At 42.7% G+C, this 288,358-nt stretch overlaps 4 protein-coding genes and 1 pseudogene across 11 annotated transcripts in view; 2 read left to right on the top strand and 3 right to left on the bottom strand.

The window, feature by feature from the left end:
- Positions 1–18,127: 18,127 nt before the first annotated feature.
- Positions 18,128–112,325, bottom strand: ZZEF1 (zinc finger ZZ-type and EF-hand domain containing 1). 2 transcript variants are annotated; one of them, XM_055403967.2, is made up of 55 exons: positions 111,835–112,325; positions 103,854–103,998; positions 100,328–100,522; positions 98,617–98,788; positions 96,998–97,197; positions 95,388–95,598; positions 93,362–93,478; positions 92,282–92,460; positions 89,227–89,325; positions 87,941–88,032; positions 87,417–87,565; positions 83,243–83,354; positions 81,540–81,755; positions 79,811–79,911; positions 79,087–79,256; positions 78,150–78,283; positions 74,433–74,500; positions 73,395–73,509; positions 69,462–69,621; positions 68,205–68,326; positions 67,977–68,099; positions 66,921–67,087; positions 66,757–66,838; positions 65,756–65,957; positions 63,938–64,086; positions 62,009–62,249; positions 59,052–59,131; positions 56,480–56,570; positions 55,081–55,549; positions 54,293–54,457; positions 53,726–53,845; positions 52,867–53,028; positions 50,906–51,035; positions 49,114–49,252; positions 47,080–47,245; positions 46,231–46,493; positions 44,949–45,118; positions 42,395–42,545; positions 40,837–40,976; positions 40,204–40,481; positions 39,225–39,399; positions 38,580–38,712; positions 36,331–36,530; positions 34,681–34,800; positions 32,855–33,046; positions 31,742–31,842; positions 30,332–30,467; positions 29,853–30,212; positions 28,817–28,960; positions 27,147–27,315; positions 26,886–26,984; positions 26,315–26,480; positions 23,022–23,175; positions 22,431–22,502; positions 18,128–20,675 (listed from the first exon to the last, which is right to left on the bottom strand). In XM_055403967.2, the coding sequence occupies exons 1-55, from the start codon at positions 112,186–112,188 to the stop codon at positions 20,595–20,597; spliced, it is 8,901 nt and encodes a 2,966-aa protein (XP_055259942.2). In that variant the 5' UTR covers positions 112,189–112,325; the 3' UTR covers positions 18,128–20,594. The 2 variants fall into 2 exon arrangements, with proteins under 2 accessions (XP_055259942.2, XP_055259935.2); XM_055403960.2 differs by having other exon boundaries at positions 74,433–74,503.
- Positions 112,326–112,467: 142 nt separating this feature from the next.
- CYB5D2 (cytochrome b5 domain containing 2) lies at positions 112,468–119,455 on the top strand. 4 transcript variants are annotated; one of them, XM_088828801.1, is made up of 4 exons: positions 112,468–112,751; positions 116,398–116,538; positions 117,813–117,999; positions 118,515–119,455. In XM_088828801.1, the coding sequence occupies exons 2-4, from the start codon at positions 116,484–116,486 to the stop codon at positions 118,726–118,728; spliced, it is 456 nt and encodes a 151-aa protein (XP_088684927.1). In that variant the 5' UTR covers positions 112,468–112,751; positions 116,398–116,483; the 3' UTR covers positions 118,729–119,455. The 4 variants fall into 4 exon arrangements, with proteins under 4 accessions (XP_088684927.1, XP_055259978.2, XP_088684928.1 ...); XM_055404003.2 differs by having other exon boundaries at positions 112,751–113,012; XM_088828802.1 differs by lacking the exon at positions 112,468–112,751 and adding an exon at positions 113,398–113,415.
- A 3,998-nt stretch (positions 119,456–123,453) lies between these two features.
- ANKFY1 (ankyrin repeat and FYVE domain containing 1) lies at positions 123,454–194,961 on the bottom strand. Of its 3 annotated transcripts, none has more exons than XM_055403979.2 (25): positions 194,907–194,961; positions 176,958–177,150; positions 172,970–173,088; positions 162,621–162,756; positions 158,007–158,130; positions 156,757–156,906; positions 155,092–155,257; positions 149,210–149,414; positions 147,451–147,519; positions 147,059–147,258; positions 144,772–144,869; positions 141,500–141,731; positions 140,202–140,300; positions 139,809–139,962; positions 138,744–138,912; positions 137,801–137,919; positions 136,985–137,141; positions 135,876–136,076; positions 133,788–133,964; positions 131,908–132,055; positions 131,353–131,443; positions 130,926–131,050; positions 129,143–129,289; positions 128,070–128,160; positions 123,454–127,541 (listed from the first exon to the last, which is right to left on the bottom strand). In XM_055403979.2, the coding sequence occupies exons 1-25, from the start codon at positions 194,914–194,916 to the stop codon at positions 127,409–127,411; spliced, it is 3,513 nt and encodes a 1,170-aa protein (XP_055259954.2). In that variant the 5' UTR covers positions 194,917–194,961; the 3' UTR covers positions 123,454–127,408. The 3 variants fall into 3 exon arrangements, with proteins under 3 accessions (XP_055259954.2, XP_088684924.1, XP_088684925.1); XM_088828798.1 differs by having other exon boundaries at positions 138,744–138,915; XM_088828799.1 differs by lacking the exons at positions 172,970–173,088; positions 176,958–177,150; positions 194,907–194,961 and having other exon boundaries at positions 138,744–138,915; positions 162,529–162,668.
- A 3,649-nt stretch (positions 194,962–198,610) lies between these two features.
- UBE2G1 (ubiquitin conjugating enzyme E2 G1) overlaps positions 198,611–288,358 on the bottom strand; it is a 90,012-nt gene continuing 264 nt past the window's right edge. Inside the window, exons 1-6 of one of the 2 annotated variants that reach the window (XM_088828804.1) lie at positions 288,218–288,358; positions 226,706–226,808; positions 217,944–218,041; positions 214,829–215,007; positions 211,972–212,094; positions 198,611–201,624 (exon numbers count right to left, since the gene is read on the bottom strand). The exon at positions 288,218–288,358 is cut by the window's right edge and continues 264 nt beyond it. In XM_088828804.1, coding sequence (XP_088684930.1) covers positions 212,008–212,094; positions 214,829–215,007; positions 217,944–218,041; positions 226,706–226,808; positions 288,218–288,263 — 513 coding nt within the window. In that variant the 5' untranslated portion in view covers positions 288,264–288,358 and the 3' untranslated portion in view covers positions 198,611–201,624; positions 211,972–212,007. Of the gene's footprint in view, positions 201,625–211,971; positions 212,095–214,828; positions 215,008–217,943; positions 218,042–226,705; positions 226,809–265,736; positions 266,404–288,217 lie in introns of those variants that run through there. The other variant, XM_088828803.1, reaches the window with a different exon arrangement.
- LOC148774685 (uncharacterized) lies at positions 287,218–288,030 on the top strand (annotated as a pseudogene).

Genomic DNA, 288,358 nt, shown 5'->3' on the forward strand with positions numbered 1-288,358 from the left:
TTCTGACCAGAGATCGAACCAGCACTGGAAGGTGGATTCTTAACCACTGGATCTCCAAGGAAGTCCCTCACCAGCCCTTGAATCTCACTCACTTCATGGCCTGGAGAAACCTCTCCAGATGCACTTTGGACTTACTCATGCCTTGGGACCAGGCACCTGCCCTGGCCTCCCAACACCTGCACCAACTATTGCCCAGCAGGGTCTCTCCTGGTTCGCCTCTTACTCCTCTGGCCCAGCCTTCTGGGTCGCCTCAGCCCTCTTAGTCTAAGTGAAGAGTGAGTGATGTAGGCCACCAGGAAGCCAGTCACATGCCTGGGATCATCCAGAGGAAAGGAAGGGGCATTGGGAAGCTCCCCACAAGTCCAGCAGTCTGGACTGGACATGGTGGACAAGTCCTGTCCCTTTCAATTTCATGGGACACCAGCCCGATTTAAATGGGCCGAAGCACAAATGGGAAATTTATTGGCTCGTTTCTCTGAAAAGTTTAGGGGATGAGATGGCTTCAAAAATGGCTGCATTGAGGGTTCTAAAATTATGAATCGGAGAATTTGTCTCTCTGCCTCTGGGTTGTTGTCTCTGTGGTGGCTCCATTTTCAAGGGGCTTCTGTCCTCTTGGTGGTAAAATGGCTGCCAGGAGCTCTATACAACATCTCACCTGTGTGGCCACCCCAGAGGAAGGAGATTCTCTCTGCCAACAGTTTCACCAAAAGCCCTGATTTGAGTCTCATATCCTGTGCTCCTCGGAGAAGGCAATGGCAAGCCACTCCAGTACTCTTGCCTAGAAAATCCCATGAACGGAGGAGCCTGGTAGGCTGCAGTCCATGGGGTCGCTACAAGTCAGACATGACTGAGCAACTTCACTTTCACTTTCACACATTGGAGAAGGAAATGGCAACCCACTCCAGTGTTCTTGCCTGGAGAACCCCAGGGACGGGGGAGCCTGGTGGGCTGCCGTCTATGGGGTTGCACAGAGTCAGACACGACTGAAGTGACTTAGCAGCAGCAGCAGCATCCTGTGCTCCCACGGGACATGGGTCCTGTGTCCATTCCTGAACCAATCCTTGTCATGCTCCAGTTGGCTCTATGGAGTCATATGCGCTGAATCAGCGAGATGGGGGGAGTGGGAAGGGTGACAAGGTCCACACAAGGGCTGAAGGGGGGTCCCCAAAGGACAGTCGAGATACTGAAGCTGGAGGAAGAGATGCTGAGCAGGCAGGAACGTGAAAGGCCACTGGAGCTGTGGGGCATGCCAGGCCAGGGCCCTCCTCCATGGACACTGGAGGGGCTGGCTCTGTGTGAGCCACTGTGATGGTCTCAGAGAACAGAGAAGGGGGCTCCTGGCCGGCCCCAGGCTCTGCAGAGCCTCAGCAGCTGCACCCTCCTTGGGGAGGAAGCATAAGGACACGGAGTGAGTGCTGAGCACAGAGCAGCCCAGAGGCGAAGCCTCACGGGTGGCAGAGAGCTGAGGAGGGCTGGGGGCCTCGGCAGACAAGTCTCTCTCCTGTGAGACTCTTGAGGGACATGCTCTTTGATCCTTATTTTTAGAAACAGGAAGTGATAGCTTCCTAGGCGCAAACCAACCTTACCCCGAGGTCCCAAGATGGCTCAGGGGTCCAGCCACGTCCAAAGGCATGTGGTACAAGTCACACGAGGAAGCCTAATTAATAGAGCCGCTTCTAGCCTCCAACTGATTCATCATCCACTTAAAGGGATCCCTGATCCCTGATCAGGCCCTTAGTCAGGCAGCACAGGTGCTGTGTCATGAGTTTAACCCATCCCGCTGAATCCTTCTAATACCGTCCGGGCGGGACTGTCTCCCAAGTGCTAATACCGCCATGTGCTAATACCACCATGTGCTAATACCTCCATGTGCTAATTATCTCTCACAGGCTCACACATTCTGTGTGCCAATGTCTTCCAGGTAGTAGCATCTTTCTGGGGAGTGCAAAGGGCTTTAATGAAAGTACACAAAGCAGTACTTGGAACTATACTCAGTGTCACCTGGGTATTGATGACTCCTTGCTCTGAGCAGCCGTCAAGGTCAGGGTCTGGAAGACAAAGGATGAGGGCTGTCCCCAAAGTGTCCTCAACATGATAGCTCAGAAAGAAATTCCTGCTGTCCCTCTGCCAGCCTTTCTGGCTAGGACAGCAGGGAGCAGAAGGGCTAGAGCCTAGGTGCTGCACTTGCCCTGGCTCACGGGTGACCTTGGGGAACTCCTTGAGTCAGACCCCTTGAGTCTGAGCCACGTTCAGGCCCTCTGGATCTGTGCTGGCAGATTCCTGGCTCCAAGGTGAGCCTGGGCCAAGCCACAGCCTCCCTCCTGTGGACTCCAGCTGCCACCTCCGCCCGGCGGTTCCCATGGTGGCGGCTCCGGCGCTATGTTTACTCTGCTCTGTGTGTGCGATTTTTCCACAACCGGCCATTGAGAACACAATGCCAGCTTCCCCTCAAGGAGGTGCTGAGAGCCCATGCCTGCAGTCAAACAGCGGATGTGAGTCCCCACTGGGGAGATGCTCTCAGACTCCCATGGCCCCCAGGCCTAGACCTCAGCTTTCTGAGAGGGGTGCAGAGAGCCCAGTTAGATTGGGGCTACATCCTCAGAAACCTGCATGACATCCATAGCAGGTGGCCCACTCTCTGAGATGACTCCCAAGCTGTAGTGTGAGTCACGTGCCAGCATGGTGGCCTCTGTGAGGCCCCATGAGCCCACCCCTCGCACCCCCACCATGGAGGGTCTGCCTCGGCTCCTCCCAGAGGGGCAGCCCATGCCGGGCATCCCCAGGCACGAAGGGTCGGGGATTCCTGGCAGCAAACGCTTCCTGCCACAGCTGGCTCCCAGACAAGTGCAGCCTGGCTGCGCTTGGGTCAAAGCAATAGGCTGACCCTCACCCTCCCATTCCCAACCGGGAGCAGCCGCAGGTTAAAATGCCAAGACACAGATCCTAAGTGTCACTGGGTTTGGTGCCCATAAGTGTATATACCATAATCGTAAAAAACCTAAAAATGGAAATAATCAGAAAACAAGTATCCTTAAACATCTTGGGTTCCTGGCATAAGACAGTAAGTGACACTTGGCAGGCAGCCTGTGCTGGTGTAATCTGAGCACTTTTTGCCTGCCTTGCCTCCCTATATCTCCACTGAGGTTTTCCTCCTTCGACTGTTTATCTGGGCTCACAGAGGCTAAGTGACTTGCCCAAGGGCACATACTTGTTTATGGTAGGCTCAGGAATTGAACCCTGATGATGGTCCAGGAGCCCAACCGGTGTGGTTGCCTGGAAAAGATGACATCTATTGTTTTGAAGTGTGGGGGTGGGACCAGTTATTTTTCCAGGAGCTGAGAACAGTCTGCCAGGCCCTCTTAGCCTAACATCTTCTAAGGGTCCTTACCCTCAGGGCCGGCCAGGCTGGGTGGGTGAGGGACCCTTGGCTCCAAGTCGTCTCCTGTCTTCTGACTCAATCTCACCCAATCCCAGACTCTTGGTTGGGCTCCGCATCCTTCCCAGCCAGCCTGCCTCTGGTCCCTGCGTTTCAATGCCCACCCACCTCCCCCAGCTCATTTCCTCGCCTGCTTTGTCTTCTTGTCCTGTCTTTACTCATCATGTTCCTTTCTCCTAGTCTGTCTGTCTTCATCTTCCCAGACTTGGACCATCTTGGCCTGAACAGAGTCTGGCATTTAGCAGACCAGTCCTTTCCGAAATGGTGTGACTGTGCCCTTTTTTCAAGGTTCTCAGGGGGCCTGGGAGACACCCAGCCCAGGGGTCTGTGTGGTTGGGACAATTGGATATTCACACGCAGTAGACTGAAATTGGACCCTTATGTCACACCATGTATTAAAGTTAACTCAAAATGAATCAAACAGCTAAAAGTATAAATTCCTAAAAGAAACTTTGTGTTTGTGCTCAGTCATGTCCGACTCTTTATGACTCCATGGACTGTAGCCCGCCAGGCTCCTCTGTCCATGGGATTTTCCAGGCAAGTATATTGGAGTGGGTTGCCATATCCTACTCCAGGATATCTTCCCAATGCCAGGATCAAATGCAAACATAGGAGTAAATCTTCATAACCTTGAAATTTATAATGATTTCTTAGATGTGACACTAAATACGCAAGCAACAAAAGGCAAATAGATAAATTTTATTTCATCAAAATTAAAAAGGTTTTACACAGGAGGCAAGAATATGTAATGGAGAAAAGACGGTGTCTTCAGCAAGTGGTGCTGGGAAAGCAGGACAGCTGCATGTGGAACAACGAAGCTAGAACACACCCTCACACCACACACAAAAGGAAACTCAAAATGGCTTAAAGGCTTTGAGACTTGACACCGTAGAACTCCTAGAAGAGAACATAGGCAAAATATCCTCTGACATAAATCATAGCAATGTTTTCTATGGTCAGGCTCCCGGGCAAAAAAAATAAAAGCACAAGTAAGCAAATGGGACCTAATCAAACCTATCATCTTTTGCACAGCAAATAAACCATAAACAAAACAAAAAGACAATCTATGGAATGGGAGAAAATATTTGCAAATAACGTGACCGACAAAGGCTTAATTTCCAAAATATTCAAAAGTTCATACAACTCAGTATGAAAAACAACAACAAAACAACCCAATCAAAAAAAAAAAGGGGGGGGGCAGAAGACCTAAACAGACATTTCTCCAAAGACATATAAATGACCAGCAGACACATGAAAAAATGCTCAACATCACTAATTATTAGAGAAATGAAAATCAAAATTAAAATGAGGTATTATCTCATACAAGTCAGTACGGACATCATCAAAAAGTCTTCAGATGGGAATTTCCTGGTCGTCCAGTGGTTAGGACTTGGTGCTTTCACTGCTGAGGGCCTGAGGTCAATCCCTGGTTGGGAAACTAAGATAACGCAAGCCATGCGATGAGGCCAAAAAAATATCTACAAATAACAAATGCTGGAGAGCATGTGGAGAGAGGGAACACTTACACACTGTTGGTGGGAATGCCAATTGGTGCAATCACTGTGGAAAATAGTATGGAGTGTCCTTAAAAGAACTAAAAATAGAGTTATCATACGATCCAGCAATCCCACTTCCAGAAAAGATGAAAACTCTAATTCAAAAAGATACATGTACCACAGTGTTCACAGAAGTGCTATTTTTAATAGCCAAGATATAGAAACAACCTAAGTGTCCATCAGCAGCTGAATGGATAAAGAAGATGTGGTATATATACAGTGGAATATTGCTCAACCATAAAAAGAAATAAAATAATGCCATTTGCTGCACCATGGACGGACCTAGAGATTATCATACTAAGTGAAGTAAGTCAGACCGAGAAATGATATCACTTATATGTGATATCACTTTTATCACATATAATCACTTATATGTGAAATTTTAAAAAATGATACAAATGAACTTATTTATAAAACCGAAACAGACTCACAGACAGAAAACAAACATATTAATAGTTACCAAAAAGGGAAAGGAGAGGTGATGGATAAATTAGGAGTTTGGGATTAACAGATACACACTACTATATATAAAACAGATAAATAACAAGGACCTACTATATAGCACAGAGAACTATATTCAATATCTTGTAATAACCTATAATGGAAAAGAATCTGAAAAAGAATATATATATATATATGAATCACTTTGCTATGCACCTGAAACTAACACATTGTAAATTAACTATACTTCAGCTTTAAAAAGTAAAAACTTTAATGCATCAAAGAAACTATTAGAGTAAAAGGACAACCCATTGAATGGGAGAAAATATTTACAAATCATATATCTGATAAGAGTCTAGTTTCCAAAAGACGTGGGAGAAGCAGGAAGTATCTTACTTTTATTCCGAGATTTTTTGGAGAACACATTCTTTAAACGTTAAGACATATTAGTAAAGAATGCAGAACTTACACAAGATTCTAGCTACTGGGGGAGATATTAAGAAATCTGGAATGTGATGTTAAGTGTGTAGGGGGAATGTGAGTTCAACTTATTGCTCTCCTGCCAACAAGGGACTCATGTAGGAGAGTTCACAAAATCTGTGGGGCTCTGTGGATGGAAGGATGCAGAGGACGGCCTTAGTGGGCAGACTGGAGGGGAATACCACAGATATGGTCAGCCACCAGGAGGAAGCCTGGACCTTACTGGACCTGTCACCACCATCACTGGGTCTGGCACAGAATCTGGCTCACTGGAATGATGTGGGTCACATACCCAGCCCTAGATGAATCATGGTAGCAGGGGACAGAAGGCTCTGATTGGCCAGGTCTGGGTCCAGGCCAGGAGCAGGCATCCTGCTGGCTGAGTCACAGGGAGAGAAAAATGTCTGTGAGGACTTCCCTGGTGGTTCAGAGGTAAAGAATCCACCTGCCAATGCAGGGGATACAGGTTCGATCCCTGGCCTGGAAAGATCCCACATGCCACAGGTCAACTAGGCCCATGTGCAACCACTTCTGAGCCTGCGCGCCTGGAGCCTGTGCTCCACAAGAGGAGCCACTGCGATGAGAAGCCTGCGCTCGGTAACTAGAGGGTAGCCCCCGGTCTCCACGGCTAGAGAAAGCCTGCGCACAGCAACAAAGATCCAGCACAGCCCTAAATAAATATTTTTTTTTTAAAAAAAGAATGCTTAAAAAAACTGCAAGAGGAGGAAAAATAGCAAGAACGGGTGTTTTACATAGTATTATATCGATACATGTATACTTACTGATGTGAAATATTCACAACGTATTACTCAATGAGAAAACAAATTAGAGTGTCAACAATGTTTTTGCCTATAGAGAAAATCTCACATTTGCAGTAAAAAACATTGGTCATCTTTGGTGGTGAGATTATGGGAAATTTTATCTTTTTGCTTATCTGTATTTTGAAAAAATTTTTTTACAATAAATGTGTAGCACTTATTAATAAGAAAGGAAAATAAAGTTTTTTTTTTTAAACAAACATAAAAAACCCTGTCTATTGTGAGAGCTTGCTTTTTCAAGTTTTGTTTTTAAATTTGTCACAGGGTTTGGCTTTCTGGGCTCCAAGCTGGAATATGCGGCGGGTTTCCTGCTTGGGGAATTGTGTTTTTCCAGGTTGCCTGAGAGGCACTGGGAGTTTGGAATAAACAGGAGTTGCCCGTTTCTCATGGAGTCCTGACCCTGGGCAGCGCCTACACCTGGGTCACCATGCCACACTGGATGCTGAATCCCAACCGCCAGGCCTCAAGGTTCTATATTTAATTTTACCCTTATCTGCATGAGCTGTGACTCACACAATGTTAATGTTGTGAGACTTTTCCTTAAGGGTAAAAAATATTTTTCTTATATAAATGGGATTGTTGATATTATTTATAACTCATTTTTTTTATTCAGTAATATGTCTGTCTTTATGCCAGTATCCCATTATCTTGAAATTCTGTTGCTTTGCAATAAATTTTGAAGTTGAGAGTGTGATTGATATATATATAATTGATTATATTCAATATATATAATTACATATTAAATATATGATTAATATAATTGATTATTTACATATAATCGATTATATATATATAAAATGAATTATATTACTACATACTTGTCCTGAAAGTGAAAATAAGAAACCAATAAAAAAAGTCCACAGAATCAAAAATAATATAATACTTAGTAAATTTAACAAAAGGAGTGCAAAGTTTATCATGTGAAAACAATGAAATGTTGAAAGAAATTAAAGATCTAAATAGACTTTAAAACATTGCATATTCATAGATCAGAAGACATTGCTATTAAGATGACAATAGTCCCCCAACTGATTCACTTTCATATAAGTATTATTTAATTTTATATCTATATTGATCTTATATTCTGAAAACTTCCTGAAGTCATTTGTTAGTGTTAGCAGTTTTTTAGTGAATTGTTTATGATTTTCCACATATAAGATCATGTCATCTGGATCTGGAAATATAGTTTTACTTCTTCCTTTTCAATCTGCAGTCCTTTTTTTTCTTGGCTTAATTGCCTTGTCTAGAACCTCCTGTCCAGTGTTGAGTAGAAGTGGTAAGAGTAGATATCCTTGTGTTCCTGGGACATCCTTGTGATACCGAGGAGAACCCATCCAATCTTCCACCAGTAAGTATGATGTTAGTGGATTTTTCATAGATGCCCCTAGAAGATTTCTTCTATTCCTAGTTTGTTGAGTGTTTTAATGAAAGAGTGTTCAGTTCAGTCGCTTAGTTGTTTCTGACTCTTTGCGACCCCACGGACTGCAGCATGCCAGGCTTCCCTGTCCATCACCAACTCCTGGAGTTTACGCAAACTCATGTCCATTGAGTCAGTGATACCATCCAACCATCTCATCCTCTGTCGTCCCCTTCTCCTCCTGCCTTCAATCTTTCCCAACATTAGGGTCTTTTCCAAGAAGTCTGTTTTTCACATTAGGTGGCCAAAGTATTGAACTTTCAGCTTTAGCATCAGTCCTTCCAATGAATATTCAGGACTGATTTCCTTTAGGATGGACTGGTTTGATCTCCTTGCAGTCCAATGGACTCTCAAGAGTTTTCTCCAACACCACAGTTCAAAAGAAAGAGTGCTGGATTTTGTCAAATACTTTTTCTGTGTTTTTTGATGATCCTGTGGTTTTAGTTTTTTATTCTATTGATATGTGCTGTGCTAAGTCCCTTAAGTTGTGTCCGACTCTCTGACCCCATGGACTGAAGCCCAGCAGACTCTTCTGTCCACGGGACTCTCCATGCAAGAACACTGGAGTGAATTGCCATGGCCTTCTCCAAGGGATCTTCCTGACCAAGGGATGAAATCCACATTTCTTATGTCTCCCGCCTTGGCAGGCAGGGTCTTTACCACTCGCGCCACCTGGGAAGCCCCATTCTATTTATACGATGTATAACATTAACTGATTTTCAGATGTTAAAACAATCTTGTGTTCCTGTGATGGATTCCACTTGCTCATAGCGTATAATTCTTTTATCTGATATGGATTTGTTCTGCTAGTATTTTGTTGAGGGTTTCTGAATCTATATTCATAAGCAATATTAGCCTATAGTTTTCTTTTTTTTTTTAGCCTAAAGTTTTCTTCTCTGGTGCTATCATCACAATTTTGGTGCCGGTGATACTGGCCTCATAGAATGAGTTGGGAAGTATTCCTTCCTCTTCCATTTTTGGAATAGTTTGTGAAGAATTCTTTGGTTTTAATTCTTCTTTAAATTTTGGTAGAATTCCGCAGTGAAGCCATCTGGCCCTGGGCTTTTCTTTGTAAGTAGTGTTTTGATTACTAATTCAATGTTTTGTTAAAGACTTTCTATTTCTGGAAATACCCTGGCGGGCCAGTGGTTAAGACTTGGCACTCTCATTGCCATGGGCCCAGGTTCAATCCTTGTTTGGGGAACTGAGATCCTGTAAGCCACAGCTGTACCAAAAAAAATTTTTTTTCTATTTCTTCCTAAAGGTAGTCTATATCTTTATAGGAATTTGTTTCTTCCAAGTTATCTAATTGATTGGCATACAATTATTCAGTCTTCCTTTATAATCCATTTTATTTCTGTAAAGTTGGTAATTTCTGGTGCCTCTGCCTTTTCTAAAACCTTCTTGAACATCTGGGAGTTCACGGTTTACATACTGCTGAAGCCTGGCTTGGAGAATTTTGAGCATGACTTTACTAGCGTGTGAGATGAGTGCAATTGTGCGGTAGTTTGAGCATTCTTTGGCATTCCCTTTCTTTGGGATTGGAATGAAGACTGACCTCTTCCAGTCCTGTGGCCACTGCTGAGTTTTCCAAATCTGCTGGCATATTGAGTGCAGCACTTTCACAGCATCATCTTTCAAGACTTGAAATAGCTCAACTGGAATTCCATCACCTCCACTAGCTTTGTTAGTAGTGATGCTCTCTAAGGCCCACTTGACCTCACATTCCAAGATGTCTGGCTCTAGGTCAGTGATCATGTTATCGTGACTATCTTGGTCGTGAAGATCTTTTTTGTACAGTTCTTCTGTGTATTCCTGCCACCTCTTCTTAATATCTTCTGCTTCTGTTAGGTCCATACCATTTCTGTCCTTTATCGAGCCCATCTTTGCATGAAATGTTCCCTTGGAATCTCTAATTTTCTTGAAGAGGTCTCTTGTTTTTCCTATTCTGTTGTTTTCCTCTATTTCTTTGCATTGATCACTGAGGAAGTCTTTCTTATCTCTCCTTGCTATTCTTTGGAACTCTGCATTCAGATGCTTATATCTTTCCTTTTCTCCTTTGCTTTTCGCTTCTCTTCTTTTCACAGCTATTTGTAAGGCCTCCTCAGACAGCCATTTCGCTCTTCTGCATTTCTTTTCCATGGGGATGGTCTTGGTCCCTGTCTCCTGTACAATGTCACGAACCTCCGTCCAGAGTTCATCAGGCACTCTATCAATCAGATCTAGTCCCTTAAATCTATTTCTCACTTCCACTGCATAATCATAAGGGATTTGATTGAGGTCATATCTGAATGGTCGAGTGGTTTTCCCTACTTTCTTCAATTTAAGTCTGAATTTGGCAATAAGGAGTTCATGATCTGAGCCACAGTCAGCTCCTGGTCTTGTTTTCGCTAACTTCTCCATCTTTGGTGGTAAAGAATATAATCAATCTGATTTTGGTGTTGACCATCTGGTGATGTCCATGTGTAGAGTCTTCTCTTGTGTTGTTGGAAGAGGGTGTTTGCTATGACCAGTGCATTCTCTTGACAAAACTCTATTAGCCTTTGCCCTGCTTCATTCCGTGCAGAGGCACCAGAGATCAAATTGCCAACATCCGCTGGATCATGGAGAAAGCAAGAGAGTTCCAGGAAAACATCTATTTCTGCTTCATTGACTATGCCAAAGCCTTTGACTGTGTCGATCACAATAAACTGTGGAACATTCTGAAAGAGATGGGAATCCCAGACCACTTGACCTGCCTCTTGAGAAACCTGTATGCAGGTCAGGAAGCAACAGTTAGAACTGGACATGGAACAACAGACTGGTTCCAAATAGGAAAAGGTGTACGTCAAGGTTGTATATTGTCACCTTGCTTATTTAACTTATATGCAGAGTACATCATGAGGAACGCTGGGCTGGAAGAAGCACAAGCTGGAATCAAGATTGCTGGGAGAAATATCAATAACCTCAGATATGCAGATGACACTACCCTTATGGCAGAAAGTGAAGAGGAACTCAAAAGCCTCTTGATGAAAGTGAAAGAGGAGACTGAAAAGGTTGGCTTGAAGCTCAACATACAGAAAACAAAGATCATGGCATCTGGTCCCATCACTTCATGGGAAATAGATGGAAAAACAGTGGAAACAGTGTCAGACTTTATTTTTTGGGGCTCCAAAATCACTGCAGATACTGATTGCAGCCATGAAATTAAAAGACGCTTGCTCCTTGGAAGGAAAGTTATGACCAACCTTGATAGTATATTAAAAAGCAGAGACATTACTTTGCCAACCAAAGCCGAAGAATCGATGCTTTTGAACTGTGGTGTTGGAGAAGACTCTTGAGAGTCCCTTATACTGCAAGGAGATCCAACCAGTCCATTCTAAAGGAGATCAATCCTGGATGTTCATTGGAAGGACTGATGCTAAAGCTGAAACTGCAATACTTTGGCCACCTCATGCGACGAGTTGACTCACTGGAAAAGACTCTGATGCTGGGAAAGGTTGGGGGCGGGAGGAGAAGGGAACGACCGAGAATGAGATGGCTGGATGGCATCACCGACTCTGTGGACATGAGTTTGAGTGAACTCCGGGAGTTGGTGATGGACAGGGAGGCCTGTCGTGCTGTGATTCATGGGGTCGCGGAGAGTCGGACACGACTGAGCGACTGAACTGAACTGAAAGTTGGTAATAATATTCCTTCTTTCATTTCTGATTCTTAGTAATTTGAGGGTTCTTTTTTATTTTCATGGTCAGTTCAGCTAAAGTTTGTCAATTTTGTTGATCTTTCAAAGCCAGGGACGGCGGAGCCTGGTCGGCTGCCGTCTATGAGGTCGCACAGAGTCGGACACGACTGAAGCGAGTTAGGAGCAGCAGCAGGGTTTGATTTCCTTGATTTTTTCCCCTCTCTGCTTTTCTATCTCTATTTCATTTATTTCCACTTCAGTCTTTATTCTGCTTTCTTTAGGCTTAGTTTGCTCTTATTTTACCATTGTTTTAAGGGAGAAGTTAGGTTATGGATTTGAAATCATTCTTTCAATATAGGCTCAAAATTTCTTGTAAGTATGCTCTTTGGTGTTTTATTACCTCCATTTTTATTCAATTCATTTTCTAATTTTCCTTTTGATTTCTTCTTTGACCCATTGATTATTTAGGAGTATTTTCATATATTTATGAGTTTCCCAAATTTCTTTCAACAGAATAACTAAGAGACACATTTGTGGGATTTCCTTGATGGTCCAGTGGTTAAGACTCGTGATTCTACTGCAAAGGGTGCAGGTTTGATCCTTGGTCTGGGAACTAAGATCCTGCATCCCACTTGGTGCAGTAAAAAAAAGAGAAATTTGTGTACATGTTCTAAGGATACATTCCTGGGTGTGAAAGTGCTGGGTTAAGGGTAAATGTATTCGGCATTTGCTTAGATCTTGCAGAAATGTTGCATCAGTTTGCACACCCACCAGCAATGTGTGAGAGATCAGTATAAGGTAGAATTTTCTAGTTTTCGTGAACCTCCTGGATAAAACAATTGTTTTGAATTACATTTTAATTATAAATGAGCCTGCACATTTTTTCAAGTATTTTTTGGCCAATTGTATTTCTTTCTCTGGAATTTATGTTGATGTGAAGTAGGAATCAAACTTTACTATGCAGGTGGCATGGGTTCAATCACTGGTTGGAGAACTGGGATCCCATAGGCCATGTGGTATGGCCAAAAAATTAAAAAACAAACAAACAAACAGGCTTTTCAGATCCGCCATCTGTGCTGGAACCACGGCCCAGAAGACTCAGCTCCATCCACCAGACACCAGTCCCTCCCACCAGGAAGCCTACACAGCCCCTGGATCAAATTAATCCACCAGGGGGCCAGACGCCAGAAGCAAGAGGAACTAGGACCCTGCAGCCTGCGAAAAGGAGACCGCTGACACAGAAAGATTCTAGGGGGAGAGAGGCAAAGTCCGGCCTATCTAACACAGCGGCCTGAGAGAGGACCCGTTTTTAGGAATCATCCATGAGCCCTGGAAGAGAAGGCCTCCTCTGTGGGCAAGATCTGCATATGAACACGGGAGCACACCGGCGCTTCCTGAAGAACAGGCCTGTGCTATTAACTGCTGTAAGACCCTCCTGAGCGGAGGGATGGTGGGTGACTGCGCTGTGGTCTGGCCAGCCTGTCAGTGCCACGTAGTGAGGTTGGCAGTGTCCCTGTAGGAACTGGACATCACCACTGCCTATCAGTGTGGGGAGAACTGGACCTGGGAGAGACAGTGAGGACTTGGAGCAGGGGCTGGTGCAAGGTGCTTTATTTAAAACTTACTGTATTGAAGTATAGTTGACTTAAAATACTGTGTTTATTTCTACTATATGGCCGATATGTATATAAATTACATATATATATATATTATAAGCCTATATATATGTGTATATATATATAGGCTTCCCAGGTAGCTCAGTGGTAAAGAATCCGCCTGCCAATATAGGAGACGCAGGAGACTTGGGTTCAATCCCTGGGTTGGGAAGATCCCCTTGAGGAGAAAAGGGCAACCCAGTCCAGTATTCTTGCCTGGAAAATCTTATGGACAGATTTTCCATAAGAAAATCTGGTGGTCTACCGTTCACGGGGTCACAAAGAGTCGGATGTGACTGAGCACACACACACATATACACACATATATACATTGTTTCATATTTTTCCATTATGGTTTATCGATGAACAGGATATTGAATACAGTTCCCCATGCTATGCAGCAGGACCTTGCTGCTGATCCATTCTATGTATAATAGTTTGCCTCTGCTAACTCCAAACCCCCATCCATCCTGGTGGAAGGTTTTTTAGATGGGAGAAAGGTAGTTCCTGTCCCTTCTGAATCCCAAAGGGCAGTTCCTCCCAGTGGGGAACCCCTCTGACTGGTGACCAGAGCTAATCAGTCACCTGTGGGAGACTTGGCTGTGCTCTGGCTTCTGCCTGTTCTGCCTTGTCCAGCTGACAAGCCTTGATGAGCTGGCCAGCCTGGCCCTGGCTGTCATGGGGAGGAAGGGGAAGGCCCAAGTCCATACCCAGCCTTTTGGGCAAAGGGAGCACAAGGCCCCCAGGCCAGCATGACAGGGTCCACCCGGAAGGGGACTCTCAGGGTCAGGAGGCAGGCTTGGGAAGGTCAACTGGCCACCCTCTCAGGAGGGTATCTCTCCATGGCCTGTCTCAGCGAGGGAGAATTTTGTCATGAAAGCTTCCTTACAACTCATTTTTTCAAATAACTTGCTGGTAAATTAGAAAGATGTCACCCACCTGCCATTACAACTGAGTTTGCTAGCTCTCCACACATTTCTATCCATGTTTGCCTTATGTAAGGGATTTGGTAGAAACCTGTTTTAATAGAAAATTACACTCTTTGTCCACAGGAAATATTGATCCATAAAGTGACATTTGGTCCGGTTTAATTTTTTTTTGTCTTGAGTTGCATTGCTTGATACTAAGTGACCCTGATTTGCTGTTTGCATCTGCTTGATATACTTGGCCTCATTCTTTTCCGTGCAACCTTTTTGTTTTCAGATCGGTTATTTGGGGATGTTTCTCCTCACTTCTGCATGGGAGCTGTCCACACTCACTAATCGATGAGGGGCACGCTGCCTGACCAGGTAGCTGAGCGGTCGAGCAGGTGTGCTGGTGCGACCCCCGGAGCACATCGGAGCACATGTGTTCTCCCGGCCCATCGCCTGCCCAGGTGTCATGGATGCTGTGCTGGGCCCATAGCCTGCGAATTCAGGGTCTCCCAGGTAGCTTTGTAAACATGAAGTTAGATCATGGCTGGAAAACATCAGTTAACAACACAGGGAAGAGTCTCATGAAGAGACAGTGACAGCTCTCAGCACTGGGCAGTCAGTGGCGGGCAGCGGTCAGGTTGGAAAGGAGAGGAGAATCATCACTTGGTTCTTCACCCTTGTGCAAGCCCAAGAGGGAAGCCGAACAGGGGAGCGAGAGGGAGGGGTAGGGAGAGACAGACAGACTGACCTGGAATCTAGCTTTGCCCAGAGCCAGGTGCAACTCTTGGACTTTTTCAGGTTTGTTAAGTCAATAAATTCTCTTTTTAAAATTAAGTTAGTTTGGAGTGGGTTTAACTTGCAACTGAAGAAATCCCAGTAAATCCAGGGCAGTGCCTCCAAACTGAGTTCGGAACCTCACTGAGCAGGAGCAAGGCTCCATTCAGTACCAAGAATCCCGAGAAAGGAGAAGAATAACTTGTCAATGTTTCCAGCTTAATGCCATCCGTGGCTTGACTGGACACTGTCAGGGGTCTCTCCGATTTTATGTCAGGAATTTTTACATATTTGCTTTTCCATATATCGTTCATATGGGATGTGATGAGACAGAACGACAACATTTTTTCCAACTATTGCAGCCAAACTGTTGCCTAAATTTGGGTCAGAATTTTTCAGCTCCAAAACAAACATTTTCTCTCTCATTCTCTCTCACATACACACACGTCTGGAGGCTGGTGACTCTAGGGCTCATGCCCAGTGTAACTCAGGGGTCAGGCTTTTCTTTCTGCCCCTTGTTTTTGCCCATGGCAGCAAGACAGCTGCCTGAGTGCCAAGCATGGTACTCTCTCCACAAAGGGAACAAGTAGGGGCCGGGGCAAAATCCCCTCCCCTCCCTGCAGGCTTCAGCTGAATTCAGCCTGACTGGGTCACACAGCCACCCTGGCTGCAGGAGGGGCTGGGAAAGTGAACATTCAGCAAATAGAAATGAGATTACCAAGGGGGACTCAAACCAATTGTGACTTTCCTTAGGAGCGAGTGGAAAGTCCTACCTTTCTTGAGATTAAAGCATCACCAGTCATCACCTGCAACAAAATTGGATTCTGTTAGCAGGGAAGGGAAGTGGGTGAGACAAGGTCATGAGTGACAGCAGGGCATCACCATAAGGGGTGCACAGGGCCATGTTTATGTATGGCCTCAATCTGGAGCCTGGGTTATTTATTTTTTTAATAGAAATTTACCATTTTAAATAAAACATAGTCTGGAGAATCTAGTATATGAAAACACTGGGGACTTAAAATCTTGAAAATAACAGAATTTGAAGCAGGAACTTGGGTTTTTAACCAGTGGTTTATTTAAAGCACCGATTCCTAGTATGCTTCTGACTGGTTGAGTGAACTTATTGAAAGAATGAGCGAGCTCCTGCCATGGTGACAGCTTGGGGGCTGAGCGTCAGGAGAACTAGGCTCTGCCACTACTTCCTGTGCAATTTCAAGATGACCTCTCACAGCTTCTTGTTCTTCTCAAATGAATAGGCTCGGCCGGTTGAAGTTTCTCTTCCGTTCTGAAAGGCTTGAGTTCAAATTGCTTTTGACCTCTGTGACCTTCTATTGTTTGTGCTTTGTCACTCAGCCATGTCCGACTCGTTACAACCCCATGGATTGTAGCCTTCCAGGCTCCTCTGTCCATGGGATTCTCCAAGCAAGAATGCTGGAGTGGGTTGCCATGCCTTCCTCCACGGGATCTTCCCAACCCAGGGATTGAACCCAGCCAGGTCTCCCTCATTGCAGGCGGATTCTTTACTACCTGAGCCACCAAGGAAGCCCCAAAATACTGGAGAGGGTAGCCTGTCCCTTCTCCAGGGGAACTTCCCAACCCATGAATTGAACCAGGGTCTCACGCATTGCAGGCAGAGTCTTTACCAGTTGAGCTCCCTGGGAAGCTCTGTTGTTTACTCATAAGTTAATCTCCTCTGCAGCCTTTCTAGCCTAGCTAAGGCTCAGACAGATAAGAGCACAACACAGGCTCTCTGGGCCAACTTTAAAGACTCAATGAATAAATGTTGCTCAGGCAACACTGCCCGAGTATCAGGCCTGAATATTCATTGGAAGGACTAATGCTGAAGCTGAAACTCCAGTTCTTTGGCCACCTGGTGCAAAGAACTGACTCCTTGGAAAAGACCCTGATGCTGGGAAGGACTGAAGGCAGGAGGAGAAGGGGATGACAGAGGATGAAATGGTTGGATGGCATCACCAGTTCAGTGGACAAGAGTTTGAGCAAGCTCCGGGAGTTGGTGATAGACAGGGAAGCCTGGTGTGCTGCAGTCCATGGGGTTGCAGAGTCGGACACGACTGACCAACTGAACTGAGGCAACACTGCAGGATGTTGAGAGGGCCAAGGTGTCACCAACAGGCCCTACAGGGGGTACTCAGAGGCTGCAAAGAGCTTGGGAGCACCAGTTCTGCTGAGCCTCACTCTGATCCAGTTCTCTCTGCCTCAGGGATGATGAGAGTTGAGGTTGGGTCTTGGGTCCTGTCCCTGGATTCCTCAGAAGGCAGGCTGGGCGCTTTCGGAGGACGTGTCAGGTGCTTTCAGATCAAAACAGATGGGCTTGGAAGGCTGGTTAAGTCCAGCCCCCACCAGTTTCTCTTCTCTAATTCATGAGACAGCCCTCAACACTAGGAAAGTGGCTGAGGAGGGGGCAGAGCGGTAAGCGGCAGATCAGTGACCTGAAGGAGGAAGAAGCTCGAGACCCCAGGACGGGCAGACATTGGCCTAGTGTTGAGTCAGAAGCAGGTCCAGAGGCAGGCAAGGAGGAAGCCAGGCCCTGGAAAGGTAGCAGCCCTGTGATCAGACCACCTCTGTCACCCTCCCCTCGGCGGCAGCACACAAGCCCTGTGAGCTGTTAAGAGGTGAAGGATGCCCAGGATGGGGTTGGGGTGTGTGTCTGGTGAGGAGGTGACTGGGGTGACAGTGTGTGTGTGTGTGTGCAAACCTGAGTGGCTGTGCATAGGAGGGACAGGCCCAGGGAGCAGGCTCTGAGGATAAGATCCCAGAGAACAGACCCAGGGGAGGGGCAGGGGGAGCTACTGGGAGGAGGGTGGGAGTTAAGAACCTTTCTGATTCCTTCCCACCCCAAGGCCTGGGATTCTAGAAATTCCATCAGTATGGACAGTAGAAACTCCAAGTATCATCTTCATAAACAAGGCAGAAGGAAACGAAGAAAGGGAAAATAAGAAAAGCCCACACATGTGTACCTTTTTATATAGAATTTGTACAATATATTTCTCTTCATTTGCATATTTTACCCACAACTTAACATCCTTTTTACAGGCTGAACTTACTCAGCTGATATAATCAAAATTCTTTCTTTCAACCAAATAAGAAAAATTCAAAATCGTAAACCCGTAAGAAAACAAATTAAAAACGATGATGAAAATAAGTCACTCCCCGTAAGGAACAGCATCTGTCTGTACAATATACATGGTTTGGAACAGATTTCTTTATAGATTAGGCACATGTTTCCACAACACCTTCATTCCTGCCAGTCCTACCTCACTCCAGGCGGTCCCACCTCCTAAGAAGGATCAGAGGGATGTCGGTCTGGATGGAAATCACTTTTGGATACTGCTGGCCCGGCTGGGGACTAGGGGAGTGGGCCTGGCTCCGCAGCGCCACCCAGTGGCTGGAAGCAGAGGCGATGGGAGGCAGGGCGCCGGGCCGAGCAGGGCACTGGCAGGAGAGCAACAGTTGTGGGTGAAGGGAAAACTGAGGCTTATTCTATGCAAACTGAATACAGAGAGACCAGAATAGCAGGGGTGGTGTAGACAGAGCAGCTCTGAGGAGTCCAGCGTTTTATTTACAGTTTTATCTCCCTGGTGGGAGGATGGGGGGCAAAGCCAGTGGCAGCTGCCATGAGGGGTATGACTCCTGCAGCTGCTGCCAGTCTTGGGGGTTAGGGGGTGCATGGTGAGGGTAAGTAGCAAGTAAACCATCTCTGCATCAGTGAGCCCGAGCCTGGGGCAGGGACCTCTCCTCCCAAGCACGGTGATCGCTGTGATTTCCCTCCTTACTGGGAGACAACCACCTGGGGCTGGGCGGTATGGAGCCTGGGGGGCCGCCTTTGGGGATGCCAGCAGAGCAAAAGGTGAGAAAGGGGTTTCTACCAAGCCAGCAGCGCTCGCCTACTCACACCCCAACACCATGGGAGACCGGGCCAGGCCCGGGCTGTGTGCACGTCAGGCTCTTGGGCTTTAGGTCACTAAGCCTAGGGTCCTGTCCTGTTTCTGTCTCTTGTGAATTCTCCCTTCCATAAGGGCTCCACATGCAGCTTGGGGCTGGGCTGAGAATCCAATCTAGGGCTGCAGAAGGTTGCAGCACCTCAGCTTCCTGACCCAGAAAGAGGAAGTGCTCCAGCAATAAGGGGATTCCAGGACCCGCAGCCTTGGATGCAGATCCGCTCAACCCCGCGAGGCTATGATGAGCCTTCCGTGGGTTTGGCCCTGTGTGGGGGGTGACATGCTTGGGCCCAGATCCCCGCCCTTAAGTGGCAGCTGGCTCTAAGGTTCTTCAAATGACAAGTCCCACTGAGGCTTTGTCCACAGCCCACTTGCCAACCCAGCCTCATACTCCAAAGCATGGCTTTGGAAAGAGGATAATCATCAGCAATTCAGGGCAAGACTGCCACCACAGAAGGGAAAGTGGAAAACAGCATTCATTAGAACTGATGTAGTTATTGCTAGAGACAGGTGACAGCCAGATAACCATGGAAAGTCCCAGAGGCGGACGTGATGGATTACCACGACCGTGGAGCAGAAATACAATCGTGTGGTTTTTTTGTTTGTTTGACTTCTAAAATAAGATCTCCTCTGATAACACTTTGAGTCTCTGGGTACAGACACTGAAGAGTATTCTTCAAGATCTGCTCCTTTCACACAAACCAGTGTGTCCCCCTGAATGACCAATCTGCTGGTCGTGGCCCCCGAGGCCCTCTGAAGGGAGTCAGTGTGGTTCTCTCTAAAAACATGAGGTGGAAACTGAAATATGTGTTAAAACAACAACTAAAACAACGCGGCTGAGCTGGGAGCCGTGCTCGGTGGACGTGTGTGGTGGCCTGCTGGCTGTTCCCAAGGGCACTTGTTCTCACCAAGGAGTTCTCTGGGACGGCCGAGGCTACGCAAAGGCCAACATGGCAGCAGGTCCTGTATTGAATGGTGGGGACCGGGTGGCGGCCGGGCTCTCACTGGTTTTGGTTTAGACGACCCGGTCTCAAGAAGCAAAAGCGAAAGAAGAGCTCCCAGGCCAGGCTGCTGATGAAGGTCCTGCTGAGAAACGTGGGTCCAGGCAGGCCCTGTTGTCCCCTGAAGGGCAAGTACAGGCAGTTCCAGCTCAATGGAGACAGAGCCCTTCCCGAGAGGCTGTGGCCGGGTCTTCAGGGGCTGCAGCCTCTGAACAACATTCCCAAAGGCCTGCAGCTGGCGCTTTCTGAATGATTTTGCATCGCTCTGCTATTTCTCACATGCTATGGGACGTGCGGGTGCCTTGCTGTGACACAGGACGTTCTCAGAGACGTGGCTGCTTGGCATTCTAGTCGGGGTGGAAGAGGGGAGCTCAAGGAGAGCCGGGCACCGATGCCACGGGAATCTTCCCGAATGAGTGCAGGCATCTGCTCTAAGATCCTCGTGGACAGATTAGCGAGTTCCATGCACGCCACACCAAGGGCTAACACTCAACGTTCCAGAGGCGGGTGGCCTTGTTCGGGTAGTTGATGGCCAGGCTGATAGCAGCAATGTTCTGCAGAGCCTGTGGAGGGAGAGAGTCATCACCATGGTCAAGAAACTAGTCACCTCCTGGGTCATTAACTGCTGACTGAACAAGACCGGCAGCTGAGCACTGGAGGGGTGTGGGGGAGAGGCAGATGCAGACCAGATGTGGTACCCCTCACCTGGGGGCCACAGTCTAGAGGGAAAGAAGCAGCGATCAAGACACATGGAAACTCCACAGGTAGGTGGAATCCTCACTACCCCGAGAGAGGAGCAGGGGCAATGCTGGGGGCTCAGAGGACACCTCGGGGGCGGGGGGGATCTGGGAAAGCTCTAGGGAGTGGGGGCAGCAGCACAAAAGTGTGGACAGGAAGAAACAGCCAGTGGTGGGGCCCCTAGAAGCAGTGCTGGGAGGGTAGCCACCCCGGAGCCAGGCCAAGGTTGGTCTCCAAGCCCAGGCAGCAAGAAGAGGAGGGTGCAGATGGGGAAGATGGGGCGGAGGCCGGGGGAAGACACAGAGCACTGGCCCAGCAGAGCGGACAGGCTGGAGGGAAGTTGGGAGAGAATGAGGGTTAGAGACTGAGCCCCGGGACAGGCAAGGGGGAGGAGCGCACGCGATGTTAAGCTTTTGGAGTCACGACCGTCAGATGTCAGGGCTGCACCGTGTGCTGTGACTCCACGGGTTGCACTGGCAGTGCCGGCAGGCAGCTGACAGAAGCTGGGGCGGGGAGAGTTTTCACTCGGCCTACAGGTCTCAAGACAGTTCACACAAACCCCTCTGTAGTGGACGGGGGTGCCCACTTCTAAGCCGCACCCTGACCCTTTCTTGTAGGAGGACGAACCTACGGTCTGGGAACACCTGCCAGGAAGAGTGCAGGGCTCTGGCCAGGAGTCGCATCCGGATGGAGGCCTCCTGAACTGAGACCCCACGCACACCTCTCCCTTCCTGGAGCCTCGGCGTCCCCATCTGTCCATGGTGGACTCTGAGCCTGAGGGTCTCAGCATGGAGTCTGGGGCCTGGGAGCTCCCGGGACCCTTCCAGAGGCTCTGCACTGTGAAAACCTTTCTCACAATAATACCACGACATCATTTTGCTTTTCTCACTTGCATACTCTCACGAGTATGTGGTGGCATGCTCCGCAGGCTACTGTGTGACAGCACAACAGCCGGAAGCAGATGTGGCTCTGTGAAGCTGGCTGTCTTCCATGAAGGCAGACAGTAAAGGGAGCTGCAAAAACAGAACCCAATGCTGCCCTTCTCAAAAACTGTTGTGTCTTGAAAAGTACAGTCAGTTTTCACAACTGTGATGCTAAATACAATGAGATGATTATTTTTAAAAATAAATCGACAAATAAGTGTTTAATATTTCAACTTCTAACTTAATGTCTAAATTTAAAATCTACTTTCTAACAGTATATATCAATCTCTATAATGCACATAAACACAAGCTTTTGGGGATCCTCAGTAATTCAAAAGTGGAAAGGCCCAACAGCTGTCAGAGGAGTTCTACTAGGGAAGAAAGTTATATCCAAAAATATCTGAAATCTAACTCTATGGAAACTTTAGGGATTAGCCAAACTATAAATTTAAGGCACTGGTTGTTTTGGTTTCAAAGACACAAATTCTTGCTGGTGTCTCCTGACCCTACGGTTTACTATGAACGACACTGATAAATGGGGCTCGGCTGCTGTCTGTGACACCAGCAGGAAGTGGCTGACTGGGAACGGAGCTCTGTGTAAACCCGGGGTGGAGCCTGCGCTGGGGCGCGGGGAGCAGGGCGGTGAGGAGGCGGTACCTGCGCAGCGCAGCGGAGAAGGTGGTCATCAGTGGTTAAGGCCAGCAGGTAGTCCTGCAGCAGGCCGAGCTCCTGCGGAGAGAGCAGGGCGCAGCGGTCAGAGGCCACCTCCTGGGGATGACGCCCACCCATGACCCAGGACCACAGGAGCCTTGGTGGGACATGGCTGCTCGCTCTGCCGGGCACCTCACCACCCACCTTCCTTGGGAGCCTCAGAAGGGGTGGGATGGGGGAGCCACGTGTCCGGACTCACCCGCAGCCTCCTCACTATAAACCCAGGGGATAGGCTAGAGGGCTCTGAAAGGCCCTTTCAGCTCTCCTGGTCAATGAGTCTATTGTGCTGAGGCAGGGAAGAAAGAAGGAAGAAAGAGCCCGTTGGGTTGTCTTCCCAAACTCATTGCTGTCAAGGGCTGTTTCCCTCTTTGGCGTCAGGACTGAGCAAATAGACAATCTCAGGGCGGACCCGGCTCCCTGGGGTGGGGGAGAGGGGAACCCCGGGCCCCAGGCCAGGCCCATCTCCCTGCGCAGTTCTGCTGGGACCCCAATGACACCCCAGAGCTCCCGGCAGGAAACGGAAGCACAGACTCTCACCTGAGCACGGTTCTCGGTGACAAAGAAGAGCTCGGTGAGCGCGCGATGCAGGGGCAGGAGGATGCCAGCCTGGGTCACATCCTCAAACAGGCTGTACTCCATCTGGGTGAAGAGCTGCCACAGGGGCTTCAACAGCGTGAGGTCACAGAGGTCGCTGTGGGAGGAGGGGGCAGTTTCCTGAGGTCGTGCCCACCAGACGTCAGACAGAACCGCAGCTCCAAGGCTCCTTGCCACCCTGACATCTAGTAAAGTCAGGCCAAGCCAGGCCCAATCGCCACCACCCCATCCCCTAAACAGCCCCAAATAGCCACCAATGGCAAATAGAAAAGGGGCAGAATCTCAACTTCAAACCAGAACTCCGGAGACAAGGAGACCCTCCAGCACATTCACACAAATCAACTTTATGGATCTTTAAATACGGTTGTTAAGAAGAACTTCCAATGACAGCAGGAAAAAAACCTCCAGATAAATGTTAAGTAGAAAAGACCAAGATATGCAACATAAAATTGCAAAAAAATTTTAAAATGCACATGTAGTACTGTGTGACCATATTAAAAAAATCATAAATAAACACACCAAAAATCTTATCAGTGGCTGTCCCTGTCAGTTTTCTAGATTTTCTATAGTGTTCACCGTTTTAAATAATCAGAAGAGAAAAAAAAATCTGATTTAAAAGATAATGGCAACCATTGTTATGATCTTAAGCTCATAAAACAAGAAATATGCTTATAAAGTTGCTCAGGACAGAAATCTTTCTATGTAAAGCAGAGTGCTCCTCACTAGACAGACACCTGTTGAGACTGCACTGATGTTTTTCACTCAGAGGGTGGTTGTACTTTAATTCCAGTTCAAAGTCCTTCAGAGGGGACACATTATGATTTCTTGGACTTACTACACGACTTTATACATTTATAATCTACAATGTTGCCTATTCTTTTTAATATATGATTTTTAAAAGACTCCTCATTATACATTTAAGTGTGATCCTGGAGTGAATCACTTTCTCCCAGAGGAATAAGACTTCATAAAGTAAACCAATGGGAAAACATGGTTTGATTTAAAGAGACGGCTTCACAGTTGAGTTTTTAGGACAGCACTGGAGTGGGAAGGAAAAGGCCCCTGCAAACTCATGCCTGTGGCCACCCATCCCTTGGAGGCTGCCTTTCCCCTCTGCCTGCTCCAGTCTCGGCCCCTGGGACCAAGGAGCTGAGGGAGTGTCCTTACAGGAAGGAGGGTTGGCGATGGCCAGCACACTGCAGAAATGTACCCACAATGCAGCCAGGAAGGGTGGCTGATGATAGGAGAGATGGGATACATGCTTCATACACATCACACCTTACTCAAAAATAGATTAAAGACTTGGAGGTAAGACCTGAAACTGTAAAACTCCTAGAAGAAGACATAGGCTATAATTATGCTCCTTGACATTAGTCTTGGCAATGATTTTTTTTTTTTTTTTTAGATTTGACATCAAAAGCAAAAATAAACAAGTGGGTCTACATCAAACTAAAAGGGCTTCTTCACAGCAAGGAAAACAATCAACAGAGTGAAAAGGCATCCTATGGGCCAGGAAAAGTATTTGCAAGTCATTTATCTGACAAGGAGTTAATATCCCAAATACGCACGGAACTCATACAACTGAATAGCGAAAAAGAAAAAAGAAAAAAAATAGGAAAAGGACCTAAAGAGATGTCTTTCCGAAGAAAGCACACAGATGGCCAGCAGGAACATGAAAAGGTGCGCGATATCACTAACCATCGGGGAAATGCAAATCAAAACCACAGTGCGGCATCACCTCACCTGTGTTAGGATGGCTTCCATCAAAAAGATAAGAGATAACAAAAGCCAGTGAGAATGCAGAGCAAAAGGAGAACCCCTGTACACTGGCAGTGGGATAGTAAACTGGTACAATTTGAAGAACAGTATGGAGGTCCCTCAAGAAACTCAAGGACTACCAGATGATCCAGCAATGCCACCTCTGAGTATATCCAAAATAAATGAAATCAGTCTCAGAGAGATTATCAGTATGCCAACATTCATTGCAGCATTATTCCTAATAGCCACATGTCTGGAAATAATGTCTCCTGACGGATAAAGAAAATACACGGTGTGTACATACACAATGAAATGTAATTGAGCTATGAGAAAGAAGGAAATCCTGTCATCTCCAACAACACAGATGAACCTGGAGGGCATTACGCCAAGTGAAGTAGGCTAGGTAAAGGAGGACCAATACCGCATGGTATCGCTTTTCTGTGGAATCCAAAAACAGTCAAACCTGCGGAAACAGACAGTTAGAATGGTGGCTGCCAGGGGCTGGGGAATGTGGGAAACGGGGAAAGGCTGGTGGAACGGTAGAAACTTTTAGCTGTAAGATGAATACAGTCTGAGGATCTGTTATACAACACGGTGCCTATAGTTGATAATGCACCGTAACCTAGGAGAGAAATTTGCTGAAAAGCACACTGCAGACGGAGGGTAAAAGTTAAGTGTTCCCACATGCCACAGAGAAGGTAAACGTATGAGGTGATGGATGTTAGTTACCTTGACTGTGGGAATCCTTTCACAATATATTGATATAAAGAACATCAAGTCATCATATTCTATACTTTTAATACACTACAATTTCATTTATCAATTACACTTCAGGAAAGCTGGGGGGGTGGGAGGAAAAACTAAACTAAGTCTAAAATTTACATGGACATGCAGGGTCAAGTAGCATCTTCAAGATAATCTTGAAGATGAAGAACCAGGTTGAAGGTTTTATACTGCCAGATATGTAAATTTGCTATAAAACTATAATACACAAGACAGTGTGGTACTGGCACAAAGGTAACCAAAAGACCACTGGAACCCAAGTAATCAGGGATGGATCCACGTGTACAAGGACACTCATCTGTGACCAAGATGGGGCTGGAGTGTGTGAGGGGAAAGACGGGCTTCCACGCGAGAAAAAAAAGAGGAAAAAAAAAATGTGTGTCTATAGAGAAGCTTAACTATATCCTTCAGATCATGCACTAAAATTCATTCCATGTGGATTGTTGATCTTGATATAGAAGAAAAAATCATTAAGCTTCACCTTCATGACCCCAAGATCAAGTGAGGCAAAAATTTCCTAAACAGGACAGTGAAAGCTCTGTCATAAAGGAAACAGGTGAACTGGAAGACACTAAAATCAGAAACTTCTTTTCATCAAAGATACCACTAACAGAGTGAATGGCAAGCCCTGAAGTGGGGGAGATATTTGCAATACAAATACCCAGCCAGGGAATCGAATCCAGAAGGCAGCTTACCTGTGGGTACAGCATCGCACGATCCTCAGGAGCAGGTGGATGGCTTTCAACCGTTGATGACCAGTCTGGCGACAGGCCACACCCACCAGCCATTCCCAAATTCTGGCCAACGGGAGGTGTGGCACAACTCTTTCTTCTGACAGCATCTGCTTCAAGATCTCGAATCCTGGCAACCCCCACAAAACAGATATTTAAAAAAAGACATAAACTACTCAAGTTTTAATAAATAGGATGAAACCACTATGATCATTTAAATTTTGCCTGAAATTATGCCTTATGGAAAAGCAACATGGGAACATTTTCAGTTCTTCCTTTTGTGCAAAATATCCTGGTGAATTCTAACAGAACCAGCATCTTTCCTTGGGCCTGACAGGTAGCTCCTCTTTCTGGCTGCAGAGAAGTTACAACCTTCCAACTCTTCACAAGTGACGCGTGTGGGGCTTGTGAGAAAAATTCTTTGAAGTCTCACAGAAAGGTACCCGCTTTGATTTCAGCGAAGACCAGTGACTTACCAGCACCGACACCCACTGAGTGCCCTGGGCAGGGGAGCACGCGGGGCCTGCACACACACCTGTCTGGAATCGCCCCAGGTGTCCGGCCGTCACAGCGAACCTGTAGCCCCACTCAGTGTTGCTCATGTCAGAGGTGAAGCGGTAATACAGAGTGTCTCCTGGGCACACAAGAAGCACAGACAGGTCAGGACACCGCAGATAGGGAAAGGCCCGTGAGGACTTCCCACTAAATAGATAAAGCCCAGTTCCAAATCCTTCAGCAATTTCCCTTCTCAGAACTTGGCATTAAGAGTCTGTATTATTTGGTATTTCTTTACTACCTGGAAGCTCAAAATCTTTCCACTTCTGTTGAGACCCACTGAAATTGTGTCGGTCCTGCTGGAAGTCACTGCTGCTGGACATGGCTAGCTCGTCACAGCCTTCCTCTGTGTTGCACTGAGGGTCGAATTTGACTGAGAGATAGATGGCACCAGGAATGTGAACTTTGTCCTAGGAGGGGAAACAAGGACACGCCGCCGTCATTGGACAATTCCTGAGGGCTTCCTCATGCTATGTCCTGCAGTCAGAACTGTGCCTGAAGAAGCAGTGAGTCAGGGCCTCTGCCTCCAGGAGCTCTCGGCCCGGCTGGGCGGGGAGGATGCACGCAGGCTGCCAACAGAGCAGGAAGGACACTGTGCAGTCTGGGGCACGGCTCGAAGGAGGGGAGGCAAGGGCAGAAAAAAGTCCCAGGAAGGGATGCTCCGGTTGCTCTGAAGACTGAGGAGGATGGGAGAGGACTGTCAGGGAGGAAGGAATGGAGAAAGAGGTGAGGCATGAGCACGAGGGGATGCGTTTCAGGCAAAGCAAACAGCACCGGAAAGCCTGACGTGTTCAGGGGAGAGCAGTGAGCTCGGGGTGTCTGAGCTAACGGGTGAGCTCCGCATGCACATGTGCTAAGGAGGTGGGATGGGGAGACGTGGCCCTGCAGAGGCCGGGAGGGACAGACGGAAAGGAAGGCCGTGTGCGTGAAAATGGAGCGCCGAGACCTGTCTGGACAGCAGGGGGCGCCCTGGGAAGGCAGTAAGCAAGAGAAAGCCTGAATTAGGTTTGTGCTATTCCAGGATCACTGCCAGCTAGGGTGCGGCAAGGCCAGGGCTGGGGCAGGCCAGCACTGGGGGAGGAGAGAGGAGCAGCCAGCGGGACCCAGAGAAGGGGAGGGCTCGGGGCGGCGGAGAAGGTAAGGCAATCCCGCTGAGGTAGAACACAGTGGCTCACTAGGTGTGTTTACTGGGTGGGGGGTGGGGGCTGGAAAGTGGAGACAGAGTCCAGGAACTGGGGGAGAAGAGGCTAAGAAGGTAGAGAGTGAGGAGGTTTACATTTTGTAAAACAAACTCTCAGCTGTTAACAAGCACATTCTAGATGAGTCTCTCTGTCACCCAACTACTCAGAATGACAGCGCCCGTATTTTGAAAGGAGCTGAAGAGACACAAGCAGCACCAAGCCTATGAGAACCACTAAGGCCACCCCTCTTCGGCCGCATCTGAAGCCCTACCTCTCTCTGTCCAGGTACAGAGTTAAGGATAAGAGAGACGAGGCCTTTCAGTTCTGGGTAACAAAACAAAAGGGAGGGAGGCCCCCAGGTGTGGCTGGGTCATCAGGAGAAGGACAGAGTGAGGACGGAATCCAGACCTACACTCAAAGTCTCTTCCAGAGACACAGAGGTCTCAGTCCAAGGAGCTCACTGCAGGACAAGTAATCTCTCCTCCAGGGTTGGGGGGCCCCCTGGTTTTCTATCACAAGGTCAGGAGAAGAGAGGACTTGTTTGTATAGAATCCTGGGACTGGCTTCAGGGAGGCAGAAAGCTGCTGAGACTAAGGGAGCACTTTCGAGGCCACGTCTGTCGGGTGGGGGGAAAGAACTGCAGTGGGAGGTGATGAGATTCGTGTCACTCGGCAACCCTTGTGGGTCCTGCCAGTCTCGTGCCCTGAGGCTGGCCGACCCTGGTTCATACCTCAAAGTTGGTGTTGTTGTTATATGGGTGTTTCGACTCCCGCACTTGCACCTCCATTCCTGGTTCCTCCATGAACTGGCAGGCAGCCAGCGCCATGGTTCCCAGCATGCTCTCCCGGCAGCCCTGGAGCACCTTCTGCAGGATCTGGTGGGACACAGGTAGAGAACATGGCAAGATGCTGAAGTTCAGCTGGAGACCGTGTCCAGGGCTCCCGAGTGCTGCCCTGTGGGTTCCCCGGTTCCAGAGAGTGGGGAGGGAGAAGACACGCTTCCAGCCCTGTGAAAGTCTGCTAAGCCAGCACCACTTTGAAAGGCTCAGATGAAGATCTGAGTTTACAAACAAAAGATGGTCACCACCTGAAAACCTGAAATATAAACTAGAGCCCTGGACTGAAGAGAATGCATAGACTCTGTAAGATCCCATGTCTGCCGCCCAGAAGCTGGAAGCCTGGGCAAGCCTCCTGGGTTTGATACCTTCACCAATAAAATTCTCCCTGGGTCATGATGTAACACAGGTGTAAGTGCTGGCAGAGTGTCTGACCTGGAGCAGATACACTAGAAATGATGGTTTAAAACAAGACATAAACTTTCCTGGAAGGTTTCCTGTATTATGGGAATAGGCTGTCACAGTCGTAACTAACCCTTTCCCCTGGACTTCATGCTGTGTGAGACCCCAGGGGACACATGAGAAGAGACAGGCCATCAAGGAGAGTTGGACTTCGAAGTCCGAAAACAAAATAGGAAGACTGCAAGGGTGGGATTTGTAGGATCGTTATTTCAAATACTCTCTGAGCATCCAGTCTGCCTGGGCCATGAGCTGGGCTCCAGGCCAAAAGACTCGGGAGACTTCAACTGTGGCCTGAGTCGGCTTTTGTTGGGTTCATACCTATCGGGGGGCTGAACAGCCACACAGATAACCTCACTCCAGGAAGGCACTCCCTAGAGGGAGCCTGTTCAAACCCCCCGCAGGGTGCGTGGGGTGGGGGGCAGAGAGGAGGAGCGAGCGGGGCGAGTGCCCAGCCCAGCCGCCTGGTTACCTTCTCCCACTGGTGCTTGTCCTCCAGCTGCATGAACATGTCCAGAATGTAGGTCATGTGGGCTGGGCCGCTCAGCTCCAGGATGTCCTCACTCACCGGCACGTGCCCAGGCCACTCGGCAAGCAAGGACGCCAGCACATGGCGGGCATACAGGACAGCCGTGGCCTCGTTCACGCGGAAGAGGTAGTCCCGGACCGCCCTCTTGCTCTTGCAGTTGAGCTCCTTGTGCAGCAGGGCAGCGCTCTTGCTGCGCCGCTGCTTGGCGTAGCTCTGCTGCAGCTCGCTTTCAGTGCTGGAGATCAGCTTCTGGGTCACAGGGTTCGACTCGACGGTGGCCTGCTCGCAGCGGACGGGCCTGGACTGCAAGCCCAGAGACCACCGTCACTGAGGCCTGGTCATCTCACCACTGGGGTGGGGGGAGGGGGTGGGTAGACACCCTCCTTCCCAGGGGTAAGGGTTGGTGGGGGGGGCCCACGTACCAGGCAGGGCAGGATGATCATGTCTGTATCCACGGCCTTGGCACTCTGCTCGTCCAGTCTCAGACTCCGGCTGGGCTGCCACCGCTGAGCCAGGGTCCGGATCCTTTCGTCTGTGGTGAGCTCGTCCCCGTCAAACCTGAAGAGAAGGAAGGAGCACAAAGCTGGGCGGCTGTGTTCCAGAGACGTGAGAGTTTAACCTGCAGTCAGACTTGCAGAAATGCTGATCAGAGTTATTTTCCTGTTACTAAGGAATTAGGTAGTACAGTCCACACTTCCCACACTAGACTCACAGTGCCAATCTACTCAAGCAGGCATGCCTGGACGCTTGCAGTGGAGATGGAAACCGTCCTTTAGGATCCATTCTCCCTCTCATTTAAAACAAAGTTCCCTGAAGTTTTAGCAGGATACACAATCACCTGGGTGGAGACATGGTTCCCAGTCCTCCCAGCAGCTGGATACAGCAATGCAACCGGGGTCATGCCAATGGGAGGCCAGGGAGGTGAGGCCTGCCCTGAAGCAGCTGGGTTAAGGAGGCTCTCAATTCCCCACCTTCCCCCTTTCCTCTGGGCTGGAACTAAGGGTGGTTGTGGGAGAGCCTGCCCTGACAACACAGAGGACAGCAGCCATGGGGACACAGGGTCACTTGGGAAGCAAACTGCCCACCCACCCTGGACTGCTGCCTATCTCTGGACTGTGGCGGGACAGGATAACAAATTTCTGTGCCCTCACTGATGCAATCCTGCTTCAAATCCCCACAAAGGATTTGAGGTTGTAGATAAGAAATACATATGGGAAAGTAGAAATATGAAATAACAAAAGAAAATTACATTGGAATTGGAACTACATTAGAATAAGAAGTTAAAATTGGGATGTGGGGAATGGAGGAGGAGATTAAATGCAGAAACATAAAATTTTCCATAAATTTAAGAGCTAGACTCAAGAACTAGCTCTGAACTTCCTGGCAAAGACGAAGAGTATATATTGTTATAAGATACCTTTCATTAATATACTCTTGAGGAAAAAACATGAAAATAATGTATACAAGTGAAAAAAAAAACACAAAGAATACTTTGACCAGAATGTACCAGAAGTTCCTGTTCTACACTGCTTGCTCCCTGGATTGATACAGGAGAGAAATCTTGGTGTCTATGTCAATCTCTGTATTCATAACTAGTTTACTCTAAGAAGCAGACTGCGAATACGAAGTTCTTCCTAAAGGAACACACAATACAACTCAAAGATGAGCCATGCCACTTGGCACTTTATGAAGCCAGCTTTCATGTCACTTTACGAAGACCTGAAAACCAGTTCTCCAGCTGCTCCTGGCCTCTCAGATCTTGTCAGCAGGAGGTAGGCAGAGTCCCACCCTCATTTGTTCCCTTGTTCCTTACACTTTGGCTGCATCCTTACCTCTTCTGAACCTCCAGGAAGAAAGAGTCGGTCCTCTTCATCTGCAGTTCGTATATGGCCCGGAGAATGTGCAGAGGGGCGTTGAGGGCATCATGAGCCATCTGGAGGCCACGAGGAAGAAACAGAAGAGAGAAAATTTGAAGTGTTTCAACACATTACTGATAACCTGAACTCAAAAGTGATAAACAATTATTTTCTACAGTTACTACAAGTTATAATCTAAGAACATCACATCACTTAAGAACATCACACTTTATGCATATAAGATTATAAGCTCCAAAATATGGATTGTAAAATCGGTATTACTATTATAAATTCAAAGGAAAATCTCCTAGTTCTTAAGTCCATGTTTTTGGTAGTACTTTTATTTGTGCCATAGTTATCTGTGATTGTGCATTTGTTAAAGATTATATAGATGAGGGGGTATAGCATGTTATTTTAAAAAAGGAAGAACAAAAAAGCAAAGATGATAATTAGAAAAAAAAATTGAACCAATGAAATGTAATGCTAGTAGTCAGTAATTACTCTCCAAATGGTATTTATTTACTGCTGGCTTTCCTGCAGTAGCTGCCGTGCCCTCAAGTATGACAACCGGCACGTAAGTCTAAGTACTGGACTTTCTTTTGATGTTTTTGAAAAGCTGTATTTGGTTTTCTTACATGCACCCCATAGTCTCTGTTTACTCTTCACATAGTTGGACCCTTTGAAGTCCAAGCCTCTGCCTATTTTCACATCATTTTGAGGAAGAGTGGATTATCCAGGGTAAGTAAGGATGTACTTGAGAAATTATGAGGACAGACTGTCACCAGGGGCTTATGGATGGGCCTGACATTACATGCCAAACTTTACATATAAGTATTTGCACACATAGTTTATGGGAGAAACGATCTAAAGTTTTTGTTTGCCTGACTCCCAAACATTAAAAACTACTGTGGAAACAGCTTTTCCCTCCTTCCAGGTCAGTTCTGTATAATATAGACCGAGTTTCCTGGAAGTCCATTCACAGGACATCAGCCTGAAGCATTTCCACGTGGAGGCTAAAACTCAGTCCAGGCCAAAGAGAATCTATTCCTGAGTCCTTTCTTCACGCCACACCATGACCTAGGAACATACCAAGAAACATATCCTGGTGGGCTCATCCAGGCTCTCGAGAGGGTCCAGCTTTTTCTGCTCTTGGTCACCAGGGCTGCTGACTGACCGTTCCACCTCCTCCTCCTGGTCCCCTCGCTCATCCAGCTCCAGCTCTCCATGCTCAGTCAAAGTGCTGATCTCCTTTTTTGAGGAGTACAGCATGATGGACAAAATCTAGATAGAACAAAAATCAGGCAGGGCAGGAACCTGAGTGTTTAGTGTGTGAGAAGACCTTTAACCCTCAAAGGGTAGAAAATATTTGACTTGAGTGTAAAATTAGGACTTCCTGGTGGTACAGTGGCTAGGAATCTGCCTGCCAATGCAGGGGACAAAGGTTTGACTCCTGGTCGGGGAAGACCCCACATGCTGCGGAGCAACTAAGCCCGTGCACCGCCACTACAGAGCCTGCGCTCTCGAGTCCGTGCTCCACAGAAGAGAAGCCAATGAAACGAGAAGCCTGCACACCCAACAGAGTAGCCCCCTCTCACCACAACTAGAGGAAGACCGAGCACGGCCACAAAGACCCAGAACATCCAAAAGAAGTAATTAAAAAAAAAAGCGCATTAATTAGTAGATATGGAGGCATGTTCAATCGTACTTCTAACCAAAGACATGCTAACTAAAACTGCAAGGGACCTTTGTATTGCAACTGACAGCGTAAGTTGGTATCACCCTTTTAGAATGCGTTCTGGTGAAACGTAAAGACCTATACAAATGTTCATAACCTTTGATTCAGAAACTCATTTTTTAGGAATAATGTAAAATGTGTAAAAAGTTATACTCATGATATAGTCAATAAAGCATTTATTAATGGTAAAAACTGAAGTCCAACTTTATGGATCATATGCAGCCGTTAAAAATGGTGTTATGAAAACTACCCAGCAACTTAGAAAAATGGCCATCGCAAGACTTCAATTTATTTCGGTAACATGCTCCACTACAGAGTCCAAATCTATGTATGCGATACAGACACAGAAGGAAAAAAATCAGAAAAGGGAAATGCATGAAACAGACGTGCCTGGGGTGGGGGGATTTGGAGTTTTTCTTCCTTTTCTACTTTTCAAATTTTCTGCACATTAAAAAAATGTAAATTTTTGAATGCAAAAAATTTTAATTACAAATTTTTTCTAATTTAGAATTTTTTGTATTTTTGCTCTATTTGCTAAACAGCAAGAGCGCAAATGCTCATCAGGTTATCCCTGGATATGTTTCAGTATATTTTCCTAAAACCTAATCAAATCCTCTTGTGACAACTGAGAGCTGTTTCCTGGACTTCAGGCCTCTGTGTGACTGAGAATGGTCAGCCGAGCACCTCCCATACAGCAGTAGCCTTCCCTGCCCTGAAGCTGGCACTTGGCATAGAAACACCCCAGGGAACCACAGTGATTCCACTAAGAAAAATCTAAGGCTTATGGGGAAAAGCAATAAAATGAATACTATCAACTGAAATCCTACATAAAATAAACATAAGTGGAGGACAAATTTAGAAACTGATTTTAGCTCAAAGGAACTTTAAGGGGAAATAATAATTCTAGGGCAGATTTATTACCATGATATAATGGTCAACCGTGTGTTTCCACAAATTCCTTCTCTTCCAATAATCTTTGGACAAACATCAAATTCATTCTCCCTGACAGGGGAGGACAGGTGTCATCCGAAGGGGAAGACAAATACAAGACACTGTTTTAACAAGTGCACCGGGTGAGAGTGCACAGGGCAGAACCAGCTATGGCTGACTGGTTGCTCTAACTCCCAGGCCTGTAAATCTGCAGCAGGAAGCGGGAGCAGGAGTCACCCTCGTCCCTTACTTCCAGGTCCCGGAGGAGCCACGTTTTACTGAAGCCAGTCCCTTTGCTGCACTTTTTCACCAGCAGCTTCAGCAAATCAGTCTGCAGGAAGGTAGCGTGCGTCTCTTCAAAACCATGAACCTGCCAAACAGAAACAGAGTGATCTGCCATTGCCTCAGAGTGAAGGAAGTCAAGGGTCGCTCAGGGAGAAGCAGGCCCCTATTGCAGCCCAGTCTCAGCTCTTGGCCTAAGCCCGCCTTCTGGTGAAGAGTCCAGAGTCAGCAGGAAAGATGAAGCCCTGAACCTGAGTCACAACCTAAGTCTGTCCATTCTCTAATTCATTCACTTGACAAGTATTTCTGAAGCCTCGTACATTGTACATGCCGAGTCCTATGCTAAGAACAGAGGTTTTATGTCCCTCTCCTGCTCTCTACCTCCCCAAAGTTTCCCACTGTCCTGCAGACTGAAGTCTGAGTCCCTATTCATGGCTGACAAGGCCCCTGCAGGCTCCCTGCCTGCCTCTGTGTCTCCTCTCCTCCTCAGCACTGTCCCGAAGCCCTGAGGTATTCCTTCTGCTCCCTGACAACCAGGCCTGCTCCTGCGCCTGGAGTTTGCTCTCTCCCAGCATACAACACTCTGCCCAGACTCCTTATCTACCACCTCAGATTTCACCTCTTCAGGAAGGCTCTTTCTGACGCCTGTGGTTTTCCTGGCAGGCTCCTTGGTGTCTCCCTCACAGTTAAGGCTGAAAGCTCCATGACAGCAGGGACCTTCTTTCTAGTTCAACACTACGTAATCAGTTCCATCTGGCACCTGGTGCTTAACAAATATTTACAGAATCAAGGATCCAAAGGCATAAATGGTCTCTGCTCTCAGGGAGTTTTATTTTCCCAAACCTACTATAATGCAAAACCACTAAAACAAAGAAGATTGTGATAAATGCCATGAAATGAACAAACAGCAGATGTGTGGTCTCAGGCCTAAAACTATAAATTCTCAGGGCTGGGCCAGAGCTGAGATGCCACCTAGACCAGTCTCCCTAAAGTGCTCAAGACCTTTCATGTCCTCCTTGCCAGTGCTGCCCAACCCAGGGAACTCATAAGCCTTCCAGAGGAAATCCTTCTTCTTTGGCTAGTTCTGTTGGGAAGGTCATCCTTAAAGTGATCCCTCCCTCCCTCCTGATGCCCCTCAAGCAGCAGAAGAATCATGTTCCCCACAAGTCAAGGCTTCCCATCTCCATGCCAGTTACTGCCCAGCTCTTCAACTTGTCTGCCTTCTCTCACCCCAAATGCCAAACCTCCTGCTTAAAGATCCCATAAGATGTTAGTCCCCTTTGTTCTCCCTATGATGAACCAGAAGGAGCTGTGGTTCAGAGGGAAGTGAGAAACTGTTGTCAATTTTTCTTCTCATCTTCCAAGGTTATGTGCCCATAAGGTAGTAGTACCTGGTTCCATGAGGTAGGATTGAAAAATTACAGAGAACCAACTACTGGGAAAATTTTGTTTCTTCCTTAATGATATCCTTGTGCAAGGCCCCAATCATATCTAAAAATAATCAAGATCCTATGATTAACTATTCATTGAAATTGGATGATACTTCCTTCTAGTTAATATCCTGCAGGTGTGAGATCACAGACAGATTGATTAGCAAATGGAAGAAACTCAAAATTACCTTTAGTGTTTTATATAATCCTTTGAGGGCCAGGGACAGGACCCAACTTGCTTCCACAGCCTCGGGACAATGGCTGTCCATGCTGGTTTGCAGAAGGTGACTGGCAATAAAGGCAAAGTGCTGAGAGTATTGGCTCAGCTGGGCCTGGGAGTCACTGCCTTCCTGTCCTCCTCCTTTCTGGACCAGTTGGTAGTCCTTCACTGAAGGAATAAGAGAAAAATCTTAAATGTAGCCAGAGAAAAGAGACACATTTTGTTTATTAATATTTTGGCTATACCGTTTACAGGATCCTAGTTCTCTGAACAGGGATTGAACCCAAGGCCACGGTAGGGAAAGCCCCAAGTCCCAACTGCTGGACCACCAGGGAATTCCCCAAGAGACACATTTTTGAAGAGTAACAGAGAATGATGGCTGACTTCACAGCGAAACTATGAAAGCCAGAAGAAAATGGATCAATATCTTTAAAAATATCCTGAGAAAAAACTCTCAGCCCACAATTTTTTACCCAGCAAAATTGTCTCTCAAAGATGAAGTCAAATCACTGATTTAGACTTCCACCTTAAAAAACCAGAAAAAGAAAGAAAGAGAAAATTAAACTCAAAGCAGAAAGAAATAAGTAAATTAATAATGAAAAGATAGAAATTAATGGAACAGCAATCAGAAATAACAGAGAAACATCAAAGAAACAAAAAGCCAGTCCTTGGAAAATATCAAATAAATTGATAAATCTCTGGCTAGGCAGTCTATGCAATGAAAAAGAAAAGACACAAATTACCAAAATCAGGAATGAGGGAAGGTAGCTGATACCCCATGCTGGGTTCAGAGAAACTAAAGATCTATATTTTATAAGACTTAAATTTGTTTCATAAGTGAATGGAGAGATATACCATGCTCCTGAATCAAAAGACTCAGTATTGTTAAGACATCACTTCTCCCCAAATGAATCTACAGATTCAATGTTATGTCAATCAAAACCCTAGCAGGTTCTTTAATAGAAACTGATTCCAAAATTTAATAGAAGCTGATTCCAAAATTTAAACAAAAAGACAAAGGAACTAGACTAGCCAAAACAATTCTGAAGAATAACAAAGCTGGAGGACCTGATTTCTCTCTCAACACTCAGAAGAAATCTATAACACTCAAGGGCTTTCTTTCCTGGTGGCTCAATGGTACAGAACCTGCCTGCCAATGCAAGAGACTCAGATTTGATCCCTGGGTCAGGAAGATCTCCTGGAGAAGGAAATGGCAACCTACTCCAGTATTCTTGCCTGGGAAATCCTGCAGACAGAAGGAGCCTGGTGGGCTACAGTCCACGGGGTCACAGAAGAGTCAGACGAAACAACAGTCAAGACAATGTGGCACTCAGGTAAGGACAAATACACAGTATGGAAATTAATGGAACACAATAAAGTCCATAAACAAACACCAAGATACAGGGGTCAATTAATTTTCACAAAGTTACCAAGACGATTCAATGAGGAAAGAATAGTCTGTTCAACAAATGGTCCTAGAACAGTGAGACTCACATGTAAAAAAATAAAATAAACCTGGACTTTTACATCAAACTGTATACAAAAATAGCACAGACGGTGCCTAATACTGAAGCTAAATGATAAAGCAGATTATTTCAAGAGCAGAAGTGGGCACATAATAATAAGACACTCCAGATCATTTGGGATTTGGCAAATTAAATCAAAAGGGCACTTTATGATATACCTTCACTGTCCTATTGATGAAACAAAATGGAAAGTGACATGTATGCCAATACAAATTACATGAAGTTACTTTACATTCCTGTGGCCACCATATGTTTAAATTACCCACTATAAAACAAATGATACTGGCAAATGGAAAGAGTAGATGTTTGGAACCTAAACATCTGGCCAATCTAGAAACAAAGAGTCATATATATAAAATAACAACATAGAAAGAGCCTTTAAAGTGATCCCAATTCAACCACATCATTTCATAGATGAGGAAAAAGAAGCTACATGTCACTTCAGTTGTGTCCAACTCTTTGCAACCCTACATGGACTGTGGCCCACCAGGCTCCTTTGTCCATGGGTTTCTCCAGGTAAGAATACTGGAGTGGGTTGTCATGCCCTCTTCCAGGAAAAAGAAATTCAGAGAGATATAATTTGTTTTTTAAAAAATTCATATGCAGGGGCAAGAACAAAGATATTTTAACTGATTTTAGCGTATACAGAAAATCTGCTCTGATTCTTAGATAAAATAATTATGCTTGGGACCTGTTTTCCTCTTCCGGGTTTTGACATCAACGATCACAGCCCTGTTCTTCTCAGTAAAGTGCTTCAAGATGATCACGTTATGTGGTTCATTGGCATTATCCATATACACACAGCGGGTCCCCACACAGAGGACCTAAACACGACAGAGAGAGAAAAGGAAACTCAGCAGCGCACAGAACAGTCTCTTTTGCTTGTGCCGCTGACTTCAACAGGCAGTCAGGGTCAGGATTCTTCCCATCTGTAAGTCCAGGGCTGGCACAGGCGTGGCACAGAACTGGTTTAAGTGCTTGCTAAATGAAGCCATGTTTTCACAGTCCTCATTGTTCCAACTAGTTGAAAATTAGAAATGAGATCAAGCTGAAGGCCGAAGTGAAGAACAATCATACTTTGAAGTTCTCTGTAACTTATTAATAGGGTATTAGTTACCTATTATTCAAAGCCAACTACCAGCTAATAAAATGAGTCAAATGGCTAAACTGTTAAAAATGTAAGTTGAACAAACCATCCCCAAATCTTGAGAATATACCAGTACTGTAAAAGCAAATTATGTAAGAAAAAAAAAAACTCCCAAGGATGTATGCTATAGGGACTTTGATATGCCTGATGAAGACAGGAAGAGGAGACCAGGCCTTCAGAGAGGTGTACCTGGGGGAAGCCGACCAGCACCAGCAGCGTGAAGATGTTGGTGTGCTTCAGCTGGAAAGGCAGCTGCTTGATGCAGTGGTCTGTGAAGGTGGCAACGACGTCCCGCCACAGAGGGGCGCTGTTGAGTGACCGCAGGATCTCCGCCATAGAACACGCCCAGTCCAGGCCCACGCGGCTGGAAGGCAAGAGCGCCATCAGGTGGTGGTGCACAGGCTCCAAATTCAACGCATCCGCTCACCACGCTCCAAGGCAGACCCATAAACATGTCAACGAGCCGTTCACTGATTAGCTTAAAAACTACTAGAATGATGCTTTTCAAAAATGATAGGTGGGGGGGGGGGGAATAATCAAGATTTGTTACTTATATACTCAGTCTACAGTTAAGGTTTTAAAAATCTCTATAAATGATCACACACACATGTGCACTTATGCACACGCATATTCATGCACAGAAAAGAAGCTTGGAAGGAAATATATTTTAAAAAGCACCAGGGAGTTCCCTGGTGGCCCAGTGGTTAGAATTCTGGGCTGTCACTACTGTGGCCTGGGTTCAACCCCGAGTCAGGGAACTGAGATCTGCAAGGAGTGGTGAGGGGCAGGGAAGGGTAGGGGGAATAAAATAGCACCAGACACATTGACAAGGTGCAAGGCATTGCTTTTATAATGAAAACAGATCTATTTTCTTCAACTTCAAAGCCTGTACCTATTACTCTCAGGAAAAAACAAACCAGAATATATATCACTAGAGAGCTGAATCAGCAGACAGAACCCAGGTGGCAACAGCTGTTCTAATGTGGGTTTTAAGTACAGCTTTAATATCCGCTGATAATGTTGCTAATAAAACAAATTCTATTCTCACAAAACATTGCTAGACAATACAGGGGCAAAAATAGCACAGAAACAAGCTGAAATTAATCAACAGCCAGATCAATGACCTAAAGAAATGAACACCAAGATGGGATACAGTAGGGGTGGCTACCTGTCCAGACACACAGCCCCCAGGCTAAAGAGCAGGTGGGTGGTCTTCCAGCCGTCTGGCACAACTGAACTGTCCCCAGCTGCAAACAAGTTGTGTTTGGCTGAGAGGACCTTGGTCACGGCAGCATCTACCTCCGCTGGTAAAAGGCGGATGATTAACTGGCCGAGAAGACCCAGGGTGAGGTGGTAGGTTTCGTTCAGGTGGCCTGCATTTGAGATGACAACCTGGAACATGAGCGGGAGCACGTGCTCCAGGTCTATTAGGGGGACTGTGGGATCCTGTTAAGAGAGGAGAAAAATCTATTCAATAAGACATCGAGGTAACCACACCAACTAAACACTCCATTGTCTCCATGTATTATTTATAACTGGCCTGGTGCGAGGGGAATTATGCAGTGTTTTTCACAAATGGCTTAGGTACAATTGACTGTAAAATAAACATTCTCAGACATCATCTTACAATCTTACTTCCAATTCATATTCTTACCCCAGGGATATACAGATGATCACAATTAACATTTCCAAATATGGCTTTCCAAAAATTTTTTCTATGCATAACACTACCCTCTCATGCACTCTTTCTCTTTTTATTTTTTCTTTCTCTTCTTTTAAAAATGCCATTTTTGTCTCTTACCGAGTTTAAGGGAGGTAACATGGCTGCTAGTAATCCCAAAATCCTCTTCTGGGAACACTCCGCAAACACCTGCTCAGGGCTTGGAATAACTGCCTTTTCCTCAATGGGCTTCTGAGAGGACACTTCTGAATTTTCAGCATCTGAGTTGTAAAATAGCAAGCTATCAGATTTTTCCAGGTTCCATGCATGTATGAAGAGGCAGGTAAATCACTGTACTGCCTTGTGGAACTATAGCATCAAGTCGAGACTTTGAAAACCTATTAATGAACACGTCTTACTCAAGGAAGCCTATCCCGATCACCCTGTTTTAATGTCGAACCTGCCCCCGCATGTCCCCGAACCCCTCTGCCCTCTCCATTCCCCTGCTCTTTTGTGCTCATGGCATCTGATTACCTTTTAACATACCATATCATTTTTTTACTGGTTGGTTACTGTTTGACTTCCCTTCTAGATCTTCTCCCCCGCAGTAATGTATCACAAACACTTAGAAATGTTTCCGGAGCACAGCAGCAACTCAATAAATCCCTGATGGCTAAAGCAACTGTACATGACCAGGATGCTGATCCTTAGATGGGATCAGACCAGAGTGGGTTTTGATGATCTGGACTGACATGGAGTGTCAGACCGCTTCCTGAACTTAGAATCATGATCTGCAGAGATGAGCATCAGCCCCTTCTGGGACAGGGCAGGACACTGGGTGTTCAGCCCTGCCTCTGTCACAGAACGGGCACCAGGGAAGGACCCTGCCTCCCCAAGCTGCCCTAAGGAGGAGGCTGACATTTGCTGCCAGTCTCCTCGGTCCATAGCACCTCCATCTCCTGGCTCTTCAATCGTCCTGCAATACAGCTCTGACCTCACCGCTGTCCCCAGCAGGCAGCCCAGGGCTTCCACTGCAGGGTGCATGCACCTCTCCACATGCCCATTTCAGGGCTCCACTCCCTCTTCTTCCTCCCTACACACCTGCCTCACAGACTTCTCCCTGGATTCCTTTGGAGGTTTCCTCTCTGGGGCTTTGCTCCTCTTGTCCTTTCTGCCCTGAGTGTCCCTCCCCCCAGCAGATTCCAGCACTTCTGAGGTGCTGCACTTCTGCAGGCCTTCTTTACAAGGGCCTTACATGGACACAACCTGTTCAAGCCAGATCCCCATCACTGCTACCACCCACTCAGGCCTCTCTTCTGGACAGAAGCACATCCCACCTCAAATTACAGTTACACGCACCCCTGTCTTAAACCGTCCTAAGCTGTAGGCCCCACGAGGGCAGGAGTTGTGTGTCCATTTGTCTGACCTGGTCCCTGCTTCATCCCCAAAGTCTAGCACAGTGCTTGGCACACAGAAGGCACTCAGTAAATCAGAGAATAAACGAGGTAGGAAATCAGATAAACAAGATGAAGGAAGGATGACTTTCAAAGTGGTATCAGTACTATCTGAGGCAGAACTGAGAAACCATGCACCCTTGGGTGCTAACCAGTTTTAAACTGTGTGCAAGAAATAACTCAGAGATGGGTATGTGTGCACTTTAAGATGAAAGAGATCAAGGTAATTGTCAAAGAGTCTTTACCTGGAAGTCCTGTAGGTGTGCAGGCATCTGCAGGTGAGTCTGAAATTTGAGTCGGGCAGGAAGGATCCTTCCTTAACGATACACCTTCATCTGCCTGCCTTCTCTGCTTGCAATCTAAAGGTCTGACTTCCTTAGGAGTATCTCTCTTCCCCTAAAAACAAATTGGTGAGTGAGTTTTAAGTGAAAGAAATCTTAATTTTTTTACATTCAGACAATTAAAAAAAATCACTAGCCAAGGACTTCCCTGGTAGTCCAATGGTTAAGAATCTGCCTTCTACGGGCTTCCCTGGCAGTGCAGAGGTTAAGACTCCACACTCCCACAATCCCAGGGCAGGAGGCGTGGGTTTGATCCTTGGTCAGAGAAGCAGGACTCCACATGCCATGCAGCACAGCCCTCCTCCCGCAAAAAAAAATGAATCTGCCTTCCAAGGCAGGAGATACAGAAACTGCAATTTGCCACACAGAAGACTAAGAGAGCCAGGGGCAGGGTACCCTGCGTGCACACAGCTACTGATGGTTGCTGCTGCTGCTGCTAAGTCACTTCAGTCGTGTCCGACTCTGTGCGACCCCACAGACGGCAGCCTACCAGGCTCCCCTGTCCCTGGGATTCTCTAGGCAATAACACTGGAGTGGGTTGCCATTTCCTTCTCCAATATGTGAAAGTGAAGTCGCTCAGTCGTGTCCGACTCATAGCGATCCCATGGACTGCAGCCTACCAGGCTCCTCCATCTATGGGATTTTCTAGGCAAGAGTACTGGAGTGGCTTGCCATTGCCTTCTCCGGCTACTGATGGTAAGAGGACCCAAAAGGTATGGATACCTCAGGAATAAAAAGAATGCCCTGGGGGTTCCTTAGAAAAGGCTGATTCCAGTCCCTAGGCAGGGAAAGCCTAAGATAAGCCTGAAACCTCTTTTTTGTATCAAAAATTAAAGAAGTGCTCAAAGAATAATCAAGACATAGCAAAGGACACAAAAGCCAGCTGGAAGGAGCTTCCACTGGCCAAACATGGGACAACTTGAGCATCAAAATCAATAATAAAAACTAAGATTTTAATTTTAAACTTAATTTTAAGATTTTTTTAAAATAAAAAAATTCAAGCCCATTTTGATAAAAATAAGTGAATAAGTAGATACATAAGGAGTGCCGTGCTGATTGGTGGCACATTATAAGATGCTGGGGGCTCACAAGAAGATATGATTATTCTCAGGCTCAAAGGTGAAGAGAAGACTGCTGATTTACCCTGACTCTGCACATAATGTTTTCCCTGTCCCACCACAATCTGTGGATGGGAACAATGCTGCCTGAAGAGGGGGTTTTGTGGTCAAAACAGGCTTGAAGGTTATTACGTCGCCTGTCCTTGTGCTGGCTTTCTGGCTGAACGAAGCTAATGGAATTTTCAAGCTTTTGCCATCTCTGCTTTTGTCCTCCTCTAAAAGACGACAGGATCCCAGGGAACAATAAGCACCAATAGGGATCCTTCACGACAGAGACAGGGGACAGAAACAGCAGCAGCTCCTGAGGCAAAGCCGGGGCGCTGACAGCACCAACTCAGGCTCTGAAGCATCAGGGAAGCTCTGTTCTTGCACAGAACGATCTTCAGTGTCACTGTCACAGGTTCCATCTGGATCCAGGAAGGCTTTTCTTCTACTTCAACAAGCACAGGGAAACTTTTATAAACTACCTATGTAAACTACTTGGTAAGTACTAAGCACTTAGTATCACTTATTTGTTGACTGAATATAAAAATAGTTTCACGTATATAGTGTTCACCATGGGCCAGGAAGGAACCAACCTCTTTAGGGGTGTAATCTTACTCAATCCTTATAAAAACCACAGGAGGCGGGGAACAGGAGTAGTTGACACCGATGGAACTTGCCATCAACACGGCTTTAAGCACTTTGTATTTATTTATTTTTGGCTGCGATGGGTCTTAGCTGCCTGCTCGGGGTTGTAGCGTGAGGGCTTCTCTCGAGTTGTGGCACCGGGGCTCCAGAGTGAGCGGATTCTATAGTTGTGGCGTGAGGGCTCCTCTCGAGTCATGGCACCAGGCTCCAGGGCGCACGGATTTTATAGTTGTGGCATGAGGGCTCCTCTCGAGTCGAGTCGTGGCGCCAGGGCTCTAGAGCGTGCAGATTCTATAGTCGTGGCATGAGGGCTTCTCTTGAGTCGTGGCGCACAGGCTCAGTTGTCCCATGGCACGTGGGATCCAAGGTCCCCAGCCAGGGATTGAATCTGTGTCCCCTGCATTGGCAGGTGGATTCTTAACCACTGGACTACCAGAAACTCCCTTGAGGACTTTAGACATTAATTCAGTGTGTGTGATACATGTAAATCCTCACAACAACCCTAAGGAATAGCTATTATTATTCTCCCTTCATTTTACTGATGAGAAAACTGAAGAGATGTGGTGATGTGCCCAAAGTCAGACAGAACAGGGACCCACACCCCGGCAAACTGGGTCACAAACCTGGACCCTTCACGTCGCTGCTCCGCTCCCTCACGTGGCAGCTCTGGGCTTACCTGTGACTGTGCATAGGGAAGGACTGCTACTTACACTGCGGGGCCCAGCAGGGCCTGCAGGGGCCGGCTCCGTGGCAGCCTGCACAGCTTTCTCCTCTGGCTGCTCCTCTGACGTCTGGGTGGGTACAGTGACTGGCAGGGCCTGCTTTTCTGGAGGAGAGCCGCCATCTGGCAATACACCAAGCAGAGCTAGAGCTTTAAGACCTAAACGTGGGAAGCAAAAAAGAGGATGGTTAAAAGTTTCATAAGAGGGTTATTCCCTGCAAATGCCATAAATCACTTTACTACCACATGGAAAGAGATGGCTGAGCTTCTCCACAAGCTGAACCAGAGTACTTAATCCAATCCCCCCACCCTCATCCCAAACATCTACTCAGCTCCTGACTTCTGACACTAGAAGTTTCGATAGTGGGGGACACCTGTGCTTTATTAACAACAGAGGACAAAAGATACAGGAGGACTGCCTGTTTAGAAAATCATAAACGTGAAAATTTTATAGAGCCCCACACGACTAGATATTTAAATTCTCCCTGGCAAACAGTTAACAAGACAGATCTGAAGCACTAGTGTCACCCACCGGCTACTTCATCCAAGTCTGCCTCCCTCATGTTTACCAGAATGAGGAGTTGGTCTGTTACTCTGAAAGGAATTTAACTGTCTCAGGAATTTAACATTCACATTATTTTTCTCCTTGGCACCCTTCAATAAAATCAAGTCATCTAGACATTTTATTAGTCAAACTAATTTCATTATAAATAGCTCTCATTTAGAACACAATTGTGTGGAAGTGGTTCTGCACTCCAGGTTTTTTTTTTTTTAAAAAAAGGCTGAATTCCTTCGGCAAAGTTAAATCTGGTGTATTCAAATAATTTATCCCCAGACATTAAGGGTTTTAATTATGTTTTTTTTTTCCACCTTCGCGAAATATTTTAGAGAAACTAAACGTCCCTTTAACGCCAATGTTTCTCTCAAATGCATATGGACATTTAAAATTAAGTTCCGGGGGGACCTCTTTGGTGGTCCAGTAGTTAAGACTCTGAGTTGCCAATGAAGGGGGTGCAGGCTCAATCCCTGGTCAGGGAACTAGATCCCACATGCTGTGGGCCATGACCAAAAGATTAAAAAAAAACAGTAACAATGAAACAATTTTTTTTTAATAAATAAATAAAGTTCAGTTCCACTCCATGGTGAGCATCTCTTGTGGAAAACTGGATTTTGACACCTCCACACTGAGCACTGTGTTTCACTTCTGCTGCGGCTGTTCCTTCATGAGCAGTTTAGGGCTGGTTTGGTTTCCGAGCCTAAGGAACACTTACCTTTTCCCTGGTGAGCCTTCATCAGACAGTCCCCGACGAGCTGCAGGCACCGGCTCCGCAGGGTGGCAGCGCTGCTGCGGACCTGTGGGTCCAGCTTTTCGCCGTCCACGTCCTTGGTGCTGGCCAGGTGGGCACTATAGAGAGCCAGGGCAGCAAAGAGCAGCCAGGAGTAGTTGTGGATGTAGGGCTGGATGAGCCTCTGCCGGTCACTGATCCGGATGGTCACCATTGGATGGGCAGTGATACTGTGGGTAGGCAAGTGGCTGCAAAGGCAAGATATTTTTAAGGCCTGAAGGCCCTTGTGAGTGTCCGATGGGACCTTGGGGGACCACATGCACGGTCACAGGTGGGCATCAGTTACCCCTAAGGCCGTTACTGAAAATTTAAAGATAGGTATTGGCCCTCTCTTCAGAAAAATGAACGAACACAAACACTGCAGAATCCTCTTCAGGATTTCACAACCCCTAGAAGACTGTCCATGGAAACCAAGTGAAGTAAGACTTCCTTCGTGAGAAGCTTCACAGCGTGTGCTTATAGCATTTTGGTAATGTGAGGAAATGCCCATAATTTTTTGAGATGGATATGAAGTATGCAGGAAGGAAATGACTGAAGGTCTGGAATTTGCTTTAAAATACTTAAACAAAGCAGAAGAAAAAAAAAGAATCGAAGCACACATAGCAAAATCTTTCTAATTGCTGAGTCTGGGTTAAGGGGACATGAAGATTCATTGTACTACTCTTTTTACTTGTGGGTATGTTTGAAATTTTTTATAATGTAATATTTTTTTTAAAAAAAAGCAAACGAGTACATGAAAAAAGTTTGCTGGGCTGGAGGTCATGTGAGACATACCCATAGGAATATTTCTTGGCCGCGTAGCATCCATAGCACAGGTCAAAGTCATCACATACATTGCAGTGCATCCTCCGGCCTATGATCAAACCCTGGCAGTGGTCACACGTGAACTCCATGTTGACCATTTCGTGGTCATCTCCATGGCCCTCAGGCTTCACCCCACCTGGGGGAAGAACAGCAGCGTGAGGTGGACTGGGCAAAGGGTTCTGAGAAGGGCTGGTTTCCAAACCCAAACCAAACCCAGAAGCAGAGTTGCTCCCAACAGATCACTCAGGATGTCAGGGACCACATGCATCTTTCAAAGACTGGTGCATTCTGCCCAGTGGTTCTCAACATACGAACGATACTCTTGGCACAGAAACTTCTTAGCAGTGGTACCATGGATTGACTTCCCTTTTTCAGTGCAATGCAGAGCCTGATCAAATAGATCACCAATTCCCATTATGACCTCCATTTGGCAGCACAAGTCCTCATGCCAATTTGTAAGCCGTCTTCCATGAACCCTCCCCAGGCATATCTAAGCATCTATTGGTGTATTCTTGTGAACAAGCACTGAGAAGTTACCAGGTACTTGCTCTTACTTTTTCATTCCCGAATCACAGATGAAAAGAGACTCCACTGAGTGAGAAAGAGTGTGAGTCACGAAGGCGCCTGAGAGCTCTAGTCTCCTCCTCACTCTGAGTCCAGTGGGTCTCCAAGCCCCACCACACCCTCTGCTGAATGTTCCTCACCTCTGACCCACTGCTGTTCCCACGGCCAGAAACCTAGTCCAGGCACGAATCCCCTTGTCACTACTGTGATTTCCTAAAGGAAGCTCTTATATGGACAGAACCAGCTTCCTCCAGCATAGCTCTGGTCATGTTAATACCCTGCTGGCAAAACTTAACCTTCTGTTTGTAGACTCATTCAGATTCCTGAGGCTGGCATCTCTGGATCCCATAACCTGGACCCAACCCGCCTCAGCCCATCACTCAGCTGTGGACACTGGTAAGTCCGTCGGAACACACTGCAGAAGCTCACTCCTCTGGCCCTGGACTCGCTCAGTCTTAGGATGACGCACTCTCCACTGTTAACTTTCTTTAAAGCCCAATTCACATCCCTCAGGGCTTCCCTCATAGCTCAGTTGGTAAAGAATTCGCCTGCAATACAGGAGACTCTGGTTCGATTCCTGGGTCAGAAAGATTCGCTGGAGAAGTGACAGGCTACCCACTCCAATATTCTTGGGCTTCCTTGTAGCTCAGCTGGTACAGAATCCGCCTGCAACGTTGGAGACCTGGGTTCGATCCCTGGGTTGGGAAGATCCCCTGGAGAAGGGAAAGGCTATACCCACTCCAGTATTCTGGCCTGGAGAATTCCATCAAATGTATAGTCCATGGGGTCGCAAAGAGTCGGACATGACTGAATGACTTTCACTTTCACATCCTACCTCCTCCACCAGCTTTCCTTCAACAGCAGCCTTCCCTCCTTCTGAACTCTCCCAGAATAATATGCACTGCTCATCTGTAACTCAGCAGAGACACTCTTATCCTGGAATACACCTTGTGTGAGCAGGTCCGGTCTCCTGCCACAGCTGTAAATGCTCTGGGAAGAGGCTGTATTTTATGTAGCCAGGTGATATCACATCAACAGCACTCAGCCGCTTACTACTGTCCACCTGCTTTGCCTCAGCACCTACGAATTGAGAGGATTCAAGAATTTCCGAAGTTTGCTTGTGTGTATTTGACTTCTTGTAAAAGCCTGATTCAGAGGGCAAAATCATTTCCTGAAAACTCAACTGGATGGACATTCACTGGTGCCAAGAGTTTACCAAGTGTCTACACCCAGTGAGGTGGAAGGTGGAAGCTTGTCAGGTAACAGAGCTCTGGAGTTTGTCACTCAGCTGGGGAAGTGAGGTCATATTTGCCAACAAGACAGAGAACATTGCTGGGTAGTGTTGTCACTGTACAGTGGAAGGTTGAAAAATGACAAGATCACAGAAGATAGAAATGCTTTTTCCTTGTGGGGATGGCACACTCAGGCCGTGAACTTTACCTAGGAAGCAAGTCTTGCAGAGATCCATGTCACTGCACTGCAGACAACGGTAGCGATGCCAGGGGGCGATCTCATCACACCCATCACAGGAGATGTCCACATTTAGCAGGTCACAATAGCGAGCAATAAACATGTGCATCTATAAGGTGAAATAAAACACAATCAACCAACAGACTTTAAATGTGGCCACTATTCATTCATCAATCCATCCTTCAACAGCTACTTAAAGCACTCCAGGCATTGTACTAGGTGCTAGGATTGGGAGACTAAGGAGCTCAGTGTCTAGCTGGGAATTCCCTCAAACAAACAGATGACAGTGTACAGTATGAGGTATGGACAGCCAAATTCAGGAGGCTTAGAGAGTACATGGAGATTTCTCAAAAAGAGTTAATTACTCAGGTGAGACCTGAGGGGCAAACAGGCATCAGCTGGGTGGAGATGAAGGTGATGAGCATGCGGGATAAAAGCAATAGCAAGTTCTATGGGAGACCACAAAAGGATCAAGCCAGGGGGCTCGTGCACTCAGAAATAATTCCGAATGCAGAGAACACTATGCAGCAGGGCTAAACAGATACAGTTAGAAAGGTTAAACTGCAAGAGGCTGGAATGGAAGAGTAGCACAATCATATCTGAGCATTCTGAAAGCTCCTTTGGTCACTGAGTAAGAATGGATCAGAGTAGGCAAGACTGGAGCCACGGAGACTGACCCTGACGCAGCTGTTGGAGCAACCCCCTGACTGCTGATAAGGGCTGGACTGGGAAGAAAGTGAGACAGTGAAAGGGGGGCAGATCTGAGCGGTACTAGGAGGCACAGGTGAGAAACCTTGGGGGCTGACTGGTTATGGGGGCCAGCAAAAGCGAAGGGTCAAGAACAACATCCAGATTTCTGGCTTGGGTACTAGGCTGGACAAGGGTCAGGTTCAGATACAGGAAACACTGCAAGAGAAGCATTGATTGTGGCACTTTAGGAGAAAAATTTTCTGGGGAAAGACAAGGGCCCCATGTCATGAGCAAACAGTTTTATTGCAAGGTCCCTACAGGACGGTTTATCTTTACGGCCTGGAAATAAAGGACATAAATCACTGAGTCAGCATACAGCAGCAGAACACAGCAAATATGCCATGCCACCTTAGGACTAGAGAATGGCTCCTAACAAGGTATTAACATACAAGAGAGGAAAATCACAAAGGCCACATTGGTATGCTCGATCCGAGCACCACAGAGAAGCTACCAGAGTGAGGCAACTGGCACACAGTAGGCACACAAGCTAAGGAAATGCATGCATCTGAGGCGCAATGTGGTAGTGACAGATAAACCCCGTGTGGAGACGGACGTGGCAGGCTGGCGGAGCCTGATGACACGGGGAACTTGGGTACTGACTCTGCACACACATGGCGGCCCCCACACTCGCCAGGTGCCCTTCTGGCCGAAACGCGCCTTCCCGTGTTGCCTGCCTACAGGAAGAGCATGTGCCAGGGACACCAGAGTCCAGGGTCTTCACTGTTTCTCACTGTAAATTACTAGAGTGGCACCTAATTATTCTACTTCAGCCTCATGAGCCAATTTCCTCTGAATCTATTTCTAGGGGAGGGAGCCACTACCCAAGTATGGTCAAGCCAGGATTTAGGACCTTCAGGTTAAAAGACCAGGCTCAGTGACAGCCATTCACGAGGGTACTGACTGCCCCCCTGGAGCCCTCTCAGGAGAGAGCCTGCTGGCACGCCCCGATGCAGACTTTCATCTCCAAACTCCTAGCAAATCACTTCAGATTACCCTCGCTGAGAGGTCTTACTTTCCTCTGCTTCTCTGGATCTTCCTGGGCTATTTTTTCATACCAGGCCTCAAACATGCCATCCTGACACTCATCCATCCATTCTGAATTCTGTTTGGCATCAGCAAGCTCATCTTCTTCACTCCATTGGCTGAAAAAAGGACATAAACAGAGAAAAGCATGCCTCTGCCAATAATCAAGGCAAGTGCAGGTTAGCAGACTCTGTCCTACTGGTCTAGTACCCAAGGCGCTTAGAGACTTCTGAGGGCAAGAGGGCAATCTGGTTTTCAAAGCCCCAGGGTTTGCCAAATGTTTGATAGATACATACCGATAAAAAGTGGGGGAGGCCCTTCCAGAGCCTACTACAATGGGTGAGGAATTGGAGCTTGAAAGATTGCACCTACATGGCAAAAACCCACTCAATAACCATTTGTGGTGAACCTACGATGTACCAGGCACCAAAAAGCTGGTCTGAACTGGACATGCTCAGGACACCCGAGTGGCAGCAGCATGAGAAGGGAGTCGGGAGACCCCAGGGTCTCGGCTCTCTCGCAGGCTGCTATAAGACCTGGACATGGCACTTGGCCCTGGTCCTCAGTTTCCTTATGCTTAACAAATAATCTCAAGGATTCCTCTTAGATGCAAAAGTATAGATTTCCATAATTTCAGTCAATAGCTTGTTTCAGCAACTGAAATTTTAAATACAAAAGTATTTGCTCGACAGCAAATGCAAAGCATCTACCAACCGACATAGACACATCCGTTCGTTGACAAATTCCAACTAATAGATTTCAGGGCTACTCACTCTGAGCTTTGGGCCAGGGGCTGTGGGAACTGGTGGGGAAGGTGCAGTCCTTGCTCTCAAGGACTGGCTCACGTAGCGGCAGGTGAAGCTTGAAACAAGGAGCAGACTGATAGCTTAAAGCTGACCACCCACCCCTTCCTCCCACTGCGGGTCCCCTCCCTCTGCCAAGGGTGCCCTCTGACAGCAGGGCAATGCCTGAGGCTTGGTAAATGAGGAGATCACTTATATTCTATCTCCTTTTTCCTACTTCTGAGAGAGGGAATTTATCTCTTCTGAGAGGGAAAATAGGTGTTGACTCAGATCGTTCATTTCCTCCTAATTCTCTCCTCTTGCTCTTCTTTCCCCTTTCTCCTCTTTCTACAAACATGTGTTATTAATGTGTAAATGGACTTGAGTAAGGTGGAAAGACGTTCATTAGATGTGGAAAGGAGGAATTTCCCTGGTGGTCCAGTGGTTAAGAATTCACCTTCCAATGCAGGGGATGTAGGTTCGATCCCTGGTTGCAAAACTAAGATCCCACAACCCACAGGGCAACTAAGCCCACCAGCAGAAACCAGAGAAGCCTGTGCGCCACAACGACAGATCCTGCCTGTTTCAAAGGAGATCCCGTGTGCTGCAACTAAGACCCGATATAGTCAAATAAATATTTTTAAAAATAATAATAATATAAAAGAATAAGTGGAAAGGAAAAAAAAACAAAACCTTTGTTACTACTTTTCCCCCTTATACCTTAAGTTCTGACAATGCACAAGACGTTCTAGTGGCTGGAAATCACACACACAGAACAAAAACTACAGAAAAGGATTCCTCAATTCAACAAGCTCTATGAGCATCTCCACAAACAAGGAGGATCCTCACGCTGAGTTCACAGCACCACTGCTACCAACTTATTTACACCACCATGCCCCAGACACCATGCTGAACACTGAGAAGAACGCACTCCTTCTTCACAGCAGTCCTATAAGGTAGATACTGTTATTACCTCCAGTTCTAAAGACGAGGAAACTGAGGCACAAAGGAGTTTAAAAAGTTATCCGAGGTCATCCAGTGAGGACGTGGCAATGCCAGGATACCCCTCAGAGAGCCTAGCTCCAGGCCTGAGCTCTAAACCCCAAAGGTATCGCTACAATCCCTGAACTTCACGAGCTCCTGAAGAAACTGCAGATTGTATCCTTACCTGATCACACTGTCATGGGCACTTATGTTTTCCTGTGACATTTTCATGAGGAGATCTGGTAACTGAACGTCAACAAAGAAGGTGAGATCACTGGGTTCCCAGCCCATGTCCAAAAGGTGCAGCAGGGCCGTCTGGATGCAGGACAGGGCAGACAGCAAAGACCTGAAGAGGCCGTGAAGGTTCAAGTTACCAAAGCTGCCCATCACCCACGGGGATGACAGAAACTGGGAGTCAGAGACCTGGTATGTCTGTCAGTGGAAAGCGGAAGGGAACTCCAGACTGCTGATTTGGGTTCCTTATCATATCTTTTCAAATTTCTCAGACTCCATACAAACCCTCTTCAAAGAACATCTTAAGCAAAAGAGTTCTGAAAGCACAAAGTAGCAAGGTTTCCACCCTGCCAGGACTACCACAGGAGACATTTTACGGGAAAGGACTGAGTAACACAACTCAGCTCTGATCAACAGCAAGATCAGGGCCAGCCACAGCGAGCCCGGGTCATGCCGCTCAGATGTAGAGAAGAACCATTTGATTTAAGGTTTATGTCTACACCACTTACTATGGAGGAGGCCGAGGAATGGCTTTCAAGTTTTCAAACTGAGATAACGGGTTACAGATTCTTAGACGAACCAAGACCTATCTGCTTTAAAAAACTGTATATACCACAGAGACAAAAGACTAGGAGAAAATATACTGATAAGTTAACATTAGCAACTAGCTCTAGATGGCAAGATTAGGGGTTATTTTTATATTACTCTTTGTGCTTTTCTGTACTTTTAACATTAGACGTGCATTTCTTTAAAAGTCAGAAAAAACGGAAATGATTTTTTTCTAGAAATCATATTAAACTCTCTCATACCTGTCATTTTTGCTATTGAATCCTTTGACTGCTTTGACCAAAAACAGAACAAACTGGTAGTAAGTGTCTCGAATTTCTTTGTGTAGATCTGCACCACAGCCTTCCAGGTGTCCAAAATAGCTAGAAACAGAAGACATGACCCGTCACTTAATGGCCAAAACATTTACTTGATAATTACTATTCCTCACACGAAAAGAGCGAAGAAGCAGCAAGCTAATGAAGTGGTGGAGAAACTTAAGTAAATATAACAACTGCAGAAAGTAAGCAGACAAAACAGCAATGACTCATCTGCTTGTGTCAAGAAGGCCACCCACCAGGAGTATGGAGATGACTATTATTAATCTTTCCTTATTAATAGAAAAACCACCCTTCCCACCACTACCAGAGTGCCTGGTACTATGTGAAGTATTCTTTACAAATTTAATCCTCTCCTCTTATCTCCATTTTCTTGACATATTTACTTGGGTGTGAAAGAAGCAGTTCAGGGCTTTCCAGGCGACTCAGTGGTAAAGAACCTGCCTGCCAAAGCAGGAGACATGGGTTCGATCCCTCCTACTTTGGACTTACTTGGTAAATTCCTTCTGGCAGGTGAGGAGTTCCAACAGGAAAAGGATGTAAGGCGGGTGGAAGCAGTGAGGCTGCCCAAGGGACTCGGTACAACACTGGATGATCCTCAGTACCTCGAGGATGCTCCAGGCTTGGGCCTTCCTCAAGGAGAGAACCTTTACAACACTGGAGACAGAACTCAAGTCAGGAACACCCAGAAAACTTGCAAGCTGGGGCAGAAAGAAAACACCCCAGCCCAGAGTTCTGAGGCCATATTAGTAAAAAGAAAATACTATTGTGAGGTATCATATTTGCTACTTTTAGTCATTACTCACCAATATTACAAATCACCTCACTGTTTGGAAGCCCAATGATTCACATTAAATAATTAATTAATTAAAGGAACTTTGCCTCTGTGGTAAACAGGACTAACTTCAGACAAGAAATTAAAACATGCAACACTTCCAGAGGTGTAGGCTCACTGACAAGTAATGTTGTCAAAAAACATCAAATCCAAAATTTCTCCCAGGGTTAAAATAAGACAGATTTATTTTGGCAGCTACCAAATGTTTCTTTTTTTTCAATCCAAATAGTACCTTACTGAGATATAATTTACATATAGTATAATGTAAAAATCTCAAGTGAAAAAATACCTCTTTTTTTTTTTTTAAAAAAAAAGCTTTTTTCTTGAAGATTCTAAGACAAATCGATCTGTCCTTCAAGTACTATTTGCTCATTTTTATGAATAACATGAACTTCAAGTCTTTGATGAGACTGGGTACCTGCAGGTGAAAAGAGAAGGTGCTCACCTCTCGTGGGAGAGTGACTGATCTTTAATGAAGTCCATGAGGTCCTTCAGCACTGGGTACTTCTCTTTCACCGTGGGCGCCGGTCTGGCCTCCTCCATAGAGCGGAAGGAGAGCAGCCGGAGTCGCCCCCGGGTGAAGGGAGGCCGCCGGGTGGGAGTGGAAGGTGACGAGGGTTCCTCTGCTGGGACAGAGGACACTTCCAAGGCAGGAGGGCCACTGCTGGGGGGCAGCGTGGGCTGCACGACCGGGCCGGGGCTCCGGTCTCCCGCAGTAGGGGGCGCTGCTTCAGTGGGCGACGCCGAGGCTTGGAAATGCTCTTCCACCACAGAGCTTGTCCTCTGGCGCTTGTCCAGTGGCTGCAGGTGATCTGTGTCATCCATGGCCATCGACCTGTCACAGCTTTCTTTTGAACCTCCACCCGTGGGCAAAAATTTCAATAGTAGAAGACTCTTCTGATAACACTCTTTAGCTGAAGGAGAATGAAAAAAAAAGTCCAAATGAAACTTGTTGCCTACTTTGGAATTGAAAATAATCTACTTAAAGTCACAGGGATGTACACGTCTACCGAGAGAAGAGAATCATATTTTCTCTCATTATACACATCAAAATCTAACACTATCAGCACACTTAAAGTTTTATTGTGCATATTTTCACACATATTAATATAATATAGAAAGAATAGTATAAGGAGTCCTCCATGTACCCCTCACCCAGATTTAACAGCTATCAATCCAAGGACAGTCTTTCCCAATACCACTCCCGCCCCCCAACCCGCCACAACCCCCTGGATTATTTCCACACAGACCCCAGGCATCACATTATTTCCTCTGCAAAATCTTCAGTGTATTTTTCACTAAAAAGAGTTTTAAGTAATAACATTACCAAGAAACGCACACTTTTTGAAAAACATAATGAGCTGTAGCTCAAAAAGCACTTGGTGCCTTCTAAGAGAGGTATTTTTAAAAAAGGCTCCATGTGGATCATGTTAATGAACAACTGGGCTTCCCTGGTGGCTCAGATGGTAAGGAATCGGCTTGCAATGAAGGAGCCCCCCGGTTCAATCCCTGGGTTGGGAAGACCCCCTGGAGAAGAGAATGGCGACCCACTCCAGTATTCTCACCTGGAGAATTCCATGGACAGAGGAGTCTGGTGGGCTACAGTCCACGGGGTCTCAGAGAGTCGGACACGACTGAGTGACTAACGCACACACACAATGAATGATTAACGACTGGCATTTCCCTATTTGTGGCATGTTCTTGGAAAAGACCTTAAGTGCCTGTGTTCCCTTCTCGAGGTAAACACAGCGTCACCTAAACTAGCCCAGAAGATGGGTTGCTGGTTTTCTACGAAATGGGAATGGAAGGCCCAGAGATAGATGACAGCTAGAGCCGGCACTCACCCAGGCTCTCGGGGTTCACCTCAGCAGCTTCTGGCCCGTGCGGTTCTTCTGCCTCGCTCAGGTTCATCAGGGACTTCTGCTTCATCTCTAACTGGGGGAGGGTTTGAGCCACACTGTTACGTTGTCCAGACAGGGCAGGAAGAGCAGCCACAGCAAACTATTAACACTTCAAAAGCACACAGTGTTGAGATCCCAGAGAACTTTATAGCCCTATGGTGAGGACACAGGACCGAACTGTTTTCATTTGTCCTAGAAATAATCCAGAATTTGAAGCTACTTAAAGGTCTATCTGCAAAAACTACCTCCTTTTCAACTATGTGTTATATGGGAGGGATTTGTAACCATGATCCTATTCTTTAAAAAAATTCTAGAATGCTGGAGATGGAGTGGCCCTTACCTAAAGCTGACCTACTAATAAAGAAGTGAGGTCTTGGTTAGGACTAGCCTTTAGGACACTGTGTTTCCACTGTAAGTGGCATGGGTTGGACCCCTGATTGGGGAACTAAGATCCCATAAGCTGTGTGGTGTGGCCAAAAATCACACATCCAGTTTGCAGCAGAGGTTGAACTAAAACTTGATCTGTATCCTGCTCTGAGGATGCGGCTGCCTCCAAGTGATGCTAAGACTGCCAGGCAGAGAATGGTGCTTCTAGTACCAGCACAGGCAATGGTCACAGTGTGGGCCATGGTGCTGACAGCCCAGGCAGAAGACCAATGATGTATGGAGACCAGGGTCTTAAGAGAGAAGGCTGGAATCTTGTCCAGTCTTTGGCAGTCTGTCCTATGCTGAACCAGGAGCATAGTCTACAATACGCTTTGTCCCAACTGCCAAACCCTTCTCACTTCAGCTGTCTATGGGAGTTGACTTTATCAGACACACTTTCTTTAACTTCAGGAGGAGAAGGGGGCAACAGAGAATGAGATGGTTGGATGACATCACTGACTCAATGGACATGAGTTTGAGCAAAATCCGTGAGAGAGTTAAGGACAGGGAAGCCTAGCGGGCTGCAGTCCACGGGATCGCAAAGAGCTGGACATGACTGAACGACTGAACAACAACTGCCTTGGTTTCTCTGTCAATACACTGTCAGTACACTGATTCTCTTCTCACCATTCTGATGATGGTATCTTTAAGTTTCTTTTGAGAGATCCTGTTTATCCGGGTCTCCACCTATCTATCTAGTCTACACTGAGCACCAACTATGTTATCATCGGGGACTTTGTCCAAGGCTGCCTGTTCCTAGAAAAATGCAAATATTTTTTTTAAAAACTATTACCAATGATTTGAAGTCATTCTTACCTCTGCCATGAGATGTATATTCTTTCATATTTGTTAAAATTCTCCAGCTAGATACCTTAGATAACCTAGGTGTCCTCATACTTAACATGTCCCAAACTAAACTTAGCTCCCCACTCCCAGATCCAAGACCATTCTTCCTACTCTGGTTAATACTTTTCCCACTCACCAAGTCACCCCCACCAGGAACATGGGAACAGTCTTAAATTCTATCTGCTTTTTCACCATACCTGTCAATCACACAGTCTAATTATCTTACCTCCCAAGTAGCAGAAGCCATCCTCATTTAATTATCACAACTAGTCTCCTGCATTCAAGCTTTTTCTTTTCTTTTTTTATTTCTCGGCCTCAAAGCATGTGGGACCTTAGTCCCCCAACCAGGGACTGAACCCATGCCCCTTGCAATGGAAGCACAGAGTCTAACTCGCTGGACCACCAGGGAAGTCCCCTCTTGCTCTCAATCTTATTAACCATCCTCTTCTCATTTTAAGATTGCTTTCTCAATTTCTATACAATATTTAAGACGGCTGTAAATATATATATAAATAATACTAATATATATGTACTCATCTCCACACCTAAGAAATAAAAAGAATTCTCCTTGTTGTTTATCATTTCCATGCATTTGTGTAATTTTACTGTGTATTTATGTACATGACAGAGAGATCTGGTTTATGTTTAAGTTTTATTTGAGGAATACCATACCTACGCCTTCTACAACTTGCTATGTTTTGCTCATCATCACACTTGTGAGCACCATCCATGCTAATAAAGGCAGCTCTACTTCATTTACTTTCACTGTAATATAGTACAATATGGTAATATAGTATCTCCTAGGAATGAACGTCTTGCTCTCCCAAGTTTATTGCTGTCACAAAGAATGCTGCATAATCACTTTTCCAAAATGCAGAAGGCCCTCTCCTTTGAGAAAGGCCTCCTCTCTGCCTAAAACCATCATTGGTTGCCCAGAATCTAACACAATGCTTTTTTTCCTAGTCTACCAGGTTAGGTTCCACCAAGCAGCCTTTGGCTTACAAAGGAAGGCAAGTAAGTGGGGCTCAACTGACTCCTTTGTACTCTGACAATCTAACATTCACCAAATTATGATTTCAAGGGTCCTAAATTAGTTTTTTATCCTTTGTCCATTTGCATCACTGAACTTTAGTTCTGAAAAACATTCCTAAAGTTATATTCTTGAGAAGAGAGCTGCTTACCTTAATTCAAAGATATGATAGAAAAACTCAAAATATATAAAAATCACAAAAGAACATCTTACCATCCATATTCGAATCCCATCAGCCAAGGAATACACCTGTGCAAACTCCTCACTCAAGGCTGTCTTGCCCCCGCTGTTTACTGGGGAAAGGAGAGGTTACATTCAGTTAACACAATTCCCTACTGCAACATTAAGCCCAAAGTCACTTCCCAATCTCCGCACAGGAAACCTCTTCCCCTGACACTTGCACATGGTGTGTGGTAAGAGAGGACTGGGGGGGAAAACCATCAGTAAACTACAAACACCTGTAATGGGTTCTCTGTGTTACTTCAAACTAACTTTTTTCCAAATGAACAGCATCTGAAGTGGATATACTATTAAGGTAAAATATAAAAAATAGTAAAAGCAAAATAAAAATTATTAAAAGTGATTAAGAAATGATTATTAACATGAAAAAAATGCATGGTATATATTAAGTGAAAACGGTCAGTTATGAAACAGTATATACAAAATTATATTATTTAAAAAGAGTATGCAGGACTTCCCTGGTGGTGCAGTGGGTAAGAATCTGTCTGCCAACTCAGGGGACATGGGTTTGATCCCTGGTGTGGGAAGATTCCACACGGTGTGGAGCAACTAAGCCTGAGCCCATGCTCCAGAGCCTGTAAGCCACAACTACTGAGCCCATGTGCTGCAACTAGTGAAGACCGTGAGCCCTAGAACCTGTGGCTCCACGAAAAGAAAAGCCACTGCAATGAGAAACCCTCGCGCCACAACTGAGTAGTCCCTGACTGCCACAACTAGAGAAAGTGTGCATGAAGCAATGAAGATCCAGCGCAGACAAACAGAATAAAATAATTTCAAAAAGAAAATAAAATATACAGAGCATGTCTAGTAAAAACATGGTATATACACATACGTATATATACATGTAACTAAATAAAAAGCCAGGTAGATACATGGAAAAATGACCATAGAGTAACGTTACTGAAGTGAAATTACAGTCAATGATTACTTTAAGCTTTTCTGTACTTTGTAAGTTTCCACATGAATAGGTATTATTTTTATAATTAGAAAAAAATTTAAGTTTTTTTTTTCTAATAAATCCTATGAAGCCTGTCCTTTCTTTCCATCTTAAAAGCAAAGGATGGACTTCCCTGGTGGTCCAGTGGCTAAGACTCCATGCTCCCAATGCAGGGAGCCCAGGTTCAATCCCTGGTTGGGGAACTAGATTCCACATGCCACAACTAAGAGTTCGCACGCTGCAACTGAAGATCCTGCATGCTGCAACTAAGACCTGGCGCAGCCAAAGAAATAAATATTAAAACAAATAAATAGCAAAGGATACCATATGAGAACAGGGTGACACTCTCTGTTGATCCAATGTTGATGCAATGAATTTTCTGAATACCTAGAATGTGCCAGGCTCTACACCAGGTACTGGGAATGCGATGCTGAGAAAAACAAACATGGTCCCTGCCCTCAAACAGCTTACTGTCTAGTTGAAAAATTCCCATACATTTCTAACCCAAAAGGGTGACAAATTTTAAGACAAAGATAAGCAAGTTAGCGAGACAAGGACCACTCTCAAAGTAGATCAGTCTTGAAGAATCCACAAATAGTCCCTTAGAGGCAGGGACAGAAAGGACTGGGACCAACTGTGCCTCCTTCAAGGCAACAGTGGTGGGTATTCTAGAAACAACTTGTACACAGTGAAACAGTTCTTGTTCCACACTTGACTGTGTGTATCTCAACAGCAGATAGGCATGAACATGATTGGAAAGAGCTGGGGGACCTCTTCCCCAGCTGGAAACCTGTATCTCAGCTTTTTACTCACAAGGCTTTCATCCTTCCACTGACAGCTTGCACAGGTAACAAAGACTGTCAAGTTCTCTTACTACAATTTGACTATGAAAACATATACTGAATTTTTTTTTTCCCCCCAAAACCATGATGTCAGTTCACTCCCATCCCATAGCGGAGATAACACTCTTCCATGTGACAGCTGTTCCCTTAAGTCACTCATGCTTCAGTGTAATTTTATTTATTTGAGCAGCTTCTTAAAGGAAATTTTAAGGTTTGAGCCAGTAATTGAGATGTTTTAGACCTTAAGAAATAAACTCTGCAACGTGAGACACAAAGAACTAAGCAATAAAGGTAGCAGTGCTAATACCCTTAGTAGTAATAATAATAATTAGAACAATAATCAATTAACTACTCTAAGGAAGGAAGCATTTTTTTCTGCTAATTTCATTGGCACCATGGAAAGAGCAGACATCCTGCCAAAGTGCTTGGGACAGTCATACCCTGTCTTTACACTGGGTTTGAAATGTTTTTCCCCTGAAAGACCATGAGTAGGGAGGGGCCCTCCCTCTTTATGGTTCCTGTTAAGGCTCTAGTCTACATTTACTGTAAATACACAGAGATGGCATCCCTAGGGGACGTGAGGGAAAGAAATAGCAAGGAGCATGCTACTGACAAAGGAAGCTGAGCAGGGAATACGCTACCAAGAAGCTGCAAGTCTAAAGATAAGAGTTAATACCTGCATTTTCCTCCTTGGTTAGTACACATTCAATTATCAAAACATCTTTGGTTTAGACTGGAATTTCTTAACATGTTAGAACTTATTGACTCTAAACTTTACAGGTAAGGATACTCCGGTGCAGAAAGGTTATCTGATTAATCTGAAGTTGCACAGCTTCTAGTCTGTGAGCTGGAATTACAACCCAAGTTTTCTTTCCATTAAACTTCTCAGCAGTCTTCCATGAGAATTTCGGATAAAGACAAATTACCTGTTGATGAGGAAACCCAAGGCTACTTGCTATATATTGCAATCTGCTGACTATAAACTGGTCACGAATCTCTTGATTGGCACAGTAGGAGTGACAAGATGAAGTCTATAGTTGTAGAAGGATGTTTATGTTCCAAAGTATTTTAAAACTTTCACTTAAGAAAAGCTTTCTTAAAACTTAGCAATTGGCCTTCAGATCAAAAATATTCCCTGTAGTATAAGTTACCATATTTTTGCAGCTTCTCATATAAGTCTGGAGTGCGATACACCAGAGCAGCAAAGGTGGCGTTCACAGCTTGATCAATAGTGGAACCAGCAACTATATCTGTCTTTGGGGCCTGTTTTCTACATGCCTGTATGAATCCTTTGAAAAGTTCTGAATATGGCCCACAGAAGTTCTGGGCAGGATCTGACTGTGCAAAGTCAAGAAGAAATTGATGGCAGGGATCATCAGGGATGTTCTTAACCTGAGAACAACAAAAACAAGAAAAACCATCCTGTTTAACATAGTCGTTACAAAAATTAAGCTTACTGAACAACTACTAGGCCAAAGCAGAAGTATGAAATACAGTGCATACTCTCAGGAAGTTTCAGTCTATTTGGGGGAGATCAGACAGACACACAGGTTATTTAAAAAAAAGAAAGGTAAACATAAATAAAACGTTAAAAGCATTTCAACTACCACTACCATAAAGCATAAAGATTATCGAGTGCCAAATGCCTAGAAGGGACACCAATGCTGAGAATTCACAGGAGCGAGCTCCTGGCAGGTTAAAGTAATTAAGAAAAGCCTTCTGGAGGGGATGGGCTTTGGTCTGGACCCTGAAGACTGGGCAGGTTTGGCCCTGAGGAACACAACCGTTAGCAGAAGTTAAGAGCCAGTGGGGAGACTGACCTGGCCTGAAGTCTCAGCTGGGGAGTGGTGGGAACTAGAGTCAGATAGGTAAGGTGAAAGGAGACTGTAGAGAGCCTTGACTGTCACACTGAGGAGTTTAGACTTCACCCTGTGGGCAACGGGGAGCCATTAATGGTGCTTGGCAGTGGAATGACAAGATAACGCAGTGATTAAAAAAAGAACAAACAAACTTGGTAGGTACCAATGTAACAATGCAAGTGTGAGATGAGGGCCTGGATAAAGATGGAGACAGAGGAAACGGAAAGAAATCTCAAGGAAGAATCCACAGGGCTTGCAGCTGACTGGAAGGAAAGGGGAGAACAAGGTGGGGATGAAGGCAATGCTAGGTCGCAGTGGCTTATGCCTGGGAGAACAATAATGACAGCAACAGGAGCAAACAGTCTGGGGAGACATCCTGGTTTTACATGTGAGTTAAAGGGAGTCAGAACACTGAAATGGAAATATCTAACAGGAAGTTAGGCATTTGTGACTGGAGCCTGGGAGAAGAACCAGGGCTGGAAACTGATTATTTAGGTCTTTTCCACACAGATGTGACGACAGAAGAGAGGAGACAGGATAACGTCTTGGTGGGTTGCAGGAAAGCAGAGAAAGATTGAATGAAGCCCACTTTTTATAGAAGAAGGAAGAACAGAGGTCAATAAAGGAGGCAGGGGGAGTGGAGACATGTAAGAGAAGACAGTGGACTGCCATGGAATACAAGAAGAAAGGGTCTGAAGGAGCAGAGAAGTTTAGAAAGAGTCGCTGGATCCAGCCACTAATTACTGAAGAATTGGGATGGGGGAAAGTGGGAAGAAGGGAGAAAAGTAGTAGAACTGAGAGAGGGGGACAGAGAGATGAAAAAGACATAGTGGGCAAATGTGTTTAGTTTATAATATTATAAGCCTAAATAATGTGCTACTGTCCAGTGGAGAACAAATAAGCATAGCATACACCATCTGTTCTTAAGTGAGACTCAGCAGGCACAGGAAATAAACTCAACTCATTTAAACAAGGCCATCAAGAGGGATTTACTGAACACCTACTGTATTACCATTGCAGTCTGTCAGTTGATACTTTTGAACACCCGTTACACTGGCCCCTGTGAGGACCCCAAGCAAACAAGGGATGGTTTCTGCCCTGGAGGAGCTAATAGCTTCGTGGGGGGTGATAAGATACATACACAAATGTTTATAATTTAAAGTAATAAACATTAGTAAACATTTCTCATTCCAAATACAAAGAGGAGCGAAAAGTAAATACCTCCTTATTGTCCTGGGGTGGGTGAGTGGGCCAGCTTGCTTCTGATCCCAACTCTGGATGTATTTGGTGCCTGAAGACAGTTTTCCACAAGGGGGAGTTTAGGACTAACGCCATTTTCGCCTGAGGCACTGCCATGTTACTGCCTAACTCTGCAAAGAGAAGAAGGCTTATAAGAGTCCTATTTTTCCCTTAATATACTGAGAATCTTTGACCTGATGAAGGAAAGGCTTAAAAAGAAAAAAAAAAAACCTGGCCATTAAGGCTTGCAGGGAATTACCCACATTTAGCAGAACCTAACTGTGATCCTTCATAAACACATACCCTGGTGAACCGAAACCATCAGAAGGTAGTCCCAAAATGCTGCCATTCTATATGACAGGTTCAGCTACAGGTCCCTCTGAAATAACTAAGCCATGAAGCAAACTGAAAACAGAATGTGAACCATCTCTTGGGTATAACAGGAGACCACTTAGAAATGCCATGTTCATAATTTGTAAACTTAAACTTGTAAAAGGGCTTCCCTGATAGCTCAGTTGGTAAAGAATCCGCCTGCAATGCAGGAGATCCCAGTTTGATTCCTGGGTTGGAAGATCCACTGGAGAAGGGATAGGCTACCCATGCCACTATTCTTGGGTTTCCCCTGTGGCTCAGCTGGTAAAGATTCCGTCTGCAATGCAGGAGACCTGGGTTCAGAAGATCCCTGAGAGAAAGTAAAGGCTCCCCACTCTAGTATTCTGGCCTGGAGAATTCCATGGACTGCATAGTCCAAGGGGTCGCAAAGAGTCGGACATGACTGAGCAACTTCACTTTCACTTTCAAGCTTATAAAAAGAATAATAGTAATAGAAAAATACCCAACATATATGTGTTTATGAATAAACAAAGAAAAAAGACTAGGTAGAAATAGATTAAAATGTTAATAATAGCTATGTCTGGGCATTAGGATTAAAAATGGCTTTTCCCCTTAGCTTTTATCCATTATACATTTTTTTCCACAATATTTTACTTTAAAAAGGAGAAAAACTCAAGAAATGATACAGGAAAAAGATTACACTAGAAAGCTTCATTCTATTTGTTTCATTCATTCTTGGCTGGATTTAACACATAAGTTGAAGAAATCACTTTAAGGTAAAATCCATGTTCACATATTTACACATATTCACATAAATAGTCATATAATCAGAGAATATACAATTAACTCATTCTGAATTTCTGCCTTCTTGTTGGAGAGTATCAAAACTTAACAAAAAAAATGAGGACAGTGCTGCCAAAACCAGCCCCCTCCCTGACTTATCCTCCATAGACAGGGAAACCACTGTGGCCCTGGTGAGGTGCCCCAGTGTCTGAGTCAAGCAACTTGATGAAAATGGTATCAAGGAGACATTTTACTTTGGCTGGCTTTCAAGGAAACTGATGGAGAAGGCAATGGCACCCCACTCCAGTACTCTTGCCTGAAAAATCCCATGGATGGAGGAGCCTGGTAGGCTGCAGTCCATGGGGTCGCGAAGAATCCCACACGACTGAGCGACTTCACTTTCACTTTTCACTTTCATGCATTGGAGAAGGAAATGGCAACCCACTCCAGTGTTCTTGCCTGGAGAATCCCAGGGATGGGGGAGCCTGGTGGGCTGCCATCTATGGGGTTGCACAGAGTCGGTCACGACTGAAGTGACTTAGCAGCAGCAGCAAGGAAACAGAAAGGGAATTTTATCAGTCCCTTTGCTCTGCCATCATGTGGAGACAACTTACAGGACGGGGGTACCACTGTGCTCCTCAGTGTGGCTGTAGCAAGGAGGGAAGGGACAGCTCGAGGACTTACGATGCACAGACTTGAGCGCCATGCACTGGGAAGCGAGGCGTCCCATCAGCCGGGACACCAGGAGCTGTAAATCCAGCCCCCAAGACACAGCGACATCAGGCAAGCCGTAGGCGGTGACAGTGAATTTGTAGCCCCACTCGTTGTTGCTGCTGTCAGAGTGGAAGAGAAACTGCAGCCGGGGACCAGCCTTAAAGGTCACTTTCTAGAGACAAACAAAGAAGTCATGTGGTCAAACCAATTAGAGAAGGCAGCATTTCCTAAGAAGCATGTTCTTCTTGACTCAAAAAAGTCTAAACTTAAAACTGGCCTATATTCTCACCATTATGTCTTATCACCCTCTCTGAAAGTACTACAGGAGAAATGAACAATGGAGTGAAGAAACAGAAAATTCACCACTGCACCTTATGAAGAAGCAAAGTTGAAAACTGGTCTGTTTCCTAAATCTCAGATGCCCAGCTGCCCACCACCTACTCAGCCAGAGACCATCCTGCCTGCTCCTCTGCTCCCAACCAAGACCACTGACAGTGAAGCAACACTTATCTTCCCAGCCCCAGAGACCACGTGGCCCTAACTATGAGGGAATCCTGGCTTTCACCACCTTGGCTGGGGCCTTCCTGAACCGATTGGCCCTTCTTACTAAGGATAACAATTTGCCATATCCTCTGGACAATGTGATATAGACCAGGGGCAGCAAATTGTTCCTATGAAGAACCAGAGTTCTTAAAGTCTCTGGGTCATAAAGTCTCTGTTGTGGTGACTCAACCACTCCACTGCCATGACAACGCAGCTGGACAAAACATAAACAAATTGCCATGGTTGTACCCCCCAAAAACATTAATTACAAAACAGGTGCTGAACTCTGATATAAACACTTCCTTTTACAAAAGTGTAACATAAGTACTTCCCTCCAAAGACCATTATCTCTATTATCCCCTGAGGCTGATAAAAGGAGAACCGTTGCAGAAACAGGCCTCATATGATTCTCTGGAAACACCACTCACCTTGGGCCACTTGTCAGTGCCAACTTTTGTGTCATAGCGTGTTTTCCCACCTCTGGCGTCAGTAAATTCCAGATAATCATACCTGTGAAAGCACAACCTCTATCATTTTCCTTCTCTTTTTTGATCCATTATTGCTTGGGAAAAAAAGAACAGATGAGCTATACCTTTTTTCAGTTTCACATCTCTCATCAAATTCCACCTCAAAATAGGTTGCCCCTGGGCTGACAAAGACAGACACTTCATGGCAGTTATTTTCATAGTTGTGGGCAGACTCCTTGGTCCACGTATGTAACACCACAGGGCGTTCCTGCTGCCAAGTCTCGACATCCAGCTAAGCAGACAAATGAGTCGGGAGAGGAGGGTTTTTGTCACTCTACATCCATCTACACACAGGAAGCTGCGTCCTGCATCAGTGCTCCCGACGGCAGCCTTTGACACCCCCACACAAATCACCAAATGGGCTAAAACTACACCTGACATTCTCATCTATACATGTCGACCAAGATACATTATACGTTTATTCATCAGAGTAGACACGGGGTTTCTATTGCACTACAGTAACTCTGATTAGCTTTTCTTTTTTTAATTATGACTATCTGTGAGAACTATTTCTTACAAACCAGTACTAATGTGAATTTCCAGTGGTTTAAAGACTTGACATCCCTATTTGGGATGTTGGCAAACCTGAGCCTATCCTGTCTTCTCCCTCCTTTTTTCGGTCTTTGTTTTCTTTAAAATGGGCTTTTAAATACATGCCCTTTGATTTCCCCAGAGTTGTGAGATCCAAATAAGACACTGAAAAGAACTGTGAGTCCTGTCAGGTTGAGTAAGGGAGAAAATGCTTTTAAATAACAAACCCTCTAATTTGCCTTTCAATAACAGATTTTCCCTTCTGGATTTCAATCTGGTTAATCATTTATATGGTTTTTATATGACATCATGTGCTACACAATGATGAAAGTAATCTATGCACAGCTTCCTCGGTGTCTCCTGTCTAATGCTGACCATGCCAAATCAACCCAGACTGGCATTTATCCTTGTTGGCAAAACCAACACTGATAAAGTTGATAAACACTGAAAAAATACTGGTAAGACAGAGGGAGCTCTTCTAGAGGCAACTTATTTGTGTAGACCTGTACTGAGTGGTATGTCTCATGACACATGGGCACGGTGCTCCTGAGAGGGGCTACAAGGCATGTTCAAACGCCAGCTCGAGGTACCTTGTTCACTCCTCCATCGGGGTCACAGCAGAGCTCCTTCAGCAGCTCTGTCAGGGCACTGAACTCTCTCAAGAGTGTGCAGTGTGAAATGTCCAGTGTGTAAAAGTCCAGCAGAAAGATCACCTGAAGGAAGATGAACGAAGCACTCAGCGTCCGCCTCAGAGTCAGCCGGGGATGCAGATGACCAACCCCTCTCCCGCCTCTTACAAATGGCTGCCAGTATCTTACCAGCTGGCGAGCTGCCATCGAAAAAACAGAGTTACATAATTTTTCTACTATGGTTTTCCCGCTATATTGTGACAAAAGGGATTCCAAAATCACTCTCATGCGTGCCAGAAACTGTCCCACATCTGCCAAAACATAAGGAGAAGAGTTAATAGTTTCTATGGTAGAAACATCACTTGCTTGGTCACCATCAAGGACAAAGCTGGAGAAGATCACAGGAGCTGTGGAGGGACTTCATCAAAAAGACCATGAGATCATCACTGAAAGTCACTCAGTTGTGTCTGACTCTTTGCAACCCCATGGACTATATAGTCCACGGAATTCTCTAAGCCAGAATACTGGAGTGGGTGGCCTTTTCCTTCTCCAGGGGAGCTTCACAACACAGGGACTGAACCCAAGTCTCCCGCATTGCAAGCAGATTCTTTACCAGCTGAGCCACAAGGGAAGTCCATGAGACCATTAAGTGTCCTACAAGTGTTTTCCTCTGGGAGGGAAAACCACTGCAAACCTCAGTAGAAGTTTACTCTTAAAAGTGAGGGATTTTTTTTTTCTTTGCTACTTTTCAATAGGGTGGAGGTATGATTTTTATAAATGAAAGTACATGGCTAACCAAGCCAGTTGTTGGTCTGCCTTTCCCTTTGTTTACAAAGGGCCCAACTCCAGGTACACAATTCAACAGGCCAAACTTGAAGAGTCAGAACTCAATATTGTAAGCATTTTTGACACAGCTCTGATATCAGGTTTGATGGAACTGATTTTTCCACATACAAATTCTCAGAACTTGTTGGCTTTCCTATGATTTTCTGGGGATTTATGGGACATGAATCTGAATATTTTTAGTATCAGCAAGGATCACAGAAGTGCTCACATATACCTTAGATTTTGAAAGTTCGAGACTTCCTTTTTTGGATAACTTGATTAAAAGAGTGAAGACAGACTGTACTGAAGAGGACAGTATCATTTGAGTGCTGTGTGACTGCAGAGGCAATGTTTGGGCTGTGAAATGACTCAGCCCTTCAATAAACACACTTGGGCACACTACCACATTCAGAAAGGAAACTCAGAACAAAAAGACATGCTACAGAATTCTGTTTTAAGGGAAAAAAAACCAACAACAACCTGAAGACAGATCTGATTTGTAATAATGAAATGAAAACCACATAAACTCTACAATATGCATGAAGTACTAAGATAAGAGCACACACACAGAACCAAACCCAAACACCTATCTGTTTTCATGGATTCTGTACTGACACTTACATCTGTCAATGAGGTTGGCGGCAAGATCCTTGGCTCCACAGTCCGTGCTCTTCAGCTGCAGGTAGCACCAGGAGAGCAGGCTGCCTTGGACAGACCAGAACAGGGAGGAGAGCACAGAGCCCACCTCCCTTTGAGCTCCATCAACCATCAACAGCTCACACTGCACAAGAGGAGACAAATGGAGAGTGTTTACAAGGCCACTTGCAGAACACAGCAGGGGCGTTCTCTAAGACAGCGGCTGTCAGAAGTGAAGAGATTTAGGCAAGTGGGGAATAGTTATGAGAGAGCTTTCAACCCCAAAGTGTCGAGAAAGACGCTAGTATGAAAACTTCTCTCTTGCCGTCCAGCTTTTCAGAGCCTTTACAGATGGCTTCGACTCTGGGCCAGCCCTCCTGCCCTTAGGAGCCCTACCTGGTTATCTCACCTCTCTCTCTCTGTTTCTCTGTCTCTCCTTCTCTCTCATCTTCAAAATTCCTTTTTTCTCTGGCTCCTTCCTCTGAGCCTTCAATCAAACCTCTCGCATTTTAGATGGTCATGGACACATGGCTATACTTAACCAACAAGGACCTACTATATAGCATATGGAACTTTGCTCATTGTTATGTGGCAGCCTGGATGAGAGGGGAGTTTAGGGGAGAATGGCTGCATGCATATGTACGGCTGAGTCCTTTTGCTGTTCATGTGAAACTATTCCCAGGTGGTGCTAGTGGTAAAGAACCCGCCTGCCAATGCAGGACACATACGAGACATGGGTTCGATCTCTGGGTCAGGAAGATCCCCTGGAGGAGAAAATGGCAACCCACTCCAGTATTCTTGCCTGGAGAATCCCATGGACAGAGGAGCCTGGTGGGCTCCGGTCCACATGGTCACAAAGAGTCAGACACGACTAAAGTGGCTTAGCACACATGAAACTATTACAATACTGTCAATCAGCTATACACTAATCCAAACTAAAAAATTAAAAAACAACACCCATTTTACAAAACAATTCTTTATCACTCTATGGCTCTCTAACCATCATCTTTTTTCTCCAATTTCTCTGGAGAATCACCTAACCTCTAGAGATAAATTCTTATATCTACAAAGCACAAAATATGTTCAGTTCAGTCGCTCAGTCATGTCCGACTCTTTGCGACCCCACGAATCACAGCACACCAGGCCTCCCTGTCCATCACCAACACCCGGAGTTCACTCAAACTCATGTCCATCAAGTCGGTGATGACATCCAGCCATCTCATTCTCTGTCGTCCCCTTCTCCTCGTGCCCCCAGTCCTTCCCAGCATCAGACTCTTTTCCAGTGAGTCAACTCTTCGCATGAGGTAGCCAAAGTACTGGAGTTTCAGCTTTAGCATCAGTCCTTCCAATGAACACCCAGGATCGATCTCCTTTAGAATGGACTGGTTGGATCTCCTTTCAGTCCAAGGGACTCTCTAGAGTCTTCTCCAGCACCACAGTTCAAAAGCATCAATTCTTCGGCGATCAGCTTTCTTCACAGTCCAACTCTCACATCCACACATGACCACTGGAAAAACCATAGCCTTGACTAGATGGACCTTTGTTGGCAAAGTAATGTCTCTGCTTTTTAATATGCTGTCTAGGTTGGTCATCACTTTCCTTCCAAGGAGTAAGCGTCTTTTAATCTCATGGCTGCAGTCAGCATCCACAGTGATTTTGGAGCCCCAAAAAATAAAAGGCTGACACTGTTTCCACTGTTTCCCCATCTTTCCCATGAAGTGATGGGACCAGATGCTATGATCTTTGTTTTCTGAATGTTGAGCTTCAAGCCAACTTTTTCACTCTCCTCTTTCATTTTCTTTTTAGTTCCTCTTCACGAAAAGTATCAAAAGGCAAAATGATAGGATACTGCATGAGGAATTCCCCAGGTCGGTAGGTGCCCAGTATGCTACTGGAGATCAGTGGATAAATAACTCCAGAAAGAATGAAAGGATGGAGCCAAAGCAAAACCAATATCCAGTTGTGGATGTGACTGCTGATAGAAGCAAGGTCCGATGCTGTAAAGAGCAATTTTGCATAGGGACCTGGAATGTTAGGTCCATGAATCAAGGCAAATTGGAAGTGGTCAAACAGGAGATGGCAAGAGTGAACATAGACATTCTAGGAATCAGTGAACTAAAATGGACTGGAATGGGTGAATTTAATTCAGATGACCATTATGTCTACTACTGTGGGCAGGAATCCCTTAGAAGAAATGGAGTAGCCATCATGGTCAACAAAAGAGTCTGAAATGCAGTACTTGGATGCAATCTCAAAAACGACAGAATGATCTCTGTTCATTTCCAAGGCAAACCATTCAATATTACAGTAATCCAAGCCTATGCCCCAACCAGTAACACTGAAGAAGCTGAAGTTGAATGGTTCTATGAATACCTACAAGACCTTTTAGAACTAACAAAATACATTATTTCCATGTAAATGCCCCAATCTGGAAACAACCCAACTATCCCTCCAAAATAAAGTGGATAAATAAATTATAGCAGATGTGCAAGGGGAATATTGTGAACCAGTGAAGGGCGGGGGAGGAGGGCAAACTGTGGCACATATATCAACCTGGATGAACCTCACAAATGTTGAGTGAAAAAAACTCGTCCCAGAAGACTGTGCACCATGATTCCATTAAAGCCCAAACCAGGCAGAACGAGCCTGCTATGTAGGGATAACTGGAAACGAAAACAAGGGTATGATGAATATAAACTTCAAAATGGTGGTTCCCTCTGGTGAGGAAGAAGGAAGGTGAGCCATGGAAGTGCACAGAGGGTGAGAACGGACTTCAAAAACACTGGGAACATTCTAGTTCTTAAAATAGCCGTTTCTTTAAATTGTCCATCAACATACATTTTTTTGGTACATGTATTCCATTTCAAAGAGTTGCTCACGCCTGCTGTCCTTGCCCTTCCCCTCCCTGTCATTCCACCCTTTTGGGTCCCACCACTCGCTGATACCGTTCCTCAAAGGCATCGGTCACTGCCTAGAGAAAGCCTCCCCATTTGACCTAAGTCCTGAGGGCTCTGCTGAATACTGTCCTTCTTAAACTCTGTTTCTGTCTCTCCTGAATTTCTTCCTGCCAGGCCTTCTTATCTCCCAGCCGCTCTATCTACGTAGATGCCTACAGGTGATGAGAGGACACCGACATTCATGGCTTCAACTAGCACTAGTTGGTTAATGGCAAATCTCCATTCCCAGCACTGACTCAGCTTGAGTGTTCAACCAGATGCTGTCATGTGAAGTCCTGCCAGACCAGAAACCCAACATGCTCAAAGTCTAGCCGTTATCACTCTCCTCTTCAAAGACCAGTTCCTCCCCATCTTGTCACTGGTTACACATGCTGTTCTAGCAGGAACACCCCTCCCTCTCTGCCTGGTCAGTTGCTACTGGTGGGCTCATGAGGAGCTCCAGTACCACCTCCTCCAAAAAGCCTTTCTCAAGCTTTTCCCCTTCATGTTAAAAAAAAAAAAAAAGGAAAAAAAGTATGTTAAAAATCATTAGCACAGAAAAGAGATCATCCTTTCAGATTGATCAGCCTGCAGATTTGCAAAGTAATCATAAATTTTTTAAAAAGTTATAAGTGATTTCCCACGCAATTCACACCACAAATACATGACTCTGTGCTGGATTCACTGACTGACACCACAAGGGCACTCGGTAAATACCCATTCCTCTTCTTCAAAGGGAGTCTTCATGGGCACGTTTGGGTATTTATTCCTGGCCGACTACCAAGAGGCAGGGAAGCGTCCTCACACTTGTTTGGGGCAAAATGTCCCCTTACTTGACTTGGAGTAAAAGCAGGCAGGGAACCTCTGTGCTCATAGGCATGGAGTTACAGTCACGCCAAAAATGAGGGCTAAAGGGGAAGGAGCCATGACTGCTCCTCCCTGTCTCCTAAAGAAGCCCAGGAGATGGAGCGGCATTGGTTACCTCTCGAGCAGCAACAGACAGCAGGGTGTTCATGACCACTAGCACTTCGCTGATGTCCATGTCAGCCAGGTCGCCTTTCTCAGGTAACAGCAGAAGGCCGCCCGGATCCTTATCACTGGAAGGACATAAAGTAGTCATGACACCTTGTGTCAGGAAGGGGACTGTCATGCTTTCTATCTCAAAAGAGAACCCAGCAAGTTTTCAACGTCAGTTCTATGGCATGTGAGGAGTTTGAGTCAGAAAAGGATCAGGGTCCCAGTGGGGTCTGTGCCACTGTCCATCCACAAGTCCTTATGTAAGCACAGGCCCATAAATCTTCGAGTCCTTAGAAAAAATGCCAGGGAATAAATATGATGAATAAATCACCTTGGCCACCAACAGGAAATACACCTAATTTCATGACTGCTAATTTGACAATCCAGGCTAAATATTCCCTGCATCTTCAAAGGCTCTTCACATGAGCCCCAGGTCCCTTTATCATTTCTGATATTTGATTCTGAAGACATCTTATAGAGTTCTCTAAGCCTGGTGTCCATACAAGGCACAGCCTACCTGAAGACAGCTCAGGCTTTAATCCCCTCCCTCATTCAAGACTTTATACCTCAAATAATACAACCTACAGTCCCATAAGCTTCTCTGGTAGTCAAAGCAGGTAGCAGTCTCCACGTCACCGCTCCCAGCACACTTGCTGCTGAACTACCACTCTGTGCCTCTGCAGTTGGGCTTTCACGTATTTGGGTTTTTAGCCCAAACTCCTGCGGTTTCTATTTTTGTCTTCAAAAATTATGTAGAAACTGAAGTGTTCAAGGAGACTCCCAATGAGCTCCATTCTAAATCGTCTTACAGTGACTGGGACTCGGAGCAAGCTCTTGACAAGACTATCGTTCTACCACTATTTCAGTCATGTCAAAGGCCAGGGATACCTCGCTCTAGAAACCTGGTTGAGTGAGGGAAGTACATGAAAGGAAGGGAGAGCTCAGGAAAACAACATTGTGAAGATCTGCAGTATCGGACAATTGAGAAGAATTATAAACTTACCTAAAATACGTGCAGAGTGAGCGGAAAGTGAGCTGCATGGACTGCTTGTGTTCCTGCTCGGTGACATTCTTCTAGAAAACAAGAAACTGCACATTCAGGAAATCTACTCCATGGATGTTCCAGAGCACTTGAGCAGAACAAAATACCATGGCCCACTGTTCCTAAACATGATGAACGCGGGGGTCGGCAGACCACCTCATGGGCCGGACTGAGACCTGGCCTAGCGCTAAGAGGGAGCAGAACTCCCTGCCTAAATAAAAAAGGGCAGGCAGGTTTACTTCTGTCCACTGCTGAAGCTGACATGCTGAAGCTTCCCTGCAGGAAAGCCTGATGCAAATGTTTAGGAAGGTGACTTCCAAAAGATGTATACTTTCATCACTGGGCATGCCATCCTGAGAAGAGGGGGCAGAGATGGAGAGCATTCTTTATGAGCTTCCTATTTTTTTAAAAAACAGGATCTAAGCTTTCTCTGTATAAATCCAAAGAGCCAATGGTGACAGTTACAGAAATCACACCCCTGATGAGGTTATGGGTTACTCTGCAGGGTTTTTTTTCTCTTCTTAATCCAATAAATGTATTGAACATCTACTGCTAGCAAGGTATGGGGGGCGATTTCCAGAGAATAAGACCCAAGGCCCTGCCTGGCGTTAGAGGGTGAGAGAGAGAAGATATGGTCACAAAGGATAGCAGTTTAATTCATCTGCATGAGAAGAGGGAAAAAATACAGCCCTTAAGATAGATGGACAAAGGAAAAGTTAATGAGCTGCTCTACTAACAGACAACAATGTCATTCAAAAGGTCGCATGTCCTCTTTCTATTTTTCTGTGTGGGACACAGGCTAGCAAAAAAAAAAAAAAAAAAAATTTGCTCAGCTGCCTGGTAAATGCTTCCAGCAAACAAGTAGGACAGAGACTCTCCCACAGTCCAATGGGTCATGTCGGCTGATGCTGTCAGAGGTTATACTCAAAGTGAAAACGGATTCAAAGGGAACCCTCATGCATTATTGGTAGGAATATAATTGGTGCAGTCATTATGGAAAACAATAACAGCTTTTTAAAGTTCTCAAAAAATTAAAAACAGAACTACCACGTGATCCAGTAATTCCACTCCTGGGTATTTATCCAGAGAAAACAAAAACACTAATGAGAAAAGATATATGCCCCCAATATTCATTGCAGCGTGATTCACAAAAGCTGAGATATATAAGCAACCTAAGTGTCCATCAGTGATCAGATAAAGAAGATATGAAATATACATACATATACATACATACATACAACATACATATATGTCTGTATGAATATTAACCGTAAAATCTTGCACTTGTGACAACATGGCTGGACCTAGAGGGTATTATGCTGAGTGAAATGAGTCACACAGAGAAAGACAAATACTGTACGGTTCACTTATATGTGGAATCTAACAAAAAACAAACGTATGAAAAAAACCAAATCTAATGAACAAACGTAATGAAACAAAGTTATAGATACAAAAAACAAACCAGTGGTTCCCAGAGCTGAGAGGGGTGGAAGGAGGAAAGAAATAGATAATAGAGATTACGTCTACAGACTTCCAACTGCAAATTAGTCACAGGTATGAAAAGCAGTGTGGGGAATACAGTCAATAACCAAATAATATTCTCATGTGGTGACAAGTCATAGACAGCGTGGTGATCATTTTGAAATGTATAGAGATACTGAGTCACTATGTTGTATAACAGGAAATAGTGCAGTGTTGTAAGTTGATTCGGAGAAGGCAATGGCACCCTACTCTAGTACTCTTGCCTGGAAACTCCAATGGACGGAGGAGCCTGGTGGGCTGCAGTCCATGGGGTCACTGAGGGTCGGACACGACTGAGCAACTTCACTTTCACTTTTCACTTTCACACATTGGAGAAGGGAATGGCAACCCACTCCAGTGTTCTTGCCTGGAGAATCCCAGGGACAGGGGAGCCTGGTGGGCTGCCGTCTATGGGGTCGCACAGAGTCGGACACGACTGAAGTGACTTAGCAGGAGTAGCAGTAGGTTGATTATACTTCAAAAACAGAGACTCATAGAAAAAGAGATCGGAGGCAGGGATGGGGAGAACTGGATGAAAGTAGTCAAATGGTATGAACTTTCAGTTATAACATAGATAAGCACTGGGGTGTAGAGTACAATATGACAAATATGATCAACACTATTGTCTGTTACATATGAAAGTGGGCAAAAGAGTAAATCCGAGGAGTTCTCAGCACAAGGAGAAAAAATTTTTTCTATTTCCTTGATCTTACCTCTATATGAGATGATAGATGTTGATTCAACTTGAGATAATTATTTCATCTCATATGTCAGTCAAATCTTTATGCTATATATCTTAAACTTATACAATGCTGTATGTCAATTATATCTCAGTAAAACTGGAATAAAAAATAAAAAACTGATCCCTCAAGCTGATATGCACATTTTATAGACAGCTGAAAACAACCAAAGATCCTCTCTCCTCTCTGAAACCTTCCTCAACCACTTAACAGAATTCTCTAAAATGCCTATTGCAACTTGGGGTCAGTTCTTCCTTGCAGCAGTGACCCCAACTGTACTGCAGTCATTTGGCAACAGGGACCACATTTTACTTCTTTTACTCCATTTTTTGTTTCTATAGGGCTTTATGCATCTGACAGAGCACTTCTATTGCATGTGCTAAGTAGCTGTTACATATAGAAATGCCTTTTTAAAATGCTGCATCTCGTTTTCTTCATCAACTCTTCTCAGTAATTCTATTTAGTTGCTTGTCTAAACAGACTAATAATGATTGTATGTTTTATTCTTTCTGTTATTTTTAAAATTTCTTTTCCTTGATCTACAGCAGTGGCTAGGCCTTCTAACACTATATCAAGAGAAGCAGTGACAGTAAGCACCCTTGGCTTATACCTCATTTTGAAAGGGATGAGTCAGTGATCCAAAGACCAGGACATTGTAGGTTTTAGATACATGCCCTCCACCAGATTAGGGGAGTCTGTACAGATTTTGTTGTTTTAGTAATCATCAGAATTAAACCTTATTAAAGTATCTTCTATAGTTGTCAATATGATTTTTTTTCTGATTTCACTGACTGATTTTCTAATGTTAAACTATTCTTTCATTCCTAGGATAACTCCAACTAAATCACGATTTTGGGTGAGAGGATGCAGCTGAGGAGTAAAACTTAGTTGTATTTTCTTTATAGATATAAACTGAAATATTAACAAATAAGTCAGGGATTTACTTTGATATAATAATGGTGTGGAGGGAGGAGTATGTGAGGTATATAATGGGTGAAACAAGTTTAGCTTGAGTTTGTAATTACTGAATCTAGGTGATGAGTACATTTGAGGGGTTGGAGGGACTGATATGTATTATTTAGTCTAGTTCTATATTTAGATTTTCCCATAATAAAAAGTTAAAATGTTAAAAAGAACATTTGGTTGTAGGCATGTCTTAAAGATGAAGGAGACTAAACCCTTCCCTTGTGATCCAACAGGTTCTGAAATGGAGGTTGGGATTATCTGTCATTCCCGTCTTGACTATAGTGCTATGTCCTTAGACACCTGTGTCCCACACAAAACTCTGCATACAGCAGGTATTAAATACACCTTTGGGAAACTGAAACTGAGAGGACATAAGAGAAAACAAAAACTACTCAGTTTCATGCCAAGAGAGGTCAAGAGTGGAATCTGCACTTTTAACATAAATAATTACCATCATGGTGAAGAGATGATTCCGCCGGGTCAGTCGATCAGGAAAGAAGATGGCAGCCCCATTGAGAAGGGTATTCCTGACTTCTTGTTTTAGTATTTCCATGGGCACAGAGTCTCCATCCAACCTATCCACCACTGATAAAAACAAACAGTCAGCTTTAATATAGCCCATCTATTCACTTACAATATATATATTTGCTTTAGCCCATAAACTCACTACCAGAACAAAGAAATACCTCTGCACAAACTAGGCAGTGTAAAGAAATGTTTTTTTGTTTACACTTAACAAAAATAAAGACTCTACGTTCCAATTTTTCTTTCATTATTTCTCTGTTCTTTTGAGACACAACTTGCAAACCCTTAAAAATAACTTCAGATGATCACGTCTTATTCTCAATCAATATTACCATTTTCCCCCTTCAATCTATCAGCCTTATCCCTGTATCTTAGCTGAAGTAAAGACTGAATGTTGTTGTTATTCAGACACTAAGTCATGTCTGAGTCTTTGCGACCCCATGGACTGTAGCATGCCAGACTCCTCTGTCCTCCACTACCTCTTGGAGTTTGCTCAAATTCATGCCCATTGAGTCCGTGACACTAACGATCTCATTCTCCACTGGAGAAGGAAATGGCAACAACTCCAGTGTTCTTGCCTGGAGAACCCCATGAACAGTATGAAAAGGCAAAAAGACTGGAGAGTTTGATAATAATTACTCTCAGTATAACACAACTATATGTCAGAAACCAGGGGGAAGGCATTGAGGAGGACTAAATCCTGAACTCCAAATAATGATTCAAAGAAGATCGAGGAAACTCATTTTCCAAAGACATAAACCTTTTACTGGGTTTGCATGGTCAAAGAATCCCCATTTCTCTACAGTGAGAGGCCCTGCAGGCCACCAGAGCAGGATCACAGTGAAGAAGAACCCCTATCCTACCATTGCACAGGTGCGCATAGAGCTCCTTGGCAGCCTCCACTGGCCTAGGGCGCGGGCTTGGAGCCTTGGCATCCTCAGCGGCGGCGGGAGCATCTCCTTGCAGCACAGAGAAGCAGCTCTGGAGGAGCTGCAGAAGCAGAGTCTGGGCACAGACACACTCTTCCGTGGGGCTACAGAGAGACAGAGACCATCAGAAAGCAAAAGGGCCAGCTGCTTTTCCCTCGCAGTCCCACAGCTATCTACGAAGGACTCTCCCCACTAGGCATCAGGCTCAGTAAAAATGCTAACTCAGAGGCAGAAAGGTGGAAAGGAAAGAACAGTGTACGAGGTACAGAGTCTGAAGACACAGGCCTTGTCTGTCTATTCTGTGGCAAAGAAATGCATTTCTGACTCTGCTTCATCAGCAGTAAACATGAAGACACTATAATACTTGACCTGGCTCTCATTACAAGGTAATATAAAGGGCAAAATGCTTGCAAAAACACTGCCCAAATAAAGTATGTTACAGAAATGTAAGATATTATTTTCAACAATAACCAAATTTTTCAAATCAGAACAAGATAAACTAGTAGGAAGTAAAAAACCCTGAGGGGGAAAAAACCAACTGTTCACTTAGAATAGCAAAACTCAGAGCTTTCAGTTGTGCTTATATGACTATCATCTATCATCTGAGCCACCAGGGAAGCCCCACATGACTATCATCTTGTAATAGATTCTGACTTACTTTTGCTTTAATTTACTGTAAAAATTCCAGAAGATCTGCAAGTCAAGACCCGCGAAGTCCAGAAAAGATTTGTATTTTAAGCCACTTTCCTTCTGTTGTACCTAAAAAATAATAAAGACCAGGAAAAATAAAACTGAAGAATGCATTTGGAGAAATATTGTAACGGCTCATTTACTTCTCATTATTAAGGGGTAAGGTAGCTCCTTGTGTGTAAAATCCAAACATAACTGATGTGACCCCTAAGTGACAATCTGTTGACAACTATTTTTGGGTGTGAAACTTTATAAAATATGTGCTGTGTGTGCATACACATGCATGTGAGTGCATATATACATGTAACATACACACACACATCCCTGTGAAAGCTCCCTGACTTCACAGATATGACACCTGGGACATGAGGGAACCTTTACTTGGTGATGACTACTGTCCAGGATCGTATTGCAGCTTGTTTTGATCCTTCCCTGAACACAGGCTGAAAGATCAATCCTGCTGTAAACACTCTTGCTACATCTAAGCATCTCTCTCTCATCTGCTGTTTTCTGCTGTGATAGGAGAGCTCCAAAGACCAAACAATGCACATACAAACTGAGTCATCAGTCTCTGAATGTGCCATGAAGCAGAACGAAGGTGAAGAGTAGACACTGCTGCATCCCACACACGAGGGGCCTCGATCAGATTCCTGAGACATAAGCCACATTCTCTATGGTGACGACTGCAAAAATCTCTGAGTGGGTTGTCACTGTGCTTTTATTAGTGACCGGAAAAGTTGGTATCGAAAACACAATGTTCACAGCAGCATTACTGACAATAGCCAAGATGTAGAATCAACCTAACTGTCCATCAACAGATGAACAGATCAAGAAGATATGGCATATATAAACACATACACATACAATGGAATACTAATCGGCCATAAATAGAATGAAATTTTGCCACTTGTAACAACATGGATGGACCTGGAGTGTATTACTCTAGTGAAGTGAGTCAGACAAAGACAAATACTGTAAGCTTTCACTTATATGTGGAATCTAAAAATGAAACAAATAAATATAATAAAACAGAAACAGATTCACAGATACATAGAACAAAACTAGATACTGGTAAGGAGTGAGAGGAAGGGCAAAATAGGTGAAAGGGATTAAGAGGTTCAAACTATCAGGTATAACATCAATTTTAAATTATAAGAATATAATGTATATCAGGGAATATAGCCAATGTTTTACAATAACTTTGCATGGAGTGTAGTCTAGAAACATATTAAATTATTATGTGGTACACCTAAAGTTAATATTATAAGTCAACTATATTTCAACTTTTTAAAAATCCTGTTATTATTTTGGGAGTTCAAATAAAGAGACAGAACTCACCTACACTTCAGGAGTACTTCTAGGACTTATAGAAGACATAAATCCCAAAATGTGCTTTGGCTCCCCAGTGACCCCTGGCAACCACAGCTGGGCATCTTTAAGATCTCTGTGCAGGTCTATTCCAGGAAACCTCAAGATGGTGATCACAGGCCACTTCGTCTTCCACTTACTGATGCCATCAATGCCCCATGCAGCACTCCCCTTGAATTCCCAACATCATCACAGCAGTGACGCCTGCCATCCTCATTCAAACTGCATGGCCTCAGCAGGGCCAGGTTTCATGGGATGGTGTTCCTTCCCCCAAACACATCATTTACTTTTCCCAAAGGAACGAAGTTTAACAACTGAGGAAACGCTACCAGATCGTGGGCGAGCTGCTGGATGAACTGAAGGGTCTTGAGGAGCAGTGTGGCCCCGCAGACACTCTCCTCCGTGCCCTTTCTGCAGTGAGCACAGATGATGCTCTGTTCGGCTTCTGCTCTTGCAGGCCGGAGGTACCCACTGATGCTCAAGCCTTGTACTCCCAAGCGCTCTGCCGACTCCTGGCGGGTGCAGAGGAACTTCACCATCAAATACTGGAAAGAACGAGAGAGACGTGATGAGAAGGACTCAGAAGCTCCAGGTACTGATGAAAGGGAGGTGAAGGTCATTCTGGGCAGGTCTCCCTGTGACTTTCACGATTAATGAGGTCCCATGACACCTAGCACTGGGGACACAAAGTATAAGTCTAGAATCTACAGCAAACAGGAAAGAAACAATACAAATGCTGCAGTCAGGTTCTGTGAAAGACCACAATAAGAGAAATGGCATTACTCCCTCTTTCAAGGCAAAAACGGGATAAGACAGGATAAATAAGGGAAAGATGTCTGCTCTGTGGCACAGTCATTTTGGTTTCTTGTGAAGTTTCCTCTTTTTTAAATGTGAGCCATTTTTAAAGTCTTTATTGAACTGTTATAATACTGTTTCTGTTTTTGTTTTTTTCTTAGCCAAGAGGCATGTGGCATCTTAGCTCCCCAACCAGGGATTGAACCCGCAAACCCTGCATTGGAAGGCAAAGTCTTAAGCACTGGACCGCCAGAGATGTCCCAGCACGGTCATTTTGAAACAGAAAACAGCTATATAGTGAAAACAGTCAATGACTGCCCTAATGGATCATCTCAAAACCCTCCAATTACATGTAACCTATGTGCTGGGAGCCTAGGACACAGCCTTGTCTTCTCAAAGCTAAAGTCATTTTCAAAGCCCAACTTCTATGCACACTCTCTGCTTATTGTAGTGAAAGTTCCTTTGTTGAGGATCTTTCAGAATCCACTACTCAGCTGCATATTTACTGAGAAGCTACTATGTATAAATCCTAAAGATAGTTCTTATTTCTTTTATTTGAGCTTCTTACTAAGATTTACAATGGAAGTTACAAAAAATTAAGTAGTCAGATAATCAGTTTCTTTCACAGCTACAGGAAGGCATCTCTCTTGTACTTATGCCTGTGGACTTAACTGATCTCTCAGCCTGAGATGCCCTTCTCCACACCTCTCAGCCTGGCTAAAGAAGGCAGTTTAATCAACTTTCAACACTTGGCACCACACCAATTTCCTGGGAAGTCTTCCCTGGTGAATTCCAGACTGGGTAAATATTTTCCTCTGGGCTACAACACCCTGGATGTCTCTCTATCAGCCCAATCACAGTGTCTCATATGTCTGTGTCTCCCACTAGACTCTGAATCCCTTGAGGGTCACGATCATGTCTGATTCACCTCAAGGGTACCGGTGCTGGCATAAGTCTGGCACACAATGACCACTCAATAAACACTTATAAGACAAGAGGAGGGGATGGGACTTCCTGGTGGTCCAGTGACTAAGACTCTGTGCTCCCAATGCAGGGGACACAGATTCAATCCCTAGTCAGGGAACTAGATCCTACATGCCACAACTCAAAGATCCTGCATGCTGCAACTAAGACCTGGCCCAGCCAAATGAATAAATATCTAAAGAAAAAAAAAAACCAGACAAAAGGAGGGGAGGAGTAGGGAGGTACGTGAAGGCCACAATTCACTGATGCTTACTTTGGCAACTCTGCACTGCTGCAACTTGACATCTGCTTCATCCCACTCTTCTTCCAGCTCAAACCAGCCAATGGGATCATCTTCGCCAAGGATATCAGACGAGCAACCGATCCTGCAAGCACAAAGGTACTCACAAAACATTCTGCTATTTCTCAGCTTCTCAAGAGTCTAACGAATAAGGCACCACTTACATGGCATTTGGGCTTCCCTTATGGCTCAGCTGGTAAAGAATCTGCCTGCCGTGTGGGAGACCTGGGTTTGATCCCCGGATTGGGAAGATCCCCTGGAGAAGGGAAAGGCTACCCACTTCAGTATTCTGGCCTGGAGAATTCCAGGGACTATACAGTCCATGGGGGTCACAAAGAGTCAGACATGACTAAGCGACTTTCACTTCACTTTCACTTGACATGGCATTTATCTTGTTTAGATGGCCTGTCTGGTAACAACAGGCTGGGGTGCGCCACCTGGTGTCTGAGTATACAAGGGAGGTGGTGGTAACTTCCTCCCCACTGCTCAGCCTCCTCATCTGAACGATGGGAACTATTGTTAGCCCCAAATATGACCTGAGAATTCAGGAGAAAGTTTGCTTCTCTGGGTAACTTGATTATATGAAGAATGAGACCTGAAGTCAAGGTATCTAAGATGAGCTACTCAGGAATAAAGTCCAACGCAACAGCTGGTATGTGTTTCTGGAAAGAGTCAAAGGAGAGGCAGGTTCAGTTTTCTTTCCCCAGGACTGGCTAAAATATCCACGACTGGCCTGAGGTTCATACTTGCAACAGCTGAAGGGAAAAAGCTGGGGAGCTTTGGGATCCTGGAGCTCCAAAAAGGGAAAACTTCAGCCTTCACAGGCGTCAGGATTTTTTCTTATTCCTTAAGAAGTCCTTACAGGAAAGCATTTCAACCCAAAAGCTGAAGAAGCACAACTGTGCGCCATTTCTTTTTAAAAACTGGATATATGAATGGTACTTCCTTTTTAGGAATAAAATATCTGAGAAGGAGAAAATGGCAGTCTTTTCAAGTAACATTCCTAAAACTTTATTTAGTCTGTGCTACAGCTAACAGGCTAGCCAACACATGCATAATTCTGTATGGATTAAGATAAACAAACACAGGGATTTACAACAACAGGAAGGAAAAAAAACAAAGTACCCAGAATAAGTTCTATAACAGAGAGAGAAAAACGTTCTCTTCTGACCGTAAGTCATTCTAAGCATGAAACATTCATGGCATAGTTAAGCCTAAAACCAGTGGTATTCCATCAAAGCCCAAAATCGTGTCAATGACTCTTATCAGTATAGTGTTTGAGGACTTTTTAATTCACTCTGGGAGTCATCATGGAAATCTCTGAGATATAAAGAGCTGGCAGGGTGTCAGAGAGGGGAAGAAGCAACCTTGTTTACTATATCAATTCATAGGCAGGGTGGAAAAAACAGAGCTGAATTTGTATAGCCCTTACGTTATGCATAGCAACCCCAAAGCTGGTCCCAGAGCATACTAACTAACCAACGACTGATAAGAGGGTAGGCAAATAAAAAGGGCAAAAAGACAGATGTGTGTCTTGTTAACATTTTGATCTCTAAACTGGAGAGGGACCGATAATATGTAGGCCAAGTAAATGAGGATTTCAGAGTAGCTCAGGCTGGAACCAGGAGCTAAAATCAGCAAGGGACTAGTGAATAAACCTGTATTTAGGTTAAAAAAAAAAAAATCATCCTATATAAGATGTGGAAGATCTTGTTTAACAGCAGGTTTAGGGAAAAAGACCTATATTAGTATGTGCCAGGAGTGGGACACAACTACTTAACAACAGTGTAATCTCTGATCATTATTTTAAAAGAAAAGCATTTTTAAAAAAGCATGTATGCATGATGGGAGAGAGATGTTTCATTTAGAGGGCTGGAATTAGGACCACTGAGTTGAGATTACAGCTACAAGATTTCAATCGAACGAGTCCTCATCGCTGAGATGCAATTAGTGCTTCATCACTAAGGACATTCCAGGGAGGCTGAATAAGCATTTGTCAGAGATGCCACCACAGGAAGCCCAGAGTAGAGAGGAAGTTTGTCTAGAACCTTGCTATTTCATGTGTGATTCATGGACAGGGAGCACCAGAGTCGCCTGGGAGCTTGTTGGAAATGAAGGTCTCAGGCCCCACGCAGAACCACCGAATCAGAATCTACATTTGACACAATTCTCAGTGGTTCCTAAGTCCATAAAAGCCCAGGAGTAGAGTACTGTGTGTTAGTCACTCAGTCGTGTCTGATTCTTTACGACCCCATGGACTTTAGCCTACCAGGCTCCTCTGTCCATGGAATTCTCCAGGCCAGTACAGTACTGGGTGACAGGAAAATCTCCAGCACCCCATTACCTATAAAACACAGGAGCAAAAAGAGCAAATCTCAGGCTCAGCTCTGTGAGTTTGCTACTAGTGCTAAGGGAGGTAACACTGCCCAGGAGGTCACTGATGCCCTCTGCAGCTAAGTCCAACAGACTTAGCTTACTGCATCTAGACTTATCTTACTAATTCCTGGGCAACATCCGACAGGGCTGCCCACTCCCTGCCTCTCTAACCACGACTTTCCGTTGGCTTTTCTGCTGCTTCTCTGGCCACTTTTATCAGCCTCCCTTTCTCTGTTGCCCCTGAAATACTGGTGCCTCTCAGCATATTGACCTCTCTGTGCTCTTCCCAGCACACACACTCCTCCAGAATGATCTCTTCAAATTAATTTTAAACCATCGCTGAAATGTTTCTGCTCTCTGTGCCCTCAAGACAAAGCCTCTTCCAGGCTCCCCACCTGCTTATCCAACTAGCTATGGGACATCTCAGAGGTGTCCTACAGCCTCAAAACCAACAAGGCCAAAACTGAGCTCATCATCTTCCCACAAACCTGTACTCCCTGAAGTATGTTCTATCTCAGAAAAAGGGACTACCAATGTCCCCGCTACCAAGTCAAAACCCAGGACTCAGTGACGCCTACGTGTTCTCCCCTCTCCTGCTCCACATTTAGTCACTCATCAGGTCCTGCTGTTTCCCTGGTGGGCTACAGTCCATGGGGTCACAAAGAGTCGGACACAACCGAGAGACTAACATACACACAAAAGGTCCTGGTGGCTCTACCTTCCAGCATGTCTGCAGTCGGCCCACATCTCTCCACTGCTCTTGTCGCAGCTCTAGGTGATGTCACCCGTACTCTGGCCTCCAAGGTGGCAGCAACAGCTTCACCCAGTGCATCCTGCCTCCCTGCTCACTCTCCTCCAGCCCTGCCTCACACAGCAGGCTCCAGAGTAGCACTTCCAAACCACATGTGCGATCTCCTCGTTCTTCTTGAAGCTTCTGGATAGCACAATCCCCACTGACTCCCCTCCCCTGCCCCCACTGCTTTCAGGATACAGTCTCAACTCTGAAACAGAGACGAAAGGCCTTTACTGACCTGACCCTTTCCTCTCTCCAGCTTCCCCTCACCCCACCCTCTGCCTCACCGCGCACCTCAATAATGTGCGGCTCACCAGTCCCTTGAGCAGGCCAGACTCCACCTCTGAGTTCTCAACTCTATTCTGCTCTTTGCTCAGGACATTCTTCTTCCACTGCTACTCCTCCATATTCAACACTTCCTTCAGGAAGCCGTCCCTGATCAGGTCAGGTACTCTGCCCTGTGCTCCTAGAACATCTGATCCCTCCTACCTACCTTGCCTGGACAGCACAGTGACTCTGTAGGCTGCACCATCTGTCTTCTGAGCAGGCTCTGTAGAGCAGAGACTGTGCCAACTTGCTCATTAGGGTATCTTTGGTGCCTAGCAGCAGGCCGAGCACATCATAGATACTTAATAATTATTTTCAATAAAAGCACAAAAACAGGAGGAAGGAAGTTGGGGCTGGGGTACATTTCCCAGGGGCTAGATAAGACTAAAGACCTCAGGCTGCCCACAATTCACATGGATATCATTACCCTGCCATTTTGAAGATCTACACACCTGGTCACGAAAGGGACCAAGTAAAAGTCTATGAACAAATTAAAATACATGTCTTCATACATGCTGCCAGGAAGCAATGAATGTTCCTGGCTACTAAAGATGGGTTAGTAGCAACTTTTCTTCTATAGAGAAAACATATGTCACCAGTAAGAGAATGTATATTATCTTATTAACTAGAAAGACTTATTCTGTTCCTTACCTGCTTTTTACAAATTGCCTGAACTCCTGAAACTTCCATTTGTCATATTTTTCAAATCTTTTGAAGTGTTCTTCTGCGTGAAATTTATCAGAAGATGAATTGTAAGCAAACACCAAGCCACACTGGGCACCAATGCCACCACGTCGAACCTGGAAATAGATATCTAAATAAAGAACATTGAAGGGGCCAGAGTTTTGTGGCCATTCTGTTCCCAAATAATGTGGTCAAATTCAAAGAGCTTAAAGCAAAAATGAAACCAACAAAGAGAGATTTCAAATACATTAAATCCTGGAAAAGTAAGAAAGCTGCTTCCCAAGAAAGGAGTCTTCACCGTTTTTGATCCTTACACTCAGACCATTCACAGACTTAAAATCTATTTATCTTTGTGCTCCTGTGTCTGCTATAGGCCTGACACAGAAAAATCACTAAAATCAATGAAAAGCCAGAGACATGAGCTTCTGCAATGCAACCCTATTTTTAAAACGAGTAGTAACATTTCTGAAAGAAGGCAGCAGAAGAATTACCATAATTCTGATCTGAGTAACTTGGAAGGCAGATTCGGTTCCTGTAGAAAAAATGGTACTTGCTCTGGTTTTTCCAGTCTCTGTAAGAAAACCTACAGAAAAGAAAAATTAACATTAGGATGACTGATACATCTGTGATAACCCTAAGAACTAAGACCAACAAAACCAAAGAATATCCTTTGAGGCAGAGGCATCTAGCCCATCTGGTCCTCTCATAAAAATTAGAAAAAGAATTCCTCTCTGGGCAGATGCAACCACGCTGATCAACCACCAGGTAACAGATAATGGGCCAGGTATAACTTCATCAGAGAACAATCTTTTCAACTGTACAGACAACCCTGCTCTGAGGCAACAATAAAGAAATAAAAAGTTGATAAAGATTGTGACTTTAATTCAAAGAGACAAAAGACTAGACAGTTTATCATCTTTCTGAACCATTCCTAAAACCATGACTGATGTTTGGCTGGGCTATTAGAGGCAAGCAGACTTAAAGGCTGAGAGAGGAATTAGTTTCTCAAATACTGTCAGGAAAGAATGTGAGTCTTCAAAATGGGCAAGAAAAGAATGTGTGTGTTTGTGTGTGTCCTCAGTCATGTCTGACTCTTTACGATCCCATGGACGGTAGCCCACCAGGCTCCTCTGCGCATGGGATTCTCCCGGCAAGAATACTGGAATGGATTGCCATTTCCTCCTCCAGGGGATCTTCCTAACCCAGAGATTGAACCCATGTCTCCTGCATTGGCAGGTAGATCCTTTACCACTGAGCCACCTGGGAAGCCTCCCCAAAGTGTTTATTTAGCCCACTCTTTTGAGTTCTCTCCACCTTTCGTTGTCTCTGAGCTACTTGATAATTCTTATTGTACAATATGACAGTAATGCAAATGATTCTTGTCCACAGAAATAAAAATTGTGCCTATAGACACACAGCTGATTATTCCTTATGAAGACTGACCAATTTTGCAGCTATCTGTAGATTCATGTTAGCATTCTTATTGGTCTCCATGTATTAATGAGTTCTCCTTTGACCTGCCTGTATAACATCCTAGTGGTCCCCTCCCTAATGTATAATGTGAACATTCAAGAACTGTTAAGTTGTTACAGGTGATTGACACCTAGCAGATGGCTACACTGTAGTCAAGAAATCACACAAACGGTTCAGGAACCCAACTGAAGCACACTGGCACTGAAGACGGCATGTCCTGAAAGTTTCAAAGATCACAGTGTGGTTCCACAGGGCCTCTAGTGGCTGTTTCCACTCACTAAAACCCCGCAGGCCCACCACTCACCGTCCCTCGTCCACGGCTCAGCAAGCAGGTTTTCAGGTCCTGACTTCTCTTCTTTTCCCTTCACATCACAGGCCTGAAGAGTCAATTGGAGAGGTTTCCCTGATCAAAGAAAAGAGAGAAAGCAAGAGAGCCTGAAGCTAGCACTATGAAAAAATGAAAACCAGAATGCTCATCAGTGGAAACAGAGGGCCTGTGGCCACCCAGATTGCTAACTAAAAATTGACTCATTTAAAAGCTAACATAGGAAGTAATACCAGATAAAAAGTGATACCACCCATTTCTGCTCTCCTGAAAGAAACAAAGAATAAGTAATTCCAAAAGAATCACTCTAGAATAATGACCAGTCAGAAACAAAGCATATTGTAAGACATAGATTAATAACACAGACTTAATATAGTTGTGTGTTGAGCAGGAGGAGAAAGGAATTCCTAAGACACTGTTTGCTGCTGCTGCTGCTAAGTCGCTTCAGTCGTGTCCGACTCTGTGCAACCCCATAGATGGCAGCCCACCAGGCTCTGCCGTCCCTGGGATTCTCCAGGCAAAAACACTGGAGTGGGTTGCCATTTCCTTCTCCAATGTATGAAAGTGAAAAGTGAAAGTGAAGTCGCTCAGCGTGTCCGACTCTTCGCGACCCCATGGACTACAGCCTACCACGCTCCTCTGTCCATGGGATTTTCCAGGCAAGAGTACTGGAGTGGGTGGCCATTGTCTTCTCCTTTCAGTATATTAAAGGTGGATCTATATTTGGAGGCCTTTGGTTCATCTATGCAAGCCTTTTAACATGTTCCCATTAGTAAAAATGTGACTTCCCTCTGACTTGTTGTCTTAAAGGCCAACACCAGCCTAAAAACACTAGCCTCATCAGTACAGAAATATACACAACCATGGAAATTCCCTGGTAGTTCACTGGCTACAACTCTGCGCTTTCACTGCTGAGGGCAGCGGTTCAACCACTGGTCAGGGACCAAAGATCCCACAAGCCATGAGGAACGGCCAAAATAAGAGAAATGTACACACCCTGCTAAGTAAACACCAACAGGTAGGTTTATAAATTCTGTAGCTAATTTGAGTAAACTGAAATCTCAAGTAATCCTTTTTGATTGTCAACTGCCTAATACTCATGAAGAAAATAGACAAGAGTAAAAAACTTGAAATAAGAACATTTAATTAGCAATCTGGTACTAAATGAGTAAGATTTTTGAACTGTAAAGGAGACAATGCTACTGAGTATTACATATAGGTTATAAATCAGCTGTTGATACACCCGACATAAGAAATTTATGTGCAAATTAAAGGAAAACTGGTTTTGGAGTCAATAATTAAGTTTATTGTAACTGTGTTTAAATACATAAATAATGAAAAAACAAATATATATTAATGCATATTTATGGAATAGAGAAAAATAATACTGATGAACCTATCTGCAAGGCAGAAATAGAGACTCAGAGAACGGACTTGCGGACACAGTGGGGGAAGGAGAGGGTGGGACAAATTGGGAGAGTAGCACTGACATATATCCACTATCACGTGTGAAACATGCAGCTGGTGGGAAGCTGCTGTACAGCACAGGGGGCTCAGCCTGATGCTCTGTGACAACCTAGAGGGTGGGATGGTAGGGGTAACACGGCTGGTGGGAAGCTGCTGTACAGCACAGGGGGCTCAGCCTGGTGCTCTGTGACGACCTAGAGGGGTGGGATGGTAGGGGTGGCATGGGGTGGCGGAATGGGGAGGCTTAAGAGCGAGGGGATGTATGCTTACTTATGACTGATTCATGTTGTTGTATGGCAGAAAGCAACACAACAATGTAAAGCAATTATCCTCCAACTAAAAATAAATTTAAAATAAATAAAATAAAACATACATAAATAATGTCTTGGGGTTTGGGGTCTTGTTTCTTAAAATTATCTCCAGGCAAATTTTGGAAGTTTTCAAAATTATATAGATCAACTTTTACTATAATGATCTAAAAACATTTTCTTTTGTTTTAATAATATAATGAAAACTCTATAACCCTATTAACCTACAAACCAAACCAGAACTAGAACATTATCAATAATGAACAGTCCCCTTAGGCATTCCTCCCCTGTTTGGGCTCTCTGCACAAATGACAGCTACACTGAATCGAAAACTTTTCTGGAGAATATTTTCCAGATAGAGCCCTCCCATCCGGCCATGGGTCCCAACCTCTCCAAAAAAATGATCTTCCCAAAACTGGGGAGGGGGTAACTGGATTTACATGATATCTATTGCCTGACTTAAAAAATCAAAAGTAAACTATTAGGAAATATTAAGGCAAAGGCACAAATATCATCCTTGGAGAAGGAAATGGGAACCCACGCCAGTATTCTCGCCTGGGAAATCCCGCGGACAGAGGAGCCCGGCGGGCTACAGTGAGTGGGGTCACAGAGTCGGACACAACTGAGCGACTGAACAACAACAACAGATACCACAAAGAATGACCCCAGTGCTCTGACGGGATGGGGTTCAACGCTGTACTCTGTGCACAGAAGCTCCAGCCCCAGGGCCAGGGCAGCACGTGTCAAGTGCAGTCATCTGGGAGGAGCTGCACAGACTCCTGTGTTGAGAAGGATTAAGAAAGCAGCTCCAACCTGGATCAGTGGAAAAGTGCTAAGATGGATTGCCACTGGGCCCAGGAGGGAAAGTGGCAGCCGGCATGTATGTCTGCCCCTATATGTCATTCCAACCAGCTATTAGCTATCACGAGGATGCAGAGGGATGCATTCCAAGACAAGGGTGTTTGCACCAGGTCTGGCATTCAAATGGCCACCAAGCCTCAGTCATTAGGTCCATAAACCCTGGGCGTGCAGTGCAGTGGACACTCAAGTTTCTTTACTGCTAATGCATCCATAAATGAGCCAACATCTCCCTCCTTCCTATCAACCCTAGTCAAAGGAGACATGTTCCTCCAGAAACCACGGTATAAGTACAATGACCCAGCCCACAAACTACTATCCAACAAGATAAGAAGATGCCAGAAGGTCCCCTATTGGAGATGATTTTATGCATCTTTGTGCACCTTGCCAAGGTCACTTACCGTATTTAAGGAGCAGGTTCTGCCTGACCGATGCCATGGATGAGATGAGGGATGAGGCATCATAGTGTGTGTCCAGGTGATCAGTGACAGTACACAGAGAGCTCAGCACTTTGGCAACACTTCCTCTTGCTAGTGCAAAGGCCAGAAGAGTCAGCTCCACCTCTGGAGTAGAACGGCAGCTACAAACAAAGAGCAGAAAGCATTTTACTTATTAAAACATGAGAAAATCCAGGTAGTTCAAATTTGTGTAACTGATCACCAAAAGCAAAATCAACCTGCCATACACTTCATCCATCTACCAGAAACACTTTTTCAAAATCCTTAAGATATCCTAAAGAAAAACTAAATCGGTCTGGAGGAATAGAAAATAAAACCCTCACCTCTGTAACCTTAATCTGTAAGTATAAAATAATGCTATCAATTTCAAGAAGTCCAACTTTATAAACCAAAACTAAAATAGCTGTTGCAATAAGTGCCTGCTATCGAGAAGCCTTGAGTAATGACCTGGCTTGCTCAGACAGCCAAGGGCTTTTTCCTTCAAGCACCAGTAATGTATTTTAGATCCACTCCATGTCACACTTATCTAGTTTCTTAAACACATTACCCTGAAACTTTCAAAACTGTCTGATGTCTCAGGATCTGGTTTGTCCTCTAATACAGTAACGTCCTCAGGGCTCACTGTGACAGAGATGAGTGTCCCCACACTAACTGACTCCTCTATGAGCTATCCTTTCCCAGGTCTACGGACAACCAGGCTTGTTAGGCCTGCCCATGAAGGCAAGCAGGTGCTGGGTTGGGGATGTGAAGGAACGGAGAAGCTTTGAGTTCTGGACTGTGACACCTCTGCCCTGGCTGAATCTGAGGACTACTCCGCCCCCACCCCCAATTCCTGAGGTCAGGGGACAGTGCTAGTTAATGGAGGGCACCTTTATTTCACTTTCTCTTCAGTCACTAAAAAATGAAACACTGAAAAAATTAAAAAAGAATAAAAGAGACCTGACAAGCACATATGCCCTCTATCTGCCACCAACACCGCCCCTCCATCTCCCCCTACCCCACTTATTGACCTTGAGTTCTTACCTAGTAATCCTTATGAGGAAGCTGTCCACTTCTTCCAGAACGTTAGGAGACAGGAAAGTGGAGAAATCTGTAGATCCTGGTGAGAGGGACAGTGGAGGCATGTGCTGCAGTGCCTTCCTAGGAGTGTAAGGTGCACAATCAGAACAAACCCAGGCCAACAATAAATTTGTTAATATAATTTTAGACCAAATAAAAATACATTGTTGGAAGCTAGTCTGGATTAAACCCTTACTAAGAAACAGTGCTCCTACAGAGAACCTGGTACGTAATATAAATCAGCCTTTTTCCTACAGGGGTCCCAGTGCTAAACTGTTTAATGGGATTTCTTTTTTTTTTTAAGAATTCCTTTAAGATTTCTTGAAGAGTTAAAGAGTTTAAGAATCTCTTAAAGAGTTTCTTTAAGAGTTTTCTTTAAGAATACACATGACTCTGGTATTCAGTTGGTCACTTCAGTTGAAATTTTGGAAGTCGAGTTGTTTAACTCAGAAATACATGTTTTTTAAATTTTAGACTTGAGAACGGCAGTCTAAATACTGTTTGTAGGTAAAGAAGGCATCCAGCGAGAATCCACCTAACCTGTTGGGAAGACAATATCAGGCATATAAACTTTAAATACATCTGATCTTCGACAACTTGGCATAACTCCACAAAAACAAGGTAGGAAACTCATCCTCTTCTCCTCCCTGAAAAGTCAGCCCATAGAGTAGGGCTGTGCAAGGCAGGCACTCATGTGTGCCTGGGTGGGGCGCATGGTGGCCCAGTGAGGTACTGGAGCAGGGTACTGAGCAAAGAGACAGCCTGACATGGAATGCCAGCCCTGAGAAGGTGAGGAGGGTGTTCAGGTAAGGGTCGGGGAGCTGGGAGGCTAGTTATATGGAGTGGGACTCTTTAAATAAGTAAACATATTAGGGTTGATGGGAGCCAAGTTTCTCACAGTCATAGCAGGGAGCCATAAACATAGAAAGAGAGAAAATCAGAATGAACACGGTAGTACTGGATTAGAAGTATCAGTGTAAATGCAAGAGTTTTCAGTGTTACAGACAGAGAAATACAAGGGGCAACATGTCTATGTATACACATGTGTCTATTACTCATGCACAGACATATATTTCCCAGCTGTGTCCACTGAGGGAAGCAACACTCCGACAGCAATGGGTTTAGTTTGTTCAGTTCCTAGATACAACTCTCCACTAAAAGTGACGACGACTCTTGAGAAAAAAGGCTAATTCTAGGACTATGGCAGGACATTCAAGGTAAGCCCGGAATATTTTGTTGTAAGGAAGAGTTCCAAGGTGAGGATATGTCAAAAGGACACATGAACAGACTGTCCAAGTTCCTATCAGCCAAATCTGGGCCAATCTGAGAAGCAATGCTATGATGGATAACAACTCCAGGAGTAAAACAGAAATCATGAGTCACGTCAAGCAAGGTCTAATGAGGAATGCGATATTTACAGCGTCTCCAAGTACCTCCTCACAAAATATGAACCTGCCCCATCTGAAGTGCAAGCACCGAGTCTTAACCACTGGACAGCCAGGCAAGTCCACCCTGTTTTTTAAAAGAAAATTTCCAAAGGTGGTTCACATTTAAAAATAGACTAGTTTTGTGTCCTTGCAAAGATGTGACTCTTGTGAAAAGGGCCTTCAACCTAGGGCCGAGGTCTGAAGACCTCCAGCTGATCCATCACTGCTTGGTTGTATATCCCAGGAAAGGTCACTGTACACTTGACTGTAAAACAGGGATAATTTTTATACTACGTATTACAATGTAAGTAGGTAAAAAATATATAGCTAAATTACTATGTAAATGCAAGCAACTGTTCCCCACTGGATAAGGAATAGGAATGGCATAAGTTCCCCAGCCCCACCCTCCCCCAAGACCGAAGCTGAAGGCATAAGCAGGAAACAACAGGGCACCTGAGGACTGGCTGCTGACTGAGTCCCCAAGGTTGGAGGGTGCTCAGTGACTTGTGCTCTGGGGTTGGAGAGTGAGCACACCGTGACAGGCCTGGAAGGCAGCGACTTACTGAGTGTTGCGCAGCACTGTCTGGACAAAGGCAGGATTTGTCTCCATGGAAGCCGTCACCAGAGATGTCAGTAGTGACCAATACCATATTGCAGAAGCATCTGAGACTGAGACCCCAGACTTCTTGACTCTCTGAAAGCCCACGGCCCTCAGACCGTGAATTCTAGTGTCACATCCATCACTAAGACAACGCTTTATGTTAATCTGGACATCTGTCAAGCACAAACAACAAATTCAGTACTGGATTAACTTCTTTAGTTCAGCAAATGCTAGGCTTCCAACTAAAAGCAAAATAGTAATTCACATTTCAAAAAGAAAATGCTAAAGATATATTCTGATGCCAGAAATAAATGGTGTGTGCAGTGGAGCCAAGTATATAATCAATTTGTCAAAAGAGCAGTGACCAATCTAAGGAGTCAAAAGTATCACGTGCAAAATTAAGGGTGGCTTAAATTTTAACATCACACTGCTTCATAGGAATTTATGACTCTTGAAAATCAACACAAACTGTATTTTTAAAATCATGACTAAACACATGATAAGAAAACGTCTAGAATCTTTCCTAGAGTTCCAAAATTTAGATTTAGTTATAAAACAGCAGCTGGCTCATAGCCGTTGTGAGCATTTCTTTTTAATAATCAAGTCCAAATAGATGACATAGGCGTGACTCACTTTTAAGAGCTGTCAGAATTTCTTATTTGGGTTGGAGAGGAGGAGGTGAGACTTTTAAAAAGGACACAACTTAGAGAAAAGACCACCACAGTGGAAGACAGGAAGCTGCTACTCCATAAGCTTAACTACTTCTTTGCCGAGGGGTGAGACACAAAGACTCTACCTCCCTAGGCCTCAGTTCCTCTGAGCAAAGTAAGAATACTTCTTTTGGCCCAGGAAAGCATTAGGAGAAATGAGACAAAACATGAAGCATTCCGGCTCCCTGAATGAAATAAGCCTGGAAAGAAATCACAGAATTGTGATTATTTCCAAAATGCTATGTGTGAAGCAAGGTTATAATAGTATAAAAATGGAAACAACTGGAATGTAAGAAGAAAAAGCTTCTTAAAATTAAGGCACAATCTTAACAACACTAAATAAAGGTGTGCATGAATGTATGGTAAAACAACACGTTAAAAAGTTACAAAAGAGCATGAATGAAATATCACCACTTTTGTAAAAAGATACGTAAAGATATACATATATATATGCAAACCTATTTTTAAGTTTTCTTAAAAAAATATATATATATGTCTGTGTGCGTGTATTTATATACATACACAAATATAAGAAAAGGTCTGGATCCATACCAATGAATTCAGTTACAATCCCTCAGTAGTGGGATTTTGAATAATTTTTTGTTTGTGTCAATATTTCTAATTTTCTAATAAAACATTTTTTTAATTTAAAGAGATTTTACTGCTTTTCTATAACTTTTCAAAACACTGAATAGGTGAAATAATGACCACTTTGATGTACATGATGAGAAGAAAATCAGATCTCCAAAGAAAAACAAATAGCCTTTCTACTTCAGAGGTCTTCCTGCCAAAAAACAGGACCTTCCTTCCTCCCCTCCAGTCCTCTTAGTTAGAAGGGCAAGATGCCTTTTGGTTGACTCACAGAGCTGACTGATGTTGGCATTTTCCAGCAGTGTCACATAGCCAGTGACATTGCTGGGAATGTGCACGTCGCGGACTTCCTGAAGATCGCTGGCCGTCCTCCCCACAGCTACGGTCACCTGCTGCGGCATGTAGCTCTGGTCAGTGGCTGCCACGGCAATGGACAGGTGCCTGAGTACGACGTCTGGCTTCATTTTTAAACTGGAAAACACGAAGAGGGAGCAGAAACGACAAATGTTTATACAGGCTGAGAACTGGCAGGGCCCACAAGTGCCACCTCCAAGATCTTGTGGGTGATATATACCCAAAGACTGACTACCCTGAAAGCAACTAACTTGAAAAGCTGGCTACTAGTTTCAAAGTTCTTATGACCTTCCCAAGTTTCTAAAATTCCTTTCAGTTCAAGATCAGTCTTCTAGTTCTTTTTTTTAATGTTTATACTTTATTTAAGTATGTATTTATTTCTGGCTGTGCTGGGTTTTTGATGCTGCTCGGGCTTTTCTCTAGTCGTGGCAAGTGGGGACTACTCTCTAGTTGTGGTGTGCGTGGATTTCTCATGCAGTGGCTTCTCTTGCTGTGGAGCTCAGGCTTTAGGGGTGCAGGTTTCAGGAGTTGTGTCATGTGGGCTCAGGAGTCTTGGCTCCCAGATTCTAGCGCACAGGCTCAGTTACTCTGAGACATGTGGGATCTTCCCGGATCAGGTTGTCAAACCCATGTCTCCTGCATTGGCAGGCAGATTCCTTACCATTAAGCCACCAGGGATAACCTCTATTTCCTTTTAAGATACCAGTACAGGCAGGAAAGTATAATATGAACATTCTAATAAAATTCCTTTACCCAGTATGAAGCAAGTTCTAACTGTATCCAAAGAACTGAGTAGATTTGCTCATGTATAGATGGCTAAAGAGCTTCTTTATCCTTTATGAGAAAACAGTAATTATTTCTATTTCCACCAACTGAAATCAGCCCATTTTCTGACGGGACAGGTGACATTTTAGACAGCAGCTTCAGAACATATAGAAACATCATGGTTGACTGTCATCAGTTTCACTTCAGGATTCTTGACCACCCATCTCCTCTTTCTCTACCAAACCGGCCAACTTAGTTGCATACACTAAATGTGCAGAAATGATCTTAAAATCACATCAGATATAAGAAAAGTATCCCCTGTTCCTTGTGACACTAACCTTCCTGAAAAACTAGTGAAAAAGATCTGAAGTCAATATCATAAATACTAGTCAAATGTTAATTTTCTCCCTCAAAATACCAGTAAAGAAATTATCCGTATGTGAATTCCGGGAGTTGGTGATGGACAGGGAGGCCTGGCGTGCTGTGATTCATGGGATCGCGGAGAGTCAGACACGACTGAGCGACTGAACTGAACTGAACTGAACTGAATGAATATACAAACATGGTTATATAATTTCACATGATTCTTTTAACTTGATTCTTACAGCATCTTCACAGATAATCACAAGAAGAAAAAAACTAGGCAGTTAAGTTAAGAAATAGTCTAAAATTTTTAAAAATGATTTTTTTTAACACATTGACAGGGTAAGAGAAAGAAAGCAGGTAATTTCCTTGGACCTTCACTCAAGAATCTGGTATTATGGCACCCACCGAATCCAGTGTGAGCGGGCACTGCCATCTGACTGCCAGTAGGATGAGGTTTCTCCATTTGTCATCTTGTCAATGTCTGCTGGGTTGGAGGATGTTTCTATATAAGCATAGCACTTTGCAACAGACTTGAGTTTGTCCATCTCTGGGCTTCTAGTTAGATCTCCAGGGCTCTCTGTGAGAAAAACCAGATTTTATCATGACATCTTTTTCACAAAGCATTTTTTAAAAAGGTCATTTAAAATATCTAACAGAAATATTCCTGGCACTTTGGCCCTAGAAAAATAAATGCTCTGTAAAATCTCCTTCTAAATTGGACAACATGTATAAAGAAGAAATTGGCCAAGGACTGTTCCATGGGTTGGTGGTAGTACAGCATAAATCACTGATATATTTGCAAAACTAACCAAGAGATGAAAATGTGTCTAATAGTTTTAACTGACATTTCTTTAATTATGAGTGAGACTTTTTAAGCCACTTGTTTGTAAGCCGCTTGTGTTTCTGAGTATGGCTTTGTCCTATCCTCATCTATTTGTTACTGGGTCACAAGTCTTACCAATTTATACATTTTGTTACATATTATGTAATGTATCTATACACACACATAATAAGTAATATTTACTGACTGTTTACTGTGAACCAGGCATTTTTCTACACATTTTCTATGTATTAATTCATTTTATAGATGAGGAAACTAAGGCAATTAAGTAACTGCCCAAGGTCAGAGTTATTAAAAAAAAAAAAGTACTGTCACAATGTTACAAAATATACCTTTGTTCCGTAAAATGTTATTTGTCTTTTGACTCTGCTTATGATATGTTTTTGCTGTACAGAACTTTAAATTTACATACAGTCTAACTTACTAATCTTTTCTTTTGTAGTTTCATGTCCTACTTAGAGATGTTTTCCCATGTCAGGGCTTTTATAAAGTGGAACTCCTTCCTTCTAGCACTCTTTCCTACAGCTTTCTTTTTGGATGAACTTTTTAATCCATCTGAAATTTATTTGATTAAGTGGGTTAAGAATCTAGTTTTATTTTTTTCTCCAAATGTCTAACCAGTTCCCTAACCCAATTTGTAGGCTAATTCACTTCCTGCCCTGACTTGTAATGCTAACTAACTACATCTGGTACCATGTTCCCACATGCAACTGAGTCTATTTCTGGACTGTGAGGCTCCACGGACCTACCAATTCACACTATCAACTTTTGCTGTGGTCACCAGTGAGTCTGTAGTGGCTTCCCTCATTTACTCAACAACTATCCACTGAGTACCTACTGTGTGGCATAGTTCTGGGTCCCAAGGATAATGAAGCAAATAAGACAGACAAAAATGCAAGTAAATAATAATGCTACAACTTCAGGTAATAAGTGCCACTTAGACTTTTAAACCTGCAAAGGGGATTGTGACCAAAGGCGGGAAGTGGTAGCAGTGGGAGCATCGGTCAAGAGTAATCAGAGAGGCCTGCCACATCTGAGCGGAGACTTGGGTGATGAGAAAGCAGTTGGGTTAAGAATAAGGCGAGGTGGGAGGGGAGGGGAAGGAAAGGGAAAGGGGAAAGGGAGAACAGTTCACATTCTTTTGCTACAAACCAGTCACTATATTTTCAGAAATAAAAGCAGGGAGCAGTGCTGGCTCATCCTGTCAATAAACACTCACTTGGAAGAAATGATCACCAGGCATCCTCAAGAACAGCTCCACCCCCACGCACATACCCTTTTCTTTTTGTACCAGCTGATCCAGAGACTCCTTCAGAACAGAGGCCCTCATGGTGCTCATGTTATTGCAGTGGTCCAACATGGGGTAGGGGATGACAGTGCTGGAGAGCCGGTTGCGATGCAGGAAGCGCAGGATCATCGCCGCGTGGACATCCAGGCCCTCCTTGGACTCTGAAAATATGTCTATGAAACCTAAGCAGAAAAAGTCCATTTTTGATGTTTTTGGGAACCTACCACAATAGGATCCACATCCCCTGCCTGGTGGCCTAGTGGAATTATCTGAATCAAAAGCAGCCATTAAGAACCCTCTCTGGTAGTTTCAGCTTTAATCATTTAAAAATCTAAAGACATTTTTAAGAAATGAACCAGTGGTGATCTCAATTTCAAAATTAATTTCACTGTGGTTTCAGAGAAATTTTAGAAGACTTAGAATAATTTCTTTCAATCCAAGCTTCCAATTTTTGTAAGGTTAATTTATAAATTTAAATACTAACTAGAAATTTTTGAAGATTTTGCATATTGAATATAGGCTAGGAATAATGTTTATCACCTTAGAGTATAATGGCGTTTTTATACTAAGCTACAGAAAATAACGATAATGAAAATACAACCATTAACCTGACCACAGTTCTTGACTGCATTTTATGGCTTTCAAGGTCCTTCCACAGACACCATTTCAGTCAGTCCCCATAATAAGTGGTGGGGGTGGGGGGTGGAGAGGAGAAGGCAGCAAAGGGTCTGGCATCCTCCCCTTACAACTGAGGAAACGAGGCTCAGGTGACACACCAAGACGACAACAAGGGGACAGGCCTGGAAACAGTCCCGGCACTGCTTTCAAGTGCTTCCTCCACCGTTCCAGTCTTTTCTCTCCGGGTGGCTCCTCTGAAGTCTCCTCCATCTGTCCCTCCCTCTGGTTACTGTCCAGACTCTGGCCTCAACACCTCCATTCACACACCCACCCAGATATCCTAAGTGGCTCCCCTGGCTGCATTTTGTCTGATGCTAACCTCAGTAACCTTTCAAAAACAGAAAACAGGCCATGTCTGAAGTGAAGTGAAAGTCGCTCAGTTGCGTCCAGCTCTTTGCGACCCCATAGACTATACAGTCCATGGAATTCTCCAGGCCAGAATACTGGAGTGGGTAGCCTTTCCCTTCTCCAAGGGATCTTCTCAACCCAGGGATCGAACCGAGGTCTCCCACATTGCAGGCAGATTCTTTACCAACTGAGCTATCAGGGAAGAGGCAGAATCAGATGAGCCAGTTCCAGGGCACAATTTCTCCTCACTCTCATGTTTAGCTTCAAAAATTAAAGTAGTTTCCTCCTGCTCTAATAAAATCTTTTTGTTTCACACTTAAAAGCAGTTTCTCCTGCGGACTTCTGGAATCTTGCTCTTGTTATTGTAGGTTCAGCTACAATACATGCTTTCAACTGAGGTGCACGTGACCCAGACAGTTAAGTGAAGAGAGAATAAACACGGCAGCTTTTCCTGGGGCTCAGACATGCTTATAGATCTGGGGAAGCTTTTCTCTGTTTGTTTGCTTCTCTTTTACTTTCTAATTAAAACCAAAGTACAGATACTATCATTGTCTTGCTGGATGAACCGTCACAAGCTGAGCACACCCAGCGAGCAGCACCCAGAGCAGGATTCCAGCAGCCTGCAGGAGAAACTGCTTTTAACTGTGAAACAAAAAGATTATATTAGAGCAGAAGGAAACTGCTTTAATTTTTGAAGATAACATGAGACTGAGGAGAAACTGTGCCCTAGAAGTGGCCCATCTGATTCTGCCTCTACACAAAAGTAGGAGCCCCTGGTTTGATTTCCCAAGCCCCAGAAGCTTATGCCATCCCTCACATCTCCTCTTACAGTTCTTCTTAACGGACACTCAGGGTGATACCCAGACTTCATATGAGGACGCTGCTGGTACTGCACTGATCTGCTCCGAACAGACTGATGCTTGTAATGGGAAAACTTCTATCACATGGTGAAATAAGCAATGAATGTGGTAAATAGGCTGTTTCTTTTTTAACCGTTCAGCACTCATATAAAGAGATACCAAAGGAGTAAGTGTCAGTCTAGGTTAGACAGAGGGACCAGGAAAGTGGGACCAGAGAGGTGAGCTCAGCTCACCAAGTTTCAGCCTAGGATTATGATTTAAAAAAAGAAAAACTCTTTTAAGTTAAAATAAAGGATAAAATATTTCGGTAGAAAGTCCTAAGTCACAACCCTGCTACAGAAGGTCTGGACCCCCGATTAGGGATCTGAACCCCAAGTTTTTCTAGCCTAATCCCCACCGCTCCCCAGGATCACTCAGAGCAACAATGCACTAACTGTTGGTGGGTCCCCTGGTCCCCACTCCTTTCCTCTTCTCCGAAAACATCTCTTTAAGGTGTTCAAATAAAGCCCCTGATGCTACCCATATGCTGGTAATACAGAGGTGGGGGTAATACAAAATGCTAAAGGTTAGCTATGCATAATTCAAAGTGTAATTTTTACTGCCATGAGAACAGTAGAAAAATTAACATGTACAGGCTATCTATAATGCTCTATAAAAATTACATAGTTCAAGACAATCTGAAAAAGAGCAGAAGTAGGCATTCTTCATTAATATACAGAAACCCTCCTTCCCTAGCTCAATACATCCTCAGTAGGAAGCCAGAGAGGTCAATCAGAGTTACATTTATGGATCCAATGAGTCTATTTGCCTCCCTGCTGCCCGAGATCCTCTGTGCTAAATATTATGATTCCAAGCGCACAAAGCAGAAAAGCTCCTGGATAAGATGAACTGAACCAAAAGGATGATATGCCAAGTTTAATTTTTTCCTTTCAAACTCAATTGCTTTCTCACTAGAAAAAAACAAGTAAAGGTAACTTTATTTTGATTCTGTTTCTGAGCTCCCTAAATAAAACCATCAAAACTACAAAGTTTTTTCATAGAGACAATGTAGAGGTACTGTTTCATTTTAAGCTATTTTTATTCTCACAAATTTCAGAGCAAGGCTTTCTAAAAATAAAAAAACTGGGTGCCTACCAAGTGCCAAACTACTAAATGTAAGGACTCAGCAGAAGTAAAAGAGAAGGTTCCCTGCCCTCATGGAGCTCACAGGATAAAAGTGAAGACAGATGTTTACAAACAAGTAAGTAATAATTAATTAACTAGAACAGTGATATGTTGGGAAAAAAACAAAACAAAAAAACCAAATACACAATGCTAAGAAAGCCTACAACTGGGGCCAGGGAAGGCTTCTTCAGAGAGTGAAACACAGAGATGCAGTAAGGAAGGTGGCCTCATGACAAAGGTTCATAAAGACGGGAGAACTGCTCAGCCACTGCTGCGTGGGGAACACAAGAAATGATTACACTCAACACACATTCAGACCACAAGCTTAATGAAGGCTATCAGAAAATCATGACTATTTCATGGTGCCCACAAGCTTGTCTAATTACAACCTATATTACAGTAAAGCTCATTTGGACTCTAAGAGAGCATTCTTCAGCATTCAGCCCTCAGATGAGGGCCTCACCTGGAACAAGAGAGCAGGCTTGCAGCTGTCTGATGATGTGGCTCAGCTCTCCCTGAAGGTTAGCTCCACTGGAATTCTTGAGGGCCTCCAACATGTTCTCAGCATCAACCGTACCATCACCCTCAGCATCAAACTGGGCAAAGGCCTGTAAGACAAGAGACGCAAGAAAATCAGGTATGGGTTCCAGATTTTGAATAACTGACATTTCTTAAGACCAGTGATTTTTGTTGTTGTTGTGGGAAGAGTTCATATATATCATTCAAAGAACAACTAAGTTCAGGATAGAAATTCACGATGTTCTGCAGAACATGTGTGGACAAGTATTGCTCCCTGTAGGCACAACATCCAACATCATCATCTCGTCTCCTTACAGAGTAAGCCCCCTGTCCCCAAATAATTTCAGAAGAAAGCAATCATTGCAAAAATGTTCAACTGGTTACAAAGTGCCAAACACAACGCATTGGCTTAGGGTAGCATCTCAGGTTTAGTAGGGCTTTTTATTTTAAACTCTCTTCGGACCTGAGAGCTAATTTGCTTTATCTACTTTACAGCCCTGTTTACACTAACATTTAACTATAATCTAATTTCACCCTGTTCATGTTGGGGAACCGGGTACAGCATGGGATTTGGCTTGAATCCTGCTCGGTCACTAACTGGCCATGTGACTTCACACAACACACTCCCTTGCCTCCATAAGCCTCAGCTTCTTCTTTTTTTGGCTGTGCTGTGCAGCATGCGGGATCTTGGTTCTCAGGTCAGGGATTGAACCTGTGCCCGCTGCACTGAGAGTCTTAACCACTAGACTGCCAGGGAAGTTCTTCATCCTGTTCTTTTCTGATTAGACCCAATCAGGAAAGCTGAGTTTACTGTGGAAGTCACACACCTAAAGTAAATAATATAGATGAGATCAAAAGAAACAGATTGTGATGAAGACGAGACCAGAAATTGCCCTGTGAGAAAAGCTTTAACTCTCCAGTGAGGAGAAATGACGACCGGGAGTAACAGACTCCATTTCAAACATCTGATGGGCTATTACAGGAAGGAGTAGTTATAATTAAGGTCATCAGATGGAAGCTAGAGGGAAAAGCTCATCATAAAGATGGATGCATCTCTTGTTGGTGGGGTGTAAAGATGGATTAAGAGGCTCCAGAAGGAATGCCCAATTCATCCCTCAAAGCTTCAGTTAGCAAAAGCTGGACAAGGAGCCATCAACAGTGTTCAAAGACGTCACACTAAACAAATGCATTTACCTCTGCTCCCTCCTGAAATTCCACTAAAACAATACTATAAAGGGAATTTTTTTTTTTTTTAAGTATAAGGACAAAGCAAACAGGAGATATTGCAACAGCAACAAAATTTTGGAAGCTGGGAGGCAGATGGATTTCTGGGACAACTGGATAAATTGGAATATGGACTGGGTGTTAATGAAACAGATATTAACAGGACAGTGAAGACCACTAACTGAAAAAACTAAGTTACAGAAGAGTATTAGATAGAAAATGATCTCATGTTAGTTTAAACAAAAAGCAACTATGCACTTTCCACACTGGTACCAAACATACATAGATTTATCAGCAGAGAGTCCCCTGGACTGCAAGGAGATCAATCCAGCCAATCCTAAAGGAAATCAACTCTGAATATTCATTGGAAGGACTGATGCCGAAGCTGCAGCTCCAATATTTTGGCCACCTGATGCAAAGAGCCGATTTATTGGAAAAGGTTCTGATGCTGGGATAGACTGAAGGCAAAAGGAGAAGGTGACGACAGAGGATGAGATAGTCAGACAGCATCACTGATTCAACGGACATGAATTTGAGCAAACTATGGCAGATGGTGAAGGACAGGGGAGCCTGGCGTGCTACAGTCCATGGAGTTGCAAAGAATCGGATACAACTGAGCAACTGAACAACAACGATAATCTGAAAGATTACATATCAAGATATTAATAATGGTAATATGACAATCTACATATGTTGCTTTTATACTAATAAAGAGGAAATTATAAACATTAAAACATTTGAAGCACACCCTAATATGAAGAGTAGAGCCAATGGGTGTGGAGGAAGGTAGAGCTGAAGCACAGCCTCTGTCTGCCCTGAGGCCCCAGAACTTGAATGCACAACACCAATAACAGCTACGTCCCAGCTCCTTCACGCTGTAGCACAGTGAGGAAACAGTAATACTGTATGCTTTAAGTCTGCGGGGATTAGCACAGCGGTAACCCACTCAATGCGGAATGACAAATGGTTTGGGAAGCTCTGAATTAATATTTGAGCACTCACTAAATTTTAAGCAGTGCACAAACCATTTATTCCAAGGAACAGCAAGATTACTATTAACTTCCTCATTTTAAAGTTGTACATTTTACAGAGAGGTCAGAAAACTTGCCCAAAGTCACACAGCTAGGATTTGATTCCATGGCTCCAGAGCTCGTGTTCTTCACCACAACTCCATTTTCCTGCCTTTGACCAGATACCCCTGGGGTTCCTTGCTGTCCGAGACCAAGTGCTCAAAACGTCTCTCTTATCCATCCCTTTCCTCCATCTTCTAACCCTTGCACTCAGGCTTGCTCAACATCAGCCTTAAAGCTGAGACTCACTCTCTCTAAATCGCAAGCAGCACTCCAGCGCTACTCCCACCAGAACTTCTGCACTTCAAGTGCCACCTGCATCTCAAGTGCTGTCTGTTCCCAACTTCCCACACAACTCTTGCCATTTAGGCCTGGTAAAAATTCTATATGAGCAAGGCTATATGAATAAGTGACATTTTTCTATTTTTAACAGACTCTGTTGATCCATCAATAGTTAATGAATATGATCAAAAGAATTTTCAAATAAACGAAAAATAAAGACAGTTTGGGTGAGAAAAAAAAAATCAGAACAGTGCTGCTAACAGCTTCACCAAACAAATATGTAATTTCCTAACACTCAGGAAACTGTCCTTAAAAAAATGAAGAGGTTTTGAAATCTACCACTAAGCATCTAGTTTGTCTCACAGGAGCCAATTTACTTAGCACCTATTTAACACCAGCTGACAGGGAGCCACTTATGCCTGACCTGGGCTTGGTTCTGTGCATACTGGGATGTCAGCGTGGAATCCTGGCTCTCCAAAATTCCCACAGCCTAGGAGAAGACAGATCCACAAACCAGCAGTAGCAATGTGATGGGTGCGATCGTTACAATAATAGAAGTAATAGCATAACAAGTACAAGAGCTAATACTAAATTCCACAATCCTAAGGCTGGAACCATCACTTTAACTAGACAGGGAAAGAGAGGTAAGGGATTTTGTTCAAAGTCACATGGTTAGGACTGGTAAATGATGGAGCTTGGATGGGAATTCCAGTATGATTTAGGACCCCACACTACCAACCACTGTGACCTGAGCTAACAGACACTCTGGAGGCCAAAAACCCAGGAGTGATAGAGGCATTTGGGGGAAGTGGCCCTCAGAAAAACGGGGAGCCACTCAAGTTCCTGCAGCAAGACAGTACACAATGAAGTGGTACTCTGGAAATCAGGGAAAGGCAAAACAGAGAGGTGACCTTTCTTCTATAGTTCTCGGGGATCATGAAGCTCTCCAAAAGAAGCCAATACCATTGTGTCCCCCACAGCAAAGCACACAGAGCCAGAACAACCTCCAGTTCACCCAGGATCGTCCTCTCTGCACTGCCTCATCACTATCAGTGGCCAGCGCTCACTGAAGACTTCCTGTGTGCTGGAGGAGTGCAGGCAGGTGGCGGGGGCCTCAGAGCCTCATGCAGAGCAAGATCACAGAGTGTGCTCTAAGTGTCAAAAGACCTGTCCAGAACAGCAAATAAGAGCCTCAAGGGAAGGAGTGAAAATACGATGATACAGAAGCCATCTGAATCACACCACAGGACAGGCTTGGTCCCGGCTGTCCTGACCAGGTGATGGGGCCAAGGAGGGGAATCTTGGAGAACACACAGAAGAAAGGTCCACACACTGGACAAGGCAAGCGTCCCACAGGGGACAGAAGCAGGTGAGGTCAGACAGGGAGACAGGCCAGCCTGCAGCCTCCACCTCCTTCTAAGGAATATGTACCTGATCCCTTTGGCAGTGAGGAACCCTTACAGGCTCTCAGCTGAGGGTAAGCCCGCTTCCTCTTCATGATACATACATGTGGCTCTCATACTGTCTTGAAAGAGCACAGAATTACGTCTGCATGACTCTGTTTGCATAGTTCTTGGCTCAGAGCCATTCTAAATTAATCAATACTATGACATGATAATGCCAAGATGGTGTTTTTCTCCAAATTTCCTCTAAACTCCAGCAGTGACTAAGAATCTTTTTAAGTTTTCACTAAAGCTATATTTAACTGCTTCCTCAATGTCAATAAATATCTTCTTGGGAATTCTCTGGCAGTCCAGTGAGAATCTGAGCTTTCACTGCCAAGGACCCAGGTTCGATCCCTGGTTGGGGAACTAAAATCTCACAAGCCATATGGTGCAGCCGGAAAAAAAAGAAAGAAAAGGATTATCTTCCTATTAAAAGGTAACGAAATGAATATAAAATATGAAGCTGGAGAATGAAGACTGTCAAATTCAACACTGGCTCTGAGCAGGGACTGTGCTAAGACAAGAAATAAAAGAAGAAAAATAGTCCTTTTACAACCCTACAAACTTCACAAAGTAGGCACCAAAGCTAATATGGCAAATTAATCAAATAGGACCTGTTCATCCTAAATCCCCAACTTCAAGCCATCTGCTATCATCCTGTGCTCAGCACCTTTTTCCTGCTCTAGAGCATATACATGAAAGCTACTGGAAGCATATCATAGTAAGAGCACAATATCTAATCTCTGAGTCAAATAAGAATTTAATTTTAACTCCAATTCCTTTTCTGCATAGGAGTCAACTGAATACTACTCCTTGTGAGCAAATCAAAGACTGTCTTTCCATGGACTACACCCATCAAGAGAAGAGGTGTGTTGTAACTATAAAATGATAACATTTCAGACTTTGGTCCCTGATATAACTTCAAGAATTTCTTTAGGACAACACCTCAAGCAAGCAAGGTCACAGGAATGTGAAGGCAAGACAGCTGGACAGACATGGATAGCAGCAGGAGCCGACAGAACCAACACATACAACATGGAAATTCTCATCATTACACTAGTAAACACTATACCCCGAAGAGAACCTGCTCTAAAATTTGGTCACTGCCTGCTTCCTAGCCTTGTTCTCCTTCTGCTGTGTTCTATGATCTAGCCATGTGAGTCAAAGATGGCGAAACTGTAACCCAATATCTGTTCTCCTCATCCTCAGTAATTTAACTACTGGTTTTTAGCTGAATATATGGCCATGGAATAAGGGATCTTTCCCCACCTCCCTTGCAGTTAAGTGTGGCCATGTGACTGGGTTTGGTCAAAGGGGTTTGTGGCCCTCTCCTTCCCTTTCCGGCTGATTGTGGAAAGCAGCAGCAAAGGAGCCATGTGGGTCACTAACTGGAAAGTGACTGTGGAAGATGACAGCACAAGGTGGACAGAACCAGTCCCTGGCAACTGTGAAACCTACACATATCAATCTTGGGCCGCCTACCTGGACTTTTACATTAAAAGCTCCTTTATTGTTTAAAGCACTGATGCACTGGATTTTCTGTCCCTTGAAGCAGTCTGTAGCCCAAAGACATCACACCAGTCTTCCTGATTCTCTATTCTGTGGACACAGGGCTTGTGCATGTGACACCCTCTTTCTGAAACAGGGCTCACACCTTCTGCTCCTTGTCTGCTTTCAGTCTTCAAATCTGAGCTGGAAAGTTACTTTCTCAGGTATGTCTTCTTTGACACCCTGCTGCTGCTGCTGCTAAGTCACTTCAGTCGTGTCCGACTCTGTGTGACCCCATAGACGGAAGCCCTGGATGAGGTCAAATACTCCTGCTATTTTTTCATTATGTTTTCCCTTGAATAACTCACCACACCTATAAATTGCTGGGTTAATGTGCATCTCTTTCAGTACTACTCTTTTTTTTTAATGTGGACCATTTTTTAAAGTCTTCATTGAATTTGTTAGATTACTTCTATCTTGCATGCCTGCTCAATTACTAAGTCCAGTCTGACTCTTTGCAACCCCAAGCAAGAATACTGGAGCGGGTGCCCATTCCCTTCTCCAGGGGATATTCCCAACCCAAGGATCCAACCAGAATGTCCTGCATTGGCAGGCAGATTCTCTACCACTGAGCCAGCTCCTGTCTTATGTTTTGGCCTTTTGGCCCCAGGTCACGTGGGATCTGAGTTCCCTGATCAGGGATTGAACCATACTCTCCTGCACTGGAAGGTGAAGTCTTAGCCACTGGACCACCAGCGAAGTCCTAAGCAGTACATACTCTTATTTAAGAGTAAGTATCTTGCTTTGTTCACTGTCATTCAAGTCCTTGGCACTCAGTATATGCCCAACAAGCATTTGCTCAGTTAAAGAATAGATAAAGTCATAGCCTCTGCGTGGATTCTGGACCACATCTCGAGGACTTCTTGGCCTTACATTACAGGACTCTTGAAGCTCTATTCCTGTCAGACACTCTCACAATTGTAAACACTTTCCCTTCATTGTCTTTGGATCCTTCAAGATATCTGCATAGCTCTTTCTGACTGCTTCACTTTCTCATTATACGTCTAGGACTAGAGTGGAAAGTACTGGGAATTCCCTGGTGGTCCAGTGGTTAGGACTCTGCACTTTCATTGGGAATGACCCAGGGTTTGATCCCTGGTCAGGGAACTAAGATCCCACAAACAATGCAGCCAAAAAAAAAAAAAAAGCAAATTCCTGGAGGTTAAAAAAAAAAGGAGACCTTTTACTAAGTAACAGGACTGACATTTTCAAAAGTCAGATGCCTTACAGGTATTCTTAAAAGGAAAATATAAGACAAACACAAACTACATTGTCTGAACTCTGGACATTGAAAAACCTCTGGTTTTAAAGTGTAAACCAGTCTCTGATGGCATTAAAATACCTCATCTGTTTGTTTATGTACTCATCCTTCATTGACACTGAATATACTACATCGTTTATCCATTTTCACAAATTAAGTACCGTTTTGTTATAACATTATGGACTTAATGAAAGAGGGCCTTAAGAAGCTCGTAGTGTGACATAAGACAAACAAAAACCAAGAAATCTGAGTGACAGTCTCAGTTTCATCAATGACTCACAGGGTGATGCTGGATCAATTTGCTTCTTAACTCTAAAATGAAGTGTCTGGTACAGATAATTCCTAAGATCCCTTCCAAGGAAAATATTTTGCTGCCATATCAATTTTCTGTCAATCACTTAACAAAGATGATATTAGTGATTATGCCCCAAAATGTATAATCACAAGCAGTCACAGGAAACCTGGTATTTGCCCATTAGTTGTAAACCTCTAGGGAGATTTAAATGAAACTAAAATATGATCCTTCAAAGATCTAAAAACCAATGTGGGTTTTGGAAACGCTAGTTTCTGCGAGATGAGAATGGCTTTCAGAATGTGAATTTTTCCAATATATGTTATTCTCCTCCCACATTCGTTAGGACCCCACACTGGACTCAGAAGGTAACTCTGCAAAAAACCCACTGGCCAGTAAAACCGAATGGTTTTTTCATGGCCACTCCCTTGCTCCCTGTACTACAATCCCCTTAGGCCATCCTGGAGGGCAGCTGATGCAGCGTCAGGCAACAGCACAAAGGTCTGTGCTACAGCAACATGCAAAGACATCTTATCCAGTACTTCTGAGCCAGAACGGCCCAGCCGAGGCTTTCCACAGAGGCCTTCCACAGCTCTAGTAAAGGTTAGAGGATTAACAGTCGACTCCCGGAGTGAACAGGCTGGAAGCTCCCACTGTGGGTCCCGGCATACTCAAGCTCCTATTCTCAGAAGCTGCCAACCCTACGGGTTCCTGCCCAGCCTCTCCAAAGCCACTGTCTACCTCTTCATGCCTTTAGGGCCGACCACCCTGCTCCCGCCCCACAATCGCTAGTCAGTCCTGACCTCCTCGAAACGCTCGCCCGAGAAGCCGGCACCACGAGCCTCCAGCAGCTCCCCGAACTGCTCCAGGGTGACGGACTCTTCGCCGCGGCCCAGGCGCTCTTCCAGCCAGCGCAAGAGCGCGCCGTGGTGCCTGGACACCAGAGACTCGCAGGGCGGCGTGGGCCGCAGAGCAGCCGCCGCCTCTCGCAGCCGGGCCGGCTCCAGCAGCGCCGCGGCGGGCGGCAGCGCCGGGGCCGCGGGGCCCTGGCCGGGGGTCGTGCCCGAGTCCGCGGCCCAGTCCTGGTGCGGGCCCCAGCCCTCGCCCCCGGCGGCCGCCGCCTCGTCTTCACTGCTGTGACTCGGAGCGTTCCCCATGAGGTCTCCGTCTTGGGCGCCCGGCTCTGCTACCGCCGCCGCCGCCGCCGCCTCCCCGCCACGACCTGTCAACCTCCGACGGCACCCGGCGGGCGGGGACCGGGAAGGGACGACGGCGGCGGCTGCGGCTTCCGGTTTCCTCGCCGACAAGCGAGGACTTCTGTCGCAAAGGCGCCGTTAAGCGGACACCACCAGCTGTCGTGAGACAGCAAGCCGGGGACATCCTGATTGCCAAGAGGGCGCTGCTGTCATTACGTCTACGTACCCCGCAGCCTCCTTTACTGCCATCTTTGTTGGGGGCGGACAACCTGCAGGCCAGAATATCCTCTCGCTAGTCACTTCCTTAGTATCTCTCAACAGTCGCTACCTATGCTAGAAAAGTACGAGGAAGGTTGGAGCCAAGGAGTGAGCTTTTCACCAAAGACTTTCCCTTCCTTGCCGCACTGTCCCCTTAGTGACATGCGGACCCGGGAAAGCGCGCGTCGCGCCGGTGACGTCGCGGCCGGTTCTCCGCCATCTTAGCTGTGGACCGAGAGGTGGCCACTTCGGAGGAGCCGAGAGGGGTACGGCTGCGTAAATGCCGGGGTTCGGCGGGCGTGGGCTCTGGCTGGGCCTGGCCGTGGCGGCGGCGGCGATGACCGCACGGCTGATGGGCTGGTGGAGTCCCCGCGCCGACTTTCGCCTTTTCCTACCCGAGGAGCTGGCCCGCTATCGCGGCCGCCCAGGGGACCCGGGCCTCTATTTAGCCTTGCTCGGCCGCGTCTACGATGTGTCCTCTGGCCGGAGGCACTACGAGCCCGGGGCCCACTATAGCGGCTTCGCAGGTATTAGCAGGGCGGTTCACGCCTGTTCCTGCTACAACGCGGGCGGATAGCCGCCTGCACTTCATTCATGCACGTATTCATTTGTTCGTGTGTTCATTTCCTTTTTTTCCTCCCCACATTTCGTCAAACCAGCGTGGGGGCCGGGCCCAGCTGCATCATCCATCTGGTGTGTTTTGACTGTGGGCAACTGTCACCAGCCTCTATTCTCCCTGGCTTTCCCCACCGCTCCTCCTGACTAGGTTGGAGAAGCACATCACTTGCCTCTTGTCAGTTACTCTTTACCGGCCTGCAGAAGCTCCCAAGACCTGCTTTGTGCCACACTGCGTGGCTCTCAGGGCACAGAGATGAGTCGATGCCCTCAGGGTTCCCCAGCTGATTGCAATCATTTCTTCAGTGTGTCCCGGTGAGAAGTGACTTCCTTTCCCCATCCCAGGTTTCCCTAAAAATAGTACGTTTGGTTTGCTCCCAATATAAATGCTTTCATCTGTCTTCCTTAAAGAAGTTTATAGGGGGAATTTCGTGGGACCCAGGTTGGATCCCTGGTCAGGAAACTAAAAGTTTGAATGCTACCTGCAGGGAAGGTTGACGATCCCACCTGCTGGAAGTAAGGTGCAGCCAGATAAATATAAAGTTCATCAGGTTAGAGCACAGGGAAGGAGTCTGGCCAGCTTTATAGTCCTTCAGTACTTAGAACAAAGTTGGGCATATATTAAGCCACAAAGAACATTTGTCAAATGAGTCTTATTCTAACCCTATTTTACAGCCAGGGAGGATTGGAGGATGTAATTTGCCTAAAGCCCTCACAACTAAGTCCTGACTAGGACCACCCGTTTTAGAGATGTTGCTTTACCAGCCCAGAGGAATGACCACCTCCCAGATTAAAAGAGAAAAAGCAAATGAGCAAGCCTAAGGCCAGTGACTGAGCTGATATTAAATAAGCATTGTCCATTTTTCATTATCTCTGGGGAGTTGGGAAGTTGCCTCTGGCACTATTTAAATACAAGGCACGTCCCTGTCTCTAGGGAGAACTTGAAAAGTAGAAGCACTGACGGAGAAGGGATTATGTGCAGTTGATGATGCTGACAGGTCTTCAAACAGTCCGAGAGAGGGAAAGGACTTACCCAGGGCTGCCCAGTGAGTGAGAAGCAGAGATGCAACTGAAATCAAGTGTTTTATTCACCTGCCAGGTGAGGACACTTGGATGCACTCTCCTGTCACACCCTGATGCAGCTGCCATGGCTGTATGCACGTGTGAGCAAAAACCTCCCTTTCTGGGGTGACTTTTGCAATATGCTCTCCTGTAGAGTGAGTTCCTTTGTGTCCCATGTTATTCACCATCCATTTATTCACCACCACCTTGTAGCTCGCCTTGTCCCCAACCCCCTACACGCTCAGTAGGGAAGCAGATACATTCCCTTATTCATTTGCTCAGTCAGTATTTTTATTAAGATATTCAGACAGTATAAAATCCACTCTTTTAGACCATAGAATTTAGTGGTTTTTAATATGGGAAGTTGGGCTTTCCTGGTAGCTGAGCTGGTAAAGAATTGGCCTGCAATGCAGGAGACCCCAGTGCGAGTCCTGGGTCAACAAGATCCCTGGAGAAGGGACAGGCTACCAACTCCAGTATTCTTGGGCTTCCCTGGTGGTTCAGACGGCAAAGAATCCATCTGCAATGTGGGAGACCTGGGTTCGATCCCTGGGCTGGGAAGATTCCCTGGAGGAGGGCGTGGCAACCCACTCCAGTATTCTTGCCTGGAGAATCCCACGGACAGCCCGTGGAGTCACAAAGAGTCGGACAGCACTGAGCAACTAAGCAGACACAACACGGGGAGCTGTGTAACTATCACCACTGCCTTATTCCAGGGCATTTTATCACCTCTCCAAAGAAACCCCATTTTTGTTAGGAGTCATTCTCCATCCCCTCTACTTGACCCCTGGCAATCAGTATCTACTTGCTGTCTCAAAAGATTTGCCCCTTCTGGCATTTCATGTTCATGAGTCATACTTGTGACCTTTTGTGTGCGACTTCATTCACTTGGCATAATCTTTTCAAGGTTCATTCATGATGTGTTGGCGTGTATCAGTACTCTATCCCTTTTTATGGCCAAATAGTATTCTGTTGTGAAGATTTTGTTGATCTGTTCATTATTTCTTGGATATTTAGGTTCCTTTCACCTTTTCCTTATTATGAATAATGCTGTTATGAATGTTATATACAAGTTTGTTGTGGACGTGTGTTTTCAGTTCTCTTGTGTATATACCTAGGAGGGGAATTGCTGAGTCATATGGTAACTCATGTTTAACTTAATTTGTATTTTTTGCTTGTGCTGGGTCTTCATTGCCGCATGCGGGCTTTCTCTAGTTGTGGCAAGCAGGAACAGCTCTTCATTGTGGTGCACGGGCTTCTCATTGAGGAGGCCTGTCTTGTTGCAGGCCACAGGCTCTAGGGCACACGGGCTTCAGGAGTTGTAGCTCTTGGGCTCTAGAGCACAGGCTCAGTAGTTGTGGTGCATGGGCTTAGTTGCTCTGTGGCATGTGGCATCTTTCCAGACCAGGGATCAGAGAATGATGATCAATTTGTTTAAAATATCAGTCTAAGTGTTACACATAAAATAGATTAGTGGAGGACAGAAATAAACACAGGGAGACCTTCTGGGGTTTATCCTAATAGCTTAGATGAGAGATGCCAGCAGCCTGGGCTTGCCTAGTGGTAGATGGAGCCAGGTAGTCTGATACAAGAACTATTTAGGAAGAAATTACAGGACTTGGGAACTAACTGAATGTGAGGGATGAAGGAGGTGTCAAGGACTGCACTTCTGGATTGAGCAACTAGTTATTAACTGAGATAGGGAGTCTTAGACTGGAGGCAGGTTTCCAGGGACTGCGGACGCTGTGTGGACATTTTGAACTTGTGATGTCTGAAAGCCCTCTAAGGAATGTTGAGCAGACAACTGGATATACAGGTCTGGAGCTCAAGATACAAATTTGGCACCTTTGGTATCGAGGTGTTACTTGAAACCACAAGAGTGGATGAGATCATCAAGAGGAGGGTGTGGATGGAGCAGAAGAGGTGAACAAGAATCGATCCCCGAGACTGGTAGAAAACGAGCTAGAGGGGTAGGAGGAAAACCAGGAGGATAGTATTACAGAAGCCAAGGGACTCCGCCGCGTGAAATGTGGCTGAAAGTCAATGAAAGAATGGGGTACGTGCCAGAATGTGTGTCCAGGATCCAGGAGCATCTGTCACCGAGGAGGAGGGATTAGTTTTGCTTGGGGCTGGGGAGTGAGGTTTTTTGGGAGATATTTCTCAGAAAATAGATTCTTGGGTTGGTATAGTGTTGGTGATTTACAAGTTAATCTACTGGAAACATCTCTCCTGCAGGCCGAGATGCATCCAGAGCGTTTGTGACTGGGGACTACTCTGAAGCAGGCCTTGTTGATGATGTATCCAACCTGTCATTTTCTGAGATGCTGACACTCCAAAACTGGCTTTCATTCTATGAGAAGAATTACAAATTTGTTGGTAGGTATTCCGCAGGTCATTTCCATAGATTTCATTTAGTTGTCTTGAATTTGTCGCACTGCACCGCATGTGAGATCTTAGTTCCCTGACCAGGGATCGTACCCATGTCCCCCTGCATGGGGCGCTCAGAGTCTTAGCCACCAGACCACCAGGGAAGTCTCCAGGTAAACCTTCTAGAAGTGCTTTCTGCTGCTCTTGCCAAATGACAGGGGCTGCTAGTGAAGACCGCTTGTACTTTAGGACTTGGAGATAAAAGTCCCTGTGTCTAAGAACTGATACCTTCTTGGCTCTGGTCTCCTGAAGCTGCTCTTGCTGCCATTGCTTAGACCTTACAAATTCTGACAGGATTTTAAACTAAAACCAGTCCATGCAATGTGGGTAAACCTTCTAGAAGTGCTTTCTGCTGCTTCTCTTGCCAAATGACAGGGGCTGCTAGTGAAGGCCGCTTGTACTTTAGGACTTGGAGATAAAAGTCCCTGCATCTAAGAACTGATACCTTCTTGGCTCTGGTCTCCTGAAGCTGCTCTTGCTGCCATTGCTTAGACCTTACAAATTCTGACAGGATTTTAAACTAAAACCAGTCCATGCAATGTGTCCACTGAAGGACTGAGCCAGAAAAGAATGATGGACGGGGGAGAGCATGAGCTTAGGGTCAGACCTACTTACTAGCGTCAGAGACTCCCCAGCTACTTCATCTCCCGGTCTGTCTCCCAGGACCATGGGGAACTGATTTCTCTCTCATAGGGGTGTATGAGGATTACAGAACATTGGTAAAGTGCCAGCAAAGCTCCTGATACTGAGTGAACTTTCAATGGATGACTTATTCATGTTACATAAGACAAAATAATTCAATGTGGGGAAGAACTTAGCCACAAAAATGTTATGCAATAAGCAATTCATTCGTCAAGTGTTTATTGAACACCTGCTCACCTCAAGCGCCGCGAAACACTGAAAAACGAGTGACAGGTGGTTCCACTCTTAGGGAACTGATGTTTGGAAGAGGGGAAGATTTTATGTTTTCCCTCCTGGAGGCCTCTGCACCCAGAACAGGGAGGCTTCTATCTGGAATGGTGTAAGACGTTGAGAGACGTCAGGGCAGAAGGTGCCATGAGTCCTTCCAACCAGCTCCTGATAAACCAGCAGCCAGTGGCCATCATAGAGCCCCAGGGCAGAGCTCTCCTGGGGACTCAAGCTCTCCTGGGGCTTCTGCAGGAGCGACCTCTGTCCCGCCCCCTTCCACCGCCGCACTGACATCAGCTTTCCTGTCGCCACAGGAAGGGTGATAGGGAGGTTCTACGGAGAGGATGGGCTCCCCACCCCAGAACTGACCCAGGCAGAAGCCATGATGACCAAAGGCTTGGAAGCAAACAAACAGGAGCTGATAGAGAAGCAGAGGTTCCCACCGTGCAACGCTGAGTGGAGCTTCATCAGGGGTAGCCGGTTCTGGTGTTCCCAACAGAGGTAAATGGGCTTCCCATCTGTTCCTCCCACCTCTCTCCCAGATCCAGCTTCTAGGTCATCTGGTCTGAGTTGTTCCCTGAGGCCATAAGTTGAAAGTTAACCCAGGAGAACTTTGTCAAGACCCATGTGCCCTGGGATAGTGATTCTTAAGCCAGACAGGGCTTCTGAGACACTCCCAGGGCAGTGAGGGAGGGGGAGCCTTTCACTGGGGTTGTCAACCAAGCAGGGAAGTGGGGCTGCCTCCTGGGAAGGCAGACGGCTGGGGCCAGGGGGAGCACAGAGAAAGGAGGACTCTGCCCTCAGGAGGGGAAGCTGGAGGAAGCCAGGGTGGGGGGGTCGGGAGAGCATGAAAGTCCAGGTGAACACTGCAGACCATCACCTTGGGAAAACACCAAGATGGGAAGTGGAATGGCTCCCACTTTTCACAAGGCCTGGCTCACTGCCTCCTCCCTCCCCTCTCCAGAGACACTCAGCAGTTAGTGCTTATAAGAAGCCCTCTTTCCTTCTTTCCTTAGTGGAGGTGTGAGCAGAGACTGGATCGGCGTTCCCAGGAAGCTGTTTAAGCCAGGTGTCAAGCCCTACTGCGTGTGTGTGAGAACAACTGGCCCCCCAAGTGACCAGTTGCCGGAAAACCCTACGCACAGAAATCGTGGGGACCTGGACCACCCCAACTTGGGGGAGTACCCAGGCTGCCCACCCCTCGCCATCACATGCTCCGTCCCCCTCTAAGCTGTACCCTGTGTGTCCGTAACCCCCAGGGAACCCTGCCTAGAGCCCTAACAAGCTGGAGGATGGCTCCTACGTGAACAAGAGGGCCTGGAAGGACTGGGCTACACTCTGAAGATGGGACTTATGCGCGTCCCCGTGGGCTCACTGGTGACTTAGGCCAGCGTGTGGCAACCTGCCTGGTACTGGTCAGTCTGTTGTTGGCACTGTTCCTCGGGTCTTCTCCTCTGGAGTTGGTAGACATTAATGGGCACAAATATGACCAACTAGAAACTCACTGGACCAACACTCAAAAGGACTCTGCGCTCCAACAGCTGCTTTCCCAGGGACTCCCAGGCTGCCGGATCAGCCGCTGGCCTGGCCCTGCTTGTACCACCCACCCCGGTCAGGGGTCAGGGGCTCTGGCACTCCTTCACCATCCAGAAACAAGCAGACACATCTAGAAAGGCCAGATGAAGGAACAGTGCTAACACAGCCCTCTTCCCGTTCCCCATGTGCTATTGTGAGCCCTTTTACAACCATTCTTATATGTAAGACCTGTGCCCGAAGGCAAACTTGAATTGACAACCAAAAGCCACACTGAGTTAATCTGAGCTGGACCCATACAGAGGTGAAACAAGACAGGCTGATTCTGGAAATGGAAAAGCTTTTGCTTGTGTAGATGCAGCAAATCAAGATATGAACAATTTATGTAGTCCTTTGTGTTTTTAATAAAAAAAAAAAAATTGGCTGCGCTGGGTCTTCGTTGCAGCGTGTGGGCACTCTAGTTTTGGCGCACGGGCTCAGTTCTCCGTGGCATGTGGGCTCTCAGTTCTCTGTCCAGGGATCAAATTCGTGTTCCCTGCATTGAAAGGTGTATTCTTAACTGCTGGACCACCAGGGAAGCCACAAAGCACCTATCTAAAGCAAGGATATAATTTCTTCCTTGAACACTTCAAATTAGGGATGTGCATCTATACGTACACACGTGCGCAGTCCTGACTGACTCTTCGTGCCTCATCGCTGTAGCCCATCAAACTCCCTTGTCCATGGAATTTTCCAGGCAAGAATACTGAAGTGGGTTGCCATTTGGGATGGTGTGCTCTCAAAGGGAAAAGTCTGCATTTTGAGCCAATGGCGGTTTCACAGCCCTAACGCAGACGCTGGGCAGCACAATATCTAAGCCTGAGCAAGGCTGCAAAAGCCAGTACCAACAGCCCGGACCGTGGGTGGTATGTCCAGGGTCATCTGTAATCTCCCACACTGGGCCAAGTTCATGTATTACCTTCAGGATTCAAATTAAGCAGTTGGGGGCAAGGAGTGTTCCCACATTACAGATAAGGAAATCAGCCTAGCATGAATCCAGGTTTACAGTCTCCCCGTCTGCACCTTCACCTCATCACCTCCCAATCCCCTCGGCTGTTGACCTAAACATTCTCTATCCTTCTTCCTTTCTCTGTCTCCTCTCCTTTATCATTCATCTCCCTTAATAGCTTTCCAGGTCCCCTGATTAGAAAACAGAGGCCACCTCCCCTTAATCAGAGTGGCTTGTGCCCTATGGCTGCAGCTGCTCTTGACCCCTGGACCCTGCCCTGAGCTCCCTTTGCCACCCAGGATCTTCCTCACCTGCCCTTTGGGACCTCTCACCTCTTCCTGCCTCCCTCCCTTAAGTCTGCTTTCAACAGCGCACTTCCCTCCCCTCATGCCAGATTCCTCTCAAATACCGTATCTACCTACCTCCTGTCCCAGCAAAGATTTTGTATTAATTTTAGGAGTAAAATTGCTTTATGATGTTAGTTTCTGCTGACGACAAAGTGAATCAGCCATATGCATACATATATCCCCTTCCTCTCGAGGGCCACCCTTCCCACCGCCCGTCCCAACGAAGCTTTTGAAAACGCTGCACATGCTCACTGTCTCTGCTGCTCAGCCCCCATTTGCTGTGTAACACAGTCGCCCGGCTTCTGCCCTCTGCTCAGCAGCTGGCTCAATTCTCTGCTGGCGAAGCCATTCCACATTCAATGGTTACCTACCTGGACCTGTCACATTTGAGGGCCTTAATGCAAGCGCCCCTTGGCTTTTTCCTCATTTCCTTTATCTCCCTCCAGTGTTCCTTCTCAGCCTCCTGTCCTCCACACACCCTTCCCCCCAGCTTCTCTCCTTCAGCTCTCATCTAGTTCGGGCAGCCTTCCTGATCATTTCGGCAGGCACTGCAGACTCCACAGTCCTGGCAGCCAATCTTCATCTTCTTCCTTGAGATTCTTCTGGTTCCCCTGGCTGGTCCCACCATCGCCATCTTAAAGCAGCCCCGTCACACCAAGGACTCCTCCGAATCAGCCTCCAGGTCCTGGCAATCCCACCCCCTTACCTGTTCCCAGTACTCCTCTGGCTGAGGCCTTCCTTTTTCACCCGCCCTAACTGGACTCCCTCCAGCTGCAACCCCACAGCCCCCTACTGCCAAGTCCTCTCCTGCTGATCAGGGCATTATTCTCCAGCTAAACCTCTTCCATGGCTCCCACATCTGTAGAGATGAGTTGCTAACTCTTCAGCAGCACAGGAGGCCCTCCTGCAGTCCGTCTCCTTAGCCTCCACTCTCCCAGTGCTCTGAGCCCTCCAGTCTTCACCTTGCTGCTTTATGTGAGCAGCACCTTCACCCAGGCCGTCCCTTCTGCCCAGAATGACACCCCCTGTGCTCAGTTTGTCTAGCTCTTGTTTCGTGGTAACTCAGTCAGCTGGGAGGCCTCGCTAACTGTCAACCCACCAGTGGATTTAGATGTGCTTTTCTCTAGGAAAATAATTCTGTGTTCACTTCTAAAGTAACAACCATCACAGTGCCCTGTAATGACGAACTTCCTGCCAACCTCTCGCGCTGGCCTGCAGACTGTCTTTTGAGATGGGGACTGAACATTCCTTGGCTGTGTAGCCCCACAGCTACTGTTCCAGCATGTGGGAAATGTGCTATTCGCCCTGTTTGGCTGATGAGGCAAGCACGGCCTGAAGAGCTTAATAAAGGCGCAAAGCAATGAAGCTGAGCCTAGAACTTAAGGTTCTTGTCCTGATGCAGTGCCATGGTCCTGTGTCCACACTTTGGTGTGTGTCTGCCCTCCTGGAACAGGACAAATAGGCGAACTTGAGTGAGGACCTTGTTTCAAGTTCCACACACCCCTTGAGCACAGTGCCTGAGGCATCCTGGTGACTCAGCCCCAGGTTAACGGAGGACTAGTGTCATTGCCTGCAGAAGGCAATGGCACCCCACTCCAGTACTCTTGCCTGGAAAATCCCATGGGCGGAGGAGCCTGGTAGGCTGCAGTCCATGGGGTCGTGAAGAGTCAGACACGAATGAGCGACTTCACTTTCACGCATAAATGGCAACCCACTCCAGTGTTCTTGCCTGGAGAATCCCAGGGACGGCAGAGCCTGGTGGACTGCCGTCTATGGGATCGCACAGAGTCGGACATGACTGAAGCGACTTAGCAGCAGCAGCAGCAGTGTCATTGACACTGCTCTCCTGAGTTCTTCAGTGTTTACCGAGCGCCTGTGTCCACTGGGGTTGGGGCTGGGAGGAGAGTGAGGCTCCTGCCCTCGGGCAGCTCACAGTGTGGTGGAGTGAAACCCTGACTAGAGCAGCCAGAGGCCACTCCTGGGGGAGGAATGTGGGGACAGCCTGGGGACTAGGTCCAGCGATGTTTAGATCTTTCCAAAGACAAACTGAGAAAGAAAAGGAACAAAACGAGGCATACGAGAGGCATCCCAGCCATGTATGGACTAATCTGATTTCCACCCTTGAAACACTTCTACCACCCGGGCCCCCAGACTCCTTCAAACGGGCAACAGACATGACTCCCCGGCCTGCACCGGGGAGGACTCACTGTGCACACCACGATTCGTGTACTTGCCCATCACTTATCACGGATCACCTTCCGCAGGGCAACCCTATGAGCCAGGGAAAACCACGGTCACAGATGTGAAAACAGGCACAGAAATCATGCAACTTGCCTGCTTTTTACTCACTTAGTATTTACTGACATAATATGACCAATGTTCTCCTCAAATTACTTGGGATTGTTTCACGAAAGCCCCTAACAGTGCCTATTAATTATGAGAAAAGCCACCAGAAAAGGAGATTTATCAATCACTACATCTGGCCTGAACAAGGGGTGAGCAAAATGGAGAACAGTTAAAGGGAAGGAAAACACTAGCTCAAGAAAGCGTGAGGGCCAGGTGAGCTACTGGATTTGTGTGACTGTATTGGGGGTGGGGGTGGGGAATGGATCACTAGACTTTAACCTGCAAACCCCTATTCTCGCCTTAAGTTTTCTCTGAAACCCACAGTAACGGTCCTCCCTTCAGACCACAGCCAGCAGAAACCTCACCATGTATCTTCTCGAGTCGCTCCTAAATAATGGAGTCAGGGAATTTCCAGGGTCTGCAAGAGAGCTGCAGTGGGGTCAGGGGGCTGAGTCAGAGCAGCTGTGGTCACGGGTGTCACCGTGAGCTGAAGTCTGGGCCAAGAGCACAGTACATCCAGGCAGCTGGTGGTTATGCCCACAACAGCTATTTTTCACTGCTGTCAACAATATGTTTCTGAAAAAAGTGTTGGCAATTCAAACTTTCCTGGAGGGTAGTTGTTAAAGAAATGTATTCACATGTCAGGAGTTTTAAAAAAATTTTGTGTGTTTGTTTTTAATTCTTATTGGTACTTTTTGCATTAAAAGGAACTACAAATGTTATTAAGGTTTCCACTTTAAATGCACAATTTTACCTCATTTTATTTATAAGGACTTGTTACAGAAAATGCAAATATCAATATTTGAAAAATACATTCCATTACACGAACTCCAAAGAAACAATGCTGATAAGCGCCATGGTCCTACTGATGCCCTTGCCCCACTGACCACCGCCTGGAATGGCTTGGAAGCCAAAGTGATCAACCTAAACATGTGCCTGAGGTTTCCGCTCAGGCCTCCCCCTTGGTAGAGCACACAGGGATGTATGTCAGCCAACTCCACACATCTGCCCAAAAAATGATGTTCAGTCATTAAGTTGAGCAGGCTGCTGACTCCCTAGCTACAGAACACCAACATCGTCTAACAGGTTAGTATTTTGTTTATGCCACACAAAAAAGTAACTGTATAGGGAATGATCTTTCAAAGAAAGTCTTTAAGGCATCTATGACAACTTCTGGAAATGTAATAAGTGGTCAAGTAAGTCAGCTCTTCACTGAATTACTTCCACAAAATGAGAATGTGGCCTCCAAACCCCTTTAGGAAATTGTTTGCCCTCGGCTTCCTCCTCTCCCTGGCTGGGGGTGGGGAGCTTTGGTGCCTCAGATTAGAAGGGGCTGGGCTTGCCAGTTCTGTGCCCACTTCTCCTGGGGCTGGTCCTGAGGGGAGCAAGCCCAGGTCCCAGAAGCAAGCTTGTCTCACGAGCTCTCACAGTCTCAACCTGCGAGCTCCAGGCGAGGCTGTCATGGAAGCATCCCACTGACCTGCTCATGCTGCTGTCACCTGGAGAGTGAGTCTGCCTTTCAGATCGAATCATTACATAGCTCAGTAGGGTTTTCTCCTCCAGATTAAAAACAAAACAAAACCGAGATGGAGATCAAGGCTCTCCCCTGTCCCAAGGCTTTTCATCCACTTCCTGCTTATGGATGAGATGAGCATAATACCATGTAATATGACAGGTGGGAGACATGAACCAGGAGTGTCAGTGAACCCACAAGCACGCTGAGCTCCATGCAAGGAGCCCATTCGGGGGGAGGAGTGAGGATGCGAGAAGGGTGGTCACAAACAACTCAGGGCTCTGAGGTAGAGGACTAGCGGTCATGTGGACCCCCACTCCCGGAGAGAAAGAGGCAGGTGAACTGGGCAATCTAATCCGGTCTCAACTGAATCGGTAACTGGGGTTGACAACGCACTGGCAACAAACTCCAGACAGAACACACGTTCTAACATGTCATTCAGTGAGACACCACTAAGAAGAGAACTGGAGATCAGGAAGTCCTAAACGCAGGCACTTAAGTCTGTGGGAAGTTTCCTGTATTCGAGGGTAAGAGCAAGTTAGTTTTAGCCACTCTGTTTACACACAGCACACAGTTTGTACCTTCATCTTTAAAGAAAAGAAAATGACTTAAGAATACACTGTCTCACAGATGTGATGAGCAAGCCGCAGTTAAAAAGCTCACAGCGTTAAAAATGTTGACTGATGCAGCAAATTATATTAAAATCAAGTCTAGTCTTCCTGCTCTACTCACCCACAATTGGCAACTTTCTGAATGAATAAAACTGAGTTTTAAGCTATGGATTAAATTGTGACAAGAACAGCCAGGCAGTTCTGGGGTCGAGTTCGATGGCTTGGAGAGCATAAGAGGACCAAGAGCATGTCAAGTCCCCGCAGAGCAGCCACCACGCAAGGAACTGAGAGTGTGGCCCTCCCACCCATTGGCATGTGGCAGGGAGAGCCTAAGACTGCGGAAAGGCGCTGCTTCTAGATCTGCAAGAATGTGCTCTGAAGACACTGCAGAGCTCACAAAATGTTCCCCCCAACTCGTGGAGGCTAAGTACCATCACTATCCCTGGACTCCGTGAAGGTAGATAAACTTGACAATTTCAAACATGATTTTAAGATTTTTTCAGAGTGCAATTAGAGGCAAGATTGTTACTGAGATTGGTATATTATGACAGGAGCAGGACAACCAGCCTCATCCCTCACTGAATTCCCATCCTCCTCTCTCCACCACGGACAGTGAAAGAACAGGTATAAAAGTACCGACTACCTCAATTCATACCTGAAGCATAATTACCTTACTTTCCCATGACAGAATCAAACCACCTGACTAAGGCCTACTTACTCGGAGCCCTGTTCAAGCAACAGAAAGTGGAAACTGAACACATGCTCCACATAGTCAGGTGTTTGCCAAGACCAATTGTTTTTCTAGAAAAATTCGATAGGAAATAGGTCACAGACTTTGGGGGATAGGGAACTCTTGTAATTAATTTTTTTCTTTGAAACACTGTGCACAAGCTCATATTAACATAGAAAGCATATATATCTTATAAATCACAGAAATATTAAAAAAAAGTAGCACTCTGGTTTATCAGCTCATTTTACACACATATTTAGGCAACAGGATGTATAAATTCTACAGTGACATGGAGGACATACCCACTATCCAAACAGAAAAAACAGACTGCTGCAAAAAAATATTTAGTCCCTTTTACACATATGCACACTTCATTAATGCAAAAAAAAAAATGTAGTGGTTACTGAATGTCTGAAGAAAACAGTATGTATGAGTGAGATTGTTAATCTCTGAGTATAGCTGTACAACATACATTGTTCATCTCAGAGTGTTGTGTTTTTTTTTTTAAAAGCAGTGGTATAAGTTTCTCTCTAAATGTGCATTTTTTAAAAACTGGCCAAACCTTGAAAAGAAAAAAAAGTTTAACACCTCAGGGTTAATATATATGTACTAGCAGCGACTCTAAGGCCTGACAGGTTCCGGGGGCTTCATTCAGCACACGAGCCTTCTAAAACGGGGTCACACATGCTTGGCCAGGGCCTTTGGCTGGTGGCTCTCACAGGGCAGATTAAGAGCCTACGCAGAGCTGTGACCCAGGCATGAGGGTGCTCACAGAGTAACTGGGAAGGTTTGAGCAAGAAACACTCATGTCAAGGAGATGGGACCTGCTCGTCTGAGGCTGCAGATTCCCTCTCTCCTCACTTGGCCCCGTGTGACTCTCTTGCTCCAAAGGACACTCAGAGGGAGTTTTCAGTTTAAGACTTAGTGTGAGCTGAGGTCCAGTCAAAGCTGACTGGTAGAATCACTGATGCACAGATATGTGAGGGTATTTTTGAATATGGATTTTTAAATTGGAATCACCAGTAATGCAGCTATATAAAAAGTGCAGCACAATAAAAGTGCATTTTCTCTACCACTGCCTAGCGTCAGGTAACTGAGGATTCCACAGACAGGACACGGCAAGATGAGAGAACAAGACGGCTGCTAGGAGGTGTCAAGCTGCCAGAGTGCAGCTGGACACCCCAGTAGCATGAATACTGGTAAAGCTTTCAGTTGTTAAGGCCACAATTTTTCAGCTCTCATCTTTGAACCCTGTTTAGAAAGATTTCACCTTTTTTAAAGGGGTAGTTCACTAAAAATACAGCTTAGCTTTTCCAAAAAACAAAAAAGAGTGAGAGACTTTAGCCCAAGAGGATCCTATTTACCTTTATGAAAACACTGTGCAGAGAAGTCCACAGCCACTCACCCTAGAGGAAAGCCAGCTCTTGTTGTGCAGCCAGACACCAGCTTCCTATGGTCAGGCTCGGCCTGGGAAGCCCGCCCAGGCAGGAGACGTCATGAATGCTCTGAGATGGACACTAAGCTACTGGAAGAGAAAATAGGTTTCAAGTGTCCTTGTACATTGCTAGCAGAATGGGGTCTAATTCCTATCATATTTACCACTTAGGCTAAAAGGCCTGGTCCGACTAGTGAGACATCTAGCGACCTCGATCATGGTCTGACACACTGACAATCATACAGCATCATCTGAAATGGGATCAATCACCCTGGTCCATAACTGTTCCAGTCTCTTGCCGCGGAAAGACGACTGCCAGCTCCTGCTCTGGGTGGGGTCAGGCTGGTGAGCAGAGCAGCTGCTGGGGAGGCGACTGAGGATGTGGTCTGGACCTTCCTGGGGGCTCACTAAGAGACACCCCCCAAAGTCAGGACATCAAAGCAAATGTTGCAAACTCGCACAGGCTTGTTCAGATCAAACTTTATAATAGGAATCTCCTTGGTCGAGCATTTATGGCAAAGAAGACGTCCGCAGTGACGACTGTGGAGGCAAAGAAAAGAGGTGTGAGAGGGGTTCTTGAGAGTAGACTGCAGCTGGGCACGTGAGCACTGTCACAGCAGCCCTTGCAGTGGACACGTGAGCCCGTGCCTGGTACTCTGCAGTCAGCTCTGCCCCTTGCCGGCTCTCTTACACCGAGGTCTGTATAACTGACAGTCCATGATAACAAAATTCTAGCCAGTAATTAAGTTAAACTGATCCGGAAAAAGCCTCTTGCTGTAAGGCTCAAGAAAGGCTCAGCACGAGCCAGGAACTCTCACACTTGGGGAAGATGACGCAAGGCCGGACAGGCTGCCAAGGACGATGGACCCCAGCATTCCATAGGAAAGCCACCCACCTGAGTGTCTGCTGGCCTCCCTACGTCTCTAGACGTGGGCAGGGTCCCATGGTCAGGTTTTTCCCAGGAGAGAACCAGGCCCCGGCAGGTTCATGGTTTATCATGGGGAAAGGCAGAAGCAATCCGCAGAAACCTCCTTATTCCTCTGGTGGGTGACTGGGGGTGGGTCTTACCAGTGATGCTTGCGCGTTGTGACTCCGAACTTGGCAGTGCACTCATAGCAGTTGGAGCCATCGCACCAGGGAGGCTCCTTGGACAGCATATCTGTAACACAGTACAAGACCAGTTCCTGTCAGATACTGACTGTGTCCAGCCAGACCGGGGAGCAGGGGGAGAAGGGAACTGGACCAGGAAACAAAGGAACACATTGCAGAGGGACATGAGGGACAAGAGGGCAACAGAGCATGCCTCCTTTCACCGTGCGTTGCAGATACCGTAATTTTTTTTACAAGTCGAATATCTGCAGTGACCCTGCATGGAGCACATCTACTGGTGCCATTTTCCCAACAGCATTTTCTTACTTCATGGGTCTGTGTTACACTCTGGTAATTTTCACAATATTTCAAATTTTTTCATTATTATTATATTTGTTATGATAATCTGTGATCAGTGATCTCTGATGTTACTATTTTAATTGTTTTGACATTTTTTAGCAACAAAGTATATATAAATACATTGTTTTTTAGACAATGCCGCTGCTTACGCAACAGACTACAGTATTATGTAAATATAACTTTTATATGCACTGGGAAACCACAAAGATTTGTGTTGACTTACTTCATTGCAATATTCACTTTACTGTGGTGGTTGGAAACTGACTGAGGTCTGCCTATTCTAACCGGATCACACAGGGGAGGAAAAGTCAGTGGGGCTGAACCAAAGGCCATTCTGAAGGACAGAAAGATTCGGCATCAGCTGAAAGATGAAGGGTGTGCAGACACGTAGCCAGGAGCATTGGGAGGGAGACCTGCCTGGAGCCAATGGATTTCCCGTAGGAGCTGGGGAAGCAGGAATCTGATGGGGCCCCAAAGCAGGACACGCTGTAAAAAGACTGCTAACAAGGACACTCCCCACCCCTGCTCAAAGGTACTTTGCGGCATTCACAGACAAAAACATGTGGTGCCTCGAAAACTACCATCTCAGATTGTGTGGCAAGTCATCCTGAGATTTCAAGACCACCAGTACATCTGGGTAACAGACACTGCCAGGGTACCTGCACTGATGCAGCTGAATGCAAGCCACTCACCTAAGAGTCTAAACAGCAGCTGCTTGGTAGCAACCTGGTAGTTGAAGATGTTGACCCCTTGGTTGTTGTTCACCCCCAGGCGGGCCCCTGAGCGGACGATGGCACGGCACAGGTTGGCGTTCCCTTTCATGTATGCCAAGAGCAGCACTGGAAAACAAAACCACACGCAGGGCTACTGCCCACCCGGGCCCAGCCTGGCCCTGCCAAAGGGCCAGCAGAGGATGGCCAAGGGCCCTGACAGGACACTCGTTAGCAAAGTCTCCGTGACACACAGAGGGCCCTGCGGCTGTGGTGAGAGCTCCAAGAGGATCTGCAACATCTTGCGGCCAAGGAAAAGCCATGAGCCAGGGCCTCCAAAGCAACTCTCCGGCTCCAGAGACATACTCTTGCCCATTCAGAGCTTTGGCCACAAGAGAACTGAGGAGGGAGCAGATGCTGCGGGAAATATGCACCACTGTCTCAGCTGCCTTCCTCCTGCATTCTCCACACAATGCAACAAATTCTAAAGACTGGTGAGGTGTGCACACACAGAGAAAACCATAAACCAGTGTGGTAAGCCTACTCCAGAAAGTTCCCTGACCCCATGAAGCCTCTCACCTGTGCTGGCAGTGGACACCCAGGCTCTGGCCAGTCCACCCTCCTGGTCCTCCCTACGACTACAGCTACCAGCAGCTCCTTTTTGCTTACATTTCACAGATATTTTATTTAAATTCTTTAATTCTGCAAATGATTCACAAAAATTAGGTTTTTATTTCAAAGGAGGAAGCAGGCATAGAGAGGTTACAAAATATACCTGGTCACCTTGCTGGAATATGACGGAGCTGGGTATCTGAAACCAGGTCTGTGTAATTTAGAAGCCTGGGCATGAAGCACCTGCCTGCTTGCCGGCTCCTGGACCACGCTGCTCGCTGGAGCAGGTGCCGGGCCAGCAGCTCACTCCCAGGGCTGACCCCCCTGAAGCTTAGGCTTGCCACTGCTGGCTTAAAAACATGTCCATGAATCAAGGCCAAGAATTCTTCCCAAGGTCAAGAAGCAATAACCAAAAATTTGGTCCCATGCTGAGGTTTGGGTGACCTCTTGGTGACAGCATTGCTGTCAAAGGCCACAGAGGCTCTGTCTGGCATGAACAGGGATACAGCAGCAGTGAACAGTTCAGACAGCCCTGGGCTGGGAAGAGAGAGACTTGGGTTTCATCTTTGTTTCCTTACTTGAAAAGTGGGAACACACTACATGTACTGCTTGCCTTATATGGTTATTGTGAGTATTCAGGAAGAAAATGAATGCAAAAGTACTTCAAAAGCACTATGAAAGCTACACAAGTTAACACAGTGATTATGGGCGGTGAGAGTACTACCATGAGAGAGGCCTCTTTATTAACCCCCTAATCAAACATCAGCCCTAATCTGTAGAGAACACGTCTTCTCTGTGAATATGTACTATGGCCCACTTCCTCCTTCTGAAGCACCTGTGAGGCAACTGTATTTCCTCTCTCTCGGGATCTGAAAGCTTGGGAAGGGACCTAGTTGACTAGATACAAGGTAGATAAGGCCAACAGAAACGGGTGGGCAGGCCTGTATGGACATGGGTATGGCTCTGGAGCACTAGATACGCTTCAGATGTACTTGTACCTAAAGTCAGACACTGCCAACTTCTGCCTCAGAGATCTGTGATGATACTCACAAAGCCCAGCCGAAATGCATGGGGCTGAGTGTCCTGGGCTCCTGATTTTCTAGGAAGCAAGGAACACCGGTGAGACAGGACTGACAAGAGCCTCACTACGTACCTGTGTTTCCTTCTGCATCTGGTTTATCCAGAGGATACTCGGGCATGCACTCTAAGAAGAGATCAAAGATGGCTGCAGCATTCTCCTTGCCATACTGTCCCAAAATGTGCAGTGGCGACTGGCCTCTGAGAAGATAAACTGGAAAAATTAGGTGTGTATCTGCCATAGCCATCATGCATAAAAGAAATGGGACTGTCTGAACTCTGAGATGCTGGATAAATCTAAAGGACAAACAGTCATAAAAGTTTTCCAAAAACGTATTTTCAGAAAGAAAAGTTCCAGGGCACCAAAGGCTGGTCAAGTGCCCTAGTGAGCAGTTCGGCACTGTGCACCTCGGGCTCATATAAGATGCCCATGACCACCAGCTCGGAGGAGTGCACCAGGGGATGTGGAGTCCTGGCCTCTGCTCTGAACCACACATACTCACCGCAGATTAAAGGCTTCAGCATCCACTGTGCACTCTGTCAGGAGGACCCGGATGTTGTTGAGTCGGCCATGCATGACAGCAAGATGAAGTGCTGGGGAGGAAATCCTCTTACAGTGCAAGCCCAGACGCATACACAGAGCATCTCCACTCTTCTCGGCCTCACAAACCTCCCACTGAATGGGACCCAGTGAGAGCAGCCACCATCCACTCACAGAGCCCTCCTTTCCAGTCTTCACTGCCCCCAAGAATAAATCTAAATGCAACCTCCTAAGGTTTGCTTTGTGCCTCTGCAGTTATCCAAAGGTGAGATTTAATGGTTTCACTAGAAGCCATTTGGATTTCTAGGGTCACCATTCACATCAGGAGGCTGCCCAGGTCCCCGTCAGGAGCAGGCTGCATGCCCAGCTCAGGGCATTTCCTGTCACAGCCTGGCCCCTATAAGAGCCAATCTCCGGGACAGGGAAAGACCCAACGGTGCGTGCTGCCCTGCCACCCCAGAAGGAAGGGATTGCTTGAGGCCCTTGGCACCATACAGAGGGAACGCCTTGGAATTACCGTTATTTCCATTCTCATCCACAGCAGCAAAGTCCACTCCATTCTCCAAGAGGACTGAGCAGATGGTGGGAAGGTCCTGCTGGGCAGCGAGGTGGAGGGCAGTCTGGCGGTGCTTGGTTAATTCATTCACTTTGGCACCTGCAAGAAGCTGTTGAAGTTCATTACATGAGCAGCCGCTCTACCACCACCAAGTAAGGTCTGGTGTAAGGGGGCAAGCCTGCCAATCTCCTGGCCTCCAGGGTTTGCCCTCCTGGCTAAGCTGGGAGCCAACTCCTGGGGAGGCTCAGTCCCACAAAATCTGTCCCAAGGGGAAAGTAGCAGTTACCAAAATGTCCAAAAAGCCACTCCTTAGGACCCAGATATTCTAAGACTACAGGATATAGTAAAACTACACAGGACTGCAGTGATCTGCACCATCCTCACACACAGTGGACACAAGGATGTCCAAGGAGAGATAGAGAAATGTGTACGGACATACACACACACACGCACACATGCTGAAGGTGTTTAAAAGCACATATACCAAACTCAAGGCAGGGCTGGGAGTGAAAGGGAGATACTAACTGCCTTATGTCCTTATGTGTTTTAAGTTTCTCCGCAATAAAAATATACTATTTTTGTATTATCTTTTTTTAAAGAAAGAAAGCAACACAGAGAAGTGCAGAATCAAAGCAAGAAGGCCCTTTAAATAATATATATTCATTTATCATCCACTTTCTAACAAAGTTTCAAAGACAGCTGCTAACAGAAAAGACTACATAGTGAATAAATACTGTAGCATATATTTGAAAGTTGCTAACAGAGTAGATTTAAAAGTTCTCGGGCTTCCCAGGTGGTCCAGTAGTTAAGAATCTGCCTTTCAACGCAGGGGCCACTGGTTTGATCCCTGGTCTGGAAAAATCCCATGTGCCACGAAGCAACTAAGTCCAAGAGCCACAACTACTAAAGCCTGTGTGCCTAGAGCCTGTGCTCTGCCACAAGAGAAGCCTCTGCTTACGAGAAGTCCGCTCACCACAACGAAGAGTAGCCCCCGATCAACCACTACTAGAGAAAAGCCCACATGCAGCAATGAAGACCCAGCACAGCCAAACAATAAAACATGTAAATAAATCCTTAAAAAAAAAAACCCAATCCTCATCACAAGAAAAACATTTTTGTAACTATGAATGGTGAAAGATGTTAAGTAGATTCGTGGTGATTATTTTGCAAAATATACAACTATCAAATCAATATGTTGCACAAAATGTACAACGAAACACAGTATGTTGTGTTTAGTCGCTCAGTCATGTCCAACCCCTTGCAACCCCATGGAGTGCAGCCCACCAGGCTCCTCTGTCCATTGGATTTTCCAGGGAAGAATACTGGAGTCGGTTGCCATTTCCTCCTCCAGCGGATCTTCCCGACCCAGGGACTGAACCCGGGTCTCCTACATTTGCAGGCAGGTTCTTTACCATCTGAGTCACCAGGAGAGTCCAATATGTCGTATACCTGACGCTAATGTTGTTTGTCAATTCTGCCTCAAAACATTAAGTAATAAAGACTGATGACAAAAAGAAAGAGAGCACTCCCTGGAAAGTGCCAGCTGAGGGCCTGGCACGGAGCAGGTGAACAGAGACATGATCTCGTCTCCTGATGCCCCCGCCTGCCTCTGCCACACACAACCTGCCTTCCCTCATGGCCGCACCTCAGCATCTGCCCACTGGGCACACAGGACATGCTGCCCACAGACACACTTGCTCTCCCAAGTGTCCTGGCTGCTCCCTAAATTCCCACTGGCCTTTCCCAATTCCTGGCAAAACACCTGTGACAAGACAGTCTCCACACACCCTACAACATGCTTTGTCCACAGCTTACAGCAGATATGTTTCAGGGACACTCACCAAGTTGCGGACAATAATCTCCGAGCCTGCCTGGACAGCAAGGTGCAAAGGAGTCAACTTGGAAGCATCCTGGACTCTGGAATTGACGTTCGCCTGGACGCTGATCAGAAACAGGACGCTTTCAATATCAGAGTTCTGAACTGCCACGTGCAGAAAATTCCGGCCCTTGTTATCCACCTAAGGCAACAAGTGGAAACCAAAATGTTAGTGGGTGCCCCCTCCAAGAATGCCTCCTGAGCACCTGTTACGCTGACCACCGGAGAGGCCGCACTGCAGTCCTCCCCACCCCAACCCCCAAATTACAGACCCGCTCTGCGTATTTGTCCAGAGGACCATGTGTGCATGGCCACATCGATGCGGTCAGAAAAAGGGAGCTAAGCCAGCTGCCCTGGCATCCTCCTGCAGCAGGAGTGGACCTGGAAGGCCAAGCAAGAGATAACCTGAAGGACAGGGAAAGGAGCCGGCAGAACACTGGGCTACACAGGGAAAGGCACAGGTGATGCTGGCCGTGGGTGTCGCCTGCTTTGGCTAAAACAAACACTCAGCACCCTAACACCACAGCTGCAATGCCAGTCTGACCCGTGAGCAGCCAAATGAGCCTTCAGAAATTTCCAGCAAAGTCTCCTCTTTCAGTGAGCTACAGGATAATAATTCATGTTGGGGAAGGCCACCAACAGTATGTCACAGACTTTGTTCCACTGATGTATAGCGAACAAGGGGTCATTCAAATCCAACCACTGAAGGTACGCCAAATACCAGGGCTGTCATGTCAGTGTGAGGGCTCAGGAAGAAGCAAGGGAGATACACATGCTACACACACAACACATTCCTTCACACCACACACACCATCCACCCCCCGACATACACACATACCCAGCATCCTTCACATCACACAGACATCATCCGCCCATCCACTCCCCGACACACACACACCCAGCATCCTTCACACCACACACACATCCACCCATCCACCCTCCAACACACACACACACCCAGCATCCTTCACACCACACACACATCATCCACCCATACACCCCCCGACACACACACACACACCCAGCATCCTTCATATCACACACACATCCACCCATCTACCCCCTGACACACACACACCCAGCATCCTTCACACCACACACACATCCACCCATCCACCCCCGACACACACACACCCAGCATCCTTCACACCACACACACATATCATCCACCCATCCACCCCCCTGACACACACACACACCCAGCATCCTTCACACAGACAAATCATCCACCCACCCACCCCCCAACACACACATACACCCAGCATCCTTCACATCACACAGATCCACCCATCCACCCCCCGACACACACACACACCCAGCAATGTATCTGCACTGGTTTCACACTACATGGGGAGGAAAAGGGGAAAGGACTGTCTCCATTCAAGAACATTTTACCATGTGAGCAAGAGTGAGGTTAACACCTACACAATCAGTCACACTGAGGCAAATGCTGAAGAAAAGGGATGCACGGAAGCCTAAAGTACAAAGCCAAAGTCTTCATCCATGTTAGGACTTTTGTTCAGGTCCCAAATTTCCATTTCACCTTCATAAACGGCTACTCAGAGATCTCAGCAGTATTCTAACAGCTGGATGGAGAGGCACATATCTGAGGACTGACCTGACAAACCCACGTCAGCTCCCACCTCAGACCAGTTGCCACAGTCTCCTGGCCCAGTCTGCTGTTGCAGGTCCACAGCTTATCATCTAGAATGAGGACAGCTGAAACTGCTAAGCTGAATGATGGCAGCTCCTCTAAAACCCAAAAGCTCCTCAAGGTCAGTTTAAGCCCTTCTGAGACATTCCTTACTGGGGCAAGTAAAACACCAAGAAAAAGCAAAGGGTGCCCTCAGTTCTGCAAGATGAGAATTCCTGTCGCCGGGACCCCTTCCTTGTACACGTGGCACCACTGGGTAGCTGACGTGCAGGGCAGAGCAGGCACATTCCATCCAGCAGTGACCGGGCACCTGAATGGCCAAAACTGAAGAAACACCTTTATACAGAAGAGACCTGTTTAGTTCGTGACTTGTGTTTAGCCTGGGTGTCGCTCGCTCACCTGCTCAGCAGCCCCGGACTCTCGTTTCAGGATGGCCTCGGCCGCCTTGTTATTCTTATAGGTCATGGCGCAGGCAAAGGGGGTCAGGCCCTGCCGGTCTCGCACGTTCAGGTGGATGTCGGGGTGAGAAATCAGCAGCTGAATGATGACACCATGTTGGTTGCTGATGGCCACGTGGACAGGCGTTCTTCCTTCTGCATCCTTTGGGGACCAGGCACGGATTTCAACATCCAGGTGAAGATAAAATCCAGGAGAAATATGACATGGAAAAAGTTTTAAATCAAATTCAGTTTTGAGAATCAACACTGCCACTCTGAATCTGAAATCATCTTTTCAAGAGGCCAAACACAGGATGACTGACAGCCACTCTACCTCCATGCTCCAGTCACCCAGGAACACAAACACATTTGGTTTAGAGAAGCTGCAGTCAACCTCACCTCTAAGTTAAACCACTACTCATCTGCCAGATGAGTAGAGCAGCACACACAGGCTAGGATGCTGAAAAGCATCAAGGAATATGACTCAGAGATGTCCCATTGGGCTATTGAATGTTTTCTTAAATACAGTACTCAGCTTGGGACTAGAACAAATTCTCAATGGCAATGTGTAACTAATGGGGACAGGATAAGTTGATTGAACAAATCTTCACTTTGTAGAAAGAACAAAGACACAGAGGAAAAAGGTTTTGACCCAGACTAATTACAATTATGAGACAGGCTGTGGGGGCTTCCTGGTGGCTCAGTGGTAGAGAATCTGCCTGTAGTGTAGGAGACGCAGATTCAATCCCTGGATTCCCTGGGTTGGGAAAATCCCCTGGAGAAGGAAATGGCCACCCACTCCAGCATTCTTGATTGGAAAATTCCATAGACAGAAGAGCCTAGTAGGCTACAGTCCATGGGGTTACAAAGAGTCAGACACCACTGAGAAACTAAACAACAACAAGACATCTGTATGACCCAGGAGACAGTCACTTCCTGTGTCTGTTCCTTTGGTCCATTCATGGTAAAGCACAGGCCCAGGACCGGAGACTGCAAGGTCCCCAGACATTAGAGATTTCCCTGATTCTGGGGTGACCATTCCTCTACCCGGAAAAGAGAGACCCTCCATACCTGTGCATTTACATTGGCACCAAACTCCAAAAGACACTGAATTGTCTCTTCCAGTCCCCAGGAGGCTGCCAAATGCAGAGGGGTCTGCCCATCTCTGGCCTCTTCCTCTCCTTCCCCATTAGCACCAGGCTGTCTGGGACTATTCACGTCGCAGCCACTGAAAGGAAGGGGAAGTGAGAGGAAGGCATGCTGACAGGTGTGGAGCAGCAGCCTCATCCAACCCTACAGAAAGCCTGCTGCCGCCAAGGACTATAGTCCTTGGTCTCAAATATTGCTGTGTCCTGCTCCCATAGATTCTTCAGCAACTGGTCCTGGAGGCAACTTGGGTATCAGAACTCTTAAAAGCTTCCCAGGGGATTCATGTGCATTTAAAGATTGAGAACCGTGGCTTGAACACTGTCCTGCACAACCTCACTCTGCACTCTCCCACACCTCCTATACTCTGAGGCCGTGGAGGCTGTCATGGCTCCGGCATCGGGGTGGAGTCCGGCAGAGGCCATTCGGTCTCCTCCACGCCAGCCTCTTGGTCTCACTGTGTGAACGGGTCTGGTCTGATGACAGGGACCAATATGGTTCCCAAAGCAGGAAACTGGCTTAGTTTTCAGACTCTCTGATCTCGGCACACGAGCCCCTCTCCTCACCAGAGAGTCAAGTCCCTGACTGCCCTGACCAGACAGAACAGTGACCCTCTCTAGCCTTCAATATGAAGGTCAAGCCAGCTACAGGCATGTCAAGACTATAGTTGGAATAAGAGAGAAGAGAGCCAGTCTGCCACAGTCCAAACAGGATCTGAAGGGATACCCAGGCCTCTCGGACCTGCGAATGAGAAAGCAGGCGATGGACTCGTTGTTCTCATCAATGGCTCTGTGCAGCAGCGTCTGGAGGCAGCCGCTCGGCCCTGGGCCCCAGCACGTGGCGTCACAACCGTGCCTGACCTGCAGGGAAGCACAGGTCACTCACAAACGCTGCCCGGCAAAGCTGAACATGCTTATTACCGTCTCTGAGCCCTAAGCTACCATTATGTACATTTTTCAGGTAAGATCCAGCTGATAGTTAACTGGCAATTATTTTAATCTGTACCATTCACTCGTTTTACAAACACTGATTAAAATCTGCTTTGGTGCAAGCTTGTGCACTCGGTTCTGTGGGAAGGATTTGAGAAATAAAAGATGTGTCTGATCAGCACCTTCTAAAGCTGTGTCCAAGAAGGGACAGAAAACACAGACAAGTGCCTGCACACACACACACACACTCTTACGTATATCCGCCAGTAACATACACTCTGCAAAGAACTGGTAATCTCAAGAACAACTGGCTAAAACCCTCAGGTGCAAAATGTCTTAAAAATCACATTTCAAGCCCTTCAGAAAACTGAATGAGCTTTGGGGTTATGTCCGCTTTTGGGCTCTGTCTTCTGAATGAGGGGGACACTCCTGAGGTTTGAGAACTTATCATTGTGGTGACAGTCAGGGCAGCCCATAGCCAGCTAAGCCACCTCAGGAGAAGACCCTGGAGGAGGGGCCTCAGCTCTCCTACTTTTTGGTAGTTTTCTTGATAAGGACAGCCTGCGAAAAGATGTAAGCCGTGACTATGTTGAACCCCAAATTTCCTGAACACGACTTTCATAAATGCTCATTCCTGACCCAATTTGCTACTTGGCAGATATCCTGCTCATTATGATCACAATGGAGGTGCCAAATCCATCTCTGACACAAATCACCCCCACATGTAAGTGGAGCGGAAGCTGAGCTTGTCTCACCAGAGTGGATGCGATGTCCTCCAGGTTATTTGCCAGTGCAAGCCACAGCGGGGGGTTCCCCTGCTCATCCGGCACAGACATGTCAGCTCCTCGGGTGCATATGGCATCCACAACGAGGGGAAGCTGATTCCTGATGGCCAGCTGAAGGGCCGTCTCCCCATCCTGAGTCCTGCTGGGACACAAACACCAACAAAAGTGTGGAGCTGGGATCAAATGATAGAGGGTGCTCTCCTATCCTGGAGGCCAGAGTCCACACTTCACTTGCTGCTGCTGCGACACTTCAGTCGTGTCCGACTCTGTGTGACCCCATAGACACTTCACTTACATCCACCAATATTCTTTCAGAGAAATTCAACCTGTCAATAGCATCTGTCCCTCCTGCCTTTTAAAAAAAGAGTATCGCCATGCTATCCTGTTGCACCCAACTGCTCAGCACACTGAACCCTTACAGCTGCTTCCACAGCCTCTGGATAAAATGCTCTCTTGACCACCCACTTAACAAAACACTTTCATCCACTCAGTCACTGTAGGTCAGCTGACACTGAAGATAAATTTGTTTAAAAACAAAAATAATAAAAAAATTTAACTGTGTATTTTTGCCCTGCAAGTCTTCCCTCCTGTATTTTTTGTTTGTTTGTTTTTTGCCACACTATGGATCTTAGTTCCCCGACCAGGGACTGAACCCAGGGCCCCTCAGTGGAAGTGCGGAGTCCTAACTATTGGACTTCTAGGAAATTCCTCCTCGAGCCTTTTGATAGCTCATTTGTTGGAATGTTCTTCATTATTAAGTGAAATCCCTACTTCAACGATTGATTTCTGGATTGTCCATTTTGGTAAGCTTTGTGCCATACTGTGCCCTGGTCTCAAAAGGTTCAAGTAAGACCAAAGTACACAATTCCCCCTTTGAGTTCCCCTTCTCAACACTGTACCTACACTTTTTGAGAATTACTGTTTCTCTTCCCTTTTTTAACAAGGAACAAAAATCTTCCCTACAAGTGAGGCCATGTGTTTGAACCCGTCAATTAAACATGACCTGGTGCAGTGGCGGACACTGCTCCAGCCCACCTGACGTTTATGTCCGCCTGGTGCTCCAGGAGGAAGAGGGCACTCTTGCTGTCCTGCCTCTGCATGGCCATGTGCAGCAAGGTCTGTCCATCTGACATGGTGTCGTTGATGCAAGCCCCGGAGCCCAGCAGCTGTGCTGCGATCGTGTGCATGCCTGCAAAAGAGACAAGCCCCAATGAATGCCCGCTCAGCTTCTCCCACTTCCTCAGCCTCTTACTGCAACAAACACGCCCTCTAGACTTCACCAGGCCAGCAGTTTTCCACATTACGATGGGCTTAACCTGAACAGAAAGGCTAGTCTACACAAACGGTTAGCTCCAAGCCTTCTGCCTCCCTCCCGTGCACACCCACTCTCTGGCATACGCCTGTCTGCAGCCGCGGATACCGCCTTACCAGTCCACAGTGCCAGGCCCAGCACAGTCTGGTCTCGAGAATCCTTGAGACTGAAGTCCGGAATGATTTGCAAGTTGTTGGTGGCATGAAGAGCATTAGCTACATTTTTTAAAAGGAAAAAAACACCTGATTTCACCATCCCGTGGATCACATTGAAAGTACTCAAGAGAATGCAAGCTCAGTTTCAAACTGACTGACTGATCACTTCTATACAAACTGATAGATCTTGTTGTGGGAAGTGGAAGCCAAGATGTTTGATAATCTGGAGCAAAGCTTATGAGGAAAATGAATGGTTGTAAAGGTTAAAACACTGGATGTTCACAAAAGGAAAACAGGTTCCACTATGGAAACACACATTAATTTCTTGATTACCAAAAAGGGATCAAACAATGAACTGGCAATATTTTTTTTTAACACATAAGCCCTACCATCTTATACCTCCTGTGTGGGCAAAGAAGACAAAGCCTACCTAACACCCACTCCCTTCCATAAGCACAGAGCTAAAGGATGCTGGCCTTAACAAGGAGGCTGCTGCTGTTGTTTAGTCGTTAAGCTGTGTCCGACTCTTTTGTGATTTGACGGACTGTAGCCCAGCGGGCTGCTCTGTCCATGGGATTTCTCAGGCAAGAATACTGGAATGGGCCGCCATTTCCTTCTCCAGGGGATATTTTCGACCCAGGGATTAAACCCTTATCTCCTGCACTGATAGCTGGTTTCTTTACCACTGAGTGACCAGGGAAGCTCCAACAAGGATGCAGGCAAGAATAAAACAAATTTCAGGGCAGGAAGGAGAAAAAATTGGAAAATGACATTCTGAGGGAAATCAGCCTCCCACATGGCAGGGGGTTCCTTGGCCCCGCCTTTCTGGCTCCTCTCTCATGGTTCACTTGCCAGGGAGGCTCAGAGGTGGACGATGGGGCTGACTGACTTGTAGAAGACTGGTGGTAGCAGAGTTCTCAGAGACAGTGTTCACGAGGCAAAGCCCTGCTCAACCTGCCCCTGAAGTATGTCCTGGGAAAACCCCACAAAATAAGTGAGGGGAAGTACAAGGTTTTAACACCTTAATCCCACAGGTGAAGTGGGCAGGCCCCATACTACAAATGTACACAGGAAAAAACTGTAGCCAGAACCAGACTATACACTTATCTGGTTGGACCTCAAAGGATTTTCTGGGTAAGAAAACTCACCAATAGGAGAAACATCAACTGTGTCATTAACTACTCTAAACCACAGTTCAGAGGTCACGGTGATGGGCAGTAACCTCCATCTTTTGGGGACTAGGATCCCCAAATTCCTACCTTTTTGCTCCAGGATGACAGATACCACATCTGGATGATTATAGGCGATTGCCATGTGCAGGGGCGTCTGCAGGTAGACGCTGCTGTCTGCTGAGCTGGACAGGGACACGGCCTCCTTTGGGGACAGCAGGGCCTCCTCTGTCTGCAGGTTTGGGTTGGCCCCCTGCTGCAGCAGCTCTGCAGTGAGGTTGGCCAGGCCATGCCGACAGGCTGTGTGCAGCGGGGTTTCTCCCTGAACGGAAACAAGTGGCCCTGGTCAGAGCACTTCAGGCTGGGAGCCCCTTCGCAAAGGGACGAAGACAGCCTATGTGCTGCGACACAGGTCCCTACGCCAGATGCAGCCCAGGGCTCATCCTGTCACCAGTTCCATGACCTCTGTCCCACGCGCTCCTCAGGTCTCCTTTCCCACCCCCACACTGTGCCATCGTCCCAGATTCCTCCAATGTCCTCCCAGCATCCTCCAAACGCCCTGGATCCTCCTCTTCTGCATTTCCACCCTTCACTTTGCTTTTATAATTATTTAGCTAATTATAAAAATAATACATGACTGTTATTAAAGAACTACCACAGATGACCTCCAAGCGTCAATAAAGTGGTGCTGTCTGTCGACCACCACACTAAGCCCTGCTTCTCTGACCAGTTTGTACCAACTTCATCTGGAACTCTGATGAAGAAAAGACCCCCTTCTCCCCCTTTTAAAAATTAAAAACATTGTAAATTGGCATTATAGGTACCTGATTCAATATTCAAAAGGTACAAGAGAATACAGTGAAAAGAAGCTTCCCCTCACGCCTAGCCCCTGTCACCCAGCTATCCTCCCCTGAAGGAAGCAGCATTGCCAGGTTCATGTTTCTATCAAGTGACAGAATAGCCACAGGGAGACATACACACATGTATATATGTGTGAATACACATACATGGACATATGGAGACACACGTTGGATTTTTACCCAGATAAATGGGAACAACACCGTGCCCTGCACCATCAACACCCTGCCCTGCACCATCAATACTCTGCTCTGCACCAGCTCCTATTGAAGCTACACACACTCATTGACCAAGTCGAGTCCAAGAACTTTACTTACAAGGTTTGCTGTGAAAAATAGCAAGAACTCACCTTCTTTTTCCTAAAAAAGAAAATTTTCTTTTTCCAAAGGGAACCACTTTGAACTCTCTGAGCTGGGTTTTATAATTTCCTCATTTTTACCTAATGACTTTTATTTCTGTCTCTTGATATTCTGGGTCCTGAATTTCCTGTAGGTCCTGCCACTGTGATCTCACTGGGTGACAAGAATTTGGCTCCTTCCCCCCCCACCAGCCCCAGGGGGCCATTGTCCCTTCTCCCCATAGAGCCTCCTCCCCAAGGCAGCCTTCTGATCCAGCCCTTCTCCCCCACACAGCCTCCCTGGGTTCGCTTAGCTACCCCCATGGCTTCTACCAGGATCTACAAGTAGGAGACTTTCAAACCCAGCTCCCCAGCCCTGTGTGTACACCCAATTTTCCCACTGCTTACAGAATACTCCCGCCTAAAATGTTTAAAAAGGAGTTCTACAATCACAAAATGGCTTTCGCCCTCCCCACAACAATTCCTCCCCTGGTCAGTTCCCTTCTTCTCTTCTTAGGTCCAACAACTCTCCAACCCTTGTCTCTAAGAGTCACAGAGGTCCCATGGACCATCATGCTGCAGGTCTCCCTGAAACCCATCCTGCTGGGTCCAAATCCAGTATGAGAGCTTGGGACAAGCCACTGCTTATCAAGATGATTCCCTCCTGGCTCCAGCCTGGACCTCCACTCTGCCAGCCAAAGGTGAGAAGGTACAGCTGGGAGATATTGTGGGCCTACGGGAGGATGTTTTTCAAGTTTGAGAAGCTATAGAGCATGTCTGTAGTTATTAGAAATGAACAGTGAGCAAAAGGGATGATACAGCAGAGAGAAAGACAGAGGCAGAGACACATGATGGCAGGAACAAAACCAAGAAACCAGTCACTGGTGCCTATAGGCCTTGCTATCATTCTAGCTGGAGAGCATGCCAGCCGTGGGTTTAGGAGCAGATAGATCAGTAGGCACTTAATGGTAAAAAAAAAAACGGCTCTGCCCTCTCCCCTGTGCTTCCATGACACATTGGATTGTCTTCTACACCAAGCTTACTATTTACTGCCCTGCCCAGCACTGTTGAGAGAAGTGCAAACGCATGTCCTAGGGCCTGCACCATGATACTGACTCTGCTACTGACAAAGTAGGTAACTTATGGTTAAGCCACTTAACCTCCCAGAGTCTCAAGGCTCTTGACTCTGAAATGAGGGATTTACAGTGGGTGTTAATGTCTCTTCAATACATACATACTGCTTCTAGATCCACTGTGAGAACTGAAAGGGATAATAACCTTAAGGCTCCTGGCACAAAGTAGTTATAAAATGAACATGATCGTAAAGATGAGCGCATCCTCTCTGTCTGAAAATTATAAAGTAAAAATAACTATCATGTAGTTTCTAAAGTCCCAGATGCTACACTAATAAACACTTAAATTTCTTTTTATCTTATATTAAAGAAATAAATTTATTTCTTTTTATCATATATTAAAGTATGATCTTTAATCATACTTTCTGAAATCAACACTAAACTCACTTTACAGATGAAAACTGAAGCTCAGAAAGGTTAAGCAATTTGCCTGAGACCACATACAGCAGAATGGGAAGCGGGAAATCTGGTAAAGCCAGAAACGTCCGAATCGATCCACTACCCTTTAACACTGCGACATCTGCCTTAGCGTGAGACGCAGACTAAATAAACACGCACACAGAAAAACCTTCAGTCCAGTCGCTCAGTTGTGTCCGACTCTTTGTGACCCAATGGACTGCAGCACGCCAGGTTTTCCTCTACATCACCAACTCGCACCCATCCATTTTGCATTTGCTAAGGAAAACCTGAAAACCTTAGCAAATGTAAAATGTTATAAAAAATTAAGATGCTAACATGATAGGTTTGTGTCTGTGTCTGCTAATCTATAGTAGCCGTGAAGTCCACAGTGTATTGTTTAGGACCTGACATCACAAATGCTTAAGAAGTGGTGGTGAATGAATCAACCAACCAATATCTGAGGATAAAAGCATCTGATACATGCTGGTTTTTTCAACAATGTCCACGTATTCTTTCTTTTTTTAACAAACATTGAAGAGATTCTAATCTGTTTTTTCCTACCCATCGGCCACTGCCATTTCTTCCAGAAGAGCAAAGAGCAAAGCTGCTTTGCCTGGCTGCCCTGTCACACTTACCCACTTGTTCCTGTGGTTGACGTGGGCAGCATTGGTTGCCAGGAAAAGAGCTGCTGCCTCATTTCCTGCTTCGGCTGCCCGCTGTAGTAAGCAATTTCCTAGGAGAAAATGGGTATATTCATTCTTCCATTTGCATAAAAATTAGGGCAAGTTCACATTGCAACACACCCTGCCTTCCCCACCACCTTTCACAGCTGACAAGCCCACACCGGAAGTGGGTACCACTTATGTCCACACAGGCCCTCTCTGTGTGTGGACACACAGACTAAGATGAGCCTGGGTGGGGAGCAAACAGTTCATCTGGAAGTCAGAAGACCGGCACTCCTTCCTGGATTTGCCACTAGCCACCACCCAGGACCAGGGGGAAGTCTCATCTCCTTACCGGGGTTGGAAAGAACATTTCTCAGCAGCAGAGCCACTGACTTCTTGGGCCAGCTAATTCTTTGCTGTGAGGAGCTGTCCTGTACACGGTGTGATGTTTACTGGTATCCCAGGCTTCTGCCCAAGAAATACCAGTAGCCCTCTCAACCTTACTGTAACAATCAAAACTGCCAACAGATGTTGCCAAATGTTGCTTGGGCAGTGAGGGCTGGGAAGTCATCTCTGAGAACCTCTGGGGTAGATAACCATTCTGAAGACACTGTGAGCTGAAGTTCTATCAGAAAATGCTCCTTAAACACTTGTTTTACTCCTATAGCCTTAAATATGTTTATTCTTGGCCTAGAAATGTTTTAGTTAGCACTGCTTTCTAAATAAAAATCTTAGGAAAAAAAATCAATTTTTTTTCTTCCTTTCCTTTCGAAGTGGTTTTAGTCCCAGAACGGTGCTGTCTATTAAAATTTATGCCCTTTTTGGATAAATACAAAGTCTCATGTTCTACAGCTATGTTATTTGAAAAGTCAAATTAAATTAAATACCAGTACTAAAAACAAGGTAAAGCAATGAGACAAAATACTGCCATGTTATTACATGTATGTGAAAATCGCAACAAGGAAAAAATAATATTCCTGAACTTCTATTAAACCAAAAGTATATAATGTCAAGTTGACAGAACCGGCAAGAAAAATTAACAATCTTGCCTGCAGCACAGTGCGGCCAAAATTAAATGAATTAAATAAAACTGTGTGACAAATAAGAAGTATGCATGAAGGATGTTACAACAGCTGTCACAAAGGAAAGCCGTTGTTTTGACTGCAAACTGAACTAACAGTTTTTTTCATGGAGCACCATTTTTACTTGTAAGAATGACAACTAATAAGCTATGGTTATTCATAAATGATATCTGGTAGACACTTTCTTAAAGTGAGCCTCTTTAAGAAAAATAATTGGCACTATCTCTACCAAATGATAAAATATGATCGCGCAAGTGAAAACTAAAACTTTGGAAAACGTGTCTGCAACTGTTAAGTTTAACAGCTCCTCAATATTGAAAGACTTTTCTAATGAGATTACTAGTGATATTAACAAATGTGACTCTAAATAAATGATCATTTTGAAGATCTGCATAACCCAGGAAAACAAGATTTTCCAAACCACTAAAGCACCATGTTACAAAATCATGTACGGAGAAAAGATCCATTCAAAGCACATACAGATCATGGATTTTAATATAACAGTACAAAAAGTTCATTGATATAGCTTCAGATTCCATACTGCAACTAACTTTAAAAAAAATTATCCTTTGATAAATTCTGCTATAGTATCAAACAAATACATCCACAATTATCTGAAAAGGCTCTTAAAATTTATGCCTCCGTTTTTCCACTACTAATTGCGTGAGGGCATTTTTTTAACCAAACAATGTATCTCAGAAGACTGAATATAGTTTCAGATATTAGAAACCAGGTCACTCTTCCAACTAAATTTTGTCTTGAAAGTTATTTTTCATAAAAAATGTTACAGGTTAACATAAAATGGTTTGTTATTATTATTAATTAATACCTCTTTAAAAATTTTCTCAGTTTAAATTTCTAATATGGTAAATATCAAAGATATCCACTTAAACAAAAGTCCTTTGGGATATAATTTTTAAGAGGGTAAAAAGAGTTCTGAGTCCAGAAAGACTGAATCTCACTGCATTAAACAAACAGAAGTGTTTTCAGGTTAACAGTCTGGCTAAATTTCTTGAAGCCCAAGATCAGACTTTTTACTACAGTTAAAATTAAATACAAAATAATTCTCATAACAGCATTCCTCTCAGTTTCCAGAGTTTTGGTAAAAGCACTGACTAGTATCTCCTGGAGTCTTAGACTTGAGCATCAGCTCTCAGGGGCCTGCTGTGCTTTACCTGTTACTGTGTCAGGTGCATTGGTGTTGCTGCCACGCTGAATGAGTCTGGCTGCAAAGCTGTTTTCGTCAAATGAAGTCCCGTTTACCACAGGGAGGTCCTCGAAGGGGTTTACGGACTGGTCGGAAGACACAGTGATGTACTGCACGGCAAGCCACAAAGCTGTGCTGCCCTCGTGGTCTTTCAGCTCTAAATCTAACCTGAAATAAGGAAGCAATGTGAACCAAGTACAATTGTCTTCAGACACTTTGTACTGTCAACAGTCTCATTCTGAAGGACATTTTTTACTTCTTAAAATTGATAATGCTAAAAGACATTTTAAGAGCATTATTTTTCACTCACAATCCCACCCTCCCAACAGCTCTTTCATTGCTCCAGGGATCCCTACGTACTGTTTACACTGCAGAAGCTGATTAAACACGTATTCATTCCTGGCCATGATGGATAAGTGTAAGGGAGTCCTGTGGTATGAAAAAGAAGAGGTGTCAATTCTGGACATGCCCAGTTCAGGACTACTCACAGCAGGTGGTGATTAGAATCCACAGGAAATTCCACATTTCTGCCACAGTCTTTTTCTACCCTGGTAAACAATTTTCCAAAGCCATGACCAAGAATCAAAGGATGAAAATGGATTTGATTATATGTTACAATTTATTCAGTAGCCAAAAATACAAGAATCAATGAAAGGAAAAGATATAAAAAAATACTGACTCAATGAATGTGTATATACTCATGTTTTTAAAACAGCAGTTTCTGCCATAGGTACACCTACTTCCCCCTACCTAACCTCCACAAAATTTTGAAATATTTTTCTTCCCATATTTCTCTGTTAGACTCAAACACATTCTGAATGGCAACAGGCAGGAACTGACTAAAATGGCATTTTATCACTTGTCACTGCTTTTATTTAGTTCTCATGTGCCCTGAGGAAGACGCCACCACAGAGCACAGGGACTCTCAGGCTGGCATATGTCTCAGAGCTACAGAACACCACAGTTTATTGCAGCTGGGAGGGAAAAAATTAAGGACAATCACCAGAAGGAGAAAAAAAAGGATGCAATTACCTTGAGAAATGAGATAATTATGATATTATATTGAGTCCATGGACAGTCACCTTATATAAGTACCTTGCTGCTACTGCTAAGTCACTTCAGTCGTGTCAGACTCTGTGCGACCCCACAGATGGCCTCCTACCAGGCTCCCCCATCCCTGGGATTCTCCAGGCAAGAACACTGGAGTGGGTTGCCATTTCCTTCTCCAATGCATGAAAGGGAAAAGTGAAAGTGAAGTCGCTCAGTGGTGTCCGACTCTTAGTGACCCCATGGACTGCAGCCTACCAGGCTCCGCCGTCCATGGGATTTTCCAAGCAAGAGTACTGGAGTGGGGTGCCACTGCCTTCTCCAATACAAGTACCTTAGCCATCACACAAATCTATTTTCCTATTCCAGTGACCTCACAGTTATTTTCTGAGAGGGTTTTCTGAATGTATACAATACTGAGCTGCTAGGGTAAAAATTGGGTCCTCTATTGTTGGTGATTCAGGTGGCTTAACTCCCCTTCAATGCCTCCCGCACTACTGTTCCAAAGACAAGCAACCCTTTCTCAGATTCTAAAGTATAAGGAATCCTCAATCGAATATTTCCGGGAAGGGACAAAAGGAACATGACACAACTGTCAGTGCAGAAAGGGACGTGCTGTGGAAGATAGCAACTTATGCATGTAGAGATGTCTAAAGTGGCAGTGTTTACAAGAAAGTGGAACTGGGATTAATACAATTAGACCCCACAGAAATAAAACAGACTGCTTTGCAACAGTGTATTCTTCCTCAAAGCATCCAATGAGCTCTAAAAAAGACGAGGGAATAAAGTTCCCTAGAGGAGATGGACTGGATGACCACTCTGGAGATGTCAGAAACTGCTTAAAAACCCAAGGACCGCAGTTACCCAAGAGGGAAATGGCTTCCCCATGGGTCTCCGGCCTTAGTTGTCTCTTATTTGCAAACAGATCAATGTTCGGGACTTCAACAGAATAACAGAATTCAGACTAACGCTGGACTAAAAACCACAAAGTCCCCATCTGCCAGTAATGTGCCACCAGAAAATAACACGCTGGGAACCGTGCTCAGGGCAGCCAACCTGCGCCCCGGCTTACCTGCCCTTGCTGTCCTGCATGTTGGGATTTGCGCCAGCCTGCAGGAGGGCCTCTGTGAGCTGTGCCATCTCGGACATCACAGCTGCTGAGTGTTTCTTTGAATTGTACGACGCGACGAGGTGCAATGGTGTCTCCTGGGCACCCAATGTGGCAGCATTGACCAAGGCCCCATTCTTAATGAGGAAAGTGGCAGCAAAGAGATCTCCTTGAAAGGGAACAAGAAAGGAAATGGTCAGATGACAACAGTCAGGGCGAGCTACTCCAACCAGTGCTTCCTCAAAGGTACTGGTCAGTAAGTGTAGACAGAAGACCTCATCATTGAGACCATGGCCTTAACATACTCGCTTCAGCCACCGACTGCCTGCTGCCATCTGTCCCAACCCCTCGCTGCAGTACATTACAATCTTGAGTATACCAGGCTTCTATCCTTCAAATTCTTCTGGTCATCACCTCTCATAAAGAGTTCCAAAGATTCCTCCCCAACACAATTTACCTCCCTCCCTCATTCCTGATCACAGCCTGTCCCTAAGCAGTACCTGCCTGCCTCTAACCTGCTATACTTGCAGTGGCTCTCACAAAGGCATTTATGGGAAGCTTTCTTTTATATCTTGCAATATCATTTCATCTGCTTCGACCACACTTCTGTGCTCTGAACACTGAGAAGGGGGTAAGGATTTCAGGAGCGGCCAAGCTTTCAAGTCTGTTATCTGGATTCCCATGCTCATTTGCGTCTAGTCTTCTTAAACATGGAATTTCAACATCATCTGGAATTTCTCACCCACTCTATTCCTTCTTCCAAGGAACTACCTTGCTGCTGGAGTGTGTAAGCTCTGGCAGTGAGGGGAGCTAGGCTACCACAGGCCCCACATATTCTGGTAGGACCAGGTCTGATTTCCTTTCTTTATAGCTTTTTTTTAAAATTTTTTGGCTGTGCTGGGTCTTCATTACTGTTGTGGGCTTTTCTCTAGTTGTGGTGAGCAATGCTTGGGTTTCTCATTGCAGTGGCTTCTCTTGTTGCGAAGCATGGGCCCTAGGGCATGCAGGCTTCAGCAGCTGCAGCACATGGGCTGAGCAGCTGCGGCTCCCAGGCTTCAGAGCTCAGGCTCAGTAGTTGTGATGTGTGGGTTTAGCTGCTCTGCAGCACACAGGATCTTTCCAGATGAGGGATCAAACTTGTGTCTCCTACACTGGCAGGTGGATTCTTTACCAGGGAGCCACCAGCGAAACCCTGATTTATTTTTGTATCCATCCACTGTCTTATACGTAACAGACATCAGGGAAATGTTTGGGAGGAAAATGGATTAACAGGTTGAGGCTATAAGGTTCCACTTTAACTGAATGGCTCCAATTCCAATCAGTTATGATCTTAGGCAACTGAAGAGTTCTCTAACCAGCCCATTCTGAAATATTTTCATTCTTCTGTCCCTGATTCTTTTCTTGGGGAGGGAAGGGGAAAACACAATTTTTACCAGAATTGTGTGCAAAGGACCAAAGCTTAGATTTCTTGACAAAAAGATGTCTGTGGAGCTCTGAAAACAACAGGTAACATGTATATCTGGGGACTAGGCTGGTCGCCCTTTGCTGTCCATATGCACATAGACATTTTGGGGTTCTCATTTGTAACATGGACAAATCCCACAGAGATTCAGTCTAGCAGAGAATATATAAAAACTATACATCAGCAGTAGAATAAAGTATCTTAGAGAGAGCCACCTACATTCTGGAAGTGGAAGAAAATTTAGAATTATGAGGACAGAGAGCCTTAAAATGACAAGCCTGATAAATAATGCACTGGAGGAGAGATAAAATATGGTTTCATTATCTTTAAGCTTGGCATATATTCCAAACTAAATAGTTAATAGACAGTAAAGCAAAAGTAAGATGTGTCAGTGAGACACTTATAATACACTATACACAAGAAGATAAACTGGGGCAAGACTGCACACAGAAACAAGGGTACAGCATCAATGATTGGATTCAGGAGGATGGCATAATAAATTTGTTTATATATCTTAAGCCCTTTTAAAAAGAATCATAGTTTTTAGATTAGATTTACTCCATTAATAAGAGTCAAAGTTTTTTTTTTTTTAAGTTTATATATATATATGAAAGTGAAGTCGCTCGGTCGTGTACGGCTCTTTGCAACCCCATGAACTATAGCCTATGAGGCTTCTCCATCCATGGGATTTTCCAAGCTAGAGTACTGCAGTGGGTTGCCATTTTCTGCTCCAGGGGATCTTCCTGACCCAGGGATTGAACCTGGGTCTCCAGCATTGCCAGCAGACGCTCTACCCTCTGAGCCACCAGGGAAGCCCTTATACATATATAAATACATACAATATATGCACCCCACACAAAGAATTATTTAGGAATTATTGGAAAGTGAAAATTGACACTGTTTTGCATTAACAGAAAGTAAGCCCATGGATATAAAACCTAGAGGAAATAGACAACTGACATCAAAAAAGCAGAACAAAGGGAGGGAACAGAAAATGCCCAAAGCACCATTTATAGTTTTTTGACAGTAAGAAGACTTCTAATATATTTTAGAACAGTTTCCTTCAGAAAATCGTTAAGAAAAAAACTGCTTGGTGCCTAACAGTTCTGGTTACTTCATCACTTCACTCCTCAACACCACCAAGGAAATGAGGCATTACTACAATGACTTATCCATATAAAAATATTCCTAACAATGCAGTTAATGGTTTTAAAAAAATCCACAGGGAATTTTTGTTTCAATGAAACTTCTCTAACTGAAGTTTCATTCAGGGACCGGGCAGTAACTTTCATTAAATTAAATAATTACATTTCATTAAATTAAATAAATCCAGTGGCTTAAAGCAATACAAATTTATTATCTTGCAGTTTTATAGGTTGAAAGTCTGGTATAGGCATTCCCCATCTAAAAGTTTTTCTGCTGTCAAAAACTTTAAAAATAGTGCTTTGGGCATTTTCTATTCCCTCCCTTTGTTCTGCTTTCTTGATGGCAGTTGTCTGTTTCCTTTGGGTTTTATATCCATGGGCTGACTTTCTGTTAGTGTAAAACACTGTCAATTTTCAGTTTCCAAAACTTCCTAAGTAACTTTTTGTGTGGGGTGCATGTATTGTATGTATGCTTGTATGTATAAGCTTTAAAAAAACAACAACAAACTTTGGCTCTCATAAAGTAAATCTAATCTAAAAACTATGATTCTTTTTAAAAGGGATTAAGATATAAAAAATTATTTATTATTCCACCCATCTGAATCCAACCAGTGATGCTGTACCCTTGCCTCTGTGTAATTAAAACTAAAAGCTGCATCTCAAGCTGCTCCAATTGGTGGGATCATCTACAAACCAATACAAGCACTTAGACAGGAGCACGCTGCTTAAGAGGCCCACTGATGGATGCCAATGATCAAGGAAAATAAGCACAAGAAGAATGTTATTAAAGAGCAAGGATGCGAGACTTTCCCGGCGATTCAGTGGTTAAGACTTGGGTTTTCACTGCTGTGGACCCGGATTTAAACCCTGATCTTGGAACTAAGATCCCACAAACCGTGTGGTATGGCTAAAAAAAGGAGAGAAAAGGGCAAGTATTCATCTTCTTGCCCAGATCCAGCTAATCAGAGGAGATAGCATCTCTCTGGTCACATGAACATCCCCTGCAGGCTCACTCACAGACTCAACTTTTTTTTTTTTAATAACAATCTCCCTCTTTTACAGACACATTCTTGAAATTGATCGGTACACTTGGTTATTAGGATGATCACTGACTCTTCTGGTGAGAGATTCTAATGTGTGCCCACAACCAGACCAAAATCTCATGTATTAAAGAGCTTCACTTATATGATAATGAACTTAAAGTAAGGTTAACAGTCAAATTTTAAGTATATTACTCAACTCAATCATGTGGGCAGGTCAACAGACTGACAGCTCAAGCTGAAGAAGGAAAAATGAAAAAAGATCCCTACAGAAAATGAAGTTGGTTATGGCATTTCACACAGGGCAAGGGCAGAGCCTACCACATGGCAGTCACTGGGTTGAGTGTGTTACTGTCTCACAGTCTCCCAACAACCAGTAAAGCACAATAATTCTCACTTTAGAGGTGAGGAAAAGGAGACTCAGGAATGGTTATGTGATTTGTCCAAGACCACAGAGTAAGTGGACAAGCCAGGATTCAAACTGTGGGACCTCAGGCTCCAACACCAGTGCTCTGTCCTCCACAGAATGCCACACTCTGCCAGCTGAGCAACAATCAAGCTTATTATGTCCACACTGCAACCGCCATGCTTGCAAGCAACTAATGAATTCAGAGAGCAAGACTGAATCATCTGAAAATCAGCATCAAAAATGCATCACCAATTCTTGGCAATTCTCGTAACCAAGCAGTCATCAAAATATTTAATAACTCATCAAAGATGTTTTTTCATCACACATAAGAATTTAAGTCCCTAAGAGGAAATTCTGATACATGATTCTGAGATTGTTTTTTTAGTAACAAGTGTATCTGTTTCCAAAATAAACATCTCAGACACTGAACAGTATGGGAAAGAACAGTTCCCGATGCAGTGGAAACTTTTCCCACTGAACACACACTCAGTGCTAAGCACCCAGTGGCTTTGCGCAGTGCAGAGGGATGCTTGGGGGAAAAGGCATCTACTCTTGACACTCACATACTCTAAGGATTTCCTTCTCAATGATGATGAACAAAATTTTCCTCTTCATCAGCCAGCACTCTTAACACTCTAACACATGACTTAGAGGGAGATTTATATTAAAACTTGCCCAAAAAGGGCAAAGCCACAGCTGCAACAGGACCATATTTGAAGTAACAACACCCCACCAGCTAGGAGCAACTTGTGAACAGCAAAAGCACAGCAGAGATTATAACAGAATAATAATGCACAACTGGAAGGTTAAATACACATAATTAAAATGTGGAGAAACCAGTGTGTCCTGTTTTTGATGTCTACATGTAAACAAAATGTGGCCATGGCCAAGTACTTCAATCAAGTCATCCATCCCTCTATAAAATGAAGGCTCTGAGTCATCTGAAAGCTTTCAGGCCACACTAGAACTCTACCCCTATAGGGCTTCTCACTCTGTCAAAAAAAAAGACTATTGCAGGGGCTTCCCTGGCAGTCCAGTGGTTAAGACTGAGCTGCCAATGCAAGGGGTGTGAGTCTGATCCCTGGTTGGGGAACTAAGATTCCACATGCTGTGTAGCAGGGCCAAAAAAAGAGACTACTGCCAAGTAGAGTCAGGCAGGATCCATTTGAGACTTAGAACTAAGGTCATGGGAAAAACCAAAGACTAGTACTTTTCCCCTTTTAATTCAGTAAGATGAAAATGCTTTGATTGTAATTCTGCCACTTACATAACTGCCCACTATTAATGACAATGTACTCAAATAGAGCTATAATTTCAATTAGAACAAAATGAAATGTTATCACTTTGCCATGCTAGATGAGAAATCCAGTTTGTAAAAGTGAAAATTCTGAATCCAAGAATAGGTTTTAATATTTGTGTTCCTGGAACTTTCCTTCTCTTGTATTAACTGATACGAGTAAAGTCTTCCTGGCACAATTTCTGAAGAAAGTAACATACTGGATGAGCAAGTAACACACTGACTGCTTACAAGTAAAAGGTGCTTTCTTTCTGTAAGTACCATCTCTCTGATCTTCTGGGACTCTGAAGAGCCTAACCAACAAGGCATGAGGCAACAGCTCTTCAGTCTCTCCTGTGACCCACTGATCACAAATTCTAAGTCTGCTGCCTGCCAAGTACAGACTCAAGAAGGCTTTGAGAGTCTATGGAACAGGGTCAGAGAGTCTTTGAAAGTTTCTTGGATAGAAGTAAAATTGCCCACGTAGAAAAATATAAAACACAGTTTTTCCTACCTCTTTGGATTCCTTTATGTAACAAGCTCCAGCCGTTCTTGTCCACCATGTCCACGTCAGCTTTGTGATTAACCAGCGTGGTGGCGATACTCTCCAGGCGTCGGGAAAGGGCTAGATCTAACGCAAGGTCTCCGTTATGATCCAGCTCATTCAGTTTCCCGGGGAGCTGCATAGAGAAATTCCTACATCAGCACACAGCCAGTAGAGAAGACAACTGACTCTCGGGCCTTGACTCTTCAATATCACCTCATACAATATCAGATTTTAGTCCTATAAATTACTATAGCTTACTCTCCAAATTCAACTGAATTCACAAACTTCTCTCGGGTCTCCTCAGGGCACACGCCTTTCTGGGAGCCCAGGACTAGCGGGGATCACAGAGCAGGTGCAAACACCATGGAAGATGACACAAGAGGGACACGCAGATGCTGCTGCAGGAATACAAGTACCAGGATGGAGGGTCAGACAGCCTGATGGGGCCCAGCTCACATCTTCATGAAAGACTGCTGCTTAGCTACCTAATTCCTCCCGGCAGTTTAAGGTCTCCCCCACTCTGGACACCCAGGATAAAACACATGACACAGCCACCTGTCTAGAGCAGCTCCATTTCCCCTAAGGCAGTGCAGTGAGCAGAAAACCATTCCCAAATATGTCCATGTCCTAATCCCTAGAATCCGTGACTATGTCACCTCACATAATGAAAGGCCCTCTGCAGATGTGATTAAGGTTAATGATTCTATAAGGGGGAAAGGACCCCAGACCTGCAAGGAGGGCCCGATTTATCTACTCACATGAGTCCCTAAAAGCGAAAGAGGGAAGCAGAAGAGTAGTTCAGACAGACGTGACATGAGAAAGACTGGATCCGACATGCTGGCTTTCAAGAGGGAGGAAAGGGCCCTGGGTGAAGGAGTGTGCTGGCCGCTGGAAGCTGAGAATGGCCCTGACTCAGCTCACAGCCAGGAGGAAAATGTGGACGCTGGTCCTATAGTCACCAGAATCTTCATTCTGCCAACAACCCAAGCAAGCAGGCTTCCCTAGAGCCACCAGAAAGGAACACAGCCTGCCAACAACTGGACTTCTAACCTGTAAAACCATAAGATAATAAATTTGCACTGCTCCAAGCCGCTGGGTTTGTGTTAAATTTCCCAAAAGCACTTATTTATTCACTTGGCTGCTCTGTGTCTTAGTTGTGGCACGCAGGATCTTCAGCTGTGGCGTGCAGACTCTTAGTTTAGCACGTGGGATCAATTCCCTGACCAGAGATCGAACCCAAGCCCCACTGGGAGCACAGAGTCTTAAGTCACTTGGCCAAAGGGGAAATTCCGGTTGGTGGTAATTTCATGTGTGTGTGTGTGTCTGTGTCTGTGTGTTTATTTATTTTTGTGGTAATTTCTAACAGTGGCAAAAGAAAAACTAAAACAGGTATTAGTACCTGAAAGTTAAATACTGCTGAAATGACTACCTAAAAGTGTGGAAGTGTCTTTGGAAGTGGGTGATGGGCAGAGGCTGGAAGAATGTTAAGAAGTATGAGAGGAAAAGCTCAGGTGGCTTCAAACAAACCACTAGTAGAAACATGTACATTAAAGACCAGGAATGGCTCAGAGGAAGTGAGAAGCATTACAGAGAAGAACAAGTGAAGTGCAGTTTGGGGAAAAGGCAGAGTACCTGTGAGTCCATTTCAATTAGATAAAGAAAGACCACATCTTCTCTCTCCACTTTGATAGCTTTATGTAATGGGTATTCGGTCTTAGACTTGATCATTTTGTATAACAACTGAGCACTCATGCTGCTGAAGTCCTCTTTCCGTAAGTCATCCTGCAGATTAAAAAGACAGTGAAAAGTGGAACAGATTCAACATATCAACAATAATGACAATGTACATTTCTCAGGAAGCACTTGGAAAGTGTCTGGCCCTACTATAACATTTCCCAACTCACTGAATTCTCACAAAAACCCCGAGGTAGGTACTCGTATTATCCCCATTCACAGATGATGAAAGTAAAGCAAAAAGAGGCTGATTAACTTGCCCAGGTTCACACAGAGAGTGAACAGCTGAGTGGGGGTCTGGAGCCAAGAGCCCACCCCATTCCCCGTCCCCCGCCCCCACTCCCGAGCGTGGATTCTTCACCACAGCACCGCCCGGCCTCCGGGTAAGATGGTAAAGCACGAGCAACACTGACACCCCACAGGACACAGCCACAAGGAGCCCTCTAGTGAGAGCAGACTCCTCCCCTTAGCCCCACAAAGACGCTAACAGAATTAATCAGAACTTCCACAATTATCGGTTTCTACTATTGCAGATTTCTAAATCCCTACCTATTTTAGCAGAAAGGTTCCTGTTTCAATTCTTCAAAATCCAGTTAAGACACTTTTTCTCATAGTGTCGTTGAATACCAAACAATTTGCAGAAACTAGGTTATAAAACAGCGCTAGCCATGATTTTCTTAAAAAATGCAAAACAGACAACCAAGAACTGCAAAACCTCTTCTTTATGATGAAAGCTACCTAAGGGAGCAGGTCTAATTTAACAATGCCCTCCAGACACTGAGAAGGCAGAGAAAGCCCGTAGCGGGCACCGCTGAGCACACAGGCCTGCTGGCCCCACAGCAGCACCTGCTTGTGAGGCTCAGCCACGGCTCCTGCAGATGGAGGACGAGGCAGGAGTGTGTCCCATCGTTCCAAGCCTGCTTCTTGGCCAGGCTATCTTCTGCCCTTCAACTCTGAAATCAGAACTAGGAGGCTTTTAGAGCCAAAAGCTCACAGATCATCTAATGCAACTACTTAGCCTTCAATTTTGTTATAAAAGGAAACAAGGGGCCAGAGGTAACTTTCTGTGGAACCAGGTCTCAAGCCCTGGTCTCCTGACTTCCAGCAAAGGTGCTTTTTTCCCCCCCACTCCTCAGCCTCACACTCACCCAGTGACTTGCAATAATTTCTGCACAGTAGTTCATCAATGTGCTGGCATTCAGCTCCTCCGCAGTCTGATAGAAGCGAATACAGTTCCTGACATTCACCAGAGACATCACACCCTTCTCACATCTACGAGAGAGTATCAGTGATCAACAGGATTGTTAGGATCAATATATTCATAAATGAACAAACCAAAGCAACAATCTGTATACTGGCTGGCTATGTCCAATAACACTAAAGTGTAAGGTTTAAGCAATGTAGCTATGAATAAACTGTAGCTGAGTTACTCTAAGTACCAGAATTTCATTATTGTATTGCTCATTCTGGTCAGAATCCAAATAATCTTTAAATAAACATGTTAAGCATAACACACCAAATGCCTTCAAAGTAACCACATGACACTCACTGATCATATACACAGGCGATTGTAATGTCAAACATGAAATGCATCAAATTCAGTCCTTCGATATTTAACTGTATGGGACATGCTTGCAATTCCCACTAGCACAACTCTATCACGCCACAAGTGTGGTTTAGAAATAGCTTCAAATATGAGGCTCCAAGCCTCAAAAGGAATACCTCCTTAAAAGTCTTCCCATGTGGTGATCTATGTGGTATGTGAATCGTAACTCAATAAAGCTGAGTTTAGAAAGCCCACTTTAAAAATCTATCATGTATAGAAACAACTGAGTTAAGAGACAAACTACAGAACACCAGGACAGAGAAGACCTGGCTACAACGGTGTCCCACAGAGCCTGGTAACCATAATAGTAACAACAAGATTCTGAGAATCATTAGTAAGAGAGCCCCAACTAGGTCAGGGAAGACAGGGTTGCACACAGGTCTCTGGGAGCACAAAGCAGGCACACATCCTAGACTACAAGAGGCAGAACAGGGAAGCCCCAAGTTTTCACTATACTGCTGCTGCTGCTGCTGCTAAGTCACTTCAGTTGTGTCCGACTCTGTGTGACCCCACAGACGGAAGCCCACCAGGCTCCCCCGACCCTAGGATTCCCAAAAACCTTGGTGAGCCTCCACAGCACCAGGCCTGGGAGGAAGGAGGCAGTGACACAGTCCTCCCACCTCTCTTGCCTGCCCCATCTCCCTACAAGTCAAGTTCACCTCCAAGGGCATCCAAGAGGCCTCATTTGGTCTCAACGAATACCCCAACACCCCCCTGCTGCTTCTGTCCCACAGTGCCCACAAAAACCAAGTTCTCATCATAAGGGAAGATAGTGATGGACACAAAGTGAATCATCAGGTAAGTAAGAAAGACCAAAGCTGAGGTCCACTGCATTTGAGGGGCCCAACTACACGGGCTCCCTTGTGCCCCCCTCTCCTCCTCTGTGAAATAAGGATAATGCTCTCTTTCAGAGGTCCAGAGGATCTGTGAGTGTTTTTCAAGATAAAGGAAAACCATGTACAATTTGCACAGTCTGAGGTACACAGTAGGTATGCTCGCTTCCTAGTTGAGGTCCTTCTCAAGGAAGACGCATAATTTAATAACTAATACAAAAGAGATTCAGTCCTACTATAAATAAGAATAATTGGCTAACAGATAACTCCTAACTTTAACAGGTGAGGTTTGAATACCAAGAGGACACGGGAAGACAGGGGAAGACGGGGGAAGAAAGGAGGAAAGTCACGGGGAAGAAAGGAGGAAAGTCACGAGAAAGACCTGAGAAGGAGGAGGAACAAATTTTCTAAACCTCACAAATGAGATTTCAGCCAGGAGCAAGAATAACCTTGCAGCCACTTCTCCACCTAGCAGTAAACGCACGCACCCATTTAATTCCAAGACCTGTGCTTATGTACTCTGTTTTTAAGCAACGTAGCTTGGTTAAGAAGCACCTCCCCCAGGGCACTTTTAAATCAAACTGGCACCATATCTAAGTAAGTCACTACAATAACGAGTAAGGATGCTCTACTTCTGAGCCTCTGCTGTCGGCACTCTAGTCTCCCCAAACTCTAGCATGCTGGCTGCAATGTCTGATGAAGTCATTCTGACCCCGGCTATGAAATCAGAGCATTCCAGGAGAAATGTCCTCTTTTCGGATACGTAAAACTTTTCCCACTTTTACACTGACAAATATCCTAACGTCTTAAAACATGGTGTGATCTCAGGGAGTACTGACTCATCTGCAGAGCATGTCACAAAGCATTTTTATAGACAAATGCTGAGTGTGAAAATGCTATTCTCTTCCTTACTACCATCAAGAGACACTGCACCAAGGCACTCAATGTTTCATGAGGACAGATGTTTTGTTACAACTGGCAGACACTTCATTTTCACTAAACTCTGGGATCCCCAGAGTGCCATTCACAATGTGGATAGCCTACAAATAGTCACTGGCATGACTTAAACAACTGAAGAACATGTAATCATATTTAAAAATTCAGATTCTCAGTTCACATCTTTTTGAAAAGCAGAAAGGCATACTAACTTTTCTCTAAAGGGATTTTTGTTGCTGTTAATACATGCTTTTCATTTTAGAGTATAAAAAAATACAGATGCACAAAACAGTACACCTAATTTTTAAAGACAAGCGTATGCTTAAGCGTCCTACAAACTCCTGTCCAGTTTTGTGTCATCTGTGCCTCTGAACATAAGGCATAAAAATTACCAAAAGGATAAACAATAAAAGGTTAACTGTGGTTAAATCACAGATAATTTACTTTTGTTATCTGTATAATTCTAAATTTCCTAAATACCACACACTGAACATGTAGCTAATAATCAGGAGAAAAAAAATTATTTAAACTGTCAGTTGTTAGCATACACTATTAATTATCTCTCATTTAAGAGTATTTTCCTGATAATGTTTACACCCAAAACTTCCTTTTCCCTTTTCATCAACCTGGTGACCGCATTCCCAAACCAAGATCCCTACATGATAAACATCAGCAACACCTGCTTCACATTTAACTGCACACACCCATGTGTCACAGCCCTTTCACTTCCTATTTCAAATGTGTAATTCCTTCTGCAAACAGCAGTGGGCACTCTGTGATTGTTCAAAATCCGACATTTGACTCCATGGCTGGGTCTCTTCCATCCCAGCCTTTAACAAAGCCTTGACAGATAAACTTAATACCCACATCCAATAACAAAACACTGAGCATCTGGTAATGTTGATAGTTATGAAGCCTAATCAGTTAATAAACAATAAACACTTTAATTAAAGAATCCATTACACAGATTACAGCTATCTAAACTACTCTGAACTGCAGGGCACTTTTATCAAAGTGATTCAATTTATAAGCAAGAAAATCAATCTGAGAAAGCTCAGGAAATCTTGGGGGGGGGTAGATATCAATCACATTCAATCTAATTAAAATCATGCTCTGATTTCACTCTGAGATGATTCAAAAACTCACCCAAAGAAAGACCTTTACATAAAGCTATCCTGGCTAACCTGATACTATATGTACCTACAAATTCTAGACCTGGTTTGGTTTTTAGGTTACTGGATTTAGGCATTAATATGGCCTCAAGCCCACATCAATCACAGATAATTAGGAGTAACCTGCGTACTGACTCATGTGGGGCACAGTGGGCCATCTCAGGGGACACAGCCAGCCTTAATGAAAACAGAACAAGCGGCTCTAGGTAGCCAGGTCTCTCTTGATTCTGCTGCTGTGGCTATTTAGTTGCTATGTCTTGTCTGACTCTTTGCGACCCCATGGACTGTAGCCCGCCAGGCTCATCTGTCCATGGGATTTCCCAGGCAAGAATACTGGAGTGGTTTGTCATTTCCTTCTCCAGGGGATCTTCTGGGCCCAAGGATCAAACCTGAGTCTCCTGCTTGGCAAGCGGATTCTCTACCACTGAACCACCTGGGAAGCCCCCTTGACACTGAGGGCAACACAACAGACGGAATGCTATCCCTCCACCCACCCAGAAGAAACACCATTCCTTCACATACACAGAACACAAAAGATCACTAAGTGATGGAAAAAGCACTCCTTCTAACAAGCTGACTTCCAAGGGCTAAGTCACCAACAAAAAAGAGTATTTCGTCTGCTATCACCTGGTGAACACTGTGTTCTCACTGTGTCTGTAGTTTATAAAGACCAAGCTGGGAGAGCAACAGAGAAGTGCAGTATAAAAAACATAGCAGGCTATCTCCTTGGAACCTAAAAAGCAGTAACAAATGAAGTGAGTGAGATCTCAGAAACACTATGAAATTTACTGAGACAGACTCTCATGTACTAATTTAGTCATTAATGTGTTTATAACAAGAGAATATGACCTTCTTCCAAGGTCAGAACTTCTTCCAAGCAGACAGAAAGTAGAAGTGAAAGGAAATGATATAGGAGGGAAAGTTGAGGGGTTGGACACTGGATTATTTCATATTCAGTTCATCAGTTCAACATCGATGTAATCGCAGGTAATAAATCAGTGAAAGAAGAGAGAAGACCCAAAAGCTTCAGCAAAATTTAGCTTACAAGACAACAAACAGCAAGGGAGACAAAATCCTCTCCCCACTATTGCCTTTAAAAGAACACCTTGCAAAAGTTATTTACATTAGCAGAAGCAGCTGTTTTCCCAGAGCTTGGCATAATTAAAGCTCAGCCACTACCATCTGAGGTGCTTGACTGTATCTGCTGTGACTTGCCTCTCCCTAAGGAGCTGTAGCTGAAACCGATTAGCTAGTTTCATCAGCTCAGTCAGGAATACATCGTCTTCTCTGAACTCCAACTCGTCCGTATAGATCCAGCGAAGCATTGTCATTGTCACCTCGGGGTTAGCATCTGGTTAAAGAAAGAAAGCATAAAAATTTTGAAGACAAAGCACAGATGACATAGTCAGGCCCTCCCAAGGACCCCTAAAAGCTAAGGCTACAAAGAAAATTGTGACCCAGCTCAAAGAAATATCACACAGCCATTAAAAAGGGTAATTAAGCATTCTGGGTACCATCTGACTCCAGAAAAGTGTTAAAAGTTTTGCAAGGGGCAGTACATGGGGGAAATGAACCTATTAAAGATGTCAAATAAGCTGAAGGAAAATATTTTAAATATATGACAGAGTTTACATTCTTTTTTCGGGCATCTGTACCACATCTGTACAGGCAAATCTTTCACTTCACTGCACTTTGCAGGTATTGTTTTTTCTCCACAAATTGAAGGGTTATGGCAACCGTGTGTTACAAAATGATGGTTAGAAATCTTTAGCCATTAAGTATTTTTAAATTAAGGTATGTACTATGTTTTTTCTAGACATAATGTTAATACACACTTAAGAGGCTACAATATAGTGTAAACGTAACATTCATATGTACTGAGAAAACAAAAAATTCACATGACACACTATTATGAGTTTTGCTCTTTACGGCCATGGACTGGAATTGAACCCAAAATCTCTCCGAGGTCTGTCCATATACCACAACTTGGTTCTTTCAGCCTTATGTGGGGAAGATAACTTATCCCTAACAATGAGGGCATCACAACACCACCACCGTCAAACATCTTCTCTGTGGTGGTTGCTTTATTTTAAAATTTCGCTTGATTTCCTTTAATAACCCTACCCAAACTGTCCAAACCAACAAACTGGTATGATGAATAAACCCAAATCTGAACAGTTTTTGAAAACAGTGTCTAAAAAAATGACATCAGCAGAGATGCCCTGTAACCCTCAAAATTTCATATAAATATCTGAATAAAAATCTTCAAATAAGATTCAAGCGATCACCAAACTTTCCCACTCCTGCCTTGATTCGTCCCTTAATCTCCAAACAATAAACTGAGAAGTGATCCACTCTGAGTCTCACACTAAGCAGTGGGCAAAGAACAATGAACCAGAAGGAGGTTAGGTGCTTCTGTGTCAGTCAGTTCATTCACTCAGTCGTGTCTGACGCTGTGACCCCATGGACTGCAGCACGCCAGGCCTCCCTGTCCATCACCAACTCCCAGAGCTTACTCAAATTCATGTCCATTGAGTCAGTGATGCCATCCAACCATCTCATCCTGTCATCCCCTTTTCCTCCCGCCTTCAATCCTTCCCGGCATCAGGGTCTTTTCCAGTGAGTCAGTTCTGCACATTAGGTGGCCAGAGTATTGGAGTTTCAGCTTCAGCATCAGTCCTTCCAATGAATATTCAGGACTGATTTCCTTTAGGACGGACTGGTTGGATCTCCTTGCAGTCCAAGGGACTCTCAAGAGTCTTCTCCAGCACCACAGTTCAAAAGCATCAATTCTTCGGCACTCACCTTTCTTCACAGGCCAACTCTCACATCCATACATGACCACGGGAAAAACCATAGCCTTGACTAGACGGACCTTGGTTGGCAAAGTAATGTCTCTGCTTTTTAATATGCTGTCTAGGCTGATCATAGCTTTCCTTCCAAGGAGCAAGCGTCTTTTAATTTCATGGCTGCAGTCACAATCTGCAGTGATTTTGGAACCCAAAAAATAAAGTCTGTCACTGTTTTCCTTGTTTCCCCATCTCTTTGCCATGAAATGATGGGTCCGGATGCCATGATCCTAGTTTTCTGAATGTTGAGTTTTAAGCCAACTTTTTCACTCTCCTCTTTCACTTTCATCAAGAGGCTCTTTAGTTCTTCTTCACTTTCTGCCATAAGGGTGGTGTCATCTGCATATCTGAGGTGATTGATATTCCTCCCAGCAATCTTGATTTCAGTTTGTGCTTCAACCAGTCCAGCATTTCGTATGATGTATTCTGCATGTAAGTTAAATAAGCATGGTGACAATATACAGCCTTGACGTACTCCTTTCCCGATTTGGAACCAGTCTGTTGTTCCATGTCCAGTTCTGACTGTTGCTTCCTGACCTGCATACATATATCTCAGGAGGCAGGTTAGGTGGTCTGGTACCTACCTCTTGAAGAATTTTCCACAGTTTGTTGTCATCCACACAGTCAAAGGCTTTGGCACAGTCAATAAAGCAGAAGTAAATGTTTTTCTGGAACTCTCTTGCTTTTTCCATGATCCAGTGGATGTTGGCAATTTGATCTCTGGTGCCTCTGCCTCTTCTAAACCCAGCTTGAACATCTGGAAGTCCACGGTTCACGTACTGTTGAAGCCTGGCTTGGAGAATTTTGAGCATGACTTTGCTAGAGTGTAAGATGAGTGCGATTGTGCGGTAGTTTGAACATTCTTTGCCATTGCCTTTCTTTGGGATTGGAATGAAAATTGACCTTTTTTCCAGTCTTGTGGCCACTGCTGAGTTTTCCAAATTTGCTGGCATATTGAGTGCAGCACTTTCACAGCATCATCTTTTAGGATTTGAAATAGCTCAACTGGAATTCCATCACCTCCACTAGCTTTGTTCGTACTGATGCTTCCTCAGGCCCACTTGACTTTGCATTCCAGGATGTCTGGCTCTAGGTGAGTGATCACAACATCGTGGTTATCGGGGTCATGAGGATATTTGTTGTACAGTTCTTCTGTGTATTCCTGTACCTCTTCTTATTATCTTCTGCTTCTGTTAGGTCTATACCATTCCTGTTCGTTATTGTGCCCATCTGTGCTTGTGTGTATCTTTTGGAAAATGACGGCAGTCTACCTGCCTCCCATCTATTAAGAAAGTGGCCACAAATGTCAGATGACCCAATAACCAGAAACTACTTTTAAAAAGAGTAGACTCTGAGAAGTGAAACCAGCTGGCGTTCATCCTGCCTGTTGTATCTGCTGCTAGAAGCCATCACCCCTTCACCAGGCCCAGCACACAAGCTGATAAAAATCCATGACTGTGAGGATGACTATGCGTTTGACCAACTTTAAATAAATGTTTTTGCAAAACATTTGGAAAGAATGGGAATAAATTCATCCTTTTGCAATTAACCAACCATTAAATGAAGCATACTGAGGAAATTAACTTTGTTACTTAAATCCCCAATCTGTGAAAACTGAGAAAGAGGACTTCTCTGGTGGCACACTGGACAAGAATCCACATGCCAAAGTAGGGGACACAGGTTCAATCCCTGGTTGGGGAACGAAGACCCCATAAGCCGAGGAGCAACTGAGCCCATTGCCACATTTTTCATCACACAACTAAGATTCAACATAGCAAATAAATATATTAAAACAAAACAAAACTGAGAAAGGTGTTTTGAATCTTCTACTATGACTCTGGTTTGTCCTCAAGTTTCCAACTATTTTTCATCTACCTTACATAAGTTTTTTAGTCGTAAAATTTCAAAATCATTATAGACTATACTTTTTGTTGTTGTTGTTCTGTGCCTCAGGACTTGTGGGGTCTTTGTTCTCCAACCAGGGCCCCAGCAGCGAAAGTGCCAAGGCCTAACCATTAGACCATCCCTACAGACTGCCTCTTTCATCAGTGAAAACATCCTCTTTGGTCAGTTTAAGGATGTACCCCTGAATATAACTTCTTAGAAACAAAAATAAACCCCATATCGTAGTTCTAAATAATCCCAGTATCAAAAAAGAACAGAGGGTCTAGTTCTGTTATGGGAGTGTGACAACCCATACTATTTTAACTGACTACAGCTAAAAACTGTCAGTTCAGTTCAGTTCAGTTCAGTCGCTCAGTCGTGTCCGACTCTCCGCGACCCCATGAATCACAGCACGCCAGGCCTCCCTGTCCATCACCAACTCCCGGAGTACACTCAAACTCATGTCCACAGAGTCGGTGATGCCATCCAGCCATCTCATTCTCCGTTGTCCCCTTCTCCTCCCGCCCCCAACAGAGGGCCAAAAACAACTAGAGGATTCCAAAAGTAAACAAAAGCACTTGAATTGCTCTAGGAGGCACCCCTTGAAGAAGCAATTGCACTGTATCAGTTTCTCGAGTATTTTTTTCCTCTTTATGGCTTTGCCCTGAGGGTAGATCTGTCCAGGAGGAACACTGCTGTCCTGACCATAAGGACGCCTAAAATTCCAATAAGAACACCATCTTTCTGGCCAGATGAACCAGAAGATGAAGCCTAAAGGGCACTGAAGGGTAAGGGGAGAATTCCAGAGAAAAGAGAATCGGAGAAGGACATTTTCTAATTCTGTGTAAGAAGGCACACAGGCCTCAGCCTTGCCTCTGAGCCATTCATGCATGGAACAGTCCTAGCCCAGCTTTAAAAACCGAAGTGAGGGGGCTTCCCTGGTGGCTCAGCGGTAAAGAATCTGCCTGCCAATGCAGGAGACACAGGTTTGATCCCTGATTCCCAGAAGGTCCCACATGCCAAGGAGCAACTAAGCCAGTGTGTCACAACTATTGAGCCTGTGCTCTAAAGCCTGAGAGTCACAAATACTGAGCCCACATGCTGAAACTACTGAAGCCCGTGTGCCCTAGAGCCTGAGCTCTGCAACGAGAGAAGCCACTGCAAAGGCTTCTAGAGACTAGAAGGCTAGACACTGGCCCCCTTTCACCACAACTAGAGAAAAGCCCACACAGCAACGGAGACCCAGGATGGCCAAAAATAAATAAAACTGCCTCAAAGGAAAAAAAAAAGAAAAACTGAAGTGATATTTGAACCACTATCCACAGAAGGTGAAACAGAACCTGAGATTTGCACCTAAAGAGATTCAGCATTTTCCAGAGGATGGCACACAGGACCAGAGTCGACTCCACATAATGGCAATGTCCAGGACACAGTCTAAAATCATTTGTTATGGAAAAAATCTGGAAAATATGACCATTTTTTCAAGGGAAAAGCCAACCAAAATATGCTAACTTCAAGATGACCCAGATATTGAACTTATCAAAGAATTGAAAACATTGAATATAACTATGCTCCAGAAGGTAAAGGAAAACACACCTAAAATTAAAAGATAAAAATGCTCAGCATATAAACTGTAAGAAAGAACAAACAGAAATTACAGAAATGAAAAATACAATATATGGAATAAAAACTTACTCAGTGGGCTCAAGAAGAGGCTCAAGTGCAAAAAGTCAGTAAACTTGAAGCTAGATCAATAGAATTTATCCTATCTGAAGAACAGACCAAAAAAAAAAAGGTCAGGAGGAAAAACAAACAAAAAAGCCTCAAACAGACCTACTGGATAGTAACAAAGGGTCCAGTGTACGTGTGACTGGAGTCCTGGAAGGACAGAAGAGACCAAGGAAGAAAAGTATTTAAGAAATGATGGTCAATAGCTTTCTGAATATGGTGACAGACCTAAATCTTTATAGATTCAAGATTAGAGCACCTCAAACCTCTAGCAAAACAAACCAAACCACAGTAAACAACCAGTATGAGTGAGTATGTGGTAAAACTGGAACCCTAGTGCACTGTTGGGGAACATGCAAAATGGTGCAGACCCTATGGAAAACAGCTTCTTAAAAATTTTTAAATAGAAATTCTCTGTGACCCAGCAATTCCACTTCTGGTATACTCAAAAGAACTGAAAACAGGATCTTGAAGAGAGATCTGTAAACCAGTATTCACTGCAAACTATTTACACTAGCCACTAGATAGAAGCATATATGGTTAACCAATAAGATGGGAATAAACAGTAGTTACCTCAAAGTGTTATCCTAAAGATAAAAGAGTTAATACCTGTAAATTACCACCACATGGTAACTGCTATAGAAAAAGTTGCTATGATTATTACCGAAACAGACTATTTTAAACTAACACACAAGACAAATTTAGCATAACCACAGATTAGAGGGAAAAACACAAAAGCCATGTTAGGATGGAGTAAGGGAACATGACCACAGATAAAAAGATCACTTGAAACTCTAAGATAATCTCGGGGGGAGGAGGGTGCGGATCTCAGCTGTTAACAGGAGGCCACAGGGCCATCTGAGTGTCCTCATGACATAGCAGCTAACCTCTCCCAAAGTGAGCAATCCACAGGGCAGAGCAAGGAAGGAGTCACAATGCCTTCTAAGATGTATCTCTGAAGTAACATGTTATTATCTACAAGCTCAGTCAGCATGTACCTAAGAGGAGGGGAATCAGGATCCACATGGGAAGGGAGGGATATCAGGTAATTTATGGACACATCTTAAACTACCATCTGTTCCGTTCCGTTCAGTCGCGTCCCACTCTTTGCGACCCCGTGGACTGTAGCCTACCAGGCTTCTCCGTCCATGGGATTCTCCAGCAAGAATACTGCAGTGGGTTACCATTTCCTTCTCCAGGGGATCTTCCCAACCCAGGGATCGAACCTGGGTCTCCCACATTGGAGGCAGACGCTTTAACCTCTGAGCCACCAGGGAAGCCCCTAAACTACCATAGGTATCAACAAAAAACTGAAACCAAACAACCTAGAACCAGTAGTTCTCACACTATCTAACAGATATTGCTGAATTTCTCCTGAAAACGTAAACTGCCACTGTCCTGTGAGTTTGCCTGAGCACCTTAGTGTACCTGAGCACAGAGACTGGGAACCTGTGGTCCCTTCACAACACAGCGCAGCCTCCCAGGTCGGTGTTTAGTGCAGGTTTCCTAACTGGACTGAAAGGAGGGAGGATGCTTTCTGGTTTGGGAATGGCTTGGCAGGACCCAGAACACATTCCAGAAAAGCTGAATGACTCACCATAAACGCTCATGCCAGGGAACCACAAGATCTTTGCTGGAGGAGGCATGCAAGAAACTCTAGCTTCACAACAGCTATTCTATGGCATTAGAACTGCTCAGTGTCAGCTGCTACTGCTGAAGTGACAGAGAGAGGCTATAAACAAACCACTGAGCCTGAAGCAGACTGCTTTACTTCCTAAATAAGTAAATATCGTGCATCAAGACTTGTACTGTGTCGCGTTAACAGTTATATCCTTTCTCTTCCCAGCTGATCAGTCAGTATTCTTCATAAATGTATCTTTATATATAAAATAATCAAGAAATACAAAGCAAATTCATACCTTTTAAATCTTTATATTTTGAAACAATGCCAGACTTACAGAACAGATGTAGAGTTCCCATATACCCTCCACTGATCCTCCCCTAACATCAGCATCTTGATAACCAGGGCACAATGATTACAACCAGGTGGTTAGGGCCGATACAATACTATTACCTAATTACAGATCTTTACAAACTTTGCCAGTTATCCCAATAATGTCCTTTTACGGTCCAGAATCCAATTGAGGGTTCCACCTTGAATTTTATTATCATATCTCCTAAATCTCCTCCAATCTGTAACAATTCCTAAGTCTTATCTTGTCTTTCATGACCTTGTCAGTAATTCTGTGGAATGTTCCTCAACTTGGGTTAATCTGATGCTTTCTCACAATTAGACTGAGGTCATGAATTTCTGGCAAGAATCTTACAGAAGTGACTGTGACTTTGTCACTGGGTCAGATCAAGCACACATTTTACTTTTTTGAACAAGGTATGATTTAAGAAAATTTTCATTATGTCCAAATACCTTTTAAAAACTTGGCATATAATGCCTATTGTATATTCTTCAACATGGGCTAAAATTCTTAAAACAATTAACAGAATTAAAGTTGTGCTGGGACTTCCTTGGTAGTCCAGTGGCTAATACTGTGCTCGCAATGCAAGGGGCATGGTTTGGCTCCCTGGTCAGGGAACCAGATCCCACATGCTACATACAACTACAGATCCTGTATGCCGCAACTAAGACCTGGTGCAACAAGGTAAACAGATTAATTAATTTAAAAAATTAACTTGTGCTTATTTTGAATTTTAATAAATATCAATTACAAAAGAATTTCAAACGACACTGTGGGGCTTAGGATGTCAATCTAAGAATGTAAGTATCATGAAAACAGGAATTTAATTTTATTCACTGCTGTGTCCCTAGTACCTTGCAAAGTGCCTGCCACTGAGCATTTGTGATATTAATGGAACAATTTTGAAGAAACAGAACACCAGTAGATCCATAAGATGATTTTACCAAACCCACGAGTGGGGAGAAGGTTCAACCATTTAAAACACAGCTTTTGCCCTATTTATACACTTGTTTACAAGAGCCTGTTTCCAACCTCCCTCAGCTGCAGGCAGCCACGTGCAGTAGTGCTTCCAGACGTCATGGAACACACAGGCTTTTCAGGTAGTTTCAGCTGCTGTGAGCCCACACCCATGCCCATCCAGGGAACTCAGCAGGACTCTGGGCACAACACACAAACCTGAACAGGTCCACAGATGCCACTAGCTCCTTGGAACCCTTCAAGTGAAGTGAAAGTCACTCAGCCATGTCCAACTCTTTGTGACCCCAGAGATTATATAGTCCATGGAATTCTCCAGGCCCGAGTACTGAGTGGGTAGCCTTTCCCTTCTCCAGGGGATCTTCCCAACTCAGGGATCGAACCCAGGTCTCCCGCATTGCAGGCGGATTCTTTACCAGCTGAGCCACAAGGGAAGCCCAAGAATACTGGGGTGGGTAGCCTATCACTTCTTCAGCAGATCTTCCTGACCCAGGAACGAACTGGGGTCTCCTGCACTGCAGGCGTATTCTTTACCAACTGAGCTATCAGGGAAGCCCTGGAACCCTTCAAAGATAAACTTTATAAAGGAAAGTAAATACGCCCTAAGTTCTACCACAGATATCTTAGTAGGTGTCTGATTTATCAAAGCCACAAAAAATTTTGGCTCTGCAGCTGCTCATTCCTCAAAGCAAACCTTACAGCAGGGATCAAACCACGGCAATGAATTTTTTGAACAAAGACATAATTCAGGAGACTTTTTACACAGCCAATCACTTCTGCAAGTAACTCATATCTTAATGCGTGAGTATACTCCTTACCATATGGTATCAGTTTTTTGATTCTTTTCTTTTAAATATGAAAGTATAACATATTTTGGAGAAGGCAATGGCAACCCACTCCAGTACTCTTGCTTGGAAAATCCCATGGACGGAGGAGCCTGGTAGGCTGCAATCCATGGGGTCGTGAAGAGTCAGACACAACTGAGTGACTTCACTTTTACTTTTCACTTTCATGCATTGGAGAAGGAAATGGCAACCCACTCCAGTGTTCTTGCCTGGAGAATCCCAGGGATGGCGGAGCCTGGTGGCTGCCGCCTACAGGGTCACATAGAGTTGGACATGACTGAAGAGACTTAGCAGTAGCAGCAGCAGAACACATTTACAGGAGACTTGTAATTCTTTTGATTAGTAACAGCAGAATTAAATTTAAAATTTGCTCTTTTGTAGCAGCAGTTAGGCAAATACTAAGTGAAAATGCAATTTTGAAATGAACTTTTGAAAATGATGTTTTTAAGTTTACTTAACCACCATATTTACCCAAATTCTACAAAATACATGTGCCACAAAAACAGTAACGTTAAACAGTTCAAGCACTTAAATTCTGAAGACAGCTGGTCATCCTTTGATTTTAAAAAAAGAATATTCTTATTTTTTTCAGTAACTGTTACTTCTGAATTCCGTTCTTAAAGACCAGGAAAAGTATTTTGGCAGCTAGGGTTAAATTTTAACCAGCTGAACAGCAGCAGGATTTTCTCTTAGTGGAAACAAATTTTTTCTCTACATATGCTCTCATATTTATAACATATTACTATATGAAAAGTTACATGTAGAGATATTCTTATTTTATAAATTATATGAATACTGTAGTTCCTCAAAGATTTATGATTTTTTAGCCAGATATTTGGAGAAGGCAATGGCAAGCCACTCCAGTACTCTTGCCTAGAAAATCCCATGGATGGAGGAGCCTGGTAGGCTGCAGTCCGTGCGGTAGCTAAGGGTCGGACACGACTGAGCGACTTCACTTTCACTTTTCACTTTCACACATTGGAGAAGGAAATGGCAACCCACTCCAGTGTTCTTGCCTGGAGAATCCCAGGGACAGGGGAGCCTGGTGGGCTTCCGTCTATGGGGTCACAGAGTCCGACACGACTGAAGTGACTTAGCAGCAGCAGCGGCAGCAGCCAGATATTAAACAGAAGTGTCCACAAAGTACTACCTAATGACTCACTATTTAACTAGTTTATGGTCACCACCAATTCATAAGAGAAGTATTCTACTTCCACTAAGCCACAAATATTTCAAAGTGACATACCATAACCTTCTGCCAAGTGTTCATATGCCGGGAGTTTTGAATCCCCAGCCGGTCAGAGGCTCACCTGACAGGTCCAGCTCCTTGGTGGAAGACAAACTGGCCAGACTCCAACTGTCACTGCGGGCCGCCAGGACAAACTTGTGGGCGTTGATGTGCCTGCTCCCAACCTTTATCTTCAAGTCACTGATGAAGAAAAATATCCACAGGTATAAAAAGAAAAAATGTTATTATAACTAGGTATAGCTGGAATTCACAGCTAATCAGTATGTGAGTACTAACTGACCAACATACCTCTGTGAAAGGGGAAAAAAAAAACACAGCAACAGTATCTCTCTATGCTAGCACTGACGGGCCATATTTATAAAGCATTGCTAGACACGTTTCCCAGAGAAGGCAATGGCAAGCCACTCCAGTACTCGTGCCTAGAAAACCCCATGGACAGAGGAGCCTGGTAGGCTGCAGTCCATGGGGTAGCTAAGGGTCGAACACGACTGAGCAACTTCACTTGCACTTTTCACTTTCACACATTGGAGAAGGAAATGGCAACCCACTCCAGTGTTCTTGCCTGGAGAATCCCAGGGACGGGGAAGCCTGGTGGGCTGCCGTCTATGGGGTCACAAAGAGTCAGACACGACTGAAGTGACTTAGCAGCAGCAGCAGCAGCAGCAGTAGTGTTTAGTTCACATGGGATGCTCTGCTTTCAAAGACATTCCCTAATGTCACCCCCATGATGGTGCAGCCTACAAGTTACAAAGGATGACTAATATTCATATAAAGAGTAAAGAGGTTTTACATAGAAAAAACTCAAGCTAAATCATCAGGGAGAAATAGACTGAAAGACTAAAGACTGTGATAAGAGCTCTCAGTCTACCGTGCTATGATGCTCCACACCGCACTAATGCTTAGGCAAGGTTAATCCAAAAACTATAAATAAATCAGCTTTGATAAAACAATCAAGAATATGAAATATGAAACCCAATATCTGGACTCCTGTTATCAGAAACACTCAGACCTAGCATTGGCTATTTTTTAACTCAACCATTTATAAAGAAAAGGGGTGAGGTATCTTTTCTTCAAACATGTTTCCATATATATGACATACCATTATATGAATAGAGCTTTCCAAATAGTTATTCATACTTAACTCTGAAATGTCAGATGCCAAGGTAGGAGAGCATCTGGGCAGTTAACAAACACCTAAGGATGACCCACTAGGCTGACAGAAGCACGTGCCATATGGCTAGTTGGCAGCAATCCACAGTCACCCATTGTCATTCCCTTGCTTGTTTTTGTGAGGCTTTTTACTTGCATATTTCCCTTGAAAATAACTTGTTAGGTCGGAAAGCCTTTAGAAACTAAATACATAAAAACTATAATGTATGAGAAAAGGAAGAAAAAAAATTTTACACAAATTAACTCATGCACTTAAAAGGAGACACAAACAAGAATATGGTTTCAATACGATGCCTGATGCAGACACATTTCGCCCCACGAAAGCAACCTCTAGAACATACATTATAATTATGTGAGCATATCAACAATTCCAGTTCCATTAAAGAACTAACCAAGCTGCAATGAATTATCTTAGATTAAAAGAATAGGGTATTTATTAATACTGTTAGCACAGAACACTATTCATAAAGAACAGAACTGACATTCTATTTAAAGTAGAACATAAAACTGTCTCATATCCTATCCTATGATAACATTAAAAAAGCATAATGAAAACAAAGCACAAATAACTTTTAAACTCTGAACGTATTTCCAAAGTATTACATTCTAAGAACATAAATGAACAGTTACTGCTTACTATTTCTACCACATATCTTAAGTTTAGCCACAAAATTATAAAAACTAATGTTTCTATAAAATTCCTACTATTATTCATGAATGTCAAGTCAAAGTTTTTTCTTTTATAGTCTAATATCCCAAAGAGATGGAGAAGGCAACCCACTCCAGTACTGCTGCCTGGGAAATCGCACAGTCAGAGAGGAGACTGGTGAGCTACAGTCCATGGGGGTTGTAAGAGTCAGACACTAAACAACAATCCCAAAGAGAAATAAATATAAGAATTTCACTAATAATCTCTAATAGTAATAATTTTTAAAAACATAATTCAAAAATGGAAACTTGGGACAGGTCAAGTCTTTGAAGACTCTATGCAGAAACAATTGGGAGGCTAGCAATTTTTAAAATTTTTTCATTCTAGTCATTTAAAGGTATTTCCTTTTAAAACATGGATACAAGGATGTTGTCACTGGAGAGGAAGCATAAAGAAAGAGCTCAATTTAAAAATTTACTAACTCTCCGATTACTCTGACTACTAAAATGCACATAAAAACACTATTTAAACTCTTCAACAAAACAAACGTTCATGGGACAAAAGGTTTTTTTATCCCTTATCTTGATAAAAAAGAATCTGCTTTAGAAATTTATATTCTACTTTCAGTTATTCCATTTCAAAAGCTCAGTCCTCTTCAAAGTCTCCATTCCCCATCTGATCACTGGTTGTAGATAACAAAGGTACTTCGCCTTCTTCTGATAAAAGGACAGGTTTTAGAACTGTAAGAGAGACCCACCAGAACCCTGGGACCATACCACAGCTGACCAGGTAAAAAGTTGCCAGAAGAGGAAACTGCCCAGTCTCATTCCCACTGTCTCCTAGAAGGACTACAGTGTAAGAAGGCAGTCAACTGTCACGTAATAGGGAAAGTAAATGATGGGAATTCTAACGGGAAAGAGCCCTGGACAGTGAGAGAGCTGTGTTGGCTTCCTGGAGGCAGTGAGAACAAAGTTTTCACTTATCCATGGTAAAAAGAGGAGAAGGAAAAAAAAGAGAGAGAGACAGTGACCTATGTTTTACAAGTAGCTGCATCCATTAGATTTAAAGAAAGGGCTGTCCTTTACTCAGAGTGTGTAATTCCCATTTTTCGGTATTCATTTTTTTTTCTTCTAGAAATGATTAAGATGGTAGATGGCAGTTCTGGATTTTGATCTATTTTAAATGTCTTAATTTATTTCCAAATTTTACTAAATCATCTAATCCAATCTTGCCTCCCTAGTAGGCAAATCCTTCTAGGCACATTCATGTCCACGTTTCTTTTCCACAACTGCAGCCATCATCCCAGTTCAGTCCTGCATCACTTCTGGCCTGATTCTGCTTTGTTCTGTTTATAATTTCGCCTACGTGATGTTACCAGGCTAATCTGCCTGAAACACCACTTTATGACCTTCCTGTAAACTTAAAAACCCCGTTTCACACTTCCTAAAGGATCAAGTCCAATTTCCTCACCTTAGCATCCCAATGCAACCCACCCTACGCTTCCCACCACTCCAGTGCTCCTCTGCATGGATATGTTCCCTAAAATGGCCCCCTCCTCTAAATCCTCCACACATTCCCATCTGTGAGTCTGTTCTCAGCCATTCCCTCTACTAGCGATATTACTGTCTTTATTAAATCCTACTCAGCCTTTAACATTTACCACAAAACTCACTTAATAACAGTAGCTTAAAAACTGAGCACTCACTATAGGCCAGACACTGTTTTTCTAAGTGCTCAAATGCTATTTATTAATTTAATCCACACAATAACTCTAGCTCAGTTCAGTCGCTCAGTGGTGTCCAACTCTGTGTGACCCCATGGACCGCAGCACACCAGGCCTCCCTGACCATCACCAACTCCTGGAGTTTACTCATGTTCTTTGAGTCAGTGATGCCATCCAATCATCTCCTCAATAACCCTGAGGTAAATAGTACTCTTATCCCCATTTTACAGATTAGGAGTCTGAAGCACATCATACAGTTCCAGGTCACATAGCCAGTAAGCGGCCAGCTGAACTGTGTGACGCCAAAAACCCTCAACCATCATGCTACACTAACCAGTAGCTCCAAGATGCCTTTGACCAGCCCAAGAGAAGCTGACTTCTCCCCTGAATTCCTATCTGTACCAGGGATGCAATCACCAGGACACCCATACTCTGTGCTGCAGATAAGCAGAAAACAAGAGAAAGCGAAAGGGCTTGCTTCCCCAAACTGGCCCCGTGCCAGCTCACCTATACTGCTCCTGCTCGTAGAGGTCGGCCACGATCGTCAGCAGGCGGCTGATGAAGGACTCATTGCTACTTTCTTTCTTTGCTTGTGCAGCTAAAAGAGTGCATCTCTTCTCTGTCTCTGCCAGTTTCCTCTGCAGCTTGACATACTCTTGTCGGAGAAGCATCAAGTGCTTCTCCAACTTGGCCACCTCCTCTGCAAGGGAGACAAAGGATCAAGTTTACCACAGTAGGTGTAAACAGACAGCACTCACTCATCCCTCATCCCACAGCTAGGATGGGACATCCAAAACGACCACAGCTGACGCTTGAACAACATGGGTTTGAACTGTGTGGGTTTACCTACACATGGATATTTTCCAGTAGTAAACACTATACAGCCCCAAGCAACTCCATCTGAGGTGGAGCTGATGTAATAATAGAAATAAAGTGCACAATAAATGTAATGCGCTTGAATCATCTGGAAACCCTCCTCCACCCCTCAGTCCATGAAGAAGCTGTTTTCCTTGAAACTGGTCCCTGGTGCCAAAAAGGTTGGGGACGGCTGTGACACCATCTGCAGTTGGTTGAATCCAAAGATCTGGAAGAATCAAGGTCACAGAGGGCTCTAAGTTACACGCGGATTTTTCACTTTGCCGGAAGGGAAGGCAGAGTTCCTAGCCACTGATATTGTTCAAGGGTTAACTGTAGTCACATGATGTTCCTACTATTTCTTACTGATTCTCCTATAAGACCAAGAATGGTGTTGTTCAGGGTGCCATCACAGTGCAGGGATTTCCTCTCAATTTCCCTGAAGATCAGTTTTCAAACCGCTAGTAGGAATAAGACACTTCTACATGTCACATGCTGTTTTATAAGTTTTCTGTGAATTCTCACAATGACTCCATGGGGCAGGTACTATTATGACTAGCCACTTTACAGAGGAGGGCACTGGGATAGAGAGGTTAACAGTTTGTCCAAGGTCACGAAGCTGGTGAGACGTGTGGGGCTGGGACAACAGCCCAGGTATTCAGTGGTCTATCAGCCACTATCCCACACTACCTGACACCTGCCCTCCCTTGGGAAGGCTCAGGGCAGTCAACAACCGTTCAGATGGAAGCAGGTCATATCCCACAGGTGTGCTGGGGCAGATTCTAAAGGTTGAAAACCACTGTTTTTGACTCATTCAACATTTACCGAGTATCTGTGAGGGGCCTGATAGCACAGTACTTAAGCAAAATCAGACATATCTTTCCTCAGAGCTTTTAGTTACTGGGGAAAGTAAACCTTTATAACAACTGCAACAGCTAAATGAAAAACTACACTTCAGATCAGTACGAGAAAGAACAGAGCTCTGAGAACCTGTAATAAAGAAATGCTTTTAAAAAAGAAATTTAACTTCGGACATTAGGGAAGGTCTCTCTGAGGAAGCAAAGTCCAGGAACTTCTCTCTCACCTGCAGTCTTGGTGGGGATTCAGGCAATCATTCATAAACTGTATCCGTGGAACCACAGTGCTGCTGTGGTCATCCTCTGGGCCACAGAACATTCACTACTCTACTCCCCACCACAGAAACTCCAAACCTGGACACAGCCCTCAGGGCCATCTCCTACCTTCTCGGACAATGTCTTGAGAAAATGAGCAACTGCCAACGATCCCCACTGTACCAAAAGCTACTCCCATCTACCCCCTGCCTTCTCAGAGACTGCAGCTCCCTCCTAGGCAACCTTAAGCACTCCACCTCTGCTCCAAACCCTTCACTCTCCCCAGGTCCTTCGCTTTATCATCAACCACCCCAGCTCCAGCAACTTCAGTCTCTTTCAGCTGGAACCCTCTCATCAGCACAAACACCGGCCTAGGTCTCTATCAACAGTAAAACAAAACTCTCCTTTCACACATCTGACCACCTCTGCCCTTCCATCTCTAGCTACCACACACATTTCCTCACGTACTATCACCCTGCCATTCCCTCCCTCTGTCCCCACTACCCGCTTGAAGCCCCTCTCACTGATGACCTTCTAATTGCCAAATCTAAGACACTTGCCAGTGGTTCTTCTGTCAGAACTCTACAAGACAGCACAGGACACTGCTGTCCATCCTGCTTTCTTCTTCTTTCAACAACCACTGTGCCTCCTTCTCTCCAGTTCTGGTGCTGTTACTTTCACACGCTTCTCTGCACATCCCTCCAAATCCTCCACCACTGATACTCCCCAGGAGGTCTACCCTTGGCCTTCTCAACTGTGCCATCTTCCAAGGCAGCTATATCAGATCCTTGGTCTGTGGTTAAAACCAAAATCTAGCGCCAGTGATCCATAGACCCTTCTCTCTATGCAGATCTCTCTTCTAAGCTTCAAGCAATTTGCTCCTCTTTGTATGGTCCCTGTACTAATAAATGACACACCATCTATCCCAGTTACCTGCAGAAGAAACGTGGGAGTCATCTTGGATGTCTCCCACTCACTCGTATGGCTCCAACCCTACGCCAGCTCAAAAAGAGATGTTTCCATTTAAAAAACAGGAATAAGTGGTACATGAGAGTGAAGTTATTATGCAACTATTAATGTTTTCAAAGAAATACGTAATACTAAATACACACATTCAAATTATAGGTAACAAAAAAAATGAGGCTGTGAAACTAAATATATTTTATAATTTCAATTTTATTATAAACATTCAAATATATGAGGAACAAAACGACAAATACCACAAAATATCAGATTTGTTTTCTTCTTTGCACTTTCTTGCACATTTCAGGTATTCTATAACAAATATTTTCTGCTTTCATAGTTATGAAAAAGTATTTAAAGAGAAACTTGTTTAAATACTTTCAAACATACAGGAGGGAACTTTTTTCCTCTTATGTAGAAGATACACATTAAATACTGCCTGGAGTCAAAAAATTAGATATTATCTCAGGTGTAAATCAGCATTCCTGGGCAAATAAAGTAGAAGGCACTTGCAAGATGAAAATTTGCTTACAGCTGCTGATCACTGTGCTCATGAGTTATGTATCAGATGAGAATTCCCATGACTAATTTTTTTTCAAAATACTGCAATTTATTAAGCCTACTAATATTTAAGCCAAATATTTCTTAAAAAAAAAACAACCCGCTGGCTGAAAGAAAACAGTACAATATTACAATGATCCTATTGTAATATTTTTCAAATCTTAGCATTTATAACCACAAAATTCCTTTGGCAGGACTCATATCTACACTTCTATTCTGGTGTGACAAGTTTACAGGTCACTGGTTTTGAAGAGTTCTTTATAGTTACTCAGACTAAAGAGCCAAGAAATTGCAATTATTTACCTGAAACGGAGATGCACAAAGCAGTACATTCATGTGATTTTACAAAATGTATATTTTTCCTACAGAGAAAGATATGAAGTTGATGGCCTCTTAAAGAAAAACTGGCACTGATTTTCTAGATGTGGTAACAGGAAATGTAAAAGGACATATGAATTTAGGAGTAACATCAAATTTTGTCCAAAAGTTGCGGTCACTGGGAGCAAAATGAATCTATGGAGTCATGATAACGCTTCTCTTGGGAGGAATGTCAGGAGAGTGGTAACTGGGAGGGCACAGGAGGGGTGCCCTCTGGGTGGTAAGATTATTTTTTGTTGTTAACTCAGTGGTGGTTAAATTCTAAATATGCACATTCAAATTATAAATAATTAATAGTTTTATTCTGGTAATTCATTGGGCTCATGCTTTGCCCTTCTTTGCATGTATCTTATGCATCAATTAAGTTTTAAAAAACTGATATATACACTTGTAGTAGCTTCTGGAGTTTCAAGTGATGGGAATATAAATCCGTTTAGTAACTAGCTATGGGGACCATGAGCAGTTCACCTCTCTGAGCTTCAGTTTCTTTATATGTAAAATAAGAGGTGGGATCTTCTACTCGGTGCTGCTGTGAAAATTAAATAAAATTACTATAACTGGCACATGCATGCAAAATTGTCAGCATTTCCTCTATACCACTTTTATGCTTTCCACAATTACATAATTATTGGTTAAATAATTTAAACTATTGTTAACTATTTACACAACATTTTTTTGAGTCATGAAAAACAGAATGAGTTTCAAATTTTTATTGACCAAGGAATTAAGACTGATCAATTAAAATCACAGCAAATCAAAAGGACATTATCAGAAAGATAAGGTGATGAACAAAAGGAAAAACAGAAATGGAAAAACAATGCTAAATAATGAACGAGCTATCAAGGCTTTAAGTACTTCATCACCTCATATAACAAGTCTGCACTGACAATCCCCAAACGAAAGAGTAGAGCCTAACATGCTTTTAAAAATCGCCATTAGGGAATTCCCTTGTGGTCCTGTGGTTAGGACTCGGTGCTTTCACTGCCATGGCCTGGGTTCAATCCCTGGTCAGGGAACCAAGATCCTGCAAGCCATACAACAAGGCCAAAAAAAAACTAAACCTTCATTATTATTAATTTGGAAGAAGCACAAGTTAGGCTGTATAATAAAAAAAAAAAGCTCTCCAAGAGGCAACTCCTAACCTACCACAGGAAAAAGTCAGCCAATGTCCATCATTGATCCATCTAGAAATGGCAGTATTATCACTTAGAGGTCAACAGAGAAGAGGGGAAAGTAGTCTGGGAAGTGGGTTCTGAGGGGTGGCAAAATTTTATTTTTTAAGTCTTGTAATATTATTTGAGTTTTAAATCGATGTGCACTTACAAAGCAAATATAATATTTTATACAAATTTTAAAGATTATGGAAAACAGTTACAAGTATGAGGGAAAGTAAATAATTTTCTAATACCCAAGTGCAAGGGTTTTTACACATCACAAAACTTTAGGAAAGGAAGGAACCTAAAGATCATTTCTTCTGGCTCAATTCCCAGACAATGAACTGAGGAGCACAAAGGGGACAGGCCCATGACCCCTACCCACTTCTTGTCTCAGACTGCTCTTGAGGACATTACTCCCAGACTGGCTGCGTGCAATCTGAACTAACGAGATAGCACCCAAATTCAGCAGATCTGGAGCGGGATCACAGGAAATGTACAGTGCTTTTCAGATGACCCCAGGTATGGGGATGACTGGCCTGGAGAAAAAGCTCAGTCCCCAAGTCACACACAGTTAGACTGATCTGGGAATACTACTGTTTATATAGAAGATCAACAGAACTGCAATTTTTTTGTTCATTCATCAGCTTATCCAGAGATTTGCAACTCTTAAGAAGGCAGCTATAAAACCTAGCAGTTCATTGAAAATTTATAAAGTGCCAGGGTGAAAGTAAAGAAAACCATCTTGGCACATGTTTTTCACAAGGTTGCTGGGTAATGGAGAAGACAGGCAATTAAGAAAAACAAGCTGAAAACCTGAAAGCACTCTGACAAGGGATACAAATACAGCACAGAGCAAGATCCCTTGGCCTTAAGGCAGTGCAAGGAAAGACATCTCAGACAAGCTGCATTTCACTCCAAAAAATTTGAATAAAGCCTGTAAGTGTTTGCAGCATATTAGGCCCAGAAAATATAAGGGAAAGACTTCAGTGATTTACCTTCTTGGTCAGATTTTCCTTTTAAATTAGTATCAGTCAACAGGTTTGTGGGCCAGGCACAACACTAGGCTCCAGGAGAAAAATAAATCATTAGAAAGCAAGACCTACCCTTGTCCTCCATAAAAACCACTGCAAGAAGGCCTGCAAGTCACCTGCCTCTGCCTAACTCAATTTAATGGATAACAAGAGGACACCTTATCTTGCTAGTTCAAACAGGTGGCTATAGTCACATCTTACTTGCCCAACAGACAGCTGCTAAGTTTTCACAGGGGTTGCCTGTGGCTATGGATTGCAGATTTTTCTTCCCTGAAGCAAACTGAACCCATTAACCGTGGTTTCAATTACACCTTATTCTAGCCAACCTTTTGCTCAAGAGTCCCAAAATCCACCAACACTATAGCACCCATAAATATTCTGCATTTCCATTTCACTTAAACTATCATTCTTATGGAAGATCAGCAGTTGCCCCTAAGAGTTTTTTAAAAAGGGCAGTTTAACTTGTACATTTTCCAAATAATATAGCACCAAAGTAGTGCCAAACATAAAATCTATATAAAATATAGAAGTAGTGTTTACTTTTGTAGGAACTCACAAACAGGAGGGACAAGAATGAAACTAACAGTCACAAAGAATCTGGATACTGATTCCACTATGAGGACGTTTGCCTCAGAAAGTTACGAACTCCTCCAACCCTTAAAGATCATAAAAGTTCTATTTCAAAAATGTTCTCAAGGAATCTTTGTAAATTTCTTTGGATACCAGTTATACACAGGTAAATCCAAAAATTACAGCAATAGCTCTACTAGCTCTCAGAATTACTGACACAAATTTCTACCTGCAGCCTCGATCCTGACACTTGTTTCGGTCAACAGTTCCCTAACAATATGAGACATAAACTACAAAGGTTATGATCAGAGAAGAGATGAGATAAAAGGAGGGTGTTAGGATATAGGCTCTCATTCATGAAATCACAGCTGCTCCCCATATTGCATCTTTTGTAAGAGAAAACCCTGATCACAAGTGCACCTACCAGTGGTACCGCAATTGCCACACCATTTCCTGATATAACAAAGAAAGCACCCATGGCTGAGATATCATTCTGTGGGCAATGTATCTGCTTGCAAATAGCAAGCAAATGTGTCCCTGAAGTACCAGCAAGCTATAAAGTTCTGACAGGAAGAAGTATACAATTATCATTCTGAGTAATAATGGAGAACCTACAGCTCAGGGCAAAGGCTAACAAAGTTCTGCCAAGAGAGCGCACTGGTCATAGCAAACACCCTCTTCCAACAACACAAGAGAAGACTACACATGGACATCACCAGATGGTCGACACTGAAATCAGGCTGATTATACTCCTTGCATCCAAAGATGGAGAAGCTGTATACAGTCAGCAAAACAAGACTGGGAGCTGACTGTGGCTCAGATCATGAACCCCTTATTGCCAAATTCAGACTGAAAGTGAAGAAAGTGGAGAAGACCACTAGACCATTCAGGTATGACCTAAATCAAATCCCTTATGACTATACAGTGGAAGTGAGAAATAGGTTTAAGGGACTAGATCTGATAGAGTGCCTGATGAACTACGGACAGAGGTTCGTGACACTGTACAGGAGACAGGGATCAAGACCATCCCCAAGAAAAAGAAATGGGAAAAGCAAAATGGCTTTTGCTTTTGTTTGAGAAGGCCTTACAAATAGCTGTGAAAAGAAGGGAAGTGAAAAGCAAAGGAGAAAAGGAAAGATATACCCATTTGAATGCAGACTTCCAAAGAATAGCAAGGAGAGACAAGAAAGCCTTCCTCAGCGATCAATGCAAAGAAACAGAGGAAAGCAATAGAATGGGAAAGACTAGAGATCTCTTCAAGAAAATTACAGATACCAAGGGAACATTTCATGCAAAGATGGGCTCAATAAAGGACAGAAGTGGTAGGGACCTAACAGAAGCAGAAGATAGTAAGAAAAGGTGGCAACAATACACAGAAGAACTATACAAAAAAGACCTTCACGACCCAGATAATCACAATGGTGTGATCACTTACCTAGAGCCAGACATCCTGGAATGTGAAGTCAACTGGGCCTTAGAAAGCATCACTACGAACAAAGCTAGTGGAGGTGATGGAATTCCAGTGGAGCTATTTCAAATCCTGAAAGATGATGCTGTGAAAGTGCTGCACTCAATATGCCAGCAGATTTGGAAACCTCAGCAGTGGCCACAGGACTGGAAAATGTCAGTTTTCATTCCAATCCCAAAGAAAGGAAATGCCAAAGAATGTTCAAACTACCGCACAACTGCACTCATCTCACACGCTAACAAAGTCATGCTCAAAATTCTCCAAGCCAGGCTTCAGCAATACGTGAACTGTGACTTCCAGATGTTCAAGCTGGGTTTAGAAGAGGCAGAGGAACCAGAGATCAAACTGCCAACATCCGCTGGCTCATGGAGAAAGCAAGAGAGTTCCAGAAAAACATCTATTTCTGCTTTATTGACTATGCCAAAGCCTTTGACTGTGTGGATCACAACAAACTGTGGAAAATTATGAAAGAGATGGGAATACCAGACCACATGACCTGCCTCTTGAGAAAGCTGTATGCAGGTCAGGAAGCAACAGTTAGAACTGGACATGGAACAGCAGACTGGTTCCAAATAGGAAAAGGAGTACGTCAAGGCTGTATATTGTCACCCTGCTTATTGAACTTATATGCAGAGTACATCATGAGAAACGCTGGGCTGGAAGAAGCACAAGCTGGAATCAAGATTGCCGGGAGAAATATCAATCACCTCAGATATGCAGATGACACCACCCTTATGGCAGAGAGTGAAGAAGAACTAAAGAGACTCTTGATGAAAGTGAAAGAGGCGAGTGAAAAAGTTGGCTTAAAGCGCAACATTCAGAAAACAAAGATCATGGCATCCGGTCCCATCGCTTCATGGCAAAGAGATGGGGAAACAGTGGCTGACTTTATTTTTCTGGGTTCCAAAATCACTGCAGACGGTGACTGCAGCCATGAAATTAAAAGACGTTTACTCCTTGGAAGGAAAGTTACGACCAACCTAGATAGCATATTAAAAAGCAGAGAGATTACTTTGTCAACAAAGGTCCATCTATTCAAAGCTATGGTTTTTGCAGTGATCATGTATGGATGTGAGAATTGGTCTGTGAAGAAAGCTGAGCACCAAAGAATTGATGCTTTTGAACTGTGGTGTTGGAGAAGACTCTTGAGAGTCCCTTGGACTGCAAGGAGATCCAACCAGTCCATCCTAAAGGAGATCAGTCCTGGGTGTTCATTGGAAGGACTGATGTTGTAGGTGAAACTCCAATACTCTGGCCACCTGATGCGAAGAGCTGACTCATTTGAAAAGATCCTGATGCTGGGAAAGATTGAGGGCAGGAGAAGGGGCCAACAGAGGATGAGATGGTTGAATGGCATCACTGACTCAATGGACATGGGTCTGGGTGGACTCCAGGAGTTAGTGATGGACAGGGAGGCCTTGCGTGCTGCGGTTCATGGGGTTGCAAAGAGTTGGACAAGACTGAGCGACTGAACTAAACAGCTCAGTGCAGTGGTGGGCGGCACAATCTCTGGAGTCAGATCCCAGCCCCAGCACTTTTTAGTTGTCATACCTCAGGCAAATGCCTCCTTCTCCACCTAGGTTAAGTATGTAAATATAAACAAGCTAATACCTGCAAGGACCTCAGAAGCATACCTTCCCTGCAGTAAGAGGTCAGTAATGTGAGCTATTGTTCTAAGTCTGAGAAAGGCAACATGATATTGCCATTAAGACCGTGTGCTCTGGAGCATCATTTGCCTGGACTGGAACCCAGGCCAGTGCATTTCCTAGCAGTGTGACCTTGGCAAGTCACTTCTTTCTGTGCTTCAGTTTTCACAGGTGTAAAGTAGGAAAAATAATAGTATCTCAGAGTGCTGCCGAGGAGTAATTAAAACACATTAAATTATTCAGAACAGTGTCTAGTTTAAAGGTTGACTACCACTTCTTTATCAAGTGACTAATTTCCAGCTGTGGTTTCTTTTTGCTCTTTCTCCCACTTTCCCTTTGAAAAATAAGCCTAGAAATGTAAATAATAGATAAACCTACAGTTTCACCAGAAGAGCTATACTAAGTATCAGTGAAGAATATCAGTAGTTGCATCACAATTTAATCTTATTTTTCCAAATAATACGCATTTACTCTTCACCAGTGCAGCTGGAGGTGAGACATTTTGATGCGCTCTCTGGTAATTCATCACTCCTCACCTAACCAAAGATGCCTGGGACAAAAAAAAATCTACATTCACTAGGAATACCCTAGAAAAAGAGACCAACATCAACTGCAATATATATAATTTAATCAGCAAGTAATGGGACAGAAAAGGAACCAACAAGGTTTCTTATAAGACTCTTCCTTCTGGGTCGGGAGTTGGCAAACTTTTTCAGTGAAGGGCCAGGTAGTAAATATTTCAGGCTTCACGGTTAAAGCACATCAGTGGTTGCCAGCGGTCAGGGGAATGGGACTGAATGAATGCAAGGGAGTTCGAGGAAATTATTTTAAGATTATAAAAATGTTCTACATCATGATTTAAGATCTTAAGCCAAAGCTCATGCTCATTCCACTGTACCATCCTATCTATTTTCAGTCTCAACGTCAGGACATCAAACAAAAAGTTATTAATTATTCACTGACTTAGGAATTAAATGTTCTTCCCATTCCCTACCTTAAATGTGATTTCTACTCCCTGCCTACTCCAATTCTAACCCACAGTGTATTCATTAAATCCTTTTAGATGAACAAAACCCTGATATTTCCTTTCTTTACATTTCTATGGTTCTTTCCAGCCCCCAATTTTCACACTGAATTAGTGTTCTTTGTATAATTCTGTAATTACTAAATGACTTTCTCCCTACTCTACTTTAACTGTGCCCATCAGATAAAAGAAAAATGAGTGTAAAACTGGTAACATCTCACTTTGGAACTACAAAAAATAATTTTGTTTCAGTCTTCTACATAACAATATTTCATTAAAGCACATATCATATTCCCAGAAAAATCTATCTTCCCTGCTGGCATCAGAAAACATAAGGTCCTCACAGGTAACGCATTACTACCACAACTACTTTCCTAAATGTGTCATATTACAGATGTAATTCTTCTTTCACTAGGATTACTAGCACTAACTATAGTGCCAATTCTAGGAAAATTGTTTAACAGAAAAGAAATAAGTGGATGTATTTACTGCTGAAATTCAAGTTCACAAAATACCCTAATAAAAAGAGGAAGGGAGGGAGTTCCCTAGTGGCCTAGTGGTTAGGACTCCAGCCTTTCACTACCGTACCGGGGTTCAGTCTCTGGTCAGGGAAGTGAGATCCCGTAAGCCACAAGGCACGTGCAAGAAAAAAGAAAAGAGGAAGGGTTAGACAGCAATAGCATCTGGAGGAGAGCACAAAGGAATAGCAAGATACCTCTGCCAGTCTGTACCCTCCCAGTTCACACACACATTCACAGACAAAAAGTTTGGACATAATAAAATCAGAGTGGTGCTAAGAGATAATTCGTATTTTGACTTTACACCCTTTAAAAAGTCTAGCAATCCTGTTACAACTCAAATGCTTTAACAAAGTCGAGAAGCCATTATTTAACAAAAGTAGCTTTAAAAAAATCCTTTTACTTCATTTACAAATAACACCTACTACTGAAGACTTCTTAGTTAGGAAAGATGACCTAATTTTATTTATGTATATAGGTACATACTATATACATGCACATAGCTATATTTGTTTTAAAAAATGATTTAGTAAAATCCTCTTCAACATTGACTCAGATTGAAAAAAAATTTTTTGTGGGATATACTGATTTTCACTGAAGCTGCTACTGCTGCTGCTGCGTCACTTCAGTCGTGTCCGACTCTGTGTGACCCCATAGACGGAAGCCCACCAGGCTCCCCCTTCCCTGGGATTCTCCAGGCAAGAACACTGGAGTGGGTTGCCATTTCCTTCTCCAATGTGTGAAAGTGAAAAGTGAAAGTGAAGTCGCTCAGTCGTGTCTGACCCTTAGCGACCCCATGGACTGCAGCCTACCAGGCTCCTCCATCCATGGGATTTTCCAGGCAAGAGTACTGGAGTGGCTTGCCATTGCCTTCTCCGTCACTGAAGCTGACTGATGCATAAATCTTGAGTTTTTAAAAGCTTCCCAGGTGATTCTAATAAGCAGGGTTCTCCAGGTTGAGAACCACTAGCCCAAACTACCTGGAGAAGGCAATGGCAAGCCACTCCAGTACTGTTGCCTAGAAAATCCCATGGATGGAGGAGCCTGGTAGGCTGCAGTCCGTGGGGTCGCTAAGGGTCGGACACGACTGAGCGAGTTCACTTTCACTTTTCACTTTCACACATTGGAGAAGGAAATGGCAACCCACTCCAGTGTTCTTGCCTGGAGAATCCCAGGGACGGGGGAGCCTGGTTGGCTGTCGTCTATGGGGTCACACAGAGTTGGACACGACTGAAGTGACTTAGCAGCAGCAGCCCAAACTACCAGAATGACAGCAGAAAGGAAAGAACATATGTGAGAGCTTTATAAGACCCACAGGATTTGGTGATGACTACAGAGTTAGAGGGACTTCCCAGGTGGTGTGACTGGTAAAGAACCTGCCTGTCAATGCAGGAGATGAAAAGAGACGTGGGTTGGATCCCTGGGTTGGGAAGATCCCCCAGAGGAGGGCATGGCAACCCACGCCAGTATTCTTGCCTGGAGAATCCCATGGACAGAGGAGCCTGGCAGGCTATGGTCCATACGGTCACAAAGAGTCAGATACAACTGAAGCGAGTTAGTACACACACACACATGCAGAGTTGGGGGAAGTCAAAAGTAGAGACATTACTTTCAAAGCAATGATTTTTCCAGTAGACATGTATGGATGTGAGAGCTGGACCATAAAGAAGGCTGAGCGCTGAATAATTGATGCTTTGGAACTGAGGTGTTGGAAAAGACTCGAGAGTCCCTTGGACTGCTAGATCAAACCAGTCAATCCTAAAGGAAATCAACAATGAATATTCACTGGAAGGACTTATGCTGAAGCTGAAGTTCCAATATTTTGGCCACCTGATGCAAAGAACTAACTCACTGGAAAAGACCCTGATGCTGGGAAAGACTGAGGGCAGGAGAAGGGGATGACAGAGAATGAGATGGTTGGATGGCATCACCAACTTGATGGACTTGAGTTTGAGCAAGCTCAGGGAGTTTGAGCAAGCTTGGAAAGTCTGGCATGCTGCGGTCCATGGAGTCGCAAAGCGTCGGACACAACTGAGCGAATGAACAGCAACAGGGATGACCACTAGGTTACTGACCTTCAGCATTCAGCTGGACAGTGGTACGACTCATCATCAACGCAAAGAAGAAAACTCAGTGAACTACATGTACAGTATGTATAAGCACAATATGAGAAACTTTGCCTTCCCGTCTTGGCTGCATTTCCACTAAGGCTGAGACTGTGTGATGCTCACTATGTCATCCCCAGCATAGTTGCCTGTGGGTGTGCTGTGTGTTTAGTTGTGTTTGATTCTTTGCAACTCCATGGACTGTAGACCACCATGCTCCTCTGTCCATAGAATTTTCCATAAAATACTTTTTTCCCGATTGTGATTCAACGGATAAGACTTGCTTCCAAGTCAGTGGTGTGACTTACACGTTTTTCAAAATCTCACTCTGTCGCACTGATCAGAGGTAGAGCTGGCTGCATAGGAAATACTCGACAAATAATAGCTCACTAGCTAATTTTCACACAAACACTAGTCTGACTGGAAATACTTCCAACTACTTGCTAACCCATAATCCTCTAAAGGTATACTGGGCATGGCGAAATCTGTCCACAACAGAGGTAAAGATATTAGTTCTCAAATCTGTTCCTTCTCTTCCTGTCAACAGCACAGCCATTATCTGAATCATCCAGACAAGAACCCTGGAGTCATCTTTGCTTTCACCCTCTTGTCAACATGCAAACAGGTTTCAACAGCCCCATGTTTTACGCCGTCTATAGTGAGTGTCTCTCATATCAGTCCTTACCAAGCCCAATGACCCTTACTGAAGGACTCGTCATCAATTACTACAGTCCCTCCGACACCCCTCCCCCCAAATCCATCCTCCACATTACAGCCTCTTACACTCGCCTCAGACAGTTCTAGTCATGTCACTACCTTGGCTGACACCTTTTAGTAGCCTTACCCCATGGACCACAGAGTGAAACAAAATCCAAATGCTTATTTAACCAATCCCTTCATAATCTGGCCTGTCACATACTTTTCCAACCTCAGATCCTGCTATTTCTTCCACTGAGAATTGTGACCTCTTCCCAACCCATGTCCAAAAGAGGCCTATTTTCCCAAGCCCAGCCCAGAGAAGCCCAGCTTACCTCCTGTAGTACAGGCGTCCCCTGACACCCCAAACACTCCCCCCACCACTTTTCTAAAGCATGTCTTCCTAACCTGAGTATTGTTAAGCATTTTTCACTTTCTGTCCTACAATGCAATTTCTAACACACATACTCTTCACCTCCTTTCCTGGACTGCTGCATTCCCTATGAAAAGGCTCTAGGTCTGGCTCTTCTTTTGTACCTCTCCCTCCACCCCTACTCCATGCTCGTCCCATCCTCCACCCTACAGTGTCTTACTTACTAGGTGGAGTTCAATAAATACCATAAGTCCCAGGCCTACTCAGGTTTAACAAGAGAGAGACTGTCAAAATGTCTGGCACTGTGATATAAAGGTGCTTGAGACACTATTTCTTTTGAGATAGAGATGATCCCCCTTTCAAAGCTGAGGAAACTGAGACTGAGAGCAATTCACTGGCTTGCCTGTGATCACAGCTTAGTAAAACTAGGATTCAAACCCATGTCCACCTGCAGAGACTGAGCTCTCAAACACTGCGCGACTGCTAAGACTAAACTGGGCTGGATGAAAAGTAGGTTAGCAGCTCCCAGCAGCCTGATATTATTCAGAGCACATTAATGCCTGGACCAGGCAGCTTACCGGACAAGAGACTAAGGATGTACCCAGACAACTTTTCATTTTTTAGATTTTATTTATTTATTCATTTTGGCCAAGGCACACAGCTTGTAGGATCTCAGTTCCTCAACGAGGCACTGAACCCTGACCCTCAGCAATGACAGTGAGCAGTCGTAACCACCAGACCGCCAGGGAATTCCCAGCAACTCTTCGTGATGTCTGTAAAAGACACTCAATAATTTATCCACTCCTTCAACCACAGGCATGATTCTAAGTTAGGAGATACAGCAATGAACAAAATAGAAAAAGTCTCTGCCCTTGTGGGGGTTCATATTCCAGCAAGGGAATTAAAAGACAGACAAAATCTAGGGACTATCTCTAAAGAGGTGAGAACTGAACAGACACCTGAGTGAATAAAAGTCGACTGGCTATGTGGAGAAACTGAGGAAGAGTGCTTGAGGCCAAGGGAACTGCAGGACAAAGACACTGCAGTAGAAGCGTCCTGGGAATGTACGAAGAATAGCAAGGACGTTAGTGTGGCAAAAGCTCCGTGAATAAATTAAGAAATAAGGTAACAGTGTTAACCAGCAGTCAGACTCTGTTGGGACCTGAAGGTCACTGGAAGGCTTTGGAATAAGATCGCTGAGAGCCACAGAAGTGGGGAGGGAGCATGTGGAACGTAGGTGTACTGCAAAGAATCAGAGAGACATGATCTGATTTATGTTTTAAAGGGAACCCTGGAAACAGTAAAAAAACAGGTTGTGGAGAAGCAAAATGAGGGAGAAAAAGTAAAAGCAGGAAGACCAAGTTGGAGGGACTTTTCCAAGTGATGAAGGACATTTCAATTAGCTGGATAGCTTCAGGGAAGTAAAGTGGAAACCGAAATTAATTTTAGGACTTTACTTAAATATATACAGTCAAAGCAATATCCACGGATGGATGGAAGGAAAGAAGCTTGGTTTCCACACGAGTCCCACTAAGAAGTTACTGTAGAAGTCAGTCTAGGCAGGTTGTGTTTACTATTTCTAAGTGCCATTTCCCCCAGGCTCACATACTTGCATCACCAAAGGAAAACCATTATCAGGGAGGCTCCCATAGAGTGTGCTTACAGAGCATCCAATTGTTACATGACATGGATTTTTTGCTATTTGCTTATATTTAAATGAGTATTTCTAACCAAGCATAGCCAGCTGGATAAATTCTGATTAAAGTACAAGCTGCTGCTGCTGCTGCTAAGTCACTTCAGTCGTGTCCGACTCTGTGTGACCCCGCAGACGGAAGCCCACCAGGCTCCCCCGTCCCTGGGATTCTCCAGGCAAGAACACTGGAGTGGGTTGCCATTTCCTTCTCCAACGTGTGAAAGTGGAAAATGAAAAGTGAAAGGGAAGTCTCTCAGTCGTGTCCGACCCTTAGCGACCCCACGGACTGCAGCCTACCAGGCTCCTCCATCCATGGGATTTTCTAGGCAATAGTACTGGAGTGGCTTGCCATTGCCTTCTCCGAAAGTTAGCAGCATTTAACAAGTTAACGCCTCTGCAAAACACTGTCCAGCTAATCTTTAATTACCTTAATTAATCTTTAGTTACCTCAGTTTAATGAGGTAACTGGATTAGAATGATCCACTCAAGAATCTTCCCAAAGTTTGCAACATTGTTGCCAAAAAGCTTAAATCAGAACATAGAGGAAGAAAACTGGAACACAGAAAAGACAATAAAAACTGTCAAGTCAGAACCTCCTGACTATGCCTACCTATCTGTACTCCTTTGCCAATTGAACCCTGAAAGGATGCTTTGTTTAAGGTGTGTTCTCCAGGAGCTGGATGTCTCTCAAGGTTACCCTAACACAAATCTCAAGGCACCTGCAGGGTTACTGATCAGCATATTCAGGTAGCAGGAGGTCCTCAAGCTGGAATCGGACTAGCAAACACAGCAGATGCTCAGGAAAACTGCTGAATGAAAAACCAGCTGCTCTCTACAACTTCAATCTCAGTAACGTACTCCCAAAACATTCAACTTCTCTAACTGGTGTAAAGGCGCTGGACAATGTCACCCCACTAAAGCCTTCCTGAACCTTTCCACTCCAACTCACTGCTCTGGGCAACAAGCTCCATTGCGCTGGCTGCCCGCTATGTTAAAATAATATTAAACAACACTCTGATTTATCCAAAAAACTAGCTTCAGGGGATGCCTTAGCTTTCTTTCTATTCCTCTTAATCCTCCTCTATTTTCATACAATATTTATCTGATGTTTCCCCCACAGCGGGTATAGCTTGGTAGAAAGATCAGATCAACAGTGGGTACTGGTCCTGAGTATCTCTAGAACTCTGGCCTCAATTCCTTTATCTATAAAGTGCAAATGACACCCATGTTAGGCCTCCTTCACAAGGCTGTTGCCAAGTCTAATCAAATGAGAAAAGCCTGCAAACTGTCAGGGGCTGCCCAAAGAGAAGATTCAAGTAAAGATGGGGTCAGACAAAGCTTAGCTCAAAATCAATAGGCGAGGAGGGAGCACCAGTCTATTGCATCCATACGCAATAATCATTTTGTCGAAGAAGCAGTGTTTTCCTCCAATTAACGGGATGAACATGAGAAGCACACTAGCCAGGTCCAACAGCATCACTTTAGGGTCCCTGGCAGGTAACTCCCATCTCTGGGTCTCCTTTCCCCCGACTTGTACAAGGTTTTGACAATGAAGGATTCTAATACTGCTACCTTAAGGGAGACAGAATGGGAGAGGCCCAACTGCCTTTACCTGCAGTGTCATAAAGAAAGCGCCAGAAAGCAGGTAAGGATAGGACTGAGAGGCAAAGGAGCCGAGGTCTGGTGTAGCACGTCTTTTAGGAGCAGTGTGACCTTGGCCAACTACTCTACCTAGCAAACCCCCTCCTCCTGTCCACATCTCTAAACCTAGGGAAAGAACCCCAGCCGACCCAATCTCCCGGGGCTACAGCGCACGCCCGTCTGGCGCGTCGGCCGGTGACAGCCCTGGCTCACCCCCACCCTCACCCCGGGAAGAGTCCCAGGCTCTTCTGCAGGCAAGGGATGTACCCCTTCCGGATGCGGGACCTGCCAGGACAGCAGTTTCGATTTCCTAAGGAGAAGTGTTACTTCCCCCGCCGTCCCAGCGCCGCTGGTAATCAAAGGAGCCTCCCCGGCGGCCCTCGGGATCCCAGCAGCTGCACTCAGTCCCGGCACGCGACCTAGTGACCGGCTCCGGACCCCGCAGCGGTCCCCTGGGGTCGGGGACGCCGGGAGGGGCGTTGCCATAGGAATAGCGCTCGGGACCCCCCGCCCGAGGCGCCCGGCAGAGGCTGGACAGGAAGGCTCGCGAGACCCGCTGTGCCCCATGCGACTATGCCCGGTCGTTCCCTCTCAGGGCTGCTTGGCCCAGCCAGCAGCGCCCCCACAGCTCCGCGCCTTCCCGCGCGGCTCCACAAAAACCTTACCTTCCGCCATGTCGGGCCCGGCCCTGCCTCAGCCTCGCGAGATGTGCACCGCTCAACTGGAGCGGCGCGTAAAGGAGGCCCTCAAGTCTCGCGAGAGTCATGGAAGCCAGCCAGAGGGAGGAGTCGAGACAGGCTAAGAGCAGTGAATGAAAGTAGCGGGGGTAGTTGGATACCCGAGAAACTGAAATTCTGGCTCTCTGCTCCTAGTGCTTTCGAGGCTCTGGACTTATCACATCCTGACTGGGCTCTATCATATTCCACGCCCTAGGGAGGGGACTGAAAAGGATGAGCGCAGCGAGCACTGACTACCCTTTGGGAAAATATGGCTGTGAGGGGGTCGAGAAAGGGCTTTTCTTTGGTTTTAGGTTTGTTTGTAAAAATGTGAAAGGCTGAGAGAAAAGAACCAAAGGAGACGGAAAGGCTAATGAAGTTCAAGGTCCTTGGGGAGGCAGGATGCCCTGCAGGAATTTAGGGGAAGTGATGAACTGTAGATTTCAGGCAAGTCACTGTTTTCTACCAAGACATTAGGATACAAGAATGTGCTTGCGGATACATCTTAAAGAGGTAAGAGATAAGAGGATTGCTTGATGACATCAATTTTACGGTTGAAGTTCTTAGGCAAGGGAACCAAAAAAGAGTGAAGAAAAAGAACCTGGTTTCAGGCCTTTCAGAACTCAAGACACCTGTCTGCAGAAGCAGAGAATAAGGGGGAGAGGGGGAGGATTTGAAGATAGATTTTAGGTGCTGCTTAGGTTAAGCATTACTGGGTGTGAGATGGAATGGAGAAGGAATTTGGAAACAATAGTCGTGGGGTTAAATTTTTGAGGAAGGAGGAGGAATTCTGGATGAGGGATACCAAGGCAATGAAAGGGGAGAGGGTATTGACATGTGTAAGAACAGTGGTGTGCTCAGGGAAATGGTGGTCCCTTTGTGACGAGACTGAGGATGTGGGAGGAGGAATGAACAGGGAGGTATGAGGAGCTGCACTGAGCAAGCAGCCCTTAGACTAAGGAGGGCAGGGGAACACTTGCCAGACCCAACAGAGGTGCCATAGCTCAGTGCTTCCATGTCAAGAATGGTGAGCCCTTGGGGCCATTAGGGTAGCCAGGCAGAGGCAGCCTCATCTGTTATCCTAAGAGTGCCCTGCAAATATATTCTAGGTCATAACATAAAAGTGGTCAGGAAGTAATGCCATAGCTGATGGCTGGGCTTGTATCATACGACTCATTTTTGCCCCTTCACCAGCACTAGCCTAGTGTCTGGCATACAGCAGATGCTCAAAATATTTGATGAGCTGTTGCTGTGAGCTATACCAGGAGTCTGGAGAACTGGGTTCAGACTTGGCTTTGCTGCTGATTTTAGTGTTGATCATGGGCAAATCTCTGCAAGGTCTAGGCTGTTTCATCAGATTCTCCATCGATTTCAAGAGGGAGTTTGACTAGGGGGGATTGTGACCTCCTTTTAGAATCTGATGAAAACCAGGGATCCTCTGCTTAGGAGTAAACAAATTTTGCTTGGACTAGGTGCCCACAGTCAAACAAGAACTCATCTTAAGGGATTTAATCAACTCAAGGGCTTTACTACCTTATCACAACCTAATTTCAAGAAACCCTCTAACAGAAGTGAAAGCACTCTTAGTGATGTCTGTAATACAGCCCCTGTCTCTGGGCCCTTGTCTTCTGAGTAGTCTTACTGGCATAAAAACTCTGGACTTAATACATCCTGTGAAACTAAACATCTGGAGTACTCAGTGAATTACACCCTACAGGCTTGGATGGAGCTACATTAGATGTGATCTAAAATATAGACATTTTGAGAATTCTGAGCACTGAAACATCATTTTAGACCTAATTCACATCTTGTTGTCTGATATAGAGGAATGTTGTGTGGAGTTGTCTCTGACAGGAAGTATGAAGTGCAGGAATAGTTAAATGCTGCCTGCCTTAAAAGCATAGGGGAACAGACTCTTTCTGGGGAGGCAGTGTCATTTCATGGTAGAATGGGAGAGAGGCAATCACTAGGCTGGTAGTCCCATGAATTGGGTTCAAGTACTAGCCTCAACACATTAACTGTCTATGTGAGCCTGGAAAAACTGTTCCTGAGCTAAGAGGTAAAGCACCCTGTAAGGGAGTTCGTGAAACTGAATCCCGGCCATAAAACTTAATCTGAACCTGTTTATGCCAGTGGATCCTTCTAAGGATTTGACTAGATCCTTTACAAAAAGAACATCTAGCACAAGCCTGCCACAAAGTGGAGGCTCAGTGAATAGGAACTTGACTTCTGGTGCTTGTTAGGAATAAGGGGAGGTCACCGTGCAACTACAGTTGCTTACACACAAAGTACTATTATAGTTGTTCCTAATGGAGACTGCTGGTAAGGGAAAACCAAGTACCTGGCTGTGACCTTCTGTGCAGCTCCTGTGTCCAAGATGTGTTTGGCTGCCTTTTGTGAAGGCCTTTCCCTTCACCTTCAGTTTATTTCACTTATGTGAATAGGATTCAAACTCCTTCTTAATCGTTTCAGTGCAGCCCAGTGGGGTGTGCAGACTCAATGGAACAAGAAGTGTTGTCCTACCTTGGCAGCCAGGTTACACCATCTGAAACTGAGCAACCAAAAATTCCTTATCCTGGAAATACTTAGCTGTGAGAACTGAATCCTGTTGAGGTTTGCAGTCCTCCAGAAAATTAAAATTTTTAATTTGGTGAAGTGTTACCAACTCTAGAGAGAGACGGAAAATCAACGGGTCCTTCCTCAAAGCCTAGGGCCTTGCACACAGTAGGCACAGTCAAGAACTGGTTTGTTTGCATTGGAAATGGCATCCAAATAAAACTTTTTTGCTATATACCTTAAATAGATCATTATGCTTAAAACTGACATTTAAAGTTTAGGAACATCATCTAGACCTTTCTGTAACAGTTTTATTTCAAATATATTTTTCAGAAAAATTAAAACTGAAAAATGAGCCACCATTTTCTCCAAACTGCCCTCAAGGAGGATTTTCTTCTTGTGATTAAGTGTTCTTTTCTGAAGAGGACTTAAAACCACTGGCAACTTCTATCAAGAGAGACAAACTTTCAACACCTCCAAACCCATACAAACTATATTTAAGGATGCAGGGTAAAAAGCTGAATATTCACATCCTGAATCCTGTTGGAGTTTGCAATCCTTCAGAAAAAAATTTTAATTTGGAAAAATTAAGGTGAAGAAAGTACGCAGGTCTTGCCTCATTTGCCACTAACTTACTGATCCTGGGCAGGTATCTGGGTCAAGTTTGCCCATCTGTTTTGAGAAGGGAAGGCAGTGACTGAGATGGTGCCTCTGGGTCTCTTCCAGTTCAGTCACATCTGAGTCTGGGTTCTTTACCTTTTAGCTTATCTTGATGGTAGAGCCAGTTTAGACTACAGACAAAATCCCCAATAATGTTCTTAACAGGTGCTTACTTTATTTTACATAAGGTTCTAAATCAGCATGCATGAAATTCTGATAAAGAATGGTGGCTGGCCCCATACTGGTAATTTTAAGACTATTATATGAGATTGGAAGTCAAGTGAACTTCCTACCCTCTGGTTCCTTCTTTAAATGAAGTTTTAAAATTATTTATCAAGATTCCCCAGTGGACCCTTTGGTATCATGTGCTGTTTATATAGAAAGAATACCATAACTTACTTTGGAGACCTGAATCCTAAAACCAAAACAGCTCATGATACAGCCTCTAAGTCATCATTTATTGATTCATAGAGCACCCATTACATGATCCAGGTGCTTTACAATACAGTAAACATCACAACAGAACTCTCATATAAATACAATCAACAAATTACAGGGGGAAAAAAAAACTGGAATGAAGCAACATTAGGTCAAATTTCAAAGATGCTGAGAAGTGGCAGTACACAAAAGGTAATTCCACCAGCTGGAGACCAGATGGGCAAAGATACACAGGCATGACAATCCCAAATGGGCAGATTTGTAGAGGGTGAATGAGCATATAAAATAAAACTTCACAACCAAGAATGAAGGCCATTAAAGATACTATGACACCCGAGTGATCACAGAACTAGTCCAAAAACCTCACAAAGATATTACCTTGTAATGAAAAGGAAACCAACCTTGTTTGGATTTTAAGCTCACCAAAAGAGGCCAGAAAGCCACGGAAATCATCCATCTCATTATGAGCCCAGGCTGAAATCAATAAGCCTTTACAAGAAATTGGAGTAAATTTAGGAAACAGCCAACAGTTCTACAATCCATAAGACTATACAGGTGTTGTTGATAGTTGGCACGTTGTCAGGGAGAAAAATCCTTTCCCTAAAGCAGAGGACTCACCTCACACAAATGATGAGGCATTGCTGGGACAAAAGCCACTGGAATTAGTGTCACCTGAGTGTGGTTTAATATCAAATGTAGAGCCATTTAGATTCACACTGCCAGATGAACACTGGGAAAGGCACAGATGACACCTCTGACAGAGGAAGCCGAAACATCTCTCGAGGTTTGTGTTTCCATATGTAGCATGGTCAGGGCACCAGGTGGTAACGGGCATCAAGAAGTTTGCTCATTTCTGGCTCTTCAACTCCCCAAGATCTAGCCCTAAAAAACACACGATTACACTGAAGAAATTGCATTAAAGTGGCACTTAAGAGTTCATAGTTGTCCCTGAGTTACTTGGTCCTTTGCTCCTCCCTGAAGAGTCAAATCCCAGGTTTTAACTCAAGAGATTGCTAGGAGAATTACAGCCACAGGAGAGCAAAATTCAGACTCCATCTTGCCATGAACCACCATCACACAGACAATTTAAGAATAAAAGGGATGGTATTCAAAGTCCCAGATATGCAGTACTGGTACTTTGGGGAAACAGTGCTGACAGAGTCTTTGAAAAAGTCAAGTCACAAAGCGAAGTTCTTGGAGAAAACTGGCTGCAGTGACTCAAAACAGTTTCACATTCAGCCATCACACATTTACAGGTTTTTTTTGTTTCTTTGTTTTTTAATGCTTCAGAGTGAAGAGGCTAAGATTTAGAAAAATCACTCTCTATTGACTACATCTTCAATTATTTCACTTTTAAAAAGACACACAAAATTTGTAAAGGACTGGCTACTTGCAGAAATCCTTTCATTCTGTCAAAACATTTCTCCAAACCCCACAAAGCAGAGATGAACCAGTTCTCACTAAACACCATGTCTCATCAGGTACTGTCTCAAGTTCTGCCCCTGCTATGCCAAACACCGTCCCAGTCCCAACTTCACACCAAACACAAAGAAACCTGGGCCCACCTTTAACACTGCACATGCTTATTTTACCACTTCCTGAAACTGTTTTAGAAAACTTATAGTATGAAATATATTTATGCTCAAACAGAAAAACCCAAGTGGACTATGTCAGTGACAATCTATATGTCAAATAGCAAAGCATTTATAGCCCTGTAATGCTTTGAGATTCATATAAGAATCCATAGAAAGCCCGATACATATACTGCCATGGCCGTGTGATTTTCAAGTATTAAGTTTGTTTGCATAAGGAATCAACCTGAGATTTTTCTAAACTGCACTTCTCTGACACTCATTATTATAACCTTCATTCAATACAATAAAAGCCAACAACTTGACAAATTATTGGAAAAAAATTATATTTTGGAAGAACTCACTACATAAGGTGACAGAATTCCAAAATCAAATTACATGAAAATATACATCGCAATTTCTTTGTACAATAGGTGAGAAAATTCTGCAGTATTAGAAGAATAGAGGCAAAGAAATATGAAGGGCTAAGGGGAAGGGTATGAGGGTAAACAGCATTTTTAATAGCAAACCCAGAAATTAAGTAGAAAGCCTGTAGCTGTGCATGCTTTATTCATCCAACCTTCACATTAGGTAACTGAGGGCAAAAATAAAACCAAATCAGAGTTTTGTGTTGTTGGGAGTAAATTTCAATCACTTTAAATCTGAATTGAATTCAGAACTAACTTTTTAGTTCCTAGGGATAATGACTGAATTCAAGAGCTCTCAACGACAAAAAAATGTTATTGCTGTATCCAATCTGAGAGATGGGTGCAGGTACGGTACAAAAGGGACAAAGCACCTAGTGATGACCACTCCTCTGGAGTCATCATTGAAAATCAAGTAGTTGCTTATTGAGTACTTCGATATCTGAACTAAATGATTTGAAAACTTCCTAGCAGACAGAAGAGATAAAAGTAAAGGGGAGTGTGTCAAAACAAAGAAGATACAAAAGTTTAGTAAGTGGAAAGAGTTTAATGAAGCCTCAATGGTTTAAAGGAAATTAAATGGAAAGTTTTAATCCTAATTGCTTTTTATCTGACATGCTTTAAGGAGTCTTTTAAAACTGATAAGAAACAATGAATAGGGAAAGAAAACCTGCTAAAATTTTTTAGAATTTACACGATTCTTATTCTACTACAAGAAAGCATTATTTGGTACAAGGTGTATTTGTGGATGTACATGAACAGTATATATATTATCCGGATCATGTTGTGCTATGTACAGGTCTTTACAATTCTTCCTGAAGGTTAAAACAGTTCATTAGAATTCAAAATGCGTAATCATCTGTAAGTTGGCACTTGTTAGGCTCTTGTCAGCATTGATACTGGCATGTTTTATTGCAGCCCAGTTCCAGCCAGTGTTTGCCAACTTGTTACAACAGAAGTCCAGCAATAGGTGGGTAGAGTGCAGGAAAAACAGTGCCATGTTTCTCAATTGGAGACCTACAAGAAAGCAAACAGCATTATATAATGAATTTAAAAATTACAAAAGGCTTAACTGATTAGCAATTTTTATTTGTATTCCACTTCTTGGGAAACAAATTCTTCATTTCACTTTAAACTCACTTTTGCCCATGTCCAATATGGTAGCCACATCCAACCATTTCATTTTAAATTCAAATAATAGTTCATAAAGTTTTAAATTTAGTTCCTCAGTCACACTACCCACGTATCAAGCGCTCAGTATGTCTAGTGACTACCATACTGGATACTGCAAATATAGATTATATCCACCAGTGAAGAAAGTTCTATCACACAGAATTAACTTAGAGACTTCTCTAAGTTCAGCCCAAACCTATTTTATCCATCCAGCCTCCAACAAATGATCTTCTCTCCCAATTAGAGTTTTCTATTGTTTTGTATCTGCTGATCTCATGTCTTCAATTAGACTAGAAGAACCACAGCTAAATAAAAACACCCGTCACCTTATGGAGTGCTTATTATGTGCCAAGCAGTATACAAAGTGCCTTAAAAACTCATCTCATGTAATTAATGCTCATAATCACCATATAAAGGGGTTTCCCCCATTTTACAGAGAAAAGAAAGACAAGGTCACAGAACTAATAAATGGCAGAATTTTCTGTTCAAAGGTTAACAAAACACTTGCTTCAGTTAAAAAAAAAAATCCAGTGAAACGATTAGACTTTTTAGAGCTTTTATTATATGAATGTGTCCTCTGAAATACGTAAGGGGTGCACAAGAAAGGGCAAGGGAGAAAAATTCCTATTACTGTTACATCAGATCAAGCGCTTCAGAAAATCGGGAGTCTGTATCACCTGCCAAGCCATTGTTGGTCACAAAGAAGACTCATACATAATGACTAGGGATTCAAAGGATATAATTTTCAACTCCTAACAAAGAAGCCAAATATACTTATTAGAGCCAGCATGGCAAATATTTAACTTATACCAGACATGTGAAAAGTTCCGTGTGTCTTCTAAATCCCCAAATGAAGTTACCAGTATTACAGTCACCCAAATTCAACCATACCAAAGCTCTGCAGTGGGCAGGAAGAAAGCTGTGGGCTTATCTACGGCCAAACATGTGCCTGTTTCTAGAATCTAGACTACCTCCTAAGACAGCTCCTGAGAAATAGAATGACTGCTAAATTTCTCCCCAAAGGACTTGTACCAACCAATGTAAATGATCCCCAGCAAAGCTCTGAATCCACCAAACCTTTCACCAACACCAGGTTCTACCCTTTGCTCACGGATAAACATATATGTACATATTTTATTAGAAAATCTAAAGGCACAGACTGACCATCAAGAAAAACTGTAATGAATAGGACTGTAATTTCCAGGTTATGTTACTTAAAATGTTTTTCCAAAGACTACATACCACACTCTAATTAATCCCTGACCAGTTAACTTCTCAGGGCTGAAAAAGAACTGGGTATAGAACTTAGGCATTCAGTAATCACTCTCTTATGATATGAACAGGAAATTTCAGGGCCACAAAACAATCATTTAAAAACTGTTTCCAGGTGAGGTTTTAAAGAAAAATACTCCAGAGAAGACTGACTACAGAAAGTCATTAATTACCTAATATCAGACATTTAAACCTTTTAATAGTGAGGAACCAGCTTTAAATAGCTTTAGCTTCTTCAGCAGGAAGAGAAAAGAAAATCTATTTCCCCTCCTTTGAATAAAATATATTCTAAACAGAAAAAAAGTCTTGGTACAGCAAAAGCAAGTTTGCTGTTCTTTTCTCTAGAAAGAAAAATTCTAGAAGCTGAATTTACCGAATACTCAAATAAATGGTGTTGATCTAAAATAATCATTTTACATTTATAAGCATATCCTATTTCTGGTTTAAATCTGTGTGGTATTGTTAACAATCACACTATTTTCATATCAACTTTATGTGTTTATGAAATAACTTAAGTATCTGTTTTTTGCCTTAAACCTAAGTCTTAACTATTCTTGATTCCTAACCTACAAATCCGGAGATGGTTTAGCTTCAAAGTGTCTTATTCCATTTATTTCTAAAACTAGAATCATATCATTAATTTTCCATGTGGCTACACATTTTAATATTTAAAAGGTCTAAAAAATAAAAAGCAGACAAGCATGCTTTAAAAAAAACAACACATAAAAACACTTTCTGATGTTAAAAGACAATGAAAGTAATTTCTCACTCAAGGGTAAGTGTCCCAATAATCTCAACTACTCTTAAGTGAAAACAGTCCATAAGTTAAATAGGTTTATATCAAGGCATTACCTTTCTTCCAAAAGTTCCAATTCATTCTACACTGCCATCAAGTGTGGTGGCACTAAACAACTCTCCCCTATCACTAATCCATCCTTCTCCCCCAAACTGAACTATTCTTATTCTTTTCCTTATGTCATCCACTTTGGACCATTCACACACATTTCCTTTCTGAAGTCTGTAATAGCTCACTCTCCTAGCTCTTCTCCTGGTGACAAACCAGCCCACATATTTCTGTCCCCAGTGTCTGAAGGATGCTGTCCTTGGCCCTAGTAAGTACTGTTCTCTATACCAAATGAACGGACATCTCTACTCTGGAGACTTCTAATCTCACTCACAGCCCTACATTTAACCTCTATTCTAACCATTTAGTATTAGGCATGGGCTGACTTTCCTAAAGCCATGCTCTGCTACTACTCCCACTAAAGCTCTCCATGTGGTTTAACATTTCTGTGCCTGGTCTAACTGGCCAGGTGAACAGTTCCTTATTGGCCTGCGTAATATCTATGGTACTCTAGAAAGCCCCTTCTTTCCCAGAGGAACAGTGCCTTTGGAAATATTCATTAACAAGAAATGAAATGAGCTCAGGGTGTGCTGTTCTTGGTGTTACCTCTCATTCCAAGATATAAATCTTAAACCTTAATAACATGCAACTGTTAAAAGGGAAGCAGATATATATATTACTGACATTTGATATTAATAAAATATCAAAAGACAACATTAAATGGAAAGCACAGAGTGGACACTATGTATACACTTATGTTATAGACAGACAAAATCACCATTGTATGTACATGGGTGTTTGGGGGGGAGGTTAAAGTTCTGAAAAATTAAACAATGGTTACTTCTGAGAACTGGTGGGCTGAGATGGGAAAGAGGTTTACTTTTCCTTACATATAAATGCAGCTCTAAAGGTAGCAGTCAGATTCAGAGGAAACGAAGAGAGACCCATGATATTTATGGGTAAGAGAAGATGTTTCTAGAAGGGAGATCAATAGTCAATTCAGTTCAAATGCTACAGAAATTAAAAACCAAAACTAAGGGACTTTCCTAGAGGTCCAAAGGTTAAGACTCCATGCTTCTACTGCAGGGGACACAGGCTCAATCCCTGGCTGGGAAACTAAACCCCTCATGCCACAGCCAAAAGACAAACCACAACAACAACGAAACCCTCATCAAAACTGAAATTCAGCCTTTGAATGTGGCAAACAGGCAGCCCCTGGTCTCCTTACTACTGTAGTATTCTACGGAGAAGGAAGGTGAGCCAAACATGCTGGAAGACTGACAGTTAAGAAAAAAACAAGGCAAAGTCCTTTTGTTTCCCAGGTCCCTCTCTTCCTCCCTAAAGTACTATTGCAAAATTTAAGAATTTTATGTATTTCTTCTAGTACTTTCTTTTTAAAAAACTGTCATTCTGCCAGATAGCTACAACAGAATGGTGGGTTTTACTTTATAACGTATATAAATGGTATAATTCTTTTCTCTTTTTATCATATTGCTTCTCCTATTCAAGACTCTGTTAATAAGTGATTACATATAACTAAGGCTACATTATGTATTTTCATTGATTAACAATATTGTAACTGATACTATTAATAACTGATTAATTCTGATGGGCCTTTTAAAAATTACACACAGTACTATAAGCAATATCCTTGTATCATTTCTCTCTGTATACATGTGCTAGAGTTTCTCTTAACTGATACACCTAAATTACAGGATATGTGTTTTCAAATTGACTAGATATTACCAAATCACTCTCCAGTGTTGACAGAACAACCTCACTTATGCCAAGAGTTCAAGCATATAACATTTCCTGAAGTCCTCACCAACACCTGGGTTTCTTGGACATTTTGATTTTGACAACCTGATGAATTTGATGTCATCCCCTGCAGCTTTGTATTTCTGCTTATAAATGCAGCTGAATTACTTGTGGCATGCATAACAACTATCAGCTTTCTTTTTGCTTCTATTATCTACTCATATCATTTTCCTTTGTGCTGATATTCTCATTGATTTTCAAAATTTTGTTGTAGACAGTACATAGAAATCCTAAATATTAGATTAGAGAAATCTTTTCCCAGTTTGCCACTTATTTTTATTTCGTCTTATCATAATATTTAAGTTTTGGGTTTTGATGTAGCCAAATTTATCATTTTTCCCTTTTATGGGTGTTATTTGTGTCTAATAAATCCTTCTCTACCTTGATATTCTCCAGTATTTTGTTTTAGTAGTTTTGTTTTTCATATCTGTCTTATGTTGTAAAACTTATTGGAGATAGCTTAGCCTCCTCCCTTTCTCAATCAGCAAAACCACTACGGATCACCTGTATCAGCGGCAGTGATATGGGTATGTCCTGAAGCCCACTGAGGAGAGTTTTCACTTTTCTTCATAATCTTATTGTAGCAAAGGCAATAAGAAAGGCTCAGCATTTCAGGAGCCTTAATTTTTAAGGAAATATGGGTGAGATGTGGAGGCCAATCCTTAAATGATCCGAATATGAAACCCATCAAGGGTGTGGTCCTACTGAGATAACCATATACTGTGAATGTGATCTCAAATAAGCAGGGGAGAAAAGACAGCTGCTTAGGATAAACAGAAGCCATATACAGATCCATATGTACTTCTACTTGTGAGCAATGACTCTAGATTCATATCTACACACATGCAACGAGGTAAGGCAGTGAGCCTTCTGTCCTACTGTCTTGGGTACAGTTCAGTTCAGCTCAGCTGCTCAGTTGTGTCTGACTACTTGCAACCCCATGGACTGCAGCACGCCTGTCCATCACCAACTCCTGGACTTGACTCAAACTCATGTCCACTAAGTCAGTGATGCCATGCAACTATCTCATCCTCTACCGCCCCCTTCTCCTCCCACCTTTAATCTTTCCCAGCATCAGGGTCTTTCCAATTAGGTAGTTCTTCACATCAAATGTCCAAAGTATTAGAGTTTCAGCTTCAGCATCAGTCCTTCCAATGAATATTCAGGACTGATTTCCTTTAGGATGGACTGGTGGATCTCCCTGCTGTCCAAGGGACTCTCAAGCGTCTTCTCCAGCACCACAGTTCAAAACCATCAATTCTTTGGCGCTCAGTTTTCTTTATAGTCCAACTCTCACATAGATTTGACTAGAGGGACCTTTGTTGGCAAAGTAATGTCTCTGCTTTTTAATATGATGTCTAGGTTGGTAATAACTTTTCTTCCAAGGAGCAAGCATCTTTTAATTTCATGGCTGCAGTCACCATCTGCAGTGATTTTGGAGCCCAAAAAAATAAAGTCTGTCACTGTTTCCATTGTTTCCCCATCTCTTTGCCATGAAGTGATGGGACTGGATGCCATGATCCTAGTTTTCTGAATGTTGAATTTTAAGCCAACTTTTTCACTCTCCTCTTTTACTTTCATCAAGAGGCTCTTTAGTTCTTCTTTGCTTTCTGCCATAAGTGTGGTGTCATCTGCATATCTGAGGTTATTGATATTCCTCCCAGCAATCGATTCCAGCTTGTGCTTCATCCAGTCCAGCGTTCCTCATGATGTACTCTGCATATAAGTTAAATAAGCAGGGTGACAATATACAGCCTTAACTCCTTTCCTGATTTGGAACCAGTCTGTTGTTCCATGTCCGGTTCTAACTGTTGCTTCCTGACCTGCATACAGGTTTCTCAAGAGGCAGGTCAGGTGGTCTGGTATTCCCATCTCTTTAAGAATTTTCTACAGTTTGTTGTGATCCAACAACAGAAATAGATGTTTTTCTGGAACTCTCTTGCTTTTTCGATGATCCGGTGGATGTTGGGAATTTGATCTCTGGTTCCTCTGCCTCTTCTAAATCCAGCTTGAACATCTGGAAATTTATGGTTCACATCCTGTTGAAGCCTGGCTTGGAGAATTTTGAGCATCATTTTGCTAGCGTGTAAATGAGTGCAATTGTGCAGTAGTTTGAACATTCTTTGGGACTGGAATGAAAACTGACCTCTTCCAGTCCTGTGGCCACTGCTGAGGTTTCCAAAGTTGCTGGCATATTGAGTGCAGCACTTTCACAGCATCATCTTTTAGGATTTGAAAGAGCTCAACTGGAATTCCATCACCTCCACTAGCTTTGTTCATAGTAATGCTTCCTCAGGCCCACTTGACTTTGTATTCCAGGATGTCTGGCTCTAGGTGAGTGATTACACCATTATGGTTATCTGGGTCATGAAGATCTTTTTTGTATAGTTCTTCTGTGTATTCTTGCCACCTCTTCTTAATATCTTCTGCTTCTGTTAGGTCCATACCATTTCTGTTCTTTATTGTATCCATCTTTGCATGAAATATTCCCTTGGTATCTCTAATTTTCTTGAAGAGATCTCTAGTCTTTCCCATTCTATTGTTTCCCTCTATTTCTTTGCACTGATCATGGAGGAAGGCTTTCTTGTCTCTCCTTGCTATTCTTTAGAACTCTCCATTCAAATGGGTATATCTTTCCTTTTCTCCTTTGCCTTTTGCTTCTCTTCTTTTCACTGCTATTTGTAAGGCCTCCTCAGACAACCATTTTGCCTTTTTGTATTTCTTCTTGGGGATGGTCTTGATCACTGCTTCCTGTACAATGTCACGAACCTCCATCCATAGTTCTTCAGGCACTCTATCAGATCTAATCCCTTGAATCTATTTGTCATTTCCACTGTGTAATGGTAAGGGATTTGATTTAGGTCATACCTGAATGGTCTAGTGGTTTCCCCTACCTTCTTCAATTTAAGTCTGAATTTGGCAATAAGGAGTTCATGATCTGAGCCACAGTCAACTCCTGGTCTTGTTTTTGCTGACTGTATAGAGTTCTCCATCTTTGGATGCAAAGAATACAATCAATATGATTTCGGTACTGACCATCTGTCTGGTGATGTCCACGTGTAGAGCCGTCTCTTGTGCTGTTGGAAGAGGGTGTTTGCCGTGACCAGTGTGTTCTCTTGGCAAAACTATCAGCCTTTGTCCTGCTTCATTCTGTACTCCAAGGTCAAATCTGCCTGTTACTCCAGGTATTTCTTGACTTCCTACTTTTGCATTCCAGTCCCCTATAACGAAAAGAACATCTTTTGGGGGTGTTAGTTCTAGAAGGTCTTATAGGTCTTCACAGAACCATTCAACCTCAGCTTCTTCAGCATTACTGTCTTGGGTTACACAATGCCTTGTGTCCTGATCAGGTTGCCTAGGAAATAGATTCTGAGACAGGTATTTATGTAAGGTTTACTGGGAAGTGCTTTGAAGAGCAACAGTGCGGGAAACAGATCTAAGCAGAAGATGGTGGGATTAACGCAGCTGAAATACAGACTTCAGTCAATCCCACCCTGGAATGGCCTTTCAGATAATTCCCAAATTGAGAAAAAAGCCCAAATCTTTGTACCAACCCACTCTTTCACCAAACCAAACAGTTCATGGATGCAAGTGGCTTCTCGGGAAAGGGACTAACTTGGGCAAATGATCTTTTAACTCCTAGAAAGCAACTCAGCTATGAGTTATCAGCAGGCAACATTCCCAACAGGCTGGAGTATGATTATTTCCCTCTGGACAGGAGGCAGTAACATCCACCACACCCAGAGCTAATCTTCTCTTACCATCTTATTTATTCCCTGTTGAAGCCAACGAATATGTTGTGAGCTGACCTATGAAGAGGCCCATGTGACCAAACTTAGGAAGAACCCAGTCAACAGCCTGTGAGGAACAGAAACCTGCCGACAACCACATGTCTGAACTTGGAAGCAGATCCACCCACAGCTGAACCCTGAGATAGATAGATGGCTGCAGTGCCAGCCAACACCTTGACTGCAGCATTATGATGAACCCAGAGCCAGAAAATTCAACATGGATCCCTGGCCTGTGGAAAGCATGAGATAACAGATGTTGTTTTAGATCACTGAACGTTAGGTAATTTGTAAAATAGCAAGGGAATTAATACAGTCCCTCTACCCTTGATACAGAACCAAAAGACAGAATCCTTTTGCCTGGTGGTACAGAATGTGGCCATGTAGCTGATCTATGGGAGAGGGAAGATTTTGTTTCTCCCTTTGCCCTCTTACTTCATCCTACAATAATAACTTTCTGGTGGCAGGGAAGAATCTAAGACACAAAAAGTAAAATCCATATAGGAAAAAATTAAAATTCCACTGCATTAAAATTAAGCACCTCTGTTCACCCAAAGATACTATAAAGAAAGTAAACTGACAAGGATAGAAATCAATAACCCAACTGAAAAATAGGAAAGACCAAAAAAAGCACTTCACAGAGGAAGTATCAATGGTCGAATACATTATAGTATGCAACTGCACTGGTAACTAGGGCACACACATCAAGTCTATAATGACATCTAATTTGACACTAGATCAAAAACTTTGGGAAGGACCTCCCTGGTGGTCCAGTGGTTAGGAATCTGCCTTCCAATTCAACGAATGCAGGTTTGATCCCTGGTTACAGGAAGATCCCACAGGCCGCAGGACAACTACGCCTGCACACTATAACTAGAGAAAGCCCATCCAGTGCCGTGAAGTTTTTTCAAAAGAAAAAACTTTGGGAAAACAAACAAGACTTTGCAGAAGTCTGATAATATCAAATGTTAAAGAGGATATGGAGCAAATAGAACCCTTGAAATAGATCCAGTATTTTTTTAAAACAATTTGGCATTATCTAGTCAAAGTGATGTGTATATACCTTTAACTTAATTCCACCCCTGGGTATACACCCAAGAGAAACTCTTTTAGTACATCTACAAGAAACAAGGATAGCTACATTCTCTGTAATAGCAAAAACAAAATAGGGAAATTCCCTGGTGGGTCCACTGGTTAAGACTCAGTGTTTCACTGCTCTAGGCCCAGGTTCAATCCCTAATTGGGGAACTAAGATCCTAGGGATCAGGCAGCAGAGCCAAAAACAAGAAACAGCCTCCCCCAAATAAAAACAAAACAAAAGCAAAACCAACAATAACAAAAAACAAACAAACAAAAACCCCACTCCAGGGAAATAATGAAATAAGAATCAAGAGTAAATTTATCTAATGAAATACTACATAATAGTGAACATGGAATATAACTGTATATAACAAAGGACAATTTCAACAATATAACGTTGAGCAACAAAGTCACAAAAGAATATGATCAAAAAAAGACATTATAATCCCATATATATTCAGCTCAAAAACATGCAATATGTTGTTTAGGAATACAAATTGATGAAATTGTGAAGAAAAGCAATAGTAAACACAGAATTGTGAATATGAAAAAAGTATTGGTAGAGGAGGGGAATGTAGGAGATATAACAGTTAATAATAAAGCTCTTTTTCTTAAAATAGGTGGCCAGTACAAAGATATAGCATGTACTCTGACTTTTTTAGATGTTACATTTCATAAGTAGGTTTTATCACCTCAATATTTAATTTAAAGAAAGAAAAACCAAAGAACTTAAATATCAAACACATTTGGTCAATTCATCTACACCGTGTCTTATTCTAAGCCAGATGGGTGCCTACTATCTTTGGCTCCTTGATAGACTTAAAGCAGACTTATGGACAGATGGTATACAAGAAAAGGAAAAATTTTCCTACTGGCTCTGTAAGTAATGAGCAAGGAGATAAAGACCAATTAAAACAAGAAAGGTAGATGTTTAATGGTCTTATCAATATATTACAAACTATGGTCTTTCTTTTTTTAAAAAACTAGGAAAAACTTAAGTCAATCTTTACCATATAAAGCACAGTATGAGAAAATATAAGAAATTTCAATGCCTAGTTTAGTCAAAGATGGCAGACCAAAAGGTAAAACAAAGAAAATGTAACAAAAACAAAACCTTTTATAATGAGAAATTTTACCAACAGTGAACTACCATGATAAATCAGTTTAACATGGAATATCTAGTTAAAAACAGCTGGATTTACTAAAGGAAAAAGCAAGTAGATGACACTAATCTGCTGAGAAACAGCAGATTACTGGATACTACCACTAAAAAATGAAGCCAACAAAAACAAGCAATTCAAATACCCCAAATCACACATTTTCTAAAAACACTTATGTCATGTATAAAAAAGGCAAAAGAGTAGGATGATTTTTTTTAAATGAACTTACCCTGAAATAAGTGAAGTTACAGCTGCTGAATAAATGTCACTCAAAAGCAGTCTCTTGGCTTTTTCTTACACAGCGGGCAACTTTCCTTTTGAATTCTCCATTTCTGTCTTCCCTCCATTCTTTCTGTAAGTACAGAAGTAATAGCAAGTGATTTTATGCAAACTCGTTTTACAATCTCAAATACCTACTTTAATTTTGAATGTACTGCTTTAGCAATGTGAATACGTTTAAAATGTTAAACAGTTGATAAGGTAGAAAATACTTTCTGCAAGGCACTCTGCCAGGATACATACAAATTACTTCCATAGGCAAAGTCTCTTTGAAAAAGGAAAGGGCCCTAAAAAGCTTTAGCAATTTTGTATTACACTGAAAAGAAAGCTACAACTTACAAATAAGATAGCCAGGCTATCGGAATGATCACCAACTCTCTCTACTGGAAGCAATCAGAAAATAAAGTAGACAGAACTGTGCCTCCTATATCAAGCAGATGGGTGTAATGCATCATATTGAGATGATACTGAGTAGTATTTCTAGTGGGGGAGGGGTCAGGACATGACAGTAACAGTAACACTATTACTGCCAGGCGCATGAAAACGGAACACAAAACAGCACCAGCATACTTTCACATGAGAATAGAGCTGATTTTTATTTAGCATGTAAATAGCAGGAAATTCTCACTAAAATGCCCGGCCTAGTTTTTTTTTCCCTGCATCATCCATGTAGGGACTAAGACTGTAGAAACCTTCAACACTTGTTCTTGCAGAAGAAGAGATCTGAACAACTTTTTCCCTCAAAACAAGGCACCCCAGTAAGCCAATCATTATAGTAAATTACGAGGTAAACTATAATGTGGAAATGCAGAGATCTGTAGATACTTGATGAAGTATTTGTGAATAAAATGTTATTGTCTGTAATTACCTCATTATCATTTCTAAGACATTTTAAGAAAGAAAGAGCAATTCCAGTAAAGAGGGGAGGTCAATACCAAGGAGAAAAATATCACCTAAAAAGCACACTTAGCAGAGAGAATTAAGACTGAGAGCAAGGGGGATCAGGTAGAAAGACATAAAAAAGATCATATTGAATTATTATTATTTGAGTGCACCATGCAGCATGTGGGATCCTAGTTCTAGAACCTAAGCTCCCTGCATTGGGAGCATGAAATCTTAACCACTGGGGCCATCAGGAAGTCCCCGGAATTACTTTTTTAAGATATAAATCCTCACTACCAAAGAAAATGGCAGTGAAGTCATCTAATAATTGGGAGAAATTTTTCCTGGAAGACCAAAAGTAGATGAAAGAACAGTGAAACATGCAGCAGAGCAGAGAAAGTAGTAGCCTAGGGAAGTCTCAGTGGGACCGCAGCAAAGAGGGAAAGGACCTACTGAAGAAAACCCCAAAGTTAAAGTTTGGAAATGGCAGCTTGAAGTCAGTAAAAAGTGGGGTTGAAAACTGAATGACAGAAAGTTTGGCCTTTCCTTCTACACACACCCCAAATTTTAATACCTTCCTAAAGTAATGATGATGATATATAGATTTTATAAAAATATCTGAAGACCACTAGAATTAGAGCTCCAGGTATGGGTATTTGGTATGGAAAGTAATTACTACTTCATTTTGGCGTTTGACACCTCTCTTCCTCCAACTCACTCTTACTTTTTTTTTTTTTCCACTCTTAGTTTAATATCTGGCTTATCACTCACTCCTGAGGAGAACCAATTCTGCACACATACACTCCTTATGTTGTTTGGACTGACACTTGACGAAGCATAAAGTTAGAATGATTTTCTGTCAGTGTTTACTTCAATTACTAAATTCAAAAATTCAAAGCCAGAGATTTGAAAGGTGGTTATATAGCTTCTTGGCCTTTTGGCTAAGATCAAATGAAAGGTGGTTATATATGTAGTGTTTTTCTATAAGTAAGATTTTACCCCCAAGTTTTTATGTAGATCTGAATTAACAAGGGAAAAAAAAAAAAAGGTGAATTTAACCTGCTGGCTTTCACATATCCTAACAAAGCTTCCAAGAATTAGAACAAAAGGATTTTTAAAGAGCGATAGATGACTGAGGAACTAGGACTATTCTAGATTTAAAAAGACTAATAAAACATGAATATAGGACTTTCCTAGTGGTTAAGACTCCATGCTTCCATGGCAGAGCCACAAGTCCAATCCCAAGATTCCATATGCCACATGGTGCAGGCAAAAAAAATCAGAAACAAAAAACAATTTTTTTAAAAGGAAAAGAAGGAAGATTGAAAAATAAAATAAAAACAGTAATGTAAAAATGAGAAACCTATAATAAAATGACAGGAAACACCATCCTTTAAAAAAATAAAAAACTAAGTAAAAATAAATAAATAAAACATGAATACAAAATAAGTTCCTAAATTCTGGATTCTCCCTCGCCCCCTCTCTTTGTTCTTAAGAGATACATGCTGAAGTATTTAAATATAAAGATCTGTAAAGCCTTCTCAGTTTAGCAAATAATAATAATGACAACAATGTTAATAACAACAACATGTTGCAAAATCTCCACAATTGTCAATCTATGTGTAGGGTATAGGGTAATTCAACGTTTTGTAGGTCTGAAAGTTTTAAAAACAAATGTTTGCAAATAATATGGACCTAATAGTGACTAGATATTAAGTATAATAATAGCTTTACAATTATGTAGGATAGCATCCTTACTCTTAAAAGGTACAACTATTTGGCGACAAAATAAGATTTATGAGAAAAATAAATGAAAATAAACAGATATATCAATACACATCCACAAACACATACATATAAAAGTATATAGTTTTAATCAAGCTTAATTAAAGGGGAGAGCTGATGTGTCCATGTGACCACCTTACCGCAGCATCAACATTAGCAGGTGAGTCTCCATTGGGATCTGCCAGCATAGAAATGACACTAATCATGATGGTTTCCACGGTGTGAATAGGCAGCCAGCGTTCCTCTGGCTTTTCATAACCATATTTATCTTCTCCAGGTTCGTGAAGAATAGAAATGCATACATCACCATTTTTATCAACTGCAAAATTAGAGAGTAAGATTCCACTTTTAAATACTTAAAAAATTGGTTATACATAAAATACATATTATTTGATATGATCCTGATTCCCATGGTATCTGTATAAGATTCAGTACCACTGTTCCACTGAATATATACAGAAGTTAATTTCCAAAATGGAACCTGTTAACCTTTTAGGAATACCAAGAGATTTTACCAAATAGGATCCACCTGACAAACCCAAAAGAAATGTAAGCTATCTTTTTCATTTCTTCAAAATTTCAAGTTAATTTGTAGATGGTACCTAGCATTTACATGTAACAAATATAATGAAATAAATGGTATCTATGGAATCTGTTCATTTATACAAAGTATATGGTCCAAATACCAGAACTGAGTTTCTGTATGATTTCCTGGTTTCCCTAGCAACTTACTGATTGAAATTGTTGATAGTCAAAGGTCTAAAACTTTCCTAAGAAAAAAATAAAATCATAAAATACTTTTTAAATCACATAAAAGGCAAAATTATATTTTCAAGGAAAAAACACACACAAATCCACAAAGTGAAGTGTCCAACTCTTTGCGACCCCATGGACTATAGCCGGCCAGGCTCCTATATCCATGGGATTTTCCAGGCAAGAGTACTGGAGTGGGTTGCCATTTCCATCTCCAAAAAGACCATGTTATATTGCCTGTGAAAACTCATCAGCATACATTCATTAGGTCTCTGATCTATAAACCTATTTTAAAATCCAAGCCATAAATTAATTGTTGATCAAAAGGGGGAATGGGGTCCTATTCCACTAACTTCTTTACATTACACAACCAAATCTGCAAATCCTATAAAAACCAATAACAATACTTATGTTCATTTCTGACTTCCTACCTAAAGTCCAACAAATTTATGATAGGTATAATGTTAAAGCGTATTTTTCATGTCTGGGGAACCAGCATCAAAGCTTGTATGCATTGTGGCTCTATGACTAATGCTTTCTGAATGCATGCTGTATGCCAGGCACCCACTTGACACAGGGAGTTTAGCAGTGAATGCAACATTTAAGACCCATGCCTTCAGTGTACTGTACATGAGCTATTATTCTACAAGTAACGCTCCTTATCCCAACTCACCTACATCTTCTAATATAATCTATTAACTAAAATGAAATAACTAGATCAAGAGGCAAGAATAACAACAGGAAAACTTACACAGCACTATGAAGCTGAACAGAAAATGATAATATAGTGTTAAGATATTTTCCTCACTTACCACATAATATAAATTTTTCCTTGAGAAAAGGAAGTTATATGTTTTTGAGAACATTTAATATCAAATGTTGGTACAAAATTCAATCAGAGAGAATCTATTTAAGATCTACTTTCCCTTTATAGAAATTGTTATAATTTATCATCTTTAAAATTTTAACCTCATGTCATTTCATTTTAAACATACAAAAAACATTTTAAACCTCTTAGAACAAGGCTTTTATGCTTAATACCTATTACCTATTAAAATTTTTTTTAATTTTTTTAAAAAGGCAAGATAACTGACTGAAATAAATGAGCTGATAATTGAGTGAAAAGGCTAGTGCTATCATTCCTCTTAATAATTAGAGTCCATGTATTGCTTTCATATATGCTCTAATGTAACTCACAGACAAAGAAACTAAGGCTCCAAGAGGCTTTACCAACAATAACACAGGCTTGTTCATGCAAGAGAGAGCATTCAGAAACTTTTTGTTACATTTTCCTTTCAAACAGGTGCAAAAAAATTGACTATTACACATTGAATAATTCAAGAGAAGGCAGGGAAACTGCCAAGAGCCTAGGAAGAAATGAACCATATGTCCAAGCAACAAGGGGCAGATGTGGTTAATTCATGCATCCATACATTGTGCAGGACCATCACTCAAGTGTTCTACCAGAAAGAAATTCTTTTTTTCCCTTCATACTAGTGCAAAAAACAACTTTGTCTTCTGTGATCACTGCCACCTAAGATGTGATGAAATATGGTGGACTCCTTGATTCCCAATAGTTTTCCATTCATCAGTTCTAGTCTCTTCTAAGACTCAACTGTTTTTCAGGTCACTGAGTTCTATTACATTTCCTTGTAACAAAGCCTTCGTTTATTCATGCATCTATTACTCTCAATGATTTTTGCTTAAACTAATATAGAAGGGTTTCCCTTCCTTGCAACACAATGTCTGGGTTATAAGAAGTAGAATGCAGACTGGTGTAACAGTCTAAAAAGACAACACTGATTACAAAATACTTATAGTCAAAATACTTAGGAAAGAAATTCTTGCAAGCTCAATCATACAGAACAAGGCTAAAAGTTCAGGGAGACTATGTATAAACATAGTTTACCTAGACTAACCTTTGGCTCACAAAGTGAATTTTAAATGGTTGTACAACTTCGGGTAAAAAAGTCAATGTCACCATTTTATGCACAGCACTGTTAGATACTTTCCAAAGATCTAAACACACAGAGTTCTACCTCATTTGACCCTATCAATCATCTTATGATGTAGGTAAGACATTCCTTTTTCTTATGAAGAGTATACATAAATAATTAAGAGTGTCCATAGTCTAGGAGTTAAGATGAGAAAATAAAAATTAAAAATCCAAGTTTAACTACTTCTGTGTTCTCTGTAATAGCCAATGAATCACATAATACCTTGGAAATAATCTCCTCAATTTTAAGAGCTCTGTTAATGTTGAGTATCACTCATGAATTCATGAACATCTCAGCTGTGAACATCATACCTGAGAACTAAGTAAATAAACAAACTTTTTCCATTTGATCTGCTACTCTTTTAGAAGGATTCTAATCCAAGACCATGTACATAACAAACACAATGAACCTAGTATAAAAATTCCAACACAATTTCACTGATACTTATTGACCTCGAAAACTTCAGTGACAGGCTGTCATACTTGCAAATGTAAAAGAAACTTACCATTTGGATGCCATATTTCTGTAATGAATTTCATTTTAGGAGGTCGAAGGGGATAATCTTTTGGGAAAGTGAGATGAGCTTTAAAAACACCACCTTCACTGGAAAAACAAAAACAAGTTCTTGCCTATAAGTTCCTGCTTATAAGTAAGATAATTATTAAAACAAACATAAAACAAGGATGTTAGTGCTAACATTATAAACAAAATAATCTGGATTTCAAGCAGTTTACTTACTCAAATACCAAGTTTAATAAACTGTCATACCTACCACCCTATTAAACTCTCAAAAAACAGTAAAATGAAAGAAACAGCTTTTAAAAAGGCATCCAGATCAGATCACACTGCTGTTGTGCTACACACACCTTTTAATTGCTTCCCGCTGCACTTAAAACTCAAATGTTGTTTAACATTGCCTATCAGGGTCAAGTTGTCAATTTCTCTATATTGATCTCAGCCTATCACTCTTCTCTCTCATTCCAGTCATTCTTCTTTCTGTTCTTTAAACACAACAAGCTTTTTCTCATCTGAGAGCTTATGCATTTTCTTATTGCCTCTCTGGGAACAGTTGTGCTGACCTCCAATCATCCATCCAACCATTTATTCATCTTATCATTTAACAAGTATTTATTCAGTCTGTATGTGCCAGACACTGGGAGTACAGCAGTGAACAAAGCAGTCTCTCAAGGAGTTTATATTCTGGTGTGTTTCAAAGCAGTGCTGAGCAACAGAACTTTCTGCACACTGGAGACGGTCTATAGTTACGTTCTCCAACATGGTAGCCACCAACCACTTGTAATATGGCTACTACTGGGTTGGCCAAAACGTTTGAGAACTTTTTGGCCAACCCAATACAACTGATTAACTGAATTTTTAATCTTGTTTAATTCTAATAGCCACAAGTGACTAGTGACTGCTGTGCTTAGGAACTGTTCCTAAACAACAGTCAAAACAACACAAGTCAATGTTGCAGAAAACCAATGAAAAAAGTCAGCCTTATGGGACAAAAATGAAAGTTCCTGACTAGTGACCATGGTACCGTTGTTTCCTCTGTTTCAAAGGCGCATCTCCCTTTGTTATATTCAGAACTCAGCCAAAATGTTACCTCTGAGAAAGATTTTATTTGGCTACCCAATCCTAACTAGCCCCTGTGTCCCTCTATCACGTGGACTTCTTTTCCATTTCTTTACTGCAAAAGGAATTCACACCTCTGATTCTTTTAATATAAGATATATACCCCATAGAGCAGGGTCAGATGCAGGGTCATCTGACCATGTTTGTTTCAGATCAGTAAATAATAGAATTCTCAGCTCATTAAATGGTTTTTATTCATTAAACAAACAGACATTGATTATCTACCTAGAGAAGGCACTGCTGTACATAAAAGGATATGACAGAGAACAAGACATTAGAGATCACTGATTTACAGCACTTACCATTCTAGGGTCAGAGGAAAATATCAAGAAAAGTATCAGTAATAAATACTGGAATGAAATGAGCAATCTATTGTTAAGTTTTTAAAAAGTATCTACAGAATGAGCCCATTTGTCTTTAAGAAGAAAAAGTGAGGGTATGTTTGTACAGCAATAGAAAAATGTCTGGAAGCATGACACCAATACACAAAAACGGTTAACTCTGAAGCATGGGATTATGAGATTTTTTATTTTCTGCTTTGTACATTTTGCTATCACTTGAAGTTTTAACCAAAGCAAGGATGTATTCTCATTGCTTTTTTCTGATCATAAAAGCAAGATGGCAGGACAGTGTTAAAGAAAGGTAGATCATTAACACCAAATACTTCTGAATACTTAGGAAAGGCCACTGGGCTCTGAGTAAGAAACATATTTCTCTTTATGCTTACATACATGCTTCTCTCTATGAAGTGTATTAAGTATAAAGAGGGTCATAATGTAAAATATTTCTGATTATGGGTTGTGGTTTTTAAAAAAACCACTTCGAAAGCCACAAATACAAAAACTAGGTAAGAATCTATGTAAAAGATCATCAGAACAGCTACCACAAAGCCCATGTACTTTAAACCACTGGTAAGGCTATTCCCTGATACTAAGTTAGCTTTCCTGGGTCCCTAAATTTTGACCGATATCAGATCCACTTAAAAGCTTTACAACAGCTGATTGAAATCCCTACCATGAAAGATTACCTTAGTCTATTAAAATTTTTGATCAAATTTAATTAATTGGATTATCCTTAAAAGTTTAAAGTACACAATTTTTTTTTTGGTCTGCAATGTCTTCATCCATTCTCAATCAATCATGCAATTCTTTAGTTTTTTTCCTACAAGTGGAATCCTTAACTTCTCTAACACCTTAAAAAGTGAAAATCCTACTTTTTTTTTAAGCCTAAAACTCAAAACACAGTGTACAAAACATGGTTAAATAAATATTAAAACGTCACATATTCACTATTTTTCACATACATAAAGATGCTACTATGATGAGCAAAATCAAAGTTTTATGAAAAGCATCAATGGTTTAAATGATGCTTTCCTACTTTCTCTTCACAGATACTAACAGTGTAAGAGTATAACTGCTATATATAATTACAGATATATTACATATATGAGTACTAGCATGATGTTCTAGGACAGTTCAAGTTTTTTCTATTAGACTTCTCTTACTGTCTTTGTATTAAATGTATAAAAATCTTACAAGGATAAGAGCCTATCATTCTACTTTGTCAGATCCTATCATTCAGCCATATTTCAGTTCAGTTCAGTCACTCAGTCATGTCTGACTCTTTGCAACCCCACGAATCACAGCACGCCAGACCTCCCTGTCCATCACCAACTCCCGGAGTTCACTCAAACTCATGTCCATCGAGTCGGTGATGCCATCCAGCCATCTCATTCTCTGTCGTCCCCTTCTCCTCCTGCCCCCAATCCCTCCCAGCATCAGAGTCTTTTCCAGTGAGTCAACTTGTCGCATGAGGTGGCCAAAGTATTGGAGTTTCAGCTTCAACATCAGTCCTTCCAATGAACACCCAGGATTGATCTCCTTTAGAATGGACTGGTTGGATCTCCTTGCAGTCCAAGGGACTCTCAAGAGTCTTCTCCAGCACCACAGTTCAAAAGCATCAATTCTTCGACGATCAGCCTTCTTCACAGTCCAACTCTCACATCCATACATGACCACAGGAAAAACCATAGCCTTGACTAGATGGACCTTGGTTGGCAAAGTAATGTCTCTGCTTTTTAATAAACTATCTAGGTTGGTCATAACTTTCCTTCCAAGGAGTAAGCGTCTTTTAATTTGATGTCTGCAATCAGCATCCACAGTGATTTTGGAGCCCAAAAAAATAAAGTCTGACACTGTTTCCACTGTTTTTCCATCTATTTCCCATGAAGCGATGGGACCAGATGCCATGATCTTTGTTTTCTGAATGTTTCAGTCATATTTACTTTCTTTAAATGATATACCATATGTTGCCATCAACATTGTTCTTTTATATATTCCTTTTCACATCTGTCTTCTGTTTATTTATTTTTACCTGTCACAATTTTTCTATTACCTTCATAAAATATTGGCTGGCTTCCAATGTTTTTGCTACTACAAACAATAAAACAATGAACATTCTGAACACTTTCTAGGCACAAGGTTTTACCCTAGAAATGAAACAAGATGAAGTTTAAATAACTGTTAAAAGTCACACAGATAATAACAGTAGTAGACTAAGGGAGGTAAACAAAGATATTCTCCAAAACTCACATTCTTAAGCACTAAATGATAAATGATACGGTACTACCATTGATCAATCAATTTCTAAGTCACATGGGCACCAGGTTCATTCCTTCCAAAAGTTCATTACAAAATATATAGCTTGTGCAGCTAAGTTTTAAACAGACTGTATAAGAATTTTGTTACTGTAAAAGAATATTAATCCAAGAATTTGGTTAGTCAACTCTTTGCTTTCTATATCCACTCAAGGTAAGGCAATAACAAGATACATATCTACCCAAGATTCTACAAATTTTTCACACCATTGCCAGAGGTAGGAAACAATAATATAAAAAACATACTTCTTGAGCACATCAGCCATGAGTGATGAAAAAGAGATACAGCAAAAGTTACATACTATTTACTAATACAAATTTATAAAATTTATAATTCACAGTGAAACCCATGTCTCCTAAAGTTTATTTCAAAACCTACTACTGCTCCTACCTGATATTATTCTTTCTGTGGATATGGGCAGCTAGTTACACTACTTGATAATCATTAGTCTGAAAATAGCAGGTAGTCACACTAGTTTCAGATTATTTTTCATAGACAGAAAGCCTCAAGAATCTATTTTTAATATCTCCAGAAACATTAATTAACGGCAAGTGTTAGTCACTCAGTTTGTGTCCGACCCTTTGTGACCCCATGGACTGTAGCCCACCAGGCTCCTCCATCCCTGGGATTTTTCAGACAAGAATACTGGAGTGGGTTGCCATTTCCTTTACCAGCAGATCTTCCGGACCCAGGGATCGAACCCAGGTCTCTCATATCATGGGAAGACTCTTTACCGTCTAAGCCAATGGCAAGAGTAGCAATAAAAAGTTAATACTGTGTGAAGATAAATGTAACAGCTAAATTAATACTCAAAGCAACTATCAATAAAGTAATGCCTGAATATACCAGTTATTGACACATGGATTGTAAGGAGTGTAGGGTGCCCTCTAGTGGCTAAATGAGGGTTAATGACACCACCATGAACTACACTAGCTTTTAAAGAATTTTAGTACAGCCATCATTCTATTATTACAGAAATGACCTGATTAATTGGTCATTAAATGACTAACTGATGGATAAATCACTTAGGTTTGGATACCATCTAAGCTCACATTAACTACTTTCAACACTATAACCCCTCCCCCCATTACCAGCCTCTCTGTTCCTACTCAGTCAGTTACTTACACTTAAGATCTGTGTCTCATTTCAAATAACACTCCTCCAACAACCACAAGAAGGCCTCTGCCCTCTTCACTCCACTGAACAACAGTATTTCCTTACTGTTAAATCAACAAACAGCATTAAATACTTGATTCTTGGTGGCATTTAAGAAAGCTGCCTTCTATAAAACCTTTTGTTTGTTAGATGTCTGGCTAATTTCCTCTGCTTTTCTCAGGGCCCTGTCCCAGGCACTTGTGTGCCATCCCCTGAGCAAGGCTGTTGATCTCCCTACTTTAGTCCATGTCTTACACTATGCATGCATGCATGCTTAGTTGCTCAGTTGTGTCTGACTCTTTGACACTCCAGGTACTGTAGCCCACCAGGCACCTCTGTCCCTGGGGATTCTCCAAGCAAGAATACTGGAGTGTGTTGCCATGCGCTCCTCCATGGTTTCTTCCCAACCCAGGGATCGAACCCACGTCTCCCGCACTGCAGACAGATTCTTTACTGTCTGAGCCACCAGGGAAGCCCAAGAATACTGGAGTAGATAGCCTATCCCTTCTCCAAGGGGTCTTCCTGATTCAGGAATCAAACCAGGGTCTCCTGCATTGCAGGTGATTCTTTACCAGCTGAGCTATCAAGGAAGCCCCTTCTTACGCTATAGACCCCCCCATTTTTTTTAACAATAGTTTAAAACATTTTACTGCAGAAATAAAATACAAGTCCTTGAGCAACCCACTCCAGTATTCTTGCCTGGAGAATCCCAGGGACAGAGGAGCCTAGTGGCCTGCCATCTATGGGGTCGCAGAGAGTCAGACACGACTGAAGCGACTTAGCAGCAGCAGCAGCAAGCTGAAGGAAAATAAAATTTATAATTCCAAAGTTATGATACTTAGAATCTGATGCACATTCTAAAATATAAATCTGATAACTCTTGATGTAAAACTCCCCAATGGTTATGCTTTGTCCTCAGGACAAAAGAAAAATCCTAACTCCGTAACAGTGTTTACGTTTTCTAGCCCATAACTCTCTAGCCAACCTCATTTTTTGAAATTCCTTATAGTCATTTTGCTTAGTTGCCATTCCCTTGTTCTGTCCCTTATTTCCCAGGCCTATGTACACAAACATTTCTTTCTCCATATGAAATGCTCCCCCCAGCTTCCCTTCTACTCATCCCCATCTCCCAACCCCACTGCTACTGCCAGAGTATCTGTCTAGTTAATCCTTACCCTAGCTATTGACAATCCAAAATCTCTTCAATCCCAGAATAATTAAACCAAATGTGGCAATCTCATTCATCTTGCCAGTTACCGGGTAAGGAATGATGAAGCAACTTGATTCCAACAAATGAGACAAGAGTCTGCTGGAGAGTTTCCAGAAAAAAGGCTTTTCTACATTGAAATACATAAAAAATTACTTTTTTTTTTTTACTTTTTTTACTTTAGTTCACTGAGATTTTTTTTTAATTGGAAGCTCTATTCTTATTTCTATATAAGAAATACATAAAATACAACCAGAAACTACTTTCACTTCTTCCTTTTCAGCATACTCTGAAATGCTCAAAACTGTTGTAACCATTTTACTATCTCTGTCAAGAAAACAAATTTCCTTATTTTCTAAGCCAGCTAAAATCAGATTTCTTTGCTTATAGCCAGAAGCCGACTAACTAATACAGTGACTAACTCTTCAGTTCTCACTTTAGACATCTCCTCCTCTGGGAAAAATTCCCTGACACACTGAAAACCTGCCACATGCCCAGTGAGTTCTCACCATATCCCAATGCCTCCCTCCATCATGGCTGTCCCCAAAGCGTATTAAATAACTACGCAATGAGCAGCTTTGCCAACTAAACTGTAACCGCTTTGGAGCAGCACCTATTAACTGATTTAAGGCCATGTTCGTAGCATCTAGCATAAGAGTGCTCAAAACATTAGGAAACTAAATGAATGAGTAGTGTAAATGCCTACAATGCTTTATTTTTGAAACAATTATAAATGGGAAGTTGCTAAAAGGGACAACCAACACTCAATAAATCTTAAACCCCCTTCCTGAAGGCTTTATAAAGAATTTCATAATTTTCAGCATGTTAGTTTTAGAAAAAGTCATTCATAAAAAGGAATCATACCCAGATAAATTTGGATAATTTATAAGGTCTGTCAATGGCATTAAGGTGTCATTGTTCACAGGACATTCAAAGTATATTTGGCACTGAGGTTAAACTGTAGCCTGGGTGCAGTCAGTGCTCTCTTCAGTAAGAGACAGTGAGGAAGTGGCAGCCAGTCAGCAACTCCAGAGGAGCTGCCACAAATGCTTCTGTTATCCACGCCTCAGATAGACAGTCAGCACTTTTTAAATGTATATGAAAGGCCAGAAATAGGTTTTCATTGGTAGGAAGGATGGCCTGTTAATTAGTACAATGAGTATTAAAGTGTCTTTCTTTCATGAACCTGAAGGGACACAACATGCATACGGACCAGCTAGTGACATTTAGAGATGCTTGCCACCATCTCATGAAAAAAGTATAAAAATTGTGTGAGGTCTTTAGAAACGGGAGGTCAAAACTGAATGCCTCACTCATTTTCTACTCACACATTAGTTTAGAAGAACTTCCCTTGTTATCACACGCCAACTTTAAGATTAACAAGATCCTGTCACTGGAATGTTGCTGTGTCTTCCTTGAGGAAACCTGCATGCAATGTGTTTTGATTTAGAAACCCAGAACAGAACCTCATCAGGCTCAGAAGCCAGGCATTAGTATGATTTTGTGTGCAAAATTTGGGAAGAAATTTACTTCAAATAATATTAAGGTTGTGGGGGAAGACCTCTAGGATGACTTTCATTGACTACTGTTATCTACCAAACTATCACTGTAGAGTGACTAGATTGAGGCATCTTCAGTTTAGTTCAGTTCAGTCGCTCAGTCGTGTCCGACTCTTTGCGACCCCATGAATCAGCACGCCAGGCCTCCCTGTCCATCACCAACTCCCGAAGTTCACTCAAACTCATGTCCATCGAGTCGGTGATGCCATCCAGCCATCTCATTCTCTGTCCTCCCCTTCTCCTCCTGCCCCAATCCCTCCCAGCATCAGAGTGAGGCCTCTTAGCTTGCAACAATTACCAATGCAAATATACCACTGGGAAACATATCAGCAAAAAATTTTGATCAGCAATAGTTGTGACAAAACATAAATCATTTTTTTTCAGACCTCAGAAAACCTCCCAATCAATACTACAGCTCAACTGTGTATGTCATATACCAGTTTGCTCTGGTATAGAACTGGCTCTGAATTTTCTCTTCCATCAGGTTGGGGAGGTGCAGAGGGGAGGCAAAGGAGTCACCAGTCAGAACATCTAAAATAAAACTATTTCACTATCAAAAAAAAGTCTTATGTATCCAAATCCTTGCTGCTTAGTATCATCAAGGACCAAGGTTGAGTGACCAAGAATAGTTCCCAAGAAAGACCCTGGTATCCCTCAGTTGTATGGCTTTGAGAAGGTTGCTGCATTTTTTCCCAACACCTCAACAATCTATAAAAAACACACAACTTGCACTAGTCATTGACATCAGACGGTCATGATCCATCTTACAGAACATTAAATATTAGTAAGTTTAAGTTGACCTGCAAACACATGGAACAGAAAATCAGACTGTGTGTGGTCTCTGAATCTAAAAATGTACTACATATATAAGAAAGTCCATCTTTTCTTTGCTCGTTGATAACACCACACTCTGCTGTCTATATTAGTTAATAGTGATTAATTAAAAGTGATTAACAATCCTTCTTGTAAACTGGGAAACTTCAGTTTGTCAAAATAGTTTATATTTCAATTATTAAAAGAGTTCCACTTGGATGTCAGTTTCCATTATACTTACTAAAGTGTATCTGGAGGACCAATAATAAGGACTTCCCATCGGTAGAGATCATTGTCATCTATTAAACCTGCTGAAAAGCCTTCCACTGGATTTTTGTTGAGCTCTGTGGAAAAAGAAAAGTTTTATAAAAAATTTAAGTACATAATCTTCACCCAACATTCATTACAGAACATTAAAAATTCTAAACTGTTAAATGAATACCCCTGGACCCATTAGCAAAATGATACCTGATGTCAAAACCTTTCCATTTCTATAACACAAGGAAGCAATGGGTAAAGCAAGCTATCCAGAAGATCAATTTCTACCTCCCTTTTACATCTACCCTGGTTTCCAGCAAGGTTCCTACCATTCTAAGTAACTCTCTGGTGGTACATAGGTATAGTGGCACAGAGCTTATTAAAATGAGGTTGTCAGACTCATCCCCCAGAGATTCTGGTTCAGAGGAAAATCAAACCAGTATTTCTGATAAATCTTATGGTATGGTCTTTAGGTTCTTTGGCCTTTCAGAAATACCAATAGAGTGCCTGGTACCTTTTCACTGGAATTTGCTATATAACCAATCTTAATTTATACTAGTAACTATGTATCTGCATGACTAAGTCCTCTGCATTCCTGGGGATGCATGTCTACAGCTGGTGTCCATGTGTGGCCCAACAGACTCTTTGAGTACACAGAGAGGACAGACTCCATCTGTCCTGCCTAAGTATGTTGAACCTTTTGCTGGCCACTGTTTCCAGCATCCAGGAACGGCTTAAGAATAATAGCTGGAGCCTACAGGAACAACACTAGCAACATGCGATTTTCCTCTTCCAGGGAGAGTGCTCTAGCACGGACAGAGAACGGTGGGGGCTGGGGACAAGAGCAAAGGCAAAGAACCTGTGAGGGGGGGACACAGGCCACGAGGGCCCCTTAGAGGAGCAGGTGAGGAAGAGAGCAAAGTCTGAACAGTTCCTGGAGACACAGGGCTTAACAAAGTAATGACCCATCAACGGTGGGCACCATGTTAGGATTTTTTAAAAAGCTTTAACAAGATATCATTGACATTCAGTAAATTGTAGGTGTTTAAATTATATAATTTCTTACACACTGATATATGTACACAGCTGTGAAGTCATCACCACTGTCATGGTTGAGTGTGTGTGTTGTGTATAAATATATGAATCACCAACAAGAGGCACTGGCTGGCTCAAACTGAGAAGAGGGGACAGAGCACACAGGAGAGCAATTGAGAGAGAAGTTGCCAGGAGGCTGAACAGGTTTGTAATTCTCACATAATTCCTGCCATCGTCCTCAAGGAGTTTGGTCTCATGATAAGTAAATGCAACACAACTCAGAGTGCTATAAGAGACTGAACAAAGTGTGTTATTAACTGAGAAGAAAATATTTAATTTTCTGAGGAATCAGAGGTGTTTATTTCAACAACTAAGATTTAACACCCCAACATGCCAGTGAAACCCAAAGAGAGCCAAAAATGAAAGTTTATTTATATTTAAACATGAATGGCTTCTTTTCTCAAAATTTGAGGGAAGTTCTTTTTTTTAATTTCTAAGTCTAATATTTTTGCCTAACTGGCAAAGCAGACTTTTATAAATAGTTTTAAATCAGTACCATGTTACAAAATATAAGAAATGCAGTTTTAAACAGCCAAAATATAAGAAATGCAGTTTTAAACAGCCATTCTAAGACAGTCTTTAAATACTGAAAATGCAAAGAAGTTGTCTTTCAATCTGGTTGTTTAGGTTATGAATGTACACGTGCACTGAGTGTCAATATGTGCAGACATTCTGGAAAAGGTCTGCAAGCCCCACGTTTACTGTCAGTTGAGGGGCGAGCAGAGCACAGACAATCACAATCTGGACAGGTAATTTCTACACTGAGTTTATCTTATTTCTAACCTTTCTCTGGACAAACACTAGTATATTACTCAGACAATTTTCTCCAACAATAGCTGTAAGAGTCTTGCAGAGATTTGATAACTTATCCAGAAATCACCTAGTTATTGAATCTTGCATTAGAAGTCCAGTGGAATTTTATAAACATAAGTGGGTAAATTCTTAAATTAGCATATATGGTCAAAACTACCCTTGAAAACTTTCTTACACTTTCCATAAAGTATATTATTGCTTCTCATTATATATTTCATCAATACACAAGTTCTATAAAAATCTTTCACATGTTCTTTGTATTCTTCTCTTTTACAGGAGTGACTGTCCACTGCTTGTTTCATTAAGTAATGCTGAAAGATGTCCATCCATCTCGGTTTTGTCATGGCTTTTGCCCCTAGTATGGCTCCTCACAGCCTAGATCCATGGGCATTTAACAGATTTAATCTACCCACAGAGGCCAACCATTATCATACTTTTCATGAATGCTTCCTTCAAGGTCCAATTCAAGTACCATATTCCTCCTCCACGAGGCCTTCCCTAAATAAATTACCAAATAATCTTGTCTTCTGCTAAATTCCTATTAATCATACTTTTAGTCTGTAGATCGTCCCCTGGCACTTGACTATTAGCTCCTGATTCTCACAGCAGTAAAAAGGCGATTATAATGTGTATTAAACGGTCCAACATTAGTGCAGGAATTTGGAGGGGCACAAAGAAGGGCACAATATAATCGAGAAGAGACAAAAAGGCTTCTAAAAAGAGAAGAGATATCTAAAATAAGATGAAGGATTTGGGTGGAGTAAGAGCAAGGTTTAGACAGAAGAAGATATACTACAAAAATCTGAAACATGGAGATCAGCACGGTGGCAGAGGGGCGCAACACACCATGCAGCTGCAGCTAGACAGAACGTCAGGAGGAGGACAGCAAAGGGCCTTTACAAGCCATGTTAGTTTAGAGTTTACCCAGAGAACAATTTTTGTTTGCGTTTTAACTGGCTTTGTTTTTAAAACAAAGAGGTCATCTCATGAAATGGACATTTTCAAAAACCAATCTCTCAGAATGTGAAAAGTATGTGATAGAGTAAGGCCATGTGATGACAAAGAAGCCAAAAAAGGAAAGGAAGCTATTAAAGTAACCCTGGAAAGTGTATCTTCAGTATACAGTGGTGGGAATAATGATGGAAAACATGGATACACAGGAGGTAGAATCAGTCAACCAAGACTGGTGATACAGGGAGTTTTAAAAGTCAGTAACAATACAGAACTCCTCAAAAAGTTTATAAGCATAGTTACCATATAACCCAGTAATTACACTTCTAGGTATATCCCCAAGAGAAATGAAAACACTCATCCACATAGGAATTTATACTCAAATGTTTATACTGCAGCATAGTCAAAAAGTAGAATCCAAATGTCCATCAATGAACGAATAAACAAAATATAAAATATACATACAATGGAATATAATTGAGCCATAAGAAAAGGAATTAGGTGCTGATACATGCTACAACAAGCTACAACTTCGACTGTGGCATGTTGGTTCTCGATGAACTTCAAGAACATCAAGCTAAGCGCAAGAAACCAGACACATAAGGCCACATACCGTATGATTCCTTTCGTATCTACAAATGCAGAGACAGAAAGCAAACTGGGGGGGCGGGGGGCGGGCGGTGAGTGCAGCTACTTAATGCGTCTTGCGTTTCCGCGGGGTGATGAAATGTTCCGAAGCTGAAGAGAGTAACAGAGGTTGCACAGCACGGTGAACACCACTGAGCTGTATACTTTAAAATGACTAGGTTTACGTTATCTCAGTTTCAACTCAATTTTTTTAAATGACAAATAGATTTCTATGCAGAGAAAATGGGTGGGAGTCTATTCTTTTTTTGAAATGGGAACTATAATAAAGATGTGCTGATTTTAGAGGGAGGGAAAGAAATGATAGATTTGGTTTTATGTACCTGTGGGAGATAAATACATTGTTTCCAAAAGAAATTTCAGCTAGAGACCCAGGGGTTATCAGAATATTGCTGATAACTGAAGCCATAAGACTGATGGTATCACCCAAGGATGAGCCTAAGTGTGAACTGTGGAGAATCTAACTGAAGGAATTCTAGAGAATACCAATATCAGGGGGATTAAAAAAGAAACAGCTACAAATATGCCAGAAGTAGGAAGAAAACCAGGAAAAAGCTAGATCAAAGAAGCCAAAGAAGATGCGTTCCAAGGAGAAAGTTGCCAACAATAAACGCACACTGTTTAGAAAGAGGAGGCCTAAATTCAGTCTACTGAGTTCAGTTCAAAGAACGGCAAGGCTGCCCTGGGCATAGGTGGTTTCGGTGTAATTGTAAAGCCATGCAGACAACACTCAATTGACAAAAATAAGGTGAAGTAAACAATACAGGTGGAAATTTTCTCTAGAAGTTTGTGATGAAAAGTGTAGTAGCCATATGTAGATGAAATTCCAGCGAAATTCCATTTTTAAATCCCCTTTTTAATGGGAAAGGCCAAGGAAAGACGTTTAAACAGCCTACTACATTTAAATGCTAACAGAGATACCTCATACTGTATTTGAATACAAATACAAATAAATAATAAAAGTCAGCTAGAAAAAAAAAAGATGCAGATTTATTTTTTAACATACTTTTAGTTGGAGGTGGCATTCCTAAGCAGAACACAAAACTCAACAGTCAGAACATACTACACAAGGTATTTTAAATTCACTAGAGCAACTAAGTTTAAATACAAATGAGAGACTGGGAGAGAATATTTACAGCACAATAGGTAAAAGTCTAATATCCCTAATACAAATAGATTTCCTGTTAATCAAAAGAAAGGGGAAACATGCAAAGGGTAAAAATACAATGAGGGGAAATGGAAATTGCTACCATACACAAAAATCTAGCCTGCTTAAGACAAATATTTAAACCAAGAGCTGTACATGCCTGGGTTTCTACTTAGATTCCTAAGATATTACAGAGAAGTTCTGAATGTGAAAAAGATAATGATACTTTTTTCTGGATGCTACCTGAACATGAGTAAAGTTGGAAACAGCTAGAAAGAGTTCTTTTTCTCATATCACGAATGCTCAGACAAAATTTTAAAGTTCTAAAGCAGGCAAAACTAATTAGTAACATTAGAAATCAGGACAACAGTCACCTTTTCTTCTTTTTCTTTCAATAGGGAATGAGGGGTACATGGAAAGAAGAAAGAAAGAGATTCTGGGATGCTAGTAATGGCATGCAATTCATAATATTTATGCATTTTTCTTTGTGTATATTATACTTCAATTTCTAAAACTCAGTGAATCCCAAGTATTGCTAATTGCTAAATGAGAGTTATGTATGTGTGCTGTGAATCTGGAAATCACTGAGGGCCAAAATGGTCTACAAACCGTGAATTAAACATGAAGTCGAGGTCAAGGTAATGTCCTTGAGAATAACGATTTAGATAGGTATGCTGCTGCTAAGTCACTTCAGTCGTGTCCGATTCTGTGTGACCCCATAGACGGAAGCCCACCAGGCTCCCCCATCCCTGGGATTCTCCAGGCAAGAACACTGGAGTGGGTTGCCATTTCCTTCTCCAATGTGTGAAAGTGAAAAGTGAAAGTGAAGTCACTCAGTTGTGTCCCACCCTTAGCGACCCCACAGACTGCAGCCTACCAGGCTCCTCCATCCATGGGATTTTCTAGGCAAGAGTACTGGAGTGGCTTGCCATTGCCTTCTCCGGTTAAGATAGGTATAAGTAGTGGAAAATAAAGTATGAGCAGGTTTGCTATGATATAATCATTATTCAAGAATAACACTAAAAGAGAAAAAGGAAAACGCATGAAAAGTAAACTCTTCAATCCTGAATTTGAATTAGAAGTATCCATATGAACTCACGATAAAGCTTTAAAAATGCAGAGCTCTGTCCACTAAAAAAGTCAAGAAAAATAACCAACTCTGCAGCAATGAGTGTCCCTAGTGCCCAGAACATAGTCTCCATATATGATCTACACTTAAATGGAGCAGGGCTCTTCAGAAAAATGGCTGATTCCAGGTGTGCAGCAAGTGTTCCAGGCTCAACTCTCATATCAGATAAAAAGGAAGCTATCAAGTAATACTATTGTCTTGTTAAAAGGACTCAGACAACTTGAAGAGACTTCCACTGGCCCAATAAGGGGACAATTTGAGTATCAACAGTTAATAACCACTAAGGATTGAAACATATTATGTTTCAACACATGAGTTTATAAACTGATACAAGAAAGAACAAATTGACTGATCCCAGTATAGGATGCTAGCAAACCATTTTGTTATTTTGAAAACCACTTTTTTTTCCTTTAAAAAAAAAAGAATACACAAGATTTATTCTTCCTTTTCTATACAAATAGCATTGTTAAGAAATCAAACAGTAACTACTATTTGATCAAATGAGGTATCTCTCCCTACAGAGACAGTCCAGTTAAAAAAAAATGAAAACTTACTGAAACCTTGCCATTTTGTCATTTTAACCTAGGCATTTTAGAAAAGACAAGCAGACATTAACATGCCTCCTAGTAAATAAGCTACCACTTATGAAGTGATCTCACCTGACTCACAAACCAGAACCCCTAGACACAATTACCAATTTATAGAAAACACATAGAAGCATGTTTAAGAATATTCCCAAGATATAATTAGCAAAATCTATACTTTGGGAAATTCTAAAACGCAAGGTCTAGAATCCTCAATATTCAGACTTTTAAAAACGTATGACACATGCACACATTTAGAGGCTAACTAGATCTAAAATGGCAACCCACTCCAGTGTTCTTGCCTGGAAAATCCCAGGGATGGGGGAGCCCGGTGGGCTTCCGTCTATGGGGTCACACAGAGTCAGACACGACTGAAGCGACTTAGCAGCAGCAGCAGCAGCAGATCTAATAATATTAAACTATTTTTCATTTTTTTCAAGTGTGGTCATGTCACATGGTATTTTACTCCCACTTTTTTAGGAGGCACATAAATCTTTAAAGTTACTGAAACATTTACAGACAAATGATGATGATTGTTTGGGTTGTGCTTCAAAATCACAAGGGAGTAGGCAGAGACAGATAAAACAAGACTGGTTGTGACCAAGTGACTGCTGAGTCTAGGTGAGCACATGCAGGTTCATTGAACAGTCAGTCAACTTTGGTGTTATTATATCCTTAAATTTTTTTCTCCATAAAAGTTTTTTTCAAATGCTAAAAAGACAGTTTTAATGTAGTCTAAAATAACGGTTTACATTATTTTGTCAACCATGTGAAAATAAACCTTCACTGGGCTTTAGCAAAAATACAAAGTATCTCAGGATAACAACATTCAAAGGCCCAAGTATATGTCATTTTATACTTGGCTATTAAGAAAAAATAACCTACTTTAATCGTAAAAACACTTTGCCAAGACCAACAGTTGACTAAGTTAAGTTACAAAGCAAAACATATTTATAGAATAGCAATGACTTTCCTTTGTGTCTTGATGGTTGTGGTCTTCTGCTCCTGGGAATGTGCATTCCTGTCAAGGTTATTTATGTAACAAACAGCTGGTTGTAAGGTGCGTTTCTGTAAAGTGACTATTTTTACACTGGCTTCCTTTCAAACTGTTGAAGTCTCAGATAGAAACTTTTATCCAGACACTATCTAATTACTTCTAAGTACTGAGATGGTTTGTCAAAATAATTTTGACCTCATTATCAGATGAATAAATGGCCACATTACTTTAAAACACACATATCGCCAGAAAGCTAGTTACCAGAATTAACTGGGAAAATATCCCTGGTCTTGCAAACTTCCATTAAGTAATCAATACTGAAAAAAGTAATGTTATCAGCAAACAACCAAAGGTTTGCTCATATTTCCTCTAAAGATTTTATAAAAGGATCAATTAAAACAACTTAACAGATTTCTGATAAACTTTAAAAGTTTGCTTAAAATCAGAATTTTTTCCTTTATACTATGTCCTAGGCTAGGGCTAGATAAGGCAAGCTGATTTCCTAATCGAAAACATTTTCAGTCTAGATGAATTTCTTTTACTGTGCCTCAAGCACATAAGGAATATGGAGCAGACAAGCAGAAGAGCTCAGAGATCCTATCTTGCAAATATTTGGCAATATGCTTCTGAAAGGATTTGCTGGGCACAATTCCGGACCACACTCCTAAAATAGCACTTCGGGAAGTTCTGCTACCTGCAATGTTTCACCTTGCTTATATCCTCTTCAAACACTTATTAGCTAAGGGCTCTTCAACAGTAGGCCCTAAATATGGTGTTGCTTGTGCTTAAATACAGCAGCCGTCTCATATGTCCCTGCCAAGATTTACTATGGCAGGAATTCCCCACAGGGCATAAATTGTTAGGCCCTGACACTACAACTACAGTCTATTGTTTTATATAAACTTATTTATTTTTTAGAAATAAACTGATAAAGACACAATGCAGAGTGGGAGGAGAGGCATGTGAATTTCATCACAAGAAAAAACATGGGCCACAGTTTGGGCACAGAGCATGGTATTATGTCAGTAACACCTGGGTTTGAATGTCAACTCTCTCACTATCCTTAGCATCTTAAACACATCATGACTCTTTTTTGAGTGTCCTTTTGCTCGTCAGTAAAGTACAGTAAATCCCATGGTAGTGCTGCAGGACAGAGTAGCAATACTGCAAGACTGTCCACCTTAGAGTATAATAAATGTCAAGTGTCTGTTTTTCTCCTTTAAAATTACTCATTAGACTATAGGCTATAAAATGAATATAGTGTTCTTTAGAATCTCGAGAACAAGCCATACCTTAAGTACTTCTTTTGGGAAATACTACCTACCCCTGAATATCACACAAAACTACTTGTTTTGCTCTTACTTGTTCTGTACCAGTTTATTCTGTACACCATACCGCTGGGACATACAAATGAGTGAAGGAATACCTGACACGCCAAGAGAGTAAGATCTTGCTGAGAATTTTTCAAATCGGCATTATACAAAAGGAACTCCAATCCATGGGGTAGGCCCACAGCTCAGATCTCAAGCAGAAAGCAGATATGCAAAAATGAACAAAAACAAGCAACAAGGAGAAAGGTCCTAACAGAATTCTAGTTCCTTAAACCTGGTACCACTCCTGCCCTCTTCCATAAATTAAGCATCAAAATTCCTTTTCTGTCTAAAGTTCAGTTCAGTTGCTCAGTCATGTCTGACTCCTTGCGACCCCATGGACTGCAGCATGCCAGGCTTCCCTTTCCATCACCAACTGCCAGAGCTTGCTCAAACTCATGTCCATTGAATTGGGTGATGCATTCCAACCATCTCATCCTCTGGTGTCCCCTTCTCCTCCTGCCTTCAGTCTTTCCCAGCATCAGGGTCTTTTCCAGTGAGTCAGTTCTTTGCATCAGGTGGCCAAAGTACTGGAGCTTCAGCTTCAGCATCAGTCCTTCCAATGAATATTCAGGACTGATTTCCTTTAGGAGTGACTGGTTTGATCTCCTTGCAGTCCAAGGGATTCTCAAGAGTATTCTCCAACACCACAGTTCAAAAGCATCAATTCTTTGGCACTCAGCTTTCTTTATGTCTAAACTTACTTTATGTCTAAAACATTGTCTGAACTGATTCTAGTTCAATTCTTCTTGCTAAGAGTACCCTTTTCTTCATTCAGAGAGTCATACTTTTAAGCTTACATCCCAGTTGGTCTCTAGGCAGTTTTGCCTCTAATACTTTCTGTATAGCAGTAGTTCCTAGATTTCCTTTACTCTCAAACCACATTACACAGGGGTTACAAACATTCTCAGCAGGGCTGGTAAGGTATGATCACCCCCAGAGGTAGATGAATGGGGTAATCTGTTCACTCTGCCACCAGCTGAGGGTGAGAATCATTAACTACTTCACTCCATGCTGATTTCCCTAAGTACTTGCTGCTGCTGCTGCTCAGTCGTTTCAGTCGTGTCTGACTCTGTGTGACTCCATAGACGGCAGCCCACCAGGCTCCCCCTTCCCTGGGATTCTCCAAGCAAGAACACTGGAGTGGGTTGCCATTTCCTTCTCTCCCTAAGTACTACTCAAATTAAATTAAGGTTTCTAACAGTTCCTATCACTTTATCTATGTGTTTTGTGTAAAAGTAGGTAAACTGCGCTGCTTCACATATCTATACATGGGATGTGCATGTATGTAGTTTCTTCCCTCATCCTGGTTTATCAATAAGCCAACAGGTTATACTAAAAGGGATTCAAAACTATTTAGAGGTTTTTGGAATTTTCTTCTCTCAGCTTTAGAACCCTTTCAGGAATTCTTTCCGGCAGTAAAAAACATGTTTGCAGTAACACAGATCAATCATGTTTACAATAGTATCTTAGTTTTTAGTCAAATGCAAACCAACTTAATTAACAATGTATGCCACACGGTACAGAAAATGAGGGACCCTTTTATACCTCAGTCACTCGAGTGCGGTACGAACACTGGACGGCTCCCACCCCCTCACTCCCTGACAACACTGCCCGAGCACGTGTCTGGACTGTCCCGTACATCTGTGGGAGCACTACCTAGTCTCTAAGCTCCTGTAAGTTGACTTGTGAGTCAAAAGAACATACGCATCATCCATCAAAAGTTCAATTTACATTTCCAGAAACGCTATAGGTATATATTTCTCTACAGCCTTGGTTATTATCCTTTTCCTGTTGACAACTCCCTACATGCATTACCTATTTGCATTTTTTGCCTTTTTTTTTTTGTTACATTAAGTGATTCCGCTTTTTCTTATTGATTTGGGTGAGCTTTTATAAGCATTATGGCAGTTATACTGCCATTTTTGTTTTAAAATGTTCTTGATTTGTTTTACCTCTTTAAATTCTCATTTAAGAATAAGTTCAAAGAGTGCAAGTTTTTTAAAAAGTCAATCTTTTTTATAGCTCTTTGGTTTCCCCTTGCTTAGAAAAAAGCTTCCCTCCCTCAAGCCCAGACTAAAAGAATATTCTCAATAGCTTTTACTTTATGATTTTTCTTTAATTTCAATTCTTGGCTAATTGTTTGACCACGGTCAGGTTCCTCATGTGTAAAGTGAGGATAACTGTCTACACTTCATAAGGTCTGTCTGAGGAACATATTCATGCACACAGTTTCTAACTGCACACTTGGTATGCTGTAAGTTAGCACTCAGTAACTATCCCAATCCTTTTATAATTCATGTAAACATAAACACATAAATCATTTTCCCCTCCACCTATCTCCAGTATGATAAACCAGTTGTTCCAAGGCATTTTATTAAATAATCCACTTTTCCCCCAAGTTAAAAGCTAACCATTGGTAGATCCTGGACTTTAAGGTCACTGAAATCTAAATTCACTGCTTCTTTCCACTATGGCACTGCATTCTGACTTTGGTTTCATATTTGCATATAACAGCATTTCCTTATAACTTGTTTGACTCACCTTAAAATCAACCCAGAAAAGAAAAGCACCCAAATTGATAGTTCCATTCTTTTATTTGCTATACACATAGATAAATTTTTAAATTGGCTACATAGCACCTAGAAAGAAAGCATCCCAATATTAAAAATTAAACTCCCTACATTTCTCCAAATTTTCTATAATACTGAATTTTATGATTGGGAAAGCTTGTTTTAGGTAAAGAGAAAATAAGAGTCTATTGGCAATGAGCCTTTTCTTTAATAAAAGTTAACTTTGCCTATACACTCACACAAGTATTTCAAAGTCTCCAGTAGTTTGTGAATGGCAGGAGGTAAAGAATCTGGCTGCAAGGCAGAAGACACAGGAGATTCGGGTTTGATCCCTGGGTCAGGAAGATCCCCTAGAGAAGCATATGGCAATCCAATCTGGTACTCTTGTCTGAGAAATCCCATGGACAAAAGAGCCTGGTGGGCTCCAGTCCATGGGGTCACAAAGAGTCAGACACGATTGAGCAAGCTTATGATAGAAACTTAAAAAGCAAAAATTACACTCAGATAAAATGACTGAGACTATTTCTAACTGCACGAAAAACACATCCCTAAAACAATACAAGGAAAAAGTGGACTTAGCCAGAAAAAAAAACACAGATTAAACACAGAAAATGAAAAAGAAGCAAGCACCAAGACTAGAAGTAGATGGTCACTGACCATTTAGATGGAAAGTTTAAGTAGTTATTAAAGCAATCTAAGGAAAAAGCTGGCCTCTAAGGAATAGAAAAGGTTTCCTAGCTAATGGTTTGACTTAACTGCATCCCAATGGCTTGAAAAGAATGACAGAAAACAATTTCTTAGGGAAATGAGATTCAGTGACATATGCCATCTGATGAAGGTTAGAATAACACACTGATTGAACCATGTGGTGTCCCCTTGCCATCTCATTTCCAGGATAAACTCTAAACACAAAGTTACGAGACTGTGTGATATTTAGGGCCAAATGCACCTGATACTTACAACAGTCGAACTCTCATCATTTACTTAAGTAAGAAGCTAATGATTCATTATACAAATCTTATTATATGCTAGCATGCAAAAGTCAAAAATTCTCTTGTTGTGTCCTTAATTCTGTCACATTAAAAATAAAAAATCTACATATTAGTATATTATCAATCTGAATGATTGATAGCTTAGTCAAATTTGGTTTTTAATTATGAAAATCATATCCATCTTGTGCTTACTTGTACTCTAAGCAGAAAGTCTTTTCTTAGTCTTCCTCATAAGCACAGAAGTATGAAGTCCTAACCACTGGACCAGTCCCAACCTGGTTTGTTTTTAAGGGTCAAGGATGGAAGCCAAATTTTTTCAAATGCCTTTTCAACATATATTATTAGTGATCCACAATCATGGGACTGTTTCTTCCTTAATGTATTAATATAATAGTAATAGGAACACATTATCTTAACAGTCCTAAATAGAATCCCAGTAGTCTTTACTATTTTGTTGATTTCAACTGCTAAAATTTCACTGAAGACATTGGCGTCAATAACTGGGATTGGTCCAGCGTATTTCTGTGCGCTGTCAGATTTTTATATTGGACACAGGCTCAAAATGAAACAGAAAGCTTTACAATTTTTACAGTAGCGTAACTAAAATAAAGAGGGATATATACCAGAATAAACAGATTGCTAGATCATGCTAGAGAAAAGGAAGCTCTTTGGGAATTTATGAATTGTCCATAAGGAGAGAGGGGAATAAATCTAAGACTTATATCATATTTATATATAATGTAAATATTACCAAAATAACATAGTTTAACAATTTTTTTTTGTTGGACTAAGCAAGACATGAATCACAGAAGTCATAGAAGGGGACTTCCCTGGCAGTCCAATAGTTAAAGACTCCACAATTCCACTGCAGGGGGTATGGGTTTGATCCCTAGTCAGCGAACTAAGATACATGTGGCATGGTGTGCCCCCACCAAAAAGAAGTCATAAAAATATGAACGACAGCTTTGTCTACATAGAAATGTAGCTACTTGAATGACAGGGGAAAATTACTAACATATGACCAAGCTTTAATTTGCCTTTAGTGCACATAAGTAGATTTATATTACGGACACAAAAACAGCAATGCACAAAGTAAAAACTGGAATTGGTAATACAAACGTAAAACGTTCTAACTCAGAAATGCATATTAAAGCAGCGTGATTTCTGATTCTTCTATTTCCTCTAAGTAGGTCCAATTCCCCGCCCCATACCCTGCCATAGGGGAAAAAAATAAATCTAAGCAGCAGGCTATTCCAGTTCCACTCCAAGCTTTCTTCCAGAAAGGGGAATAACAGGTGTGATTATGTGGAAGCAGCAGTGATATATTGCTATTAATTCACTTTCTGGTATATCTCAACATCATGCCTTAAACACCTCCTCAAACCTTTATCTAAGATGTGCTCTTTGCAACCCCATGGACTGTAGCCCACCAGGTTCCTCTGTTTATGGGATTTTCCAGGCAAGAATACGGGAGTAGGTTGCCATTTCCTACTCCAAGGGATCTTCGCAACCCTGGGACCAAACCCACACCTCTTGCACCTTCTGCACTGGCAAGCGGATTCTTGACCACTGCGACACCTAGGAAGCCCCAGATTCTCCTATAAGCCTTACCAAATCAGGAATGTAAATTAACCTTACATCTGTGCTCCCCAGTATTTTTCTATTAGTGAATTTGCCCCATTTTAGATATGAATTCTGTTTGTCCTTATAGCTCAACTGTATTTTAACAGGTTCAAGGGGAGCCATTTATTTGGAGGAGGGAAGAAACAAAAACTTCCACAAAAAAAAGCTAAAGCATATGAACACTGAGTATAAACCGTGTAGTTTTAAATAAGAACCATACTAAACATATTTAATAATTGTTAAGTACTTAACATTACAGTTTGTCAAAATGACATTTAAATCTAGGCTATCCAACTGGATACACAACCACACTTGACTTTGATTATGTAAAGAGCTTGGTGTTTTGACAGTAGTGATTAGTGTTCCAACCAGATCAACTTACTCTGTTCCAAAATAGCTTCAATTCTTATTACATTATGACTCAACTTTAATAGACACTGCTTTCTAGCGACATTATTCTTAATCCCATTCCCTCTTAATCCTGGACAAAACAAACTACAAATTTAGTATTTTCAGATTTAGACACTCAAAGATTCCCTACTCTCCCTACACCACCAGGCTCTAGGAAATCCTGTCCTCCGGTGTCCCCAGGGCTCCAATTCCCTACGTACACACCCCCAATGCAGTATTCTGAGAAACACTGTTCTGTTTTCTGACTTCAACTGACAGAATCACTTGATTGGCCATGCTCTAGTTTAACTGTTTTAAAACTTTACACAACTATTTCTTCACCAAGGTAGTAGCTACACCTTGCTTTATAACAACCCTTTAAACCACACATGTTTTATACTGGATACCTCACACACAAAATACACTGTTCTATAGATGTGACTATACAGTTTAAGAATAAAAAAGACAAACATTAGAAACAGACTGAGAACTTTTAAATTTCAAAAAGAGAGAAACCTTTGAACAACTGAATCTTTTCCTCAATCTTAAAGAAGAAAAAAGTTGGAGGACTCCTTTTTTCTAATTTTAAAACTTATTACACAGCTGTCATAATCAAAACAGTGCAGTGCTAGCATAAAAACACAAAGCAATCAACAGAATAAAATAAGAGCTCAGAAAAAAAAACCTTGCATACATAGTCATATGATTTTCACCAAGGATGTCAAGACCATTCAATGCGGAAAGGACAGTCTTTCCAATGGTGTTGGGAAAAATCGGATATCCACATGCAGAAAAATGAAACTGGACTCTTTCCACACATCAGATGCAAAAATTAATTCAAAATTAATCAAAGGCCTAAAGCTAAAACTCTAAAATTCTTAGGAGAAAACACAGGGGGAAATCTTCATGACATTAGATTTGGCAACAAAACTACTTGGATAGTAAAACAGTATCAGCCTTAAAAAAAGAAATTCTGAAAATAAGCTACAATACAGATGAACCTGGAAAAGATCAAGGTGACACAAGCCAGACACAAAAGGACAAATTATTTGTGATTCTTACAAGGTTTCTGGAGTAGTCAAACTCACAGAGACAGAAAGTAGAACGGTGGTTACTAGGGGCTAGTGGAAGGCCAAGAATGGGTTAAACTGTTTAGTGGGTGTAGGGTGTTTTCAATTGGAGATGAAAAGGTTTTGGAAACAGTGGTGATGGTAACTAAACTGTGTGCGTAAACTTAATGCCACTGAACTATACACTTAAAAATGGTTTTAATGACCAATTTTATGTTATGTGTATTTTATCACAACACAAAACAGTCCAAATATACAAATAAGATCAACGTGGAACACCTCAAATAGAATCCAGTCATCCTCTTAAGCACTTTGTGTGACAGATCCCTATGTACAGATTGGGGATATCACTGTTCTTAATCACTCTCACATCTTGGATGTGATCCACACTCAAGGAAGGCACCATTAACAACCAATCATGGAACCCAAAGTTTCTTAATACAGTATTCAGGAGCCACTCCAGCCAAAAAAACACAAGATGAAAGACATTTGCTATCCTTGTCTTAATATGTGACCTTTGGAAACAAATCTGCTGTTCTTTTCCTTTGTGTGAACCCCGTCTCTCTTGCTTTCTGTGTAGCTTCTCCTAAATGAAGGGCCATTTCAGTTTGCGTGAGATTCAAGTAAGCCCTCATTCTCACTGTTAACAACATATATATGAAAAACAACTCCAAACAGATCACCAAACAGACTTCGTAGGTTTGTGAGGGATATAAAATTGCAAGTCATCATTTTTATGGAGTGTGAACTTGAGGCCTAGATTAGAAAAGTAACGGCTAGTCTGGTTCTCCCAACTGAGAACTAGAACAGGAAGATAAACTAGTCTTCATTGGAAAAAAAAAAAAAAACTAGAAATACTTTACACAAATTATTTAAATAAATATACAAGTTGCAACTATTTTATGTTCTTTAAAATATTGATATACTGGTTTTTGGTTTTTTGGGCAAACCACTTTAGCACCTTACACATACCGAAAAGCTCTCATGGGCATAATAAATGCCAAGAGAATTAACAAATATTTAGCTAACAAGAGTACAGTAAAGCTAACGATTGTGATCTGAATGCACTGCCTCGCACCCAGACCACTGGAGAGAGGGAAGAGGGTGAAACAAGATAAAAGGATGCCTCTTTGCTTCCAGTGTCATTCCTCTACCTCACTGGCTCCCCGCCGCCCCCCACCTCCTGCTACAGTTACCTGCTTGAGGTAAAGAATCTGTGCGACAACTCTGAAACCACTAATACATTTACTCAAATTTATAAAGGAAATCTAAGCACCTACATGAAAAACAAGTATTTAACTAAATTTTTTCAAAATATAGTCTAAACAAAAAATTATGTGATTACCACTGGGTGGGCTGCAAAAGTGAAAATGAAAGTGAAGGTCGCTCAGTCATGTCCGACTCTTTACGACCTCATGGACTATACAGTCCATGGAATTCTCCATGTGGGAATACTGGAGTGTATAGCAGTTCCCTTCTCCAGGGGATCTTCCCAACCCAGGGATCAAACTCAGGTTTCCCATAGGGCTCTTTAGATCAGCTCAGTTGCGTCCGACTCTTTGCGACCCCATGAATCACAGCTCGCCAGGCCTCCCTGTCCATCACCAACTCCCAGAGTTCACTCAAACTCATGACCATCGAGTCGGTGATGCCATCCAGCCATCTCATTCTCTGTCGTCCCCTTCTCCTCCAGCCCCCAACCCCTCCCAGCATCAGAGTCTTTTCCAATGAGTCAACTCTTCGCATGAGGTGGCCAAAGTATTGGAGCTTCAGCTTTAGCATCAGTCCTTCCAATGAACACCCAGGACTGATCTCCTTTCGAATGGACTGGCTGGATCTCCTTGCAGTCCAGGGGACTCTCAAGAGTCTTCTCCAGCACCACAGTTCAAAAGCATCAATTCTTCGGCGATCAGCTTTCTTCACAGTCCAACTCTCACATCCATACATGAAAACTGGAAAAACCATAGCCTTGACTAGACGGACCTTTGTTGGCAAAGTAATGTCTCTGCTTTTCTATATGCTATCTAGGTCGGTCATAACTTTCCTTCCAAGGAGTAAGTATAGGGCTCTAGTGCCACATTAAAAATGAAAGTGAAGACAACAGTGTAGTAAGATGAAAATATTTACATTACTAAGTACAGTAACATATGATTATGAAATATATTAAAAAGGTTGGAAGAAAAAAAACAACAAAACCATAAGTAATTACTTTCGGGTGAAAAAGACTGACATTTTTTTTTTCTCTCTCGCTCTATACAATTAATCAACTGCTCGTGAATAGGAATTTCTATAGCTTAAAGATTTGTGAAAATTTAAGGCATCCAACCAGTCCATTCTAGAGGAGATCAATCCTGGGTGTTCACTGGAAGGACTGATGCTAAAGCTGAAACTCCAATACTTTGGCCATCTCATGCGACGAGTTGACTTATTGGAAAAGAGTCTGATGCTAGGAGGGATTGGGGGTGGGAGGAGACGGGGATGACAGAGAATGAGATGGCTGGATGGCATCACCGACTCGATGGACATGAGTTTGAGTGAACTCCGGGAGTTGGTGATGGACAGAGAGGCGTGCTGTGATTCATGGGGTCGCAAAGAGTCGGACACGACTGAGCGACTGAACCGAATGACTGAAGGCATTTTTATAATGATTAAGGATTTCAATAATCCCAGAAAATAGGGATTCCTTCAAAAATAACACTGATCAATCTTCTGTAGTCAATTCATAAACCAATCTTTCTTTTCCTAATATAACTTTTACTATGAAGTCTGGTCCACTGCCATTTAGGCTTTTTTTAAGGGCTTTTCTTTTTTTTAATTTTGTTTTATAAAATGTTACAATGCTACTTATAAATAGCTTAAAAAGTCAGTAAAGTTCTTTCTGTCTAAAATGAAATTAATTTTTCCCCAAAAAGTACTAAACTACTGCAAGCAGAAGTTCTTAATGGAATTATGCCAAATAGTGACAAATTCTCTGGTAACATTCCATGACTCACTAAAAGAAAGCTTAAGCATTATGCCCTTTGTGGAAAGACTAGTTTAGCCAGATTACCCAAGCAAAGAATTACTAGTACTAATAACATCTCATATATATGCTGTCCTTTGATGGACAGATTTAATAATTTAACATTTTATAGCACAAGGCAACTGATCATATTTAGAAACAGCAACAAGTCAAAATCTAAATCATGATAGACTTTTCTCAATACAAGCGGAAGGCCAAGTGTTTCTAATCGATTGTTTTCAAAAGTTTCTCCCCCCCAACCCCACCCATTTCAGAGCTATCTTCAAATTTTCCAGTCTTGTCTGATTTTGGAACAGGAAATATTCTAAGTGTCAAAGAAAACACAAAGAAAGCCTAATTAATTGGACAACTGAAAAAGAGCGCCATAAAAATTTACAAAGGCATTGGGAATTCCCCAGTGGTCCAATCGTCAGGACTCCACACTTTTCACTGCCAGGGCCTGGGTTCAATCCCTGGTTGGGGAACTAAGATCCTGCAAGCCACTCAGTGTGGTCAAAAAAAGAAAGAACTTCTCTTATAAACCCTTAAAACAAGCCTCTCCTTCTCTCCACACGTACAATTCAAAACTGTCAAGAAGCATGCGATTTTATTGGAAGTTTTTAAAATAAAAATATTCTTTTTACCTAGCAGAATCAAGCCTTTTTTAGAAGTCTCTAATAGTAAGAACATAATAAAAAATGGAATTTGAATACAGTGATAGTGGGACTATTACCTTCTAGGTGGTATTTGTTAAGAACCTCAAAAAGATACAAGCTTCCAATTATAAGGTCAATTAAGTACTGGGGGTGTAATGTACAACACAATGACTACAGCTAACACTGCTGTACACTGCTGAAAGTTGCTAAGACAGTAAATCCTAAAAGTTCTCGTCATAAGGGAAAAAAACTGGAGTAACTATCACATGATGAATGTTAACTATTTTTACTGTAGTAAGCATTTCACAATATAGTAAGTCATTATGCTATATACCTTAAACTTAAACAGCACTGTATATCGATCCTATCTCCTCAAAACAGAAAAAAAGAACCCCGCAAAATGTTTATCTTCTTTGATTCAGCAATGACCACATCTATATATTTATCCTAAAAGAAATAATAAAAAGATTATGTGTAAACATTTTTTCATAAGGAAAATCCACAGCAGCATTAGCTATAATTTAAATAATTTGTAATACAAGAACAACCTAAAGTCAAAAATTCAGGGAATCCTACGGCATATACATATGAAAGAACGCTAAATAACCAATTTTAAATACTTTGAAAAAGTATTTCCCCACATAGGAAAATATTTATAATTTGTTTTTGAAAGATAAAATGTTGTTAGGTATATCTCTCAAAAACACATATACTACATGTATTTTTAAAAATGAAGCCAAAAAATTTGACTTAAACCTCTACCTCTAATCTAGTTTCCAGCTCAAGGTGCCAGCGTGAGCACGTGTTTATCCTTTCTCCTTCACTTAACTGAATAAACTTCTCTAAAGAAATTTTAAAATAACTTTATGTTTAGTTTTATAGTAAAAAATATACTTTTTAAAGATATTTTCAAAATACCTAGGTGGATTGCCCATGGTTCTGAAAAGATGGAGAACGGATGGAGGAATGTGAACTGATTAGGCGCAGTGGAGGGAGATGAGCAGAATACTCACAGAGGGGGAGCGGCGGCCGAGGAAGGCTAATCTTCTGGGCAGAACCCCAGAGAGGCGCCAGTTCTGTGACCGTTGTACGAGGAAGGTCAGTAGTGAGAAGTGGGACTGAAAACATCTGTCATAGCAAGAAGTCAACAGAGAATGTCTAAAGTTGATAAACCAAAAAATAAACACTATAAGCATATTATTTAGAACATGGAGTTAAGCCCCAGGAAATCTGAACCAAAAAAGTTTCTTTCAAAGTAGTTGCCTCCGGGGGAGTGGGGCTCTTCATTATTAGGCCTTTTGTATCACTGATACTTGATTACTTGATTTTTAAGCTAAATGTGAATATAGTATTGATTTTAAGTTTTCATCCTTTTCCACTTTATAATTTGTTCATTTACTTTAATACGCAACACTCTACGTCTACATCCTTCCCACCAAGGCAGAGGCTGTGTCTCATTTAGCAGGGTTTTTCAACTGTAAGTTATACAGTCATGAAACAGATCTAGTGGGACATAAACAACATTCCTTTTTTCTAATAAAAAGGGGAAATAAAATAGGGATATTATTGATGACGCTTTCAGTTCAGTTATAAATGTTTACTTAAGAGCGTTTACCAGGGTACTGTGAGGTGTCTCCTTCTTGTCTATTCTCAACCCAGCATCCAGAAGGGTCCTGTTGAACTGTGAATTCTTAGCATGTCACAACTCCAACTGGCTCAGGCTAATGAACGAACAGCCTGCAAACGGCCTAAAAGGTTATTTAGAATTATTCAACTTTCTACCTTCATTTGGCTAACTGCTCTCCTTCATCTTCTTCGACATTCAAGTCTGTCTCCACTTCAGGGCCTTTGTGTTTGCTGTAACCTCTGGGCAATTCCCATCCTCAGCTAATTCAATTACTCAAACGTCATCCTAGTTTAAATTATAACCCACACACTCTTATGCTGTATTCCCTATTTTATCCCCTTATTCCTTATTATATTATTATCCTCTTTTATTCTTCACACCTCCTACTTTATTCCATTTTACTTCTCCCAGAGCATACAACTTTCTCTTAAATTTATCTCCCCCACTTCCACAAGAACGCACGCTCTAAAAGAACATGGATTCTTATCTGTTTACTACTGGAGTCCAGTACCTGTTACAGTTCCTGACATGTAGCAGGTCCTCTGTAAATTTGAATGAATAGATTAGCTAAAACATATATATCATCTTATGAAGATACCACACTATTGGCAATCAAGCACAACAGTCTGGAACCTTTAAGATGTTCTGATAATTTCAATTATAAGGATAAGCTATGATTTAGACTCTGAAGTAGTAAACTCAGGTCAATCACAATACTGAGTATGTTGCTGGCATACTGAGTCATACTGACTATGCAAGTCCACTGAAATAATTAAAATAACCTTTGTTAACATCAACAGTAACAAAAAAATGCTGGTATCTCAGCCACGATTTTTTTTAAAAAGGGGTGACGGGGGAGAACCTACTCCCTAAACAATGAAGACACCTGAAAGTGAACAAGTGTACCTTTTCTTAATAAGTCACAGTGAAAGTCTCATGCTTGAGTAACCACAATTTGCACATATTCCCAATTTTCACTGTTTCCTTCAACCCCAAATGGAGATCAAGGGGCACACTGTTGATCACCTTTGTTTCTTCAGAATAAAACAAAGAACAAGTTAGCATTCCCGCAACATTCACGCAGCAGGTCTCCACTGTGGCACATACAGATGACAGAGCCTGTCAGTCATGATTTTCTTTTTCAGTGAATTTTTTTCTAGTCTACAACTCACTGATTGAAGAAAAAAAATCTTCAACAGATTTTCAATGATTAGTAAGAAAACTCCTTGAACACTTTTCCTTCAACACACAAAAAAGCACACATGGTAAAACAGATCTCTGCTGCTGCTCTACTGAGCACAAAAGCAGCTTATCCAACTGCAAAAAGAAACGTCTTTGAGCCTGCAAATGAATAACAGTTTTTCCACATTTCATGCCATTAATAAAGCTCATTTAACAGCATGTCTTGATAAAACAATTTCACTAATCACTTGCTTTTTGTGTTGAGAATAAATTTTGATATTAGCTGCTTTGCAACTGGTTTTACCCATCCATATTCTCAAAAAACAATGTGGTTTTACTTGCTTTTACCACAAGAAGTAAAGACTTTTTTAAAGAGGGAAATAAACGAGACAAATTGCAAGGGTTGCTCACAGACATAAATAAATAAATCTGAATAAAGTACACAAGCCACTGGCACAATGAAAACTCCGTCATATAAAGGAAGTAGCAGACTTGATATTGATAAAAACAAATTTATGAAATGAAAGATAATCTCAAGAAAATTTCCTAGAACACAGCAGAGGAGAACGAAGGAAGCATTTAGAAAAATAATACAAAAGACAGGAAATGAAGGTGAACAATCATAAAACTGATGTCCTTACTGGACATCAGTTAAAAACTGGAAAGAAAAATAAAAATGAAAGCATATTACAAAATATATAAGAAAATATTCCTGAGTCACAGATTGAAATGGCTTACCATGTAACAGGAAAATGTAATAGAGAATCACACCAAGACCGAGATATATCCTGATGAAGTTACTGAACTTCAAGGATAAAGAAAGAATTCTACCAATACCCAGGCAGAAGTAGGTCACCTACAAAGGGAAAAAAAAAGTCAGGCTGGCCCCAGACTTCTCTAGAGACGCCAGAAGATAATGGAGTAATGTCTACTGGGTATTAAGGGGAAGGTAACAGCTCAAAAATTCTATAACCAGCCAAAATATAACTTTATTTGTGAAAGCCACCAACATTTTTAAACATACAAAAATCCTGAGAATACAGCATTTAAACAACCATTCCTCAAACAGAAAAATCTATTTGATAAACATAATAGATTTAAGTATATTACAGCTACAGCTTTATAATAGCCACAGAACTATAAACTACCATATTTCATCTATCCTAAGATGTATTTTTTCACATTTTAGAATATCTGAAATCAGCATGCATATTACAATCAATGTCATGTCACAGTTTCTTTTTAACCATGTTAATGGTTGTCTAAATAAGGCATCCTACGATCAAAGGTACCTCAGACATAATAAAATACAGTATATAACTGCCAAAATGAGAGAAAGGAAAGAAAAGAAGCCATGTAGTTTAAGGAAGAAAAAAGAAAACTCAACAAAAAGATAGGCAATGAACAGTACTAAAGAAGCAAAACCAAACATACAACATTAATGTAAAAGATTAAAAGCATCTCAGATTGGGTCTTAAAAAACTAACCTTTCTTTTTCCAACTACATGAAGTCTACATGAAACAAATCTAAAACAAGAACTTGGAGAGGTTAACAGTAAAAGGTTAGACAGAAGTATACCAGACAAGTATAAAACATTCATCAACTGGATTCAAAGTAGAACATTAAGGTAGCAAAAATGGTCACTTTTTAGAATGCTCAAGATTACAATCTATAAAGAAGATATAAAACTATATACACCAAACCTTCTCTCTCTCGTCCCCAACATCATATATACATATACATGGATATACAGTAGAAGGCAACCACCATTTCATTCTTAAAAATCAGATAAAATGGGTGAACATATGATGTGATCAAATTCCTATGTAACAGTTTATAAAAATTGATCATCTAATTAGGCCGTAACATGTAAAAATTTACAAAGGTAGAAACAATAGAGACCATGAAATCTGAAAATGAAACAAATGGTCAGGTCTATTCCCCTTAGTGGAAGAGACCTGACCATTTATGTACTATCTCTCCCTAAACTACTCCATTCAAAGATGGATATTAAAATTAATACAGATTATCTCATAAACAACAATTATAAAACCTATAAAAAAAAACTTTTGCTACACAAATAAAGCTATACTCAACAGGAAGATCCACAGACTAAATAAATCCTATCAACCGATGAAGAATTAAAATTAAATAATAAGCATTCAACTGAAGGTTAGAAAATAAATAGAACTAAAAAAAAAGAACAGAGAGAAGGAAAGGAGGAGGGTAACTGGGAGTTTGGGAGTTAGTAGATGAAACCAGTTTTGTATAGAATAGATGAATAACAGGATCCTACTGTATAGAACCCTAGTGGCTCAGTGGTAAAGAATCTGCTTGCAATGCAGGAGACCTGGGTTCAATCTCTGGGTGGGGAAGATCCCCTGGAGAAGGGTATGGCAACCAACTTCTGTATTCTTGCCTGGGAAATCCCATGGAGCCTGGTGGGCTACAGTCCATGGTGTCACAAAGAATGGGACACAACTGAGCTAATAACACTGTATAGCACAGGCTATATACACAATGTTATGGGATCAATTGGCTTCCCTGGTGGCTCAGATGGTAGAGCACCTGCCTGCAGTGTGGGAGACCCGGGTTCAATCCCTGGGTCAGGAAGATCCCCTGGAGAAGGAATGGCAACCCACTCCAGTACTCTTGCCTGGAAAATTCCATGGACTGAGGAGGCTGGTAGGCTACACTCCGTGTGGTCACAAAGAGTCAGACACGACTGCCATTATGGGATAAATCGCAATGGAAAAGAACATAAACAAAAATGTCTGTGTGTATAACTGAGTCACTTTGCTGTACAGCAGAAAGTACTGTATATCAACTATACTTCAATTTTAAAAAGCAGAATAAAGTAATTAAAGAAATTTATAAGTTACTCAATTAGAAAACAGAAGCTAGTAAGTTTAATTCTAAAACCTAGGAGCTGCCTTCCTTTTGAAGGGAAGAAAAATTCCAAACAGACAAACCTTTAGCTAGACTGAAAAAACAAATATATAAAATTAAAACTGAAAAAGAAGGAATAAAACGATAGAGGAAACCAAAATAAGCTTCCAGTAAATTTTTTAAGTTACTAAATGTTAAAATGTAAATAAAATAAATGGTTCTCTTGGAAAATACAAATTGTCAATTGGAATCAAGTAGAATTAGAAAGTAAATACCTCAATAACCTCCAAAGAACTGAGAAAGTTATCTCTCCAACCATTCTACCAGTACTGGACATGTTCACTGTAAAAATCTGAAAGGTCATTCCTTTATTAAAGTATATCCAGAAACTCCTGGAGTTGGTGATGGCCAGGGAGGCCTGGTATGCTGCAGTCCATGGGGTCGCAAAGAGTCAGTCACGACTGACTGACTGAACTGAACTGAACTGATCCAGAAACGAAAGTTTTCTACATTTCATGGAGCCAATTATGCATAGACAGCACAAAGGATACTCTGACAAAAATTCTGAACAGCCAACACTAACATAGTATTGACTATATCCTAAACTTTGGTCTCTGATGGGCAATTACATAAATCAACTCATTTACTCTCAAAGCAATCTCATGAACTGGAGAAGCAAATATTTAACAGCAGGTCCAGAACAGTAACTAAACCACCAGAAGCATGCCAGACCTCGTCTATCTATGCAGGAATCCTCCTAGAGCCCCTTTTTTGCCACACAGTACCCTGTTAGTTGGCCAGATCACAGGCAGGAAGGGTAACAGCCACGGAAGGGAGCAAGTAGTTTAAACACCTGTGCATTCAACACATTAGTACTAGTGCCTACTAAGTGATTATCGTGACCTGCCTAAGAGCTGAGAATTATTTGTTATCTCCACTTTACAGCTGAGGAAACAGACCCAGAGAAGTTAGATTAAAAAGAGGCTAGGGCACTTAACTTCTATGCTATACAGCCTTTCTAAAATAAAATACTAGTAAATACAAGAAGCAATAGTTGGAACCCTGTACGGAACAACTGACTGGTTCAAGATTGAGAAAAGATTATAACAGGGCTGTCGGCTGTCACTCTGTTTAACCTATATGCTGAGCACATCATGAGAAATACTGGGCTGGGTAAGTTACAAGCTGAAATCAAGATAGGTGGGAGAAACAGCTACAACCTCAGATATGCAGATGATACACTCGAATGGCAGAAAGCAAAGAGGAACTAGAGCGTCTTTTGATGAGGGTGATGAGTAGACAGAAAGAACTGGCTTAAGACTAAATATTAAAAAACTAAGATTGTGGCATCCACCCCACCCCACCCCCATTACTTCATGGCAAACAGAAAGGGAAAAAAAGCTGGAAGTAGTGACAGATTTCCTCTTCTTGGGCTCCAAAATCACTGCAGATGGTGAATGCATCCACAAAATCAGGAGACAACTGCCTCTTGGCAGGAAAGCTATGACAAACCTAGACAGTGTGTTGAAAAGCAGAGACATTACTCTGCCGAAGAAGGTCCATATAGTCAAGGCTATGGTATTCCCAGTGGTCACATCTCCCAGTGGTTTTGAGACCTGGACCATAAAGAAAGCAGAGCACCCAAGAACTGAAGCCTTCGAACTGTGGTGCTGGAGAAGGTTCCTGAAAGTCTCTTGGACAGCAAGGAGATCAAACCAGTCAATCTTAAAGGAGATCAACCCTGAATATTCACTAGAAGACTGATTATGAAGCTGAAGTTCCAGTATTTTGGTCATCTGATGCAAACAGACGACTCAATGGAAAAGTCCCCAATGCCAGGAAAGAAGGCAGAAGGAGATGAGGGCGTCGGAGGATGAGATGGCTGGACGGCATCACCGATGCAATGAAAATGAACTTGGGCAAACTCTGAGAGATGATGAGGGACAGGACGTGCTGCAGTACATGGGGTCACAAAGAGTCGGACACAATTGGGTGACAAAACAACAACACAACAAATACAATCCAACAATAAACTTAAAAGGTGTGTCACTCTTCCACAAATATGAGAGGCTCAATCTTTTGCGTTAACATCACACCGAGATCAAGTAAGAAAGGGTATTCATTTTTATTGTTGACATTTTTTCATAAAATGACAATACAGAGACTTCCCTGGCAGTCCAGTGGTTAAGACTTGGTGCTTTCACTGCAAAGGGTGCCAAGTTCAATCCCTGGTCAAGGAACTACCATCCCACATGCCTCAAGGCCAAGGCCAAAAAAGTTTTAAAAATAAAAGAAACACATTTTTTAAAAAAGTGCAATATACACTCCCGATTAAAAGGAAAGAGAATCCCAATAAAATAGAGGTGGATATAGTACCAGTATTTTGAAGAAAGACATACCATATAATACGCATGAAGCTGTATATTATAATAAAGATTTTACATACACACATAATACATTAAGCCCGTAAGGCAAATATTAGAAGTATTCTCACTGAAGTCTAGTAACAAAACAAGGATGCTTGCCATGACAGCGATTATGAAAGGAATTGAAGATGAGCGATCATAAAACTAATTCTCTTTGAGGAAAGAAAAATAAAAATGAAAGCATATAACATTTATAGTTTTGAAAAACTATTATTAACAAATAATAGCAAAACATTTAACAAAGTTTTAGAAAAATTAAGCAATGTATTCAAGTTTAAAAACATATTTAAAGAGATTTGAATATGATTATTGTATAGCTAGGAAAGCTAATAAAACCAAATGAAAAACTAAACAAAGAGGGCAATTACAAAATTAAACAAACAGCTTTCTTATACATGTACAAATATAAACTTATTTTAAAAAGTGGAAAAATAATCCTGTGCCCATAAGCAACTCAAGTCTAACAGAAAAATGTTGAGCTAGTCTTAAAAATAAATAAAATGCCCACTGAAAGCTGGGATTACATGGGAAGCCAGATTTTGTTCTTGTCCAACCACCCTTTATCAATCTATAAATTCAATGTAATGCACTCAATCAAAACTGCAAAGTACTGAAAGGCAGGATGAGGGATAGTGGTGAGTAAAACCTGACAAAATTATTCTAGAGCGTGCAATTCTAGGGCAAAAAGATGCCAGCGTTTTTTCACTTAATATCAAAATACCAGCATTAATATTTGCATTTTAAAGTGCTCAGAACTTTTAACAAGTTTGTAGAATTTGTAAAAATAATCATCTCAATGCAAAACTGTTAACTGTGAAATATCAAGAAAATGTACTTTCATTAAAATATATGTTAAACATACAATCCACTATTAACTGATAAAATTAAGATAAGCTATTGAAAACTAAAACACTATATTAAAATTTTACTTAAAATACACACAAAAAGAAAAATATTTTAAGTTTGGGCTAAAAAAATACAGCTATAGATGGGAATACCAGACCACCTGACCTGCCTCTTGAGAAACCTATATGCACGTCCAGAAGCAACATTAGAACTGGACATGGAACAACAGACTGGTTCCAAATCAAGAAAGGAGTTAAGTCAAGGCTGTATATTGTCACCCTGCTTATTTAACTTATATGCAGAGTGCATCATGAGGAACACTGGGCTGGAAGAAGCACAAGCTGGAATCAAGATTGCCGGGAGATAATCTCAGATATGTAGATGACACCACCCTTATGGCAGATAGTGAAGAGGAACTAAAAAGCCTCTTGATGAAAGTGAAAAAGGAGAGTTAAAAAGTTGGCTTGAGGCTCAACATTCAGAAAACAAAGATCATGGCATCTGGTCCCATCACTTCATGGGAAATAGATGGGGAAACAGTGGAAACACTGTCAGTGTCAGACTTTATTTTTCTGGGCTCCAAAATCACTGAGGATGGTGACTGCAGCCATGAAACTAAAAGACGCTTACTCCGTGGAAGGAAAGTTATGACCAACCTAGATAGCATATTAGATAGATAGAAAGCAGAGACGTTACTTTGCCAACAAAGGTCCGTCTAGTCAAGGCTATGGTTTTTCCAGTTTTCATGTATGGATGTGAGAGTTGGACTGTGAAGAAAGCTGAGCGCCAAAGAATTGATGCTTTTGAACTGTGGTGCTGGAGAAGACTCTTTAGAGTCCCTTGGACTGCAGGGAGATCCAACCAGTCCATTCTAAAGGAGATCAGTCCTGGGTGTTCATTGGAAGGACTGATGCTAAAGCTGAAACTCCAATATTTTGGCCACCTCATGCGAAGAGTTGACTCACTGGAAAAGACTCTGATGCTGGGAGAGATTGGGGACAGGAGGAGAAGGGGACAACAGAGAATGTGATGGCTGGATGGCATCACCGACTCGATGGACATGAGTTTGAGTGAACTCCGGGAGTTGGAGATGGACAGGAAGGCCTGGCGTACTGTGATTCATGGGGTTGCAAAGAGTCGGACACGACTGAGCGACTGAACTGAACTGATAGAATCATCTGAATTGTAGAAAAACTTTTCTCGCTGCTAAAACTATTCTAACTGCAATTTCGAATAATCCCATCTCTTATTCAGAAAGGCTGAGAGCGGCAGTTTTGTGTCAAAGAGTGAGCCTACTACAGTAAGAGTCAGATCATTTCTCTCCTCTGCTGAAAACCCTTCTCAGCTCTCCACCTCTCTTAGAGCAGAGCTGCCCATGTCCTTATAATGGCCCACATCCTCCCCTTTAGCTGTCTGACCACACCTCCTACTTCTCTTCCCAATGTTCACCTTAATCTTCCAATATCAACAAGTCTATCATCCTATTAACATAGGTTTCAGAAAGAAATAACATAGAAAACACAAAGAAGGAGACTCATTTGTTTTTAAGAAATCTAAGAAATGCTATTCCAAGAAAATTTGACTTTATCTGTCTTGTTGCAATTTTTAACAAAACTAATTTTAAAAACTATGAACATAAATTGGCCACAGTATTTTTCTCACTGCTTACAGCTTTTTTCTTCACTTCTATATTCCTATGCTTTTCAAGCATACTCTTTCATAATTAAAAAAAGTAACTTCTTTAAATGGTTACCATAGCTTTCTGCTTCACCCTCTCAACCCTTTTCCTCTTCCTACCCACCTCACCCACAAACTTCCAAAGGATTCAATGGTGGATTAAAAGAAAGAAGAGGGGGAAAAAAACTGCTCTGAGACATTTATATGGATTTAATTTTAACCTGAACTATTTACAGGACTACTCTTTCCTACCCAACACACTACCAACTCTTTCCTATCATTATTATATGTGCTGTTATCTACAATATTCTCATCAACATTTCTATCTTCCATTTTCAAGAGCCATTACCCAATGCTACTTCCTCCATGAACTCTTTTTAACTGAAGGTACCCTCTTCCTTTTGTAAAAACCTACAGCACAGTAACTTTTTCTTATGGTATATTACTTCCTTGATATGGTTTTATTGACTACAGGGTCCATGTCTAAATATTTATTTTATATCTTAGAATATTGTCCAATGTTTAAACATTCAGTTAGCAAATGATAGTTGCTCAAAGCATAATTTTATGTTTTTATACTTTATAATTTTATAAATACAAAAATAATTTAGGTGCAAAGGTGTTTCAAACAGTAAATTTTAAATTCTTACCAATTACTGGCCCTTGATTTAAATCTTTTAACTTCCTCTTTAACTTCCTCTCTCTAATTTCCAACTTTGCCAGATCAGTTAAAAGCCTTCGAAAAGTTTTTACATTCTAGGTCTTGTCTTTCCAAATCTATGTATTGTAGTTATACTACCTGCTACACAACAACCTGGTCAGAATCTGGGGTTCTATATGCCAAGATCTTTTCTCCATCAGAGAAACCCTGCCTCTAACAGAAGCTCTGGGTTCACTGATCAGACTTCCTTATCTCCTTTTTTAACCTTTCACCCCCCATATCACTCTAAAATGATATTGATGTACTTGTCTGTTTTAAGCATACTCTGTCTCATTTTCAAAATATTAACATAACTAAAGCCAGGTGAGAGTCTGAGTAGATTTCCCAAGCATCTCCAGGATCCAGTTCTCCCTCTAATATTCCTAGATTAACTATTCCAGCTTTACGATCAGTCCTAAAATTGTGATTACAATTTATATAAATATATATTATTTCTCTGTAACCTCTAATCAAAATATAAAAAGGATTTTTTTTCTATTCGACAATTTTGATAAAGGGACTTTTACCCACATATTAAAGAAAGCATACCATATTCAAAACTATAACATAAAATTACAATGCTTCTGATTAGAACTATGAAAATTCTGTCTTTCTGGGATATGCTTTAGGTTAATATTCTGTGTGAGTAGCACCTCTAGTGGCCAGCATCTTTACAAAGAAACGACAGCATAACCAGAAATTATTGAACTGACCATCTAGCTCAAATGAAAAGCCAGAATTTCCAGAATTAGGGCTTGCACCTAACCCCAACAGTTAGGGGTTTAGAACTTCCGTAAGTTAGGGTTTGGAACCCTAAGCACCCTGAAGGTGCTGCCCAGTTTGGAGGCCTTAGCTAGGAGCATGGGCAGCCAGCTCATCCGAGTAACATGAAAGAAGGTGGAGTAATGAGTCCATGGGAAGATATTTAGGAAGAGGGTGGATCTGTATACAGTGTGGAAAATTTTAGTACTTATCTCATAGGATAAGTACTAACCCCTAACCCAACTTCCAGAGTTAGGGTTTACACCTAACCCCAACATCTTTGCACCTATTTTTGTATTTATAAAATTATAAAGTATAAAAACATAAAATTATGCTTTGAGCATCCATCATTTGCTAACTGAATGTTCAACACTGGACAATATTCTAAGATATAAAATAAATATTTAGAGATGGACCCTGTAGACATGGACCCTCTTAAACACAAGAGATTTAAGTTAACTGGTCAAGTAAATAACAGTGACTTTATAAACAAATATTACAGCCTTAACAATTTCATACACCAGTTTACATACCTGTACAAGAGATGATAATAGTCAACAATTATCGAGTGCTTTGCTATGTTCTATAATCATCCCTCTACAAGTATTAACCTACTGAATATGCACAAAAATCCTATGAGATAAGTACTAAAATTTTCCACACTGTATACAAATCCACCCTCTTCCCAGAGTATGTTCCCATGGACTCATTAACTCCACCATCTCTGGTGTTACTCTGATGAGCTAGCTGCCCATCCTCCTAGCTAAGGCTTCCAAACTGGGCAGTAATTAGATCCCATCTAATTTCCCCGACGCGGACATTGCTGAGGAAATTCCTAACCTCTTCTGTGTCATCAGTTCTTCCCTCTCTACTGAATTCAATCCCATTAACATACATGCTATCATTTTCCAAGATTTATAAACAGACAAAAAAAACGCACACTTGCTGCAGTTACTGTCCCATTTCTCTGCTCCCCCAGTTTAGGAACACGACTCTTAGGCATTATCTGCATTCCTGGTCTCCAGCTCCTCCCCTTCTATTTACTCAAGTTCACACCAGTTTGGCTTCTGCCCACCACTGGCACTGAAACTGTCCTTTTCAAAGTCTCCACTCACCTCTACCAGTCATTTATCAAGCGCTGTCTCACCTGATCTCCTACTTGACACAGCTGATCTTCCTCCTTCCTAAAATTTCTTAACTTGGCTTATAAGGCCACCATATTTTGGTTTTCCACTTACCTCCCTGACCACTCTCCCTCACTCTCCTTCCCTAGTTTCTGATAATTTCTCTGACTTTTTAGTGCTGGTGTGCCCCAAAATTTGGTCCTTAATCCCCTTCTCTTACTGACCCCATCCAGTCTCATGGTTTATACACAATCTATACACTAACAGTTCCCCAGTTTATGTCTCTAAGCCATACACTTCACTGAAAGTGAAAGTCGCTCAGTCATGTCTGACTCTTTGCAACCCCATGGAGCATACAGTCCATGGAATTCTCCAGGCCATCATACTAGAGCAGGTAACCTTTCCCTTCTCCAGGGGATCTTCTGAATCCTGGGATTGAACCCAGGTCTCCTGCATTGCAGAAGGATTCTTCACCAGCTGAGCCACACTTCACTGAATTCCTGATCATATATGATAAACTGTCTATATGACTTCTTTACTTAATGTTGAATTGCGCTTGTGCTTAGTTACTCAGTCATGTCTGACTCTTCGTGATCCCAAAGACTGTAGTCTGCCAGGCTCCTCAGTACATGGGATTCTCCAGGCAAGAATAACTGGAGTGGGTTGCCATGCCCTCCTCCAGGGGATCTGCCCGACCCGGGGTGGAACCTGAATCTCCTTTGGCTCCTGCATTGACAGACAGACTCTTTTACCACTGAGCCACCTGGGAAGCCCATCGTGTCAAATGAAATTTATACCTTCCAAATCAGCTAAGAAAACAAACAAAAAGCAATGAAGAAAACAATCCAGCACAGTCAAGAATGGACAAAACAGAGAGGAAGAGAGTCAGAGCCGAGAGGGAGGAGCAAGGAAGATCACATGGGCAGAAAGGAAAAGAAGGTGGGAAAATAAATTCAAATAATATTGCTATTACTATAAATTTAAATGGTTTAAACTTAATTCTAAGATACAAACTCATTAAATTTTTAAAATTAGACATTCTACATTCTAATTATATGCCTCAAATGGCATGAAAGATTGTACATAAATATGGAAACAATTTAAATATTCACCAATATAAAGATATGTCAACTGTCATTCATATGCAGAAATACTCTACAGTAGTTAAATTAGGTCTATAAGTATTAGATAGACTAAAAGTTATATTAAACAAAAAAGTGACTTGTAAAAGATACTGATAATTTGAAATATACAGTGTAAACTATATATGATATTTTTGTATCTCTAAAATTCACAAAATACTAAGTAAAATTTTATTTATACATGCATATAAAGTTATAAAAACACAGATACATATTAACTTCAAAAAATGATTAGCTCAAGAGGAGACGAGAAAGTAGAGAATGGAACTGAGGAGTGATTTTTGTAAATTACTACAAATTTTACTTAAAAATACCAGAAGCAAATACAACATAATGTTTATTATTTGCTATTTTAGAACATGGGTACATTACTTCTTGCCACAGCAGTTTTCTGGTATACTCAAAATAATTCATAATTTGAAAACAGGAAAGGAGAAATAGGTAAGTAAACATGTTATTAGATAAACAAATACCGATTTTTGAAAGTCAGCAGGGAAATAAACCACCTTAATAAGATATAATAATGAATATCAAAATATATGGCAAAAAGTAAGTTATTCGACACTAGGAAAACTAATTTTTACAAAAATATTGTCACATATGCTTGTTACATTAGTTTTAGATGTATTAGAAAAGTTAAATGCAAAATAGGATTTAAAAAATAAGCAAATAATTTTTTTAAATTTTCTGGGTCAAAAATAAAGCAACTCTCAGTCAATACAGGTCATCTTACTCCCCTAAACCTAAGTTTTACTTTTTCATTTCAGGCAGACCAGCAGCTTAACCCTCACGAACCATTCAGGGAAACGAAAGCACATGCTGCTCATACCTTCTATGAAAGGTGAACCTGGCTTAGAATTGGGGTACAAACTAGTACAGATTTTATAATTGGCTGAGGTTCCCTGAAGGAAAGATAAAGGAACCCCAATCAAAATTGTTACATTCAGAACTGAGCCCCTGGTAATCCCTCCACCTTGTCCTGAAGTCTTTTCCACTGCAGTTAATAACAACTCTATTCTTTCAGCTGCTAGGCTAAAAACTGAAGTCATCCTGCATACTCTCTCTCTCTCTCTCTCTCACACACACACACCACTCCACCTAAAATCTGGCTCATCATAAATCCTAACCACTCTATTTAGCAAATACATCCCCAAACTCAAACAACTTATCATCTCCATTGCCACCATCCTGGTCCAAGGGAATGTCCTACCTCTTCTGATTTATTGTTCAAGTCTCATAGACTTTGTCTGTCTCCCTGCAGTCTATATAGTAACCATCACAAGTCAAGTGTGATCCTGATAAAATGTATATCCAATCATGTAAACTCTTATGCTGAAAACCTTGTAATGGTCTGTCTCAGCCTAAAAGCCAAAGTCCTTACCTATAAAGACCGTACTGCCAACCCCATCTTGCTGTCTGCTGACAAACCAGGCCCCTCCTCCCACCTCAGAGCCTCACTGCCTGGGAAGCCTGGCCTCCAGACACCAGTGCTCCTCCCTCAACTTTCCATCTTCTTTCCCCACTTTATTTCCTCTTCAGGGTACTTATTACTTAACACACCACATTTTAACTTAATTATCCAGTTTATTATCTGTCTTCCCATACTAAATGTTAAACTCTGTGCCAGCAAGATTTTTATGTTCTGTTCTTTAAAGTACTATAATGCTTAGAAAAGCAGGCACTCAAATATTTGCTAAATGACTATAGAATTAAATTTAGACATTAAATTTGATATGTCAGCACTCTGAGTTGAATGTGCTATGTGAGATAGCTTTCACATGATTCAACCACTTAAAAGTGATAAAACTTTAAAACAAGGCCAAGTCCTCTTTTCCTATATAAGAGAGTAAGAGATTTCACTATACCCTTCTTCAACCTTTTTTTCAAGAAGGGGAAAAAGCACGTATTACTGGTAAATTTCTCTTTCATTTCAACAGATAAAACTCTAGAGACTAAAGCTCTAGGGATGTCTCTGGAAAAAAATAGCAATGACTATTAGCCAAAGAAAAAACTGAGGCAAACAAATATGCCAGTGCTCCTGCTGGTTGCTAAAACAGTACTATGTCCTTCCTTTATTGAAGGCAGAGCCAAGCTTATCCTCGATAGTAAAGCATGTTAATGAGGAATAAATAGTAGTCAAAGAGTACCTAGTTATTGCTATTAACACTGAGCACACAACAACACAGTCCGTACTTCAGATAACCTCCAAACAAGAAGCCCAATCAATAACCAAACAGCTTTCACTGCCAGGGCCCGAGTTCGATCCCTGGTGGGGAAACTAAGGCTCCCACAAGCTGTGCAGCATGCTCCCCCTAGATCTTTTCAAAACAATCCCCAAGCAGATTCAATGTCTTGAAAACATATAAATGTTGTCCAATTTGAATTTTAACAGTACCGCTTCACTTTCAGTTTATAATGAAAATGAAGATTAAATTTGATTTGCAAGACTTCTTTCAAATTCAATAGCACTGGCTTATTTCCAACAGTCTAAATATTTCATATGTATTACTTTCATTGATCACTTTTGAAAAGTTTAGAAACTAAACATAAAGAAAATTTAAAAAAGAAAATAAAGCTTCAATAATACTATAAAAAATTACTTCCAGAAATTACTTATCAGGCATAAAGCTATCCATTGAATTTATTATTGAATTATCTTTATTCACAGTACCAAGAGACATACAGTACAGAATTGCTTTTACCGAAAATAACCTCAATTAATGTTTACTGACTTACTAAGACTTGTTTACTCATCTAATAGTCACCTATTACACAATTCTCATCTTACAAGAGAAGATCTCTTGTTGATCTTCAGAGCATGAAATCAGAGACAGCTTCAGTATGCAGATCCACAAGTAAAAATAGAACAAATTCCACAGCCTCAAATTGAGAAGAGGGAAGAAGAACACGGTCATCCTTATTTAAGTAAACAACCTATGGCTCTATTCAAAATCATAAAATAGATATTTCCCATAATTTGAAATAGAAGTATTGAATAATTCAAGACTGCACTTTCCATTGGAGAAGGAAATGGCAACCCACTCCAGTGTTCTTGCCTGGAGAATCCCAGGGATGGGGGAGCCTGGTGGGCTTCCGTCTATGGGGTCGCACAGAGTCGGACACGACTGAAGCGACTTAGCAGCAGCAGCAGCAGCACTTTCCATACTATTTTCACATTATGATTACTAACAGGATGCTCATATCTGCTACTGACGTTTCAATAATACAGTATTCAGAACTTCTTTATAACTTACCACTTTATTCTCTTTATAAAAATGAATATAAAATACAAGTATTATTTACTGCCATAACTGTGAAGACCAATTGTAATTCTCATCTTAAGTGTATTTTCTACCTACTGAAAAGTCTTTAGGTGTAAGTTATTGTTTACACTAATCCAGTGAACATCAAATATTAATGCAAGTCAACAGTATGAATATTACACCCAGACCTCAACTGAAATAATCCTAAATATACAGATTAGACAGCCAACAAACTCAGTTTTCATGGGCATTCAAAGTAGGTAAGATACTGTGGTCTCATCTTAACTCATACTTTAAATAAGAATTTAGAAAGGAGGAACAGAGAAAATGAAGAAAGATGCCTGAGAAAAAGATACTAAAGAGGAAGAAATACAACTGTAGAAATTTGAGAAAAGGACTACTTAGCTCTTCTAAAATTGAATTTAACCTTCTAGCAATTCCCTAACATCCCTACCAAAGATTTAAACTTAGCAGCTACTTGAACAATGCCATCCATTCAAGGTATATTTTCTGAATGCCTACTATATGTCAAGAAAAGTACTGTTATATGCTGATGATATAATGCAGTAGTCATTAACGCTATTGTCAAATACTTCTGGTTCTCTTCCCACGCAGGCACACAATTAACATACATTTCTTGGCCCCCTTGTGGTTGAGAGGCCCCCTGTGTCTAGAATTGGTTGGTCAATGACTTCTAACTGAAGCGCCTCCATTCACTTCTGGCCAGAGCATTTAACTGTTAATTGAACAAAACCTCCAGAAAAACACTACCTCTCTGGCAATGTTTGAGATGGTGGCTGCACTACTACTGAGTAATCTCAACAAGCAGAGACCTCTGTCAACCTGAGCCAATAAGGAATAAACATTTGTGTTTCAAGCCACTGCGATTTTCAAGTTTGTGTGTGATTTTTTAACCACAGCATAACCTAATTTATTGACTAACACAAACAGTGATCAATAGAAATCTTCTTCTTTCAAGCTGCTGCTGCTGCTGCTGCTAAGTCACTTCAGTCGTGTCCGACTCTGTGTGACCCCATAGACGGAAGCCCACCAGGCTCCCCCGTCCCTGGGATTCTCCAGGCAAGAACACTGGAGTGGGTTGCCATTTCCTTCTACCGCTAAGCTAGGTCTCCCTAACTTCACCCTGAAAAAGCTTTCTTTTTTTAAAAGACAAATACAATTATCTATTATTTTAGCAAATTTTCCGCCCAACTATGGAAAACTTTCTACGTCCTGATTTTATCAATGAATCTAATGGTTATTCAATTCCTCTGATTCCTACGAACTTAATAAATATATTGATGTCTTCATTCAAGTGATTAGTTTTTGGAATTGGATGAATTAAGTTCAGGAACCCTGATGCAAACTAGTAGACTATCCATCATGGTTCTTGTGAACCAATCAAACATCACTATAGTTTTAACTGTTCAACTATACAAGCATCCAGTCTTCCATATGGTTACCATGATTGTCGGCAGCTTAACAGAATCACTCCAAAAAATTATACATGACTGAGGAGAGGACAGGAATAGGGATTAAGAAACAGGATACTAATAGCAGACTGACAGTTAATAATCATACATGGAGACAAAAGCAAACGTGTACATCATAATCGTCGTCAAGTACAAAATGATAAGTGCTTTAAGGACAAAGAAAATACTAAGTAGTGAAGGTAAAAGTTCACTAAAAATACATCAGACCCTACTTGGGACATATGCTCAATGCCAACAACCCAGCGCAACTTATGGCAAGGAACAGGGATTTCTAAAAAACAAAAACATCTGAACTGGTCCTTTACCTTAAAGGATGAGTTTATTTTACTAAGCAAAGATGGGGAAAAGATAGGAACACCCGCAAATAAAATGTATGTTATACAGAGAAACAAACAGGACAGAAAAAACATTTTTCCAAAAGGAAGTTGCTAAATCAGAATGTTTAGGGTTTGTTCTTAATATCCTGTCTTGCCCTCAAGAATAAAGTGCTTTACAAAGAAACATAGAACACAAAAATATATAAATTAGAAATAGATGAGAAAAAGGGAAACAAGGTAGGAACATTAAGTGAAATCAGAAATAAGAGTAATATAAAAAATGCATTAAAAATACGTATCAGAGTCCTCTACATTCACAAGGTTAATAGCTTACAATTTCAGCTCCAAGCTAACAGGTGCTTAATTTTTGATGAATGACTAGTTCAATTAACTCAAGATTTCTAGCAACTGATACGAAAAAAGAAATATAATCAGATGGTCACACAACTAATTACAACTAAGGTTGAAAAAATTATTTTTCTGATTAAATAGGATTATCTGCACTACTAACAAAAAAAAATGCACTTACTCCTAAAGGTCCCCTTAAAAAGGACAGTGTTATAGAACATCTTCACAACTCTCAATGAATTCCACAGGGTTACTGCTGACAGCATTATCTCCACAGGTGGAGACAGGAGTGATCTCTCCCCAGGCCAGTTCAGACACCTCTGTGGAGAATAGGTATGCAGCAGGGTAGGTGTCTGAGGCCACAGTCTGAGGACAATCTAAGGATATCCATAACACTGATATTTAATTCGCTGCAGGAGGAGAGGACAAAGGGAGATCAGCAGGCAAGTGGTTTCAAACCTCAGAATCTAAATTAAGAGACGGATCTTTCTCTCCCTCCACTAAATGTACAATTTTGAATATAAAATTTCAGAGGATTCCAGACTGCGCTATCCATTTAGGAACCCCCTGCACTTCCCTGGCAGTCCAGTGGTTAAGACTCCTTCCATCCAATGTTGGGGGGGAGGGTGATAGAGTAAGTAAAATTAAATAAGTAAAAATTTTCAAAAAACACTCTAAAAACTCCCTCTAAACAGGGAGTGGGTTGTTTTTTAAAATAAAAATAAAAAGAGAGAAAGAGACTGACTGCAGAGACTTTAGTCAATCCTCAAAAATTGTAATTTAATCTTGTTTATTGTAACTGAATATGGTAGCAGCAAATTTCAGACTATACTCACTAACCAAGTAGCAACAGTGCAGATATGTATACTCTGTGACCAACAGAGCAAAAACACCTACAGTAGAACATATATCTTCTAGGGAGCCTTAATGAGCTCTTATTACTAAAGAGAAGATATTCCAATGGATACTTAGAATGGCTTAACAGGCTTCACTGACTCACGGCGGCACCACCCCTAGCCATTCTGGATCTCATTTTGTTTACTCAATTGTCCTGGCCTTTTCAAACATCTGGCTAGTTCCTAAACCATCCTTTACTCTTAGTTTGGATAGCACTTCCTCAGCAATGCTCTTCCCAACTCCTGCTATATGAACCTGTATATTATGGCAATTACAAATTTAACTATCTTCTGTGCTAAACAAATGAACTTCGTTCAAGAATCAATTTTTTCAGTGTCTCCCAAGGCCACTAATATTTAAAGTCAGCATTCAAATACTTACCTGAAGAACAAGACTACCTCTGATAAAAAGTAAATTAGACCTAGAAGTTTTTCGATATCCTTTCTTATACACAAATGAGCAAATTTCTATCCCTTATAGTATGGCTCAGCTAACTAGCTAATGACTCTGTCAAGACACCACCTTGAACATTTCAAAACAACTAACAAAGCATTCACAGAATGCCTGGTTTTGAGGAGTACTTTCTGCTGTACTCTCCCAAATTAAACTATTTATAAAAATGTGCACCCAGGGACTGAAAGAAGCAATTTATAATTAAATGGCAGGGCCACTGCTAGTTATTTAAAACACTGTTTAGATAATATAACCATATCATCTTCGAGATAATACTGCCTTCCCAATCTCTACAGAGAAAAAATTTCTATATAGCTCATTCATAAGTGGAATTATATCATGAAGGAACCATTAAGAAGACTGACCAGACCATTCCATCTTTTTACTCCAGTGTTAATTAGTACCTGGCCCATAAAGAAATAGACTCCAAGGACCCTAAGAACAAGCCATACGGTAAATAGAAACATTATCAGTCAAGGTTTAGGGTGCAGAAAACAGAAAATATATTTGGTGCTTTAAGGAGAAGGAACTTAATGAGAACTTCGGTGCTTACAAAATTATTGAAATGGCTAAAAGAGTTTGAGTTAGAGAAAGAACTTCCAGTAAGACAACCATGGAAATGTAAACTGACCTAACAGCAGCCCTGGAGCTAAGAATTCAAGAACAGAGTACCGCTACGGTGATCCAGATTCAGAACCATGAATCAAGGAGAAAGCACTGTATTGTTTCTATGCAACACTGTACTGCAAATCATGGCCAGTATAAGAAAAAAAAGTACTTTAAAAGCATAAAGACTGAAGAAGTAAAATGGTGTTTATGTGGAGATTACAGCTGTGTATTTAAAAACTCCTAAGGAAAATTATAAAAAGGCTACTGCTGCTGCTGATAACTCACTTCAGTCATGTCCGACTCTGTGTGACCCCATAGACGGCAGCCCTAGATCCAGTAATTCAGCAAGGCTGCACAGTTCAAGGTCTAAATTTTTTTTAAAAAGTCAGTTGTTAAATGTCCATCAACAGAGGAATGGATAAAGATGTGGTACATATATGTGATGGAATATTACTCAGCCATAAAAAAATGAAACGCTGCCATTTGCCACAACATGATGGACCTAGAGATTGTCACTCTAAGTATAAGACAGAGACAAATATATAAGACAGACATATATATCAATGGGGAAGAAATAGCAACCCACTCTAATATTCTTGCCTGGGAAATCCCACGGACAGAGGAGCCTGGAGGGCTACACTCCATGGGGTCACAAAGACTCAGACACAACTTAAGAGACTAAACAACAACTGAATACATAGTCTCCAAAGACCTACAACAGGCTGGTCAACAGATTTTCAACAGAAGTTCCAAGGTAATTCAATAGGAAAAGTTTCATGTTTTTAACAAACGATGCTGAAACATATGCTACAACACAGATCAGTCTTAAAAATATTATGCCAAGTGAAAAAAGCCTAACAAAAGAACCCACATCTTATTATCTCATTTACATGAAATGCCTAGAAAAGGCAAGTTCAGGGGGATTGAAAGTAGATTAGTAGTCGCCTGGGTGTGGGGCTGGGAATACTGATTGTACACTTTAAATGAACAGATTTTATGGTATGCAAATTAAGCCTCAATAAATCTGTCATAAAAAACAGACTTTCACTGGGAAGGTGGAGCAGAGACTAACCTCTTGTAAATTAAAAATACAATTGCCAAATGAAAATTAAAATGGCCAGTCTAAACAAAACAGGCATGGTTGAAGACCAAGTCACGAATGTGGAAAAAAAAGTGCAGGACATCTCCTCCATGATATAGTAAACAAAAACAGAAAACGGACAATGGCAATAAGGAGACAAAGAAAAGTGATCAAATACCTGACTAGTATGTTTGGAGCAAAGAAGCTCAAAACACAACGCAGGGGAACGTAGACGATGACAAAATAATACAAGAAGGAAATTTCTGAACTAAATACAGACCTAAGCCTTCATCCTAAAAGAGCCCACTGAGAACCTAAAACAATGAATGGAAAACATTTACACTTAAGAGACACATAGGGGTAAAATTCTAGAACCCCAAGTATGAAGAATATCCCTTAGAACTTCAAAAATTTATCTACACAGGAACAAAACTTAGACTGACATGAGCCATTCTTCTTCACTGTCTTCTCATAAGGAATTCAGGATATACAATGAAACAACGTCATCAAAGTTCCATTGGGAAAAAATTCTCAACTCAAGAATTCAATTCCCAGAAAACCTATCAAATGTGAGAACAAGATAAAGGCACTTTTCAATAGGCAAGGACTCAAAATTCACCCTTCATACACTATAAATTTAAGAAATACTAGAAATAGGACAACATGGGTTAGTTGCATATGAGCCAGAATAACTAAGTGAAAGTGAAGGAAGTAAGACTTTGATACTTAAAGATTCTCCATTAACAAAATTTCAATGACTGGAACTACAGCACCTAGTTAGGTACAAAAACATATTTGGTATTATAATGAACACACTGACAAATTATATAAATGCTGTTTTCTGGTTCTTCTTTAAGACTAGATAAAACATTATTTCAGTTATTAAAAAAAAAGAATGTAAATGCTATAAAACTTGACAATATAAAAACAATTAAAAGCTGCATGGGTGGGGATGGAAATCACTGGACAGTAAGTGAACTAATTTCTTTACCTTTCATAGCAAGAACTCTTATGTAAAGTGAAAGTCGCTCAGTTGTATCCAGTTCTTTGCGACCCCATGGAGTATAGAGTCCATGGAATTCTCCAGGCCAGAATACTGGAGTGGGTAGCCTTTCCCCTCTCCAGGGCATGTTCCCAATCCAGGGATTGAACCCAGGTCTCCTGCATTGCAGGTGGATTCTTTGCCAGCTGAGCCACAGGGGAAGCCCTTATGTAAGGTAGATAAATCATTAATAAAGCCAACCATTAGAAGAGCTACATATATAAAACAAAAATCAGGAAAGGGAATTAGAGTTTAAAGTCTACATCTTTCTTTTTAATGGATTATTTATTCAAGGATCTGGGCGGGGGGGGCTCAATTATTTATTTATTTTGGGGCCAGGCCAGCACACAAGGGATCTTAGTTCCTCCACCAAGAATCGAACCAGAGCCCCCTGCATTGGAAGTGCAGAGCCTTAACCACTGGACCACCAGGAAGTCTTCATCTTTCATAGAGAGAAGTTAGTCATAAATTAAGAGGTATCATATAAACTATCGTGGTAACCAGAAGCATGAACTATAAATTCCCTCAGGAGAAGGAAAAGAAGGGAGGTGAATGGATGGGACACTTACTTTTCATTTTATTCTCTCTGGTAGAACTTATATTTTTGTCATAAATATGCAATATTTTTAGAATTTAAAGAAGTATTTTAATAAAAACTGAATTTTGTTTTAGCCATACAATGGCATACTGTATTTGAAAAGAACAAAGTAAATCTCTACGTACCAATACATAAAGATAAGTGAAAAATCAAGAAGGAGGACAACACATTAGGATAGTATCATATTTAAAACAAAATGTGATACGGCCACTGTGGAAGACAATTTAGCAGTTTTTTATCAAGTTAAACAGTCTTACCATACAATTAGCAATTGTACCCTAGGTATTTATTCAAGGTAATTGAAAATTTACTTTCACTCAAAAAACTGTATATTAATGTTCACAGCAGCTTTATTCACAATCACTAAAAATCAGAAACATAAGTATGAACCTAGGGGTAACTTAATACATATACAGATGGACATACAGAAACAGTGTAGATATCTATGTACCTAATTTAGTTAAATACACCTATCTGTGTATGTGTGTGTATTTCTGTCCTATAAGATAATGAAGTCCAGTAGCTATGAGCACTTTCAATGTTCAGATCTTGGTTTCTGGATACTATCCATGGAGAAACAGCTGACTTGAAGGCTGGGACAGAGAAAATATAAGATAGGCCTGACACATCCTATAGTCATCAGAAAACAAGCACTTAAAAACTAAAAGGCTGAGAGAATGTCAAAGGAACATAGAAGCAAACCTGAAAGAATTCCCAATGACCAAAGCTGCAACAATTTAGGGACAACATTAATGATATAAGGAATAAAATAAATATATGATGACTAACTTATGTCAACATTCCTGGGCCATGGTACTCAGATTATGTGGTCAAACTTACTCCAGATGTTTCTGTGAAGGTGTTTATTTTTTTTAATGAGATTACACTTTAAGGCTGTGTTGGTCAGGTAACTCTCCATTGCAGAGTTAGTGTTTTTCCTGATAGATCAGTTGGTAAAGACTCCGCCTGCAATGCAGGAGACCCGGGTTCCATCCCTGGGTTGGGAAGATCCCCTGGAGAAAGGAAAAACGTTACCCACTACAGTATTCTGGCATTCAGATTATGTGGTCAAACTTACTCCAGATGCTTCTGTGAAGGTGTTTATTTCTTTAAATGAGATTACAATTTAAATCAGCAGACTTTCACTGCAGCAGATTACCCTCCATAATGTGAGTGGGCCTCATCCACTTGGCTGAAGGCAATAATTCTTAAAAAGACTGACCTTCCCCCAGAGAAATTCTGCCAGAACTCTGCCTTAACTACAACATAGACTCATCTCCAGGCTTCCAAGCAGCCCTGCAGAATTTGGACTAGCCAGTTCCTACAATCACATGACACAGATATATCTGTATATCCTCCTCCTGGTTCTGCTCCCCTGCAAGGACCCTGCCTGCCTAACACATATTTTAACCCCCAATTATAAAATAGATAAGCCCATGCTGAATAAATTAACAAATAAATGGGAGAAGTGACAAATCTTCCTTACAGATGAATTCCAAATAATGTAAGAAGATAGCGGCCCCTTCAGGAGGTGAGGCCTAGTCCCTCCTTCCCACATGAGTGGGGACAGAAATTTATAAGCGAGTAGCAAAGATAAGAGAGGAAAAGAGAAAGACAGTAACTCTGCAGTGGAAAAACCTGGCCAACACAGCCTTAAACAAAGGATCAAGGTTCACATCACCAGTGCTGTTGCGTGGTTATCGACTGGCATGTGATGAGAAGGGCACTTTACCTCTTTGGCATTCTTTTTGAAAACATCAGTCTAATAAAAAAAAAAAACGTTAGACAACTCCAATTTGAGGAACATACTACAAAATACCTGACTGGTATTCCCCAAAATTGTAAAAGACACAAAAAACAAGGAAACTGAGAAACTCTCCAAGAACAGACAAGACTTAGTTAGGCCGACTAAATGCAATGTGGTTATCGTGGATGGGAAACTGGAACAGAAAAATGTATATCAGGTAAAAACTATGGAAATCTGAGGCTTCCCTGGTGGTCCAGTGGTAAGACTCCATGCTTCCACTGCCAGGGACATGGGTTCGATCCCTGGTCAGGGAACTAAGATTCCCATGTGCCATACGGCACGGTCCAAAATAACTATGGAAATCTGAATTAAGTATGGAGTTTAGTTAATAATAATCTATCAATACTGGTTCATTAATTGTGACAAATGAACCACACTAATGTGTTAATAATAGAGAAATCTGGGTGCAGGGTATATAGGAACTCTATCTTTAGAATTTTTCTGTAAATCTAAAACTCTTCTAAAATTACACCTATGGGGCAGGGGGGGAAGGCCTATCACAATGGCACTGCTTCCCCCAAGAGCCACACCATATGCCTTAGACCCTGAAGAGGGCAGCAGGAAGCACAGCACCCTCACCCGTGCCACGGCTGCACCCACAAGAGTTAAATATAAACCAAACTGGATAACGACGGTTTTGTTCTTTTTCCACCAAGCAAATGCTAAGGGCAGAAATTGCAGCAAAGGTATAATCCTAAGGGAGAGATGTAAAAACAACCAGAAGAGACACTGAAAAAAATAGTGTTTCCCTGGGGAATTACCACACCACAGATGTTCACAGCAGTTTGAATAAAGAAGTGAGCACAGCCCAAAGTCCTAGACGGCTAGTGATGACAATATAAACCGTCCTACGCACTGCTAAACACAAAAAATAAATATTATCGTAATAGGTAAAAGAGTATTAAGGAAAGTCTCAGAGTAACACCCCTCCTGACATAAGCCATGAAGTAGTTATTTCAGTCTTAGAAACCTACAGCATAGAAGTTAACAAAGACAACCTCAAAATATCAGGTGAGGCCACTGGCAATATTAGTTCTCCTTCTAAAAGTCACAAAGTTTTCAAAGTTTAAATATGCTATTGTATAAAAACCAGTAGTCTTGGTAATAAGATGACCTGAGTTTAAAATTTCTGTCATTTACTTGCTAACTAAATTTGGGAAAAAAAGAACTCCTTGATCTTGAAGATTTCTTAAAGAGAATCAGTATGTAAAAGGAACTTTAACAAACTCTACTTTGAAGAGCATGATTTTCACTAAAATCCTTAATATTAAAGGTTCTTCTTTCAGGATTTCAATTTACAAAAAAAGCAAAATGCAATGAAAAGAAAGAATCAAATGTTAAGAGGCAGCAAAGGGATGGTTGATGTTTCGATCACGTTTTATCTTTTCCAAATCTATAATAAATATGTTCATTTTATTAATTAGAAAAGTTACATTTTAAAACATTTGTTGTTTTAAACATTTGTTGTTGTTCAGTCACTTAAGTCCTGCCCACCTCTTTGCAACTGCACAGACTTTAGCCCGCCAGGCTCCTCTGTCCATGGGATCTCCCAGGCAAGAACACTGGAGTGGGCTGCCGTGCCCTCCTCCAGGGGATCTTTCTGACCTAGGGTTCGAACCCAAGTCTCCTGCCTTTCAGGCAGATCTTTTACCCCTGAGTCACCAGGGAAGCCCCATTTGGTCAAAGCTATACTTTAAACAAGCAAAGGCAGGGATGTAAGAAGGGTAAGAATGTCTATACATATGTGATGAGGTATATATATTCTAATTATCAACCAGTATTTGTTTATAAAAGTCTACACTCTATTCTAATTATCAACCAGTATTTGTTTATAAAAGTCTACACTCTATTTTAATTATCAACCAGTATTTCTTTATAAAAGTCAACACTCTCCACTAAACAGGAAAGCGAGGAATTATATCATGAATCTTTGGATCCTTAGGGCCTGGCATATAGAAGGAACTAAATGTTTACTTTATGGAAGTTTCTAATTGTCTCACTTTCTACCTTAAAAGGTTCAGTTCACATGTACTAAAGTAACGGGGCAGGGAGGCAGCTGGGGGCAGTGGAGGTGGATCTAGTACAGTAATTTTAATCCATCCAGTAAATATTTATTGGTTGCTTGCTGTTTCACTCTTCCAGGCATCTGCGATAAGTCAGTTAATACAAATAAAAATCTCTGTCCTTATGGAGAGACTGTAGTCTAGGATCACTCTCTACTCTGCCCAAAGCAGCGCCAAAGTGTGGTCCATTAACTGGTGCCAATGTACCAAACTTACTGGTCCATGACCGTCAGCCAGAGCAAGCATTTAGAAACTCAGAGAGCAATATGATAGTCATTTTATCTGATGAACCTAATATTATAAAGTACTGACTAGAATCTACCTTTACTTCATCTTTCTAATAATTTGCTTATTGTTTTTTAAAGAATCATTATATAATGAATTAGAAATTTTATTAAACCTGGTCTTTCACCACAGATAAGGAAAAGCATTGGTCCAACACACTTCGATCACATCACTTCTCCCCTCCTCAGTAAAAGTCTATGCTTCAGTATCTTTCTGGTCTTCCACAAATGAAACCAACCTTTCCAAATACTGTTTTCCCACTAGTTCGGCTCATCACATACTCCAACCACAGTGAATTGTTTTCAGCGCAAGTCTTCTGTCTGGCTTGTGCTTCTCTCTCAGCCTTAAATACTTTCCTAAGTTCACATGATCAAATTTTATATATCCTTTTCAAGTCAAGCACAAATGCCATCAACTCCTCCGAAGCCCTCCAGGTAGAAGCAAACATTCCCTGACTTCCTCTGGCACAGTGTTCTAAAGCAGCCCTCTGATAGAATTTTCTGTAGACTATGAGTTTTTGGAATACAAGAATAATTCATTCATTTGCCATCCCAATATAACACACAAAACTGTCATCAAATTCGCTGAATGAATGATGTAAGAGACAGCATTACATGTGCAGAAGTCTCATTCAAAAGATCAGAACCCTCTAAAATTACACCCAAAACTGTGTGTGCCTTTTCTAAGGGAAGGTCTAACGCTTACTAGATTCTCAAAGGAGTCTAAGAAACCCCAAATGTTAAAGAAACCACTGATAACGAAAGGGTTTCAATTTCATTAGCAGATATATTTCTGCCAGCCAGCTCCATCAGGGTTAGCTTCAGGGAATACCAGACATAATAAAAACCCCAATTGTGCTCAGTTGTTCAGTTGCGACTCTACGGACTGAAGCCTGCCAGGCTCCTCTGTCCATGGAATTCTCCAGGCAAGAATACTGAAGTGGGGTTGCCATTCCCTCCTTCGGGGGATCTTCCTGACGGAGGGATCAAATCTGCAACTCTTGCATAGCAAGTGGAATCTTTACCACTGAGTCACCAGGGAAGCCCCGAACCTCAATTTCCTTACCTCAGAAAGGTGATAATGTTTACTCCAAAGATTTGCTATAAGAACTGAATTTGACCAGATATGGAAAGTCCTAAGATCATGAAGAATGACTTGTTTCCTTTCTGCCCTCCTCCCACTTTTATATACTCATGAAGTAACCAAGCAGACAGATTCTTCACAAAATCTCTTAAATTACAAATTACTGCCATCCCTCGAAAGCTGTGTTCAGACTATTTTCTTGGAAATCTTCAACAGGGTTATCAATTCAGCTCAGTCCCTCAGTCGTGTCCAGCTCTTTGCGACCCCATGGACTGCAGCACGCCAGGCCTCCCTGTCCATCACCAACTCCCGGAGTCCACCCAAACTCATGTCCATTGAGTCAGTGATGCCATCCAACCATCTCATCCTCTGTCATCCCTTTCTCCTCCTGCCCTCAATCTTTCCCAGCATCAGGGTCTTTTCTAATAAGTCGGTTCTTCGCATCAAGTGGCCAAAGTATTGCAGTTTCAGCTTCAACATCAGTCCTTCCAGTGAACACCCAGGACTGATCTCCTTTAGGATGGACTGGTTGGATCTCCTTGCAGTCCAAGGGACTCTTCAAGAGTCTTCTCCAGCACCACAGTTCAAAAGCATCAATTCTTCGGCACTCAGCTTTCTTTACAGTCCAACTCTCACATCCATACATACTACTGGAAAAACCATAGCCTTGACTAGACGGACCTTTGCTGGCAAAGTAATGTCTCTGCTTTTTAATATGCTGTCTAGGTCGGTCATAACTTTCCTTCCAAAGAGTCAGCGTCTTTTAATTTCATGGCTGCAGTCACCACCTGCAGTGATTTTTGAACCCAAGAAAATAAAAGTCTGTCACTGTTTCCACTGTTTCCCCATCTCTTTGCCATGAAGTGATGGGACCAGATGCCATGATCTTAGTTTTCTGAATGTTGAGTTTTAAAAGCAACTTTTTCACTCTCCTCTTTCACTTTCATCAAGAGGCTCTTTAGTTCCTCTTCGCTTTCTGCCATAAGGGTGGTGTCATCTGCGTATCTGAGGTTATTCATATTTCTCCCAGCAATCTTGATTCCAGTTTGTGCTTCATCCAGCCCAGCATTTCCAAACACCTATTTGTTTTAAGCCTCTCCACATGAGATTTCTGTCATGCTGCTGCTGCTAAGTCGCTTCAGTCGTGTCCCACTCTGTGCGACCCCACAGACGGAAGCCCACCAGGCTCCACCATCCATGGGATTTTCCAGGCAAGAGTACTGGAGCGGGCTGCCATTGCCTTCTCCATCTGTCATGCTAAGTAGTTCTAATTCTTAATTTTTCTACACTGATAAATACCAAGAAATTTTTAAATATTTAAGTTAATACTCTTAAAGAACTGACATCGTGATTCTGCCAAATCCAAAATACAGCTCTTTCCCTATGACTTCCCAGACTTCACTGTACCCTTATGTAATTAATACTCCTTCCTCAGTCTTTCTCCTCCTTCTACTTGTGTTTATGTATTTATACAGCATTACATTGAAGAAAGTATTGAAATCCACTAGACCATTCAGATATGACCTAAATCAAATCCCTTAGGATTATACAGTGGAAGTGAAAAACAGATTCAAGGGACTAGATCTGATAGACAGAGGGCCTGATGAACTATGGATGGAGGTTCGTGACACTGTACAGGAGACAGGGATCAAGACCATCCCCAAGAAAAATAAACACAAAAAAGCAAAACGGCTGTCTGACAAACAGCTGTGAAAAGAAGAGAAGCGAAAAGCAAAGGAGAAAAGGAAAGATATACCCATTTGAATGCAGAGTTCCAAAGAATAGCAAGAAGAGATAAGAAAGCCTTTTCCTCAGTGATCAGTGCAAAGAAATAGAGGAAAATAATAGAATGGGAAAGACTAGAGATCTCTTCAAGAAAATGAGAGATACCAAGGGAATGTTTCATGCAAAGATGGGCTCAATAAAGGACAGAAATGGTATGGGCCTAACAGAAACAGAAGATATTAAGAAGAGGTGGCAAGAATATACAGAAGAACTGCACAAAAAAGATCTTCACGACCCAGATAATCATGATAGTGTGATCACTCACCTACAGTCCGACATCCTGGAATGTTAAGTCTAGTGGGCCTTAGGAAGCATCACTATGAACAAAGCTAGTGGAGGTAATAGAATTCCAGTTATTTCAAATCCTAAAAGATGATGCTGTTAAAGTGTTGCACTCAGTATGCCAGCAAATTTGGAAACCTCAGCAGTGGCCACAGGACTGGAAAAGGTCAGTTTTCATTCCAATCCCTAAGAAAGGCAACGCCAAAGAATGTTCAAACTACCACACAATTGCACTCATCTCACATGCTAGCAAAGTAATGCTCAAAATTCTCCAAGCCAGGCTTCAAAGGTACGTGAACCGTGAACTTCCAGACGTTCAAGCTGGTTTTAGAAAAGGCAGAGGAGCCAGAGATCAAATTGCCAACATCTGCTGGATCATCAAAAAAGCTACAGAGTTCCAGGAAAGCATCTGTTTCTGCTTTATTGACTATGCCAAAGCCTTTGTGTGGATCACAATAAACTGTGGAAAATTCTGAAAGAGATGTGAATACCAGACCACCTGACCTGCCTCCTGAGAAATCTGTATGCAGGTCAAGCAGCAACAGTTTGAACTGGACATGGAACAACAGACTGGTTCCAAATCGGGAAAGGAGTACGTCAAGGCTGTATATTGTCACCCTGCTTATTTAACTTATACACAGAGTACATCATGAGAAACGCTGGGCTGGATGAAACACAAGATTGCTGGGAGAAATATCAATAACCTCAGATATGCAGATGACACCACCCTTATGGCAGAAAGCAAAGAAGAACTAAAGAGCCTCTTGATGAAAGTGAAAGAGGAGAGTGAAAAAGTTGCCTTTAAAACTCAACATTCAGAAAACTAAAATCATGGCATCCAGTCCCATCACTTCATGGCAAAGAGATGGGGAAACAGTGGAAACAGTGACAGACTTTTATTTTGTTGGGCTCAAAAATCACTGCAGGTGGTGACTGCAGCCATGAAATTAAAAGACGCTTACTCCTTGGAAGCAAAGTTATGACCGACCTAGACAGCATATTAAAAAGCAGAGACATTACTTTGCCAGCAAAGGTCCGTCTAGTCAAGGCTATGGTTTTTCCAGTAGTCATGTATGGATGTGAGAGTTGGACTGTAAAGAAAGCTGAGTGCCGAAGAATTGATGCTTTTGAACTGTGGTGCTGGAGAAGATTTTGAGAGTCCTTTGGACTGCAAGGAGATCCAACCAGTCCATCCTAAAGGAGATCAGTCCTGGGTGTTCACTGGAAGGACTGATGTTGAAGCTGAAACTCCAATACTTTGGCCACCTGATGAGAACTGACTCATTGGAAAAGACCCTGATGCTGAGAAAGATTGAGGGCAGGAGGAGAAGGGGACGACAGAGGATGAGATGGTTGGATGGCATCACCGACTCAATGGACATGAGTTTGGGTGGACTCCGGGAGTTGGTGATGGACAGGGAGGCCTGGCGTGCTGCAGTCCATGGGGTTGCAAAGAGCTGGACACGACTGAGGGACTGAACTGAACTGACAGCATTATAACTTTGTTTACATATCCATCAATGCCTATTAAATGCAGCGCCTCATACCAGGTCAATTATTTTTTGCATTCCCTCAGCATTTCTCAATGCAACTGAACAGAAGTGCTCAATAAATGAGCTTTTATAGTGATCCTTTCTCCCGTTTTCCAAACAACAGCACGAGAAGTTTAAACAAAGATTATTTAAAATTAAGACGGAATTTCTACCTCAAACTATAGCTTTCTCTCAATTGCAACTTCCTATTCCTTGAAAGTGTTAATATGGCAACTATGTTGCTACTTTCTAAGTATGATGTGAAAGTCTCTCAGTCCTCTCAGGACTCTTTGTGACCCCATGGACCCCAGGCCAGAATACTGGGAGCGGGTAGCCTTTCCCTTCTCCAAGAGGATCTTCCCAACCCTGGGATCAAACCCCAGGTCTCCCAGATTGCAGGTGGCACTGCAGGCACACTGCAGGCTTATCTAAGTATGATAGTAAGTTTATTAATAAAAAGAACTTCTTTACATGAAAAAAGACTGATAAAAATGCTCTGGTTACAAGTGGCTTTTTAAAACTTTTTATTTTGATATACAGTTGTATAGGACAGTGGTAAATAGAACAGAAAGATTGCTGTAAATCTAAAACTGCTCTAAAGGGAATTCCCTGGCTGTTCAGTGGTTAGGACTCAGCATTTTCACTGCCAGAGTCCAGGTTCAGTCCCTGGTGAGGAAACTAAGATTTCACAAGCTTCGCGGCATGGCCAAGAAATGAAATTAACTTAAAAAATAAAATAAAAAATAAAACTGTTCTAAAAGTAAAGTTTATTTTTAAAAAGTAGAACTACCACATGAACTAGCAAACCCACTTCCAGCTATATAGTCAAAAGAACTGAAAGCAGGGTTTTGAAGAGATATCTCACACCCATGTGCATGGCAGCAATAATCACAAGAGATGAAAGCAACCCAAATCCACCTCTAGATAAATGGATTAACAAAATGTGGCATACATACATACAAGGGAGTATTATTTAGCATCCAAAGGATGGAAATCCTGCCATACGCTACAACATACCTTACACCAGCAAGCCAGTCACAAAAAATAACTGTATGAATTTACTCATATGAATCAAATGCAGAGAAACTGTAAACGTAAAACAGTGGTTAGCAGCAACTGGGCTCAAGGTGGAAAGGGAAAGTTGCTTATTGAATTTCAGTTTTTCAAAATGAAAGAGTTATGGAGGGTTTTTTTTTTTTTACAACACTGAATAAACTTAACACTACTGAACCATACACTGAAAACTGGTTGACTGTCAATTTTATGTTTTTTACATCAAAAAAAATTTTATATAAATGGAATCACAGAATATGCAACCTTTTGAGATTAGCTTTCTTTCATTCAGCATAATTCCCTTGAGATCATCCAAGCTGTTTTGTGTATCAATAGTTATTTCTGAGTAGTATATTCCACAGTACGGATGTACCACGGTTTACTCACCCATTGAAGGACATCTGCGTTGTTTCCAGTTATTACTAAAAAAGCTACTATGAACATTTGCAGGTAAGTTTTTATGAGGATGTGTTTCCACTCTCTAAAATAAATGCCCAAGTGTGTACTTGATGGGTTGAATGCTAAGTGTATATTTAGTCTTACAAGAAACTGCAAACTGTTTCCATAGCGGCAGTACCATTTTACATTCCCACCAGCAACATGTGAGAGATGAAGTTTTTCTGCTTCTCCTGTCCAGCATGTGGTGTTAACTTGTTTTAATTTAGCTATTCTAAATAGGTACGTGGTGATATCTCAGTGGTTTCAATTTACACTTCCCTGGTGTTTAATGATGTTGAACATCTTTTTATTTGCTTATTTACCAGCTGAAATGTCTGTACATGTCTTTTGCCTATTTTCCAAACAGACTGTTCATTTTCTTTTACTGTTTTAAAGAGGTCTATATTTTCTAGAACAATCCTCTGTCAGTTTGTAATTTTGTTCTTCCAGTCTGCAGCCTACTTTTTCTTTTGTGTTTCACAAACAGAAGTTTATTTTGATGATGTCCAGTTTACCAATACTACCTCATATAGATCATGCTTCTGGTGCCACGTCTACCTTGCCTAAAATTACTTTGTCTTGAAACACAAACTGTTAGTTAAAATACATCTTATATAAGAATATAAAATTGATAATATAATTAAAAACATAAACACATTAATAAAAGTGAACATTTCTACTTACAAAAATCAACTTTTAAAAAATTTTCTAGGACTTAACATCATAAAGAGCAGTACACATGTCTACTGAAACAACAATAAATTACAGAATTTTTCCTAGCAGTTTCTCTGAGGGCCAAACTCTATCAAGGGAACAGCACTGATAAAAAAAATTGACTTAGGAAATTCCCTTGCTGTCCAGTGGCCAAGATCTGCACTTTCACTGTCAAGGACACAGGTTCAATCCCTGGTCAGGGAACTAAGATTCTACAAGCATGACACAGCTGAAAACACAAAATCTGATTTACCTGAATTAGTTTAATAGTATCTTGAACTAGGGCAAAAACAAATTTTAATGCTATATTTTAACATATACATATACACTGGCTTCCCTGGTGGCTCAGAGGTTAAAGCGTCTGCCTCCAATGAGGGAGACCCGGGTTCAATCCCTGGGTCGGGAAGATCCCCTGGAGAAGGAAATGGTAACCCACTCCAGTATCCTTGCCTGGAGAATCCCATGGACGGAGAAGCCTGGTAGGCTACAGTCCACGGGGTCGCAAAGAGTCGGACACGACTGAGCAACTGAACGGAACGGATACATATACACACACACACACAGAGATAACATCTTAATTCCTACAGATGCACTTTATTCTTATTCCCTCATTTATCTGTTCATACCAAAAATTCATGTTCATTACCAAAATTTGCAAAATATTTGCTTTCTCTTATTTGTAATTTTCTGTAGATGAAATGCCTTCAACCAGATATAACTATATTATGCTTGCTTGGCCAGAATGGTTCCATAAGCATATATTAACAGTATGCTTTCTTCTCTGCAAAGTTATTTCCTACAAACTAGTCAAAGTTGCCATTAAACAGATTTTTGGAGGTCAACTAGTGTTTTAAATTCTAACAAAAATACTTCTCAATAATCTAGAAATGAAAAATTCTTCATCCTAAATTGAAGTCAGTCCATTAAAACAAAAGAATGCTTAGCATTTTATTTGCTTGAAGCAAAAGCATAGCCTGCTACAATTTACAATAAACTAGCATTCCCTGCTCAATAAAATGTGCACAAAAGTAAACAAGATCAAATAACCCAAAGATTGAAAATCTTGGTACGTGCAAGCACACTTCACCTGAAAAGTCAAAAAGCAACAATAATATTGAGGTAATGAAAGGATTTTCAGATTTTCCATACTCAGTATCACTCTATTAATACTTAAGGCACGTTCGGGACTTCCCTATAGCTCAGATGGTAAGAAACCTGCCTGCAATGCAGGAGACCGGGGTTCCAACCCTGGGTTAGGAAGATTCCCTGGAGAAGGAAACTGCAACCCACTACAGCATTCTTGCCTGGAGAATTCCACAGAGGACCCTGGAGGGCTACAGTCCATGGGGTTGCAAAGAGTTGGACACAACTAAGCGACTAACATACACAACATCACCATGATATACACACATATCACCAAATATAAAGTATATTAACTTATATAAACTATATAATAAAACCATATACTTTAGTACTACTTTACAGTAAGTACAGATTATATTAATAAATTAATATGTACAAATTATAGGTAAACAAATATTTACCTCAACATTTTAATATATTCAGTAGTATTTGAGAAAGTGAGATCAACTGTTAAACAATATAGACAATATGTTTCATTCTAAATTTAAAATTAAACTACCATTTATTTTAAACTACCAATACTTATAAAAAACTAAATTGCATTATATATCAAAAACATTCACTGAGCAACAGAAATTATAACTTAAATTTTTACTCCTTAATGTTAAGAATTAAAGATTTTCCCCCCAGCTTTACTGAGAAAGAACTGACCCATAACACTGTATAAGATATACACATAATGATTTAATATATGTGTATGTATATATTTTGAAGTAAGATTCTGTAACGTAACATTAGACGCTTAATTCCTTGATGTTCCCCCTCGACTACAGGGATTATAAGTCATCTAACACCCCTTCTTCAACCACACTGTTTGTTTGGTTTATACTTTTTTTCTGACAGCATATAGTAGCTGCATTATATCTGGAATTAAAAATTCCCCAAACTCTATTAAAATAAATAGCAATTTGATGCAATATAAGGCCGAAGAATTGATGCTTTTGAACTGTGGTGTTGGAGAAGGCTCTTGAGAGTCCCTTGTACTGCAAGGAGATCCAACCAGTCCATTCTAAAGGAGATCAATCCTGGGTGCTCATTGGAAGGACTGATGCTAAAGCTGAAACTGCAATACTTTGGCCACCTCATGCGACGAGTTGACTCACTGGAGAAGACTCTGATGCTGGGAAAGGTTGGGGGCGGGAGGAGAAGGGGACGACAGAGAATGAGATGGCTGGATGGCATCACCGACTCTGTGGACATGAGTTTGAGTGAACTCCAGGAGTTGGTGATGGACAGGGAGGCCTGGCATGCTGTGATTCATGGGGTCGCGGAGAGTCGGACACGACTGAGCGACTGAACTGAACTGAAGGCTTATTTTTAGACTTTTCTTTCATTTCTAAATATTTGAGTTTATAACCATTAAGAATATTAATACTGTGCTCATCACCTTAGATTCTTCTACGACCAGGGTGGTCTCTTTCAATAATCAGTATTTTATTTTTTCTTGTTTAAGATTACTAATGAAATTTTATGTCACAGTGCCAATACATTCTAGAAAGGCCAATAAGAAATATTAAATCTAATTCCTCCTTTTAAAGAGCATTCTTTCAATATCCTATGAACACCAGGGTAACGAAACACAGCACCCCACAAAAACTAGGAACGGGACTACCTGCAGAAGGCCCTCCAGGCGATGACAAAATAGCTTAGGGAAACTGTTGAAGTGTGGGGTTCAGAACACAGTTCCACAGTCAACAAAAAAAAACTGCTTTAAAGACTGGGCTTTGTTGGGCCCCATCTGGACATAAAGACTAAGATTCTGTGGAGGTGAGGCCAGGAATCTGTATTTTTAACATACTCCCATGTGATTTTGTTGCACATTAAGTCTGAGAAACACATATAATTCATCACAACCTACTTACATGGGTAGCCAAGGAGATATGGGAATGTTCCAGAATACTTTAAAATACACAGTCAAACCTTCTATGATAAAAGGAGTTCAATTTATTTATTGTTACTGCATAAAGAGATGATTCTTCCTAGTTCTGGAATGATAGGTACCTATGAGAAAGCAACTACTGAAAATCTATGTTGTCAATGTTAAAAAACCTCAAGTGATCTTTAAAAAAAAAGATTCTCTTATTCTTTATAAATGCTCGCCATAAAGTAAAAGTATGGTTAGAGTAGGGAATAAGACCAATTAGTACAATTCTTTTTCCCCAAGTTAACTGCTAACACCAAAAAAGCTTAGTGCTGCTTTCAACCTATGACATTCTGCAGAATGCTGCTCCTAAACTAACAATGGCTAAAACATCCTTTTATGATTACATTAAGAATATCACTTAGATTGTAGGGTGCATTATTGTGTGCATAAAATTTTATTAAGATGGGAATATTTCCCCAATCATTTTGGTAGTTACTGGATAAATTAACCTTAAATATTTAAATTTATAAAACCATATTTCACAGTTATATTAAATTGATGCTCCCCGGAAGACAAAGCTGCAAATTAAAAATAAAGCCTCTAATACAAAGGTCCTGAATATGAATACAGCAGCACCACTTACTACCTGTGTGACCTTGGATAAGTAAGTTAAACTCTCTTAGCCTCAATTTCCTTATTAGGAGGATTAAATGAGATATATACATAAAGCTCTCAGCACAATTCCAGGTACACACTAGTCCTCAGTAAACATTAGCCCATATAAACACACAAGACCCCACAGTGTGCTGCAATCCGTGGGGTCACAGAGTTGGACACGACTGAGCGACTGAACTGAACTGAAACACACAAGAAACTATCAATGATGGTTGCTTCTGAAAAAAAAAAAAAGTAGTCTGGGTCAAGGGTGGAAAGACGACTCTTTGTATTTTTAACCAGTGCTTATAATACCTTTTTGAAAAATTTAAATCATCTATTTTGCTGTGGGATTTCTTAGTATTATGCACTGCAAAAGCTGAACTGTGACTGCTGAATTCGCAAAGGAGTAAGTCATAGTCTAATAATACTCACAAAGAAATACAACCTATCTGATTTCATGAATCTATTTCTTACTTGCTTCACAACAGACATTCTGGTCTTAACCAAAACACCTTAAACCAGAGGTTTTTCGACCTCGGATGACTTTGTCCCTCGGGGGACATCTGCCAACAGAGACATTCCTGGTTGTCACAAATTAGGAGGTATACTACAGGCATCTGGTGGGTAGTGGCCAAGAACACTGCCAAACATTCTATTACAGAGTATACAGGCCTGCTCCACAGTAACTGCAACCCAAGGAACCATTCCACTTCAGAGTAACCAGGTTCTTCATTACAATTACCAACAAAACAAAACACACCCACAAAATAAATTCTTCCCTCAAGTAATGAAGTAAAATCCTTAAGGACTGGCAGACTAGGAGCTTAGGAAACTAACCACTGTTGGCCACTGTTGTAAGTTTCCAAAATTCTACCACCTAGAATGGCTTAGGTTTGAGTGTCTACTCAGCTCAACACATTACAAGTTTTTAAAGCATTTATTATTAAGCCTTCCAAAAGTTCACTCTAAATGATTTCAAGAGATTACAGTTTACCATTTTTCCTGTTTTCAAATGATATCTGAAGAACCAAAAAGCTCAAACAATGTACTACTAAAGACTAAACAGGGCCTTTATTTCAGTATGTAGTTATCAAGTCTTTCCAATAAACTTGTTATTTTCACATTTCCCTTAATGCACTGGCCTTGGCCTACTTTATACATTCTGAGTATGTTAATTAATATCCTTCAAAAACTTAAGAAAATATTAATAACAGTCCTTGTTTCTAATCAAGAAGGCAAGAAAAGTTATCCGCAGCTAAGTAATTTTACAAGGCATGAAAGATTACAAACCAAATCATTCTGTCCTCCAACCTTAAAGCATATCTTGGTAAGCCTTAACAAAAAGTCATCCGTTAAGAAAGCGTTTTGGAAAATGTCTTTATCAATATTTGGGATTAATCTTTAAGAGTGCAAAACTGAACCAAGTGGCCATCAAAATTTAGAGTCTGTTCACAAGTAGGTTGGAAAGAATTCTGAAATACTGCTACTGCTAACAGTTATTAGTCATACTTTACTTTCATAGCAACTGCTTAACTTCTTTTACACCTTTAAATATATATATACACACCTTTCCCATTATATAAGAGTACTGTTTTAATACTTTAATACTGTTTAATAGTTCACCACATAATTTAAAACTTATTCTGATTAAGGAATTTTTAGGGCTGCCGTCTATGGGGTCGCACAGAGTCGGACACGACTGAAGCGACTTAGCAGCAGCAGCAGCAGGAAGACAAAAGAACATCTTAATTCCTTCCACCAAAACAAACCAAAAAAAAAAAAAAATACACAGAACAGTAAGCTGTGTTTGCAACTACAAGATACAATAAAGTTGCTATTCATTGCTTGTCCAATACATTATTTGCGATGGACACAGAGATCACCAGAACTTCTCCATTCACTCTAGATCACTCCCCCTGACCATCCAGAACTTTAGTATGTGTCCAAACCTGCATGCTCACGGTCTAATAATAAACCTAATTATACAACCTGTAACAGCCCCTGACAACCTTTTCCTTAAGAAGTCACAAAGGTGATTTAACCAGCACCTCAAACTCTTAGTAAACCTATTGCAAAAACAGATGTCCATTCCAGCCTCCAGGTTCTGCCGAGGGCTCAGGGCCTCTGGCGGTAGAGCGGAGAGGTGAAGATCCGCCAGAATCGAGAAGGACAGCCGCCGGGCGTTGGGCAGCAGAAGGTAACTGCTGGTTCATTTCTCTTTAAATCTGGCAGCACGTGGGGAGGCATTGTGAAGCCACCAACCCGCCTCCCCCTCTTCCACTCCGCACACGTACGTCTCCAATGCGCATGCTCCGCTCACACAGTCCTAGCAGAGTCGGAGCCAACCCCCTAAAAAGTCAACCTGGAAGCCGCAAACGGCCGGAGGCCGGGACAATGGGGGAGGGGGGACGCAGGCACCTCTGGGGAGGCAGACCCGGCCGCCGCCCCAAGCCAGAGCCCGCGGGCCGCAGCCCCGGGGCCCCGCAGGCCTGCACAGGAGCCGGAACCGCTCGGAGCACAAAGCCCCGAGCTGGCCAGCGAGCGGCTCTCGGCTCGGCCCGCTCCTACCCTCCCCCAGCCGGGCGGCGCAGCCGGAGCCCGTGCCAGGCGGAGGCAGGCGAGGCGGCGTCCCGCGCCCCGCGGGGCTCTCAGACCCCGTGCGCCAGCGACCAGGCCGCAGAGGCCGGCGCTTTTGTTGTCCGCCGCAACTACGCGGACCCGGCGCTGCCCGGGCAGAAGTTTGGCGCGCCTCACCTACCCGCCCCGCGGCCAGTTCCTCTCGCCCACCCTGCCCCCGGCTGCCCGCCCGCGGCTCGGACAGCCGAGCCCGCGACGCGCAGCCGGCCGGGCCCAGATGCTCCCCCTGCCTCGGGGGGTCCAGCGGTCTCGGGCGCACCTGAGCCCGGACCCGCCCCTCCAGGGAGCGCCCGCCGGGACCGGGTACCCACGGCCCCTCCCCCGCAACGTCCCGCCGAACGGGGGGGGAGGGGACAAGCTCCGCTGCCTCCCGGGGTGCCAGGCCCCGTCCGGGGGCCAAGGTGGGGCGCGTCCCCGCCCCCAACACCCGCGGAGAGCCAGGGAAGAAGTGACGGGCCCGGCCCGGACCGGCGCCCGGGCTCTCCACTCTCGCAGGCCCGCGCCCGATCTCGCCGGAGCCTGCCGCTCCCCTCGACCGTCCGGCCCGCCAGCCCGGGAGCGCCCGGGAGGAGGGGAGACGCGGGCAGCTGCTCGGCGCGATCGCGGCCCGGCCCGCCGCCCCGCCGCCCGCTCGCTCACCTGCCAGCTGTCTTCGCAGTAGCAGTGCCGACTGCAGCTCCGTCATCCTCCCCGCCAAGGGCCCGGGCTGGCGCCGGGGCTTCCGATGGTCTGGGCACAGGCTCCGGAGCTGCTGGAGCTGGGTGTGCTGAGGAACCCGGG

The sequence above is a fragment of the Moschus berezovskii genome, chromosome 20 (genome assembly GCF_049115385.1).
Source record: "Moschus berezovskii isolate FMDL1 chromosome 20, NW_MosBer_1.0, whole genome shotgun sequence".
Taxonomy (NCBI): domain Eukaryota; kingdom Metazoa; phylum Chordata; class Mammalia; order Artiodactyla; family Moschidae; genus Moschus; species Moschus berezovskii.

Coding starts and splice junctions, on each gene's coding strand:
- ANKFY1 (XM_088828798.1), bottom strand. Junction 173,089..176,957: donor TACGAGCAGGAGCAGTATAG/GTGAGCTGGCAC, acceptor TTTCTTCATCAG/TGACTTGAAGATAAAGGTTG. Junction 128,161..129,142: donor GCTGCTGTTTAGACTCTTAG/GTGAGTGGCTTG, acceptor ACTGTGTTACAG/ATATGCTGTCCAAGGAGCCT.
- ZZEF1 (XM_055403960.2), bottom strand. CDS start 112,188: ATGGGGAACGCTCCGAGTCACAGCAGTGAAGACGAGGCGGCGGCCGCC. Junction 59,132..62,008: donor TGAGAAGCTGCAAAAATATG/GTAACTTATACT, acceptor TCCTTTCCCCAG/TAAACAGCGGGGGCAAGACA. Junction 42,546..44,948: donor GCCCTGCTGGGCCCCGCAGT/GTAAGTAGCAGT, acceptor ATTTGTTTTTAG/GGGAAGAGAGATACTCCTAA.
- CYB5D2 (XM_055404003.2), top strand. CDS start 112,766: ATGCCGGGGTTCGGCGGGCGTGGGCTCTGGCTGGGCCTGGCCGTGGCG. Junction 116,539..117,812: donor GAAGAATTACAAATTTGTTG/GTAGGTATTCCG, acceptor CTGTCGCCACAG/GAAGGGTGATAGGGAGGTTC. Junction 118,000..118,514: donor TTCTGGTGTTCCCAACAGAG/GTAAATGGGCTT, acceptor TTCTTTCCTTAG/TGGAGGTGTGAGCAGAGACT.